Here is a 253,206-nt window from a genome sequence, read left to right as displayed (position 1 = left end):
CGCCCTCTCCACCAACATCATGGACTGGTACTGCAGCTCTTCCACAGCAGCTCTTCCACAGCAGTGTGATGCTTTACTAAATCGTTGTTTCTCTCATCTCAGCCTGCAGAACGTGTTCTCTAAAAAGCTGCTGAGTGGAGACACGTACAGATTCAGGTAAAAGAAGGAACTTTCCTGTTTTATAAGTGTAAAACTTTACATTTATTTGCACTGAAAACTAATTTAGTTGTTTGCTTTCAGCCCTCCGGAACTGCAGTTCTACACCAGCGCTGCAGCCGTCATTATGCTCATACCTGCGTGGGTGTTTCTCTTGGTATGTCAACACGCAATTGCTGTTATTGTTGCAGCTGGGCAGATGTACTTTAAGCCTGTAGTTTCTTGAACGGGACAGTTTCTAGTGGATGTTGGAAACTACAGTAATTTGCAAGAGCTTACAATTTTGCAAAAGTTGCAAAGATTTTCCACAAAAGGAGCCTCAGTAGAAGTTCTGCTGAAGGTATTACAGCTTAAGCCTTCGCAAACAAAACTCCTATGAGCAAGGCTGGAAACTCTGATCATCGAAACCTTCTATTATCCAAACACGGCAAAAACTGAAGGTTTGTTGTTTTATCATGGGAATGAATAACATGAGAAATGAGTTACAGACATTGTTTTGTTACAGCAGGATATTTTTTGTTATACACATTTTCAGTCATAAGACAGTGCACTTAGTTTTTGAGCATACAGAAAGCCTGCGTGTCGAAGTTTTATTAGTTAAAAAGCATTTAATGCCCTTGTTTGTTTTTTTTAGATCCAGTAGCCTTTGTGTTATTTCACTATTTTGTAAAGTTACATCACTTTTAGGGCTTTTTTTGTAACTCTGAGCTGGTTCTCTAAGTTCAAATATTTAAAAAAATTATAATTATAACTAAAATATTTCTTGTTGTACAGTATGCTTTTTAATCATAGGAAGTGATTATTTACGACTCTTTATTAGACACGGTAGTAGTTTTAAGAAATCACAGTTTTTGCAGTCTTGCAATTTTTGCAAATAACTTCAATTTTACTGCAAAATTAATCACTTAAAAGTAAAACACGCAAATTACATTGCAATTTTGATAAAAAGTCTGAAACAAAATCAGATGTGCCTGAAGGAACTGAGTTACAATATTTTACATAAGACTGTGAGCAGTTTTGTATTGATGTTCGTGGATGTCGGACTCCATCTCGTTGCAGGACATCCCGGTGATTGGGAAAAGTGGACAGAGTTTCATCTTCAGTCAGGACATCATCCTGCTGCTGCTTTTTGACGGAGGCCTGTTCCACTTGCAGAGCGTCACTGCCTACGCACTCATGGGACGCATTTCCCCCGTTACTTTCAGGTAGGACAACGTCCGAAGCGGCTCTGTACTTTTGATTTGTTTTGGAACTGATGACCGTGTGTTCCTCAGCCTGGTCACTTCGCCACACGAGAGAATAACTCGGCTGGTTTTGGGTCGGATTCGTCCCTCCTGACAGCCGTGGGGGATTTTCAGATTTGAGGCTGATCTCCACCGAGTACCTGCCCAAATGATCCCGTCGTGCAAACACAATAGGAATGGTACCAACTGGATCAGAGTCTCCCCCGATATCGAATCATAACTATCAAACATGTTTGCTATTTAAAACTTGAAATCCGGTAGTGTGAAAGGAACAGTGAGGGAATATTCAGCAAAAACCTGCAAAAGCCGGTGAGAGTGAGCCGACGGGACGCGTCACCGAGCCCATGAGCCCAGTACTATTAATATGGAACGACATGTCCGGGGCAGCAGAAGGTCGGAGACTGGATTTAAATGTCTTCACTTCTAATGAACACAGGTTTCAGTCTCCTCCATCTGCACACAAATTTACAGCAATGTTAGCTTGTAGCAGTAGCTTGCTCCACCCCGTTATAATAATTATAATAATTATAGTAATTATAATAATTATACTGGCTTTCCAACTCACCTCCAGCTTGCTTTGCTTAATGTCTAAGCCCTGCTGACTGTAGTTTATGACTTCAGCCACAGTTTTTTTTCTCCTATTTAGTTTTTTGGTGCAAACATAAGACACGTACAACCAGCTGGTGACGAAGTCACACATGATCTTGCAAGTTTCTGTGGGATCTCGAGTCCCATGAAGTAAGCACCAAGCGTCTGGCCCTGCTTATTGATTGAATTGTCTGATGTGTGCATTCTTATGATCAGAATATTAAAACCCCGTCCTTATGTCAGTGGTCGCCCACATTTTTAAAATCAATGCGAAAGTCCTTGAAGATAATTGCACACACTTTATTGCGCACTTTATTAGATAAGCCGGGAGATTTTCCAGTTTGCATGATGTAATACAACCTTATCTTAAACAGGAACAGCTGTGATTTTACATACACAGGGAAGGTCTGTTCAAATATCTCAGGCTGATTTATTATACATACTATACTTCTGTACAGTACTCTACTATAGCGTTGTAAAAATCCTTGACTTGAAAGATTTACACGAGACACGACTATCACATCTGGACCTCAGACTAAACTGGACTGGTAAAGGAGTAGAAGTTCTAAATCAGTGTCGCACTTCTTTTAAGTGCTCTTCTTGATGGACATCCGAACAATGTTCAGGCCATGACACCGCTTCAATCAACATTTCTTGTGACTTTTACACATTGTAATACTCAAAGAGCAGAGCAGAGCCTGGGGCCACAAAAGGAGGAAACCGAGTCAACGGCACTGCCTATATGCAGTATGTTATGTTCCGTGTAAATGAGGTTCCGTTCGTGAAAGCCAGTAAATGAGTGGCTATCATGGGTCCGTGTAATCATCATGTGGAGCAGAAATTAAGTTGTAGTGGCTCTTTTCCAGGTCCGGTGGTCCCTGTTTTATGTCTTCTGCTGCTGCAGACACGCGTTCACTCCCTCCTACTCTCTCCTGGGACTCTACTTGAATCGGTCCGCCTGCACCTTTCATCTCACCGTTCTCCGTAAACTGACTCTGAAGCGCGAGAAGATCCCAGCAGGGCGTCTTGTTTGTGGGATGTTTGAACCACCGCGTCTGCTACAGCCATGCTCATGTTGTTCATTGTGATGCGGATGTTTTCAAACTGTGAGGGATGAAGTGTCAGACTTTCTGCTTTAATGTGTCTTGAGTCTGGCTGCGTGCTTTATGGAGAGCGTTGAGTGCAGGCCACATAATGACGTGTCCGGGGAAGCCGTTAACGAGCCGAGGCACCGCTGACTGTGTGTTATTGGATGAATTTGACGTTTGTGCCGGCGGTAACGACCCTCGTCCCTCCGCAGTGTTGCCAGTACCGTCAAGCACGCCCTGTCGGTTTGGCTGAGCATCATCGTGTTCAGTAACCAGATCACCATCCTCAGCGCCGCCGGCACCGGGCTCGTCTTCGTCGGGGTCTTCTTGTACAACAAGGCGCGGCAGATCCAGAGGGAAGCCTTGCAGGCCGTGGCTGCCGAGCAGAACCACAAAGCACTGCTGCAGGACCAGGACTTCCGAGCCTCTCCTGCTCACCGAGGCCCCGAGGCAGCGATGAAATGGAGTGACGGTATTTAAAAACAAGTCCAGACATTCTGGTCAAAGAGGTCCATTCAGTGTCACGGTCTTCTCTCGCAGTAAACCGTGCTGCCGGGGTTGGTCGGTGTCTGTCCGACCGAGCCGTCAGTCGCCTGTGGAAACACCTAAAAACAGTATTTCTGATCACTTCTTTAAACATCCGTGATCCTTCGTCGTCTTACATCAGTCAGTAAGAGTAGCTCAGGGTGTCGTTCAGCTTTTTCACGGATGTGACCTACGTTTTCATTCCAGAGTGCACTGGATTATCTGTTGTGTGGTTCAGCAGCGACTACATGTACGGTGTCTGTCAATCATTCAATCGTTGAAGCTGTAAGACCTAAAGTGTTGTGATGGTGTGATGCACACCGTGTCAGCCGATGTAAAATGTATCTTTTGATTGCATCTGAATATGAGATGTAAACGTGGCCCCGAGGCCTTTTTGAGGTTCGTCCAGCCAAAGCTCAGACTGGCCGTTCGACACATTTTAAAATTATGTGTGAAACTTTTGAAAGCCAAGTACTGTATTCTAGGAATGCTCGTCCTCTTATCATGTACCTCTGTAGCTTTTTTTTTTTTTCCTTGTTTTTTCTTTATAAACTGACAGCACACACACCCAATGCATGCTGGGATGGCAGCCCTGCCAACATGAACAGGAAAAGGGGGAGTAGAATGGACGGATGGACAAGCTGCTGTTGTACTTTCATAATCTGGAAGAAAAATTGTTTATTACAACTCTGGTTGTAGTTGTGCAGCTCGGCCCACTGGTTCTGTCCGTTCATGTCCAGCAGTCAGACCGTCGGAGGGATTTCAGGCGAGTAAAATAAGGTGAAACGGTGAAATTTAATAACCGACTTCCTGGTTCCACTTTGACCTGGTGTACCTAAGCAATAACAGATTATTTCAAATGCATTTCGTTGGCTTTACCTTCCAAATAAAATGGTATTACCAAGCGGCAAACCGGCAGTGACGTCGCCCGTTGGTTCGTGAACGGGCGTTATGAAGCCTCAAGTTTGGAATTTGGCCGCCGCCATCTTGCTCGTCCCGAGCGGTTTTGGAGCCGGTAGTGACCATATTTGGGCGGATCGGAAACCCGGCAATAATAGGTCCCGCCCTCTGACTGCACCACCGGCATGTCAATCAAAAAGACACGCCCCCAAAAACACTTTATTATTTATTATTTTCAGATGGACCGCCGAAAAACTAATAGCAAGGAAGGACTTTAACTCTTGGGAGAAATTGTATTTCTTTTTAATTGGAGCCACACGATGATATTGCAGCTTCCGCATCGGCCTAATTTTTCAGACCCGAAAGCTACGTCCACTTTTATATACAGTCTGTGTTTTCCAGACTATAATTGAAACCGGAAGCTGCGAGCAACAGGTGGGTGGAGCCAGGCTAAACAAAATAACACTGTTGCTTGTCTGACTGCGTTCTTCTTGAATTTATGTTTATCCAATGGTATTCCACAAATTATGGCACTTCTATTATAAAAAAAAACTAAAAATAATGCCAATACCTCAAATAAAAATAGGCATAAGTTGTATTAAACCTTTAAAAACGTTCTCACCACTACTGTAAAATAACCACTTTCGTTTGTTGCCACTTTTAAATCCATTCATGATCACCAGCTCTTCGTGAATCAATGTTTCTCTTTCTGTTTTCATTGAGCCTCATTTCAGCTTCTGAGGTGAGAAGAAAACTTCTTCCACAGATGTCTGTCGTCTATGGAAACACATCAGTGCCACATTACCAGAAAACAAAACCTCATGCTGCCAATGATGGAACATTCACATGAACCTTATTATTGTGACACCGCTGCTTCAGTTGTCCTATCTGTCCTCCGGTTCAGCGATGAACAAAGTCCATCAGTTGTCTGATGGGACTCATCCGTGTTGATAATTGTCAGTCTGACAGTTTATTTTTTGGAAGTATTTTAACGATTCTTTTACTTTTACTGCAGTTTTTGTGCCTCGAGAAGCAGCCTTTCTTCTTTTCTTCCATGTGCTGTGCCTACAGTTGTGACACCGAGCCTGACCATAGGAGTTAACTGACTTTAACAAAAAATTTTACATTATAAACATGTTTATTCTTAATGGCTATTTCCTGTTATTGTTTGAGAATTTGTTCCTTAATGTGTCCTTTAAAGAAGCAGGTGTGTGGTCTGATTTAATCTTGATGCCATAAGAATATATCTTTTTTTTTTTTTTACTAATCTTCCATTTTAAGTCTCTGAAATGCTGCTTAAAGAGACGAGTTCAAACATGCAGACGTTTTCAGTCTGTTTAAAGGTTGTAAAGTGTCGAGATAATTATGAACTGTATGTTTGGGAATGTGCAAATTAATGATGTAAAAAACAACAACCGGGATGTAATGATGTTTGGTGGACAGAAAATAAAAAATATTTTCTCTTCAGCATGTTGGGTGAGTTTAATGTGACTGTCCTACTTACATTTTTCTTATATCTTATACACATTTTTTACTGAGCTTGAAGGGTCATATTTCACCCTGGAAATGCTATTTCAAAATAAAATGTGTTGCCTGTAAACAGAACACCGACATTTTATCACTTAAAGCGGATGTGATAAATGTGTTAGCAAACATGGATGGACGTGTCTGATCATGTGATCACAATATTTACTAATGTTTTGCTTCTGTTTCAGCTATCCACCAATATCGGAGGCAAATATCTGCCTGTGTAGCTACTAAACACACCAGTCTGTTCATCAGCTCATTTTCCACTGAGACAGGTGGTGTACAGTCGGTCTGACAGAATTCTCTCAAATCAGCTGCTGGCTGTGAACAACACTGATGAGAGCGCTGAAAACGTGCAGTTGCAGCTTGTAAAACCAAAGCACACTAAAAAAAAAAGTGCTAAAAAGCTCCGAAGTGAGCTGAAGACTTGGATGAAACAATTTTCTACCATCTACTCTTTTTTTTTTTTTTTAATTGAAAACAGACCAGTCAGCTGGTGCAAAGTATTTTTTTTAAGTATTTACCTTGCACTTAAAATGCGCCCTTCATTTCTACACAGGCAGTAGGCCCTCGTCCATGGATCACCTCCATGTTGCACCGTCATGTTTCCACAGTAGCCTACAAAGGACAAACCAAACACTAGCTGTAAAGGAAGTGTGTAATAACACCAGTTACTCTACAACAGCGTACTTGAGCTACCTATCAAATTCTACAGTACAGACAGTTAGTGCACCTCGTACCTACAACAACCTTTCCAGGGTCCTGGAACCGTTTCAGGATCTGAACCTGTGTTTAGATTAGAGGAACCAGGGTGTGAATGTACTTTCTGAGCCTTAGTTTTTGGTTCCAAAAAGTACTTTAAGTTCCTGGTGCAATAAGTGTTTAGTTTTGAGTTCTCCTGATGACTACACCCGAGTGTGCAGCAGAGGAAATATCTGCCCGCTGTTTGAATATTTTGCAGAAGACGGGTCCATTGGAGCAGCTGCTCCGAGGCACCATATGCTCCTCTCCGGCATAGAAGCAGAGCCGATGAACAGCCGGTGGCGGGAAATGAGGGCTGGAGATATGAGTCCACGTACTGTAGCTGTGGCCTGTCTTGGTTTGATACTAACAAATCACATCCCTGAGATGCCTACACATCCCAGTGTTCATGCTCATAAATTCTGGGGGTCCTAATTTGCTTTTTTCCCCCCAGTAATTTAACAAATGTTGCAAATGAACTGGAACAAATTCTCCACCTGTTCCAGCAAAACCATGTTTATGAGAAAACTTGTGAACAGCTACAATTAACAAAACAAAAACTAGCAAGGAGCAACAGTAGTTTGTGGAAAGTGAACATATTAACAAGATTTTTACGGGTCTTAAATTTCCACCGTTGTGTCCCTATTGAAGTGTCTATCTCAGACATACACAGACCAGCAATGCAAATGTGCACACAATAAGCATTTAATGTTCAGTAACACACAACTAAACAAATGCTACTTTTTGTGGAGTATGAGAACATCATCTTATTATTTTAGCTTTTTCATGCCATTTAGAGAGCTCTGCTGCCTGCTATATAATCCAAGCACCTGCATCCACATATGAGAACATTACATTTTGGGTTTGCTGCACTTTACACTTCATTCTGCTGCACTTGGACCTGTCGTCCTCCCCAGTGGACACTTTGTTGTGCCATCCAGTGGCAGCAAAAGCACATTACACTTATTAGGATAAAAACATGAGCGCTGCAATCAATGTTAAAAACATTCTACAAACGAGATAAAAATGGAAAGTGTTCAAAACCTCATCAAATTTTATGGTCGAAACTTTTTTTTATTTGTACTTAATAACATTAGTAGTTTGATATGGAATATAAATTGTATACATTTTTACAATAAGAAGCTGGAATATTGGAGCAAGACAAATGTATACAGTCATAAAATGCTGAACAAACCACAAAGCTTTCAGACGTGTTGCAAAGTTTGCAATTTTGTCATTTTCAGGCATTAAAATAATACATTTTATACTTTTATACTTATACTGTTACACACTCTTGACTTGATTGTTTCATATAGTAAAATAAATTGATTTTCCCCATGTAAGAACAACTTTTCTTTCAAAAAGTACTTCCTGTTCAAAGACTTAGTTTTTATACTCATGTGGTCCCACTAATCCCTAACAACTAGAGGAACTTAAAAATGCATAATATAAATAAAGTTTGGATCTTTGGAGGTTTGACCAGCATGGATAGCAGCAAGTTAAAGTGACACAACGACTAAACAAGTTCACCCTCAACATTTAAACTCTCTGATGTTGAACCTTTTAAATGCCAAAGGTCAGGTAAAATAACCGTCCACCTATTTGTATATTTATTTTTACTTGGCCTTCAGATCAACCACGTTTTTTTGTATTGTGTATTAGAAAGTCTGTTATTGTTAGAAATGAATGCCTTGAATTTTACATGTTTTGCTTTGAAATTGATGAGGTTGCTCTTTTACTCAGATACAAATCTGTCTTAAATGCAATGAATATATAACTTAAATACACATTCATTAAGTGGATTTGAGCTTAACAAAGATATCTTCAATCAAAGCCATTCAGACTTTAAAGGTCCCATTTGTGACACTTTTCCTGTGTTTTATTTGTAGTCTTTATGTCCATAAAAAGATATTTTTGTGGTTTTAAGCACCTAAAAACCATCGCAGTATAGTTTTACATCACCTCATTTAAGTTTATCTATGGAGCTCTACCAAGATTAGGCTGTTTTGTGTCTGCGTCTTTAAGGCACATTGACATCAATAATCCTTCTTCTGATTGGACGACTCTTTTTTGAGTGACGCACTTCCAAGCCAACCACAGCCTACCCTCAGTCTACAGAATGAAAGATGTGTTTACTTCACATAAAGGTTTGGACAGTGGTTTCCTGCTGAGAGCGAACAAAGGACATGAGCGTGAGTTTGTGACATCACAAACTTATAGAAGTCCTTACGGCTCAGTTGCTGAACACGGTCTGCACCCATTTCTCTGTGCACTGTTTTTACATTTTCACAGTATGTATGTAGCACCTAGATCTGCTTCAGCAGCAAGAAAGAAATGAGACCTTTAAAATATTTATAAAAAAACCCCACAAAATCAGTATTTCAGTTCTCATCACCTTCAAGCCGACACGGTTTCCACTGAAAACAAAGTAACCCTGGGAATAATGGACTTTTAGTGAAATTGTACATGTATAGTGTAATTATGATATTTTATCTTGAGTTGTGAATCCATTTACTGTCAAAAGTGACATCATGCTGCTGGCGGACACAAAATCTTCATCAGACTCTCGTAGCTGAGGAAGGTGACGGCGTTGACGGGGAAGGCTCTCAGACTGTTAAGTAGGAGGCCTTTGAAAAAGACCCTCGCTCCCTCCTCCCTTACGCTCACCCTCATGCAGTGGAGGACCCCGTTGTACTCCCGGCCGCCGGCCCCGGACATCTGGAGCCGAGCTTTCACAACGTCCATTGGCGTGGCAAAAGCCCAGGTCATCACACCAGCCACGCCGCCCGCCATCAATATGGCAAAGGTACCTGAGGAAAGGAAGTATTTGCAATTTATGGAACTCTGTGAAGTCAAACTGAACAAAATTCACCTTCCTCTGGTCAGCAGTCAACACAAGGTTTTATAAGAATAATGCTATTTCTGGTTGAGAAAGAAGAACAAGAAGAAGAACAAGAACAAGAACAAGAACAAGGAAGACATTATTGAACTGGCAAGAAAGTCAAAAACATACCAAGTTAATTTGAAGACAAATTCAAATTAGTCAAAACTATAAGAAACTATCGGGAGAAGTCAAAATGTATGAATATGACCTGTAATTTTACATCATATCTATTAATCTGTATCATTGTGATCCAGAGAGTATCATCATATTTGGACTTTGTGAGTCCGTTTCTGAAACTGACCTGGTTCTTTGCCGCGGTCAGTCAGAGCCTTACGAGTGACCTCATAGGGCAGGAAGTAGAGTCCATAGCAGGGTACGTCCCTCAGGGCGAGGGCCAGCCCTCCTCTGAACAGACCCCTGACGCCCTCCTCCTTCAGGATGACACCAACACAGTGTACGGGTCCCCGGTATCGGGCAGTGGTTGTTTGACCCTGGAGACGCACCTTCACCAGGTCAATGGGGGCACAAATCAACACCTGGGAGCAGATGGAGGTAAAGGGTCAGTCCACTCAAAATATGCTTAGATTTCACATAAAGCTGTAAAACAAACAAACACAACATATTTGATGAAAAGACATAAACCACAAATGAATTGGTCTTACTAAGCACTACTGCCTCTGTAGGCTGATAAAGTTTATTTCTCTGTGTCAGCTCCATTTATTAAAACCGAAAAGCCACATTGTTTTGATCTATTAATAATATAGATGCATAATAATATATCTATTATTATTTGATACATTTCTTTGCTACTTTGTATGTATATTCTTTCAACAAGAACTGGAACTGGCCGGCATTAAACATATAACATATACAGTAAATTACAACATCAAGAGCTGAAGTCCTTGTTTGACTACAATAAATATCTGCTTCATTACACATTCATAAATAGTCATTCGTACTGCCTCTCTGTCAAATCAATGTGCAACCACACCTTGGCCATGTCGCCAGGCAGGAAGAAGACGGTTCCTTAAGGACTTGTTTTAAATACTTCTTGTCCAATTGATCACACCAAGGCAACGCAAGTTTATTTGTACAGCACATTTCAACAAAGCAATTCAAAGTGCTTCACATAAAACTATTAAAAGCACCAAAACATAAGGCAAAAGAAAAGGATATTTAAAAACAAAAACCAGGAACACTGGTTCTGTAAATAAACTGAACAGTAACCAGCCCTGTTGATGGTTCTATCATCAGCATGGAGTCGACCAACATGTAGACTTGGTTTGAGGACGAATTAGCCAAAGTAGAGCGGATCACGACTGACCAATCACTGTGCATGACTTAAGTAAGTCATCATTCAGGAAACAAAACACCACCAGATTTGATCCTCTTTGCTCTGAAAGTTGCTCTCAGCAGGTTCGTGAATAGGAGACTGTCAGAAGCCCCCTGGTGGTCACAGAAGATACTGCAGGAATACTGACGAGGAGTCTTTAAAGATGCTGTAAAGCAAATTCCAAGATTTGCTTCTCAATACATTATATACATGTGAAATGAGTTGCTGAAAACATGTGCAAAGCTTTTAAACTTTGTGGCACTGAAATGTGGAGTTAGACTGTTAAACAGTTTCTCACCTGTCTTGAGCTCAGGGTTTTTGAGGCGGGGCTAAAACCCAACCTATCTACCTCACGACAACCTATCTACGTCAAGACAACCTATCACAGCCGGTTTATATAACCTTCTGCGTGGCTCCTCCTCTCACACGGTGAAACTATAAAAGCCTGGAGCTCATTTACATAAGAGGTCATCCCACTACTTCAGTTCTACTCCTGTCTAGTCAGATAGTTATTGTACATCAGCTGGCTGCTACAGGACGTCTCCCTCCACCCGCAAGTGCATCTTTCCTGGAAGCAAGAACCTCCAAAGCAGCGCTGCATCGCTATTTAAATGTCCTACTGATGAAGAAAGGAAAAAGAGGTGGATTGATTTCGTGAAGAGTCTCGTTAAAGACTTTAGGGTTAACACCAACAGCCGCCTGTACAGGGACCATTTCATGGCGGACAGTTTCAACTTGGACCGGAGACGGACCGAGTTCACAGACACACCGCTCCTCCTGCAGTGGAGCCGGTCCGAGTTTCACCCTCACAGCCGTTCATCTTCCGCTCACACCGGCACCGTCCACCGTCCGCCGCCGCCGGCCGTGTCCGCAGTCGGACCGAACCGCGCCGCCGGACGTCTCCGCCGCTACCATCGGTGGTCTCGTCCACCACCGCCAGCAGTCCACCACTCAGAGTAAGTTCTGTGCTTGTTATAGTTATACTAGATAACTTGTCCACAGTAACTCTGCTATATTTAATCCGCGGTGCAAACCTCTAACGTGATTTTATTCGGTGTACAACTTTATTTTAGTGAAATGGGAGCTAATGTGTTAGTTAGCTTCTATTGAGCTCGTAGCAGAGTTCAGAGGAAAATGCTCTGATAACCTCAGATTTTTTTATGAGTGTCCATCTAGCTCCGATAAAAACTATAATATATGCAACTTTGTATTTTACATGTCGGGGTGATGGTGAACATGGACCAGAGGACATCTAGTCCTCACGATTAATGAGGTTGTTTTTTTGTTTTTTTTGTACAATCACCTCAGTTATATGTACCGGTACCGGTCCGGATAAACAAGCCCGACTACATGTGGAGGAGGCTGTAGAGAGCAGGTGGAGGTGGAGGAGATGGTGGTGGAGGTGGAAGTGGAGGGACATCAGTGGAAGAGAAAGACTGTCGGCTCGACCTGAGCAGGTTCAAAGTTTGAATTGACATGTGATGTAATGAATTGATGTGATGTAATGAATTGATGTGATGTAATGAATTGATGTGATGCAATGAATTGATGTGATGTAATGAATAGATGTGATGTAATGAATAGATGTGATGTAATGAATAGATGTGATGTAATGAATAGATGTGATGTAATGAATAGATGTGATGTAATGAATTGATGTGATGTAATGAATTGACATGTGATGTAATGAATAGATGTGATGTAATGAATAGATGTGATGTAATGAATTGATGTGATGCAATGAATTGATGTGATGTAATGAATAGATGTGATGTAATGAATAGATGTGATGTAATGAATAGATGTGATGTAATGAATTGATGTGATATAATGAATTGATGTGATGTAATGAATTAACGTGATATAATGCAGCGTTTATGTTGCAGTTGTTACAGAACTAAATCAACTCCTCCGCTCTTATTATCTCTACTATTGTAATGCAGGTGCGTTAGAAGTAGTTGGAGACTCACTGTCTGCTGTCTCTGGTGTCCAGTTTGACTCCTGTGTTACAGCTCAGGGGGACAAGCTTCATTTATATGCATCTGTATGTTTCACTCATTGGACAAATAAATTTTGATTCTATTGTGTTTTCCCAAAGCAGGCTGCTCCGTCCAGCAGAGAGACAGAGGACCAGTGGGACATCATGCATAAAGTCACCGAGAGGTTGGATGTCAGACGGACCGCTTAGTGGGGAAAAGAACTGCAGCCACAGGACTGTCCTACACAACACTGAACACCTTCCAGTGAGTGGGCGGAGCTTCAGCTCCTTCAGGACACGCCCCTCAGTCTCAGAGCAGAGAAGACTGCTGATTTTCTCACGATTTCAAAGCCCAATTTAACAAACTTGTCTGTGTTTTTTTTCATTCAAATTTGGATGGGTAGTTAACAACCCATACTTCTGTGGTGTGATGAACTTAAAACTCATTTTCATTTCTACTTTACAGCATCTTTAAGACTGACGGCTGCGATTCTGTCAGTGACAAGGTATGTTAAAGAATATTGGAAGAATCCTGTTTTAGCCTTTATTTGGATAACAAATCTGGCTAAATTTCCACTTCACAACTAGGAGTATAAAAACTGACATGTTTGACTGATACACTCCCCCTCTGGTTCATGGGTCAAGTCACCCGATTCTCGCTGAGACTTTTGTTCTGTAGGGTGTAATGTACATGGCCTGTAGCACTTTCTTTTCCCTAAAAAAATGTATATTCACACAACACTTGAAGTCATCTTAGAGCTCCTCCTCTCTTCATCTGCCCTTCAGAAAGTCGGGGACAACACATGCCACATGAAACTGGAAAAGATGGAGACTTTTTAACACCCTCATTTCCATCGCACTCGTGTTCCTGTGGAGCCCTCAGATCCGCACACACTGTTGTCACGCCAGTAACGTCTGCAGGTTTTTGGATGATCTCAGCCGGTTAACTTCAGGTGATCTCACCTGCACCAGGCCCGAGAAGCAGCCGGCGGTAAAGACATGTCCAGCGGAGGCCGGCTTGCCTCGACTGCGGTCAGTGCGCTCAGACTGAGAGAGGTAATCCAGAGCGTTACTGTAGGAGCCGAACACAACGGAGTTGGTGATGCCGGTGGTGAGCACCGGAAAGGCCATGCCCTTGAAGAATCCACGGAGCTGAGGCAATAAAGAAGTAAAAATGAGACACACGTCTGTATTTATTTTCTGCATTGTGTTTTCTGGTGGAGGCTGGGACTACTTCCTGCTGTGATATAATGTGACACGTACCCCTTCATTAGAGTATGTTTTAGCCACACAGTGGAATATCCCTTTATACACAGACTGGGCTTGTAGGCGAACCTACAAATGAAACATCAACAGTCTTGGAAAAAAAAAAAAAAAACGACATCCATGCATGTTTCAGTGATGTTAACGGGTGTCGGCGTGACATCTAACCTTCACAGTGTCTATTGGATGTCCCACAGCGAGTCCCACTGCACCTACAATAACCAACAAGGCCTCGTTATTTCTCCACATGTTCTCCAGTAAATCTCAGTTTTTGCTCCACTAATATTTGTGTTTACCTGAAACGCTTCCAGCTATAAATTCCAAAAAAGGCATGACTTGATCAATTTCACAACCTGCAAGAAGACCAACGTGTTTGAGCAGTTGTAAAGATAATGAATGAGAAAACAGCTTGATGGCAACTATGAACCCGGGCACAGTAAAGATAGTTAATATATGGCTGACTGTATGTGTCTATAAATGATCTGTGTTTGAAGGAAGGTCAATGTCCTTGTAAACTGTCAAACTGAAGGCTCCTCACACAAGTGCTGCTTTAATAATTTGACCAAGCCTCGTGTAGAGAAATGAACATCACATGATGGATTATATTTCATTTAAACTGTTATTTTGACCTGTTTATCGTTAGAGTCCAATACTAACTTCAAACACGTATTTCGCGTGCAAAAAGCCGTCACGTTGCACGTGCAGATTATCATACGGGCCGTTTTTAAAATGCAAAAAAAAAGGTTTCTACAAAACCACCACGCCTACCTGACCTGCGCGTCACTTCATCTTTAAAACGTCCTCAAACAATCAGTGCAAATCACAAACACAACTCATGACTGATAGTTGCCTCTGTCGACAAAACGTCACGTCATCAGGCACCAGCTGGATCACTTCCTGTTTGACACGGCGGCTTTTTCATAATAAAAGCTGTCTGGGGCAAAATCACGTTCCCAAATAAACTAGTATGGAGGACCAAAACTGCCACGGAAATAAATAAGTAGATTTATGACTCCGTAGATAAACAAATAAATATCCCATAAAGTTTTACATATATATTTTCTTTTTTTTTTGGTCTTCAAATCAATTACTTTTTTCTTAAATGTCCTATATAATTTATTCATTTTGAAAATGTATTTATTCCCCTCCCCCTTTGTTTTCCCTACTTGTGTATTTTCCTTTTACGTTTTATAATTTATTTAGATCATTTAAGATCTGGTTTACTGGAAAGTCGAGGTTGTCCAAGCAGCTGTCTGATGATTGGATGTGTACTGTGCTTGCCACATCTATTACTTAACCACTCCTTGTCAGGGTTACTTCACACAAGCCGTTAATATTTTTTACTGTATTTATTCTTACTACCCCCAATTAATATTTTATAATTGGGCACCGTGACGTTTGCATTATATTAGTTTTATATGACATTTACTTCAGGCGAGTATTACTTTATTTTGAAGGTGAAATCCTGTAGTTCCTGTAATCGTATTTCATTTCGTTTGAGTTTGCTGGGAAACTTTAAGTTCCGCGAGTAAATTTAGGAGGAAAAACCTGTATAATTCCACAAATAGCTTTGTAAGCATTTGGCAAGATTTAAGCCAGAGGCTACTGAGGCTACTGAGCTGAGAGTACAACTTTCTGATGTGTTGCCCCGATCACACGGACTTATTTGGACAAAAATAAGTTTATTCTGTTGACTCTTTACTTTACATTTGAAATGAAACTGTGACTAAGAGGCTGTACTGCTGAACTTTTGGATTTTACATCCAAATTCCTTCAAAAATGTAAAGACTGGCTGTGCTGCAGAATATAAAGCACATCACCCCAGGGGAAACGGTCAATTGCTTCTCAAATGTAATAAATTAAAAAGGTGTTAACATGTAGTGAAGGGGAATGTATAGGCGAGAAAAATAATGGACTTTATAAGCTCTTAATCTTTCTATCAAAGCTAATTCAACATGAACCAGTGTCTGCACAGTATTTCTCATAATCACACAGAGGAACTGATTTCGTTTCAGTGTTTTTCATAATTGTCACCGTACAGAAGAAATCTGCAAAAAAAAAAAAAGAAGATAATTTTGCAAGAAATTCACATCATAATTTTTTGGTGAAACAGCATTTAGTTCAGACAGAAATGTCCATAGTTATCGATATATTTGGCATCAGTTGGTCAAAAGATCAAACAACTCCAAGCATCACAAAAATGTCAAGATGCGTCCAAGCAACGTCATCAGCGGTGGACGCCGAAGCGAGCCGCTTGTAAACAACGAGTGACGTCAGTGTAATGCGCGACGATGCAGCGTCGGTAACAGCGAGAACGAAATCCCCCGTTTCTGGTCGTGAAATTGTTTCTATCCAATTATTTTAAAATATACCGCTATTTTTTTTCTTGTACTCGTCTGTAAACTCATGTAAAACGTACCTTTTAACCAGGGAGGTCAGAAGAAAGATACCAAACGGTTAAAAAGAGCCTGGAGATAAGAAAGCACTGACAGACTGCGCCTTGGCCAACGTCAGCCAGCTGGAGAAGAAATCACACAATTAAATAAAAAAACATGACAACTTTAACGAGGCAAGACCTCAACTTTGGACAAGGTAAGGAAATACATGTTATCAATGGCATGAAACGAGCATTCGTGGGTCCCCTGTGGTGCCTCGTCCCCCGACAGACTAGTGTCAACACGTTAAAATGAACCTTACCAATCAATAAATAGATAATCTGACATCACATTCATGACGCAAAACATTTACTAAACCATCGGCATGTACTGGTGAGGTAGGAGGAGAATCAATCATTTAGTTCACTGTGTTACTTGATGCGACTCACACTAAACATAACACTAAATTGCCTCTGGTTTACATGGGGTTTGGTTGGACGCTGTCGTAGAAGAAGTCTTATTTTCATATCGGTTGATCCTCCTCAGTGGTCGCTGACATCCTCTGCGAGTTCCTGGAGGTCGCTATTCATCTCATCCTGTATGTCCGGGAAGTGTATCCCTCCGGCATATTTCAGAAGAGGAAGAAATACAACGTCCCTGTGCAGGTACAGATTCATATCTAATTACTCTATGGGTCACGGTTTTTGAGCGGTGCCCTCCAGCTCGTATCTCTAACGCTCCTCTTCTGTCTCCTGTGTGTTTATTTCCAGATGTCATGTCACCCAGAGCTGAATCAGTACATCCAAGATACACTGCATTGTGTAAAGCCACTCATTGAGAAGGTAAGATGTGTATTGAAGCTGATGGGTTAGTATTTGTGTATTTATGTTGGTGGTGTACTTGTATACACTGATGAAATCCTCCATTAACTTCCTAGAATGATGCAGAGAAGGTGGTGGTCGTCATCATGGACAAAGAGCATCATCCAGTGGAGAGATTTGTGTTTGAGATTTCCCAGCCTCCTCTGCTCTCTATCAGGTTTCCCTCCTCTTTTTATTCAGTAACACCTTTAAACAGCGTGGTTATTTTTTTAATACATTTCCAGAGTGATCGTGGTCACTGACTGTTGTTATGTCGTCACAGCTCAGACACACTCCTGTCACATGTGGAGCAGCTGCTGAGGGCGTTCATCCTGAAGATCAGCGTGTGTGATGCTGTTTTAAATAATAACCCACCAGGTAATGTCACTCATGATTACTTGAACACATTATGCACATTAGATACATCGTTTTCTATGTTCCCTGCATATCACTTTTAAACTCCTGAATCTTAAAGTAAAGATCTTGAAATGATTCGCTCTGATTCCCGACGTGATTCAGGGCAAACGCAGTATCAGCAGCTCGTTAAACTCGTACACAACGGCGGCGCCCAAACTTTTTACCTACTTTTGTCAATTGGGAATGTGTTAATTGATTGACTTGCTAGCGTCAGAGTACTCCTCTTCCAAAAGGATTTAGATTGATAGACCAGCAGCTATATTGACTTCTTATTCCAGCAAAAACACAGGAAAGGTAAATCTATGAGGCATTAATGAGCAGAATATCTCACAAGAAACTGAATTCAAATCATTTAGATATGAATTTGAATCACTAAACTTGAATAATTGCACTAAATCACTGAATCTGACATTAATTTATTCGTTTGCAACAGAATTCCAATAAACTTAAAACTAAATATAATAATTAGATAATATAAAATTATTTTAATTTGTTCTGAAACTGTATTTTAACTCGGTATACTTACACATTCGCTTCTCACAATTCAATTACAGTTTACTCACACACACATCTAGTCATTGAGGAAGATAAATGAAGTGCAGATTCACAGAACAACTTTTTATCTTTTGGAAATTGTATATAAACGGTTAGAGATGTACATTTTAGTTTAGTTAGCCGAGCGTTATCATATTGACCGAAACGTGGCTGTGCTCAAATTTATCTGATCAAACAGCTGCATTTATGCTATTACTTGTATACGTTCTTATAAAAGGTGTTATTCGGGGTGTAAAATTCTCCGGGCTCCCTATATAGAAGAAAATTCAGTCTCACAGAATAAGACCATGAGGAAGTGAATTACTTTCAGTTGTTTGAGCTGAAAGTCCAGGTACTGGAGAATAAGAAGAGAATAGGACTTGTAATAATGAGGATTTAAGAAGATTATATGACATGTAAGTGGTATTTGGGAGGAGATGTGAATCAGGGATTTATCTGTTCTCTTCTTCTTTATCACAGGTTGCTCTTTTACAGTACTGGTACACACCAGAGATGCTGCTACACGCAACATGGAGAAGGTTCAAGTCATCAAGGTGTGCTGTTAAAACACAGCAAACTAACAAATTAACAAATGATGCACAAAGAAAGCAGCCTGTTTCTCTCGGTTGTGTTGCAATCGGCTCCCACAGGATGTAAACTCAGAATAATAAGGTGCATGTGTTGGTCACATTTGTGCATTTGCCTCGTCAGGATTTTCCATGGATCGTCGCTGATGAGCAGGAAGTCCACATGCAAGAGCCCAGACTCATTCCACTGAAGACAATGACATCGGATATTGTAAAAGTGAGCAGAGAGATTTCCCTTCTTTAAGTCTGGACACGTTCAAAGACAAACAGACACTAAAATAAAGTTGAGGTTTCATTTTGATGATCAGTGGTGCCAGATTTTGTGAGTCTGTTTGTTGAATTGTCTTTAATGCCATGTTCGCATTTTTCTGTTTATGGTCACTGATGTTTGGTTGTTTTCCTTGAACAGATGCAGCTCTATGTGGAAGAGAGAGCCCAGAAAACGTAGGTCCTTCCTCACTTTACAGAAGTCACTGATATGGCTGTACGAGCTAACCTGTGGGGAATCATGAGCAGGATGTGAGGTGTGTTTGTCAGATGCAGTCATTGTGCTGCAGGTGGTGTTAAAGGGTCGTCATCTATCTAGTCCAGACAGTTGGTTGATTGTATTCCATTTAAATGCATGAATATAGTTCTGGTTTACTGACATGTGTTGTGTTTTATTGTTTTAAATGCAGAGTTTAAGCGTATCATGATTTAACACAATGATGGTAAAATTCATTTATTCGGAAGCAGAGCAGTTTTACAACGACATCCATCAGCACCTTCAGTCAACAAACACTTCACTGTGTTCCCCTGTTGAAATATTACCACTCTGTCTCTCTTTGTCAGGATATTGTTTTTCCCCATAAAGGGTATTGTTTACCTCCACAGGGAGGTCAGAGGTCAGTCCATCTCACTGTGATTATTGTAGTGTCTGAAGCGCTGGTATCGTCATGCTGAGGTCTCTACAGCAGCATCTATCAGGGATACTGTGTTAGAGCTGCAGTTTAAAAACATTTAGTTGAGTTCCTTTCTGTCCAATAAAATCATCTCTGTACATTTGCAACCACTGGGAATGCTCCCCTCCATTGTTTCATGATATGAATCCAAAGTTATGCTGTTGCATTAAATGTTTTCCACTCATAGCAATGTGATTTAACACGTGAAACACTATTAATTGTAATAAAAACCCTCTTTTAAAGCACCAGCTCTAAAAATCTCTTGTCTTGTATTACACTAAGACGGTCGTTGAATGACCCATGGTAAACAAATCCATACACCTCTCGAGAGGATGCTCACTAAAGATTATAACTTGAAATTCAAGTATTCCCACTACCACCTGAACAGCCAGTGGGCTCACAGCTTATGATATATTTCAATGCCTGACACCAGATTTAGTGTCTACATAAAACAATAACATGGTCAGAATGTTACATTAAAATAAGACTAGATGTTTAGATTTTCAAATAACTGAATTTTGTTTAATGTAATTTAAACAGCAATTCTCTTGAAAATTGAAGATCAAACTAATTTACAGTAAAACGACAATATAATGTTACATTGCAGATGCGACTGCAAAAGATATTACTTTTAGTGCAGTTTAGTCCCGGCCCGGCACACACAGCAGAAAACAGAAACATGTTGCTGGGCATCAAATTCCAAATGAGCAAATGTTTTTCATAAAACCAGAAGATTTCTCAGTTTCAACATTTGATATGTTGTCTTTGGTCTATTTTCAATTAAATGTGTTTGCATGTTTTGCAAATCATCACATTTAGTTTTGTTTACATTTTACACAGCGTCCCAACTTTTGTAGAAACGGTGTTGTAGTATGAAAGAATGGGTTCGTCTGTTAGCCAGACAGAAGATGCAACAAACTGCTGAAGCTACGGTGAGACGAGTTTACACAGTGTTCAGAACAAGCAGCATATTTAAACAAGAGCAGAAGGACTGGATAATGAAGTTTATATGGTGCGGAAAGGACAGATTGAAAGACCAACTGTTGCAAACATTACTCAGTGATCCATTACCTTCATATCAGCCAAGCCAACCAAGACAAACAGACTGCTGCAGTTTACAGAATCATCAGTGGATCTACAGCCATCTCTGAACATGTCAGTATCATGACAAAGTGAGTCTGTTTTACAAAAAGGATTTAATCTCCAGTTACCAATTTGTAAAACATTGTTTCAGAAAGTTTCTCAACGTGGGAAAGCAAATCAAAGATCTAATAAATATAGTGAAATCAGCATTGTTATAAACAGGAAAAGCAGCCATTCAGTAATATTATTAAGTATTTGAATACATAATATTTTACAAACCTCTACATAACTTAATTGCCATATATAAACTATGATGACATAGTGAGCTACAAATTCCATCAGCAACACTTTAACTGCAATATTAATATGAATACAGAATTTCAGTCCTTTCTGATAAAAAAAAAAAAAAAAAAAAAAATACACATCTGGAAGAGAAAAGAGATTTTCCTTTAGCTTAAAAAAAAAAAAATCTGAATTCTGAGCATTCTGTTTTGTGCGTATTTTGTATGAGAATATTTTCTAGCTTTATCTAAAAGCTCTTTTCCTCCTGACGGGACTCCACTATGGACATCGATGAACGTAGTATCCTGTCAAGTATCCCAGGATGTACATGGATACCAGCGCAGCGACACCTCCTGCTGCCTTCACCACTGTTCCAATGCTGCCGACACACACGGTGTTGTAGATCCTGTGGATGTGATAGACAGGGAGGCGGAGTCAGGTCGAACAGCCACTACTGTCAAGATTATTTCATTGTCACTTTTATTCCCACTATTTTTTTTAGGTTGTTCTGATTTTACAAAGATTATCAGCGCTATAGGAGTCATGTGATTTACGATGTGTGATTTCTATTTTGTGATGAGCTGTATGTTTTTTTTTGTGGAAATCATTGTGGAAAAGAACAGCACGGCGTCATGAAAACACCGCAAGTCTGTACTGGATGAGCTCCGTTAGTAAAATACCGGACTCATGCTGTCACGCATCCAGTAATGTCTCATTAGGGATCAAACTGCAAGAGGTGGCGTCTGAACGAAGTTGAAAACGGATGCATGAAATGGCAGCATAGCATTCCTATTGGAGATCGTTGGCACTGAAAAAGCCTTCAAGAATTTTAAAGCAACTATTCAAATTAAATGTATATTATCACTGTAATTGTCCACACAATGGTTTGTCTCATTGCCGTCTTCCTCGTGTCACCTCATCGCAGTAGACTGTGAAGCCTCCACGTTCATGTGGATGTTGTTCTCGTTCCAGCGATCATACTGCACCCTGCCGGCACTGTCGGCGTCCATGTGGGAAGTCGTTTCTTTCCTCAGAGGTTTATCTGCTGGAATCAGAGCTCACTCGCTGTTTTACTCTTCAACCTGGACACAGGAACTCCGACACAGTGAGAATGAAGAATTGGCAGCATATTAACAGCAAGTGTTCATAAAGTACTGTATGTTATCAGTCATAGAAACTCAATGCTGCTTTAAAAATATTAAATATTCGACTACTAGATAATGTTCAATTGTTGTTGAATGTTAAGTGTTTTTATACGACATTTAAAATGAGTTTTAGTATCCATCAAGTTTTTAATATGGGCTAATAAACCCAGGAATTAAATGTCAGTAGTTGACTGAAATAATCCGGTTTAAAAGGCAGTAATTGAACGATTACGACTTCAGTTCATATCCCAACATTCATATAAAAGTTGTGCTCACCTGTATGAGGCTGAAACAGTCACCACCCTGCTCAGAAAGCTCTGCTCTCCAACACTTTTAAATCCTCGACTGAGACAGAAAGCCATGCTTCCTGCTTGGAATGAGACCTTTGCCATACTTCACGTGCTTACTGAGATCAGCCTGTCATAAATCCATTGGCTGGAAGCCAACTGGTATCTTTCACCTCATTATATATGACCCTTTTTCAGTGATGAAGGCAAGTTCGAGCCCTCCTGTGCAGATATGGGACTGCATGGCAAAGATAAATGTTGATTTTCACGATTGGATTTAATACAAGATCACATTGTTGTTTCAAAGGTTGTTTTTTTTTCTGTGGCTGTACTGAGCAGGAGAAACATGCCTGGTTTGCTGAAGTAACAACATCCACACTGTTTTGAGATAAAGCAATTTAGCAAACGCCACTTTTATTACTATAAAAAGAGGTAATGTCTCACATACACTGTTTCCTGCATGCAAAGACAGTTAGGTTAGGTTAGGTTAGGTTAGGTTAGGTTAGGTTAGGTTAGGTTAGGTTAGGTTAGGTTAGGTTAGGTAGTTACTTTAGGTAGGTAGGTAAAAAAAATTCCCCTCGGGGATTAATAAAGTATATACCTACCTACCTACCTACCTACTTTATTAATCCCCGAGGGGACATTTTTTTGATCGTTGATAGACACATTGTACCTGAATTTACATTCTTACACTGGGATCCTAATCACTTGATCAGAAGACTAGAATCACCACTTTAATGTTGACTTTGATGTATTCACATGCTTGTATAGTTAAATAACATTGATTCTTATCGAACACCAGTTCAGTTTTTGACACCATGTTAAATATGGTCACAATGTCTTCTGTTTCTCAGTGATGGTGTTGAATAGCAGAAAGTGTTGTATGTTGTACAGACGTTAAGGCCTTTTGTGATTACAGTATATGTACACTTTACTTTACAACAGTGCTCTAGGAAAAATATGATTTTTAAAAACCATGCAATGGCACAGCATTATTTCAGAGTGTAAAGCCGAGCCCATAGTGCAATAACCTCCATTATCTTGTTATGACTCAGGCTGCTGAGGGCCCGTGCTCCACCGAGACTCAGACGACCTTTGGTACGGGACACAGAACAGGCTTCTGGACGAGCAAAGCTCAGCACTCAAGCGGCAGAAATAAACAGAACAGCCGAGCTGAGGAACACAAAATATGGCTCCTGAGTGTATGATGGCTTAAATTAGATGAACTACCATGGATTTCTGTAAAACCTCTGCCATTCAAGTCTAACTTTCTTCTCTTAAGTCAAAGGTAGTACTATGTTATCCTTTATCACATCGTTTCTTCCAACTTCCTACTTACCGGGGTGGCTGATTCTAGATACAAATCCTGTGGATGGTTTACTTCAAGGTGAGCTCCTCATCCATTCATTTTCTTTGATGCCAACAAAGCTGCAACCTGTTTCCACTCTGTATTGATGACTGGAGTGAGTTATTGGTAGAGATATTAATTCAGTGTTATGTGACCTGCAGGATTGGTGGGTGCATGTGGGATCTCTGTGCTCTGCTCCCTGTTACGAGTGCACTTGTTGTTAGAGGAAAGGTGAGGAAATTGCCTTTTGATACATGTGTGCATGAAGATTTATTAGATGTTTAGTTGCACCACCTGAGCAGTTTGCATAATTTCATGTTTTCACAACTCTCTTTAAATTGTAATTCAAATTTGCACAATATCAAAGAATATTCAATAAAGAACATTCAGATTCTTTATACTTGTGTTTCTTATTTGATCTTTTTTTCTGTAACTCACAGCTGGAAGGATAGAAATGAGACATCAGATGAGAGAACAACCAGTCGTCCATTGAGGTCTAAAACTGGACTTGCTGGGCTGCTCCACTTTCTCTTTGTCGCTACGTTATTGGCAATAGTGGGCTCCCGTGTGGCCTCACTGGTGGTGCTAGAGTTTTGTCTTCGAGCGGTCTCTGGATGGCTTACAGCTGGACTGGTAAGAAACCAATTATGTGATAAAAATGTGCCTGACTCTCAACTGTATAACCTAAAATTCCTGCGGCATCCTTTGCTGATTTAATTCAGAGTTTTTATCATGTCATGATGGCTCATGACATCTAAAACCTAACAGATCATCATCTGCTTTGATTCATCCATCAGTTCCGTTCATATGCTCCTTTATTCCCCAGGGGTCCAGGAAATTTCTGCAGCAGCTGTTAGTTCAAAGCCAATTCTCGCTGGGCTGTGCCCTAAGCTGCAGTTTGCAATTTCTCCACGAGGGGGCATCCCAGCGCTGGCTATGTCTGCTCCTGACAGCAGCACTCAGCTGGTTTCTGTCGAGGCAGGCCACAGGCTTGCTGCACCATGTCACGGCTCTGTACAAACTCCACAGCTCAAAGGGCTACTGCGGCATTTGCATCAGCCTCCTCACATCAGGCCGCTCTCTGCTGCCCATGCTGTGCAGGGCTATGATCATTACCTTCACTGTAGCCGTGGTGGCTGCAGTATCAATCATCAACCAACACTTCCTCTCTGCAACAGACGCCCTCAGGTTTTGGACACCACTGACTATCTGCTACACACTGTTGGTTGTGTACATGCAGGGTGAGAAACATGTAAAAACATGACAGCTATGCCAGATTTTATGTTGCAAGGCACATCAATAAATCTGGGCAAGTCCTCCAATAACTCCGTAGCCTTGAGGGTGTAATAGTAGAACTGAAGAAATGAGCAATACATTATTTATCACTTTGTTGCTTTTCTCTGATCTCGATGCATCTCTACAGCATCAGTGATAAATTTAAACATTCTGGTGTTTTATAAACCGTATAGATCTGTCCTACATTGTTTAAACTGAAGTCAAATTATTTCCCTCTAATGCTGCTTCTTGGTTCTGCAGAGGACCAGCACCGTATGCCCGGCAGCCAGGCTGTCCTTAACACAGTGGTGGTGCGTCTCGGGGGTTTGATGGTCCTGATGCTGACTGTTGGACGCTGGGCTGACGTGCTCCACATCCTAATGTGTTTCCTGGGTGAGGCCAGCTGCCTAATCCCCACTATGGATCTGCTGGATGCAGCATCCTCATAGGTCAGTGAGTCTCCCCGGCATCAAGCAGCACGCAGGGCCGAAAGCACTTTCTGTCCATCGAGACCCCGAAACTGGGGCAGCATATCAATGTGTTCATTAGACTGGGTCCCAAGATGAGACTGAACTTCTAAAACTTGTATCCCGGGTGGAGGAGGTTTAAGACCCCCAAGACAGATTGAGGTCAAAGTAATCTCTGACTCACAATACTGAGCCTACTTTTTCTTTCTCTGAGCAAGCCTGATTAGATAGCAATTGAGGATTTTAAATGAAGTATTATCATTAAGATGATGCAGCGCAAATAACAGTTGAAAAGTATGTATTTATGTTAACTTATTTAAGGATTTCGTCTGCCTCCTCTCCAACATATACAATTATTAACATCATCATCAATAATAATACGAACATTCATAATATTCTGACTGTCACTCTCTTCCTGCGTCTGGTTATACAGCTTTTATCATCTGACGTGTCATGGATCTGATTTGTCATGTGTGCCGTGTAGGATGAAGAGGATTATACGAGCTACGTAAAGAGAGAGCGTCGACAAAGATCCAGATGACACGAGAAGGAGCATCTGACATAGGGATTTTAACACTTGTGGCATTTCTTTTTAATGGCACTATTTAGTGGAAGTCAACATTAAGGCAGCATCAACATTATTGCTTTTATACCTACAATGTGATATCTTTTTTTCATTAAACTGCTCTAAAGAGTTTACATGTTTTGTAAATCCAGCATTTTGAAATCCTGTTTCCAGTTCTTTTGAATAAAAGGCTTATCAAAAACATTATTCTGTGTGAAGTAAGAGTGACCGTGGTTTATTATGATTATTATCACATAGGTCAGGAATGAATGCTATTCTCTTTTCAAGCAGACTTTATTACTATTTGACAGCAACTCAAGATACGGTTCTGGGCGTCTCGGTCTGTGGGACCTCTTTGAACACTGCACATTAAAGAGCTTTTGTCCAGTCAACTCAGGAGAAGACGTCCCTGTTCAAGACTCTTTGTGGGGCCTCATTACTCAGGAGTACAGATGCATTAAGGTTGAAACGTGTGAAACTGAGGTTTTCACATAATGCTTGCTATTTGCTCAAATCAAGCCAAGCTGAGTGGAAGCAGCTGATTCCAATTATGGCACTAATTAATGTGACATTAAAGGAGAGAACTGAAACAACAGCTTTTTATTTCCATTTATTTTCATCAATGTAAAAATATATATATATTTTTTTTACATTTAAATGTCATAAACCCATAAAGGTATTCAACAAAAAAATAAATAAATAAATAAATGCAACCATAAAGCTACACAGTACATTAATAGATTATATTTATTATGAAATTGAAAGAAGACTGCGCGAGACTCGCCGCGCGCGGCTCACATTTTCGTTACAAAATGTGAGAACGCGCTCGTGAAGCTGATTTGAATGTCATGGCAACACGAAGACGAGACACAACCGACGTGGCTGCAAACGTGCAATAACTCCATACCTTACGTCTCAGAGGGTACGCTTATTCGTTTTTGTTATACCGTTTGTTAATTAGTTTCCACATTCAGCTCAGGGCCCGTTCAGCACCGCTCCGTCTGGCTCTTCTCCTGAGGTTGAAAAAGAAAAGGTAAAATGGCTGACGACAGCGTTAAGTGCTGCGAAGTCACACAAAATGGCGTTAGACAAAGAAAAGACCAGGCGACTCGGTTTTTACTGTGACTGGAGCTCCCGTTGACTTTTAGTGGACAAAGGCGTGTAGTTTAAGTCAGAAACCCGCAGTAATGGCAGCAAACTCATTTTATAACACTTTTTTTTTTGGGAGAGAAGTAATGGTGTCTTTATTCCGTGAGTCCAGTCTTTGCCAAGACGTTACCCGACAATTACCAGCTGATACCCACATCGACATAAATCCACATTTTGACGCCGGTATTATTTGTGCCCATTAGATGTCTTTATTGATGTCAGACAAACATATTCCGTGAGGATTTTTGTTCTATTAGTCCCGTCTCTCCGTGTCAAAAAAAAATTAAAGGGGGGGACATTAGGCGGACGCTCCGGTGTCCAAAATAATCCAAAGTCTGGAAATCACTGACGACGAAATTTAGCTTTGGTGTCGAGTCGATCCACCAAGACAGTAAATTGTACTCCCGCAGGTTTATTAGATTTTTAATGGAATAAAGCTCCAAACCAGGACGAACTCAGGAGACACGGGGAGGACGTTCTCCATGAGCACCCCGAATAGGTTGCAAATGGATGTGAGTGTCCCCCTCCGGAGACTTCCAGAGTCTTCTGTCCTCCTCATCTGATTGGTAGACTCGACGCATGCGCAGAGTCGTTTTGCGTGTTCCTTTCCCCCCCCTGTTAACCGCATTTCAACGCAGGCGCACTGCGGCCTCTAATGTGCACGCTTAATATAGTAACAAAAGCAGAGTGATGCCTGCTGTAGTTACCGAGCTCGTCCTCACCAAACAACTCAATAATCGTAGCATTCAGCTTCAAGTGTGGTTGTGGACAAAATGTACTGTGGAGAAAATAAACTGAAAATATCAGTTTAAACGTTATTTTATTTGCATAGTGACGAGTGGGTTAATATATTTAAGGTATTCATTCCTTTAACAACTATCGTAAAAATGCTGTCAATAGGGGCAGCCTGTGGAAATAAAGAGCATTTATTTATTTCGTTCTCATCACCACTGTTCTCTTGGACTTTTGGACATGAGCCTGGTTGTTTCGTGTTACATATTAACTTAAAGCAGCGCTCAGACCAGGACAAAGGTCTTGACTTAATAGCCCATTCTCCACTTTGTGGCCCACGAGCAGCAGCAGCAGTTGTAAACTAGTCAAAACTGTATTTGTCCACAAGTGTAATGAAAGTGACAACACATTAGTACAAAGTCCAATTCAAATAAGCCTCCTGACGACAAGATATTTTTAATTACACTTTTTTTCTTTTATGATAAACTGTTGTGCATTTGTTAAAAGTCAAAGATATTTTGGTGGAAAACCTGTAGTTTACATGTCAATTCCACAGGTGCCAAACTTTCTTACTTTTGAAGACATCCCTTTAATTAGAATATCTGACACATTCAATAGATTTCAGTAGAAGTCATGAAAAGTGGACCCCTAGTTAAAATGTTTAATGACGTTTTCGGAGCAGCAGTCCTGTGTTTAATGGATGGATCGGTTTCTGTGATGCGTAAGTTAAAAATCATTTGATTCCCATTTCCTCAAAACTATGCCTAATATCAGGTTGTGAGCGTAGTCCATCACTTTACGAGCCTCATGGGTCAACTAAAGAATACAACATCCTGTGTGCTCGTAAGAGCTCGTTTTCTTCAAGTATTACTGGAGTTGTGAAATGCTACTCTTACAAACAGTCTCTTGTTTGGTGTTTTAATGATGTGATGAAGAGCACCGGCTAACTCCAAAATCTCCCACAGGTGTTGGGGTTGAAATCTGATGACTGTGAAGGACATAGCATATAGGATCCACATCATTTACATCATGATTAAGTCATTTGGTGAGTTACCATGCACTGCATGGAAGCATCTGCATTTGTTACTTCCTCTTATCACCTATATATATACCTGTATATATACACTGTTGAGTAAAATTAGAGGGGAAGAAAAGCTGTCACGAACATGAGTTTAGATTGTAATCTATTCCCTTATTAGGATTTACAAAATTGTGAAACGGTTCTATTAACTTCAGGGAGTACTCTGTTGAAAATAAGTAAGGGGATACTGGGTAATGGGGTGTAGAAAGATTTTAACTAATGTCAGAGAAATACACTACTTGGAGCCGGCGACACCAACAGACTTAACAAACTGTTTAAGAAGACCGGCTCCATCATTGGCTGCAAACTGGACAGTCTGGAAAAGGTGGTGGAGAGGAGGACATTGAAGACCACCCTCTCCACCACCTGCTGCAGGGACAGCGGAGCACTTTCTCCAATAGACTCCTGCAGCTCCGCTGTCACAAGGACAGATACAGGAGATCATTCCTGCCCACCGCTATCAGACTGTACAATAACTCACCTCTCGCCAAATCCATCACACAACAATAACACCCTTGCACTGTTGTTTTGTTTGCTATTTTGTTTTAATTCATTGCACTGTTGTTTAGTTTAGTTTATTTAATATTATTATATTTTATTTTATTGTATAGAATTTGCATTTAAAAAAAAAAATTCAATATTTGTGCCCCGTACATGCTGCTGGAACGTAAAAATGTCCCTCTGAGGGATTAATATAGCATCTATATATAATATCTATCTATCTATCTATCTATCTATCTATCTATCTATCTATCTATCTATCTATCTATCTATCTATCTATCTATCTATCTATCTATTTATGTACTTATCGGGTCGCGGTGGCAGAAGGCCAAGCAAGTTGAATGAATTTACGCATCTAATATTTTTTTTTACTGGTGTAAAAGACTAAATTGCAGACGAAGTTTTGCTGACAAATGAAGCAATTAGTGGATTAAATAGGTCCTGAGTAATTTGTCCATATACCCATTTTTCAAACCATGTATTGTGTTCAGGTTGGAACCCACCACAGTCTTTAGCCTTTACTCAACATGATTGTCAACAAACTATCAAACCTAGAGGGAGTAATCCTGAATGCGTTTCAAATGTAGGCCTGGGGCTCACGATTATTTTTGGGTGATATTGTTCTGTGCATTGATGAAAATAAAATGTAGTCTTTTATAATGATAATAAACCATTCTAAAAATACCAGCTTGGGCTCATTCACTTTGACTGTATGCAAAGTGCCTCACCTTGCCGTGCTTTAACTGGCAGTGATGGGATCCTCCTGTGAGTCAAAGCCTCTCAGATGTCAAAGCACCGCCATTCAGCCAGGGGTTTTCTCGCGCATGCGCAGGGCCGTAAGACTATCTCATCGGGGAGGAAAAAAAGAAGTTCACACACAAAGCCACGCCTGCGCGGTGTGCCTCTCATTACAAGCGAAGTTGCTGCATCTTTTTAGGAAGCTACATGCTTTCTTTCGACACCCAAAGGTCGCATGGTGTCAGGGACGCGCCTAGTCACGGGAACAGAGCGGTGCGCGTTCATGTGAAGCAGGATCGCGCTTTAACAGTGAAGAGTATCAAACAGCGTGCGAGGAGCCAACCTAATGGTTTACATTGGGTCACAACGAGCAGTCAATGGTTTGCGCCAAGTACCCTTTTTTTCTTGTCCGGCGTTTATTTTGCGAAGCTTTTGTATTTTGCACGGGGAGAAACTGACATAGAAAACTCATCTGTATGATCGGGGAGCAGGAGCTCACAGTATGGTCCGGGAAACCAGACATTTATGGGTGGGAAATTTACCCGAAAATGTACGAGAGGAGAAAATCATTGAGCACTTCAAGCGGTGAGTAGAACCACTAATGAGCGACGTGTGTGTGTGTGTGTGTGTGTGTGTGTGTTTTGTAATGTAGCGACGAGTGCACGGCCAGCCAGCATCTCTGTGTTGTGTCACATTTTAGTGAAGTCGGGATGAAGCAGGAGGTTCCCCTGTAGCAAAGTCCCATTTGTGCATCTGTGCTGTCAGCTCTCCATAAGCAACAACATCGTGCTGCATCTGAGCTGCGATAGAAAGGAAAGCGGCTCCCAGCCACGCAGCTCGCGGACATATGGTTTTGCCATTTTGACACTAAACTTGTCGGCGAGATGAGAACTTTGTGCTTTCATGTTGTGCGCTTGTAGCCTTAGATTCCCACCGGGTAACCAACTGACTTTTACCTTTCCACCGGGTGACCGTGGAGAAAAGCACATTTTTTGGTTGTTTTGTTGTTTTGTTCTCCTGTAGTGTAGACGCTGACAGTGAACAGTCCGTGTAAACAAACTTCAGACTACCTGGCGAAGCTGCTGATGGTGTACCCGAGCCGTGCGTTTTACAGTCTGCATCTCCGGCAGGCGTATGAAAGTGTGTTTCTGGTGTCTGAGGGAGGTTCTGGTGTTTCACTTGACTCTGGGAGTTTGCCAGGTCACTGCTTCCAGTCAGACCCGCTGCACAAAGTACTTGTGTCCCCATCTGTCAGGGTGCACGGTGGCTGATTGAAAAAGCAGATTTAAAAAAAAAAAATAATAATAATATTTTTTGTTGTTGTTGCGTGTTAAATCTACCAAAAGTCAGTGAAACCTCAAAGGTGACGCGACATCACGCCGCCGTCCACGCTGCAACAATGTTGCAAACTGGCCGTGATTGAACGCGGTGCTGCACGTTAACAGATGTCCAACACGGGAACATTGTGGTGGGCTACTCGGGTTTACTTTGTGCGCGTATGAGCACACACAAAAATGGTTGTCGTTGCCTCATTAAAACCGCGTTGCTTCCCGCAGACTTGCGAGTCTGCAGCATGATCTAGTGTAAAGAAAACAAGACAACGTATCCACATTTGAATGGATCCTGCGATATTCTCATTGAGCTGCGGTTGTACGTTTTGTTCTGGGAGGTTGGAGCAGACCAAATCCACGCACCGTTCATGAGTCTTTGTTGTCTTCCTCGGACTGAAAAAAAAAAAAAAATGTAAATATGATTTTGTGTGTGTGTGTGTGTGTGTGCGCGCGCGTGTGTGTGTGTGTGTAGTTATCACGGTTGTCTGCGCGCTCTCGCCTCCGTCTTCTTGGCTGTCAAGGAAATAGCAGCCCGCTCCTCTGTTCATATGTGCTGGAAACCAGACTGCTGAAAAACATCCTCCTCTACATATACGAGCAACGTTGCGTTTTCTACTGTGTAGGCGTCGCCATATCGGGCGAAAGCCGCTCAATTACCAACACGAATTCTATTTAATAAAATTACAACCGAAAGGCACGTTTGTCCCACATTATGCAGTATGAAATATACAAAGTGGTGATATTCATTTGGTGCTTTGCACTCCTGGTCTTTTAAAAAAATTATTATTATTATTATTTACGGTAGCCTGATGAACTGCAAATACGGTTCGTGTCTGATTCATGCAGCTTTTTGCAGAACGCACAATAATAAGCTATATATTGTACATGCCGTTTTATTTACATAATCCCGTGCTCTGATGTGCGTAACGTTATGTTTGGGGGGATGGTGACTGGCAGCCTGATATTGCAATGGCAGAGGGAACACGGTGCTCCCTCAGCACCAGCGTTAACCCAGAGGTAGTCAGAGAGTATGCAGGTGCATGACAGCCCCAATGTGTGATAGAAGTCATTGAAGATGGGGGACGGCAGAATGAGTAAGCAGTGTGAACAGCTTTTCTAAAATGGCGTCGGGGGCTGCTCAATGTTGGGAACTGGCATGCCAATAAATTTATGGGCACCCTACTGTCTCTGTCGGACAGCAAAAACACACTCCCGTTTCTTTCTTTCTTTTTTTTTTTTCTTCTTTTTTTTTTTTTTTTTTTTTTAGAGGGGTGTGGGGGCGGGGTGATGGGGACTCAGTGCATAAAGATGACGGCAGGCTTTGTAATCCTGGGCTTGTAAATTTTGTGTAATAGGCTTCCCATCAGTCAATTGAAGCATCACTTAACGAGGTATTTTGTCACTTACAGGCTTATTAAGGGTAACAATGGGATACCTTTCCTCATATACATCTATTATAACCCCATGATACTTTAAGCAGTTATTTTTCAAAATAGGGGAGAATAAGAGAATTTCATTATGTCAAATTACACCAAGTGTTTTGCTAATAGTGAAACAGAAGGGGCAATATCTATACGTGTTTTTATTTCTGTTTTAATCCACACCGTCAGGAAATGTTACATCTCTCTGTGCTGCGCAGATCTCAGTTGTCCCAGTAGCTGTATTCTTGTGAGATCACCACCTTCCTCCTAGAAAACATGCAAGCGTTTGAAAATATATGCATTTATTAACATGTGATGTGCAGAGGTTTCAAATCCAGTTGCTGGGTTACTGTTGCCTTGTAAGTAAGTACGACAGAGCGGAAAGTACAAGTAGCCAAACCATCTTACCACACACACACACACACACACACACACAAACACAAATTGACACAGTTGATATTTGCACTATGCAGTTTTATAAAATATGTTGACATGAGGGAAGTATTTAATTAAAATAAGAATTATCATTATCATAAAGACTTCAAACTGAACGCCCTGTTTTAAAATTGGGATGCAGCACATTTGCAGCTGCAAACCTGGTGATCACCATGCTTCTCTTTTGTTTTTACCTCAGATATGGACGAGTGGAGAGTGTCAAGGTCCTGCCCAAGCGGGGTTCAGAAGGTGGAGTCGCAGCCTTTGTGGATTTTGTGGACATTAAAAGTGCTCAGAAGGCTCATAATGCTATCAACAAGATGGGGGACAGAGACCTGCGCACTGATTACAATGAACCAGGCACAATTCCTAGTGCAGCGAGGGGGCTGGACGATAGTCTGTCCTTAGGCTCTCGTGGCCGGGATGTATCAGGGTTCACAAGGGCGGCAGGGGGGGCTGTGTATGGGCCCCCCACGTCGCTTCACAGCAGAGATGGACGCTATGAACGCAGACTAGACGGGTAAGTGGACAAAGTTTCTCTGAAGGCAGGGGGAACCGTGGTTTCTGGTAAACACCTTACCTCCAAGCATCTTTCCACCATCTATTCATTTACTTGTTTGGGGGTTAAAGAGGAGAAAAAGAGTTCATGCTCAAGAATGAAATCTTGTAGGAATTCCTTTTAAGGTCCTCAGCGTGTGGCCAGCGCTTCTGGATTCATACACACAGGTAGACATCGAGATATCCTGTAAATGTTAGCACAGCGTATCTTTTACTTAAATGAGTACGAGTAGTTTACATGGCTGTTGGGGATTGTCTTTGGTGAGGTGGATATATCATTTGCGGAAAATGCGGGGCAAAGATTGGATATCGTAAAATTTCTCAGGATTATTGGAGATTGCTGGAGAGCGAAAGAGAGAGAAAGGGAAAGAGAGAAAAAGAGAGAGTGGTCCAGCGGCCATCCCTGGGATTCCCCTAATCTGGAGTTACGAGCCCTGATCGGTGGATTTATGTCACCCACTTCTCCAGCACACATTATATGTATAAGACACCATTGTTTGGATTAGTCTAATTTGGTTTTCAGTTATCGTGAACACTTCATGGAGGTGTTCACTTCTCTCGTGGGCTGGAGTCATGTGGATAACCTACGCAGGATATTTATTCCCCACTGTTGGATTAAAACTTCCCAGACACCTAAAGGATATGCTATCATGCTAAAGGTATGGGTTGCTTTCTTTGTTCTTATTTTTTGTTATTTTATTTGGGATTATATCTAAAATCAGGGCATTACAAATTGAGTGCTGGGAGACCTCTACTGGTGATCCAATCCAGTAGAGTCAACAGAAACAAGTGAGCAAATGACTTTTTTTTTTTTCCTGCCTTATTTTTGTGGAGATTATTATTATTATTTTTTTACTTTGCTACGACTGAGACTTCCAGATTTGCTGAGGACCAGATCCAAGGACTACATTTGGATCATACAAATCAAAGAAGAGTGCTGGAAATTGGGACTGGAAAGTTGCACCATCCGTGCTTTTGGAGATAACCTACCTCATGTCTGTGGATTACCTCAACCTTTCCTTAATGTGGAACTATAACTAAACCGTGGATACAATTACTCACAGAATCAGAAAACTAAATTGCACCAATGAACTGTTTTTCCTCATTGACTGAGCCTCAGGCTTGGACAGCATGTTCTGCTTGTGAAGGACATCACGGATAGACATCAGACATGAACATCCATGAGGTGCAGAACTGTTACGTGCGGCCTCCAACCTTGGAATCACTATGGTACCACTATGAACAAGAATCTGGATTATCATCCCGTGACATCTTTATTCCTACTCCGTCTTGGTCAGATTTCCTTCCCTATGCATAAGGAATTTGACTACTTTATTGGTGTGCACAATGTTGCCAAAGTGGGATGTGCAGGACCCAAGAAACGAAGATGCAAGACTTAATTTTTTCGCTTCAATCAATCCTGTTGGGGAGTCACTGGTCAACTTCCTGAAGATGGGCACCTGGATATCGAGTATTTATTTTACTGGACTCAAGTGCAACAAGGACTTTTTTTTCCCCCCACATGTTTTAACGGATATACGAACTATAATATAGAGAGAATATATATGACATTTTCCAGCATACAAGACATCCTAACTTGGATCTGTACAAGGCCAAGTTTGTTTTCATTGTTTTGACTGAAACGGAAACTCCAGCTCATCTAGGCACATGAGGCCCCCTGCCCTGAAGACGAGGATTACATTTTCTAACGTGAACAATTTTGTTTCCATTTTTTTCCCTCCTCCACTCAACATTTTTGCCCATTTTTTTGCTCACAAAGTTCTATCTCCCTAAATTGTATTTGGAATTATAGGTCAAGTTACCACTCTCTCAAAAGGTTGGTATGTCCTGCCCTGTGTATTTTAGCTGTCCTCTCTAACCCCCTAGTTTGAACCCCTTGTCTCTCTCCATTTTCCCCACTAACCGAAGTAGCTGGCGCATAGACTATTATTACTGCCTGAATGTCTATATGCAGAAATTTGTACCTTACCTTATATTGTTTTCCTTTCTCTTCCTCTCACCTGACCCCTCCTTCAGCTCCTGTCCGCTGCTCTCCTTTTTTAATTTTTTTAATTTAATTTTTATATTAAATCCATATCGCAGCCGTTATTGATGATGAGTCATCTCTGTAAAAAAAAAAAAAAAAAAAAAAAAAAAGTCCCTTTTTATTATAAAAAAAAACCAACCTCCCTAATATACAAAAGGATTGAGCTGTGGAATCTTTTCAAACACTCTAAATTCAAAGATTTGTTATTGACTGATATTTTCAGTCCATTTAGTGAAACGCAATGGTTGGATTCTCTAAGATGGGCTAAAAGGCAAATGTGCAATAATAATTAAAATAAGAGTAAATACAATGATTTGAGAAAAAAAAATATAAAGAATACATTCCAGTTTGGAAAATATTGATAAATTAATACTTTTTTCCCAATGTTTCTTTAAAAAAACAGTAATATAGAGTGAAATATTAAATTGATATCTTAAATGGCTCTGCTATTTCAAGCTTTGTCAAGGTTGCAGTTTTGGATTTTTATTTATAAAGATGTTTTATTGCTTAAATGGTTAGTTTGTAAATAATTTAGAAAATTAATTAAGACCCATTATCAATTAATGACGTTTTTTGCAAACTTTGCTGGATCGTTTACTTCACTCTGCTGTATATATTTTAAAATAAAATAACTTTGAATTTTTGCTGAACATAACAGAATTTAAAAAGCCATCTTTTAGCTCTGGAAAAAATAGGGTGGCAAAAATATCTTATAGACTAAATTATTAGAAAAAAAAAGAATCAGTAGTTAGAGCATAAGCATCTTTTTTTCCCCACCTTGCAGTTTTCTGCTTTATTTTTATGTGACAAGAATAGATCATGAATACCGTAAAACCTGTCACAGGGTGCACACTCAAAATTTATTTTTCAAGCATAATCTCCTGAGAAATATAACATTTGATATAATTTTTGTGGCATTTCAGTCTTACTAAATGTTTCTTTGTTATTAGATATGATCGTTTTTACTGTATTAGTTTGATGGATTACCTTGATTTGAAATCCATTTACTGGCTTACCAAAAACAAAATTTGAAACTTTTTTTTAAAAGAGATTATTATATCCCAGCATACTTATCATTATATAAAATGCCATACAATTACAGATGATTTTGACAAATTTGCCAAACCCATAGGCCATGTGTTCAACAACTCCATTTCCATTGCAAAAGGTTTCTTAACAATTAACTACTTATAATAGTTTTAAATGAATATGCATGTGTTGGCTATGTGACTGAATCTGCATTTTTATCATGCTGCTGGAATGCATCCGTATAATTATGCTGTTCACGTAATCCCAAAACAGTCGATGTGCTTACCACGCACCGGAGAAGTTGAATAATCAAACACGGGTGGAAATTCTGCCAAAAGAAAAGTCTAGCTGAATTATTTTTAAGCTCTATGAATAATGTAAAACCTGATTTGTGTAAAGTGAAATTGAAGGGTATCTGTTGAGCAGTGAGCCTGCGCCACCAAATTAGCATTTTCGAGAGCATCTAGGGGTCAAGGTAATCCATCAATTTCACAGCAGACATCGTTATGCCATAGATGTTATTCATGAATCCAGCACACGGATGATTACATCAAATAAGCTAAAACAGAAGTTGCCCATGACCCTTTCTACTTTTATGTATAGTGCAGTGAAATACAGACATAGCACTATTGTCTCCTAAGCCAATTTATCCTGGATATCCAGAGCAGTATTTACATTACATACAGTCTTTTGTTCAGACCCATGGCAAGAGCTTTTGGGAGAAAGACTTGATGCTTGACTTCCGTTATTGACCTAAAATACTGTTAGTTTCTTGAGGTCATATTTATGTCAGATGTTTTATACTGATGAATACTTCCAGTCCGGCCACATCACAGAGAGCAGAGAAAGGGGTCGTTAGGAGCGGTTTATTATTTTAGTACAGAGGTTGAGACTTGGGGGAGGGGGGGGGGGGGGGTTTACAGTCTATTAAAGTCCCCCCAAGTATAGCAGGAAAATGTGAGTGTGAATACGCCTAACACACTTTTTTGTCTGGTGTAAAGGCCAGGTTGGACATTTTAAGAAACTCATCTTATGGATCATTTAACAAATCGCCTTTCAGGATATCACGGGGCACCAGTGATGCAGAGGAAGACGTCATAAATCTTCAGAGAAATGGCAGTAGCCGTCTGTAGCACCGAGTGTAATCTATTTTATTTGTTTTTTAAGGCTCACTGAGATGCAGCCAGCTCATTTCTGTACAGTTTAGGCTAAAAAATGTTATACAGATACAAATAATTCCTTAGATGTTTGATTTGATTCACCCTCACACTAGATTTGGATAACAAACTTAAAATATTTCCTGCAAGAATCAGTTTCCGTATCAACTGGTTGACAAATCTCAACCAACAGCAAATTTCCATTGGACTCTGCACAAGAAAGATGGAAAATTATGAAACTAAAACCATACAAGGAAATAATCAAAAACATTTGCTCATTTGTGATTTAAAAAAAAAAAAAAAAAAACTAACCAAAAGGCTGATGCCAACTTCTCTTCTGAAGTTTCTCCTTTTTGCAAACATCTTTGATTTGTCAGTCTATGTTTGCACAAACTGTTCAGCAGCAAGCAAGTCAGCAGGCTAGAAAAAATGGGATAGTCTGAACACGGATATTAAAACATCGAGCGGTCTCTGATGGTTCAAATCATTTAAAGATGCCAAAGATTTTGATGCCTAAATCAATTATGAGCGAGGAAAATTAGTAAATTATATCCAGGCGGTAGACAGGGAGCTTTTTTTCTGAATGTCAGACCTCTTTCGTCATATTTGGTATCATGACTATCACCGTGAAAGGAGGTGGAACATATGATTCTGTTGAAACTTATGGTCTGAACATGAGATTTGGTTCCTTAAGTGCAGTTTTTTAACACTTTATTGTTAGAGTATTAGACTATACAATATTAAAAAGTATACTGGGTTGTACACATTAGCAGTAAATATTAAGGGAAGGGAGTAGAAGGTACAGATGGTTCTGATAAGGCTCCAGCAGCAGCAATATCACTCGTCCAACATACAGTACACACATACAACAAACATCATTTCTGCTTCCAACACTGTATTAGCTTTAGGTATTGCATCAAGGTAGCTTTGCTCTTTATGACTATAGATGGGCATATTTATATTAGTAAGTTTTTCTATATATTTTTAGACACAAGTTATATAAGAACAGCATAATTTACATAACAGTGTTTTTAAGAGATCTGCAGTAGGTTTTTCTATTTTTATTGTGTATATTGTCATTTCTATATTGACACACACATTGGATCTGTACATTATACGTAAAATCTTAAATGTAATGTAGTGTCACACAGCTATAAAGATACTGTATGTTTTTGCAGTACATTGTAATAATATCTTCATTTTGCATTAGCAGTTGAGGTCTGTGTTTCAGTAAAATCCAACTCTTTCTTAAATCTCACTATTTTTTCATCCTCTTCTTTGAAGTGGAAAAAGAATTGAAGTACCAATATAACGAGGCTTTGTAACTGTTGTTATATTAAACCATATTCTGCCCTGAGTTGGAACATCATGGCTAATTTGCTGATTATAATATGATCTGAATTCAAACAGTGGTAATTGCTGTCCTGTCCCGCTCATTATGGTGAGTTTGGTAATATGACTGCTGTAATGACACAGCAGTTGTATTGCCAAATTAAATCCTGATTGCTCTATTCAGAAAAAGGATCTTAGGCCTGAACAGAATGTTCTTATTAGCACCGTTTCTAATGTGCATCTTCATGAAAGATGCTTTGAGGAGTTTTTTTTTTTTTTTTTTTTTTTTATATCAGGAGAACAACTGGTGTCAAATTGTGTAACATTATAAACAACAGTCTTGTCATAAGTCACCTCCAGAAACCTTCAACAAAGCCTCAGATGAATGATAAAACGCCTCAGTAAGTGGCTTTTGTTATAGTTGCTTGTTACAAGACCAGAATGACTTCAGTCTGTAAAGACAAAATCAAGTCTGTTATATCTTCCAGATAAGATTTGAATTAAACTGTCGATTTCTGTTCTATTATACCACAGGCGCATGCCTTTTGTTTAAAATCATGGTGTGCTATGTTGATGGTGTTTTCATTATGGTGTGTTTCATCTTACTGTAGGATCTAAGCATCTCAAGGAAAACTGTTCAATGAAAATAAATCTGCATTCAAAGAAAATCAGGTTTAAAAATAGTAAGTTTAACGCTTTGTGTAAACAATCCAACACACAGAAATGGAGGAAATTTAATTGTCTAAAAGCATTTTTGGTGCAGTTTTATGTTGTTCATGCGGTGGCAGAAGGATCTCCAAGTCATAAACAATTTGGCAGAGAAAACACAAGACCTGATGCTCAGTTGGCTTAACAACTCAATCATTTAAATCCCAATCTAGCTCATTCTGTAGGCCTGAAAAAAAAATTCTCCTTTAGATGCCAAAAACTTTCTGAAACCTTTTCAAAACACTCGCCCCGTCTCTCCATGTGTCTAATTATGACAAACCCACCAGAGACACCTGATAATTTTGTTTGTCCACTGACTGATGCTAGCAGCTATCTTAAATCTCTGAAGTGTAACTGTAATATAACTTGCTCTCTCTTCATGTTTGTTAGGACTGCTGAAAGTCGGGATCGGGCGTATGATCACGGTGCCTACGGACATCACGAGCGTCCTGGTAGCAGTTTTGACCGCCAGCGACACTATGAAACAGACTATTATCGGGATGCAAGAGAGAGGACTCTGAGCACACCTGTGAGTGGGTCTGGTACCTCCGGTGGAAGCGGTACAACGGTGTCGTCGGGAGTCGTTGGAACTATAGTAAGCGCCGTTGCTGGAAACACAGGAACAAGTGGATCAGCAGGGGCCACAACGGGAGGAAGCGGAGGATCTACATCCAGCGGGGTTGGCTTCTACCGCTCCCACAGCAGGAGCCCTTGTCGCTTTGAGACACCAGAGCCTCGCTATGAGTCTCGTGCCAGGGAACCCTTTACTTTGGCCAGTGTGGTTCATAGGGACCTTTACCGGGAGGACAGGGGTCGGCGTGGGGAGCGGTCGTACCGCCACAGTCGTAGCCGGTCCCCACACTCAACACATTCGCGAAATCCCTCTCCTCAGAGACTGGTGAGTCAGGCTACTCGTCCTCCACGCTCCCACAGTGGGTCAGGCTCTCGCAGCCGCTCCTCCAGTTCAGACTCAGTCAGCAGTACCAGCAGCAGTACGAGTGGCAGGTGAGTGAAGCTTACTCTCGCTGTCCAGATTTCTACCCTTGTGCATGGCTGTTGTTTACCTTCGTGCATCCCAGCCTCCGGCCGTCTGGATCCCAAATTGACTTCCACACGGTGAAATGAACTGAGATTTCCCAAAATGGTGTTGTCATTGTGTTTTATACTGTCTTGAAAACGGTGTATATTTATATCCGCAATACTGGCTCCGTTGAATTATGCAACACTTTTTAAGTCAACACCAGTTTTGCCAATGAGTTCAAACTTGTGCAAGATGCGTGCATTTAATTTCCGTCTTTGGTTAGCGGGGACTCCTATCAAGAACAGTTTGTTGCTCAACATCCGGCAGTGCAGAAGCTGTGGTTTTTAACGTTAACCATTTCAAGATATATCTGCTAATACTTTGGTTTTATGTCTGTTTCTTCAGCAGTATCATTCATTTATTGAAGTCTGATCAAAACAGTTAATGGAAAAGACATTTAATAATGAGGAGGGGGTGAGGTATATGGAAAACCAACAAATATGCAGATGTTTGACCAAGACAACTTGTTCATATTTGTGGCGTGTTGATTCTTTTAAAGTGTAATTAAAGAGCCAACAAACGTGGCTGAATTTAGACATTAGGTTTGCTTGCTTGGTTTGCAATATAGTGACGTATCTCGATTCTATGACGGGGAAGATTACTGGATGTATGACATATGTTTTCAAAATCATGAATCTGCTTTGATGAGGTTGTTACCTGGGTGGTTGATAGCTGGTTGGAGTCACAGCCTGGAAAATAACCTTTTGATGCGTGTAACTGCTTGAATGATTACGTTTTGTTTTAAGATTTGATCTGAATTGATTCATTGCTGCTGTACATACTTTGGATTGTGTCAAGGTGAACTTCACTACTACTAGAGTACATAGCTCAACTCTTCTTACCGTGCTTAGTTTATGTTACGTTACGGTCTGGTTTGAGGGTTGTTTGTGGTTTCCTGACATGCATCCACTGATCAGTCGTGTGACTTATGCACCACCGTAGATGCCAAACCTACCATGAGCAACGTCTTTTTCAAAACGCTTTTAATAAGAGCCGGTAGGATCGCACACACCCTGACCTTAACCTGCGCTAGAGTCATATACATGTAACAGCCAATATCATATTTGCACTATATGTAATTCAGATGTTTTCCTGGCATACTATGAGTTTGTTTTGAACTCTGGTTTACAACCAAATGGCTGTCACCCCAAACAGAGGCTGTCAGTTTTGTCATGCCAGTGAATCTGCTCTGTTTTGTATTATATATGCTAATTTAGTCATGTTTGTGCACAGCTGTATGTTGCTTCATTGCCGTTCATGTTTTTAATTATAAAAGATAACACAATATTTGGATAATCAAATGGAAGAGAGCTCTGCCGTTTTAAGCATGTCTGTCCATGAGAATTTGCTCCACGACCTGAATTTACTTCACTACCCTCTCCAGTAGTTTATTTTTTGTTTAACTGCATCCCCTTTGGACACAGCAGAGTCCGCAGCTCTGAACGACATGTAGCGACACATGTGGTTTGATGAGGAAGTGCTATGGGGGGAATTTCAGGAGACGGCTGCTATATTTTTCTCACTGCCTGCTACCTCTGTATGGGTAATGGCTCCCCCCCCTCCGTGAGATCCAGTTGGAACTGGAAATTTCTGGCCAGTGCTGGCTGCCTGCCCACTCCCACAGGCCAGGCTCCATGAGCAGCACTTCCGGGAGCGTCTGAGCACAGGAGGAGAAAGTGAGAAGGAAACAAACAGCAGAGGGCTTAGAAAGCTGAGACAGACATGGGAATCAGTTGAGAAAAAAAGGTGCAGGAGGCAGCCATGAATTTGCCACTCGTGCGCAAATCCATCTTTTCGTACCAATAACCAGATGCACCGTATGAAATGTTGAGGAAACCGGTCTGTTTCTCCTTCTCTATTGAGAGACATTGCATTTTTATTACAGTTAAAAGACCCATTCCCATCACATTGCAGGAGCTTTTATGCAAATGAATCATTCTGTATATATTCAATCTGAAATGCATGTGAAATATTGCCCTTTTAAAACCATATGTAATTTAACTGTCCTTCCTTTCTGTAGTTTAGACAGAGTCAAATGTTTCTAAAACATTATGATACAATATATACATAATTTCATGAGGGCAGAGCACAACTCTCCTTTTAATTTTTTTTAAAATATTGTATTTGATCATTTTATTAAGGTAAAAATATTGATAGCTAGATTCTTTACCACCTTTTTACCATACATATTTCATGTTAGAGATAAAGCTGCTTGCTCTGACATCTAAGTCCATGTTCCTCTTTTGCTACAGTGATTCTAGCAGTAGCTCAAGCGATGACTCTCCAGCACGTTCAGTGCAGTCTGCTGCTGTTCCTGCACCCTCAGCACTTCCTTTATCCTCCCTTGACAAGGATGAACCACGTAAAAGCTTTGGCATCAAGGTCCAAAATCTTCCTGTGCGCTCTACAGGTCAGTTGTATGGTGCTTAACTCGTATGTACGAACAAGGAGCTTTGATATACAGAAATAGTGGTGTACTGCATATCTTAATATCCATGAAGTATGGGAAAATTTCAACAAAAAAAAAAACAAACAAACAAAAAAATTCATTACCAATAGTCTGTTTTTTAAAACCCTGTTCATTTTTTTTTTTATTTTTTTTTTTTTAACTTGATTATACATTTGATCTTTTTACTACAGATACAAGCCTGAAGGATGGCTTGTTCCACGAATTTAAAAAACATGGAAAGGTTACATCTGTACAAATCCACGGAGCCTCTGAGGAGCGCTACGGGCTTGTCTTTTTCCGCCAACAAGAGGACCAAGAGAAAGCATTAGGAGCATCAAAGGGGAAGCTCTTTTTTGGCATGCAAATTGACGTCACAGCCTGGAATGGCCCCGGTAAGTTATGATCATTAAATTTTTTTCCAGGGAAAATATTAATATTGGCAAATCCACAAGCTCATACTCGGCACTTTTCAGAGACGGAAAGTGAGAATGAGTTTCGACCCTTGGATGAGAGGATTGATGAGTTTCATCCAAAAGCCACGAGGACATTATTCATTGGAAACCTGGAGAAGACCACCACTTACCATGACCTGCTTAATATCTTTCAACGCTTTGGAGAAATAGTGGTAAGTTAATGATGTGAAGTGGTTGAGAATCAGGCAGTATGCAGTGGGTACAATGCAGCACACTTTGAGATGACCACGCTTACTGACAGGATATTCTTTTTGTCATTGTCCCACAAAGGATATTGACATTAAGAAGGTGAATGGAGCCCCACAGTATGCCTTTCTACAATATTGCGACATTGCCAGTGTCTGCAAGGCCATAAAGAAGATGGACGGCGAGTATCTTGGTAACAACAGACTAAAGGTGAGGCTTTGTTTATTTCATTGAAAAACTCACGTTTACACCACTACCCATTTCTTTTCTTTGCCATACTCAATGTTAGTTTTAAGATTTATTTGTACAAACTGTTGAAAAGATAAAATAATTGCTATCTGACATTTAATTTTTGATTTTTCAGCTGGGCTTTGGAAAGAGTATGCCAACAACGTGTGTTTGGCTGGATGGATTAGCGTCAAACACAACTGAGCAGTTTCTTACTCGTCATTTCTGCCGCTATGGACATGTTGTCAAGGTAGGCCTGTTTATTTCCCTCTTTATAGTTGCCCATTGTTTGCAGTCAGGAAACTTGGGACTCTACTTTACTTTGCTCTGGTGTCTGCAGGTTGTTTTTGACAGAATGAAAGGAATGGCCCTAATTCTGTATAACAACATTGAATATGCACAAGCCGCTGTCAAGGACACAAAAGGATGGAAGATAGGGGGCAGTAAAATCAAGGTAAGTGAAGTATTGCTCTAAACCAGGGCTGTCAAACGTATCCCGCCAACTCGCCGGATGACTTTGCTAAGTGTGAAAATTACAGAAAGACATAAAATGCATTTCTATGAGAATATGGAGGTTTATGAGTACAAACGTTTTGTAATTTTTCTTTAATCGATCCAGTAATTGCTTCAAAAATAGCGTAAATGCGACGTCTGCTCCGGAAGCAGAAGCGCTCGTTGCCACAGGCAGCAGCGCTCGCTGCTAGGGAATCTGCAGAGGAGAGTCCAGGCAGATAAACAGTGGGCTGATGTCTGAGTTTTTGCTCTTTATGTTTCTAGTTTATTGTAGAAAGACCTTAAAATAAGGTTTATCATCCAAAAACCTTCACCAATGATTTAATCATAGAGAAATATTGTCGTTATGTATGCGTTATTATGCTATGATCTGGCCCACTTGAGATCAAAGTGGGCAGTATGTGGCCCCTTAACTAAAATGAGTTTGACACCCCTGCTCTAAACTATGTGATTTAATATAATCTGTGTTCTTAATCTTTGATAGACTGCAACACCAATTTTTTTTTTTTTTTTTTTTTCTTCTTTAGGTGGATTTTGCAAATCAAGAAAGTCAGATGGCTTTCTATCGGTCAATGCAGGCATCTGGGCAGGATATTCGAGACTTTTATGACATTCTGTCTGAAAGAAGGTTTGTTGTGTTTGCTTAAAGAATAATGTTTTTACTGTAGTACTGTCTAATATTTAAACTAAAATATTTGTTGTTTATTTCTTGGCAGGGATGATCGAAGAACCCAATACGAGTTTCCAACAGACAGACAATATTATGAAAACGTTCGAACACCAGGAACATTTACTGAAGATCCACGTCGTAAATACCCTGCTAGAAGTCGGGAATTCTACACTGAATGGGACCCATATCAGGGAGATTACTATGATCCACAATACTTTGAAGACCCTCGGGAATATCGAGAATACAGAGCTGACCCTTATGAACAGGACATTCGCAAATACAGCTATTTGCAAAGGGAACGTGAAAGAGAGAGGGAGCGCTTTGAAACAGATCGAGGACGTGATCATGGGAGGAGGACCATTGAGCGTAGCCAAAGCCCATCTCACATTGCCACTCGTCGTCCTGCTAGCCCTACTGCATCTCCTTCACTCTCTGAGAGGATACCAAGTGATTCGGACCGACGTATTTGTTGTCGATCCTCTGAAAGAAGTGGTAGCTGCAGTTCAATCTCTCCACCCAGGTTTGAAAAACTTGAAAAGACACGATCTGAAAGGTATAACAAACCTGAAAAACTTGAGAAGGATCGAGTTTTTGAAATTGACAGAGGGAATTTGGTTGAAAAGGAAAAGAGAACTGGACGAAAAGATCGAGGGGACAAGGATAAAAGTGAGAAACAGAGGCTCAAGAAGCTGAAAGTCACTTCACCTGTTATCCAGACATGTGATACGGAACCTGAACTTGAAAGAGATGTTAGCCCTGAGTCTGTTCTTCGAAATAAGACCAGCAAATTTCCAAAGGAAAGCTCGAGCAAAGTAAGGTTAGACCTTCTCCCATGTGTGGTGCAGTTAACACGTGTTAAAGAAAAGGAGGGAAAATTGTTTGGTCATGCTGTTCAAGAAAAACAAATACTGAGAGGTGGGAGTGACAGTCCTAGATTGGCATCACCTACAACTGACCAGAGGAGTCCTCCATTCCGCACAGAATCATCAAAAGGTGACATCTCTAAGCATGTGAAGGTGCCCAGAGACAAAAATATGCACAGTTTAGTGGAGGCTACTGACAAGGATGCTAAAATCAAATCCAAAAAACATGGGAAATCTGAAATGGGATTTGACAGTGGCATTTCTGTTGATATTGACCGTTTAGCTGCAAGGAAAAGGCGTTTTGAAGACTCTGGGAAAACTGATCGACAAAAGAGAGCTAGTGAAGAGGATCTTGGTAGACCTGGACTCTATAAATTGTGGAACAATGCAAAGGAGACGGATTTGGATAAGAACCTTTTGACAAGAGGGATGCAAAAAAAGGAGCACCACAGGGATAAATGTGTCCGGATGGTTTCAGTTAACAGTCCAAAAGATGGACGAGACTGTGAAAGCAACTCTCTAGGCCTTCCTCTGGAGAGGCAGTCACAGCTAGGAGAGCTGCCTGAAGATTCTACCGATCAATTAGACTCTCCCTACCCTAAAATGGACTTGGAGGGCTCAAAAAGTGAAACCGGCTCCGGTTTCACAAAGATGTCCGATGATGGCAGCTTTGATTTGGATGAATTAAAAGAACAACAGAAACAGGTTTTGTCTGAAAATGAACAAGGGAGAGGGAGGTGCCAAGACTCTGATGATGTAGATGAACACTTTGTGCACATTGAGCATTGCACTAAACAAATTGAACAGAGTCGATGGCTTCGATCCAAACTTGGTGATCCCGATAAGGTAGTCAAGTTTGAGAACCCACCAAGTAATGAGACGCATGATTTTGAAAAGGAGTTTACGATGCATGATGTTGGAAAATCAATTCAGGATATTGCCAATGATGAATTTACCTCCTGTAAACGAAAGAAATTAGAGAATTTTGACTTTGAAATACTCAAAGTAAAAAGAGAGCGCAACTTTGCAAGTTCCCAAAAGTTGAATGAAGACGTATACAGTATACCATCGTCAATAACAGCTGGTCAGTTTTCTGAAAATGAGGAGGATGAAACTGCCCAGATTTCGGTGTCGGTAACAAACAAAGTTAGAAAATCCTCTCCAACAATGGACGAAAGATTTTCAAACACAGAGTCATTGAAAAACAGTTTAGGCCTGACAGCCAGACCCTTTCAGCCCTCTGACGCTGAGCTCCCAAAGCTTAAGACATCCTTGCTCGGATGTGATGAGGAGTTAATGCAAGATTGGGAAAGAAGGATAAAGTCTGATTCACTCAGAATGGAAATGACATTCCCAAGTGATATTTCAAAACGTGAAAGCCTTCGCAATCGCCTTGCTCAGGATTTGGAACCTGGAGAGGTTCAGTCAGATTCAGATGATGATGGAGAAGACAAACATATCTCTCCCAAGTCCAGTAGTTCCTTGTCTTATATCCTTAGGGACCGTGGCGAGAGGATGACAGACCTGAAACTTTCAGGCTCCTTGGAAAAGAATAAGTTTTACTCATTTGCTCTGGATAAAACTATAACTCCTGATACAAAAGCACTCCTTGAAAGAGCCAAGACGTTGTATTCCTCAAGGGAAGATAATTGGTCCTTTCTTCCCTCGCGCTTCCCAACCTCCCACAGCTGCTCGGATAAGGATAAGGTAGAGCTAGCACCTCGACCTATTCCTTCTTGGTATATGAAAAAGAAAAAGATTCGTACTGACTCTGATGAAAAGCTGCACGATAAAAAGGAGGAACTTAAGCCACAGGACCAGGAGCGTCAGGAATTGTTTGCCTCTCGCTTCTTGCACAGCTCAATCTTTGAACAGGATTCCCGGCGTTTGCAGCATCTTGAACGAAAAGATCAAGATCTAGAAACTGGAAGTGGTAGGCCTTTTACCAAACCAGGTGCTACTGAGACACAGCCTGAATCTGGAGGAGGTGACATCCCACAAGAGCCCATAGTGCTTTTCCATAGTCGATTTCTGGAGCTTCAACAACAAAAAGACAAGGACCATCCCCCACCCGACACTGAGAATGATTCAATACTGGTGGAGATTAAAAGAGATGAAGTTCAGAATTGTGATAACATGATGTCTGACAAGGAGTCTGAGCCAGTACTGAGGGCTGATGACAAATCAGCCAGCCCCCCATTAACCTTGATGGTTTCACCATTTGCTCCTTCCCCTAAAGAAATGTCTCTACCAGAAAAGAAAGATATTTCGACTCCATCCTCGGATCAACCTGTGTCATTTATTAAAGAAGAAAAAGTGGAGCCAGTTCTGGAGCTTTTCCCATCTCATTCTCTTCCTATGGAAGACTACAAACCAGTTGCTCCTATAACTATAACCTCTCCACCTGCCCTTTCGGAACCTGAAAATGAAATTGAAACAAAAGCAGAGTTAGTTGAACTCAAAATAAAGGGTGGGGATACTTTGGCAGTGGAACATAATCCTGAAGATAAGCCTCCCACTCCTGGTTGTTCCCTAAGGGGTTTTGAACGAGATAATGCAGAATTTGCTGGCGCTGATTGTTCCAAGATAGAAGAAAAATCTGAAATAATTAAAACAGAATCTGAACTCGAACATCAAGAAACAAAACACTTTGAGGAATCTCGGAAAACTGTGACAGATAGTGAGGCATGCATGCCAGAACTAGAGGCTGAAGTAAAACCATTACCAAACCGCAGACAGCCCAAAAGTAAAAGGGCAAAACCTATGTCAGTATTATGTACCACACAGCCTTCACAAACTGTTGCCACTGAAAAACCTGCAACACGAAAGAGTGAACGGATTGACAGAGAGAAACTCAAAAGGGCTTCATCCCCTCGAGCAGAAGCACCAAAAATGGCGTTGGAGTCTAAAACCACATCCAAGTCACCAGTACATGCATCAGATTCTGAACAAAATCTTGAATCAAGTTTGATCCACGGGAGAACACGTCGCAGGAACGTAAGGTCAGTCTATGCCACACTACACGAAGACGACCAAGCCGGCAAAGAGATAGTTGAGTCATCACGCTGCATGCGCAAACGTGGTGCTGATAAAGAACCAGCACAGCAAGATGTTCAAATTTCTACCAATGCTAGGCGAGGACGTCCACCCAAGAGAGGCATCAAACGGGGTGAAGATGTATCACCAGTGAAAGGGGATCAGAAGAAAATCATTGAAGAAGATGCAGAGGTCTCAAGTACTGTGGAAGTTGTGAAAGCCTCTGAGGGATGGCGTTCACCCCGCACTCAGAAACTGCAACAAACACCAATTACGTCATCTACTCCAGTTACCAAGAAAGGAAGTAGGATAGACAAGCTGTCTGGGAGCATGACTGTGCTAGTTGAACAAGCTGATATGGAAAGTAATGATGAGCCAGAGCTTAAGCCTAAAGTTGATTCTGAACAGTTTGGCAAATTATCAGAGAGAGTGGAAACTGCAAGCTTACCGGTGCACAGAAAAGAAAAGGATGCAGAAGATTCTGGTGGAAAGAAATCTACTGATGGTGATATTGAAAAGATGGAGACCAACGCCTCTGAGAGAAGGCAACAGCCTGAAAAGAGTGTCAAAATAAAAATACCACGGTTGAAACGAAATATCAAGCAGACCACTGAAGACAAATCACACAGTTTAAAAAATCTTGAAATCCGTGTAAGTGTTGATGACGTAAAAGGTTTACTGCGACCAGAGGAAGATGAGCCGAAGACCTTTGAAGCTGCTACTATTTCCAAAACTATGAAAGTAGTGCAAGAAAATGGGGGAACAAATCTGACTGGCTTTCCAAAAGAATCCAAAGACCTTATTGCACAGGAAATAGAAGACACGCTGTCAGAACCGGAACTTCCTGCTGATCCAGCTGCTGCACTATTAGCACGGCAGATGGAGCTGGAGCAGGCAGTTGAAAATATTGCCAAACTAACTGTTGACCAAGCTCCTCGAGCGTATAAGGAACCACCATCAGAGCAACCTGCTATTTTGCCTCCTGTTGTGGTAGAACCAGAAGGTGAAGTTGAGGAGGAGAAGCGAGCTAATCCTGCCAGCGAAACGGAACTTGCAGCTGCTATTGATTCCATTACAGCTGAAGAAACATGTGGTGATGCAGATGGGTTCACATCTGCTCCTACTTATACTGCTCTTATTCCTACCCCTGACTCCGTAACATCCACTTCCTCCAATGAGATCATGGAACCAGAAACACACATGGTGATCAACAATATTCTTGCAGGAGATTTAGATGATAGTTCTCTAACACCAAGCCCAAAGGGGCCAATGGCAGCTGAGTCTAAGGCAGCTGAAGATCCCATTTTACTTGAAACACCCAAGAAAACAGGCAAAGTTAGAGCCAAAACCCCAAAGAAGTCAAGAAATCGTAAAGGTGCTGCCAACAAGAAAGGGGATACTTCTGAAGAGGTTTCACAGTCAGAGCCCTCCCCAGTCAAATTACCCGAGTCAATTCCAGAAGACCCAGAAACCCTTAACTCAAAAGCAGTTACTGTTACGGCAACCGCAGCAGCCTCTGTGGTCACTGCTGTTGCAACTTGTCGGCGAGATGTTACAAGTGCTATCACTGTAGACACGCCGAAAGAGGCGGAACAGCCCGAGGTTGAACAGCCTGTACCCAAGGAGTCTGCCTTTCATTCAGGCACAAGCAACATCTCCAGTTGTAAAAAGCATACCCAGGCAACTGAGCCATGTACTCCTACTTTTTCCCCTGCTCTTGCTCGCCCACAACCTGTATCCCAGTTCAATGTACCCCTACTGCGGCCTGCCAAAATTCCCCTTTCACCTAACTGGCCTCAGAGATCTGAAGAAAGCAGAATCTATGTTGCTCCTTCTTGCCACGTGACAGTGGTAACTCCCTCTGTACCAGCATCAACTGCACTTGGAACCCCTTCAACAAATCCCCCCATGCCCCCCGACACCAAGGCCTCCGATATTGACCCTAGTTCCAGTACCTTAAGAAAAATCTTAATGGAACCCAAATATGTGTCTGCATCAAACAGCAATTCTATACCTACCACTATGGTCACATCTGTTCTGTCAGATCCTTCGCGGATGTCAGAGAATGAAAATCCCTCTGATACAATAGGTTCGAGACCGTTACGTCCTGCAGACAGGCCACCGTTACCGCCCCAGCCTGTACACCACAAACCATCGCCGCTGACAGAGTCCCAACAGAACTGTGGAGAGAAGCCCCAGCATACAGTTATTTCTCCTGCTACCTCAGTAATAAGTCGAATTCCAATGCCTTACGATACAGAAGAAACTCCACGAATTTCCCTAAGCAACCGAAGCATTGGCCTTTCCATTCCCAAGCAAAAATTTAGATCAAACTCAAATGAGAATAATCGCTGCCATGGCTTGGATATAGTAGAGGAAGGGACTAGAGGGCGCTCTGTTGTTGAGACCACTCCCTACAATACAGGTTCCACTCCTGGCCTAAGGGTCAATACATCCGAGGGTGTTGTTGTTCTGAGTTATTCGGGTCAAAAAACCGAAGGACCTCATAGGATGAGGGCCAAAATTAGTCAGATTCCTCAAGCCAGTGCTGGTGACATAGAGTTTCAGCAATCTGTGTCCAAATCTCAGATAAAGCAAGACCCACTTATCACATCGTCCCAGTCACCGTCCCCCAAAGTGGCCCCAAGTCCCGCAGCTTATGGACACACAGGGGTCCTTTTGACCGGTCAGTCCTATAATTCTCAACCTGTCATTTCCAGTACCAAGCAGGAGAGTCTTGGATGTGATAAATCTGAATCTCCATATCACACAGCACACCAGGGTGGCGTGGTAAAGATGTTTCAACAGCCAGTTAGTTCTCCTCAAGTGCTGATGTACAACCAAGCTGTGATACAACAGCAGCATGCAAAGAGAGGACTAGGGACAGAACCTCTACCAAAAAAGATGGACATTGGCAAAGCTGTTCAGCATACTAACCTCAGCCCCGTCATGAGTCCACACCATCCGGCACTATCTGGAACCCGCATGAGCCCGAGTCCTGGCATCACAAATGATCGGTCAGCTCTACACCTCAAGCAAGAACCTCAGTCCCCACGAACAGCTGTTCACTCCCCTTCACACTTTGTCAAAGCCTGTCCTCCGAGTGGTTCTTCTATTGGAACTTCTGTTGTTCTGGGTCATGGCCTGCCGCCAATGTCTAGTTATCATTCTAGTAAGCACCATTCGCACTCAGAGCAGTCCTCTGTTATAATTCAACCTCACAGTGTCACTCAGTCAATGGCTCACGAAGCTAGGATGAACACCCCACCAATGTCTGGGATAAACTACGGAAGGCGAGGGGACTCCCTATCTTCTACTCACCCCGGGCCTCCACAGCGCTCAAACACACCACAGCCTAACGTCATTCGAGACATGGTACTGCACTCCCATTCGAGTCCGCAAGGATCAGTGTCAGGTGGCGGTGGCAATAGTGTGAGTGAAGAAGAGCCCAGACACTTTAACCAAGCCCTTAGTAGACCTTCGGTTCCCCAGCTCCAGTCAGATGTAAGGATAATTCACAGCGATCACAGAGGGCTCCACCCAAGCATTCGCATGGACCAGTACAGAGACATGCACCAGCGCATCCTCATGCACCAGCAAATGGGAGAGAAAGCTGCCGTCGAAGCGAGGCAGTCGCGCAACTCGGAGACCGGAATGACATCCTCAAGCAACATCTCTGGGCCTTCGAAGAGTCCAATATTGGCGAAGAGCATTGATCTTTCAGCAAAAGAACCTCTTAAACCACTCGAAGCAAAACTGATACATCCAACCGCCAATGAAAGTAGAATCCGGGCAGTCCATGCATCGAGTCCTGTCATGGTGTCTCCTCACCCTCATGGGGTTCAACTGATGCATCCAGGAGGTGCAGGCTCCTTCCCAGTTTACCGGGACATGAGGGGATTCCCATCTCAGTTTCAGGGGCACAACTTGACTAATCAAGGCATTACATCTTCACAGGTAACTTGATAGGCTTTAATTATGTACATTTGTTCAAATTTGGTGTTTTCTTGCATGTTTTTTTTTTTTTTTTTTTTTTTTTTAATGTTCGTATGTATTTTCTTAATTAGGTTCCCCGAGAGCCCGAGCTGGGTAACAGGGGTAAAATGTCTCAGTCACATGGGGGAGGAAGTGACTCCAGGCCTGAGACCTCCCATCTTCGGCACGCTACCTCTTCAGACCTCTCACACATTTCCCGAATATCAAGGGATACCGTCTCACCCTCGTACCAGTCTCCCTTGATGTCCCCTATGGCTCTTACTCACAAACCAGATCTACAGAAAGACCCTCAAGCGTTTCTATCTACGCCACCGCCAGCAGTTCCCCCGTCAAGTTCACTACAGCCACGGCCCGATGCGAAGCTGGAACATACAGGACATCGTTCCATTGACATGGTGCAGCTGTTGACGGTATGTTGATGGACCGGCAGTGTCACCATACATGGGTTACATTATCCAGGCAACACCAAAGAGGAAAATACGCTCACTGTTTTTTTTCTTTGTGCAGAAATATCCTATTGTATGGCAAGGCTTGCTGGCTCTGAAAAACGATCAGGCTGCTGTCCAGCTGCACTTTGTGTCTGGCAACAACATTCTGGCCCAGCGCTCGCTGCCGCCCCCAGAGGGGGGTTCTCTTCTCCGTATTGTCCAGAGGATGAGGCTCGAGGGTTCCCAGTTGGACAGCGTGGCACGCAGGATGACTGTGAGTGGTTTTATTTTACGGCCGGTTCTAAAATTCAGGTGACAATATTGGAGAGTTGACTAAAAATAAATGGATAGACACTGCAGATGACATTGGAGTTGTCTTTGTTCTAGGGTTGTGTTTACATTTCTGTTTATGATAAAAAAATATATATATATTCACGGCAGGTGGAAAATGACTACTGTTTGCTACTGGCTCTACCCTGTGGCCGGGACCAAGAAGACGTCCTTGGTCAAACCCAAGCCTTGAAAAGTGGCTTCATCACCTACCTGCAAGCCAAACAGGCAGCTGGCATCATCAATGTGCCCAACCCTGGCTCTAATCAGGTTTGTGGTCATTTCAACTTTTTCTATTTTGCTTTTCTTTGAGTTTACCTGTGTGTCGTAATGAAAAAGCGTGTCATGATGTTGTTCCCTCTCTCATCATATTATTTGTATCTTTGAAAATACAGCCAGCTTATGTGGTGCAGATTTTCCCACCGTGTGAATTCTCGGAGAGCCACCTTTCGCGCCTGGCCCCGGACCTTCTCAACAGCATCTCCAGCATTTCCCCTCACCTCATGATTGTTATTGCCTCGGTTTGATTAACTCCATGTGTTTTTTTTCCTTTTTTTTTTTTTTCCCCGGACAAAGCCAACACCAGCCCTTTTGAACTCATCCAGTTTTGTAAACTGGAATTGCCTCATATTTTTCTGAGTTTGACTTTTTTAAGAAATCTAATTTGGCATGAACTCACCTTTTTTTTTTTTCCTTCACTTCACCAAGTCCTTAAGTCACCCAGTGATGTTGATTCCAAAAACTATACCTTTACGAAGAGGATATGAAGGGTCGAACGGGGATTTTTGATGATCATTTCTGATTGCTCATTTCATTTTTGCCATCTTCGGAGGTGTTGTGCATAGCCTTTTCTAATTCATAGCATTCATAAAGCTATGGACGGAGACCTTCTTATGGGATATTTTTTACCTTCATAAAAGTGATTGTGATTTTTTTTTTTTTTTTTTTTTTAAGACGATGTGAGAAGTCATTGCACTATGTTAAAGAAAAATTGTGAACTCTGTACAGATTTGAGTATAAAATGCTACATGTTATGGAATTATTCTCGTGATCAGTCATGCTTGTGCAAGATAAAAGAAAATCATTGCCTGGAAAATGATCAAGAATCATTTCAGCCTGATCAATCATACCGCTTTTTGCTCCTTCGCCATCAGCAAATTTCTACTTCATTTACGGACTCAACTCTCCATCCCGAAGTGTTCCCTGCCCCAGGAACTCGAGAGGGGACGTTCAGAGTTGTGCAGTTTACACTCAATGCCTCAACAGGGGACTATATAAAGAATATTTAATTTGTCTATTTTTGTTTGCATCTTCTTTAAGCCTAAGGGTATTGTGGACAATTGTGAAACTGTACATATTATAAATATTTAAAGACTGAAGCAATGTGGAGAGACCAAGTGAATTATTTTACAAGACAGATCATCAAATCTCATTTCTTTCTTTCTTTCTTTCTTTCTTTCTTTCTTTCTTTCTTTCTTTCTTTCTTTCTTTCTTTCTTTCTTTCTTTCTTTCTTTCTTTCTTTCTTTCTTTCTTTCTTTCTTTCTTTCTTTCTTTCACTCTTTCTTTCACTCTTTCACTTTCTTTCTTTCACTCTTTCTTTGGGCAGGGGAATGGTGGGAAGGATCCGTTCAGGATCCATGACTGAATATTCGCAAAAAAAAAAACAAAAAAACCAACAAAAAAAAGATTCTGTGCCAAAATGTCTTTTGCAAATGCTGAATATGCGCAATGTATCTAAATATACATTTGACCAGAACTTATTTTCATATGTGACTTTGTATTTTGCCATTCAGAGGGCACACTTGATTCCTTTTTTTTGGATAATGTTCATCAACCCATTTCTGTCACTACAGTGCTTTTACATTAAGAAACTGTATCTTCATTTTGAAGGAACCATTGTACTGTAGGGGTTGTGTTTCTGTTAATACGCCTGTTGTTCATCCTCCCCTATGTGGTCCTGTACCGCCCCCTGCTGTCTGTCTGAAAGTCCTTCTTACTTACTAAGTACTGCATCCTGAGGTCTTTTAAGCTGCGACTACATGACAGATGTGCTACGGTGTGCTTAATTTTCAAATCTTAAAGGGTAAAGTAGGATCATAAAGGCAAAGAATGTGACTTAAACTTGACATCATGCCGCTAATGGATGTGTTGATCATCTGTCTCCATCCCTCCCCTCAACTGTGTTCTTGAGCCAAGCTGTAAATACTGATGTCCTTAACCTGTGCTCTTGTGTATTTTTCCCCTTTATAATTGTCTTTCTTCAGGGTCTTTATTTTTGTTTTGTGCAACAAAACAAAGCAGTCTGAAAGAGACAGGAAATGAAACCGATGCTGAAAGTAAAACCATGCTTGTCAGTTTTGTGGTGTAAATATTTCTATGACTGCAAGCTGAATACTCTCATGGTTATGTTGAAGGCACTTATAATTTTTGATAAACAAATAAGAAAAAAAAAAAAAAAAAAAATCTTAAAACAGTGATTAATATGAAAACTGTCTTTTGATCAATCTTCATTTTGAGTGTATTTTGCTGTTCCTCCATGAGGACATTTTAAACTGTAAAATAAATGGTTGTTTAACTTACTTCTGAAGATCATTAAATGGTCCGTAACTCTGCGTTGGTGTTTTTGTGATTTGTGAGTTTCGAAGGTGCTCTGATGCAGACTGGTGGAGAAAGATTCTGTTCAGTATCTGAAAAATGTGGTTTCACGCCTCAGCAACATGTTGCAACAGTGTCCGGGAATTGCAGCAAGTTAAAACGGTGGAAATACTTCAGCTGACATGTCATCGCTCATCACAGGCGGTGCTGCAGTCTTCTCGTCCATCAGGAGGGGTCAGTATCTACGAGGTTCAAGCCCCCAGCCGGGTGTTGGAGCATGAATCAGAAAGAAAGACAGATGACGGATGATAATGGATCGTTCTTGGAAACTCTGCCCCCGTCTTTCTCTTGACATAACTGGATTTCTGGGAGTGCAGTTAGCATTTTTCCTGAATATTTGACTTGGAATGTGTCAAAGAAATACTATATGTGGTCTGTAGGAGACAGCGAACCTAAAAAAAAAATACCTCTAAGCAAGTCAGTGCTTGGAGCCTGCAAGACTGTTTGATTCTGGTCTGCTGCAGAAGGATTTGTGGTGGAACTTGTATGCCTAAACATGTCCAAGGAAGACTCCAAACATAGGCTTGTTGTCTCACTGTCTCTGCATTGTAATGCACATTGAGGATGCATACTCACGTTTTGCATTATCACAATATACAAATGTTGATGAAAACTGACATCCATACGCATTGTGCTACAATAAGCATAACAGGTATGTAAGAAAGATTATTCAGGATTTTCTAGCCATACACTTCAGCATTGTGTCATATAATGGGTCCATTGAAAACCTTTGTTCGATTAAACTGAGGAGACCTGGTCTTTTCTCTGTTTGCTCTTTGTGTGAAGTTATTTGACAAAGCTTTTGACTGCACTATTATTGAAATCACTGTACTTTGAGAGCCAAAATATAAAAATATAAGATAAACATGAATGTCACTGACAGTATCTAAATCTGTCTTTGTGGCTCAGTTTTGCAGAGCAGTATTCAAATGGATATGGAGCAAGACAAATGAGCACTACGGCTGTCAAAGCTGCAGTTATAGACTCATCCCTGAGGCACACAACTCTATGGTTTGAAGAATTTTAAGACTGTGGCTCGAACATTAGGGTTTCCGGCTGCACCCGTCCAATTCAAGAGCACCCTGGTTGACAGATTCATCCTGCGGCAGGCCCGCGGGGGGGGGGGGGGTTTCAGAGGCGATAGGAATTGTATGTGGGAACATTTGGTGGTCAGGGCTGCAGCATCTTTCTTGAAGATAAAGTGCAAATAATTTCAATTGAGCAGGTACTCTTTCAACTCTGTCCCACAAATCTGGTGCTGTGGATCAATTCTTCCCCTAAAAAAAAAAAAAAAAAAGACACTGAGAAAAGCAGAGAGGGTCATGCCTGGAACTTCATTCCTTCCCTCTCCTGTCATTATGCCTACAGTAGAGAGAAAGGAGTGTGACCAGAAGAGGTGAGGCTTCAGTGATTTATGGTTTCCTGACAGGCCAAGACTTGGAATGTTAATTGACACTCTGGTCAAAGCGTGAGAAGAAGCAGATCTGACTGGCAGCGAAACGCCAACACGAGGGAGACTTCCGTTCACGTTCTCCCCTCCCGCCTACTTCTTCTTCTTCTTCTTCTGATTCGTAATTCTTCTAAGATTACAGCCTCTGCCTTTGAGGGATGAGGTGAAGTCAAGGAGGAGTCGTGTGCCCTTGTCCTTAAAAGTAGACCTCGTTCATATTTCTGAGCAGCTTCACCTCTTGAATTCTTTGCCACAAGATGACATTTTAAAAAGCTCAGTTTTAGCCAGAAAATGAAAATCAGTTCAGACACTGATAAGGTTTTTTTTTGTTTTGTTTATGTGCTTTTGGCATTGAACTCTTTACATTCCATGCTGGTGTTTAGAAAATGTGTCCTGACACGAGGGCGCAGAATAAATCAGCTAAAAGATAAAGAAAATCCCCTTCTTTCATCACTTTTTCTCACTTTTTTTAAAGTGTTTGAATGAAGTGAATTTTCCTATTGTACTTAATTCATAGTAATGCTGGTGAAAACCGCAGAAAGAGACAATACAAAGATATTCAAAGGGATTTAAAGTGAACTTCTGCTCAAAACATGGTTGTTGGGCAGCTTTTCTTGCCAGGAGCCTATAAAGGCCTTAAGCTTCATACTTAAAAACCTTTCGTCTGACCTCTGACCCTGAAGCCTGACTTTTGGTTGAGTCCAAAGACTTTGAATTATTTGGCTCACATCTGCCTGCAGCTGCGTGGTAAAACTAGGAAACAGCGCCGTTATAATTTGTTTGCAAGTCACAGACATTTGGAAGCTTTTGTATTTGTGCGGACTCCTTTGTGGTCATTTAATTCCTAAAATGATGTCGGGGTTTGGGCTGTTAATTGCAGTTGTTAGCAGATTGGAAGATAAATCAGACTTTCTACTTTGTAGTTGAAATTTTGTGTTTTTGGTGAATCTTTGCTTCACACGACACAGAAACCATCTTCAAAAATATCTTTTTCCCCTTTAAAACAGCAGATGCCATCTTTGTCAACAACGGTGTGGACAGATTTCCATGAATGATGAGATCTACATGTTATTATTGCTGTAGGGTATACTATGGCAAGCTGTTTTAACATTTAGCAGCTGGACTGGATATGTATTGCAGATAGGTAGGTAGGTAGGTATATACTTTGTTAATCCCTGAGGGGAAATTTTTTCGCCACAGCAGCATACATACAGGAGCAATAATAGAAACAATAGAATAAAATAAGATATCTGAAACTTAACTGTCAATTCAGATATCCACGACGTCATTTTTCTGAGGACAAATGACACACTTTTGCCGTCCATGTGGTTTCTAATTTCCGCAATGTAATTTCATGTAGTCAAAACTGTACTTGAAGATATTTATAATCACATTTTGACTACCTGTAATTCCAGTTCAAGATACCTTTATTTCCCCTCAACTCAATATATCTACATTGTCTCTTTGTTTACAACAGTATGGCTAGATTTCCATGAATGATCAAATCTAAATGTGATTATCATTGAAACATCGCATACGGCAAGCCATTTGAACATTTATTGGCTAAGTTCGACTGTCTGGATTTAACATTGAACATCGTTTAACATTAGTACGCTTGTGTAGTCCCATTTTTTTCATCTAAAGTTATGGGGATTCGACCCATTTTGGGAAGATACAGAAGTTGTTCTACTTGTCTTTGTCTCATCTCACTGCTGCAGTTGTCTTTTAATAGGTGTAAATCAGAAATCACTCAACATCAGCACCAAGCCAGTACCAACACTTTTTAAATCACATCGCACTCTTTTATCATCACTTTGCTGGCTACTGATTTGTTCTTGGATTGATTTTGGCCTCAGACCTGCTCTGCACCAATCAACCTGTGCTGCCTGAAGTCCTCAGACGAGAACCTGCTGTCAGTTCCTGGGTGTAGATTTAGGTCAATAAGAAATTGAGCCTCTGCTGTCAGGCCACCTGAAATCTGAATGATCTTCCCGAGGAGCTCAGACACGCTAAATCCCTGCTTTCTTTTAAATCATCTCTTGAAGCTATTTTTTTTTTAAATAACTTAGCCTCAGAGCAATTTGAATGGTTCGTTCATGTGTGACAACTTCTTGTAATTACTTTCCATTTATTTATCTTGTTTATTATTAGTTTTACTACTATATGTGTCCATGCAATGGGGCAGGAGGGATGGCTTGGTGGAGTAAGTTACAGATCCTAACCCAGCAGGATGAGGTTTGAGTCGAGGAGACTATGAAGTGGTTTTTGTAGTTTTTTCTATAAACCGTAACCATGTGGTGTTTCCTTATAACCCTAACCCAGGTTTTTTAGTCCTAACCATGTGGGTATCTTTTGTTTTCCTAAACACGTGACACTGATACGTTTCAAGAGGCAAAGATGTGTCACTGATACGTTCCCTCTAGTGGGTGGGCGGGTGTATTACACGATTTGCCCTGATACAGAAGAATGAGCTGGCGTGAATCTATTCAACCTTTTTCTCCAACAAGTGTCGCAACTGTTGTGAATACATAATGCTTCATGTATAAATCATTTTGATGAGAAATATTCCTTGTCAATTATTTGGTATTTTTGATTCATTTATTTCTCACCTTAAATCACTGTTCAGACATTTAAAGCTTTGAGAGATTTGATGTGAACAGAAGCTGTAAGAAAATACTGTAACGTGTTATATAGGATGCTGTTTGCTGGGTTCTCTCTATAAATTACCATTTAATTATGAATTCTTGAACACTCCTTAACGAAGTTTAAATTTGAATCTGTCTTGTAACCCCGTAAATACGGTGTCAGACAAACAACATGACTCGTTGCTGATTTACAACACCAGCCATGTAAAGTGAGAATCCTACTGCAGGCTGAATATGAAAGGTCAGTATCAGGCAAACAGCACTGAAAGAAACGTAATCATGTGATCGCTCCACTTTACAATAGACGACAGTCAGAAATAGATCAAGTGACTGATGGGGTCACAGTACACAGTAGGTGTGGATAGGCGGCTCCACTGCCTCACCCTGGTGCCTTAAACCTCATAAACACAACATCTTCCTCTGACATCATGGCTCGCTGTCCTACATGTAATCTGATATCTGCGATGCAATGCCTAAATTGGAATTAATATTTTTCATATTTCTTCTGTATAAGTAGGAGCCTCATGTAACTGCTCAGGCATCTGGAAATGAAACAGGGTTTTCTGCACATCTGCCAGCAGTGAGCATCTGAATTATTTCTAAATTTGAGGACAGCAGAGGACCGGAGCTCACATATGGAGCACAAAGCAAACACATATCACACCTGACTTTGAGCTTTTCAGAAATCGATTCATGCAGTTCAGCTGCAGAATTAGTTTTTAATTTTTTTTTTTTTTTTAATCTTACAACTAATCATTAGTCTCAAGGAGGCAATATCGAGCTGTTGACACACTTGATTCTTCAGCAGGTGAACGTTACTTAATTTATATAGTTTATAGAACTTCAGAAAATACTTTTCTTCAACTCCTGGAGATTATTTTTTTTTACTCACTATTGTGTAAAATACATCTTCATGTTTAACTGTGAGCCTTCACACTTGAATTTGAAGTTCTTACGCAACTCAAATGAAATTAAAGGACAATTTTGGGTTATTTCAACGTGGGTTTTTTGTTTTGTAGTTTTGACCATCTTTGTTATTGGTTGGGATAATTGTACTTTACAGATTAATGTCGTCAACAATGTTTCTAAAATGGGTTGAGAAACATGATCACATTATAAATGAGCCATCACTTCTATCTGATTGTCTGAACCACTGTGATAAAGTTTGTCAGTGTCCAGCTATGGATATAAGTGTACTGGTGATGACAGCTTGATTTGGCCTCTTATAGAAAGTCAACTGACTTTTTAAAACTGTAGATTCTGTGTCTGAAACTGAAACCATCGCTGCTGAAATGTTTGTGTGGTCACATAACTATGGGAAGAGTGATGGGTCAAAACTTGGTCTGTAAACTGGTGGATGATTCAAATATATTTGGTTTTATGATTTGTGTTCAATTTCTCCCGGCCTTCTGGCTAACCAGAAGGAACCCAGCAAGTTCTTTTGAACAAACAATATTTTGTTTCCTCATCAAAGCACACTGTGGATATTCTTGAGGCCTGCTGTGCATTTTCTGCTGGTGCATTGCCAAGTGGCAACTCACTCTGACGTCACCCACTGGTTTGTGGACTGCCATTTTGACAGTTTGGTTCTCTGGAGCCAGAAGTGATCATACTTGTTCAAGCTGGGGAGGAACAAGGGTTGAATCTGACTGAGATCTCGAGGACACTATGCTCTGCCCACCTATACCGGTAACCTGACAGCACCTCAAGCCTGTCAATCAAATCTAATTAATGATGGAAAAATGTTCAGGGCCACCATAGCACTGATCAGAAGGAGTGAATTTAGCAAACGATACCATAATGACTTGTGGGAAAAATTCTTGACTTTGTATTTCATGAGAAAAGTTGATGTTTTTTTATTGGGAGGTTGTTGGAGCCAGAGTTTTTTCTTCGAGCCAGCCCCAAGTGGCCCTCAGTGGTATTGTGTTTAAAGGCACTTTCTTCATTTACTTTTCAGACCCGGAGACTACATCCATTTTTATATTCAGTCTGTTTGCATTTCTATGCATTTTTGTGCATTAACACCACTTTCTCTTGGTCAGTGGAATAACATGAAACTTGGGCAGAAATGTGCCTCATCCACATGTGTGTTCCCTTAAGTGTGCAGGATATTAAAAAAATGGGGAGGTAGCTTAAGTGTGACATTATTGCTCGAGTGTACTACAAGTGGTCCAAAAAAATCTTTAACTTGGCGTGCAGAGTGTTCATTATTGAACAAAGAAGGCTGGGCCTGCACACTGCTGACTTCTTACAATGTTGTATTAACAAATAGTACACATATACAGTATAAATATCTCTACAATGACAATCTTGTACAGGCAATGGAGTCAGACATTTTTTTTTTCTGAACCCAAGGCAGAAAAATGTGTATCCTCAAACAGTCACTCAGCCACATAAAGTAAAACAAGATATGCTTATAAATTATATTTCTTTTTATTAGTGCCAATAAGACTTTTGGCAAAAAAAATTGTAAGATCTTGAAAGTTGCAATGATCCTTGATGGGACTTTTACCCGAATACATCAGAGCAAACTTTTATGTTCACATGCAAATTAAAATAAAACAAACAAGTACACATATAAAGAAGGCATAAAACATATTAAATCAACATGTGTTAGCGCTGCATTAAAATTAGCGGCAGTTAAACATAGTGCTATGGTCCACATATTACAGGGGAACTGTGTGTGTGTGTCTCGCTCCATTCCTTCCTCCCCTCACTGGCAGCGTTTGAGTCGTGATCTGTCTCCGGGAAGATTTGAAGTTGATTTGCGGTTGTTTCACTTTTCAGAGAAAATAAAAGACATGCTTGTGTGTTGTCTTTTTTTTTTTTTTTTTTTTTTTTTTTTTTACCCTCCTTCTATTCTGAATTTAACCACTCTCCGCCTCCAGAAGCCAATCTGTCAGCCAGCGGGAATGAGTGTGAGAGACTTGACATCGAGCCTTCGGGTGCTCGGGTGGCAAAACTGGCCTCAGGTCACATGAGGTGGTTTGAACACAGTGTCTGACTCACTCTGAAATAGGTTTCCAGTGGCGGAGTGGGGGAGCACAATGGGCTATTATACCAGTCAGGATGTGTTGATTGTTTTCCTGCTCAGTGTTGAGCAGGCTTGCAGTGAAAATGATGCGGTTGGAATTTTTTAAAGACTGGAAAATAAAAGTGTAATTAAAGAGATAAAGCACTGAGGAAGGCATTCAGCAGTCTGGATTCCTCAGCAGCGCTTCTATTTTTTTTGTTTCCATTGTGTGTCTATTTGGGTTTGTTGGACAGCTAATTGTTCTCTTGCTGCATTGCTGGTTCGGGAATCTCCTCTTCTGAGCATCCAGGGCACTAACAAGCTATAAGCTGTTTACAAGAATATCACGACTGCCCTCAAACCTCAACCATATTATGATTTATGGAAAGCTGTGGTCTCACCAGAGATTTAGGCAACTACCAAAGTCTAGTTTCACACAGATTTATGTGCTTGTGACACTGGAGCCTATTAAGTTATATAAACTGGAACAGAGGGTTGGTGTGACAATAGTAATATTTGGACATTTTGCATATTTGGATGGAGTTGAGACACCTTAACCCTTTAACAGACACACTAAGAAATACAATTAAAAAAAAAAACTATTATTTGCTGGTAACTGTATTTCTGGCACCACATTTAGCAACTTTTTAGATGTTTCTTTTTCGTCAGATGACCCATTTAAGCAGCTGGTAACTCATGGCATCAAAGTACTTTTTTCATTTGTGCAACTAGAGTTAAAGTTTTTTCATATAAAAACATTGCAGAGAGTAGTAGCGTTAAAGATATTCATCAATGTAATAAAAAACCTTTTCTTATTATAACAAATACAATAAATGCATTGTAAAAAAATGCAATAGTGAACATAATGTGGTATAGCTACCAATAAAAGGTATTCAATCTTTGTTTGAAGCAGGCTAATAGTCAGGAAATGTCATTATTTATAATTCCCTTTGTTTGATAAGTATGTTTGGTCATGTTTAATACGAAGACTCCTTGTTTTCTGATGTCCTCCACTGCTGAACACATTGAAGAACACCAAATTATCCAATAGACAGAGATCAAGGTTAGCGACGATGGCTGAGGCAGAAATAATGAATGCTACTAGCTCATATCTTATTCCGCAAACAGTAAATGGCTTTATCCAACAAGAAAATCGGTGGTTACATTATGATCTTGCGCATTGTTTATGCTGAGCCAGTGGAGTCAGGTTCAGTTTACCTTAATTGGGTGAGTTGACTGTGGTCACACACTTTTTCACAGAGATGCACTTTATTGTCATGTTTCTCCCACTCAAAAAAAAAAAAAACGTTTTTTTTTTTTTCTTACATCAATTTTCAATGTCACTTGAAGTTGCTCTAATGAGCAACTTCATGCCAGTCAACTTCCAGTTGATTCACGACCTTCAGACGATATCGTTTTATAATTTTGGCACCTAATGGAAATAACTGGCGTTGCACACTCTATTTAGTGAGAGAAATAAGGACAATCAACCAAAGATGAGTTTCGCCAAGTTTTTATTACAGCAATTTGACTGTGAAAAAATGTCATGTGTATAATTGGTTTGTTACAGTTTATGATTCATTCCACTTCATCCCAAAATGTTCAGGCAAATGAGGCCATGTTAGATGGGAAATGTAAACTTAAATCTTTGGTGGACATAAAAACTATCTCTACAAGATTTGAAAAGTTTGAATGTCAACTCTTGGAAATCCTGAAAAGTGACATCAGTAAACTGCACACAGCACACTTACATATATACGGGCCTAGCCCCTCTGTGATGTGTTACACTAAAGAAACCAAGGGGACATAAAGGTTAAACATCTTATTTCTAAGTATGTACACATGGCTTTCTCTGGACAGAGGAGGGCTGATTGTACCTGACACCAGAATTACATCTGGGCCAATTAAACAGCCGCCACCACGGCCAAAAACTGAAGTCAGTGTGGAGCTGCCTGAAGGTGCGGTACCACTAATGGTTAGCAGATGTCTCACTATTCAAACGTAAAAGCCCCAGTTTCCTTCCAGAAATAAAATGTGAGTAAGTTTTTCACATAAAGTTACACTTAAACAGGGTTTACTTAGCTGACTGGCGTCTCGGTTGTCAGCTGACGCGTATGCTGTTTCCTCAACTTGCACATAACGTGTACAATTAAAAGTAGTTCCAAAGAAATCTCTGAAATCACGAGCTGTGGAGAATACAAAACCATTTTTAGGAAAGACATCATCTGTCATGCACAATTAACTCCATTGTACTGTAGGGGAGGAAGAAATCTCTGAGATGTGTATCTACAACACCTCAGCAGATAACTGTGTGTGTGAAACACGAGAAGGGTGTGTGACTAAATGTGTTTGTGATTTTACTTAATTCAATCTTTACAATGTCCCCTGAAGAATCCCATGGAGGACATCGGTATGCTGTATTCATGTTTTAGCCGTGTGTATACGTGTCAGCAGTGGTTGGTCAGTCCACCACTTTGGTCCTGAAATCTCTGTGTCTCAAATAAATAGGACAGACTGTCAGAAAATTTCCAACATGGTCAAAAGACGATGAATCCCAATGACTATGTCGGCCCTTTTCTTGGAGTACACCCACAGGGCAACGATTCACGTAGCCAGTGAATTACTTGTACATCTTGCCATGAAATTATGCCGTAATAACTCAGGTGAATGCAGTTACAAATGTTTTTGTGGTCTCGGCGCAACAGTGATTTTTCCTTGCACCTGAAACAGCAGAGAGCGCACATCAAAGATTGTGTTTTGGGGGACAGATAGAAGTCGTAAGGAACCAAATTTGGTGAGAAAAGGTGGTGAGCTACATTTGTGTTGCAGGTGAGTCATTTGAGCATTTTTAATTTGCTGCGTGTTGGAATGACGTTTTTTCCAAGTGCCATCACGTCACAGTTCAGGCCGTTTGCACTGAATATTTTCCCTCAAACACCTCAGAAACGTCACTGAAGAACTCGGTGTTGACAGTCGGACCCTGGGAGACAATTGTCAAAGAAAACCCACCAGGTAGGGCTCCTGACCTGATGTGCTTTTTTTTTGGTCTTGGGTAGTGATGTCCACTCTTGAAATGCGAATGTCACCTTGCTTCATGGCCTTAGATTTTTCTGAAGCATTTCAAGTGTCTCTTTTGCTGTTTTTCTGAGTTTGACACCAAAGTTGACATGCCACTGCTCATATCCATGTAGAAATAGCCAATGCGCCCGAACCAGTGGTCACAAAAATGTGTACAACTCAGGTGCTAAATTGGATCAAGTGATTAAATTTTCTCACAAAGGTTAGGGCTTCCTGCTACTCCGAGCATGTCATGGTGCTGCGATCTGCTCGCATGCAACATGAGCAGTCCCAGAGCTTTCAGATCCACCCTGGTAGACCTTTTATCTGCAGTCTGCAGGCCAAATATGGAGTCCGTACAGTCAGATATTTTTACATGCACTCAGAGAAATCAGGTTATGCAGGTAATCAGAAATGTGTTTGTTACAGGCCCAATTGGTGACTTGGGCTGGCAAGGAATTAGCTTGTAGGTCTGAACAGATCCGTCTCCAGAGCATGTGTGGGCTGGTCATACAAAGAACAAAAGTATCAACCTCAAGAATTCAGTCATTGCATAGCTTATTTTCTCTTTTGCTCCTGTCTCACGCCCACATACTGACTTGGAGACCTCCTGAGCCCCACAGGTGCAGAGGAAGACTCGCTGTGTTTTTTTTATGTTTGTTGACAGAGATCAACAAGCAAGAACAGGCTCTCTGTGCTGCAGTCCTGACAGACAGCCACTAAAATAAGCAGTTATTCCACAAACAGCTGTCATACGCATCTTTCTGTTGAATCACCTTCACCATTACAACCAGCACCAGCAGCTCCCTCGGCGCTAACGCCCATTGACTTTCCAATAATGGAAAGAAGCAAGAAGGAACACGAAGGCCTTTGCTGTACGTGTTTCACACACTCGCACAAACACACACGCCGTGCATTCCCACACTTGAACCTATAGATGTGACAGCTGCAGGCAGCTTGTCCAAACACTGTAATGCAACAGCCACCTCTGACAGCAGTGCAAGTGAAAGTGAGCGGTGTGTGCGTTTATAGCAATTTGCCATCAGGAAGGTCATTTTAGGAGCGTCTACGGTGGCAAAAGGTTAAAAGACTGGAAGTTACATACTTTTCTAATAGAGACAACTGTTGCATGGAACCACCTGAGCTCCAATGTAAACAAGGAAGTGAAGTGATACCATCTCCTATGCTGGCATTTTAGATCTGCCCACACACGTGCATGCCTGACCTCATTTGCAGCCCTTTTCTGTACACATTTTTTCATTCTCACCGGCACACCTCGTTGAGGCATCCTGAGAAGATTCATGTTTGGGTACTTTCTAAAATTTACGTCCAAACATTTTATCCTTGTTTTCCTTCAATTTTCATAAAATAAACAAAGCTGATGCAAAATCACAAGTATTTAATATTTACCACTGAAACAGTGCACGAGTGTCCACTATGACTCCGTGTGGCGTAGACATGGACTCTGTGCGGACATCCGTGTACCTCAAATTTGGTGTGACTTGTCCGTGCAGCTACAATACCATAGAGGCTGTGCAAAGAAATCCATTTTCTACAAGTCATCACTACAACAATATTAAAACAATAAAACGCGCAACAATTTTTGTTTTGAACTAGCCCAGACTTTGGAAACACGTCTTTCAGTTGGGGCCTGTCGACTGTGCATGCGGAGAACACATCCTCCAAGCAGACTGCAGAAACATTTATAAACAGAACTATTAAGTGTCTGCCTTGTCTGCAGCTGTCCATCTATGTGTCCACCAGGGAGCACATTCAGGCCCTTCACAGCCACACCAGCTACTGCTGCTGCTGCTGCTGCTGCTGCTGCTGCTGCTGCTGCTGGCATTCAAACACACAGATGTGAAATCTAATCATAGCAAATTGAATACTAATCAGCACAGGTCGAGGAACTATTTAGAGTGTTAAGAAATATTTCCTAAGTATTTGGGCCACTCACTGTTAATGGGTTTAAAGTAGAGTCACTGCAATGTAAAAATGAAATATCCACTTCTGGTATATTGTGTTCCCCTTCAGTGATAATTACAATGATTTTTTTATATAGAGTACCATATAAATCTGTATTGATGTGTCATTGCAATAACTTTTGTTTAGGATTCAAACAGCCTCTCCAGCCTGAACAGAATAAAGCTCAAATACAGTTTTAAATCAGCAGCACATAAAAAGGTGGCATTGTCATGAGTGCAAACTTTGCTCTATTTTGAAGACTAGTTAACTATATTTTTCTTACTCTATATTTATACTGTTATATTGCTTATCTCCCATAACATCACATAGTGCTGACAGTCAGTGATTTACAACTGTTACAAGGGCAAAAAAATTTGGTTTCATTTCCAAATGCATGCATAAACTTTTATTTTAGGGTTTATTGAAAAAATTCCACTGAAAATTAGTTTTCAATCCTGCTTTGGGATCATGATGCAACAGATGCCGTCGTGTCTCTCAAAATTTAAATGAATTAGTTTACCATATTATCCCTATAATCTGTCTAATAATATTTCTGAATTAAAACAGAATTACTTCCCAACACTAGTTTTAATGTTAAAAGAATGCCAAAAATGTTAAATCCATTGCATTTGTCAGAGCGTTTTCACTGAACACAGCTGCAGTAGACAGTTGCTGTCAGCATCATGGCTCATTAGCTTGGGGGAACCAAAACAGTGAAGTGGTGTGCTGAAAACTTTCTGCAGAGTTGTGTGGTTATTCTCTGTCAGTGCATCATTATGAGCAACTCATTTCACATTAGTCATTTGATCTAACAGCTTTATATCCATAACAATGCATTATTTATTTTTTTTAAATGAAAGTTCATAAAATATAGTGTAGTAGATGTACAGGTGTGTGTATTAAATTAAAATGCTCAAGAACTACTAAACTGTAAAACATGCAATACTTGACTAATAATCTTATGGTCAATCCTACATATTTTTTTTTTATGTTAAAGTTTAATCTATTTCATCTTCAATTTCAGTATGAGTATTATCATCTTCAGTTTCAGGAAGGATATTAAGCTTCTCAAGTACACATGTAGTCTGCTGGGTGTGAGGAGACACACACACACACACACACACACACACACACACACACACACACACACACACACACACACACACACACACACACACACACACACACACACACACACACACACACACACACACACACACACACACACACACACACACACACACACACACACACACACGCTCTCACAGCTGTCCCAACACTTTCATTGGCATAACAGCCCTCCATTACTTGGAGTCAGAGTTAGACATGCCTGACGTGCCTACCTCAGCAGACCAGAAACCACTGTGGGGAGGTGGGATCCGACCACCAGGACAGGTGCCGCTGAGGTGACGTCACTGCCTATTGTGGGTGCTGCTTAAAAAGCTCTCACATTCCCGGGACCAAGTAGTGATGACAAATACAACTAATGGAGATGTATTAATAAAGAGAGTATGACCAACGTCCCGGCACTGCTGTAGTCTCTTTGAGATTTAGAGCTTTTAGCAGCAGTGGAGATGAACTATAACGGACTCATGAGCAAGATGAGACTTTATGGGATCACGAAGAAAGGAAATGAAATAAACAGAAATCTGCATTGATTTCATTTTCTAAATTATACATGACTGCCCAACTGTTAAAATAACCAAATAGCAGCCTGAGACTTCTGTAAAGTTCCTTGTGGGTAGGTTTCATAAGTCGATATTTTGTGTGAGCTCAGGAGAGGTAATTGCCACGTTGTAACATAAATAAGTAGTTTAATATGTCAGGATCTTGGCAGAGTTGACACGCCAGTGTTTGCTTTCGGAGTGAGTTGTGTAGCTCGGGCATATGACCAACTGGGATCAACAATGAAGCATGAAAGCTGTGTTCAGTGATGTCAATCACCTGCTGCTAATTGCTACTGACAGGGTGGGAGGAAGGGAACGGAAACTACGAGTGTTTATCTTACTGTTGATCTTTAAACTTACCTACCACAGCTTTCACACTTATTTTTAGGCAAGTTCCTCAAGACGCCTGCAAAGCTGGAGTGAGAAGAGAAGTTTTATATTTTGAGAGATTCAATGCACAAACTATCAACGCGTTATTTGCTGGGCGTTCATTGAAAGTCTATGTAAGTCTTTTCTGCAAGCTATTGAGTTATATTATTTTGTAGATGATGTGGCAAAGGGAGAGTGAGATGCAGCACATGGTTGGCTGGCTGACTGATTTATGTGGTAATACTGGTGTTGCACTGAGCTGCAGTCATGAATAGTGAGCCAAAGACAAAGCTTTCAGTGTCCCATTCAAGTTAGAGTCTAGTTCTGAAACAAAAGAATGGCATTTTGTTCACAAATTAAGTTTAAGTTAAGTTAAGTTAAAGTTTATTTATGGTAGGGACCATGTACGGAATACATTAATCTCAAAAAGAGAGGAGATGCTCTGTGCCAGATTTAGCTACTCGCTGATATCCATCTGCGGTCCCTATAGTTTCCTTTGTAGGGTGTCTGCATGGAAAAGGATCGGGGGCACTGGAATGAAACCAGAACCAGAACATGCTGCAGGGATTTGGATGCTTCAGTAGGGAGCTGAGATGTAACTGGGGAGAAGGATGCCATTGTTAGAAACAAATAGATTAAAAGTATGGATGGGCGACGAAGCAGCAGCATGTTTATGGAACATTAAAATGGGTCCTAAAATAGATCCCAGTGGAACACCATGAAAGTAAGTGAAATGTCAGGGGAGATAAATGAATCTCTGTGGTGCATTTAAAGAAGGATTCTGGTAAAGCTCTCCTCAACCATGCCAGAAATATACAAAGAGCTTCATTGATAGAGCACTCCTTTAGTATTGTATTTATTTTTATACCTACATAATATGGGTTAATAATAATAAACCCTCACCCTCTGTTGTCTGCTGTCTTTCTTTAGTGTACCATAAATAAACCACAAGCACAAATAATATACATGGTGGGATTGACTTTTTGTTTCTATATACTTCGGGTTTAGTGCAAGATAAAAGTTAGGTGTTAATATGGCTATTCAGCTGTGTTTAATTCAATATTATGTGTAATTCTCCCATTTAATTGATGTTGTTTTTTGCTATAATTTTGGCCTCTTATTTTGACCTCCTGTATATGGAAGAAGACCTAAACGGAAAGATTAAGAGTTGCAAGGATGAACATTTAAACCTAAAAGCTCACTTTCATGCACTTCTAATCCAAACAGGCCTCTCCATTTCCTCTCTCTCCATCCCATCTGATATCAGTGAGCCCAGTAGAGTCATCTTGAACTGAATCAACAGGTGGCTCTCAATGAAGGCTCTCAGCAGCCCGGGGGCCCCAGCGAGAGAGGACATCCCTCCTCTTTAGACCCTCCAGGAATCCATGTCGACTTTATTCTAAGCTCTGTCTCCTTCTGCTCTCTCCTCTGCGCTTCCTTAAACGTCCACAATGGCTTTTAGGTCGGCAGTCACTCGATATGGAAGGAGGAGAGGAAGGAGGCGCCTCGAGCAGCAGGTCATTCTACTTGGCTGAGCAAATGGGAACATCTGCCACTCCAGTTTGACCCATGCCTCCAATAAAAAAACAGAGGAGGCGTCGTTTGAGAATATGAGCAGGTTCCAGCTCAGGGCATCGGTATGCTGCAATAATGTTGTGATAAGGAGCTGAATGAACACGGTGTAAGTAATGTGCCGTTTCCCCCCCCCCGGCCGGATCAGTACTTTCCAAGGACAGTTCACTCTAATGGGGAGGAGAGGGAGGAGGCGAGGAAGAGGAGGATGATGAGGCTTTGGGGAATAGTTGTTACCTTAGTCATAATTCGATTCAACCGTTAGGTAATCTTCTAAATCAGCGAGATGTTACTGTGATTCAGAAGGTTTTTATTATGAATTAAATGAACAAAGGGAGGGATAATGTGAATTATGCTTTGATAAAGCCACTTATTAAATCTCAGTCTGACTATTTCCTTCGGACATAAAGGACACTGGAAACATCTATGCAGTTGTTTTTGGCAGAGAGGTTCAGTGTTCAGCAATTAAAGACAGAATTAAATCAGATTTATTAAGCAAAGTCTTCTAAAAGTTACTTGAAGGAGTATTTGGTAAAAGAAAATCTGGAATACTGCGAAACATTTTTCTGTTTGCTTCTGTCTGATATTAAATGTTACATTAAATAATTTGCAATGAATCAAGTCCAACTGACAGTGAACCACACACACTTTTCAAGCAGGTAATATTTGGATATTTAACCATTTATTGTTTTTTCCACTTGCAGATTTGTATTAGCATGAACCTGAAGCCAGAGAAACTCTGGGCTCGTGACATCAAAAGCAAAACCAAACCAATTCTGTTTGTTACTTTTTATTAGTTGATTTATTGACAGATTAGCATTACAACACCTTACAAACACATTACAACTACAGGCTATATTTAAACTTGGAAAAATGGTTATGATTAAGACTCCAAAATGTATAAACATCAGTCAGGAACTACATTTAAAATCTCGCTGATGATGAGACTTTTGGGGCTTTGTTGGAGCTGCAGCACATTTTGTCTAAGACTACAGAAATTCTAATTTTTGAAGTGAGAAAGGCCCCCGCATGTCATTATTTGTCATTTAATTCGAAGGATGTATTGATCTGATGCTGAGTTCATGCTACGTCTACTCAGAAACATTCTTTCATGCACTGTACCAAGATGGTTCCCCATGTTGCTGCCTTGTAGTCACACCATATAGATATACATTGAGCTTAAATAAGCTTTTTTTAATTTGATTTGTTTCATTGTGTTGCAAATTTGTATGGGTTCAAGTAAACCAGATAAAAACAAAACATGTGTTTAGATGCAATGACTTTGCAATCACTCCGGCTTTTTTAGTGGGCGATTCTGTTGGAGTTTTTAGATATTGATTATGGTCTGTAGGACGTGACATTAACAACATAACAAAAAGATACATTGTGGGTCTGTAGGACTCAGTGTTTTTCTGAGCTCATATCAGTGAAGGATATGTTGGCCCCTACTGATTTGGTTTTGACTTAATTTTTCAACAGTCTTTTGTACGTCCACCAACTTTATCGAGATGTACTACTAACTCAGCGGAGTGCCCCTTTTAACTGATTTTGATGAATGTTGGTAATTTAGAAGTAGAGAAAATAAAAAGAAAAGAAAATATACACATTAATTATCTGACAAAACATATACAACTTTGAGAAGAGTAACGAAACGTGTGATTAATCTCAGCATCAGCTGCGTGTGTCTGTTTCCGCTCAGCTTTGGCCTCTCTGGCTGTTTGAATTACAAATGACCACACTGCAGCCAACTTCTCAGGGATGGTTTACATTACAACTCCACGCAGAGGTCACACATGCCCGCAAGCCTCCCAGCTTCTCACCTCAATACACACACTTGGGCCACATTACCACCAACATTTGTTCATTACCACATACACACACTTGTATGTATAATACACTGTATACAATTTACAGATGTTTCTCTTGTACGTTGATTTGAGAAAATCCAGCTGCCATGTGTTCAACGACTGGCGATAGCTATTAGCGGTGCGGCTTCAGGCCGTTAGAGTTTGATCAAGGTAGCATGATTCATAGTGATATTATCTTTGATTAAACTGTGAACTGTCTTTACTGAATGTAGCTTTATGTGTACAAACAGTTTGATGTACCTTGAACCTGCTTCTTAATCCGCCCTCACACATCTCCCTTATCAGGCAGCAGTAAATCTGATGAGGCACATGGAAATACTTTTTCATGACAGGGCCTGAATGAAGTGAGATCAAAAGGATCAGGTGCTGGAGGAGGTGGGGTGGAGGAGGGCGGAGGAGGGCGGAGGGGGAGCACCAGGCTATACAGCTAATCAGACTAACAGATGACCCATGTCCTGTTCTCACATATGCCGGCCTGGGTCACACTTGTTGCTCTGTGTGTGTGTGTGTGTGTGTGTGTGTGTGTGTGTGTGTGTGTGTGTGTGTGTGTGTGTGTGTGTGTGTGTGTGTGTGTGTGTGTGTGTGTGTGTGTGCACGCGCAAGAGAGAGAGAGAGAGAAACAAAGGCCTTGCTGTTTGCCTCCCCACCCCTGCTGCTGTAGTTGCTTTACACCTGTGCTTGGCAGCCCTCCTAGCACCCACCCAGACCCAAAACATGTTACCTCAATCTAACCCCCCCTCCCCACACACACACTCACACACACACACACACACACACCACACACACCCCAGCCCGCAACCACACACCCCAATCCACTTTAGTTCTCGGTTTACATCCTGCGTTAGCTTTTAGTGCTGCACTACAAAGAACAATGCATATTCAACAGCCTCTCCGGGTTGGATAATGCACACGAGGCCCCTCAGGCGCGTCTTATCGTTTAACATCAACACAGAAATGGGAGGATATCGTAGGTTTCTTCTGTCCCTGCTCCACTTCCTCCTTCCGAACTCATGCCATCATGAACCTGAACCCATGACTGAGTAGGCCTCCCCTCGCTCTCCTGCTCACAACTTAAAGACGAGGTGTGAGAGGCAGTGTGGAGGAGAGAGCAGGCGGGCGGGAGAGCGGTTGGATTTTTTTAGTGGTTCAAAAGCTCCCAGAGAGCCACAGAGTTTCTTCTGTGGTTTGAGGGGGGGGGGGCCTTTGTGAAACTGGAGCCCCCCAGAAGGCACGGTGGGGTGGGGGGGGGGGGGGGGGGCAGAGGAGGAGGGAGGAGGAAGGGTGAGTGGTGGATGAAGGGCGGGTGCACAAGGCCCGCACCAGCAGAAGCCCACCTCTTTTCTCGCAGTGTCAGCGTCACAGGTGTGTGAACAACAATGCTACTGTGTGTGTGTGTGTGTGTTTGAGAGAGAGAGAGAGAGAGAGACGTGTCCAATCAATGACACACTGTATTGTAACAATCTATTGTGAGGACAAGACTGGGGCTGAAAGGTAAACACAATGTGGGAATAAACTCTGAGGTACCAGGAACAACCCTGCAGCTACAGCTCTGTGTTCACTGACATGCAGGATGATGAAGAGGAGGGTGGGAATGGAAGCAAGATGTAAAGCACAGCACCTCCTCATCGTGAGTATAGCCGTTGCCCAACGTTTTGCCATAGTAACACTGGGCAACAAACAATGAGAGCCAGTCAGATAAAGCTTGACAGTGAATTCCTCTCTGCAGACGTTGCTAGGTAAAGGACTTTTCCTAATTCCCCCATATTCATACTGGACTCCCCCGCTCCCACTCCCACTCCCACACACCCTTCTGAGACTGAGAAACTAGATTAAACCTTTTTTTGTTCATAACTTGACCACCGTCTATCTCCAGGACTGGCAGGGGGCTACATTTTTGGGATATTTCCCATAAATTATGACGGGCTATCAGTAGGCCAGCTGTACTCTTCAATTCTGGTATTCAGAGTTGCTATTATGCTGATATGAATACATCTCTCTCCGCCTGTCACAACGATTCCTCCTCTGTATGTGGGGATGCTCAGAACAAAGGCGCGTCATGTAAAGCGGATCCCGCTTCTTTTCCCTCCTCAGACCCATTCAACGTTGAAAATAAATCTAAATCAATATCTGCATGGAAATGATTGTGGTGCCCTGCAGGCAGCCAGGTAGGCAAACTGTAACCAGTGATATGGCGCCTTAAAGTGCTCCCTGTAAACGCCACTTATTTTACATGCTATTGAGTTGATACTGGAAATTTGCTATTAAGACAAAATAGTGCAGATTAGAGCTCAAATCATTATTATTGAATTAATATAGCCAGTAATCTGTTCATCATTATTATTATTATTATGCAAAAAAAAAAAAATGGTAAACTGCCCATCCCACTTTCTCAATTTATCAATGACCTGATGTTTTCATAGTCTTTGGTTTCATCTTAGTGTCAGAAACTTCAGAAACTTTGACTAATGAATAATCATATTGTTTGCACAGATAAGTTGGTGATGAAAACAGAGGGAATAATTTACTGTCAGTCAACTAGTCCACTAATTATTTCAATGGAGGTGCAAATGATATATACACATAGTTTCACATCTTTCAATATTAATTTGATCAGTTACCATTTTTCTACCATAAGTCCCCTTGATGTATTATTTTATATATTCTCAGGGCTTTTGACATGTACCATAGGCATCAGGAAGCCAAAGAGAAGGTGTCCTACTATACTTTACGAAATCAACATAATCATTTCTTGTTTGTTTCAATTGAGTAAAGAGCAAAGGACAAGAAAATAACCACAATATTTGCAGGCAATTTCGAAAAAGGTGAAAATAAAACCCACAGTTGTGATGATCACTATGAAGAGAAGCCCGCAGGTCAATCATTTACCACATGGTCTTGATAATATAAACGTCATCCTGCAGTTGTTTCATTTCCTACCTCAGACATTTTTGGACAGTTTTACGTTAAAAAGTTTTTCCAATAATAATAATACACGACATGTTGAGTTTGTGCCTTCTCAATTTTTTTTGTAAAACTACAAAATGTCCAACAGTTCCTAAAGGTTTCAAAAGTTTCTCAGGCGGTACGATCCCCCCTCCACCCTCACCCCCTGAAAACACAAAACACACCGTGCACACCCACTCAGCTACACGCGCACACGCACACGCACGCACACGCACGCACACACACACACACACACACACACACACACACACGCACACAACATTCCAGCGGGCGGAGTCCGTGACGCGCAGGGCCGTTTGTGAATGAGCTGCTGAGCGCAGCGCTCACCTCTCAGAGAGTCGCAGCCAAGCCCAGGAGCGGAGAGACAGGAAGGAAAAGTTTTCCAAATGGATTTCTTTGGTGGAATCAGACAGTTATTATTTTCATATGTACTCATTAACGGCATATTCATCACATTACAAACTAAAGAAGGTGAGTGTCTTTAAAAAAAAAAAAATAAAAAAAATAAAATGTGTTCACATAAAATGTGTGTTTTGCTGAAGGGAGGAACGCGTGCCATGCGGGAAGCTCCTTGAAGGAACTTTGGAATCCAGGAAACATCCGTCTAACTTCTGTTACAGTCATTTAGTATATAAAACTCGTATTTCCTGAAAACGCTTTGATGCATAAATTGTTTCTTTTGGAGTTTTAGATTTGATCATTACCTAACAGTTGAGTTGAGAGTGTTTCTGCATTTGCGCTCCTTCAAACTTTGTAACGCTAGCAGGTGAATCCTGGAAATAGTTTGTTCATACGATTTTTGGATCTTTTTTCTTTGTGTATTTTCCCTTTTAATTGTATGTGCTTTGTTATTTTATACCCATGATTTCAACATCCTGAAACTAAAGTATGTCAAACTTGTAAAACTACTTTTGCAGCAGCAATTTTGAACCTTTCGTTAAACTTAAAAACGTTGCTACTTTCATTCATTTAGATTAAACAGATCATTTTAACTCTCATTTCTAAATGTATTTTTGTTTGTGTTCCTATCAGTTTTTCTTTTAAGAAATGGAAGTCGGATGATTTCTTCCATTTCTTCCAAGTCTATTGAGTTTAAAGGTGTATTCTTTCTTACTGGCTTAATTCTCATGTCTCCACAGAGGTGCTTTTGGACATGAGGGCAACAGGAGGTGAACTGGGCTGGCTGACATGGCCCTTAGATCAGGGGGACAAGCCCGGGGTGAGTAACACTCTGGCTTCTCCTCCAGCTCCCATGTTTTCAATTGGAATTTGCCTTTGGAGAAATCAGGATGGAGAAAATGTGCATGAAGGGCCCAGCTGAGCTGAGAGCCTCCAGTGTAAAATATTTGACCATTTGACTTGTGTGGTTAGCTGTTGAGTGGGCCTTAAATATATATATGTGTCTGTCTGTGTGTGTGTGTGTGTGTGTGTGTGTGTAGGGTTTCTATAAAATGTGACAGCCTCATGGTTGCTTGGGTATGGATATGAGAAGGAGTTGCGGGAGTTGCCTCCAGAGCATGTCTGGGCTACACCAAAGCTCAGGCAGACAGAATAGTTGCTCGCTCTGAACTGGGAATACTTGTGGCTTTTTGTGGTTTCATGGCCTCAGCTCCAGAATTGTATGTTAGAGGGCAATTAACTTTTAAAGTTTGCAGCATGTGGTACCTCTTTTTTTTGGAGAGGAGGGTTTTTAGATGGGGCCTATCATGTCAGTGCTACCTTTCCCTTAAACCGGGGGAAAATGTCTGCATTTAGTGATGCGTCCAGAGAACACATTATTACACCCAAATGCTGTGGTTATCTCTCTGCCAGTGCACCAGAGACATGTGTGTCTTCCTCCATGTTGTGGTTTCAAAGTAATTGGCCAGTCAGGCTCATGCAAATTCACTGTAAATAGCCACATTTCATGTGCTGATGACTCAAAGACATGTGCAGGCGTGCTGCTCACAGTCTATCACCCAACTTTGTCAAAACAGTTTCACTCCCTAAATAATCCCTTCGATGGTTTTGTTTCACTGTTTTACTTTTTTCCGCTAATAAGCTTCAGGTGCTACCGTATCTTTTTTTTTTTTTTAAAGGTTTGTTGGAAATGTTTTTATTGTGCACTTTTTCTTATATAACTCCCATCACTTATGATAAAGAATATTTGAAGTTGTAAAGGACCCTTATAAAAAATAAATAAATTCTCCAGCTATTTAATGGAGGCGTTGGTTCTGTTGTTGTACATCAAGTTTAGACGTGGAACCACACACTCGGCCAACAAAGCACATTCCTGTAATTAATAGCACAGTGGCTACATGCAGAAAGAAAACCACAGCCTTTGCCCCCGTGGGGGCCAGTTGTTCCTCATGAGCCAAGGTTATGTTAAAACATGCTGTCACTTTTCTTTTTTCTCAAAAATATTTGTGGCAGCTTTTTAGTGTGCAAGCAGCAATGCTATTTGGGAAAGATGCCAGCAGTAGCAGCAGCATTCGAAAAGACTGAATTGGAAATAATTTGGTATCTTTGCAATGTCAGAAATGCTTGCTAAGTCAAAGTCCTTGAGGTTTTCTATATTGTTATGCTGCTAAGGCTCATAAAGTCCACGTACCAGAAATGTGTTATTGCTGTGAAGGATAGTTAAAATATTCAGGTTGAGTAATTAGCGATGTGTAGAGCGTGGATTCCCCAACCCACAGACTGTTTTCGTTTCCAGGTTCAGATTACAGTTGCTGAACCCTCATGTGAAGTGCTCTGGTGCCCCTTTTACTTAGCCGTCCGTATAGTTTTGGCTCAGCCCAGCATGCTCAGGGGCTCCCAAGGGGTAAGTGTTGGTACCTCTAACCTTTTTGGATTGTGTGTTTCCATTTTTTTTTAGTGGGAGGTTGTCCAGAGGACTCTGAACGGCTCTCAGTTCTACACCTACTCCGTCTGCAATGTTGGGGAACGTGAGCAGGACAACTGGCTGCGAACCACCTTCATCCAGCGCCGTCCGTCGGCCTCGCGGGTTTTTGTGGACCTTCACTTTATTGTGCGCGACTGCAACTCATTCGATGGAGCCTCGTTAACCTGCAAGGAAACCTTCAACCTCTTCACGTCTGAGGCAGACGCAGATGTGGGCACGACCTTTCGCAAGGGCCAGTTCAAGAAGGTGGCCACCATCGCCCCTGACGAGATCACCAGCAAAAATGAAATGCGCATCAACAAAGAGACGCGAGTGGTGGAGAACCTGTCTAGAAAAGGGTTCTACTTGGCCTTTCAAGACATCGGAGCCTGTGTTGCTCTTCTCTCTGTCAGGGTCTACTACAAAACCTGCCCGGCCACGGTGAAGAGCCTCGCCCTGTTCCCCGAGACCGTGGCCGGAGGTGAGAACCAGGCGCTGAGGGAAGTAAGCGGGGTGTGCGTGGATAACGCCGTCAGTGAGGAGTTGCCTCGCATCCACTGCACTCTGGAGGGGGATTGGGCAGTACAAGTTGGACAGTGCCAGTGCAAACCCGGCTATGAAGAGGCTGAGGACTCGTGTCAAGGTAAGAGTACACTCCTGAATATTTGGTACTTGCGAAGGTCTTTCTTTCCTCCGGCACTCGAACTGGTCTGGGTGTAAACCAGGATACGATTCCCATAAGAGTGTGTTTTTAAAGTGAATATTTGCTTTTTATTCTAATTACCATCGGCTGTAAAACAGGTCTGTATGTGGATATTTATCATCGGTGTTATAATTGTCATTGTTCAGAGGAATTCTCCCCGTGGCTAACATCAATGCGGTGCAATGGAAGGAATGCTTTAGACCTACTTGTGCATGTCCTGGCATCCTCCCTGACCTCAAACTGATACCTATAAAATCAGGACACGTGATGTTGCATTTCAGGTGGTTTCAAGTCGTACAGTTATATGGGAAGGTTTGTTTGAGCAGTTTGATTGATAAGATAAGTTAGGCACTGAGAATAGATTTAAATTTAAAAGTGCTCAGAGCTCTCATTCAAGTTGTAGCTGCTGCTTTTAAAAGCTAAGTAATTATGTTCATTTGTGATTTTTTTTTTTTTAATGTTTTATATAATGTTTTATTTTGGTCTTTAAACTTTAAAATGCTGTTCAGTGAATGTCTTGCTCAAACACTCTCATAACTTACAGCACGTTGCATCAGGTGACTTCCTGCTCTCATTATCATCAGTTCTCTTATCTCTGATATGAGTGGCTATGTGGTCTGACCATAACTTAGTCCTCATGGCTTTGTAGTTATGGCGTAGTTGTGTTTTAAGTCGTCTAAAGAAAGGCTTGTATTATTGTGGTAAGGCCCGTCACAGTGACTGGAAGTGATCAAAAGCAGCGGGAGGCTACTGTACTGTGATGAATTTGCATCTTTAAGGCTGATGAGAGGAAAAGGGAGGAGGCTGCTGGGAGCCTCGCTGACTTGTGAGCAGGCATGTTGGCTGCATGTTGCCCTGTCTGTCTCCGCATCCATCTATCCCCCTCCCCCCTTCCCCCCTGTTTAAAACTTCAGCTTTTGGGGTCTGTGACTCCAGCAGTGTATGTGAACATGCAACACAGGCTGATATGGGAGGGCCTGTCGAGATCTGCTCAATGACGGAACGAATAAGAAACTTTCATCAGCCCCGAGTGCTGTTCCACCTTCACACTTTTGTTTGTACCAACACACTTATACAGGTATGAATACCCTTCATCACGCTCAACAACACCCACCTTGTACTGCAGTTGTAAATGCACATGTATTATAATAGATTGGCTTTCCCAGTTAGTTTCCCTCCCCTCGGTTACAGACCAATAAAAGTGCTGAAGTTTTCTGTCAGTACGCCAAGTAAGATGATTAGGGAGGAGGCAGAGGAGGAGGAGGAAGAGGAGGAAGAAGGAATGAATGAGAAAGAAGTCATACAAAAGCGAGAGGTTGTGTTTAGAGGAGGGGTGTGATTTTATAACAGAGCTAGGTGAGGAGAGGAATGTAAAGGTAGGAGAACAATGAAGTACTGTGCTTCCCTGCGAGGCTGCTGGAGCCCACCTCCACGTCCTCCTCTCCCCCTTGGTTGGTACATTCCTGATCAGTTTGCTGAGGTGGAGCCTCCCTGCATTACTCCAGACCTGTGGAATTCCCAGGAGGGGAAGAGCAGCTCCGGGTCAAGCCCTCACATAAAAACAACCAAACAAAGAAAAAAACCCAGAAACTACCGGGATGAAGTCAAATGAGAGGTCGGAGATGTATGAGGGCAGTTGGAGATGAAGGTGGAAATGAATCACAGGGTTGTAGCGCGGGGGCCAAGATGAATGGTTTGCAGGGCTTTAAGTGGAATATCCTACAGACACACAGTTAATCATTCTCCCCACTTCTTTCCTGTATGGAGACAAACCACAAAACTTCAATTGTGGCGTTTTGTTTCTTACTTAGGTTGAAAGTTTCCATGTTCGGCGATGTGTTCACTCAATTTTACGACTCCCCGACCCCGCGGGACCTGTGAAACTAGAAATCTGTGACTTCATCTGGTTTTTGTCTCCGTCTCGTCATCAGCGCTCCCCGCCACGATATTTTTGGCTCAGACATCACTCGTCCGTCAAAGTGTATTTCTAGGATCTTTTTTTTTTTCCTGTTGAGGTTTCTGTATGTGGCGTGTGGCGCTCTTCTCTCGCTGGCCGTCGGTGCTTGCACAGAATCAGACAAACAAACCCTGAAAGATAAAACACATCACCTCCTGCGGTGTCGAGACCAACCAACGTTTAGAGCCACAAATGTTAAATAAGTGGTTGTAAATGATATCGGTGAGGAGTCGAGAGGCACAAAATGAGCATTACAGATTCCTGTAAAGGAGAATTATGTCCAGCATTAATCATACAATGGATGAGAAATGGTCCTGCTCTCAGGATTTACACATAATCACACTCCTCACAAGATTGATGAAGTCCCAATGAAGACTTTGTAAAGTACTTTTATTTGGACTATTTTTCGTTGTTATCTCTTCTTGTCTTTCCATATAAGCGCTACATCTATAAATATTTTGGGATTTTGCATGAAAACCCTTAATGGAATAGTAAATTCAGTGGGATATTTCCACATTTATCAGTCCTTTAGCTCCCGCTTTTGTACGAATAAACCCTCTTTTTTTATTCTGGAATTTTTTTTAAATCTTTTTTCAATTAACTAGCTGGCTTTTAACCCCACCAGTTTCCACTAGTGACTCACTGTTGACACTGAAACACTTTTCCTCCGCTGCCCATCACGCCCTTCCTTACCCATAATCCTCCCTGGCACAACGCAACGGCATATCATGTGTCACCCCTCGAAGGATCGCGGGCCGCCTTGGCCTGTCCTCGGGTTTGTGTTTAAGTGGCCCGGTCCACACCTCGTCAGCCGCTCCAAAGCCTCAACAAATAGGACTTAATCCCACATTATGGTTTACACAAGGCTGAGTATAAAGAAAGGAGACGCAGTGTGGAATATTTGAACCGCCATGGGCAGATTTAGTGTCCTGATGGAACAACTGTCCACTGAGTTCCAGTAAAGTTATTACTCCGCTCGCCAAAGAGGTTCCAGTAAACTATTTTCTCTCTTCCCCTCCTTCCTTCCGTGTCTCCAAACTCATCCTCAGCTGATGTAACAAACAGTTGGTGACTAAGATGTAGTGTGACGGTATGCTGTGGTGAGTGATTTGTATGGGTAGTAATTGACTTGGGTGTGTTTGGGCTTTTTAAGTGAAGTAACTACTGGTTCTGCTTGCTCTTTTTGCCTTTGTGCAGTCTCTCTTTCGCCGTCCTCTACCTCTCTCCCCACATCCAGCCTGTCTCCGAAAAGTCTATTTTAGCTTAAATTTTCCACCTCTCATCTTGTATTTATTTGATATATCCTTATCTCAACACATATCCCATGATCATCTCTCAGCGCTCCGTGCAATTTACTCGAGAGGAACAGTCTTGCGCAAGCTGTCCCAAGTACAACAAACTGATAGACAAACAAAACGTTTTTTTCCTTTGTGTGTTGTGTTCATGTTGTCCGTGAAATCACAGGGCGACTGTTATTTTTGGCCGGTGTGCAGTTCATGAATATGACACCAGCGGAGTTCAAACATCCCGTTTCACACGGCCCTGATGGGACTATTTAGACTTTGTACGGTCCTCGTCTTGCTGCCTGATAAATACACGTCTTCACGACTGACTCGTAAAGATAAATAGAGGCCAAACCCTGAACAATGCTGCCAATCACAGAGTTTTTAGTGAAGAGGGAGAGAAAAACAAATGTTTCAGCTCACATAGTAGTTAGGGAATAAACATTTAGTGGAGGTGAAATTTAAACTGCAGCTCTCAGTTTTTGTTGATGAATTCTTATAATGGAAGTTAGGGTTTGCATTGCTGCTTGAAAATTCATCCTAAACAAACCCCGGAAATCTAATGTTTCATGGCCAATAAAATAGGATAGTCTTTAAATCTGCTTGTTCCTGGAGCCAAACTGCTTCATCATAATCGTCCTGTACCTTTTAAGACCAAAGTCTTGTGCAATTCCAGTTTATCTGATGGTCAGCCTACAAAGAGACGTGAACACAGCAACACTCCTCAAGATGTCAAGGATTTCATTTAGTTGGCTTAAGGTAGATTTCTCATAATGGAATCATCTCACTCCTGTAGGATAATCCCCACATTGAAATTTTCTGCTTCACCAAATTCCTTTGACTCTTGATCCCTGTAGCTGATCTCAGAAAAAAAAAAAAAAAAAAAAAAGTCACAGCCCAATCACTCGTGTAGATGCACAGGCTGGATATAAACTTTTTTCTTCCTTGGTTCTTCAAAAGGCACCGTGATTACTTTAAATTTGTGGGTTTCTCAGATCTCGTGCCAAAGTAGCATCTTCCCAGCGGGCTGAACTTGAGTGAGTTGGTTAGACAATGGGGAGACTCTGAAGACACTTTCAAGTGGTGTCATGCACCGTCTTGTTGGGTCTCATTTGTTGTGAACGGTGTGCTGACAATTGCGATGAACAAGATGACAGAAAATGTACCAAAGAGGAGATCAGATGAGCTCTATGACTCTGTAAATGCAGATTGCAACAAATCATACTATTGTGGTTTAAAAGGTGTGAACAGTGTGATGGTTGAGCCTTGACAGAATACATAGAACCAACTCAGTATTAACTATTATATCAGATATGTTACCTTTTAAATGCACAATACTCTGTAATGACATTTTCTGTTCCAAATCACATACTTAAGTACTAACAATATTTTCATTGAATAAGTGCATTCACACTGACAAGTATGTAAACATGCAGTGAACTATTATTACCCGGATGGCGCACTCAAAATGGCTTAAGAAATTAGTGTGAAAAGCTGGACACTTTTCCACACTCAACGCTCGCCATCTTGGCTAAGTGGTGGAAAAGAAGGGACCATTGACTTAAAGTATTTTCAAACTGCTGCAGCTGTTGCAGAGCGCAGAACAAAACTGTTCATTTTTCACAAAGTACCACCACACTGCTGTTGGATGGCAGCCACCACTAGTTTTATTGAGAGCATTAAACAAAAGGGCAAGAAAACATGTTAATTTCTGGGTAAAATAATTAAAGCTGCAGATATTTTGGCAGGTGCTTCGCTTATTTCCAGTTAGTGCATAACAGCAGTGAGCGATTTTAGACAACACTACCCTGTCGAAATTCAATTATTACAAAAGTAAGTGTACTATGTCAGAGTATTGTCTGTGAGGGAAGTACGCCATCTGGAACAAAGTAATTCTGTATTTGCTGGACAGTTTAACATTAACCAAGAATAGCGTAAGAATAGTGATGGCTGACAGTGTACAGCCTGATATTGTAGCTCTTGGCACAAAATTAAGTTTAAAGTTGCATTGATTGATTGACTGACTGATTAATTTCTGATGATTTAACCACATATCAAATTACATATAACCTATGAAGTTGTTATGGCAAACTAGTTAATGGTAATATTAATTAATTTACACATCCAGTGCACACATGCGTTCATTCATATGCGGTTTTATTTCTGGTCACCTGATGAGCACAAGTACCACATTCATTCTTCTTTCAGCTCTGATTTAGCCTCCACTGAAAATATCTGGTTTTCTAGGTGTCCAAATTCGGGCATCTATGTTCTGATGGTGTTGTTTCGGGTGGAGTTTTTGTCCTGGAAAACCAAAAACAATGAGGCTAAAAAAAGTTCTGTAGAGATGAGAACTGTTAAAATTTCATTTTTTTCATCACTTTATTTGATCTGTTCTTAATATATAAATATTTATTAGTGCAGCTTTAATTAGGTTTTTTCTTTCTCTTTGACCAAAATATGATAATTTTTTTTTTTAAATCAACCAATTACATGTTATTAGTTTCCATATGTCTGCCATTAGTGATATTACTGAGTGTTTTAGTGTGTGTTGGTGGTGTTGGGACATATTTCCTCTGTGTGACATTCCTGAAGCCCGCAGGCTGTGTGGATACATGTGTGTTGTGGTTGGGGAGTCCAGAGCAATGTGAAGCGCATTGTATTGTAGTGCTGGTGTGTGAGGTCAGCACTTTCCTTCCCCCATGTCAGTCAGTCAGTCAGCCCCCCTCCCCCTCCCCACTGCTAACAGGATGGGCCCGCAGCGGAAACCGGAGGTCACCTAATCCCTCGGTGACTCCCCGACACATTGGCTCAGGGCTTTCCATTGTCGGCCGACGCTGAGTGGCCTTGCTCAGCCGCTTTCCATTTTGTTTATTGGTGCATTTGGTCCCATTTTGGCCACTTCCCCTTTTCAGGAAGCAGACAGCCGTCTGCATCCAGCGCATGACCTGTTGTAGTAAACCAGTGTTGTGTTTGCCACCTCACTGTCTGCTTCTACATGCAACACGGCAAAAATGACCATGACTGGTTGAACTGAGGCCTCATGATGTGTCTCATCATGTCAGCCAGGATTGTTTTCGTCCAAGTATCTGCTTCACTTCAGAACTTGTTGAGCGTGTTTTGTGCCTCTTTGACACACTTCTCCCTCCCTGATCCCTCCCTCCTGTCAGTGAATGTGAGTGGACAGAGGGAGTGAGAGGAGAAAGGGGGATCAGGGAATTTATTGTGTTTGTTAACAACCCCAGATGAAAGCCTGAGTGCAATTGTAAAACAGATGTAATGCCCTTACAGCTGCTCCATTGGTCAGCTAATCCTTTTGACTAATGCCCCCCCACCTCCAAGCCCACGCACATGCACACACTTTCCATCAGCTCCTACACCTTTACTGCCCTCTGCTCTCCCTTCCCTCCTCCCCCACCTCGGTGACCCCTGGCTCACGTTACCGGCTCACCTCCCCCATCAGAGAGCCCCATTGTTCCACCTCAACCCCGAAATGCTAATGACATGTTGTCACCCTGCATACAAACAAAATGACATGACATATTGCAATTACAGGTTGTTTTTTTCAACGCGGGGCTGAAGAGAGGGGGGGATGGGGAGTGCAATAAATGAGGCTACAGACAAAGCTTGCATCCAGATATCGTTTGAGGATCTGATAAAGATCTCGACATTGTATTTATTTCTTGGTTGGTTTTATTTTTCCAAGCTGTTTTTTTGTTTTGTTTTTTGTTCGCTGGCCGTACTTCTGAATTTAACCTTTCTCCCTCTTCCTCCTCCTCACTGCGAGCATGTGTTTGTTTTACTTGGCCACTGACTCCCTGTAAGCCATGCACAGTTTAACTCACAACTACCCCGAGGCAGACATGACCTTTCTGCCTTTTAAGAGCCCAGTGCCAGACTTCATTGTCGGAGAGGGGGGTGGGGGGGCGGGCCCTCTACCATATATACCTCCTCAGGTCCTGGAGGGCGATTTGTGCTGTCAAGCCACCATGTTACCCATTCATCCATCTATCCGACCGTGCATTCATCACTGTCACCATCTCATCCATCTTAACTTCTGCCGACAAACCGGGGGCGGAGGGGCCCTCGGCGGCTCCCACTCCAGAGCCACTCGGGCTCCCAGAATGTACCAGGGCCCTGCACTCAGTCTCAATAAACAAACACGGAGCCACTCAAGGCGCACGGGCCTCTCGAATGACAAATAGTTCCTTGCTTTGTAGGGAGGGAAGAAATGGCCAGTCTACGTTTCGAGTCAGAAGAGGCTGAGACATTTGTTTATGAGAGCATACATCTCAGGAAACCCCCCAGTCGCTCCGGGCCCATGGTCATGTTGGGTCAACACATTTTGGCTTCCTTTTTGGTTATTATTCTGTCTCAGGACTCTGGTCGCCTGGACGCTTGTTCTTCTCCTGGTCACGCTCCTCTCTGCCTCCATGCTTTGATTGGCTGCTTTAGGAAGGAAGGCTGCGTCAGCCTCATACTTCCTGCTTCCTGTTGTGTCCAGTAACAATCCAACCCCCCCCCCCCCACCCCCCCTCTGTTCCCTCTTCCACCTTCTCCATGGAACCAGGAAGTTTCCTTTCACCGGACTTTTCTCTGTTGTCCAGGAATCCTCTCGTTAAATACCTCAGCAGAGAGTCATCCAGTTTCATTTACTATCATTGTGGCTCATATGTTTGAGAAACTCCTTCACCTTTATAGAGGAGAGCTGGGCTGAAACTGAAGCTGCAGCGAAGGCGCTTCGCTCCAGGCCTCCTGTTGGGTGGTGTGCACTGGAATGCATCTTGATTATAGAGGCGACTCTCAGTGTAAGGCCATCATCTCCGCAGGCCTGACCATGATGCATCACAGCCGGCACTGTAACGCCAAAAAGAGGCGAGTCCTCCTCTATTCAGTTGCCATGTGGCATTTTGGCTATTCCCATCTGCAATGCCTCTGTGTGTGTGTGTGTTTTCTCTTTCAGCACTTGAATGGCATGGCATTCTCCCTGTCTGCTGGTCAGTGCTGAATAGCAATGTTAATGGGTTAGCTGGGAGCCTTTTTAGTAACGACTGGGAGGAGAGAAAGGAGGGGAGGAAGGAATTTGGGGATTACGAGGAGGAGAGGTAGGGTTATGAATCGGGGTTTGAGGCAGCAGCTGTTCCCCCTACTCAAAGCAGGAGTTCACCCTGGCCTGTCCTCCTTTCTTTCTTCCCTCCTTTCTTCAGTCCTCAGCAGGATACAGTATTCCTCTCTTTCTGGTTTGCACCTTCTGTTCCTTCGTACCACCTCCTGCCTCATTTGCATTAATGAGTAGCAGTGGCTGTTGGTGAAACAGCTGGCCGGGACAGAAAGGAGATGCTGTCTTGAAGGGGAGGATTGAGTAACACGCGAGCCCATTGGAGAAACATTCTTCTGGTGCTGAATGTTTTTCTTTACACCGGAGTTGTCGTGCTCTTCAGTTAAAACGCACCTCTTCACTGCAGCTCTGCTCCGAACTCTGTGAACTGCGGTGACAGAAAAAGCCCTGTGGAGTTGAAGTGAGACTTACGGTCGAACGAGTAAATCCCCCTGATATGACTTAAATGCAGCCCAAACCATGTGCTTTTCTGTATTGTGTGTGTGTGTGTGTGTGTGTGTGGTCACTTGTGTGGCTTCCAATTGAACTTCATTCATGTGGACCGCAGTGGAAGGCAACCATAAAGAAAGACAGTATCTCTTGAGTGAATCTGATCTTGTCTTTGTCCTTGGCTCTGCTTTTCAACTGGCCTCTGTTGGAAACTGGCGTCCAAACTGTGTGTTGTTCCTTTGACTTAATGTTTCATTGCGTCTCCCCAACCAGTGCTTTAATCTCTTGTTCTGCATGCCTCATTTCTATTGGCCATCACGTCCTCTTTCTACACCGACTGATCTCTGATTTGTCACAGTCTTCTTGTCTCACTCATGTCTCTTCTCCCCTGTCCTCTTTTGGCCTGCAGGTTGGCTCTCATTTGCATTGTCAACATCTTATGACATCTGTCATAGTTGGGTTTTTTTTTTTAAGGAAGGAAGGAAATGTGTGTGTATGTATAAATATATGTGGATGTGTGGATGTATGTGCGTATCTGAATTGATTTAGCAGAGGGACATGAACAGGTGACAGGCAGTGGACATAATCCCCCTTCTGATGTCAGATTTACCCATGGATCCACAAGTGTGCTTTGCATACATATATGTGTATTTTGTGCATACATGTGGGTGGGTGTGCATGTGTGCAGTGCATACAGGAACGTGTGTGTGTGTGTGTGTGTGTGTGTGTGTGTGTGTGTGTGTGTGTGTGTGTGTGTGTGTGTGTGTGTGTGTGTGTGTGTGTGTGTGTGTGTGTGTGTGTGTGTGCGCGCGCGCGCGTGACGGTGTGAGGACACAAGCAGCAGCAGCCGTTGGAATGCTCCTGCAGAGTTAAAGGGGTGCCGTCTCATATTCACTCTCTTTTATGGCTCGCACTCTCAAAAATTTCACACCGTATTAAGTTCATATTTCACCACCGCTACGCACAGCTGGACCCTCTACCTGCATTTCTTCAGTCCGAGTTAGACGTGTGAAATTAGGTGTCATCTTATCGAGGCGATACAGTTTCAAAGGTCTATGAAGGAAAAAATATAATAGAGTGTTGAGTGCAAACGGATGCTGCTTCTTGGTGCTTTGCTGATTTTAGTTGCCTCTATTTCTCACAGCTTTGAAAACTGACTTAGAGTCGTGGAATGTGGGATAACTGGTTGTGTTTGTTGAGAGGGAGCCGGTAAGAAAGCAGCAGCAGCAGAGGGGGGTTGGTGGTTGAAAAGTAAAGAGTAGGAGTGCCGGCGAAGCAGAGAGTGCGTTTATGTTTCGGGGCTGGGCTCATGTGTCCACTCTTACTGGAGTGGACAGAGTTTTAATGAGCAGAGTCAACACTGTGCTGGGTCTTCACTTTGTTTTCCCTCCCATATGTCTGTCACTCGCCCACATGTGACCTTTAGCCTTGACACAATAACACGTCCATTCAGCCTGGCTGTGTTCCCCGCACGATGGAAAAGTTCACAGCATTGACTGATCTTTCAAAGACGCTTCAGTGATCTGGAGGAACTGGCTTTGCGCTCTGTCACGTCGGATGTGGCCTGAAGTTACTATTGTCCTTGTTTGACTGCTCATGCGAATGTCTTTTTGTGTTGGCAGAGTGTCAGTTGGGCTTCTTCAAAGCTGCAGTATCCGGTGGCAAGTGTGAGCCGTGTCCTGCCAACACCCAGAGGCTCGACTCCGGAGCTTTGTTTTGTCCCTGCATGGATGGCTTCTACCGGGCCCCGAATGACCCCCCGACCGGACCCTGCTCAGGTGAGAACTATGCAGTAAGAACATTTTAAAATGTTAGCTGACAATGAGCCACACATGAGAATCCTAGTTTGTACTCAACACAGAGACATTTTGAAAGTGACTGGTTGAATAGTAAAGATGTGCGGTTTTTTTTCCCTGCATACTTTAGGGTGTGGCTTTAAGTGCCATGTTTTCTGACTTCATAATTGAGGTGCGAGTTTGAATCTGTGAGATGCATTTTTCATAATCAGAAACATTTAGAACTTCCTTTACAGAGCAGCACTCTTTTTCTTTTCTTTTTTCTATCATGTCAGCAAAAGATTCTGTGGTTCTCCTCTTCCTTGTTTCTGTCTCACATTCTCCTGTTACATGTTCGTCAGGCCTCCCCTCCGCCCCGCGAGATCTTGTGGCCACCACCACCCAGCTCTCTGCCGGAAAACTCCTCCTCTCCTGGAGCCCACCCGAAGACACCGGCGGTCGAACCGACATCACCTACAGCGTTGAATGCCAGCGCTGCGAGGGCACCGTGTGCCAACCCTGTGGAGAGAAAGTCCGCTACGAGCCGGCCAACGCGGGGCTGACCGACACCAAAGTGTCAGTGAGCGAGCTGGACGCTCACCTCAACTACACCTTCACCGTGGAGGCTCAGAGCGGTGTGTCGCTGTTTGCCAGTCAGGCGATGCCCCGGGCTGCGAGGCCACCAACCACCAGCGCTCTGACTACGTCTCTGCACTACACAGGTGAGCACGGCTGAGATGAGGCGGTGGTGTGATGCTATCTGTGCTGCAGTAATGACAGATGCTATCTCCAGTCGTGCAGGACGGAGATGAACTGCCAGATGTCATCACAAGAGCGGATCCACGCTTTTTCATATTTTTTGCAGGTTTTCGCATCACAAAAAAAAAATCCTCAAGTATGTTCTCCTCTGTGTCCTCAGATCCCCCCAAAATCACCACCATGCGACTGGTTGACAGGTCCCCCACCAGCTTGTCCCTTTACTGGGACGTATCTCCTCGACCACGGGTCCAACTCCGGCCCATCCGCTATGAACTGACCTACCGCAAGAAGGTGTGCTACTCTTGTTCATCCTCCTGCAATGTATTGAAATGAAAAGGTTCTTCTCATGTGTTCTCTTAGATTTAAACCAAACAAGTCTCTATTACTAGCAGTGACACTGGTTCTTTTGATTGAATTTCATGAGCTCCCTTCTTCTGCCTCCCAGGATGATAACCTGGACATGACCACCTACATCGTGCTCATACTCGAGAAGAACTCTATCCAGATCCCCGATCTGGACCCAGGTACGGCCTACCTGTTCAGGGTGCAGGCCCTCAGCAGTGACGGCAGCCACGGGGGCTCCAGCATGGAGGAGCAGTTTGAGACCTTGTCCGGTACGGAGGAGAACCACTGCAGAGAAAGTTTCACTAGGTTTAATTCATGAATGGGATTTCTCACCCTTGCTTTTTCTTTTCCAGGACCCCTCACTCATAACCACACTGCAGTCATCTTCAGCGCGGCAGTCGGAGGCGCAGTCATGCTGTTCATAGTGATCGTGGTCCTGTTCCTGCGCAGACGGTCAGTGAGCTCTGCCGCCTCTCTTCTGTTAATCAGCCTCCTTCACCAGCTTCCTCTCTCATTCTTCTGCCTTTCCTTTGTGGGGCCTCCAAATGGCCTTTACATTCACTCTCTCCTCACCTCTCTTTTTCTCTCTTCCTTCAGCCAACTTTCTCTTTATCTGGATCTGTGTCCCAGCACTCACTAGGGAGGAATTTGCGTTGAATGTGCCTTGTCATTGCTCAATGGTTGTATTCTAGTGAGTATTGGGGCCTTTGAAAGGAAATTAGTCCAGAGTGGGACATTGTTGGCGATAAGAGGCGCTTGGTTCTTTCTGTATTGGGCCGCAGGTACTTTGTAAAGGTGGCCCGGGTCTGTACTGTAGCAGATTGTAGCCCGGCTGTCCCACCACCCTCCCGCCTGCTCGTCTGTCTTTCAGCCTTTAAATCTGCTTGGCAAACACAGTCTATCGCCAGCCTGTATCAAAGGGCCGCTTCTCTCTGAATGGATGCATTTGCAGCAGCGTTAGGATCCTTTTGAAAGCCTCAGAACATCTAGAGAAATGCTTACAATGGTTGCTATGTGCTATTGATATTAAAGCAGGCAAATGGTAGACACACAAGTCCATTTGTTGGTTGAAAGATGGGTTTTATCTTTTAATTCAGGAAGAGAAACTCTCACACCAGACAAGGACCAGAGGACACCTACTTCTCCAGCCCAGGTAGGAAAAATCTCTCTGATCTCTCTGTCTCGCTTTATTCAATTTATTTATTTCTCAACGTACAACAATTTTCTCTCTTTGGCTCACAGAGCAACTGAAGCCTCTGAAGACATACGTGGATCCACACACATACGAGGACCCCAATGTAGCCGTCCTGAAGTTTGCCACTGAAATCCACCCCAGCCACATAACCAAACAGAAGGTCATTGGAGCTGGTGAGTGACAACCCCGCTGAGACAATCTACTGTGGGGCCTTAGCTCGGAGACGTTGAAAGATTTTTACAATCCCCCAGATTTGCTGTTTATATTGTGTGTTTTCCACAGTTTAGCAGCTGACTGACAGCGGTTACTTTAGTGAGATTAACATCTATCTGGCTCAGTACTCACACACAACAAGTTGAGACATTTTGTTGTGGGGCAACTCTTGGCAGCGGGATCCACGTGTTTTGGCTCAGGTTGATGTAAGCGATCACACAAAAGAAAGTATTGCTGAATTAGCGTTTTGGACAGATGTCAGAACACCTTCCTTAGCACTGCCCAGATTTTTCATTGATGGTACATTTATTGGTGTGCAACCACGTTAACCCTTTGAACCAACATCATTTTCCAACCCCCCATTTCCCACGACCATGCGACCCCCTTTTCTCTTCATGTGACAGCTGATTCCCAGGCTCCCACACCACAGGCCATCCACCAATTAAACAGAGGAGCCTTGCTCTCTCTCAACACCCAGCCAGAACACACCTCTGTGAGAGAGCCTCAGGCAAAACAGCCCCGGAGACTTCCTTATTTTTACTGCGTTGCAAAGCCAACCTCTGCAGCTAGAAACTTAAGAAGACGTATCAAATGCACATTCGTTTCGTATGTGTTTTCCGAATCAGCGGCCCCAATGATGTTGTTTTCCTGCAGGGGAGTTCGGTGAGGTGTACCGGGGTATTCTGAAGGTGCCTGGGAGGAAGGAGGTGGCGGTGGCTATCAAAACATTGAAGCCCGGCTACATAGAAAAACAGAGGCAGGATTTTCTGAGCGAGGCCTCCATCATGGGCCAGTTCTCCCACCAGAACATCATTCGTCTGGAGGGGGTGGTCACCAAATGTAAGGATTTCTGTGAGTTTACCGCCTTTTTCTTTTTTTTCCTCAAAAATACTTATCCCTTAACTGATATGTTCGTACCTATTTTGGGCCAGTTCGGACTCATCATTTGCTCTCTTTTTGTGTCTTTGTGCAGTTAAACATGCAATGATCGTCACTGAATACATGGAGAACGGAGCACTGGACAGGTACCTCAGGGTAAGTTTACCACATACCATGTGTGCTGATGGAAATGTCTCCGTCACTACTTTGACACTTAAACGTTCAGTGTTTTGATCATTCAAATATTGTATTTGTACTAATAAAATGTATTTACATTGATCGTAAAGCCTGACCGATACTACATTTTTGGAGGTGATGCCGATGTTAGGAAGTAAAAAAAAAAAAAAAAAGATATCGATATATCAACTGAAATGTGGCTATCAAACACTTTGGACAAAATTATGCAATGGAGACAGGATATTTTACAGTTAAATGATAAGCCTTATTGTCCAATATGACATCACTGCACTGAAACAGTGAACTTCACTGGGAATGTAATAATTATAAATAACAAAAAAATAATATAAACACAAATAGAACAATTTCTAAATGACCCTAAGCATCTTTTTCTGCATTATATTCTGTACATGTATGCCAATGCCAATATATATGATCGGCCAATATCAGCCCCTAAACCAGCCAACCAATAAATTGGTGGATCTCTAATTGATAGGGCTTGGTGATATCCTTTAAAACATTTAGTAAAATCCTAAAAAGTCAATTTTTGTTTGATTATTCTGTGGTATATTTTATCACAGTTTACTAAATACTTGGTCACAAAACTAAAAAAAAGATCTCCACTTCTTTTCTCACATCAGGACCACGATGGTGAGTTCTCCTCCTTCCAGCTGGTTGGCATGCTGCGTGGCATCGCTGCAGGCATGAAGTACCTCTCTGACATGAGCTACGTCCACCGCGACCTGGCTGCCCGAAACATCCTGGTCAACAACACCCTGGAGTGTAAAGTGTCGGATTTCGGCCTGTCCCGAGTGCTGGAGGACGACCCCGAGGGGACGTACACCACAAGTGTGAGTAGATACGGGCCTTATTGAGAGCTTCAGGCAACAAGACTCACCTCAGTCACACCAAGAGCGACGAGCAGCCGGGTGTTTCGAGGCTTCACTGTGGATCTTTACTGCTATTCATCTCTCTGTCTCGATCTGTTTTTACAGGGAGGTAAGATTCCCATTCGCTGGACAGCTCCAGAGGCGATAGCATACAGGAAGTTTACTTCGGCGAGTGATGTGTGGAGTTTTGGCATCGTCATGTGGGAGGTCATGGCTTTTGGAGAAAGGCCTTACTGGGACATGAGTAACCACGAGGTAAGATTCTCACGTTAAAAGATATATTTAGAAATCACCACAGGTTTGATTAATAAAGATCTAATGAGTCCTCTGATAAACCACTTGCAGGTGATGAAGGCCATCAACGAGGCTTTCAGGCTGCCGGCCCCGATGGACTGTCCTTCAGCCGTTTACCAGCTCATGCTGCAGTGCTGGCTCCAGGACCGCTCCAAGAGGCCACGCTTCGGAGACATCGTCAGCCTGCTGGACAAGCTGCTGCGGAGCCCAGACTCCCTGAAGACCATCGCAGACTTTGACCCACGGTAAGATTTATTTACGTACCAGGCGAAGGGCTGTTAATATGCGTATTTTTCTAGCTTAGAGCTAACAGTGGCTGCCACGATCGGCAGCCTGTTCTTGGAAGCAAAACTGTAACCCAAATCTTTGAAATACAACTAATATAAATTCTATTTTTAGTCTCACTTCTGTTAGCTCCCCCTGGGCTCTTGCAGTTTCCCTTGTGGTTGATGTTATCTACGTCCTGTATGAAGCCTGAAACTGTGATAACAAGCAATCAAAGTCATTTCTAAGAAGAGGAACTTCTTAAAGAACCAGAGCTGTAGTCTTAGATTCAAGTCAGGCTTAAGTCGCACAATGAACGTGACTGCTGTGAGACTTGCATATGAGGATCTAGAAACTTGATTTAAAATTTTACAGATTAAACATTCAAGTCTTTTCATGCAAAAATTATGCAGGAAAGCAAACAGCATACGACAAGGTCACCAAGAACAACTCCAACATGAAAATGAGTGAGATTGCTTTTGGAAATTCAGGACCTGCTCTCCATAGGTTGAAGCTTGTCTTTAGACTGAAGGCTTTTACTATTTTTGTCTCTTTAAGACAGTTGAGAGTAGAGAGAGAGAGAGACGAGAAACAAGGGGAAACTAGTCTCATTTGACTTGACATTCAACTTGGACTTGGCCAACTGACCAAAGACTTAAATTGGTCCGGCTTCAAAACACTTAAACAGCTCCTGGAGCAGCTTGCCATTAAGTTTAATTTTAGGAATCGCAGGATGTTTAGGGACTAGACTGGAGAAAAAAAGGGGGAATAGCTTTAAGATGTTCTACTGAAAACATTATAGGACACACTGACACCATGCCTGCCGGGCTAATGTAAGAAATGTTTGTGCACTTCTGTCAGAGAGGAGCACTAAAGCTATTTTAGTATATGATTATTTGCGTGAATGCATAGTTTCCCTTTTGTTAGTGAGCATTAAAGCCAGAAACAGTGAGAAAGGACAAAAGGCTGTGGTGCTCGTATCTAAATCGTCTCTCGCTCCGACTCCCCCGACTGGTTTTTATCACCAATTGGTTTCCTGCACAGTAATTACAGTCCTCCGTCATCCGCCTATGTTGTGGGAAAGCCTGCTGATTGTTATCATTTGGATCTACTTTCCTCTGCTAGCATATCCATCCGCCTGCCCAGCACCAGTGGCTCTGACGGCTCTCCCTTCAGGTCGGTGTCCGAATGGCTGGAGTCCATCAAGATGAGCCAATACAGCGAGAACTTCACCTGCGCCGGGGTCGTCACCATGGACCAGGTCCTGCAGATGAAGAACGAGTAAGTGGGACATCTTTCAGTGACACCACATTAAAACTGTATCTATTTTTATTTGCTTGCATGTTGTTGGGAAAGAAGAGGAAAATGTTGTTGTCAAATTATGTGGTGAATTAAAACAACATATATTGCAGTAGGATGTTTTTTGTCTGAGATGAAGTCTGTGATGGATTCCCTCTGGTGTTTGTTTACTTATAAATGTGACTTTTTAACAGCCAGCTGAATAGTTTGCGCACAATATAATCTCTGACCTCAGTTACAACTTGAGAAATGTTTGAGATGGAAAATATAATGAAGGGAAGGAGAAGGAGTGGGCTCATTTGTGGTGGGCTGGCGGTGGTGGCTTGTGGTTGCTGCAGTTCTTATTCTTCTTTCCGCCATCCCTCCCTGCACCCACACACTCGAGCTGCCCCGAGCAGCACTTTTGCTTGAGCCCCGAAAACTGCCAGTTTTGTCCTGTTTTGGGGCAAAAATGCCTTTTGTGGCTTCTTCGACATTAAAGGAGGGGAAAAAAAGGAGGAGAGAATAGCTTGTAGAGCAGAAGATAAAGGAGCGTGATTTGAAGCCCCATTTGTACTTCTTCAAAGATTGAAGAGGTGTGCTCGGATCACCCCTGAATCTATCACAAGGTAGATTAAGGCAATTAGATCTTCCCAGATGTGGAGGAGGGGCAATTTAATGAAATGAACTCAACCTATTGGGAAAAAAAAGGTTAGTGAAGCACATAATGTAAGGTTGCTCTGGGGCAATAACGGGGGCCACAGCATTTTCTAACCACATGACCAGCTTGAAAGAAGCCCCGCCCCCTTCTACCATGTCTGTCGGTATGTCTTGATCTTGGGAAGATGGGCAGACTGTAAAGCCGAAACGAACCCGTTTGAAGTGTTTGTCATACAGTATGGTGTGATTTCATGGCCCCATGTTTCCATCGCGGGGCATCTGGTAGCACTCTTGGAAAGCCAGCAATTATTTACGAGCCACCCTCTGCTCGCCAGACAAGTGATTCATGGTCAACAGGGACAATCCTCGTTAAGTAATTAAGGCTGTGATTAAGGCTTTGACTTGGGGCTGGTGTGTTGCAGGGCTTTTGCAGGTTTGCATCATGAGCCTCCAGCAGTACCCTTTAATGTTGAAGATAATTTGAAACCTTGGCAGATTACGGACTTGGATGTCACCCCACCTACAGCAGAACTGATCCAACTTGAATAGATTCAGCTCCAGGCTGGTATTTCATCACGTTGGAATGAGTTGATGATTATTTCAAGGCTTGAGCGGCAGGAAGGATGTGTGTGAACAGTGTTGGAACGGGGCCAGAGTGTAAATCCATGCGCAGCTTTTCTTATATGCCGTCATCTATCTCTTCTGCAGGGACATTAAAAACATCGGGGTGAGGCTGCCAGGCCATTTGAAAAGAATCGCCTACAGCATCTTGGGGTTAAAGGACCAGACCAGCACCCTGAGTGTGTTTGCAGTGTGATCCTCACAATGAAGGGAGTTAAGATCGGGCGCTGCAGCAGGCGGCCCTTTGAACTTTAAGCTGAGCTGGAGCAACACTGCAGGGACGGCTTTGGATCAACAGAACCGAGAGAACCGTGCCATCCTGTCGGGCCGACTGTACATTTTCGATTTCTTCACCTTATCCACAGGGAATGGAGCAAATACACAACAGTAGACGTAACGAGTAGACTCTGTATATTCAAATATCTATTTTTATTATCCATGTCTTCTGTACAGATACATTTTATTGCTCATGCATTTAGTTTTTATTTTTACATTATCCATTCCGACTTCATAACAATCAATCAACTTGTGGGAGTGGCTTCAGCTTTACAAAACAGCACCCTGAGCTTGTTGCATTGCACAAACAAGGGAAGCACAGTTAAGTGTGATAAAATGGGAGCAGTGGAGTCCAGTTTGTGGTCGGCACTGATTTAACCGAATCTCCCTTTAATTGGCACTTTGCTCCATTTCCTGTTCGACCAATGAGGACGGAGCGCGGAGAGGCTTGAGCTGGCCCAGCGTTAAAGAGACGGTGCTGCTGACGGACCTGGTGCTGTTACCGCCGTCCTGATGGCTCTGTGCAGAAAATTAAGCTAAGTGATGTTTCTAAGAGAGGACATATATGAGGTACTCTTTGTGTACAGATTCACTTTTTATTTTTCTCTTATATTGTGTGTGTTTGGGCAGTTACCAAAAACATTGGGAAAAATAACTTTATAATGTAGCACTTGGATCAAGAACAAGGTGATCTTGGTTTGTCGCTGAATTGCAAGAGAAAAAAAAGGGCAATTACACTCAAAATCCTGACTTAAATGAAATTGTGTCAACGTGACAAATAGTGTAAATGAAATGAGAATGCAGTTCACGTGTTAGTAGAGTGCCGGCAATGAAGAGGGAAAATGCACATAAAAAGAAAAAGACACACACAAAAAAAAAATGTTGTGGTTGAGATGATTTCATGCTTGATAACAGTTGGGTTTGCAATTTCAGTGTCTCATTTAGTTTTGTAAAAGCTTTCCAAATATTCATTCGTATTCCTGTCATTTGTCTGAGTAACATGTTGATGGGATGAAGCTTAACGCTCTGATGGCGCCTGACTCATTCCAGACATTTAAAGACATTTTAAAGTGCCTCTTTGTGGAAGATTAGGGAGAGCTGGCTTCTGTCTGTATAAATGAAGCTTCTCTCCAGTGTAGTGACTAGTGTATAGAGGACAGTGTCCCCCAGTGCTCTTAATTGATGACTGCAAATCATTGTGTTACTGATGTACACCTTCCTTTACTTGAATTTTGACTGTATTTTCAAATGTATGATTCTGTTGTAGCAGAGACCCATCTTTGGAAAAGGGATTTTTTTGTTTTGTTATTACTCTGGTTTATTGGTTGCAGTTAAAAAATTTTATGATTTCACCATGTACCATATTGCCAAACTGATTATTTTTCTAAGTTCCCATCTCTTTCCAAAGTCTCCTACTTTTGCTGCCTTTCTAACCATTTTGTTCCTTCGTCAAAGAGCAAACTCCTTCCTGTGCAAATTCCTTCCTTTTTGCCTGTTGTTTTATACTGTATTTAATAGTCTATTTATTTTTAACTTTTATTTATTTATCTTGATAAACACTGAGCTGGGTTTATAATTGGAGGTTGCTCTCTCATTCTCAATAATAAAGAAATGCTCTAATGTCCTGCTTTTTATTCCTGAATTCTTCGTACCTGAAATTGCCTTCAATGCATTTGTGCAGCAATAAAGTCTTAAATTAAGTTTGACAAAGCCTGTTGTATGATTGACACAAAACAGAGCAGAGGAATCTGTTATTAAAATGATGGCAGGATGTTTATACTTCCACCTGGATATCCTTATAAAGCTGTCTGGTGGTTCAAATTCATGGCCAGACGTCCAGTCAGTGTCTTGATACTGTTTTGTTAGATTTATATTCTCTAATCAAATCAACCAACCATTAAACCATGAGATAAAAGTAAACTCAGATTTACCCCTGATGTTTGTATTTCTTAAAAACAAATCAAACTCTGGTTCACCACTTAATTACTCTGGCTTTGCGAAATGACTCGCTGTGCTACACGACACGTTGTTCTCCCACGAACTTTACTGTTGCTTTTAAAGTCACAAACTCAGTCTCCCTAATGGAGTGGAACAGCTATCTTAGATTACAAGAAATTAAAAAACATCTTTCATTATAGTCTCACACAGTATTCAAGTTTTTCACCTGCTTATAAACATCGATGCATAAATGCCATTTAAGCACTTCAGGAACTCACTGAGACTGTGAGACAAAGACTTGATGTGTTTTACAGGCAAAGATAATTCCAGTTTATTACATCCTGGCCTTTAGTTTCATACGTTTGACCATAAAATTGACAGTTTGACATCATGGAAGAAGAAGCACAGCTGTGACTTTCCTGTATTTTACTACACCTGTGCATGTCAAAATGTCTCCTGTGAAAAACTTCTATTCAGCAATAATGTTAAAAACTCACTAAGTTAGTTGCTGAGATCTGGGAAAGCTGGGAAATCATTTAAAAAGTGTTTGATGGCACAAAAGACACAAACAGTAAGACCATCAGACAGGTGATAGATAAAAAATGTGCAGTTTAGTCAAACTAATTTTGAAAAAAAATGAAGACAAATTGAATCTTTTAAAACTTAAAATGTCATTTGTAACTATCAAATACAGTTTACTCACCAACTTTCTGGTCAAGCTTGATGTTCCTGTTTCCCATAAAAAGTGCTCTTGTACAATAAGTAACAACATCTCTCCTTGTCTGACTCCTCCTGTCTCCCATCTCATTAGACTTTGTTGTAACATCTCCGGACTCTCAGACCTCGGCAAGCACTCTTGTGAGTGCAGTATTTTCATAACCAACAGATATGATGGACAAATCTACGTAAATAAGACCAAATTTAGATTTTGGTCATTTATTTGTCAGCTCTGGATATAAACAAGAAGGCAGGCAGGTTGAGACATGAAATATGAACCAGGAGTTTCAGTGTGAGCAACACATCTACTCACTGGAGGACAGAATGTTACGAATCTGTGTCATCTGTGAGACAATTAATGGAGCTTTCGTTGCAACCAATACAAGGCAGACAATCGGTAAACAAGGCATTCACTTTCAGACTAATCCACCAGGAATGTGTGTTTGTGTTTCTGTGATCGACCCAACGCAGCGCCTTCAGCCAGGTTGAGCCAGATTCAAGTTTTTAGCTGGACGACTTTGCGCTGGCACTCCTGTGCTGTTGGACTGGTCCCATTCAAATAAATGAGGCGGTTATATTGTGTTTCACAGGACTGAGGTCAGGCCTCAGCGTGTGTGTCGTGTCAGTCCACACTCTGACGGTAAATGATGATAATTATCCCTAAACTCAACCACAACAACCTTGTAAATAAAATCAATGAGCGGCAATTCGCATGCACGTTATTTTCCCAAAACCACTTAAACACATGAAGGTCAGAGGTCTCAAATCATATTTGGCACTGTCTAATGTCTGGTTTTCGTGAAATGCAGCATGGCAGCAGGCAGGCTGGGGAGTGTGGAAATATTAGTATCAGATGTTGCGTCAGTTAGTTTTCATATCTGGAGACTCACACCTGCTGAGGAAGAAATGCCAATAAAATTTAACTTTACATGCCGAAGAATCCAGCAAGCCCAGACATGCCCCGCACTCCTCACTTCACATTAACTGATCCACTCTGCCTTATCTCCTCACTGTCCCTGCACGGCTCACAGCATTAAGAAAATTATCAGCCTTGGCAGACTAATGCGAGTGACAAAGCTTTAAATGCACGAGTCAGATAAGAGCACAGAGCAGAAGGAGGAATGTCAATATTTAGTTATTGAATTAATCTGCGGGTCAACAGAGATGTAGCAAGAGAGAAAAGAAGAAGCTTGACATAGACAGAGCATGGGAACTTGGATCTACCACCAAGTCCCTCATGAGTCTTTGTCCTTGACTTCCAGCTGGCTGTGTGTTCCTGCCTCTGTTGCACCAATAGGACGTCCTGAAATAGTCTTGGCTTTATGTGGCGACTGTAAACTGAGAGAGTCTTCTACTATTTTCCATCTCCATCCCTCCTCAGTGTTTCACAGCGTGGTGGATTTTTTTTTTTTTTCCTCTCTGTCTTGCATTCGCAATGGAAAATAAGGAGCGGAGCCACACCGTTTAGCTGCTGATTGTACTGTTTGGGTTTATTCAAATCCACGTCTGAGTGCATCCACGTTGAGTTTGGTTTACGTCCCTGTCTTCGCCTGTAATGTGATTATCCTCGCTCTGCGGGGGTTGAATGTGTGGAAGCTTGTGTCTTGTCATTAGGACTGTAAATGACAGGGATGCATAGAGAGACAGAGAAAGAGAAGGGGGGAGTGAGGCCTGGTGGTGTGGGTGTGGGTGGAGGGGGTTAGCTGGAGATTTGAGCCGTACCAGAGCTTTACTGCAGGCCACAATAGCATGTGTGGTGATTGTGTTGAAGGCTTGGCGTCCAGGGCCCGAGCCTCCCTCTGTGGACTGTTGTGTGTGGGGGCCGCGGCTCTCCCTTTCAGAGCTGTACCCCTCCTTCTTGTGGCCTGTTAGATGTCTTTGTTCTCAGGGTGAAGGTCACTTTAAAACGAAATACTAAGGAAAACATTACCATGGCACTGTACATGTATGACCTCGCCTTATACCGCTGCCCTTCCAATTCTTTTTTTCCCCGTTGTTTTGTTTTATGTTCTTCTGGCAACCCTCAGTGTCATGTGCGGATTTAAAAACCGGCAACGCTCAGGAATTTACATCCTTGCTAATTTTAGCGATGGGTTCCTGACCAGAAAACACATCCTTCAATTTCTGTCTATATTGGTCTTCCTGCTTCTTTCTGCTGCCGTTTCTCTCACCAGCACTGCAGCCCTTTAGTAGATTATTCTGCTGTAGCTAAATCTCCTCCGAGCCCCTCAATTTTCCTATTTTCACTGCACTCTCGACTAAAAGATTTTGTCCCGATCCAAGATTGCACAGTGAACGCTGCCAAAGCTCCTCTCCAGGTTTCATCCGCGTAAAAACAAACTAAGCTGCTGGAACTAAATGCTTTACTGAACCTATCTAACAAGATAGAAAACAGCAAATAATTATCACCGGCATCAAGCATTTCCCAAACCGTGCTGCTAAGATCTGTTTGATGTCAGCACAGGCGACACGAAGGGGAGCGCAGAGCAGAAACACATGCTGCTGTTGACATAAGCCCACTCTCTCCGCAGACTCCTTGTATATTTTAAAATGCCGGCCTGTAATTTGCTCCATATTTCTGCTAATCACACCGCTGATGTCTCTCAACACACAAATTCTCACAGATCCGTCTTTTCAAGAACCTGTATGAACATCTTAGTGCTGCTGTTTCAAAGGTGCTTTTTTTTTTCTTCTGGCTGCTGTAGTTTGTAGGAAGGTTTTGAAATTATTTCAGTTAATGCACCTACGTTAAAGCCGAAGAGTAAACAGGATCTGTAGGGCAGCGCAAGAACTAAGACTGCTTTAGAAAGCTTTCTGGAGGTGGGAAGGTCATTCTGTACAAAAAGACAAGCTTGAGTTTACAACAAGATTTTCTACGTAACATTTAAATATATACTTCCAGTCAAACCAGATGTCGTCGATCTCTCATTAATAAAGTTGCTTAGATATGCAAGTAATTATGTCTATATCGTTAGATTTTTTTTTTTTAAACCACACATGTTTATATTGCAGTCTCTCTTATGGTTAATAAACAAGTCGCCATGTATTAAAGGAACATAAATTATTTCTCAACAGCAACAGTATATCAAAAACTTGTCAGAAGTGAATTGAGGATCACAGATCTGTCTGACCTGTTGCAGCCGTATGCTCCTTTCGCTCATGTAGGTCTTTGACCAGCAGGTTTCAGTTGTTCCTAAATTTAAACTAAATACTTGGACTGACCGGGACTTCCCTGTCGCAGCTCATAAAGTTTGTAACAACCTCCCCCTCCATATCAAATCGTCTGCGGCTTTACCAGTGTTTAATAAACTATTCATGTGCACTGGCTTTTCTCCATCAACCACCATTTAATTCAACGTTTAATGCTCCTCCATCCTTGTGTGTTTCATGTTGGCTTAATCTTAATTTTCTTAATTTTTTGTTTTATTTTGTTTTGTTTTTGTGGCTTATTTGTTGTTATGATCAAGTCTATGTGACTGTTTTAATTCAGTTTGATAATGTGCAGCACTTTGTGTATGTATATATATATATAAGTATATAAGTATATATATTGACAGATCAAACACAGACACATAAAATATGAGAAGCAGAGTTTAAATTTTATAATCTCTTATGATTTAGTTAATTGTTTACAGTTTCCACAGGTTCATGAAGGGATGTTTTCTAGGCTGGATCCCCACTGCATTATATTATAGTAATTTACTGGAGCCAGAAACATACACATTTGATTAAAGGAGAGGACGCATGGCAGACCAGTCGAGTAGGTTGAGTGGTAACGTCTCCGAGACACCTGTCATTTAAAGAAACCTGAGAGTCGACTGCTGGCCAAGTATGTTGACACGCACAAGGAATTTGACTCAGGTTGTCAGTGACTCTTATACACAGAACTGAAAACAAATGTACAGGAAGGTCAAAGTACAGATAACCAGAAGAGACATAAACATATAGTTATTATGTTCAGGGACGTAGGTATGAAAATAGTCTTCAACAACATCTGGAAAACGGACGCTCAGTATATACAGGCCACATTGTTGCTGTATACTCTATAAACAGTGGTCTGACTGCTGCTGTTATAAACTAATGCAGAGTACATACCTTCCTCAATGAAACAACAATGCTCAAAATTACCACAAAGACATACAAAGAGTGAAAAAGTGCAGAAACAATTAATCAATGTGAATATTTTGATAATCACTTAATTGTTGAATACATTTTTTGAAGCATAAATGCACCAACTATTCCTGAGTCTCTCAACTGTGAGACTTTTTTGTGTCCTATGTGGGAATTAAAGAAATCTGAACTGTTGGTTGAACAAAATGTGACATTTGAAATCATTTAAAAAAAAAATTCACAGACCCACACAAAAAGAATATGAATCAGAATGGCTATGATTATAATAAATATATTATTCAGTGCAGCCCTGGAGTTTGACACTTACTACTGTGACCCAAATTTATAGGAATTTTTTTTCTTCTGTGTTTCAACTGAAAAGTTGAGATTATTTTTGAATGGAAATTGTTCAAACAGTCAGCTAGCTCCAACAGGACATTAGAGGTTCTGCAGCCTGAGTCACGTCACGAGGTGGCTCTACAGAAGTTTTCTTGAACATCATTAAAGTTGTAAAGTTTACTTTTAGCTTTTAACTAAAAAAAACAACAACGTGGGTGGTACGTCCTGTATATACATCCATATGTGCCTCAGATTTCCTCTCATTAAAGGTTCTTTTATATCTAAAGAAGGACCGAGGCCCAGAAGTTAGTGTATGATTTTAATCCCCCCGAAAAAAATCCTATAAATAAAAAAAGAATGTAAAGCGCTGTGTCATTGTTTCTCTCGCCCAGCAGGACACATCTGCCTCTGCAGCTTTACGGCTCTTTTCTTCTGCACAGCTATTCTCTGTCTCAGTGCCCCCTTCTCTTAATTTCCGCCTGTCTGCATATGTTTTGGGGGCCATTAATCGTCCCCTGCACAACAAGCACCCCAGCAGATAATTACAGTCATTAAACCAATTAGGGAGCACATGGAGGGGGAGGTTTCAGTCGGGCCCTGAGGCCTCCCACTCCTGTTCTTCTCTACCAGGACAGCCGAGGTGGTCCTCTGAAATGCTGGCAAAGCCTTAAATAAAGAAGGGAGTGAATTACTTCAGCCCAGCTCGGGATTAATGCAATTTCCTGTTGATGTAGCCTTGAGAAACCTTGCCAATTTTGCTGCAGGCCAAGTCACCAGAGCCATTAGCCAGCAAACGTCCTCCACATTTACACATCTTTTTTTTTTTTTTTTTTTTTTTTTTTTGCAGGGCGTAGCAACGATTTAGGTTGGTGTCATCAAAATATGTTTTCCTCAAAGCTATGAGGAGTGCTATTTTGGTGCTTTTGCGGCAAAACACAGAAAGAGATCAGAAGTGGCAGGAAAGGGAGGGAAGAGTGGTCAATCTGCAGACAGTGGTTTTCAGCATGCTCAGTTGATCATGTGATTCCAGAGCTAATATTATGGTTTCATTGTGCCCCAACACAGTGAGAGTTCTGGCACAACGAGGCCGTAACACACAATACATGCAACTGGGATCATTTCGTTTTTGAGAAAAATGGAAGTGAGACTTCCACATATGCAGGCAAGCCACAGAAAGTCCCCCACACTTCCTCAGAGGATCATGTGGGACGGCAAACTGTCCTCCGTTGTCCCTGTTAAGGAATTTCCCAGCATTCTTCATGTTGTGCTTGGCTCACGTTTTTTTTTCTAACTTCTGCAAAGAGAGCAAAAGTGAAAGCCAGCAAGGAACAAGAACCTTTCAGAACGAGATTTCTCTGCTGCCTTATAAATGGCATGTAAAAGTGAAATGTAGATCTTGTTATGACTCCAGAACACACAAAGAAACACATATCAAGTCCTGCAGTTTGAAGATACGATCATGACGAGCACATATGGTCCAAATGGGGCTCAGACAGCACTTTCGGTCATATTTTAATAGAGTTTTATTCACTGGAACCGCAGATGTCAGAAAATGTGGATGATAAGTAAATACGAACTGAGACATTATGAAAAATTTGGAACTTTTTTCCCCACCTCAACTGTAGAGCCAGGAGGTTATTCGTTTATAAAAGCATGAGAAAGCAGCTACCTTGACAACAGTCTAAAAATGCACCAAATACCTCTGAAGCTCACTGACATGTTGTTTCCTGTTCATTTATTTCACTAACACTTTAGATGGACACACTGCACAGATGAAGTAGGAAGGTAAATTAGTTGTTCATTGCTTTGCTGTCACTCATGCTAAACTAAGCTAACAGCCTCCCCCTCCTCCTGTTTAAAGCAGCTAACATCAATTTATAGTTCAATTAGGTAATCTCATGAGGAGTGAATAACAATTTATTGAAGTAATGACAGTTTGAGAAATACTTTTTTGTCTGAATGATGTTGAAGACAGGACGGGACACCTGGATGCTGGAGATGGTGGAGTAATTTCACATTTTTATTTAGGTAGCGCCAAATCACAAAATAAGACATCTTAATGGACTCAACACAGGAACTCAACAATTCCCATATGAGGGACAGCTGGAAGGAAACATTTTTAACAGGAAGCAACCTCCAGACAGAACCAATATCAGAGGTGGGTGGTCATCTGCCTCGACCAGTTGCGGTGAGGGGAAAGCAGTGATGACTGATGGAAACTGCAGTTGAACTTCCAGACGGATGAGGGTGGAGGAGGGTGTGTTCGCCACGAGGTCTGAAAGGCAGAATGACAGAATATTTAAAGAACGGGGACAAGAAACTGATTGGCTCAAAAAAATTATAAATGAGTTGTTTGACACAGTGGGAGAGAGGAAGTGACAAACAAAATAGAGCAGCAGGAAAAGTGAGGAAATTAAATTTGCGCATAAGCTGCATAATATAATAGAGTAAATATAGTGACATGTGAAAACAACGTGAAAGGGTTTGCAAATAGGGAAGAACTTGCAGAAAATTCATTATCACCTGAATCTACAGCTCCTTAGCAGGTGGGTTTTTTTCAGCATAACCTGCTCAGTTGGAGACAATTTAGCAGCTAAAGAGACAGACATTTCCCTTCTGACTTGGTAGAGAACAAAAACAGAGCTAAAAGACACGACTCCAAATAAATGATTATCTTGCTCTGTAACTGCTGGATGTGTAAATACGGAACGTTGCCTAAAAGGTGATGTATAACGTATACATCTTTTGTTTCTGCTGCCTCGAATTGGCCAAAACAATAAATAAATAAATAAATAAAAGAAAAGCAGCCTAACAAAAACGGGGAAAGTACAGGTGACACATATTTTATTAACTATGAATCAGTTCCATCAAATTCTCCACCATCAATGACACAAAGCCAGCATGCACAACACCAAAGCCTTGAAAGCAGCTCACTGAAATGAAATGGAGCTGTTTTAATGGTATTTTATTCAGTTATTTTCTGCTATTAAATGTCAAAAAAAGGTGTACAAGCAACTGAACTTCAATCTGACTAAAATACAGGAAGATTTCTCTTTGATAATCTGATGTTTAAGTGTTTAATGTTTAAGTTGTTGTTGTTTTTTAGCTTGAATTTGAGAATTCATTCATACATGTAAGTAGTGAGATTTTTACATGATTACATTTTAAGATCAGAATCAACTTAATTTTCTGTGTGGTAATGATGGTTAAATTCTGCTGTTGGCAAACATTAAACTCACTGCACGATTTTAACTTTTATTTGTTTTATACTGAGGACGCCAAATGCAACAAAAGCTGGCCTCAGTTTCCCATTTTATTCTATTCGGGCCATTCACCAAACAAGCCTTCATCACAGCCTCATCAGGGCTGATTTTGTTCCTGATTAAGTGTTCGATGCTACAACTTCAATGCAGCCAAACTATGTTGAGGTTTCATAGAAAACTTTACACTCTTGCTCTCTGAATTTTGGCCCAACTCCTGCTGACTGAGAGTGGACGACTGCACTGTGCAGCTCCAAGTGTGAAATGGGGATCTGTGTGAATGTGAAGCAGGCTGGGTCTATAAAAAGCATGGTGGTCTCTCAGCTTAACCTTGTTAAGAGTTTAAAAATATACCTCCAAGAAAGTTTTTTTCCATAATTTTTTTCAAAGAGGGAAATTCCCACATTGACAGACTGCAACATAACAGATTAAATTTCCACAGAAGATGAATTATTAGTTGTTTGCAACGAGACAATCAAGGTAATCACGTTTGTATTTAATCATAACGTGACAATAGAAAGTAAAAACACTGTTTCATTTCTACCTTACATATTGATTGCCATATTTCAGAATAATCCAGTACTGAAAGGCAGCCAACTCTCTCGTTGCCTCGAGGGGCCACAGAAATGATTGTTGCTGAATGACTGTGGCTTCCCACTGAGGAGCATCACACATATATGTGGATGTTAAACATTCCTCCCACTTCTCAACTACTGGGTGAAAACCCACATTCTCATCGAATTAAATTCAGTATTCATGCTGCTTGATGGAAGATCGAAACAGACCAGAGATTCAGTCACAGTGAAGGACCGAGAGGAGGCCGGTTTTACAGGCAGTATCTAAGAACTGCACACGGTGACAAAACGGTTTACATGACTGCCAGCACTGAGACATGTTGAGGCAGCGTAAAGTAGAGATGTGAACATCTAACAGCTGCGGAAATCGACTTTTCTGCAGCGTGCAAGGTGAGAGGCAGGAAGTGACCCAGGGGGGATTAGTGAACACTTTCTCCTGCTGGGCTGAATTATTGATGGAACACTTTCCAAAGCACTTTCACCGTAATCTCAGAGCCCCGATGCTTCGACCATGTGCCTTATTTGGTTTAACAACACATCCACAAGGAGCAAATATAAAGTTCTCCTCAACATGTGGAAGGCTTTCATGGCTTTCTAAGATCTCCTACATAAATTACATGATAATAGATCTCCTGCACTTTTGCCTTTTTACCACAAGAGGTCAGACTGCTCCCAATCCTGCCCTCTCCCCTGTCTTAAAGATATTTCAGTATGACTCAGGGAACCAAGAGACTCTTGGGAAAAAGAATGATTATTAAAAACAAGAAATCTTGAGGGGCTACTGGGATCCCAAACATCTTTGAACGTCTTTCAGGAGTCACTGAGATTGTTTCACTGGTGCTTAAAGAGGGTCACCTGTGGCTTTTCCAAGGTTAGGCAGTCCCAGGTTTGATTCGTGGGTTCTTCCTTTTGGTCTCTTTTTAAAGGGAAGCCGATTGTATCGATGAGGGTCCCCTTTTTCTCGAAGGTGTTTTAGGGTTCCTAGGAGGTTGCAGAAACACATGAGAGATTTTTAGTATTCCTGAATGAAGGTTTTATGACTGTTCACTGTTTTTAAGAATTAATTTAAAGGGTTTTAGATATTTGTGGATAAAGTTTTAAGGTTCATTGAGTTTTTCTGGAACACAAATTATTTATGATTTCAAAGATTTATATACCCGTAGGTGACTCCCGAAACTCACGGACATTTGGGACCACCAGAAAACCAAAAAAGCATACTATTGGTCTTTTCTGTGGTTCCAGGCTAATACAACTTTAGGTTTGTCTTTGTCAACAAAAATCTCCTCGAGCAGGTTTCCGTGTGATGAGTGTAGATCAGTTCTTAGTTAGTACTTACTTAGTACTGTGACAAGCATTCCGAATCATCCTGATTACATTTTCTCTTTTTCACATCCTTTTTTTCACCCTAACCTTTCTTTTGCAAAAGTGTATTTTTCAGGTCTCGCCAGACCTGTTGTTTGTTCTTTAAAACAAAAATTGTGTAATTACATTTTCGCCAGGACAAAGAATTTGTAGTGTTTTCTGTAATAATTTAACACAATTTTATTTATTTAGCGCCAAATCACAACACAGGTTATTTCATGGCACTTAGCACATTTAAAGTCCTTACAGCAGAACTTTACAATATTATACAAAGAAACCCAACAATTCAACAATTCCCACATAAGCTAGGAGGGAAAAAAACTCCTCTTTAAGGGAGAAAAACCTCCAACAGAGGGAAGAAAAACTTCATCTTAACAGGAAGAAACCTCTGAGGTTACCAGGCTCAGAGGTGGGCGGAGCCATCCGCCTCAACCGGTTGGAGTGAGAGGAGAGCAGAGAGAGAAAAGGACAGCATAGAGGTACAAAACATGAACTGTTGGTGGGGCTGAAAATCACAGAGCAGACATGCAGCTCCATGATGGGACATCTGCAAAGGAAAGAACAGAAACTACGCGAGCGAAGGAACTGAATGGAGAGTCAACAGACAATAAGAAGAAACTATGGGAGAGAAAAAGCATGAAGTTGATGAGATGTGATGGTGAGATATGAGTTATAGAGAGTGAAAGAGTGAGAGGTAAGAAGCTCAGTGTATAACGAGGTCCCCCAGCAGACTTGGCCTGTAACAGCATAACTAAGGGTTGGTTCATGTTCACCTGAGCAGCTCTAACTATGAGCTTTATTAAAAAGGAAAGTTTTGGGTTTAACCTTAAAGCTAGAGAAGGTTTCTGCTCCTCAAACACAAACTGGGAGCTGGTTCCACAGGAGAGGAGCCTGAAAACTGAAGGATCTGCTCCTATTCTACTTTTGGAAACTCTGGGAACCACAAGCAGGCTGAGAGAGAAGATCGCTGTCAGGATGATGTGGTTCTATAAGATCTGTCAGGATGATGTGGATCTATAAGATCTGTCAGGATGATGTGGTTCTTTAAGATCTGTCAGGATGATGTGGTTCTATAAGATCTGTCAGGATGATGTGGATCTATAAGATCTGTCAGGATGATGTGGTTCTACAAGATCTGTCAGGATGATGTGGTTCTACAAGATCTGTCAGGATGATGTGGTTCTTTAAGATCTGTCAGGATGATGTTGTTCTATAAGATCTGTCAGGATGATGTGGTTCTATAAGATCTGTCAGGATGATGTGGTTCTTTAAGATCTGTCAGGATGATGTGGTTCTATAAGATCTGTCAGGATGATGTGGTTCTACAAGATCTGTCAGGATGATGTGGTTCTATAAGATCTGTCAGGATGATGTGGATCTACAAGATCTGTCAGGATGATGTGGATCTATAAGATCTGTCAGGATGATGTGGTTCTACAAGATCTGTCAGGACGATGTGGTTCTATAAGATCTGTCAGGATGATGTGGTTCTATAAGATCTCTGAGATCAAATGGAGCCTGGTCATGAAGAGCTTTGTAACTGAGCAAGATAATTTTAAATTCTCTTCTTGATTTAACAGGAAGCCAATGAAGAGAAAATAAAACAGGAGAAATATGATCTCTCTTGTTAAATCCCATCAGTACTCTTGCTGCAGCATTTTGGATCAACTGCAGGGTTCTTAACGAGTAATTTGGACGTCCTAACAACAAGGAATTACAATAATCCAGCCTCGATGTAACAAATGCATGAATTAGCTTTTCTGCATCACGCTGAGAAAGGATTTTCCTGATTTTATTAATATTACATAGATGAAAGAAGGCAGTTCTGGAGACTTGCTTTATCTGGTGGCTAAAGGACAAATCCTCTTCAAAGATGACTCCAAGGTTCCTCACAGTGGTGCTGGAGGCCAAGAGAATGTCATCTAGAGTAATTAAGTGATTACAGAAAGAGTTTCTGAGGTGTTTAGGACCAAGTACAATAACTTCCATTTTGTCTGAATTTAGAAGCAGGACATTTTTGGTCATCCAGGCCTTTATGTCTTTTAGACAGGCTTCAAGTTTTACTCACTGATTTGTTTCGTCTGGTTTTATAGAAAGATATAGCCGAGTGTCATCTGCATAACAATGTAAGTTGATGCAGTGCTTCCTGCTGATATCTCCCAAAGGAAGCATGTACAAAGTAAAAAGTATTTGGCCTAACACTGAGCCTTGTGGAACGCCATAACTAGCTCTTGTTTGTCTGGAAGAGTCATTGTTTACATGAACAAACTGAAATCTATCTGATAAGTAGCATTTGAACCAGTCGAATGCAGTTCCTTTGATCCTCGTAACATCTTCTAATCTCTGTAATAAAATCGTGTGATTAATTGCATCAAAAGCAGCACTGAGGTCCAAAAGAACAAGTGCAGAGACAAGTCCATTATCTGAGGCTATTAGAAGATCGTTAGTAACTTTCACCAGTGCTGTTTCTGTGCTATGATGAACTCTAAAGCCTGACTGAACATCTTCAAACAGACCATTCCTTTGTAAATGATCAAAAAGTTGATTTGCAACAACTTTTTCAAGCATTTTACAGATAAAAGTTAGGTTGAAAATGGGTCTGTAGTTTCCTAAAACGATCAAGAGTCAGCTTTTTAAGTAAAGGTTTAATTACAGCCACTTTAAAACTCTGTGGTACATAGCCGGTTACAATAGATAGGTTGATCTGCTCTAACATGGAAGTTCTAATTAAAGGGAATACTTCCTGGAGGAGTTTAGTTGGGATGTTATCCAGGAGACAGGTAGATGATCCAGATGAGGAAATAATTGCAGTTAGCTTTGGGAGCTCAACAAGAGAGAAATGTTCAAAGTATAAATCTGGTACCATGGTTGCTTCCAGGGCTGTTGTGCTTAGCAACACATCAGTGACAGTGGCTGGAATAGTTAAGAAATACTTAAATGAAGGGTTTTCATTAATATTATGAAAATTCTGTGTGAATTTTTAGCTCAGAGTAAATAAAGAGGAAGGCTGGTTCTTTGAAAGGAAAATAAAGACATCACAGCTCTTTTAACTGAGCTGAGCTCTCTTTGAATGTTAAGGTCAGCCTCTGGTGTTTTGATAACTTTATCAGCACCATCCTCCCATGTCCATCAAATAATGATTCTTTGCCTGCCTTCTCTGGCCAATTAGTGGCAAAAAAAAACCTTCAAAAGCATGGAGTGATGTCATTGCCATGGCAACAGGATTTTCACCACAATGGAGGCAACGGCACTTTTGGCTCGGGTGACGTTAGCAAAGCCCCCGTTACACCAGCAGTAGGAGTCAACGAGGAAGCAACGCTGTGTCGTTTCACTTCAGTGTGTGTGTTTGTGTGTGTGTGTGTGTGTGTGTGTGTGTGTGTGTGTGTTTGTGTGTGTGAGTGTGTGGATGGATGGGAGGGAGGGTGGAAAATAAGATTTTCTTTTTTATCTGATCCATGCAGTAAAAGTTTTTATAGTTTTTAAACTGAAAAACAGATTTTTCCAAACATTGAGACAAATGAGTCTTTTTCTCATCATAAACTTGTATTGAGATAATAATAACAACAAACTAAGCCCTATATAGATTGAAGTTTAATCTGATATTTTTTTTAGTTCCACGTTTCACCTTAACTTCATTTCTTAATGATATTCCAGACTTTGGTAATTGCAGTCTGGAAGCTCTTTGGTATCTATTATTATTCTTCCTCTGCTTTGTAGGCTTCAATTAGCTTCATATTTAGATCATCAATCATCAATCCGTGGTTGTCGAGTGTTACCACAATGTTTGAAGAGTCAGATAATTTTTCAGCTCTGGCCTTTCATCAGATGACTTCTAATGACAGTCCTTGAACTACTTCACAAGTCCTAACGAGTCCATTAAAGGCCAAACAAGTTGAGGAACTCTGATATTTTGTTCAAAATCTCATTTTTAAAGCCTGTTTTTCCAGTGATGTCCAATGTTTTCAATGCAAGATCTAGATATATAAAGTTGGAGAGTGGCAAATGGCCTAAAAACAAGGACTATATTCTAATATGTATTGAATATAAACTGTGCAGTGATAGTGAATAGTAGTACACTGTTTATTGTGAGCAGTGAATGCACATCATTGTGTATAAAGCAAGGTGTTGTATTGTTTGCCTTGACTGAAACAGATCTCAGCTGAAAGTTGCAATAATGCCAGGACAGATTAATATTTGATGTCATAATTATTTTGAAGAATTTCTGAATTCTTTTATGTCAGGTATTAAAATCAGTTTAATTTTGGATTCCATATTAAAAGCATGTGTTGTATTGGAAACTGTATTAGATACAAATTTAAATCATACTAAGCCCCGCTGTAGAATCATATATCTACTCAGCTCTAACTCGAATATGTTTTAAATACACGCCAACACATATGAGCATCCAACATCAACAAGCTCTGTCAGTAAGTCCTCCGAGATCCACAGAGAGAGTGTGATGTGTACAGTGGGATGATGAGGAAGAATAGAGTGGGAGGAGAATAGAAGAAATGGAGGGGAGGGGATTCAAAATCATCAGCAAACCAGCATACATGCTTTCTCCCCATTTCCTCTCTCTCTTTGCCCCCCCCCCCTTCCTCACACACACACACTTTTTCTATGTCGCTCTCTCACCTCTCCTCTCCTGTACAGAGAATTCAGCCAATGCATCAGATTACAGCTCATCTGGTTCGCTCTCACTTTCCCCCTCTTCGCATCAGTTTCTCACTTCTCTCTGCTCCTCTGCTGGCTGATACTTCTCCCACTGCTGCTGCGTCTTCTTCTTCTTCTTCCCTTTCTTCTTCACCCCCCCTTTTTTCTCTTCCTCTCTTTCACTCGCTCCTCATCCTCCTCATCCTCAATCCGCCATGGTGAACAGATAACCGGCCGGCCGTCCTTAGACCATGGGTTCCTGCCTCTGCAAAGGTCACAAAGGTCAGTGCCACGAGTCCACCTGTTTGTGCTTCCACATCTGTGTGCATGTTTGAGGGTTGTTGACAGCAGCCAAAAATCAGTCGGGGAGCAGAAGCATTTCAGAAAATTACATCATGTGTTTGAGAGACAGCTGTATGTGAGAGCTCAGAAAATCATAGCAAATGCTTGATAATATCATCCTGCAGTTGTATACAGGCACGGCTCAGATATATCCCTGAGGTATCAGCAGCAGAGATGGAGGGTAAAACCACCTGAATCACCTTTGTTTTAGATGTCAATCCATCATAGGAATAATTAGTGTGAAACTGTTGTACAAAGCTAATTCTTACAAAAAAACTTTCTTATTTTCATCTGCTCTCTCGAAGCTGTTGTGAATCTGTGGTGATTTCTTTAGTAATTGGACTCGGAGGCAGGAGGTTGATGATGAAGATTGTACGGATCAGTGGAGGACAACAGAGGCTTTAGGATGTGACGGCTTCATCTGATTCTCATCTCCAACTTGTCATGACTTGAAGATGTGACTTGGCTCATAATAATCTCTCTCATATGTGCTGTCTGTCACTGCAGTGGTGGGAAATAAGTTAGTGTGTGTTGCATCTGAAAAGCTGTCTGGATAAAACAACACTGCCTCAGCTGGATGACGGGACTTCTTTCAGGAAGAACACAAGTCATTTCTGCTGTCAAAACAAAAGATAAGAACTTGATTTGATTCCTCCAAACAACAACCTACTTGTTGTTTTGTCAGTAGATGACATTTACTGCCGTAGTCCGTATTTTCAGCCTGAGTGTGCAGTGCAGCCTGAAAATATTCTGTGAGACAAAGTCTGCTTTTGTTCAGGAAAGGCCCCTTTTAAGAAGGTGGGAGGTATTGAGAGCAGCACTTTCAAGCTGGGAAGAAAGAGAGAAGGCAACTGTGAGGCGCCAGACAAACAGATAAGAGATCAGTGGGAGAGAGTGTGTGTGTGTGTGTGTGTGTGTGTGTGTGTGTGTGTGTGTGTGTGTGTGTGTGTGTGTGTGTGTGTGTGTGTGTGTGTGTGTGTGTGTGTGTGTGTGTGTGCATGAGAGAGTGAGTCAGGGTGGGATTCAACCCCACAAGGACAACAGACTGGTCCAGGACTCGTGATAGGGTTTCTTGACCTGCTAATAGCTTCTGATGAGGCCGGAGATCAAACACAGCCCTGGGGCACCGGTGTGCGCTGGCGACCGGGACTTAAGTAAATCGAAGGGCATCACTCGCCTCCTGTTGCTGTAGCGTTTCCATAGCGACAGCCAATTGTCTTGACGACACCTCCTTTAGGAAACCCCGAGCATATTTCTATTCCCGTGTGTGCTTGTGTGTGTCCACTGACCTTTCTAATGATGTTAATTCTCTATTGTTCTGACCTGCTCTTCATTTCCTCTTGTCATTCATAAGAGCCTCATCGTCATCAATTATAAAGCAAATCGGCAGATTGTGGCCCGCTCCAAAGCTAAATATGCAGAGCAGCTTCAGTTAAATGACTCTAATAGGATTCGATGCTCTCTCTCTCTCATCCATTATCTGTGAGCCTCGCTTGACCACTGGCCGTTACACCCAACTGGTTTGGAAGACCATGATCCCATAAACGCATAAACATACTGACATATATATGTATACACTGTAAATCAGCAGTGTTTGTGTGTGATTACCCACAGAGCTCCACCTCCCCGTAACAACTCTGCAGCAGACTGAGGAGGGTCAGCCGTCCTCTGTCAAGGCAAGTAGAAACCATCAATGTTACCTTCTGGCCTGATTTTGACCTTTTCAGCATCGACCTTCCTTTTGTAGTCTGAAAACAACATGTGTTGACTTTTAGGTTAAAGGTTAGCGAGAAAACAGCATTTACTGGAAGTATCTTCAGCCAAATGGTGGCAATGGTGTTTCATTTTGTTTAATATACTTTTTATATTACATATACAGGACATACTGGATGAATATTTGTTCTCAAATTTGGGTGGACTTTAACTTCAACTTCAACTTTAATGTCAATCCACCGTATGACATACAGACATACAGAGATCGAAATATTGTTTCTCACAGTCCCACGGTGTGCAAAATAAAAAGATAAAACAAGAAAAGTATAAATATGTAACAATAAAAAAACAATAAAACAGACAACAGCCACAGTGACACTTAACTGCAGTATATATAAATACAATGTAGTGCAAATACGGGTCCAAAGTGCAAAAGTTCAGACTTTATGGGGCGAGGGGGAGAGAGGGGAGAGAGTTCAGCATCCTGACAGCCTCACGGATGAAGCTGCTCCTCAGTCTGGAGGAGCTGCACGAAGGCTGCGGTACCTCCTTCCCAGAAGGCAGGAGGCCGAAGAGGCTGTGTGAGGGATGGGTTGAGTCTCCCACCATGCTGACTGCTTTGAGGGTAAGGCCGGGTGTCGGAGATGTCCAGGATGGGGAGGAGTGCGGAACCAATGATCCTACCAGCTGCCTTCACTGTGCGCTGCAGGGTGTTTCGGTTGGAGGCTGTGCAGCTCCCGAACCACACAGTGCTGGTCAGGATGCTCTCCACGGTGTCTCGGTAGAAGGAGCACAAGATGGGTGCTGGGGCTCCTGCTCTCTTTAATTTGCGGAGGAAGTAGAGGCGCCGCTGGGCTGCTTAAATGTTTACTGGCACACAGTTCTGCTGATTAAATAAGAGTAAAATAAGAATTTATTTTAATAAAGGCTTTTACTGGCTTTCCCTTCAAGATTATCTGGAATTATTATAACAGAAAAAACTACGATCAGATTTTGTTTTTAGTTTAGTTGATTATCTGCCTATCATATGTTTGTCAACTAAGAGCAGCTCCTTTTTATGTTTAGCTTTACTTTCACACATGTTCGGTCTGCTCCTACAAAACTATCTGTCACTTTGTCCATGTGGAAATCTTTAACCACGAAGATTAACAAACTGGCAGCATCTGTGGATAGTTAATCTCGACATCTGCTATTGACATGAATGACATCCGACTTTACTAATTCTCAAATATCACAGCACATTTTGTTCTGCTGCTTTGGGGATTTGTTTTACTTTCTTTTTTTTTTTTTTAACTTCATCTTTACTTCTACTCTGTTTTGCCACAGTGTAATGTCATCAAGCTCAAGTACAACCTTCACTTTTTCAGTGTCTCCATCAGTACTGGGACTGAAACTGTCACATACTGTCATTTGTAAATATTTTAAAGTAAGTAGAGAAAAGATTTAAAGTTACATTTACAGCCAGACATTTTATATTTTGTATTTGTATATACCTTTTAAAGCATTACATATTAGACAAATTATCACTTTGCCAAACAATGTCCTTAAACGATTATTTAATTATACTGATTATGTAACAACTGTAAAACTTTATTAAAGAATAAAGGGTTTGATACATTTGAGTGCATTTTTATCATCTGTAAAACTTAAACTGGACTAATCTCCAACTGTTTGAACTGGAACCATCCAACTAACATATAAGCATGTTTCATGCTTTTAATCCCATTTTGTTTGCACTGTCAAGGCATTATTCTAAGATCAAAAAACCAAGAGAGATCTATTTGAAAAGTCTATTCTCTTTTCATACTGATTGCAGCTACTTGAGGGTGTAAACAGCAGACAGGTTTAAAATATCCCCTTTTGTTTGCAGCTCATTCAGACTGGGTGTGAATGCTGCAGGATTTCTGGCTGATATTGTTATTATCACCTCTTTCCTTGAAGAAGAAAAAAAAGTGGGAAAAGTGTGGGTTGAGTCATTAGGCATAGGAAATGATTGCTAGAGGAGGATGTATGTGAATCTCCTGGTGCGTGTATGTGTTTGTGTCTACATTGTGTGCTGTTCTTTTGTGCAGAAACCTCATCACTCTGATTCTGGTGATTTTTAAGGTTCAGATAAAGAGTTAGCAGCCACTCTTTCAGAGGAAATCCATTTAAACCTAAAAGAAACATCATAAATGTGCTGGCGACAAACTAAAATGTGGCTGTTTTCTTTGTTCACACTGGAAATATAAACTCACATGAATGACAAAGATCCTTCCTCCTGTGCGTCACACTGCAGGATGGCCAGAATCCCTCCAACGGCAGCGTGGCAGATAAATCCAGCCGCTATGACATCGGCGAGCTGGCCACATCCTCTTTGATAGGTGAGACACACATTCACATGGAAACAAGCATGTTTACTTCATGTTGTGTTTAGTTCACGGTGTGTTTCATTATGAATCCAACATTTGAGACTGGGGGGAAAAAAACAACCTCGGAAACTGTGTTTGTGTCCCATGGGGATGAGTAATGTGAGGACATTCATTGACATAATGCATTCCCTCGCCCCAGACCCCAACCATAATCTAAATCTAATTTTAATCATAACTCTAAAACCAAGTCTTAACCAAGCGGCAACCAACTGTGATGTCACCCATTGGTTTGTGAATGACTGTTATGAAGCCTCGAGTTCAGATTTTGACCGTCGCCATCTTTAGAATAACCAGCGATACCGGATTGGAAACCTGCCGATACTACGTCCCACCCACCGATAGCCATAACCTGACTGCACCACAGGCCTGTCAAACAAACAGACACATCCCCAAAAACAGTGCTTTTTGAAGGTTATTTTCTAATTAATGATGGGGTTTTGGAGCCAACCTCTAGTGGCACTCTGTGGTATTACAGCCTCATTGCATTTTTCAGACCCAGAAGTTACGTCCACTCATATACAGTCAATGGTCTTAACCCTCAAACAGCCCTTTGAAGAACTGTGACAAAATTAGGACTGGCCAAAATGTCTTCACGTTGTCACAATGTCCCCACTCCGATGGTTGAAAACTAGAACAGGTCCTCACAAAGATGGTTGTACAGGTCGGCGGTTGTACGGCCATCTTTGTGGAGGCATTCAATTCGATAATGCAATTACGCTAATCTTAACCATTACACCTAAATGCCTGACCCCAATCCTAACCAAGATCTCATTCTAATCTTAACACTAAAACTAAGTTTTAACCCTCAAACTGCCCTTAAAAAGGTGTGAAAAGTGAAGACAAGCCAATAAGTCATCACTATGTCAACACATCCTCACTACGATGGTCTAAAACAAGCCTGTTCCTCACATAGACAGTTGCGCGCACACACACACACACACACACACACACACACACACACACACACACACACACACACACACACACACACACACACACACACACACACACACACACACACACACACACACACACACACACACACACACACACACACACACACACACACACACACACACACACACACACACACGTCCTTCTTCCATTTGATTTTCTTCTCCATCTTTAACTTCCTGCTCTCCTCGTGTCGGTGCCTCCTCCTCATTTTCATCCCCTTTTCTGTCTCCTGTCTCTCTCTGCCTCATGTCGACTGCTTCCCCCTCTCTGCTGGAGGTTCATTATCTCAGTTAATGTGTTATGCCTTGCTGAACTTTTCCAAGTGAAAGCTCCTTTATTACGCTGACAGTATAATTATGAAAGCCATGAAAACCTCATGAATATGTTAAACAAATACAGACATTCAGGCAGATGGCAGAGAGGCAGACACCTCCTCCGGGAGTGACAGATTTGATCTAATAAAAAAAAATAAAAAAAAGCTTTATAACATTTACTCTGTCCTAATCAGATGTCAATCATCAACTAAATTGGCGATGCAAATTAAGTAGACTTGGAGCTGACATCCTAACTGCTCAAATCAGATCATACTGTGCAAGCTCAAATATTATTTTACAAGTGTAATTATATTTGGAATAATATAATACAGACATGGCTGTTTTTATTCCTCTTGTGTGATGTTCTTTGATAGATGCATTAGGCAGATATTATTCAGTAATGTTATCAGTAAAAGGACAAAGCCCCGTTAGCAGACCTAAAAAAAATTAAAACATTTATTTGGCTGCATAATTGCAGAAGTGTTGGACTGAAAAGTATGTTGTTTTTTTTTTAAACACATTAAGTTTTTTTTTATTCATACAGAAAAATGGAACTAAAAATGCAGCAGAGTATATCTGAGGGTATTATTGAAAATGATGGTCATTAAAATCCATTTTATTTATTACTATTGGAGAAAGAAGGTTCTGAGTTTATTTTATCGATACCTGTTTATATAACAAATTATCTTGCATACAAAGTTAACAGATGCAGGAATTTTTTGTGGAACCAACAAATATTTTCTAATTTCGAGTTAAAACAGTTTAAATGTTTGAGTTCTTCTGACCTGAAGTCTTTTGACTTGATGAGTTCGCTCAGCTCATTGAAGTAGTTTCTAATGAAGCCTCAATTAACAGGCTTCTTTTAAACATGCATTTTTTTTCCCAAACCAAAATCTCCTCAGTTTTTTAGTTTAAAGAAAACTTTCATTAAGAAACGTGCTGCATATTTCTTTATTGCTGTTTCTTCTTGGGGTATTGATCAGAAATTACCAGAAAATATCAGACATTTTTTTGTGTCATTATCTAAATTCACTCCTTTTGATGAGTGTTCGGGTGGTTCTTCTGAAAATGAGTCCATAATTATTGAGATATTAGGCCTCAAACAGAAGTATGTTTTGGGGCATGTCTGGTTTGATTTACATGCCTGGGATGCAGTCAGGCTGTCAGGCAATCATAGTGTCCTCGGGTTCACGGTGTTCAGATCTATGAGTCATATATGCATGTTAATATGCTGTGAAGGCTCACAGGGCTGAGAGCAGAGCTTATTCAATTGTGGTTTCATGGTGATAATTAACTCTGGGAAAACAAACTATACCATTTGCAATCATTAGACTTCAAAATCCCACATTGTTTTAATCCAAGTTGCTTTTTCTTTTGGTATCACTGTCACCACCATAAATTTGATTTGCTGTGGTTCTGTTTATTAGTTTGGTCTACCACTGCTTGAAATAAACAGTAACTGGCAAATTACAGAAATGACCAGTTTTATCTCCTTGTTATGACTAGATGTTTTTTTGAGAATTATTCCCATGTCGGCTGGTATGCATCTGCAGGTTTCATTACCTTCCCTGTCTGTTCATCTGCTTGTGTTTGCTCATGTGCTCTGTAATCTCCAACATACAGCAGGGAGTCCTGCTTCACATACTGAAATATAGGTCTATTTTTATAAAGGGACTTACTCCTGACTGAGTCTGGTTATGAAAGTTGTAACCCCCTGTTTATCATAGCAACATGATAAACAAGTTTGAGATACCATTTCTTAAAAGAAAGCTCAGATGACGTGTTGACAGACTTGTTGCCTTAGAAATGTCATGGCTGAACTTGTCATATCTGGTTTCTCTTTGAGTTAATAACAGTAGTTATTTTAAAGATTCAGTGGGTCGGATTTAGGGGAATTTTTTTGGCAGATATGGGATATATAATAATGTTTTCATTACGGTACAACCTGAAACTAAGAGTTGTTTTTTTTAAAATTTTGGTATGACTGGTTATTTGCTTCCACACCCACTTATAAAAAACACTTGCTTGGGGTTCATTAATATATGTTTATTTGTGACATTACACAGTGGGGCACTGTAAAAAGTTTGTTTGAATGGTTAATTTTCATGAGTAAGTTGGGGGAGGATTAATTTTACGCTGTTCTTGATTGATATAATCAGTATGGAACAAATTACTATGAATAATGTGAAAGCGGGTTTGCTTATCGTGGTGAGCCAATGGAGAATTAATATCCAAATCAGTAGTTAACAAAGGCTGTACAGTTGACTTTAGTGTCTTTTCTAAAATCAACTAACTATCTATCTATCTATCTATCTATCTATCTATCTATCTATCTATCTATCTATCTATCTATCTATCTATCTATCTATCTAACTATCTATCTATCTATCTATCTATCTATCTATCTATCTATCTATCTATCTATCTATCTATCTATCTATCTATCTATCTATCTATCTATCTATCTATCTATCTATCTATCTATCTATCTATCTATCTATCTATCTATCTATCTATCTATCTATCTATCTATCTATCTATCTATCTATCTATCTATCTATCTATCTATCTATCTATCTATCTATCTATCTATCTATCTATCTATCTATCTATCTATCTATCTATCTATCTATCTATCTATCTATCTATCTATCCTTCAGTGCACAATAATAACTAAAGCGGACTCAGACAAGTATATCAACATTTTTGTCAACTTTTGTCTTATCGGGACTGTGTCAACTGCAAAGTAAGGGAACAATGTTCAAAAATACTTTTGTGAAAAGAAAAATAATGACAATAAAAGTGAGGGAGAAAATAAGATTTAGAAAAAGCCCTTGAAGTTCATGCAGGTTTAAGTTTTATACAAATCTAATCATGCAAACTCATGAAAATGTTTTAGTTTTGTTCATACATAGGCTATGCATATGTGACATTTTGGATTCAAGTATTTTATGCTGAAATATAATGCTGGGCCTGCATAGAAACATGCATAGCAGCCAGGAGCTCAGTGTGTATCAACCTCCTGAGGATCTGGCAGCACCTGAAATGCTGTTTCTTAACTGCATTGTATAAATTAACAGACATGGTGACCAACTGTGTTCTTGAAACACATTAAACACATTATAGTTCTGCAAGGAGCTTTGTCAGCCAGTGATTTGGTCTTTTCCACAATGCAGTGCGGACAATATGCACAAAATACCCCATTTGAAAAACAAGTGGGATTTTCCTGCTGTGTGCACATAACCAAACATAGCTTCCTCTCACCACCAACAGTCAGCCAGAACAGAGTCGTCACAGTGTGAACACAGGGTGAGACAGTCGTGGTGTCACAACAACACAGAAAAAGAGTCACCGGGTGCTGAGTTTAAAAGAAATGACATCATTGTCATGTTTTTCTCAGTTGGAATGAACGCACCACACTTTTATTTCTCACTACCGATTCCTCTGTTTGAACTATTCCTCCTTCTATTTCTATTTCATGTTTTTCTAATCCCTACGCTTGCTACCCTTCCTTTGTCTGACATTTTTCTACTTTTTTTCCCCATAATTTCTTACCTTAACCTTTTATCCTCTGTCTCTGTTTTGACCTTTTCAACATTTCCTTTTTTGGTCATTTTACATCTATTTAATTTTCCTGTCCTGCAACATGACCTACTGTCAATTTCACTTCTTTTTAAAGACCTCTCAACGTTCCTGTCTCCTGTGATTAAATGAAATGAGGGCTTCTTTGTGGTTTTGGCTAGTGAGTCCACCGGTAATGAATAACACATTAATGCAGAGATACAAGAACAGTGTGACTCATAGATACTGCTTAAGTCCATTTAGGGCAACATTTGGAGACCTGATGTGACTTGTACATAATTTCCTTGTGACTATTTTCGTACCAGACACTTAAAAACAGCAACAATATTTAACTAGAGGCTGAACAACTAAATAAGACCACTTTTTCTGTTGTGCATTAATGTGTCACTTAAAAATCTATATCTTAATGTATGTGCAGTGTCAAAAAAGAAGTTAATCATAATAATATATATAATTGTCTTGATATCATGTGGTTGTCTGGCGAATAGAGCTCCACACAGTGCTGTAAAAGAGCTGCAAATTAAAAACAAGAATATGCAATTCTGTAAAAAGAAATCCTCTTCTATGAAGGCAGCAGTAGAAATGCTTCTTTTCATGGTTATGCAACAATTTAATCTCAAATACAACCATCTCATGATAGTTTATCTTTCCCTTATGTCCTTTTAGATTTCAACCACCATATCCTCCTATCTCCTCTACTATACTCCAACTTTATCTGCACTAAACTTTCAGAAATTACCCTCTTTTTACCTCTTTTACCACACATACTGTAAATCTAATTTATTTCAGCCTTTATCAAATCCATTTTTATCATTTTTTTCTCGTTCTACTCTTTTTTTTTTTTAGGTCTGGTGGCCACTATAAAGGAGCACATCACCAAGCCGACGGCCATGGCCCAAGGGCGGGTCGCCCACCTGATTGAGTGGAAGGGTTGGGGTGGGTGCGGTGAAGCTGGGAGAGGTGGGGCCTGGGGTAAAGGAGGTGGTAGGTGGGGGGGCATTGGGGCTGAGCTGCACGAGGATGAACAGTTCTACTCCCAAATGACGGATGAGATCAAGGAAGCTCGCTTTGCTGCAGGTGAGACAGTTTCAGAAAAACAAGCTGTGGTCAGTAGAGATGAAGCACTGCTCTGATCCCTCTGACACGTTTTTTTGTGTGATTGGCTTGTTCAGAGGGAGCGCCTACAAAAATCAATAATCCCCAGCACTTTCCATGACTGACTCAAATCTAGCGCACTTATTTGATTCCCTGTTGGTAACCCTGGTGGAAAACAACAGGGGAATCGATTCCTGAGAAGAGCAACATAAAATGTGTTTGCCTTTTGTCTTTCAGGTGTAGCAGAGCAGTTTGCCCTGGCCGAGGCAGCCATGGATGTATGGTCCATGAACGATAACTCTGAGCAGCCATCCACCAGTTTACAAGGTTGGTGAGCATTGGAACTTTTAGTCTTTATTTTCATTAAAATCTTCTTTACTGCAAACTTTGCCAATCCAATGTATCTGAATATAAAAGAAACAAAAGACATTTCTTCTGTAACAGTCTGTCTGGGTTCGGCTGATTGTTATCTGAAAATCATTTTTTACTTCGAAAACTTTTCCTTTATGTTGATAAAAAAAAATGTAGAGAAAAGAGACATAACAAATAAAAGAGTCAATTCAGTGGTTAATGCTAGCAAAGCATAAGAGCATATTAATGCTAGTAAGCCAACATGCTATTATTATGCTCAATAAAACAGATGTAGTGACATGTGTCTGAAAATCAAGGTAACTGAACCCTAGAATCCAAATTTAATGCCAGTTTGGTACATGCACATCTTTATTCATACTCCATGTACTGTAAATGACACTTGCAATTGCTAACACAGCCAGTCAACAAAAAAAGCTTGCAAGTCCTTCCTTTCATTCCTTCCTTTTCCATGGTTCACCCTTCATCAAACATAAAGTGAACGCAGCACAGTAAGTACAGCTGAAGCCTAGTGCAGCTTCGACAGATGTAAATTTAACATGGAGTTGAACCAGACCAGCTCAGTTTGAAACTCTGAAATGGGCTGCGTACAGAAGAGATATTCCAACGTATCATTTCCTCAGGTCCTCATATTCTTTGCCCCACTTGTGATAAAGCATAGGAAATTTCTCTTTCCATTTCATTTTGATCCAAAAATTATGTTTTCTGGTTTGCAGCAATATATTGAAATTACAGGACCACAAAGGCTATTATTTTTTATTTCTTTATTTCCATCCAGTACACACATTACTTGAAATACAGTGATAGCCTACTGCCATTTACTGCCATCATGACTAGCCACACTTCTTATCTGCCCAAAAAGGTAAACAGAAGATTAAATAGAAATAGTTTAAATAGATTTAAAATGTCCGGTTTTTTTTTGTCCTTGTTTTGTCCTTTATACAAAACAAAACTTGACCAGTATTAAGTCCTTGATTATCTCTTTTTAAAATTTTATTTACTTTGTTATATGTATTTTGTATGCCTCTGTGCCAAGTTTGAAGAGCATTTACTGATGTTGTTTGTGAGATATATTTGTGTATCATGTCTGTCCATCCCATACTCGTGAACGTGATGTCTCACAAATGGCAGGGGGAAATTTGGCATAAACATTTACTTCGTCCCAAGGATGAACTAATTCAATTTTGGAAGTCAAAGGTTAAAAGTCAATGTCACTGTGACCTCATTTTTTATCATTTAAGTAAAGGCAGTATCTCCTGAAGGCCTTAACAGATGTATTGTCAAATTTTCAACAAATCTTTACTTGGACTCATGAACTGATTCGATTTCGGTGGCCAAAGTTCAAAGGTCACAAATTAAAAAAAAACCTGAAACTGACTAAATAATCTCTCTTAAAGGAAACTTAACAAACTGAGAAAAGATTTTTATCGAAATCAACTGCAACTGTTCTTGTTGCTCACTTTAGTAGCTCTCTGCAGTGTAAATCCTCACGAGGCTACATAGTACTATTACTCTCTTTCACAAATGTAGTGTGATCCCTTCATGGTCACATACTGAGATATTATGAGTTTTATTTTAACTACTAGTGGACAGTTATTATATGTAATTTTGATAAAGCCTGATTGCTAATTGACATCTGTGTGGACTAAACAACTACTGTGCATAAAATCTTGTATTCTTCAGCCATGTAATGCAAATGAAGCTCCAGTTTTGAAGGGGAATTCAGTGTTTGCCATCGAATAAAGCTTCTTCCACTACGCCCTCATGAATTTATATGTATTTTCAAAATAAATATCTTTCACATGTGATTTGCAGTCCTATGTAATCCAAAACAGCTGCTACATGCTGTGCAGCAGCTCATTGAGAGCACTGGCATCTTTTTTTGATTCAACACAAACACTGTGTGTGTATCTCCAGTTTAATAAACCAGTGTTTAGACATTTTAAAATCACTACAACTTGAGACAAGCTGCCACTATTTGTATTTCAAATCATGTTTTCATTGTTTTGAGTGAAACTATCCTCCCTCCTCAGCAGCCCACAGCCACTTCCTGTCTCAGTTCCTGCTCGATGGTGGAAGTGTCGGAGTCCCTCAGCACATGTACAGCATTCACGCCCAGACGTATGGCAGCAGTACTGCAGCCAACGCAGTCCCTCCACCTCTGGCCAACTCAGTCTCTCCGACGCCCAACCCTCAGCAGGACAGACACCATCCGTTTGTGGGCAGAAACATTGTGACTGCAGAAGCTACCGTCCGACACGTCGACAGCAGCTCGCTCTCCGAGGATGATGTTTTCTACAACTAAGCTTGGAAAGAAAAAAAAAATAAGCCTCCAATCTTGATGGCAATCTTTGAAATAAGCCTAAAATAGAGGACTCGAGTCTTAACCACCAGCAATCTGTGAGATAGCTTAAGGGGCAACTCTGGAAAAATGTACGAGCCTGGTCTTCAACTACAAAGACTCCAGATAGTCTTTTCTCTTTGGTTGAGGCATATACTTTTGTGAATGTACATAGTTCAACTGTTACATTTCATTTTGTATTCAATGTACATTAAATACTTTCATATTATATGTAGAACTGAACTGTGCAGAGTTAAATGACACTAGTGTAGCTATTTTGTGATAAAACATGGGTTTTATTATATGTGCTGTATACGGCTGTCTTGTGTTTTGGATCCCTTTTCCTAACATGCGAAGAAGAATTTGGTTCAGGGACAAAAACATGAAGTCAAACCTTGAGAAAAGATATCAACGAAACATTTGAATTGTGTCTCCTTTAAGATTTCTCATCTGAATCTAGAGAGAAGAAGAAAGAAGAAAGTGCACATCCAATTATCTGGCTGCATCTCAACTGTGATTAGCTCTAATTCACACTTTTGTGTCTGAGAGACACAGGTGCAGGGGAGCGAGGAGAGAAAAGACCAGCGTAGGAAAACAGAGAGGGAGAAGGACACATGCTCAGCATGCATGTGGTTGCTGTGCATTTAGACATGTATGTCAGCAAGCCTGTGCGTTTGAGAGTGAGAGATGGTCGGAGAATAGAGGTGTTAATGCTACCTGTCATGGTGTTCACACAAATTGAAGCTGTGTGTTGTGTTTGTTTCCCCTTTAGTGAATTCAGCGCTGCTCTGAATAGTGTTCAGAATGTGAATGAAACACAACAAAAGACTGCAATGAAGGCTTGTATAATCACATCCATCATCTAAAGCCTTCAAGAGAACAACAATGAACCAACATGAAGTCAATTTATAACAACAGGGCCTGTAGTTTCTTTCCTATAAGAAGAAAATCTGACACAAAAGTGAAAGATAATAGTATAAAAGTGGATAGTTATTCTGTGTTAAAATGAACAATATTCCGAAGCGTCTGAAAGCAGCAGGCAGCAAATAAACAGGAACTGAAACTGCTTCTCAGAAGCCAGATTCGATTTAATTTACAGCTCCACAGCCCTCGGTCTAACAATAACGAGATGGAAAGAAGCAACAGCTGGGTTTCCGAACAGACTCGGTCTGAGACATTTTCCTCCCAGCTACTTCATTTTGAGCACACATTTGCTGTGAGTACAGGTGTTTACATCCACACTAATCAGATTAGCCATCACTCAAATTACCTGACTTCACATGGGTGAGCAGCAAAATTGTGCTTGAATTGAGATGATCATTTTGTATTTGTTGCATGAACATCTGAAAGGCTCCACTTACAGTACCCTTCATCAGAATTTAAAGGACTTGTGTGTATAATTCAGGGGGATCTATTGGCAGAAATGGAAAATATAATTCATAACTATGTTTTTATCATTAGTGTGTAATCATCTTAAGCTAGGAATTGGTGTGTTTTCCTTCCTTTAGAGTGAGACCATTGGGCTCTATTTTTGTACCCACTGCAGGGCAGACGTAGCGAGTTGCAATTTTCGTGGATCATAGTGAACCAATCAACAATCATAGTGAGATGGGCAGAACGGCACAACGGGGGTGAGTCAGTAAAGATGTGCTGGATTGTGCCTCACGCCTCCACCAGGTCTCATTGCAGCTGTTTTCCTCAACATCATTCCAGCACCTGCTTTCACTATATTGAACTGCATTTCATTAATGGCAGTATTTGGGATCTATAAGACACAGGTTTCACAGGTCTCATTAAACCGCTTCCTACACTGGGCACTAGTTCTCATAATACAAAGGGAAGAGGCATTTATAATACTGACTCTTCCCAAGCCAATTTACCATCATCAGTCCGCTAATTGCTGATTGGTGTGCCCTTCACAGTGGCTGTGCAAACAGGGTTTCCAGACTATAGTGACAGCAAAGAAAACTGAAGTTGTGAGCGATAACACCAGACCTACTTTGATGCACCAGCCACCTGTAATTACTTCTTGTGGCCACAGGGGGTCCTGAATGAAAGAGTAATTTATTGCCTCAAAAATATCCTTGAAGGATATATCCAGTTTATTGGAAGCTTATTATTTTTTGCCTTTATTTTAAGATCTCAATAATTACTAACATAGTTATTACAATGTTACAAACATGTATGCCACAGTATGTTTTCTATTGCTATCACTGGGGGCCATCAAAGTCAGATATTTTCACATTCAACTCATAGCAGCTTTATATTGGGGCTCTGTGGGAGATGATTGGTGTAACATACATAAATACATTCTTCTGAGAATTCATAGAGTAAAATATTGGAGTTGAGTGAGGCACTAGCGACATGCACCACTACAATTCAATTCAATTCAATTCAATTTTATTTATTTAACGCCAAATCACAACACAGGTTATTTCATGGCACTTAACACATTTAAAGTCCTTACAGCAGAACTTTACAATATTATACAAAGAAACCCAACAATTCAACAATTCCCACGTAAGCTAGGAGGGAAAAAAAACTCCTCTTTAAGGGAGAAAAACCTCCAACAGAGGGAAGAAAAACTTCATCTTAACAAGAAGAAACCTCCGACAGGACCAGGCTCAGAGGTAGGCGGAGCCATCTGCCTCGACCGGTTGGAGTGAGAGGAGAGCAGAGAGAGAAAAGGACAGCATAGAGGTACAAAACATGAACTGTTGGTGGGGCTGAAAATCACAGAGCAGAGACATGCAGCTCCGTGACGGGACATCTGCAAAGGAAAGAACAGAAACTACGCGAGCGAGGGACCTAAATGGAGAGTCAACAGACAATAAGAAGAAACTATGGGAGAGAAAAAGCATGAAGTTGATGAGATGTGATGGTGAGATATGAGTTATAGAGAGTGAAAGAGTGAGAGGTAAGAAGCTCAGTGTATAACGAGGTCCCCCAGCAGACTCGGCCTGTAACAGCATAACTAAGGGTTGGTTCATGTTCACCTGAGCAGCTCTAACTATGAGCTTTATTAAAAAGGAATGTTTTGAGTCTAATCTTAAAGCTAGAGAAGGTTTCTGCCCCTCAAACACAAACTGGGAGCTGGTTCCACAGGAGAGGAGCCTGAAAACTGAAGGATCTGACTGAGATGCGGATACAACTGAGGAGAGGTGTCATGGATGGTTTCCTTATCCAAAGGAAGTTTTAACATGATTTTCATAGTATATTTAAATGGAAACCAGTGATTGTTATGAACCTAATGGCAGGCTTGAGAGGAGAGATTTTAGTGAGCCCATAATTGTTTGTACATTCATGGGTATACCGCAAACAGGAGTTTCTAATTTCCAATTTATCATACATTTAAAAGATTTTCCGAAACAGAAATTTACACTGACTTTAAAAATGAAGCTCAAATTGTAGACCAACTGATTCCAACATTACACCTCTTGTTTACATTTCCAAACTAAGATATGAAAACTATTTCATATTGAGAAGATATAGAGAAGAGAAGAGAAGAGAAGAGAAGAGAAGAGAAGAGAAGAGAAGAGAAGAGAAGAGAAGAGAAGAGAAGAGAAGAGAAGAGAAGAGAAGAGAAGAGAAGAGAAGAGAAGAGAAACAAACCAGCAGGAATTTACTGGATTAATTTGTGTGTGGTGTATAAGACTGGGTGATTTCTGCTCAGAGGATGAGATCCTTCTAATTAGAAAAAAAGCCAGACAATAATCTCTGATAAATGTTTATCCATTGTCTTCTCCATGAATTGACAGTTTGGTTTGTTTGCAAATATTGTTACACTTGGACAATGAAGAATAGATATATTTATTGTTACAGGCTAATCAGACAAATGTGGATACTTATTTCCTTATGAGATTTCCTGATGCAGCTTAGATTTTTTGGGCCAAGTCTTCTAATATTTTCTTCATCTGGAGGAAATAGAGAAAGAGGGAGATGGGGGAAGGAAAGGAAAGAAAGAGACTGCCTTGAATCCAAAACTAGCCATTTTGCTTCCTACACCCTGCATAATTTTAAGAAATCCATACTGGGACGTGGTCTTGTTTGCAAAGAATAAAGTGAATTTGGATGTAACAAACTACCACAGAGGAATATATTACAACAGTGCAAAGAAAGTACTGGGACAACTTTAAAGATGTGAGTTTGGGTATAAGTATGAATACATACATAACATGCAAACACTCGTTACCTCTGTCCATGTGATGAACCCAACGAGCCTTCCTCTGTCTGCGACAAACAAAGTCTGGGCTCTAAGTAGACTGAGTATACTGTGAGCCTGTTGGACACCAAAGAAAAGAACGAAAAGTTTACCACTTTGGGAAATTATTCATTTTCTAAATTTTATTTGATAAGAAGATAACTACTAATCTCATGTCATGAAATGTGCAATATTCTTTCAGGTGAGCTGTTTCCCCCTGTTTTCAGTCTTAATGCTAAGCTAAGCTAACCGCCTCCCAGTTTCAGCCTTTCTGTCTTAACACAGACTTAAGCCTGGTATTAATCTTTTCATGCCTGTCTCATGACAAAATACCAGCATTTCCCATAGTGTTGAACAACTCCTTTAAATTCATCTCTGCTGATTACACTTCCCACAGTCTGCCTACCTCCTGAACAGTGCTGTGAGGTGATAACAGGGTCGAGGTTGGATGAACGCAGCAGATGTTATCCAGACGTTTCTCCAGACTCTGAACAGAACAGCACAAGTTATTCATTTTGTATGCAGTATCTGTCACAGGCATGTCATGCTACAGCAGTCAGTATTAGTTATTGTTTCTGTTCCCCTGAAAAACTGATTTCATACTTTCTATAGTCTATCTTTGGCCATTGCTGCAATGTCATAAATCTGTTTAAATCCATTTTGGAAAAGCGGCTCTTTTTCCATCGAATATTTTTCTGTGACTGAATAATGTTTTCAAATGGATGCGAGCGGAGCTTTTACATCATCAGTCCTGTCTGTACATCCTGCTCCCGTTCTCTTTTTTTGCAGCTGTTTTGCATTCAGTCAATGTCAAACACATTGTGAAGACATGACCTGCTTTTTAAACAGCTGCTTTTCAAACTGCCTCCCTCTCAACTCTGCAGCTACCTGTCTATCTCCAACCAGCATTTTTACCTCGGTCCTACAGTGACGCAGGAAGATCAGCAGCTCTGCTCGGAGAACAAACCCCAGAAAAATCTGCGACTCTTCAACAGAACAGAGGAGAGGAAATCAATTTTCTTTGCCACAGTTTGTGCTGCAGTTTAAAGTGTGCAGCTCTCTGGTGGCTGCGAGTCCTCTGTTCCAAACATAAAAATGCATGCATGTGATTGCTGCTGAAAGGGCTAGCTGGCCAATTGACTGTTTTCTCACAATTGTCAGCTCCTCAGTGAGGCTACAGCCTTTAAGGCCTTCATAATTTTGTGTGGTGCAGTGTTCTTTTTCTTTTTAGATTTAGACAAAGTATTGATGTTACAGAAGGTTGGGCTGAATTATTTCTGAATAGATTTGTTCACCGTGTGAGTCCACCACAGGTATTTGTGTTTCAGTGCAGGTGTTGACGGCCTGCTGAACCTCCTCTGGCCCAGCACCAGCAGGTGTCTGAAGTCGCACTAATTTCACTCCCAAAACCTTACCGACTGGTGTGGAGGGAAGCCTGCAACAGAGATGAATCATGTCACGCCTGGAACAAAAGCAATTGGAGTGAAATTAAATTATAAACTATGAAATTATACCTTGCGGTGAAAAAAATTATTTAACACCTAATTAAATTTTGAAAGAAGGATGGAGCTAGAGATAGAGATGGAGATACAAATTCAAACAGTCTCAGGTTGTAGGGATTCACAAAATTAGCACCTTGATTTGCTCATGGTGACAAAAGCTGTTTGTTCCAAGAGAAAAACACGAGAAAACAAAATCCTCGGGTTGTGTGTTGTATGATGCTGAGTGGAGGCTCAGACACTTAAGAACTGCTGTCAAAGGGAAACCAGAAATTAAACTTTTTGTTGTCCCCAAAACATGTTCAAGTAGTTCAAGGTGTCTTTCAGACAATAGGATGATCCATCAGGTGCCTCAATTTTTATACCTCTATGAGGGCTGTCCACAAGACTTGATTTCAATCTGAAAGTATAATTCACTGCTGAAGTCTTGTGTGGGTGAGAAACAGATAAAAACATCAACTGGGCCAAGGCAGTATGGAGAAATTAATCTCTTTGAAGCATGTGTTCATTTAATTGGCTTTTACATCTGGATTACAATTCTCAGACATTTTTTTTTTTTTTTACACTTTACCGAGATTCATCTGAAAGACTTCGTAGTACCCTCTTTTCCCAACTTGTGGTTCCTAGAGTGTCCAAAAGCAGAAGGGGAGCCTTCATCTTTCCCTTTCCTGTAGAACCAGCTCCCAGGTAAAGTTTACAGTTAGAGCACGCAGGTAACCCTGAATAATCCCTTAGTTTTACTGTTATTGGCTGCTGGGGGACCTCCTATGATGCACTGAGTATGTCTCCTCTTCTTTCACTTCCACTCTCTATGCATGTATATGCCACCTTTGCATGTCATTAACTTTGTGTCCTCTCGTTCTTTTTCCTCTCTGTTCCTTCCTGCAGATATCTCCGGCTCCAGCTGTATGTTTCTGATTGGCTGTTACGGGCCCAGTGAACCTGCCCATTGTTTATTGTTTGTTTCTACAGCTGCTCTTTTCTCTCCCCTCACCTTGAGGCAGATGGACGCCCACCTCTCAGTCTGTCGGACGTTGTTTCCTGTTAAAAGGGAGTTTTTCTTCTCAACTGTCGTGTAGGAATTGTTAAAGTGTCTCAAACATACTATATAAGTGGCCCTGAGTTGACTAATGCTGTTAGTTGGTGCTATATTAATAAAATAGATTTGAAAGTGAATTAAACTTGTCTTCATTAAAATACCACTGCATCAATGAATCAACTCTTTATTTGTATCTTTAGTCAGAGATTTCAGTGAACGCGAGGAAATTAACAGATCACAGTTCAACGTCAAAGTCAATGTCAAAGTTGCTCTTTTTGCAGGTTAACTGTATGGAAGAAGAATCTTTCTCACAGAGTTTCATCCTCTAAGCTTGTTGTCCACATCAGTTGTTTTCTTTTCCTGCAATTTTCTCCCTCAGAGAACAGCCATTATTTGATATTCATAAAACCTTTCCGTGCACCTGTAGTGTTGCTGTGAATGAGCTAAACAGATTTGAACTTTCTCTTTATCTTGCTTACGTATCAAAAATGTCAATTATTGTAGTCAGTTAGTAGTTAGTGGGTCAAACCATGTAAAGGAATTCGAACATTATGAGTCATGAGTAAAATTGTTTTGGTGGAAATTCTTGGCACTGTTTTAAAAGTCAGGGGATCACCTAAGTGATGTGTGCCGTTATATACTTAACAAATTTAATGGCATCCATTGATCAACTGCTTAAATATTTCACTCTGGACCAGTGTTGGACCAGTGTTGGATCAGCTGTGATCAGCGTATACAAAATATCATGAACTCTAATTTAAGTTTTTATTTCACTCTTATCCCTTTTCTCTTTCAATGTTTATTTTCTGACTAAAAGCAGCCAGACCTGGCTTTACATTTTAAGGATGATATTTTTAGTTTTTAGAGACCTGTTTAATTTTTTACAAACACTCAATGCTCATGGGCATTTATCACAAATACTGCTCAGGTGTTTTGGGCACACACACTGATTAAGTTGCACTGGAAGATCACAGTCAGTGGAGGTTTCCCACAAACTTGTTGTGTTCCTTCAGTCACTCTGGTTCATTATTTTTACTTACCGACGACATGCCTTCGTCAGAGAGGGCAGGTGGGGGAGCCTCTTGCTGTTAGAAAGGGCATCATAGAAAGATGGCCGGTGCCCAGAGCGTGCTACGGCATTGGCCAGCAGTGTGGATAGGAGGATGGGGACAGCATGGCTGAACTGTCCGGTTAACTCTATAGCCAGGAGAACTGGGGACAGTGTGTGTGTCACAGCACCGGACAAAGCTGCTGCACCTACAGAGCAAAACCCAACACAATATCTCAGCAAAGCATACAATAAACACATCAGTCCACCAGATTAAATCATGTCAGTGTCATGGTTTGCCTCAACTAGGAGAGAAAAGTCATGTGATTTAAGTTTAGGCAACAAAAACCTGGCTAGGTTTAGGAAAAGATCATGATTTGAGTTAAATCATAGACTATATCTAAAAGTGGATGTAGCTTCTGGGTCTGAAAAATGAGGCAGATGCGAAAGTGCCTTAAACTGCAATACCACCAAGTGCCGCTAGAGGTTGGCTCTTGAAAGCCTCCAGCTTCATAGACTCCGATTGAACTTCTGTCTGTTTTTTTTTTGTTAGCTAAAGTCACTCCTTCTTAATAGTTTTCTGATGGTCCATTTGAAAATAATGAGAAAATATGCCTCAAAAAGCCATGTTTTTGGGGGCGTGTTTGTTTGATTGACAGGCCTGTGCTGCAGTCAGGTTACAGCTATCAGTGGGCACGATGTAGTATCGCAGATTTTCCAGTCAGATTGAGTCGGACTGACATTGAAACAGTATTCCTTAAATTAACTGACCTACTTAATGTCAGTATTTTGAGCAATATCAGTTTATCAATGTATTATCAAATTCTATCAAACAAATTATACATATAAATCTTACAAGTTGTTGTACTCTTTTAGATATGATAAAAAGTTTGATCTACAGCCTACCTGCATATTTAAGCAAATTTAGCATAAAATTACATTTATACAGTTTCATAAGGTTTTTACTGATTTGAAACAGATTCACAGATTCCTGGAATAAAGTCACCTAAAAATGATCACATTTACAGATTCATTAATATTTGTGTCAAATAGCTTTAAGCAGATTTGGTATTGGAAGAAGTGTATAAAAACGTACACTAGTTAATGCAAGATTAAGGTTTAGATACATAACAGAGGGACAATAACACTGCAGATACACAGGCAAAACTGCATGTATTCACTCTATCATGATATCTACCAGCGAGTGCATAGCCTCCAGGATTTATCGAAGCCCACTGCTGGCCTGAGGTCACTCCAGCAGAATACACATAAACTGTTCCTTCCCCCACCAAACGGCCAAGAGCTGCCCCTACAAAATACACATCAAAACAACAAATGAGAAGGTTTCTGTAACTTTATATTTCTGTTTGCTATAACAAAAAAACCTCTGTTTTCTTTAAAGAGAAAATGCAGTGAGACAGTCTTGGCATTCTTAAATGTACACTTAAGCCTATTCAGTATTATATAAAAGAAGCTTGTTCATGTTGCTTCCCTTCACTCACCGCAGATAAACACGGGCATGACGTATCCAGCTGGCAGAGGCAGAGTGCAGGCGAGGACCAACATCCACATCTCAGAGTCAACAACAGAGACAGACTGTCAAATCTCAACAGCTCTGCTGGCACCTGTAGCAGCAGATGAGTCAGTGCCAGTCTGTGTGCAGGGAACTGTTTGCACTGCTCTCGGTATTGCACAAATAAACATTGAATCATGTCCATTTACATTTCACATTAATGTGGTAATGGAAGAAAAACTCCCAGTAAACTGAATAGGGAATGAAAAATCTGTTTCTCACAGAGGTTGATGCATTAGTGGTTCTTTATATGGTGGGTGTCACAAACTTGTCTCATACAAAACAATGGTTGGTTTTTTTTGCCATAGTTGAATTTTTTTGTGTTTCCAGGAAGCACAAATGAGAATAAGAATTGTGGATGGCTGATGAGGCTTTTGATCAATAATTCAGCCAAAATTTTGCTGGCTGCTGACATTTGTAGCTGTTAAAAGTCACCAAATCCTTCCTTCCATCACCAGCATTGCCATGAGTGAGCATCAAGTATCACAAAACATTTCAGCCTCAAAGGTTAGTTTAACCTTAGCTGGCCTATTGTGAAAATGTTAATTACTGTGTCAGTTATGGGTCATTGGGAATAAGAGGAGCAGGTGGACAGAAAAATGGACCTTTGCATTGTTTGTACCTTCATGAACAGAAAGAAAGCCAAAGAGAGGCAGACAGGAGTCCCTGATGAGCTCCACTCCAACAGAGGCTCCAGCTGCACAGATGCATTGTGGGATTGAGAGCTCCACTGCCTGCTATCCAGTAGGGATGTGAGGAGCTCCTTCATGGTGAACTGTTTAACAGATTTGTGATATTTCGATTACTGCCTGAACACAAGAAAAGATCGAATGAAACAGCATGAAAGTGTGAGGCTGATGTTATTCTGTGATTCAGCTCTTATTGGGAAAGCAGCTCATGAAAAGACCAAAACTAACAGTTCATATCTAAAAAAAACGTCTTACTTGCAATTAGCCCCAAATTCATTCGTTCCTACTGCAGACATGTCTCTTTAAGAACATCTCACAAATATAAGTTTTATGTTCAAACAAGAATGTCTATAAGCGTGCTAGAGGGACTGTGAGACTCAGTTGTAGTAGTGCTTTGACAATGCAAACACAGTGATGCAACATGTGCAACATTTTAGCTTTGCTTTAGCTCAGTTTTTTTTAATTTGAAAACAGACCCAAGTAAATCAGAGCGTTGAAGGATTAAGCGTGAGCATGTATTCATTTTGTGGTGCCAGACTTTGTGCCAAAAATTGAAACCAATAAGATTAGAAGGACACAGATATGCATGCTCTTGTAAGGTGACACTTAAATCAACTTATTTATTGGATTGACATGAAAAGCATTATCCTTGTATGGCAGAAATGAGTCCCCACAACTTTTGCTCTGTACCATCTCTGACTACTGATTAGTTAGAGCAAGCTAACAAAGGTAACATAAAATTAACACAGTATTGGCGGTTAAAACGAAATGTTTGATTAAGTAATATATTATGTAGTTAAGTATAATGTTAAACATTAATAGATATTTATGAGATATAATTATCTAATTATTATAAGCAAAGTGATTAATCAGTCTGGTAGTGAATGTTGGAGTGAATAGTGCAGTTATTGGACTATTTTCAGATGTAATAATAAAACATTTTGATGCCATAGTGAGTATGACTGAATCAAAATCAGCTTTACCATCATTAAGGAACATTTCAATCAGTAGAATGTTCTTAATAGTTTTTTTTTAGACAATTATGGAGCTCTGTGGTACAGAGGACAAGGTTTAGGCTTTGGTCTTTTCATGAAGAAAAGTAAAGATGAGCTTCAGACACAACCTATAATCTCTGCACCAAAACTGAAAGCACACGATTAAAATCTGCTTTCTTGCTCTAATGGCTTGTCATTTAACAAACTGACCAACATTACACAGCAACTGAATGTAACTTAAGTTTTGATGTTGCTGTTAAAGACTCATCACATCAACAATGCTCATGGAAACACCAACAAAACTATGTTCAGCTTAAAAACACAAAATGCACTCTATCCAGTATGACGCCCAGTCATTGATCACATATTTACAGCCACAAAAAGTTACTGAGTCGGCCTTTATATGTTGCTGGTTCCCACCTTAGAAGCCATGTATTGACCAGCAGAATGGGGGAACGTCAGCGACGCCAGGAAGAAAACCACCATGCCTGAGTACAGACCCTTCCTGTGGAGAGGTGGGAACACATACAGGCATTTAGATCATTCAAACAGAAATTTACAAAGATATTTATCAGTTGGCTGCTCTGTGTGTCCTCAGAATAAACCTCAACACTAGACCTGGATTTATAGATCAAATGTCTCTGGTTTGGTGTCTTTCATTTCTTCTGTATGCTTTCAAAGGTTTACACTTTAATGTGCTTCTATTTGAAAATAGAGAGATGTCAAATAGAGAAATAGATTTTCCAATAAACGATTATATCGTATCTCATCAGGTATTCTGGGAACATTTGACTGTAGCTTGAAAAAGCCCTGCAGGTGACTCATCACAGTCAGGCGTTCACGTTGTAAAGAGCTCTCACTCTGTCGTCAGCAGCTTGATGAAGACTGAGTTTGTTCTGGTACAATGGAGGATCCACCGGTGGCTGAAGAGGTAGCAGCAGCTCACGGCTCCACACAGCAGCCTGTTTACATACAGTAACACAATCCATAGCCAGAGACCACAGGATAATTTTAATCCAGGCAGCAATAGATTATCGGAAGTCATTAGACTTGGGGAAGCGACAGGAGGGAGGAGGGGGAGGAGGAGGAGGAGAAGGAGGAGGAGGAGGAGAAAGAGGCCGGAAATGATTGGTATGAGAACAAAAAATACTCTGACTGATATTTAGAATATAAGAAAGATTTTTTTATTTTTCTAAACAGTAGAATTTATTTCCATTGTGACTGACATTAACATCAAATGTCACCTTTGATTTGAAGGGCAGAGATAAATAGAAAACTTGTTTAATGCTGTGAAAATAAACTTACCCCAGTAAAGCAAACAGAAGAATCTCTAGCGGGTAGAACGGTAAAGCGGTGGGGAAATTAGTTTTGAACAATGCCTGAAGAGTCTCTGTGGACACAAAACAAAATCTAATAATCCCTCACATTATTGCATCTGGACTTTATTGAAATTTACAGTGTGCCAGCGTTAATGTTTCTGCTAATTCAACCAAAGCTAATGTTCCCAGTTCTTGTCCTGGCAGGTGATTACACAGCTAACTAGATTATTGACAAGTGAAATCATCAAAGCATTACATTGACTAATATATAAAAGAACAGTTAACTTTGAATGTGTCGTTCTAGAACCAAACTCAATTTAAAAATGTGCTTTTTAATATGATCGTGCTAACTGGCAAACAAAAATACAGAATAAAATATGACATAAGACTTTTTACATGTTGTTAAGGTTGTCTGTTGATTTCGGCGCACACACACACACACACACACACACACACACACACACACACACACACACACACACACACACACACACACACACAATATATGGCCAAAAGTATGTGGACACCCAAATATTTTGCTCTAGGTGATTGTTGAGCATTTCAAACAAACACCAGGGGCATTTATATGCTGCTACAACTGCTCCAACGCATTTGGGAGACTTTCAACAAGATTTAGTAATGTGACGATTTACTAGAAAATCAAATCATTTCTTAACAGACTTAGCTGGCATTTTCTCTGAAGGAACTGTCATGTTGAAACATTTCCCCAAAGTTAGAAGCACACACATGTCCTGTTCTGTAGCGTTCAGGTTTCTCATACAGTTGCTGGAACTAAGTGTTCTAGCATTAATCGTGGGAGAGTTTGTCCATATATTTTTGGACAGATGATGTAAACGGCACATAAATCAACACTCTTTTTTCAGGTCAAACCATCAATGACCGTAAAGTAAACCTTCTCCGTGTTGACCACAAGGGGGCGAGTGCTGATCATGGCCTCCATTACCTCCATCTCCACTCCACACGGAGAAGAGGCGGAAGGTCAATGCCCCGCAGGCAGCTGAGAAGAAGCACGGGCAATAATGGCTCAGGTCGAAGTGGGAACACATCACCTCCACACTGAACAACACACCTTCAGTAGGAGAGTGGTGGAGAGACAGAGGAATCATTTTGGAAAGAACAACAGTAGGGTAAATAACACTAGATTAGTTTTGTTTCTTGCATGTGCACCAACATAAATTAGCATATATTTCAGGTGTTAATAGATAGACTGATGTTTTATTTAAATTGTGACATATTAAGTGTAACTTCTGAGTACAAACGGCGTTTGAATCTGCAGCACCAAACCCCCCAGCAAGGATGAAGAAAAAAAATAAGCTGAGACTGAAATATTAGTTCGAGAGGTGATCAAAGGAGGGCGAGGTGAGAGAGAACATGTTGTGAAGAAGGATAAAAGGAAAGAGCATCTTTGTGAGGCTTGCAAGGGGGAAATCAAAGGTGGAAATGCCTTAAGCAGAAAAGTGTGAGAAGGACAGACAGTGTGTGAGCAGATAAATAAAACTCATGGATTCGTAATGCTGAACCTTTAGTGTCTCTCTCACCACTAACGGGCGCTCCGAAGCAGCTGGCTATCCCGACTGCAGCAGCTACGACCAGCATTGTTCCATCTGCTTTCTCCTACAGGAGACACGTATACTGTCATGTGCTGTCTCATTTCAGATCTTTCTGCTGTACCGAAAGTGACAGCATGCATTATGATTCATTTTATTCCACACAGAAAATGTACCAGACTATAATTTTCACAAGCCTCTTTCCCCAGTTGTTTGACTTCTATTCTAACTAAAAATCTGTGTGTTGTTTTATGAGAAAATGAATGAATCTTAAATAAACTGTTGTAGTTCTTCCTTTTTTTGCCATTTGTTGGCCACTTGAGGGCAGAACACAACATCTGATATCATACATTATCATTTTATGAAGTTGGTATGGTGCAAAGGGTATCAAACTGTTGCTTATTTACACATCCAGCAAACATGGAGCAACATTAACATTTTGATGGAAGAAATCTCAACAATAAGAGTTTTAATCTGCACATTGTTTCCTCTCCTACAACTTTATACAACTGATAAGAAGGCTATCCACCATCATGTCACCCACTGATTTGTGAACTACTGTTTTGAAGTATCCAGTTTTTGATTCTTGGCCATCTTGTCAGGGGGTTGTTGTTGTTATTGTTGTTGTTGTTGTTTGGTGGGGGGGGTTGGTGCCAGAAGTGACCATATTTGGACGAGCTGGGGAGTAACCAGTCGTGGATCTGATTGTGAGCCTGAGGACACTAGTATTTCCACCTATAGCGTAAATCTGACTGGAGCCTTGTCAATTAAACGAGGCACACCCCCCAACATTCATCTTTGTATTTCAGATAGAACAAAAAGCTGTCGCCATGACAGCAGATATGGATGTTGCAGCAAAAAAGCTACAATGTCTAGAATACGGATGCCTCGCTCACATTTTCAAACACATGCCTTTGAAGAAATTCCCTCACGGCGTTCTCAAGGTATCGCATTCATGAATAGGATGGACACAAACAACCCAAAAACATTTTAAAGGCTGTCGTCTGTGTGAAACCACAAAAAAATATTGATTAGCACAGCTTCATCAAGGAGAAAGTAAAAAAAAAAAGAATGTCTTCTACTTTTAAGTTACTTCACTGTGGTTTACCTTCTCGTTGGCTTGTAACAGAGAGCACAGATTGTTCAAATAGGCTCCCAGCATGGTGGAAAGATGCACAAATGGACCCTGATGTTAAGAGACAAACATAGAAAGCTCATGACCAAGCTGAAAACACTTTCGCTACATAGTTTCTGTATGGCTGTGTATTTTGTGTGACAAACAGGTATGCTGAGTCATCTCTCACCACTTTGCCCAGGAAAACCGTGCTACCGGCTGCCAGTGTACAGATAAGACCCAAGAACTTGGTAAACATATTGGTGAGAGACAAGTAATGAGGCATTTGAATGCCAGCCAGCATAGTTCTCACCTCTGGTATCCCTGAGCCTGAGAAGAAATAAACAAACCAGGCAAGATTTTTGAAACAACCAGGGCCAGAGGCAATCAGAGAGTTAGAAAACGCCTAGTGAATATGCAGGACTGATTTCTGGATAATCAAAAAGGAAGATAAAGGGAAAGCAAGGACTTCTGGGGGATTCCAAGGACAATCAGTACAAAACAGTTGAGTTGAATATAACGCATATTTCAGTTTGTGGTACGCATCCTGTTTTCAGGATTGAGAACGCTTCATTGGAAAACCTGATTACATAAATCAAACTTATTTCTGCTTTTAGGCTTCACCTGAAATGTCTCTTTCTGTTCTGTCTTTGGCAATAAGAGAGCAGTTTCATCAGTCAGCTACAAAGCAATGGTGAACAGATAAACAGGCGGTGTGAATGGACAGCAGCAGACAGGATGTTCAGGAATGAAAGGAGGGAAGAAATGTTTTCTCCTGCATCATGAGCACACAGCAACACCTGAGCAACAGCACACAGATCACTGTTTGCTGGAAATACATTATACTTTCAAATATTTCTGTGACACTGACAATATCATACTTGACTTTCACATGAGTCTGATAGTGCAGCCAAATAACGTGCTTTAAAGCAATTTTTCAAGTCTGTTCGTCTGTCTTTGTCTTTTGGACACAATATCTCAAAAACTCCTTCAGGGAATTTCTGAAAATTTTGCACAAACTTTCATTTGGACCCAAGGATAAAATTATTAGTTTTTGGTGGCAAAAGGTCAAAGGTCACCAACCTCACAGAACACGTTTTTGCCCTTAACTCAATAATTCACACGCTAACAATGTCTAATAGGATAAAAGGAGAAAAAGATTAATTTATATATCCAAAAGATCAAAGGTCAACTTCACTGTGTCAACTAAATGTTTTGCAAAAACACTTCTCTGGTCATTATTCAACGGCACATCTGAGGAACAGAAGAGGAGATTGTGACCATATTTGACATTTATGTCAGACACTGAATTGGTGAAACTAATCTAAACTTGGGTGATTGTTTAGATCTTCTGTGCTGTTGGGTTGAAGATGTGTTTGAATCTATATTTAAAGCATTGTCTCCTGCCAATCAGCTTCACCAGCCACACATCTGAACATATGGGAGGATTCCTTCAAAGGCTTCATGGACGGAAATGGATGTAAACTGAAATTTGACTGGTTGGTGAAGGCGTACAGGCGGAAAAACTAGTTTCATGCTGTAGTCATTCCTGCTCTTCACACTGGCCATTATAATATCCCTTTTATTGAACTTCTAATGTAAGTGGTAGGGACAAAATCCAGACATCTTGTTTTTAGCAGAAATGCTGTCTTTACTTTATTTGAAGGTAATATGAGGCTTCAATTGTCTTCAATGGTACAAAAACTAAGTGGCTTCCAAAGTTCCAACCTTTTCAATATGAATTGTCTTTTTGTCACCATCTTTCTGCCGCAGCTGATTAGAGAAGTTCTGCCTGTAGAAACACAAAAGCTGAATTTATATGTTTCAATATACTGATATGGGCTACAAACTGTTTTAGGACAGACTGGAAACACTGGGAACCCTTTCAGAGTAGCAGGACCTTTGAAAAGGGACTTTTGAACTAAACAGTCAATATTTTGAGTGCAACTGTTGCTGGACAGACCTGTGGAGAAGGGACAGATGTTGTGGGAGAACGATGAAGCAAAAGCACAGAGGCATGCTGGGTAAAGAGTCCAGCAGAGGAACTGCAGCAAAATGTTGCCCTCCAGCTTCATATAAAGCCACTGGTGAGCTACAAGTGAGAAGAGAGAGAGAAACATTTGTCTTCATTTGTGTCATTTTGTTCCTCAGATTGCATGCTGTAAGTGTGTGTGTGTGTGTGTGTGTGTGTGTGTGTGTGTGTGTGTGTGTGTGTGTGTGTGTGTGTGTGTGTGTGTGTGTGTGTGTGTGTGTGTGTGTGTGTGTGTGTGTGTGTGTGTGTGTGTGTGTGTGTGTGTCTACCTGTCAGCAGCTTTTTTACACTGAAGTCCATGAGGAAACTGAGGATGGCAGTGAAAATGCCCAGAGCAGCGTAACCATACCACTCCATCCCACACACTGCTCCCAGACAAAACCTCAGTTTAAGCAGCCACTCTAAATACATGAAAGAATATCAGAGTAAAAACTTCTCAGAAACATGTTATAGGGCAGTACATTTTTGTGTTAAAGTAAAATGCAGTTAAGGTAGAAAAGAGTTTTTTCTTGCTTACAGGTAAGAACGGATGCTTAATTATGGAAGTGTAACAGTAAGATGATAAGGCTGAGGGATAACGCAAGTCGACGGTTTATTTGCAGAGCTCAATGTTAAATATTCTACAAGTTCTCAATGGGATTTACAGGCACACGGCAGCTGCTAATACAGGCCGGGCTCTCTGAAAAGACCTTTTCATTGCAGAAGCTTTGTGAAACGTAGTATCACATGTAGCCATTCTTCTCAAGTTGATAAAACACCAAGGCGTGTAATACACAAGAGGAAACCTTGGTGGTGTCAAATTTTGCCTCACCTAGGTGTGAACCGAAAGGTTTAGCTAGTTACCATGTGGCTAGGTTTAGGAACAGATCCTTGGTATGGGTTAAATGTGTTAAATTCATATGAAACTGGACTCAGCAGAGACAAAACAGTGTACCAGAGAGTTTCCTGGTGACCACGAAAACAGAGAGAATCTCACAATAACATGAGCGCCACACTTCCCCCACTGTTGTCCTTCCCACAACTGCTTTATGCTTAGTGCATGAAATTGACATAAGTGGTTCTGATGTTTTGTTTTTTATGATGAATTTCTGGAGTCTGGGTTTGTAACAATAGAGTGAACACAGAAAAGCAAACTAGTACATTACAATGTTGTGCAGGGTTGTTCCTGCAGTGGAAAAGGCTTTAAGGAACTATTTCAAATGTGATCAGATAGCAATGTGATACACATGAGAAAAAACATTGATCACATGGAAAGCAATTGACAGCAATCTATAATTGAAATTACAGCAGTATGGGAAACTATAACATGAAGCTGAAATTCCAGTGTATGTGGAGAACCTGCAGAGTTTGCAGTTTCAGATTAGACTTGAGTTTAATGATGAAAGCAGTCAGTGCATGTCTTCCAGTAACTCTTAATGCAGAACATTTAAATAGCATGATATATTGTCTTATCATTAAGGTCTTCTTGCATATTGATCTGGTTGTTTTTGAACTAAACAACAATCTACTTCTCAGATTAAGGTCAAACAAAACTCAAATTATCGTGTGATATCACGTTTAATGACGATTGGCTCCCAACTACCTGCCTTCTGATGGATTGATTGGGTCTGTATTGATCAGAGTTAAATGATCTTTCACTTCGCTCTGACCTTTGGTGATTGCACGAGGCCGTCTGCATGGTTTCCATGGATCGGAAAGGAGGGGACTCTTATTATGGGATGCTTTCGATTGATTTTCTTGCTCCTGGTTGTTGCTCTCGCCATCTGTATCACTCCCTGGAGACTCATCTGAGCTCTTCATCTTGTCTAAAAATATTTGTGTTAGAGTGATTAATAGTCTCAAATAAACAGCCCTTATGAAAACAAAATAAATACATGTATAAAACAGGTAGACTTACCTTCTAGTCGCTCTTGAAGTGTTATACCTGACTGTTTATGTGGTTTGATGTTGTTACCTGGTTGGTGACTGACCTCTGTTACGGTATTAGCATAAAGGTAGTGTAGCAGTCATGGTTGAAAGGGTAGCTAATGTTAACTATTTGCAGGACTGTTGCTAGATGCCTTCACTTGTCTGGATTACAGAGACGCAGTGTGAAAGAAAAACATTTTCATGCTTCTTAGTTTTTTTAATAGATTTTTGGGGATATCAGCAGCAGCACCGTCAAAACATAATTAATCTCATAATACCTGTTCCACTGTAGTATAATCCCTTAAATGTAAACATAAGATTCACAACTGGTACGAGTGATGCTCATAATGATATATATGGTTAAACTACACTTTCCGAGGTCAAGAAGGAGATAATTACATTCAGTCAGTATTTACCTTCACTGTAATAGTTTTCTACTTGAAGACCTAATAGGAAAACAAGAATGAAAAACAGATATGAAAAGCATAGAAAATATATTTAATAGGACATAAATGAGAGACCAAATCAGCGTGTGAAAAGCAGAACCTTTGAGCTGTATAATTGTTGTATTAACAAATAATGGTCTTCGGCATGCAGACTGAAATCTTCCTCCAGCTGCAAAGTGTTTATTAGTGTTCATAAGCTAGTTGGTACAAATAACACTGCACATCCTCTTTAAAGTATTTTAGTGGCAAAATTGCTTTAGTTTGAAATGGTCTGGGTGGAAAATCATAACCTTTTTACAAGCTTAACTGTCCACAGTAAGTGTGGTTGAAGTGATCATGTAGGTCTTCACCTATTCTCTACAGCTCTTCTCATCTAGACTGACATTTGTTCACCCTGCAGAGAGCCGCTCACTCATTTCCTCAGACGAGGACCGTACCATTCCTCCCACCATGAAAGCATTTTTCAAAACAATATTTCTGCTTTATAATGTATATGACTTCTCCCATTTGGAATCTTAAGTGGAGATTGAGTGGCCCAAACATTTCCGAGAATGTAGGAGCTATTTAAACTGCTCAACAAGAATGTGTCCTCACTCTTTTTTTTAACTCCGTGGTCACTTCAATATGTTATGTTTTCTATGATAATGTACAAAGTGCATTACCATTTACCACACGGTCCCACCTGTGACTGAATTCTTCTAACTTCTAACTGAATGAACTTTGTCGTCTACCCAACTCTATGGAAAATCAATATAAAATTTATGGTAATGCAGAGATATTAAACATAATATCATACTTGGCACCATGTCATTCCCATGAAAATAATCTTATCAGTGGACATTTTCTAAACAATACTGTATGACAACAAAAAGGTGTGAGTAACCACTGGACATGAATTTAAACCTGAGATTGACATTATTTTTCTTTGGGCGCAGCACAAGTTGCGAACACAACATTGACATCATCTTTTGAGTTGATATGGTAACCTTGCAAGCAAATAGTGGTTCATTTAGACACTCAGCACTATCGTTATTGCTGTGATTTTTTTTTAAACCATATTTTTAAATTAAATTTAAAAAATTGCTTCAAAAGAATAGAAAGTTCTTTGAATTTTACTTTCAGCAATTGTTCAGTTTTGGGGAATTTTTACTTTGAATTCAAAGTAATTTCACATTCAAGGCAAATAAGAAGTACAATAAGCAAACTTTTATTTCAGATTATATCTATTTATAGATTACATCCATTATTTCATGGTTTATACTTTGTAGAAAATTAATTTACTGTATTTTTATGGCATTTACACTTAATAGTAAAACAGAAAAATCACCGATAAATACAGTACATTTCTGTGGATTTGTTTTTCCAGTACAAGTCATGTAATCATTCTCTTTATGGTTTCCACTCCTGGTTGAAATATATGACTAGTGCTTAACACTATATATTTAGAAGAACCCTGCATATTGATCACCAAATGTCCTCAGATTTTCCTAAATGATACCGTCACTAGTATTTCCGAAGTGCTTCACTGAACTCCAGCCATCCTTCCTGAACCCATACCTATCCAATACTGTTCTTGTACTCTGCCTGAGTTTCCAGCACTGGTGTTTTGGACCTTTTTCCATCTGTTGGTAAAATCTTCTACCAGCTCTGTCTGCTTGTGTGTCTGTATTTGAATCGCCCTACCTTTTCCTAACACATAAAAAAAGTTATCTGTCACACAGCTTTAACAATGAGTTGAAACTTGTAAGGAAACTCTGTAAAGCTGTAATGAGCTGCAGATGTGAGTAAAAACTTTCTGTCGGCTCTTTACTAGATTGTAAAAATAATGATTATAGCTGCTCAACATATTGTGGTTTTATGATTTGAAACTTCATTATTTGGGTTAATTTTTTTGAGCTAGCAGCCTTCTTCCTTAAGTTGCTTCCACTCGGCCCCCAACTGCTGATCAGTGGAATAACATGATACAACAGGAACCCAGTCAAACTTCACGGGGTCCCTTCAAGTCGAGTCACATGGCACAGTTGCTCTAAACAAAGCAAAACTAATTACACAGTTGTTAAATAATTAAACAAGCTTTAGAAATTTTAAATGTTAAGCTTTATCTGTACGATTAGTATCAGCGCTGTGCTCGGTGTGATATAAACATATCATTGTTGTGACCTTCCTTATGTCTTTGGCTTTAAAGACTCTCATATGAAAAGCCCATAAGAAACAGAGAAAGAAACAATCATCATGAATCCTCACATGTCTGACACTATGAAATCAAGGCTTAACTCCAGCAGCCCGCTCAAAGTCAAGGTAATCATTGTTCAGATCCTGGTACACACACACACACACACACACACACACACACACACACACACACACACACACACACACACACACACACACACACACACACACACACACACACACACACACACACACTTGAAATTAGCCCTTAGTTACTGTTCTTTGTTCTTTTGTTATACCCCCATTTATGCTTTCAATTAGCACTCGTGTTATTAAAGAGATTTGAAATCTGCATGCTCTGAGCGTCAGTCACACTGCCTTGCGCGCACACACACACACATGCATATACATATTAAAACTGCTTTTCCCAGTAAAACATTTGTTTCCATGGGAACAGCACAGGAGGCGACAGGAGATTTTACTTTAGACATGTGAGCGATCATTGTTGATGACCTTAAAGGTTTCCCCTCTGGCAAATAAAAACAAATTTGCAAATCAAATTATGTAGCACACTTTTCAAATCAATGTGTATTTGTATTACAAGTAAAGACACAATTTTATTTAAAAAGTCAAATGTCACAATAAATAAATAAAGTCTGCAAGTAAAAAAAGAAGTGGAAACTACATTTGTAAAAGCTGAGATTTTAAAGTATTTTTTTTCACAGTAATATTTCAATTAATCTAAAGGGGACAATTTGAGAGCTACATCAACCAAAATAGGTTGTAACACAATGTATTGATAAAACATGTAGCTTTGAATTTTATAGTTTGTACATTTAGGCTATACTGTAATGTTGGCAGTGCTGAGAGTGACTGGAAAAGTTGTAATTTGTAGGACAATCACTGTTAGGAGTCTAAATTTGACTTGACATTGCAAGTATGGAATTGAATGCCTGCCATGTACTAAATTATATCTTTAGGGTTTTAGGTTTATCACCTGACTATGCGAGTCCTCTTAGAGCTACAGAGACTTTCAGATAAACTAATTGTGTGCTTTAAGCCCACCAAACTGTAGCCAGGCAGTTAAACGAGAGTTAATTGCCTATAAAGCTATCAACCAAATTATCTTACTTAAATTATAGTTTGTGGACGCTCATTTAAAGCTTAAAGAAAGGTGAATATTGAACACTTATATTCATCAAATGGGCACAAAGGTGACTCCAAATTAATATTAATGTTGCTGTGTCAATACATTGGATGCCAACTGCTGCTTTGTTTGTTTTGTTTTAGCACTTAAAAAAAAGGAAGTGACTTTAACTTTTTATTTTGTCTTTTTCTTTCTTACACAGTGGTTCACTGACAAGACTGAATGCAAACATGAGATAAAAATATCTTCTGAGTTTCAATCAGATTCTAAATTAAACTGAATGACGTTAGTCATCAGTTTGTTTATTTGCTTTATTCTTCTCTTTTTTTTACTTCAATTAAATTATTTTTTTACCTTTACTTTTTTATTGTTACAATGTTTATGTTAATATTTCAAAGCTGAATAACAGTGCAGCTTCATACAGAGGACGATGTGTGAAGGTCAGTGAATTGTGGTCCCAGTCTTAATGTCTCGTTATTAATTAATACCTGTGCTGCTACATTTGCATGAAAAGCTGGCCGTCTATGTATGAAAATAAGTTAGCAGCCGTGAGATAACCTTTCAGTTCAGCCAACCTATCACAGTGGGATTTTTCCCTCTGCCTGCAACATTATGAAACAACCAGCAGCTAAAACAGACACAACCCAAGTACCAGAGGTGTGTGTGTGTGTGTGTGTGTATATGTGTGTGTCTTTGTGTGTGTCCGTGCGTGGGCCAAAAGGAATGCACCCACAAATACACACATATACTGTAGAGGGCACTCAATGTCAGTGGTGGGACAACATGGATCACTGACAACTGGATCAGATTTGTTCTCTTGTTGTCATTTTGTTGTTTTTGTTTGTCATTCCTGTAATTGCTGGCCTCCTCCCAGAGACAATGATAATTTTTTTTTATGTATTTTTTTTGTTGCTTTTGTTATTTATTTACAGGGATGATTCTCATGCTTCTCTCTTTAAAATTTTTTTTATTTGTCTGCAGTGCTAAACTTAATGGCAGAATAAACATCATTTATTTTGCTCTAACCTCAGAAGCCATGCAGTGTTTATGTGTTTATCTCCGTTCACCCTGACCTACATATCTGAATGCCTTGAAGTGGCAATCATATTGGATGCCTGTGTAAGACCATGCATTTGATTGAAGTTGTGAAGGTGTTATGATGTGTTCAGCCTCTCAGATCTTACTGAGCTTCACTGAACCTTATATTCTACTATGGCAACTTTCTGACCACAAGCCTGCTTCTCTATTATTTTGTTATGATACCGCATGACAACCTGTCCATAAATCCACATAATAAGGTCCTTCCAATTGCCCTTTTTTCTTTACAAAATGGAGCAGAGGGGGTTATAAAAACAGCAAAATATGTATATATTTTCAAGCATTTGTTGAAACTAAATAATCATAATTTAAATTGAATTTAACTTTATTAATTATTAATAATTCCAGAATTTTATAAGTGAAAAGTAACCATTCAGTATAATTTGAGCAACACATTATAAATAAGCTGCTGTTCTTCCTCTGTTGCCTCCATGCTGTGTTTTCTATCTTTCTTTATTCATCTCTACTCCTATCACCACTCCTTCTGACACCCTCTGATCTTTGTCAACCTCTTTTCATCTCCCAGCGAAGCTCTGTCACTCTCTTCTCATAGTTTCTCTGCGATTGCAGCCTGCTCGCCAGCTTTGTAATTTTAATATTGTAAGAGGTTGGTTGATTTTGAGGATCTCGTCTGATCAGATTGTCACAGTTCATGCTTACAAGTTGCAACCAAAATTATGTTATTTTTTTGTTCTTTTGAATAGTTTTTACATTCCCAAAGATGTCAAACTACCTAGTATTTCACACAAATAATGGACAGATTAGAGAAAAGGAAAAACCTGTAAATATAATAATGGTACAGCAGAAAAAATATGAGAACAAAACAGTGAAAAACATTGCTGACATTTCATATATCACACTATTATCTGACAACCAGCAGCTGAGGTGAAAAACACTGGTTGATATCTATTTTGAATAAAAGTTCACTGTGAACCAACAGTATTACTGCTGTTACCGGGGAGAGGAGGAGACTGTATGTTTTCCCTGACGGGGAGCTGGTGAGTTGCTGGGCTGTATTTAGACCTTCAGCAGGGGGCTCTGAGCTCTACACTGATAAGACTGCAAGCAAATAACACAGTGTTGTGTCATTTGTAATGCTGGGTAACCTTTCCAACTTCAAAATAAAAGATGACCATGGTGTGCACCAGACTGACTCCAATTTCAATCTCAGCATGATTGAAGCGGCCGATGTTGGGAAGATTACTTTTGATATGTAATAGGCTACAGATTAATACTACTCTGTTAATTATGCAATAAGTAATTACTTCATCAAAGTAATGTAACTTATTACATTTGATTACTTTTCTAAAGTCTTAGACATAAATAAATAACATGTTGGAGCAGGAGGTACTTTATTTCATTTGAGTGACTGCAGTTACATTAATTTACCTACACAGATGTTAGCTCAAGTTTGACATAGAGCATTTTGTTGTTGACAGCATTTTCCTCATTGGTAAACAAACTTTACACTGTACAGTAATGTTAAAGCCCTTTTAGGATTACAGAATGAGAATATTCTCAAATTTCCAACAGTAAAAGGTGTTCTTGCTCGACAATGTGGCCGACCACTTTGTTTCTTAGAGCAATGCACAAAGATTTGATTGTCAAACGAGAGGCACAAACAAACAAGAAAACCAATCAAAATCAAGGCTTAAAATTAAAGTGCATATACTGCCAAATGAAGCTTGTCTGGACATACAGAGAAGTCATACCTGCACGGTGAGAGGACACAAAGGAGCAGAATGAATGTTATATCCTGCATATAAGCTTTTCACCAAAAGGAAAATATTGAGACGCAACCCCTTTATTCAGTAACTGTTACTGATTACAGTTACATTTATTCTATAATTACATTACGTAACTAATGTCTCCAGAACACTGGACATGGCAGATTATGGATGTTAATGACTGAAGTTCCCAGATGACTGATAAACCAGTGACGTGTTGTTTGTGTCTTACATGTAATCTGTGAATTATAGGCAACCCACACAAGTCACCTACACAGAGTCCATAAATGGGTTTTAATGGATTAGATGACAGCAGCACTAATCAGTCAGAGAAGAGCAGTGAGTGTTGTCTAATCATGATGGGTTGTGCTCCCCATGCAGATATTAATAGTCACAAAGCAATGTCACTACTAAGTCCACTGCCCCCACTGATAGCTTTGTTTTCAAGCACATTCTTTCCGTCTTTGTTTTGTTCTCAACTTATCCTCTTAGATAAGAGACGAGGCTCCTGTTTCACTTTTCAGTTCACTTTTTTCTCTTCATCCAGCGCAGCAGCAAGAAAACTGTTTTTCAGCAGATTTTCGGTCTTCATGTTGTGTGTTTAACAAATCAGGAATTAAATTAATGAATAGACGACTTGTCGCAATTTTAGTAGAAAATGGTGGTCCGAGAAAACAGAAACCTTCTCTAATGAGATGAAACCATGCTGAGCAAACAGTGGTCTGTATGCCATTTAATCTCAGAAACATGTGGGGATTCAATTTCAGGTCAAAGACATGGCACTGAATATGAAGAAGTAGAAGAAACAGACAGATGGAGCACTGGAGCACAGGGGGAATTAAAGTGAGTCTGGGGAAGCTATTTCAGGGACAGTGTGTCTGGAATGACAACTGTTGTCACCTCTGTTGCTCTTGCTCTGCCTCTCTCTGTCAAATCCCCCCTCTCTCTCTCTCCCTCTTAACCTCGGGGCCTTCAATGCCCAGAACTTTTCCAACCACAGATCCTTCTCTCCATCTTTCTGTGGGTCTCATGATAAATATAGAACACTGTTAAGTTTTCCCAATGAGCTGTGATACACGTGCCACCTCCCAACCATGCATGGGACGGCACAGTATATAAAGGCCATGAGTGAGTGGCTGCAAGAGAGCACTATAGTGAGAAATCTCACCTGACAGATATAAGAGGAAAAGGTAAAGAGACAGAATATAGGAAGACAGAAGAGTTGTGTTTTATTTCTAAGATTTAAGCCTCTGGAGGACTCCCAGAGCAGCCACAAGAAGATTCAACTCTCTCCGCCTCCCTCTTCTCTCCCTTCACTCTCCCCCTCTGCCTTACCCAGCATTTACAGGAGTTACAGGAGTTATCCATGAGTGCGACCAACTCCTCTGCCTATCGATCGGAGCGTAGTTTCCACCAGACTTCATCCTCTACTTCGTCCTCTGGTAACCCATACATGGAGAAGAGCCGGGGACTGTTCGCGGAGGACTTTGGCTCCTTCATGAGGCCTGGGAGCGACACCTTGGGTTTTTCCAGTAAGTTGGAAGCAAATTCAGGTCTCTGGAACTCCTTTTGTAAACAAAAAAGGGTGTAAAAACAACAGCAAAAGCAAGTTGAAGAGACAGTTTTGACTGTAAAGTAGATTTATGTCTCTGCCTGGAAGTGATTTGTGTACAATGTGGTGTTTGGCTCCATAAAATGTGAGAAGTGACACTTAGGAGGCAGAAGACAACAGGCAGGACTTCGTCTGAAAGGCAAAAGGACTCTGGTGTGATTGATGTGAGGGGAAAAAAATATTTTTCTCCGTAAGACTGTAGTCTAAATGGTGCTGTTGATGAAGAGAAAACAGATATACCCAAGAGAGCGCTCTCTATGTTGGGCCTGTATTTCGAGAGACATTGAATTCTGTTCCAGGTTTTTGGAACATTCATGTGTTAAAAATACACAATAGGGTCATGAGACTTTTCACTTTCAGTGCCTGGTTCATCTCCTGGCTCAGTAATGTGTGCAGTTAGTGTGAACAGCTCTGTATCAGCTCATTGCTGGTGCACACAGACGTGTGAATGTGTGACATCTGATCTTTGAATGGACTCATAAGTCTGTGTGCTCAGTGTGTCAGGGGCAGCGCTGTGTTGTTTTGGAACCATGGTCAGTATTCAATAGGTGCAGCACAAAGGCTTCAGGGTCTGTGCTGCTAAAGGGAAAGCAACACACACACACACACACACACACACACACACACACACACACACACACACACACACACACACACACACACACACACACACACACACACACACACACACACACACACACACACACACACACACACACACACACACACAGACATGCATCAAGCCAGGGAATGCTGGACCAACTGCCAGCAGTGTGACTTCACACACAGAGCATCTGAGATGACGCCTGTATAAGGAATGACCAGATGGTTGCCTGGTGACCAGTGTCTACACACAGATACACGCACAGTTGGGATGATGTCACATAATCAAACTAACCTGTGCATGTGAAGTCAGAGCTAATATCACTCACACACACTAATTTCCAGTCAGTTGGCGTGTGTGTGGGGTCATGTGTACATAGTCCGTCACTGATGTCAGAGTCAGTTGGGTTTAATAGTCGTTACTGGCCAGAAAATGCATCACAGAATAATTTTCTCTAGTGTAGACCTGTTTCCTGCTGTACTGTTTTTAAATACAGGAGGCCAATTTAAAAAAAATAATGAATTAAAGGTTCTCACCAGAAATACCCGCTAACAGGAGCCTGCCGTTCCTCTCAGCTCTTTTCTAGCCTCTTTTAGCCAATTTGTTTTGGTTTTACTGCCCTCCAAACTCTGCCCTCAGCATCCTTGTGTCCAGTTGTAGCAGCCAGCTGTTTTCTCAGGCGTTGGTGGAGACTAAACCAGAGCTAAAAGGAAAGTGACTGTTCATCAGGTAGACAGAACGCCTAACTAATGCTAAGTTTCTCCATGTGTATTCGACTGTTAGGCAACAACAAGGTTATATGGTGATAGTATAACATGTCAAATGTTACTACGTAGTTACTCTGCCACCAGTAGCTAGAATGTATGCAGCTTTAAAATGCACAAAGTATTATGCTGAAATAAAAGAAGTATGAAGTTTTCATAAATGTTAGTTAAAAATAGAAAGGGAAATTGTTGGTAGTTTGCTTTGCAATATGCCAAGAATGGAAATCATACCATCTTTAAGCACAACTGAGACTTTACAGTAACTCTCTCATGCTGTATGCCGTTGGCTGTGGTGTCGATTGTCTATTATAACTACAAAAAGCCCAGGTGCTACTACAACCCTGTTAAAAATTGGGACGCTGCGTAAAATGTAAATAAAAACAAAATGCAATGATTTACAAATCATGTAAACCCAGATTTATTTGTAAATAGACTAAAGACAACATATCAGATGTTGAAACTGAGAATTATTTTAGTTTTATAAAAAAAATTATTCATATTTTAAATTCACATTATTATTTAAATCATTATTTAAACGTTGGGACCGGGGCAACAAAAGAGAGTTGTGACAGAAAAGTTGTGTGAGGCTTAAAAACACACCTGATTGAACATCTCAGAACTAATTATTACTTACAAAGAGCATCCCAGAGAGGCACAGTCTCTCAGCAGTGAAGTTGGGAAGGGGTTCGCCACTCTATAAAAGATTGCATAGGAAAATAGTGCAACAATCTAAGAATAATGTTTCTCAACACAGTTTGTTGCTACATCTAAAACTGCAGATTAAAACTCGACCATGCAAACAAGAAACCATATATGAACATGATCCAGAAATACTGCTGGTTTCTCTGGACCTGAGCTCATTTAAGATGGACTGAGGCAAAGTGGAAAACTGTGGTCGTACCAATTAAAATTTGAAATTATTTTTGGAAATCTTTGATGACCCATCCTGAGTCCAGGCTAAAGAGGAGAGGGACCATCCAGCTTGTTATTAGCGCACAGTTCAAAAGCCAGAATCTGTTATGGTATGAGGGCACATTAGTGCACATTACATGGCACCATTATTGCTGAATGATATTTACAGGTTTTGGAGCAACATATTCTGCCATCCAGATGACGTCTTTTTTAGGGAAGGCCTTGCTTATTTCAGCAAAACAATGTAAATCCGCACGTATTACAGCAGCATGGCTCAGTACGATTCTGGGTGCTAAACTGGCCTGCTTGCAGTCCAGATGTCACCCATTGAAAACATTTGTCACATCATCAAATGAAAAATACGACAAAAGAGACCCTAATCTGTTGAGAAGCTAAAATTTTAAATAGGAGAAGGATGGGACAACATTTCACTTTCAAAACTCCAGCAACTGGTCTTCTCAGTTCCCAAATGATTGCAGAGTGTTGTTAAAAGAAGAGAGATGCTTGTAACCAATCCATAATGAGGCACTACCTTCAGGTACTGTAATCCACAATTTTCTAGGCCAGAAGCATCTAAGTTTAAGTTCATTAGCAAGTAGAGTAGATGAAAATTCTGTGGAAATTAAATGTAGATATACAGTTGTATTACCCTGTTTCCTCCTGTAGTCTAATATCCTTTCTCATCTTGTGGTGTTTTCAGGTGGAGCTGGAAATATCAAGACTCTTGATGATTCGTACCAGTTCACAGTTGATGTGCGAGACTTCTCCCCTGAAGATGTCATCGTCACCACATCCAACAACCAGATAGAAGTTCATGCGGAAAAGGTGGGCAGCTTTCCTTTTAATTTCAGTTGGTGATATACTGTGGAGGTTTCAAAACATTATTAAACAGGGATCTGTGGTCTTTTGATGTGAGCAGAAAAACCGTGAACCATGTCATCTATTTTCAGTCACAATACACCATCGTCTCTAATATTCTCTCTTGCAGTTGGCCCCGGATGGTACCGTGATGAACACTTTCACCCACAAGTGTCAACTACCTGAAGATGTGGACCCCACCTCCGTGACATCATCACTGGGTGCCGAGGGGACCCTGACAGTCCGGGCCAGACGGCAACCAGCTAAACACGAGCTCGTACAGACCTTCCGCACAGAGATCAAAATCTAGAGAGGGACCAACTTCCTCACCACAAACCCCTCACTCTTGTGTTTTTTAGAGCCCGTTCTCATACCAAAAATGACAACATTGGTCGATTGTTAACAGTTATTCAAACTAACTGCATTTATGCAGGCAATACTGCGACCTCAAGTGGTTATAATAATTATGACCGGTGTGATGAAAGAGGTCATGTGACGCAGTATAAACGGTGACAAAGTCTCTGTAGGTTGACGGTGGCTTGATAGATCAAACATAGGATTTTCACTTATCACAGAAAACTACTGTTCGTGTCCCGTGTGAAAACAAATATCAAAGTTGACTTATTTTAATGAATTGAATGTTTTTAACTTGCATCAGATACATAATGTAACTTGCGTAACTAACCCAATTATTTTAACCTAGACAAGGATCTTTTCCTAAACCTAACCAGGTAGTGTTGGTGCCTAAACTAACCAAACTGTGACCAAAACGTACGAAGATCCGGTACGCCGATCGCTGGTATGTTCCAATGGTGAAATGACCTATTTGACTGTTTAGGTGTGAGGAGGTGTTGGTCCTACAGAGGGTGCTTAAACCACTCATATGTTGTTTTGAGAGTCTGTTGAAATCAACCTTGAGTCATTTCAGTGTGAGGATGTGATGGTTTTTCATGCTACTTCCTCTATTTCCTGTCCTCACTGTCATTATCCTACTTCAGGCACTCAGAGCGTCCCAACTGTGCTCCACAAAACAGCAACAACCCCTCACAGAAGAGAGAGATCATACCAGCACATAACATAATGAGACACAGGGACAGCAAATAGAGCTGCATTTGCACAAGCACAAACACACACACACAGATGCTGATCAGTTCATGACTTCACCCCCGTCTTCGAACACAATTCTAAAACACTCTCCTCTCAAAATGATGGTTTCTCATTTATAATAACTTATTGTATATTATTACTTGTGTGAATAAATTGATCCTGCTTTGACAATAAACATTCTGCTTTGTGAGACCATTTTGATCGACACATGATGACTGGACAAACTGTAATTATTAAAGGTAGAGGTACACCAGCTAATTTGAGAGCAGTCATAAAAAAAATTTATTGGAAAAAAGGGAGAGATGAATTTCAATCTCTTCAAAAAAATTGTATTCATTTTTAAACAGAACACATTTAATAATGTGAATCCAGTCTTTACTATTATTTTAGCCAATTTAGACCTTAATTTTTGATTAGTAAAATATAAATTTTCTGAGGGTGGTTAGAGGTGCATTGGAGTATGAATGACTAGCCTATCACTGCTGTTTTCCTCACGATGTAATATCCAGAGAAAGGTGGATAAACCATGAGTACCATAAGGTAAACTCCTCTCAAGTTCAATGCAGAATGGAGCAGCATTTATTGACTGTACAATGGTGCTTCTATTCAGTCTTTTGTGTGAGAGGACATTTATGAAGCATCCTGTCTTTCATGGGGAAATCATTTCAAGGGAGTTGTCCAAGCAAAAATAATTAAAAGGTCTTTCTTATGTGTCTATAATCACTGTATTCGAGCCATTCAGTGGCTTTTTTCATTAAAACATACTGCAAAATCATGTATAATGTAGTGTAAGAGATGTATGTTTTTAAGGTTCCCTCAAAAAGAGGTTTGCAAGTGATTCTGTATACTTTTAGAGCTCATACTTCACATTTGTTCAACCCTATTCCGCGCTGTATAGTACACTATGATTCATATTGAAAGACAAACAATGGGATTTGAAAGTTTGTGAACCCTTCAGAAATGTCTAATAGGTTGTATTTCACATAAATATGACCTAAAACATCAGCAGAGTTACACAAGTCCTTCAGTAAATAAATCAAAATATACAAATGACACCAAAATATTAATACTTGGTCATTTATTTATCGAGGAAACCAATCCCATATTACATATCTGTGAGTGGTAAAAAGATGTAAACCTCACAAAGGTCACAAAGAAAGCCAGGGTAACTTCTGATTAACTAAAAGTCTTAAAAGGAGAAAGTCACCGCTCTCCAAAAAGACATATTGGAAAAAGGAAAACACTTTATTCCAACGTAAGAACTTCTGTGGAACATGGTGGTGGTAGTATAGTGGTTTGGGCCTGATTTGCTGCATTGGGCCCAGGACAGCTTGCCATCATTGATGGAACAATGAATTCTGAATTAGCAAGCAGTTTAAGTGTGGAAACCCACCAACATCCCTGAGTTGAAGCTGTTCTGGAGGAATGGTTTGATGTGCAGGGCCGTCCAACAGAAGCTTTTAGTTACAGCTACCACGAGGAGGTCCCAGCACATACTGAAACCAAAGGTTGACACTTTTTCCACTCACAGATGGCTATACTGGATCACTCCCCTCAATCAATAAACAACTAAGTATAATATTTTTGCACAAAATTGGTTTGATTGGGTTTTCTTTATCTAATTTTAAGAGTTGTGTGAAAATCTGATTATATTTGAGGTTATATTTATGCAGAAATGTAAAAAGGGATTCCAAGGGTTCATAAACTTTAAAGCACCACTATTTGTCTTTCAAAATGAGTCGGAAAGATGACACGACATATTTTAGGTGGATTTAACAATCAGTTATATGCTATAAATCAGTTTAATAACAAGGCCCGTGTAAAATATATGTTTTTAGTGGTGGTTGTGGTGAGTTTCAGCTACATGGGGGGGGGGGGGGGGGGGGTTATTACCAAAACCACGGAACTCGGGCTTATTGCGCCACCGCGTGGTCACCATCAGCCCAGCACGTGTTCGCACTGCGCGTGCTCCTCGGATACATCCGGCCGGTCCCTATCAATCGATCAGAGAGAGGAAGATGACGGCGGACGGAGTGAGCGGGGTAGGATCGATCACCGAACAACTCGATTGGGTTGGTTTCGCCTAACTGAGCTAAACACGCCGTAGCACCGCTCGGCCCAGCAGCCTGAAGCCGGAGCGAAGAAGCGAGAACAAGGAGGTAATTCAGGACTTAGTTGTCCGTTAAAATGGCGTTTCTATCAGGCGGAAAGAGCGAGCTGGTGGTGAAAACGACGGGAGAAGGCAGGCCCGACGAGACGGGCCGCCATCTTGTCCCTTCACTATTACATGCATGTAGGCACGCTAAATTAATCCCTGATAACAAAGCTACAAGGATGGAGGAATTGTAATCGATGTATTGCACCGTCAAACCGAGCTGTCAAAACTTGTAGAGGAAACTAAAGTTAGTCACCAAACATGCGCATCGCCACCAGGACAAAATGTTGAAGCTTCATTATGGTGTTAGTTAATGTCGGCGCTGCAGCTGTAGTTGTAGTTGGCGAACATTTCATAATACTATTTATTATTGCAACGAATTGCCCACTTTGGTGAGCTGTAATTTTGAATGGTTGTTAAAAAGCAGTTGTGAGTAGGAAGCATGTCTGTGTTACGGCTGTTCACTGGTGGTGTCCTGAAGGAATTACTGCACTCATGAACCCAGAAAACACCACCTTCACCAACAATACAACAAAAAACACACACATGTGTAGTAGCACAAATAACAAGATAACTGTGAAAATATATCCTAATAATTGATGTCATTAAAAAGTGCATTGTTACAACCAATTTAGACGACCTTTGTTACATATAATAATTCTTTATTAAACTAAACTTTGTTCATTACAAATGAATAGAAGTTCAGTGCAAAATGAAACTGCCTTGTTTTCTTCAGACTTTTAAACAGTTGTTTCACAGAGTAAGTGCACATGTTAGTTTTCAATCTAATCACATTGGGATTGTTACATGTAATTATGATCATTTTGTGCTACCAAATATAGCTGTTCATGACATATAAATAATATATATATAAACACACCCATTTATGAATGCTGGAGTTATGTATAACAATTTTGAAAGCCAATACGGCTTTTCTTTTTACTGAAAGTTTCACACAGCCCTCTAATATCCTCTCGCACTGGTATGATTGACTCTGTCAGTGGTCTGAACTATAAAGTTAAAAAGTGTCACGCAGGAGGAAAACACTGCCTGAATGGTAGTGTTTCATATAAACGGCAATGAATGACAATGCTAATGGGATGTTTTCTCCACAGAGCTCGTACCTGCCAGCCTCCTGCACCGTCCTCAAGCCTTCAGCACGATGGAGTTCCCGTGGCACAGTGGGAAGGTTCTGGAGCAGCTTAACCGGCAGCGCAGGCAGGGCTTGCTGTGTGACTGCACATTTGTTGTGGATGGGGTGGACTTCAAGGCCCACAAAGCTGTACTGGCTGCCTGCAGCGTCTACTTCCGCACCCTTTTCCTGGACCAGAAGGATGTAGTGCATCTGGACATTAGCAATGCATCTGGTGGGCTCCATATGTACCTTTAGTTCATTCATTTTCATCTTCCAGTACTTCTGACGTTGCATATCATCACAATGCTTTCCTTCAGTAGCAGTAAATGCACTCCACTGTCTCTGCTGTCTAACCAGCCTTGTTCTCGTTGCAGGTTTGGGGCAGGTCCTGGAATTTATGTACACCGCCAAGCTGACTTTAAGTCAACAGAATGTAGAAGATGTGCTGTCTGTTGCACACTTTCTACAGATGCAAGAAATCATAAATGCATGTTCAGCGTACCAGTCGATGTCAAATCCAACTCCGTCCCTCATAACACTGGATTTTGCCGTTGGTGAGATCAGTCTTCATATCGCTTTGTGTTCTTTATGACAGTGTAGAGCTACAGTCAACACTCGGAAGAAATAGTTTTTGTAATTTATGCATCAGTCCTATTTCCATTTCAGTCATATCTGACTGTCCCTTTTAAATCAATGTACATTATTAATCTCTGCACAGATCAAATCTCACCGCTTGCACAGTAATTCATTTAATAATGGTAATAATCATTTCTTTTCTTGGTTAAATTTAACAATTTAGCAAGTTTAACATCATGGTGCTCCATGTTTGTATGGATGATGACAAAGATGCACTCTGAGCATGGTTGGTCGCAGTCATTATCTCATACATGAAAACAGAAGGAGTTTTACATTTTTAAACTTAAGTTCAGGCATTCATGATAGTTTTTATTCATTTTATTCTGGTAAAGTTATTAATGAATTACATCTTTTGTGTAGAATTGATGAGTGCTAATCTGTCTTTTGATTTAATCTGATTGATTTGTAACATTTCAGTTAGGTTCTGAGAGTGTAATCAAAGCCTGAAATATGAATCCAGTCATTGGCTACTACAATCTATTTAAATTAAACCGCCTCTCCATTTTTTATTTAACAAACCAGATCCAAAAACAGGTGAAGATGGAAAGAAAGATGAACTTGAGAATGACCTGGCAGAAGTGGCATCACAAGCAGAGGAGCAACCGCCCAGCACTCCCGCTGAAGAGAACGACCCCACACAAAGTCAGGACGGTTTAAAGGAAGTGATTTCTGCTGAAACTGATTCTCAGCCCAACCCCACCAGAACTCACCAGGGCCGTGGACGACCCTCCAAAACCAACCCCCTTTCTGCTCAAAAGAAGATATCTGTAAAGAATGAGGAAAAAAGTGCTGCGCAAGATGCACCTGTATTTCACGATGACCCCTCTGATGCCGACTACACACCCAGTAAATACATATTCAACTTAACTATCCATTCAGTGAATGTCCTCTAATGTGTATAAAGCTTTAAAGTTTTAAAGACCAACAACATTTTTTGTGTGTGGAACAAGTCTTGAACCTTTTTATTCAAAAATAAAAGATGATTTGAATTTATTTACAGAATCCCAGTTGAAAGCTGCCGGCAGCTCCTCCTACATGAGCTCTCGAGGGAGAAGAATCAGAAAACCTCCTCGACGAAACTTCCCACCAGGTGAGCAGCAGTCTGCGCTGAGTTATTCAAACAACACCCCCTTTTTTTTAGGCTCCCCACTGGTTGGGGAATTTGTTTTGAGTCTCAAGCTATCCATCCATTTTCTTCTGCTTATCAGTGGTATCAGACAGAACCTTTTCCTTAACAAGGAATTAAAAAAGTCTTTCTGATTAGAGCTCAAAAGATTCTTGTTTTATTTATTTTTAAAATCGTTTTCATCCTGTTCTAGATAAAGTGGTAACGATTTTTAAAAAACTCTTTCTAAAATCTGCCTTGAAATTTTGCTATATTGCTATTTCCAGTCAAGGCTCCAGACAAATTGTCATCTTCAAGTTTTTTCTGTGGTTGTCCTCACAGACAATGACTCAGAGGATGAAGGCCCATCATCAAGGACAATAACTGAGAAGCAGGTGGCAGAGCCGGTACATGTAGCCGAAGAACAGGACGAGGACTCTGTGGAGACCGGAGATGGGGAGGCCGATGATGAAGAAGACGATGTTGAAGAGGAAGATGATGAGTTTAGCCTGCAGGCGGGAGGATGCGGCGATAGAGACGGGAGACAAGCTCAGTCCATGAGCAGCCGATCTGAATCAAAGCCTTACAGCTCTGTGACACACAAATGTGAGGTGAGAAATGTCAGTGTGGCGGCGAGCGGGAGGAGTATCATAACAGAATGCATTTGCAATCCGCAACTTCTTTACTTCAAGATGCAGTGTGGACCTTTTGTCTCCCCTTTCTGCCATTAAGAGTAAAAAATACTGTTCAACATGGGATCAATTATTTTGAGCATCACGACGAACACAAAAGGACTCATCTTACTATCAGATATTGATTCATTCAGTTGAAAAACATTTCCAAAGTCTAGAATGTTTTTTATCCTTATTTTAATTAGTATAGGAGCCCCTATGCATTCATTCAATGAGCACGGGAATGTGTAACCAAACACCAGATTTAAACCCTGTATACTGTGAAATACAGAGATTTACCTGGCAGTGAGAGGTTTAATCAGTATGAGTAGCTTGAACTTCTTTGGAAAAGACTTGAATGTAACAGACAATCATTTATTTATAAAAGTCCCACACTATCGCTTGACGTGTTTATATTTTGTCAGAGCCTTTTTGTCTTGTGCTTAAAAGTTCATGTCAACAGTTTGCTGCAAGCTGAGAAACAGCACTGCATCACTGTCACAGTAGAACCAGATAATGTTGGTGAGGCTGCAAGCTTTCATTCAAATCTTGGTAACGCAGGGAGTTTTATTTAAATATTGATTACATTTGCATGCAAATATTTGTATTAAAAGGTTTCGTCAGCTCACCCTTCATGGTACGTTTTCCTCTTTACAGGACTGTGGGAAGAAATTCACCCACACAGGTAACTTCAAGAGACACATGCGCATTCACACAGGAGAGAAGCCATTCAGCTGCCGGGACTGCAACAAGGCCTTCTCTGACCCTGCAGCTTGTAAAGCACATGAGAAAACACACAGGTGAATACAGTTGACCTCTACTCATTTCTACTGAACTCTGTCAGATTTGTGTGATAAATTCAGCTCTCGTTGCCTCCCAGCCCTCTGAAGCCATACTGCTGCTCCACTTGTGGAAAGAGCTACCGCCAGATCAGCCTGCTCAACCTGCACCGCAAACGCCACACGGGCGAAGCCCGGTACAGCTGCGAAGTGTGTGGCAAGCTCTTCACCACTTCGGGCAACCTGAAGCGCCACCAGCTGGTGCACAGCGGCGAGAAGCCGTACCACTGCGACTACTGTGACAAGGCTTTCTCCGACCCCACCGCCAAGATGAGGCATCTGGAGACGCATGACACAGAGAAGGGCAACAAGTGTCCGCACTGCGACAAACGCTTCAACCAGGTGAAGACATGCTCAGAAAAGAGCAGCAGCTACGTAAATAATTCTATTCTGTTTTATTATATTCAAACACAAACATACGATTCCAGACAAATATTATAGAATCTCAATTGAGAATCTGAAGTGGCTAGCCATATATAAATATTGATGAACTGCGAGTGAAATGTCACTGAACATTTTTGTTTTGTGTTCCTTAGCTGGGGAATTTGAAGGCTCACTTGAAAATCCATATTGCAGACGGGCCGCTGAAGTGTAGAGAATGTGGCAAACAGTTTACCACTTCAGGTAAGAGGACAGTTTTTGGCTGGACCGCAATAGCAGGGCGAAAGTCTGTCACTGAGTGATGATTGAGCGATAAAGTTACACCATTGGTCAGCCGTGACTTCCTGTATCTGTTTCAAATTAAAAGCCCTCTAGCCTTTCATGCACAGTCTGGCCATATTCTACAGACTGGTGAGGAATTATAGGTCAAACCTGAATCCTTGACCTTTGTAATAAGGGGATCCTGGGGCTTTGTTGTGCATTTGGGCACTTTGCTGGCATGTGATCACTGGAAATTAATACAAAGTTATTCTGTGGTGAAACATTTCCGCCCTGATGGGAGGGGTTTTGGATAGAAAAGGAAAACAGGAACGTTTGCATGTGGATGATGATGTTTGTGGCCCATCTTGGAACCTTTAACGCAGGGATCTGTGTTTGTTGAGGTTCAATTTATTATTGTTCACATAAAAGAAGCCTATTCAGCTAGTTGGATGGAGCTCAGCTATGTAAATGTTTCTAAAAATGAGAAGCTATCGGACACTTTCATTTTGTCAAAGTAGCTGTCGGAAGAAGAAAGGTTGGAGACCCCTGCTTTAACATGTAGGGTACAATTGTCTGGTTTGTTGCAATCATTTTGTTCTGAAACAATTAATAGATACGCAGAAAACTGACTAATGATTGAATTATTTATTATAGTTCAGCTATTAAACTCTGAAAAAAGTCAAACGTTCTTGGTATTCAAATATGAAGATTTAACGTTTTTTTCTTTTGTAAGTTGTATAACTTTGGGTTTTGGACTTTATTCATTCAGCAGATTACACAGAGCTGCAGTTAATGTTCATCCAAATCCCTGATATATTTGAGTCATGACTCATGAGATTTTGTGGTGGGAAGTAATCTACAAGGGGATTCTTTGTTCTACTGTAACTGTAGCCTGCAGTCATTTGGCAGCAACATTTAATCCTTTTATGGCAAATAATGTGCTGTATAATCACTTTGTAACTCAGACTTTTTATTCCAATATAATAGTTACCATTACAAAAATGGCTTCAGGTAAATTGTGTTGTCCAACAGTAAGACTTCAGTTTTTGATCATTTTATGTCGCACAAGCTGCTTTTAGTTTATTAGCTGTTAGCTAAATAAAGTTGACGCAGTTGTTTCTTTGCTTTGAGACATTTGGTAACCCTTTGTGTGATCGTGCCCGTTTTTTAGGAAATCTGAAGAGACACCTGCGGGTTCACAGCGGGGAGAAACCATATGTCTGTGTGCACTGCCAGAGAGCTTTCAGTGACCCTGGAGCTCTGCAGCGACACGAACGCATCCACACAGGTACTCCCATGACATTCAGACAGACCACAGAAGGACTGAACATATTCTCTCCTGGTAGCCTGAATCCTCACATGGACATTAGACACTTCCCACCGTTTAGTGAGACAGTAATTATTGTGTTACAGGAGAGAAGCCGTGCGTGTGTCTTATCTGTGGCAAGGCCTTCACCCAGGCCAGCTCCCTCATCGCTCACGTCCGCCAGCACACGGGAGAGAAACCCTACGTCTGCGATCGCTGCGGCAAAAGGTCAGCTTGGCAAGCAGATGCATCAATGCTGCGATAATAGGCTCATGTTTCAAACTCACCTGTTCATGGGAGACATAACCTTTGAAAATATGTGAAGAGAGGACAGAAAGGATGAACTATTGGTTCAAGTTTATGCTTTACTTAAGGAATAATGGAAATCACAGACTATGTGTGTGACCAACTGGAAAAATATTTCACATTTGTGAAGGACGTTGAAGCTCGCTGACAACGACCTTCACTTAGCACTGATCTTAACAAGGATTACTAATATGTTACAACAGATGTCATCCCCTAGAGACCAGTTGTTTAGAACTGTTTTTTTGTTTTTGTCAACTTCACTGAACTGACCCTTTAAAATGTGTCAGGGAGCCAGATGAGGAACTTGTCTAATATTTCTCTCTGGACAGGTTTGTGCAGTCCAGTCAGCTGGCCAATCACATTCGCCACCACGACAACGTCCGGCCACACAAATGTCAGATGTGCAACAAGGCGTTCGTCAATGTGGGAGACCTGTCGAAGCACATCATCATTCACACAGGTAAGGACAATGTTTGTGTCTGATAATTATGAGGCTTCAAGGTCGTGGAGAAAACAATGACACTGACTTTCATCTGTTACGATCACATCTCCATCCCCCAATAAGCCTTCAGCTGGTTGCTTCTCTCTGTCTTGTTGTCTCAGGGGAGAAACCTTTCCTGTGTGACAAATGCGGTCGAGGGTTCAACCGTGTGGACAACCTGCGCTCCCACGTCAAGACTGTCCACCACGGCAAAGCTGGCATGAAGAGGCTGGTGTTAGCCGGGGGGAGCGCTGAGGACGAGGCTGATGGGTGCGCGGGGGGATCCACCTCTGACAGCGAGATCAACATTGTTACCGTCACCACAGAGGACATCGTCACCCTGGCAACAGAGGCCCTGGCAGCCACTGCTGTAGCTCAGCTTACAGGTCAGACAGCGTCTTTAAGGCCAGGTGTGGTGTATTTTGGGGACATATCAAATTGCTATTCGAGGACTTTTATCAATTCCACAAACAACATCCTGCACCTTTGTAGACGATGAAAGGATGAAGATAAACGTGATCAAACTGAGAATGTTTAATTGGTTGTCATGTGTCTGTTAACAGTCGTTCCGGTTGCCACTTCGGTGTCTGCAGATGAGACCGAGGCTTTGAAAGCTGAAATCAACAAGGCAGTGGAGAAAGTGCAAGAAGCAGGTAAGACTGGTACTTTGTTTGAACTCAGTCATCCGCATTTGAATAGTATCATGTCATTAGAAAACGATACAAACAACTGAGTAAGAAATCACAGTTTAGAAGATGACAGGATTTCAGACCCGGGTGTGGAAAAAACAAAAAATATGATTCCATACTGATCCATCACCAGGAATTGAGTTAATGTGACGCATACAGAATGTCCTGGAATGTATATAGCGGATATTATGGTTTTCAGCATCAATTATGAACACGTTTAATAGAAGCAGCTTAAGGACAAAAATATTTTTTATATATTTTGACAATACAGGATTTTCTGTCATTTCGTTATTTAAGGTGAGAAATTATCAGCAGCGATGTTCAGACACAAAATAATAGTTTACTATTGAGTGGCTGTAAACTTGACCATTTATCTGTCAATGACTGGCACTTTTTAATTGATTTTCCACCCTGCTGGTATTAGCATTACAATAACAGACTGACGGAACGTGTGCATGTACGAATGGAACCATCATAAATACTAAAACAGACCTGTGAAGTTTTGTAGAATTGGTTTGTATTATTAATAATCTTCTAACTTAAATAACATTTATATGAGTTCATGTATGCATTACAAGATGATAAGTCTCATAAAAAAAGAAGTAATATCATGTTGAGAATATGATCATTTATTTTTTTGTTCCTTTCAAAGATAATGTATTTCATGATCTGAGCAGATGTAGTTTTCCCGCCTGTCATGGAGTTGCAGATGTCTGTTTTTGTTTTGTGTTTTTTTAACTTTAAAGGGGACCTATTATTCTTTTCTGTCACTGATATAATGTTATAGTGTTGGATGTTCATATTAAACTTGGCCAAAATTTCAAATAATAGAAACTGTACATGTAAAAAAGAAGCTCAAGCTTTAGACTGAACTGACCTCTCAGTTTACAATGTGCTGACATCAGCTCGTCACAGATCGACCGCACCAAGCACATCAGGACATGAAAAACAGACCAACGAGGCTTGTTGTCATGGAAGAGTTATTATTGTATTGTGTACTGTAGTGTTTAACATATTAAAAGCCACATCCGGAAAGACAAAGATATTTTCAAGCCTTCCAAGTAGATTGGTTTACAGTTAGGGAAACAGAATGAGAAATATGAATGTGAAAGACTTACTTTGTCTGCTGTTCTTCTGTTTCCAGACCCCAACACCCAGATCTTGTACGCTTGTGATTCATGTGGTGATAAATTCTTGGACTCCACTTCCTTGGCTCAGCACGTACGCATCCACACAGCTCAGGCCCTGGTCATGTTCCAGGCAGACTCTGACTTCTATCAGTACACCGCAGCCACGACCGCTGAGGGGGATTCTGCTACAACATGGCAACCCACGCCGGAACAGGTCATCCAAGAAGGAGAGCTCATCTTCCGTGCCCAGGACGGAGAGGGAGAAGCAGAAGGAGGGATAGTGGGACGGACACAAGACGAAGAAGGGTCAGGAGAGGTGATTCATGAGGAGGAGCAGGTGGAGGATGGACAGATGGAAACTCACACTGAGCTCCGAACAGATGGAAAAGATGCAGAGAAGGAGAAAGAAGAGGAAATGGACTGTGAGAGTCACGCGTAGTGGGGTAGTTTGTGAAGAATTTGGAAATATCGCTTGTAACACAAATGTAATTTATACAGACTGAAATTCAAGAAATAATGAGTGATGACACCTCGGAGCTTCACTGTAACACAATATTACAGATACATCTAAACTGGATTCATAAAATACACTTTTCTCAGACAGTTTTATCTGCAGATTTATGATCATAAATCATGTTTTTGCTCTCTTTTTTTCCATTATACAAGGTGAGATGCTGTAATTTTGTTAAATGTTGATAATTCTTGCAGATATAGTTATACAGCTTTGTATAGTTTGTTTATTTTTAGAATGAAATGTAGGACTTTGCATTGTCCTTCCCATAAAACACTGATCTAGACCACAGTTCTGTCTTATCTAATGTAACTTAAAGAGGGACTTGTCTCTCATATTTTTCCATTTCTCTGATGAAAGATACACTTTCCTTAAAATATTTTATTGTACTTAGTTAAAGTATTTTCATGCAAAGCAAGTTATACAAAGATTATCCATATGAACATTTGGGGTAATAAAGATTTAAGTTAAGGGCAAATAACACCTTTTGAAGTTTCATTTCTTCATGTTTTTAACAAACGTAAATCTTCTTTGTATAGTAAATGTATATTTGTTATGTGTCCTTAAAATAAGTATTAATACCTCTTATTGAACATAAAAATGGATACGTTTGGTGATGACATACTGATGAACAACTTTCAGATTCAAGACAACTCTTTTTTTCTTGGTTTAGGACAGTTTCCTGTCATCAGTGATTTTGTGTCATTATTTCTTCTATTTATATTAACACCTGCATAATGCTGTGTTATATATCTGTACCCCTGCATAGCCTCACTGGAAGTTATCTTTAGCTCAATAAAGAATCATCGCAGTCTGACTCGCTTTGTGTTGTCTGTTTATTTTTTATTAGAACTGTTTTTATTTGCCATGTGCATGTGTACAAGGACTTTCAGTTGGTTCAGGTGTCAAACATATGTCCAATTTCAATAGTTGAACAAATCCAAATTTAGAAAGGAGAACTGAAAAAATAGAGCAACAATTCTATGCATAGATCTCAGAAAATATACACATATAATATAGAAACTGGGGGATTCATGTGGAACAATAAACAACACGGAACACAACAAAAAAATACCCTTTAGATGCAAAATGACAAAGTGGTGTGTACACAAGCAGTCAGACAAGGTAGTGTAGCAGAAGTGTAATACAGTATGGTATGGGATAATAGAGAACCATGACAATATATCCTAAAAACAATATACTGTGCATCACTTTAAGTTTGGGAAGGTGCACTACAGATATGTAAATTAATCAAATGTATAAACTCCATTTGGAAAAAAAAGTGCACTACACAGGAATATAGGATAATACATTTAATTACACATTTATTGTATTCAAATGATTATTTTCAGTCAAAATACAGGCAGACAGACAGCATCAGTTTAGATAAACATACACAAAACATGGGGAATGACATTTTAAGTTAATTTATGAAGTCGTAGACTAGTTTTGGTTATGACTGCCAGGCACATATTTTCATTGCAGTCGCTTGTCTGCCGTCTTGGTCAGTCGTATCACAAAGCTTTCATCCCATTGGTCAAGGCGACGCGTTCCACTCTGTGATTGGTTGGATCTCGGGGTCAAAGTTAAGCACCACTGCTGGTAACGCTGACGTCGACTTCTGCAGTAAAATGGCGACGACGTTGACAGCGGTCGTGCAGACGGACCGTTCCGGTTCTTTATCATCGTCATCCAAGAAGCGAACCGGAACGATGGCTTTGAGGAGGTTCAGACTTTTAGACAACAATGTAATTTTACTCCTTTCGTTAGTCTCTGTGTTGCACTGTGCTCTGGCTGACGGGAAGACGCTGGTGCTGCTGGACAACCTCAACATCAGGGACACCCATTCAATCTTCTTCCGCAGTCTGGCAGGTCGGTACAAGAACCGTGCTTTTATCAAACTCACTCGCTTTCCTAAATACTATTTGTGGATCCCTCTTGCATCAGGTCGTAATGTCGATGCACTGCGACTCCGTGCAGCACAACAAGACCGCCAGCATGATCTTATCTCTATTATGTTGTCGGTGTCTCCCCAGATTTAATCCAGGGCCCTGACTGTTCAATATGTCTCAGCTATTTAATCCCAGTATACGATGTTTAGATTTTCGATTTCCATTTAGACCTCACCCAAATATTCAAGTACACGCAACTGACCGAAATACTTTAAAAGCAATTAAATGAGGGTGTGCATGGTTATGAGCACGTTAACATGCGTCCACTACAATGATCAGACAGCTTTGGTTACTTTTCAGATGTAGATTAGAAACGATGCACAATATCACAACTTTTTAAAATACAAGCCATTGTTAACGATGAAACCAGTTTGTCCTCTGACGTTTTACAAAAAGCAGGTTACATTTCAGATAATCTGTTAATACTGTATACAGCAAGTAAATGTGTGGAATACTATTATCAAATGACCCATAAATCAAAACTAATAGGCTGTTATGAAAAGATAACTTTTTTTTTTTTTTACTTGTCTCTTGTGATAATACTCACTGACAAGGAGGTATGATTATTTATGACGTCAGTCCTCGCAAGCCTTTAATATTGTTGTTGTCCAGTGTTCCCGAATCGTTTGGAACATTGTTCCATAGGTTTACACACGATAGTGTCGATGTTTTGCTGATAACGCCTCTCTTCTTTCTCAGATCGCGGCTTCGACATCACCTTCAAGACGGCTGATGATCCCTCCCTGTCTCTGATCAAATATGGCCAGTTCCTGTACGACCATTTAATCATCTTTTCGCCATCAGTGGAGGGTAAATTTCACAATCTTAATTCAAAAACAGGTGAAAATTGGTATGCCTTGTGTTTGCTGTGTTGAAAAATATCTGTAAAATGTATTTTGTTTTTGGTCATCTTGCAGACTTTGGTGGAAACATAAACGTGGAAACTATCACCTCCTTCATTGATGGTGGAGGCAACGTCCTGGTTGCTGCCAATTCAGACATTGGTCAGTAGATTTCGAACAGTATTTGCTCCAATGTTATATCACTTCAAATTGTGGAATATTAGGCAAGTTTATTTGTATAACCCATTTCAACAACAAGGCAATTCAAAGTGCTTCACACAAAACCATTAAATACATCAAAACATAACGCAAAAGAAATTAGGAACAGTGATTAAAACATTAATAAACACTAATTAAAACGAGGTAAAAGTAGGATAAACGTTACAGTGCAGTTGAAGACATCCTCAAATCTGCTTCAGTGAAAGGCAGCGGCAAACAGAATTGTTTTTTTTTATATTACTGTTTGTTTTATCTTGTTACCCAGGTGACCCTCTGAGGGAGCTGGGCAGTGAGTGCGGCATTGAGTTTGATGAGGAGAAGACTGCTGTCATTGACCATCACAACTACGATGCGTCTGATCCTGGAGAGGTAAACGCTTTGATCCTCAGACATCGGGCACATTTCCTTTGTTTCACAAGTTCAGTCTTCAGAAGTGACTCTCCACGTTGGTATTAAATAGTGATCTTTCTTGTGTGCAGCACACCATGATTGTCGCTGACCCTGAGAACCTGCTGAAAGCTCCCACCATCGTCGGCAAACCCACCAACAAACCCATTTTATTCAAGGGTGTCGGGTAAGCAAAACAGAACCGGATTTAAATGTCACCAACCAAGATTTTCTTTGTACCACATGAAAAGCCCTAAATTATTTTTATGCACCGAGTATGAGCTTAATGTAAGAGAATGCTGGTGTGAATAAATAAGTCCAATATTCAGTTGGTTTGATGAATATCATAATCATAGTTTTGTCTTGATTTTAGACTGTGCTAAGATCAATTGCATTAGAATGAATTTGAACTCGTGTGCCACGGACCTCCCTCTTCTAGCATGGTTGCAGACCCAGAAAACCCTCTTGTCCTGGACATCCTCACCGGCTCTTCCACCTCTTACTCCTTTTTCCCTGACCGACCTATCTCTCAGGTAACATCACTCACACACTGTATCATCATAATAAAGTTTAAAAGTCTACTCGTATTGATCCTTCAATGTCCTCAGCTTGATTATTAAGCTTTTCATTTACTTTCTAAATCTGAGATCTATTTCTGCCCAAGACCATTTAGTGACCAGTGTTTTTTTTTTTTTTTTACCTCTCCAGTACCCTCATGCTGTTGGCAAGAACACCCTCCTGATCGCCGGCCTCCAGGCCAGAAACAACGCCAGAGTGGTTTTCAGCGGCTCCCTGGAGTTCTTCAGCGACGCCTTCTTCAACTCTGCTGTGCAGAAGGCCACACCGGGTTCACAGAGGTGCTCATCACTATTCTTTTACAAAATCCCAAAACATCCTGGTTTGTTTTTTGTACCATGTGAACGTTACTGCTCAGCTGTGCTCAATGCAGATGTCTACAAGTGTGGAGGTGCTTACAAAATGTTGCATTGCAGTTTGGTGTATTTTAGAACTATTTATCTGCTAAAGCTAATCAGAACGAGCGAAGTCTCATAATATAACCTGTAATTTGTAAGACCACCTCCGATATTTCTATGTGGGCAGCTGATGGCTTATATTTTTGTGTGTGATTTGTTTAGGCACGAGCAGACGGGGAACATGGAGCTGGCCGAGGCTCTGTCTCGCTGGGTGTTCAAGGAGGCCGGAGTCCTCAGAGTGGGAGCTGTTACCCATCATCCTGTGGGAGAGCGCACTCCCCCTGCAGCGTATACGATCACAGACCTTGTGGTGAGTTTTGAAGATCCCATATTTGACACTTTTTTCTAATGTTTTATTTGCTATTTGTGTTATAAGTACCAAAAAACATCTCAATATAATTTTACATCTCCTCTCTTAAGCATTTCTCTGGAGCTCCACCAAGAACAGCTGATTTGAGTCTGTATCTTTAAGGCTCATTGATATCAGTGATCCTCTCTTCTGATTGGCTAACTTATTTCTGAGTGGCGCATGTTTATGCAAACCACAGCTTTTCTTGGTCTTTGTAGCTAGCGAGCTCTGCAGTGGAATGACTGCTCTGTGTTGTCGTCCTCATAAAACTTTGGACAATGAGCTGTGCTTAAGGCAGACAGATGACATGAGCATGAGTTTGTGACATCAGAAATTCAGGGAAGTCCAAGTGACTCATCCAACAGCACAGTTTCTGAATACAAACTATGTGCATTTCTCCAGTGTTTTGATACTTTGTCTTTATTTAGAACCCAGATCTGCTTTATGTTCAGGAAAGCAGTGGTGATATCAGTTTATGCAATAAGGGACTTTTAAAAAGTTTGTGAAGTTTTATTGCCCTGAAGACTTTAGCCCAACTCTGTGTTTCTCAATCAGTGTAAACTTTTCTCACGCAGGAATACAGCATTGTCATCGAAATGCTGTTCGAGGGCCGCTGGGTCCCCTTCGATGGTGACGACATTCAGCTCGAGTTTGTGAGGATCGATCCCTTCGTCAGGACTTATCTCAAGAAAAATGGTGTGTTGTTGTGCTGATAGAACTTTCAATTCTTGTCTACAGCCTCTTGCATCCTTATGATCTGGGGAGTTGAGTTGCCTGTAACCTCATTGTTATAAATAGCATCCACCATAAATGCTGCATTGTCTTCCAACTAGGAGGTAAATACAGCGTCCAGTTCAAGCTGCCTGATGTGTATGGAGTCTTCCAGTTCAAAGTGGACTACAACAGACTGGGATACACACATCTCTATTCTTCCACTCAGGCAAGTTTCTCAGGCTCACTGCACCTGGACTCAGCCAAATCACAACACTGGTATGGTCTTTCTAGAGAAGGAATCGTGACGATTTTTTTTTTTACTCTTAAATAAATGAATAAAATAGTAGATGGAAAAATATTTTTCCAATTGAGTATGTTGGTTATTTTTCCTCAACCTCAGGGTTGTCTTTTATGCACACACAAAAAAATCTTAGTTATCTACAACTTGACCTGTTCTATGATTTACAGTTCATTTAACATCCGTCATTGCTGACTTCAACAATTGTGTCTCTCCACCACAGGTATCCGTGCGTCCCCTGCAGCACACTCAGTACGAGCGCTTTATCCCCTCAGCCTTCCCATACTATGCCAGTGTCTTCTCCATGATGACAGGACTCTTTGTCTTCAGCATCGTCTTCCTGCACATGAAAGAGAAGGAGAAGTCAGACTAATGCAGAGAAAGAGAGAAAAGGAGAAAACAAGAATACAGAATGGAACTTGTGGTGTCGAGAGTTGAAATTGAATGTCTTGATGGATTAAGTCTTCACACAGGGACTTTGCCTGTTTCTGTTCTGTTATTTGGGAACTCAACTAATGGGGGTCTGCAGGCCAAAAGGTGGTTCTGACTGCAATACAATGGTTTTTTTTTTTGTTTTTTTTTCTACTTTGAAATCTCCCAAGGGCCTGTATATGTTCTAAAGTCAGTCAGCATTTGTATAATGTTGCTTTACGTTTGATAAAACTATCTCTCAAGTAGGGCATTTTCCTTTTGAAAAGGAATCTAAATTAAAGTTTGACCCACATTTTCTCAATCATCAAAGGTTATTATAAGAACTACATGCACTGAATTTGCCAACTGTTCCTTTGTTTTTGATAAGACTTTGATGCGTTTCCAAAAAGGTTGGAGTCATCTTAACAATAAAATATTGACATTCCACTCGATAGACATTCCTGTGACTTTACATAATCATGCCTCATTTACAATAATGCATTGAAATATGTGTCCTGGATCTAATGCTATAGCCTGTGACCAATTTAGCTGTTTGCCTGCAGTGACACACTGTCCTGGAAACTAGTTGTATGGCAAACTAAATTTACTTATTTAATGCTGCTTGGGGGGGGAAAGCTAAATGAGTAAAACAAAACAAAAAAGAGAGAATGTAATTGATTAAAATCTTTCAAGACTTTTGAGAAAGTTGTCAGTTTGAGACTTGACCTCCTTTTAGTGTCAATGAAAGTGTTAAGTTCTATAAACGGCACTTCAGCTCCCATCGTATGATTCGCCAAAGTCTGGATGAGGAGACAACGTAAACCAATTCAAAAAGAAGATTTTTTTATTTAAATTTTTTTTACGACTAAGCGCAAACATGCAGTCCGGCAGGCAGGCCGAATTCAGGAGCTAATTCTGATTATTCAAATTCAGCCACAGCATTATGATGTCTTGTGTTTTCGCACAACGCCGAGCACGCAAACTTAAAATTGCCAAACTTTTGAACGCGGTTCAGCCCGCCCTCTCGCTTGCAGCTGCTGGTGACGTAACCCGCTGACGTCAGGGGTTCAGTCAGCCAGCTGACTCCAGCGGCACGAAAAGTATCCTGAACATCCGCTGCATCGTTTAATTAACGCCAGAAGGAAACTTAAAGTAGTTCAAAAGAGGCGAGCAGAGAAATTAAACGTGGTATATGGTGAACAAAATTCCCGCTCAAAGTTATGTGTGGTAGGATTATAAAACGCCTGAGTTCAGCGTTAAAAAAAACAACAAAAAAGTCAAGTGACTAAAGCTAACGCGAAGCTATTAGCAGACGTCACCGGGCTAACCGGGACAGAGGTTGAAGTGTCCACGCCGCGTGCTGGGCTTTACCGTGATGGTTCGTGGACGACCGGAAACGCAGCGTGGACAACTTGAGACAAAACTAGCGTCCATTTGAAACACGGGAGGACAAGATCATGTCAGCCAGCTAATGCGGGAGGCGTTAGCTTTAGCAAAACAGGAGCTTCGCCTTTGTGGGTCAGCTGACCGACAGACCGGCGATGGATCAACTCAAAGTGAAGGATCGCATCTTGGAAAACATCTCGCTGTCTGTCAAAAAGGTAAACGCACGTTTCATTAAAGTCACGCGATGCAGCGACGCGACTGTTTACGCGCTCCGGGTGGTCGCAGCTAACGTCGGGTCGTCTTGTGTCTGCTGAAGGGGACATGTCTCGAGTCGGGAGGACACAGGAGGGCCTTGTCCTTTAGGGAGCTGAGGGAGACAACGTAGGAACTATTACATGTCACGTCTCAACTCACCGGGACGTGTTAAAGCTCTGGCGTTCAGTTGTTGGGTTGTAGTTTTTATTTGTCTGTCGGTGCTGAACAACAAGCCGCTGTGTTTGTTCACTGCGGCGTGTGACGTCAACACCTGCGACCATACCTCTCACACACATTAAGGGCTCCCCGGTAGATTTATGAATGCTCCTGATTCCCATTTGAATCGTGACTTATTTCAGAATTTGTTGTTGTGAAACTCCTCCTGTCACAACCTGACAGACAGCATTGCTCCTCTCTCTTCCTGCATGTTTGTGAAACCATGTACATTTGAGTTTTTTTTTTATTTTGCATGGCTGTTGTCATCTGTCTCTAAAATATGTCCCAGTCTACTGGTCCATAATCAGGAAATTGTATTAGAAAGCTCCATCTTAGTCTGTTAATGCAGCGAGCTCATGACTGTCTTTCCTTTTTATTTCCACTTTTGTCTTCGTTTCTTGACCGATGATGTCATTCATCTCATTTATAGTACTGACGGTAGAGGACCGTGAAGGTGCTTACGGTTGTGTCTCAAGCGTCCAAGAAAGTATACAGTGATTACTTCCGCCAAACATTACTTAGTCATGTGACGATAGTCACAGGATACAAATGATCTTTCTCTGCGCCACAATCCTTAAAGCTTCCCCAAACTTGAGCTGTTCATGCCTCCAAGTTTCAGCATATATATATATGTATATATGTGTATATATGTGGATTGAGTTCAAGTTTTCATGCTCTCCACAATGATTTTACATTCATTAAGCTTTGGTGGTGCCCAAAATCCTAATGTGTAAGGAAAACCTTGACATAGGATTTAAAATAAATCAATCACTACAAGGATACAAGTGGCGGCTTTGATCACGAATGACAGTACATTCAAATAACATGAACAACGGAGGAATTGTACTCTTTTAGGTGCAGAGTGACCTTTTTTAAGGGAACCAAAAACGCTTGCGGTTCCAACCCACAGACATCAGCAGGTACACAGTATCTGTCCTGGTGATGCTTGTGCCCAGGCCTGTGCTGCAGCCAGCTTCCCTTACTGCTTGTATCATGGGGGTTCTGGCCTTGAGTTTGGTTTTAATCCATGAAACACATGCTTTGTTGGATTAAGGGCAGGTCACTGACTTCCTCGAAGGTCAAGAACGTTCCACAGCTTTGCCCCAAATTCCTTTGGTTACTGTGACTGTATGTTGTAATGTGGGATTATTGTTCTGCTGCACTATCCTAGACCATGTTCACCCACCTTTGACGTTAACATCCACCCTTAATGCTAAATGTCCACTTTTTAACCTCATAATCGCTCATCTAGTTCAAATCCGATGTGCTATTGTACAGAGTTTAAGTAATGAACTGACTGCAATTCATCAGTTTTCAAGTCATTTCAGTTAATAACTCCATTGCTTAGCTTATTTGCAGGGCTTTTTACAGCACGTTCTCTTACTGTCTTAGAGAGTGTTTGAACAGCAAAACAAATAGCCTAGAAACCATGTCGCTTTCTACAGCTGCAGAGTTACTTTGCAGCCTGTGAGGATGAAACTCCAGCTATCCGAAATCACGACCGGGTCCTGCAACGTCTCTGTGAACACCTGGACCATGCTCTGCTGTATGGGTAAGACATTTACTGAAAACATGGGAACGAGGAAAGGGGAAAAGTGCAAATTGCAATCTGATTATTTTAGATATGTTGTAGAAAAAAAAAAACCTTTGTATAAACCCTGTTATTTTTGTACTTTTGCGTGTGTGTCGGGTTCGTGTCCCTCCAGGCTAACTGTCACAACCATAGGCTGTATATAGAAATGGACATAGTCTCAGGAAGTAATTACAATTTGAAAGTAATCACGCTTTGCAGCAGGAGTTCTCAACTTTCTCTTTCTTTTTGACATGTGGATCAATGGGACTTTAAATAGGATCTGCTACTTTGTTAGTTTTGTGTCTTTGCAACGTTACACCCGTCATGATGAAAGTGTCAGAACCAATGAGAGCATGAATAACAGTTGAATGAACCTCCCTCTTGGGGAGAGGCAGCGCTCATAAACAGTGAAGACAGAATAAGAGTGTAAAACAAGTTTATTCACACATGATGTAAATCAACACTTAAATTTGCATCTATTCAAAAGTTATAATGTGAAAGATCAAACTGAACCCGAGAGGGTTCGTTTGTTTTTATTATCTGTTTTAGCCGGTCTCATTATTTTGTGGTTTACACAATGGAGAAATGCTTCATAAAAGTATGTTGCCGTGAGAACTGGAACACACCGGCTGCGTGGCGTGTGCTGATTTTTCATTTTCATTTCGGCGTCCATGTTAATGAATGAGAGCATCCACACTGCCGCACGTTTCCTTGCTAAAATATACAGGGAAATGACCTGTGATCGCATTTGTACTGTATAATCAGAGCAGAAACTCAGTGCAGGCTCCAATTATATCATGCCGGTACTCCACCAGGTGAAGGGCAGTGTGTCTCACCTCAGAGCGAGGGTAAATATAAACCACCTGCTTGCTTTTTGGGTACAACTCATCACTTTTCGGCCCTCAAAACTTCTATATTCATGGCCATTATCAAATGGAATTATTAGTTCTTTTCAGATCACACCTTATCGCGGAAGATCATACTTTACAGGATATTACTGTTAATCTTCTGTTAAATAGAGTTCTTGTGGCATCCCGCATACCGTAACATCCAACTTGTGCCTCCTGTGATATAATCGTTGTGTTTCTACATCGCAGGCTGCAGGACATCTCCTCCGGCTACTGGGTCCTGGTCCTTCACTTCACCAGGAGGGAGGCTGTCCGTCAGATTGACGAGCTGCAACACATAGCAACCAACCTCGGTCGAAGTGAGACATCTCGCTCACACAGTTCAACACACTCACATGTAGAGTACTTGGAGAATAAAGCATCATTCAACATTCAAAGGGTAATATGCAGGAAAGAACTCTTCTCTGCTCTTCGTAGGCCGCGCTTGGTTATACCTGGCATTGAGTGAGAGCTCTTTAGAGAGCTACCTGCGCCTCTTCCAGGAGAACCAAGGATTGTTGCACAAGTATTACTTCAAGTAAGTCGTCCAGTCATTTGATTCTGATTGTCTGAAGGAAAGGAAATGTTTGTGCGAGAAGCAGTGAATTCACAAAAAAAGTTTGTTGTTTTCATTCTTGGAATGAATTGATATCGTGCCACATTTTGCTTTAGCAGTTTTTAAATACTGTTTACATATTTTGTTGTAACTGTCGCTCACATCAAGTCAACCATTTTCCTCTTCTGACAGGAACGCCCTGGTCTGCAGTCATGATCACCTCACGCTCTTCCTCACACTGGTGTCTGGCCTGGAGTTCATTCGCTTCAATCTGGAGCTGGTTAGCATATACTTGTTTACAATATCAATAGAAACCCGGCTCCTAAATGTTAGCAGCATGTCTGTAACGTTTTTGTTGGGTCCTGCTGGTTCAGGATGTGCCCTATCTGGATGTGGCTCCCTACATGCCAGATTACTACAAACCCCAGAACCTGCTGGACTTTGAGGAGAGGCTGCCCAGCTCAGACAGCCTCTCCCTGCACTCCTTCACCTCCCTCACCTCCACCAACCTGGAGTGGGATGACAGTGCCATAGCTCCGTCCAGTGAAGGTAAGGTACACCGTTTTTTTTCTTCGAGCTGTCTAATCCTTAACTCTTTCTATATTTCTTCCCTTGCTTCCCTTTATAAGAAGTCATTTTAGGAAAGAGATGCAGACTAACAGGTTTGACAATCATTTGGCCATTATTGTTTTTTTTTTTAAATTTCTGAATCATTATTAGCCAGTGAGTGTTATTCCCCTTAAAAGTAGCCTCATCAAATATCAACTGTTATTTTTATGTCCTGCTAGGTCTTGAAATGGCTCTTATCTGGACTCTTATTATTATATTCTACTTTGCTGCTGATTGAATGTGAAGGGAATGGCAGACTTTATTTTTGTGTTGATGATGTGGTCAGGACCTGCTGGAGTTCAAATACACACTCGTATGCTTTGGCACAAATTTATACAGTGATGTCAAACTAATGGCATGTTGAAGTAGAGCTTGAATTGATCCTTGCAGACTCTTGTGACCAGCGGTGTCGTGCTATTTGTTGGAGTGTCGTAGGGCACCAGTGACATGCACTATAAAGTTGTGGTTTGTTTCTAAAGTTGCGTAATCACGGTGGAGACAAATTTACATCCAGTTATCAATAATGTAGTCTGGAAATTTAAACTGCTTTCATTTAATAAAATCAGTAATATAATCATGTTATTTTCAATGAGTGCTCTATAATACTCATGTAAAGTTTTGTGGTCTGGTTTTATTCACAACATTTTGTTGAAAAGGTTTCACAATAAAAGCCTTGTTAAGAAATAAATCATTTCTGTTTACTGAAACACTTGGAAGCTTTTACTTTGAAATGGATACAGGAAGTTTTGAGTTTGTATTGACACAGTAACTTTAACAGAGGAAAGGCTTTAAGCACATAAAAGATGTTCCTGAATTTTAACTGGATCAAAAGAACTGTGAACATGTTATTTCCTCATGTGGAGAAAACAAAGTGGTGGAGTGTCATTCCAATGCGCTCCGGCAGCAGTACCTCCACCGATGTTTACGACTCGCATCCTAAAGTGCGTGCAGAGACCAACGGTTACAGAATGTTGACATTTGGGTGATTGCAGTCAGTGCTTTGCCCATCACTCCCCACAAGGTACTGAGCCAGTTCCCCTGTTTTAGTTCCCACTTCTCTATTTTTTTCCTCATTGATTCTGTTATTTCGTACTCCATATATCATGTTGTTTTACTGTTTCTGTGCCATTGACTCACTCTCCTCTCTCCTCTCTCCTGTCTCCACCCCACCTCTCTATAATGTTTAATGTTATCCCTCCTTTTTTTAGATTATGATTTTGGTGACATCTTCCCCGTGTTGCAGTCATTGCCAAGTGCAGACTGGGAAGGTGGGACATTAGTCAACCCTCCCTACCTGACCTTCCATCCCTCCCTCCCTCCCTCCCTCCTTCCCTCCTTCCTTCCTTCCCTGCTATCTGGCATGGCCAGTTTGTATTTATTGCATGCTGGGTACTCAAGCCAGTAACAACAGCTAGCTGTTGCAAAATACTGTATCTGAAGACATAAGCAAGCTCGATCAAAGATAAAAGGTGCTCAAACTTTAAGAATAGTTTTAGTTACATACTTACATTGCCAGTAATATAAATTAGCTTGAGTTAAATTGGAAGTAGGAAGCTAATAGCTTAATTTATTTTCATACAAAGTTGAACATTAGAAGAAAAGCTTCCCTCTCTCAGTTATACCCATGAAACATGAGGGTTTCGATTTAACTACACATTTGCAATATAATGTGACAGTGTACATACATTTTAGTAAAGCTGTTTATAATGATAAGTATAGGCATTAAATTAGCAAACAAGTCAATTTAAATAATACAAGGTGTCATCATACACATTAAGTTGACCGGTAAGTTTGGTTTATCTGGGGAGTTCACTGTTGGGTGGGTGGTGTGTTACCTGTCATGATCTGCATGCGTTACTCATCCGGGGAATGATCCCAACGCTCACTCTGCCTTATTATTTACCACAGCCAGAAAAATGCCTGAAGTTGCCGGTACTCACCTCGTCAAGTCTGTCTGCAGTACACCGTGTATCTGTCCGTCTGGCGTGTTGTGTTTTTGTAATGTCTTCTTTCTGTTTGATGTGTTGCACTGGCCTAGGTCCACCTAAACTGTAGTGTGAGATAACAGTCGAGAATATTTCTTGCTTTTTTTCATTACAGCGTTTGCAGTAAACTGCTGTAATAAACACAGGTCTATTCTCTCGTAGTCCACAATTCATTTCATGGTCTAAATTTAAACTGGAATTTATGTTATAGGTCAAAGAATTGTTGTACTGAAATTCGCTGTAATTCTCTCAGCTTGCATCACTGCTGAGTTATTGTAGGTTTCTGTCATGCACAGACGTTGTACTGCTAAATAGTCCAAGTCCATTTTCCTTGCTTTTGGAATTAGCTTGAAGCTTTTTAGATGAACAAGCACTACTATGGCAGAGCCATCCCTGCTGCAGTTTGTTTTTGACTTCAATTGAGTTTGTCCAGTTTTTGTAGCTTTGATGAAGACTTAATAGTCAAAAGAAGAAGTTAGTGGAAACAACATCGCTCAGTTCTCTTATAAAGAATCCCAGTAAATGCAAAAATACAGATTCTTGTAAGTTATATAACCCATCTCTAAAAGCTACAGTAGTAGTGCTTGACCTCGGCCTGTGCCTCTGCAGCTGCTGCCTGTGTACCTACTTGATGTCTTACTCATTGCGTTTTGTGCCTCTTTGACCCCGCCAAAGAACACTGCAGTCCTTAACATTTGTTTTGCTATGTTGACGAAGGAATACACAAAATCTTTCCGACATTGTTTTGTTGGTCAACACTGTAAAGCTGATGAAAATAGATGTATGAATAAAAACAACTCTTCCCTTAATTATGTCCGAGGTCCATGTTTGCCACTCAACTACCAGCAAGACAGTGCAAAAGATTCTGTGTATTTCTTTTATTTCTTAAGCTTTATAGAAGTAAATGTGGGTAAGTGGTGGTTTTGCATTAACTCAGTGTCTTTGTGTGGCCTTCACTTGGTTAGAGGGTGACCTGACCGACCAGGCCAGCTGCCCGCGATCCTGTGGCTCTGATCCCCAGACGGTCATCAGCGACACGGTGGTCCTTTCCAGCACTGTCAAGGGGAAGGTAGCAACACATCTTTCTCCACACAGTCCCACATTCAGACACAACCCCTTCAACGAGGACTCGGACACCAACACCTCAGCCGACGTCACACCCGTTCATGTGGCCAGCCGCTACAATACCTTCACCGCCACCGGAGATGACACAGAGATCAACAGCAATGAGCTTGAGGTCATCAGGTACAGTCGCCGCTCCTTCAGTTTCTGGCACGAAGGATGTTGTATCCAATTGTTTATTGAACCACAGCTAACTCCTCTGTCCTTCCAGGATGGCCAAACGAAGAAAACCAGCCAAGAAGCGACGTGGAAAGGGCTCCACAGATTCCAGCAGCAGCATCCATAACTCCATCTCCTCTGAGCACATGGAAACAGACTCTAGCATCCTCACCTTGGAAGACGTCGATTCATTGAACGGCACCAGTGTCCATCCGGACAGTGAAGGGGAGCTGAGGAGAAGCAGGGTCGGATCAGAGATCGTGGAGGAAGGAGGTGAGGATGGGGTCGAAGGCCTCCTACGACTTCCACAGATGACGGACACCTCCATGGACAGCGTGGGCCAACCCCTCCGTGACGTCATGGACCGGCTCAACGGGGCCTGGGAGCACCCAGGAGAGGAGCGAGGGAAGAACGGTGAAAGCTGCGATCAGAACCCCGAGCCTTATGCACAACAGCCCTTTCGAGATGACCCAGGGGGCAACAAGGGGGTCCCCGGAGAGACGTCTGGCTCCCGTCTGGCCCAAAGCAACAACTTCCTTCAGGCCTCTCCTCTATCTGCAGAGGTATGCTGCTTTACCACCAACAGTCCAGACTCTGCTCCCACAGGTGGTGGCCACGATGACTCTCCAGAGCATCGCCAGTCGCAGACTCTTTCAGGTCGCCCTGAAGATAATGGAGAGGCAAAAGCGCCAGCAGGACAAGAACTCGACATGAAGACGGAGGAGGACGTACAAAGAGAGGAAATATACAAAATTACATCTACAGTTGAGGAAGAGGAGGAACAACAACAAGAGGGGAAGCGTAGTCCCACTGAAAGTTCTCATCCTGCAGAGTTTAAGTAAGCAGTTCAAACAAAATGAGTTGTTTGTTGTTGAAATCTTGTTTAAAACCTGTCTAATGTTGTTCGCTGTTTATATTTCAGGGTTGACAACAATCATCTGCTGCTTCTTATGATTCATGTATTCAGAGAGAACGAGGAACAGCTCTTCAAGGTAAAGACAAAGGACGTCATTATTTTTCATTCTCTGAAACAAGTTACATTCTTGTGCGAAAATGAATGTGTGAATAAATATTTTTTGAATGATGTTATTTATTGAAATAAGTCAGTACAGTGAAGTCGTGGTGTTTAACAGGCTTGTATTTTTTTTTTTTTTTGGGGGGGGGTGTAGTTATCTATACTTGTACTTATCTTAAAAAAGTACCTTTCCTCTCCACATCAGCCAGGAGAGATGGTGGTGTTGGTTCTTTTTAACTCAGACTGGTTTTGACTTTAGAGAAGTGGTTTGGAGACAGTTGCTCAGTGGAAATGTTGCAAGGCACAGTTAGTCCATTTTAATAGATTTTTTTCAGACTGTAGAAATGTATGTTAGTGTAAGTTGTTTTTTATAATTTGTAAAAAAAAAAAAAAATCGATTCACATTTTGTCGCACTTCACACCAAACTGTGCAAAGAAAATATTGATATAAATATTTAACCCTGGTGTCTATTTCATAGCATTGTGGAATAACAACCAGGAAGTTGCTGCTAGTATGCTAGTTGCTTTTGTATGTTGACAAAAAAAAAAAAACTGTCTATATAGCTTGCTAACTGCGACATTTGTAGCAACACTATGCTACAGTCTGCTGTCCAGCTGCCATAAACTCAGGACTAGTGACTAGTACAATGTGAGACGGATAAATATGGAGGTTTCCAGCACTGAACCCAGTTTCTCTTTGTGTTTTCAGATGGTGAGGATGAGTACGGGTCATATGGAGGGCGACCTGCAGCCTCTTTATCTGCTGCTGACTGACTGTTACATCTACCTGCTTCGAAAGGGTAAAGTGGCTAAAGATGGATTTGTTTGATCATAGAAGGTGGAACAGTTTAAGTCTTGGGGTTGGGTGTCACAATTCATTTTTAAAAACAAGCTTTGATCTCCTACTTTCTTATATTTAGGGAATAAATGTTTGACTGTGTGAACTGTACTGTCTGAAAGATATCTGCAAATCTGAGTTTGTTTCATTATAATTGTGCTTCATCAGTCACAACAGATCGACACAATTCTCTGAAAGAGCAGAGTATATATTATATTATCATGTGCTCACCGTGTGTCTTTGTTCTACTTTTACTCACTAGGTGCAGCAGAGAAGCCCTACACAGTGAGAGATGCTGTTTCCTATAATGAGCTGGACTATCTTTCAGTAAGTTCCCGGCACTACAATAGCTTGCTATTGTCTATTGTTTCTGCGTTTGGGGGCTATTGTTTTAAATACATTCGTGTTTTACTCTTATCTAAGTATTCTTTTAATGTCAGCGGATACTTTAAAAACACATTAGAATTAATGGCGCTGTATGCTTTTGCATCAATGTGCTCCATTGCTTCAACTGTCATATCTTGGTTCAATCTACTAATGCGATGTGATGAGCATATGATGATGGAGCACAATGTTACTTTTATTTCTAATGTAATAGTTCTAATGTTGTTTTTCCTTCAGGTGGGCCTTGACCAGCAGACAGTCACGGTGGTCTGCACTAACAGACGAAGGAAATTCCTGTTGGACACAGCAGATGTTTCACTAACTCTGTGAGTTTTCCGCAAATCTTTGTCTCGACTCCCTCAACTCCATCCATGATTCATTTCCATCAGCCAGTAATATGTCTGTGCCCCACTGTCTTTGTATCCCTGTCTAAAGAAGCAGCATGCAAACAAAGTCTCCACTGCTGTTTGCATCTATTGTCATATGTCAGTAATCCAATGATCTGCTATGGAGTGAGAACTTAGTCCTTTGTTGAGTCATCTCGTCCCTAATAGATGGTTAAATTGGTATTCCTATCCAATTATGTGTGGGAATACTGACTTAATAGAACCTTAATAGAACCTCTCCCTTGACCTCTAGCCGTTTTTCTCCTTCACTCATAGCTGGCTGCTGTCTGTTCTCAAATCAGCCATGGTGAAAGGATGTCGTGAGCCTCCCTATCCGTGTGTTCTGACTGACGCCACCATGGAAAAACTGGCTCTCACAAAGTTTGTCGCCCAGGAGTCTCACTGTGAGGTAAAGTAATGTTCAATGTCGCACATACTGTAGTAGCTTCTCATTACACAGCGAAAATATACTAATTAACCATTTGTTACATCCACGAAACTAGATGATCTTTACCAAGACCCAGGAGTTTTTTTTTAACCTCTTCAGGTTATCTCAGCCTTCCATTATTCTATTAAAAGAATAGCAACTTTTTTGTTTTTAGATTAACAGCACAATTATTTGACATCCCAACTCACTGATCTCACACTGTAACATTGAACACTTGACAGCATTTTGTTTTGCTCACACATAAGTACCTACCTCTAGTTTTTCAATATTGTACATAGTTGGATGTTGTGATAAGTACTACTGTTAAATAGACCTGATTTGAAAGCTCTAAAAACGATTGATATGGTCCTTTTAAGATATCTATTTTCTTCTTTACCAAGAATGTGTATTGATAGCGACACTTTAAATTTCATTATTTACACTAATTAATGTAACAGCTTTACTTTAAAATAACGTATCAGCCCTGATACTGGAGTGTTTCTGTAATATTAGAGAAGTTTGAGAGTCTCTGCTTTAACACGTTACTTGGCTGACTTTTGAAGCAGCAGTGGTTAACTGTTTGTCTGTTTCTCTCCAGGTACCTGAAGTGTCCATTCAACTCTATTCATTGGTTCACTGGGAGGATCCTATGGACATGACGTTGTCCCCCCAAAGTGGCCCACCGAATTCTAGATTCCTTTCCAGCACAAAAGAAGGGCTTCTGCAGTACCGGGCTGGAATCACATACCTGGGTAAAGAGCAATGGAAAAGCTGCTACCTCATCCTCAGGTATGGGCAGGGCATACACATCAGTCCTCCCTTCAGCTGATATCAGTGAGTTCATTTTAACATCTGACATTCATCTTCCAACATTAGGTATTAACGAAGGTCTCCTTCATTCTCGAACACACTGATAAGCATTTATATCGCTTCCCCTTATAATATTTATCACATTTAACACTGACATATTATCATCTTGAAAAACATGCCACACATATTGGAGTTGATATTTCCTTGGGCTTTCCCCTCCTCTCACCATCTGCTGCTGCCAGACATGCAGAAAGCTTGAGTTCTTTCTTTTTGTGTCGAGCAGCGCAGATTTCCTTCCAGTCTGTCCACAGGTGTACGGTGTATAATGTAAAACAGGGTTGGAGGCTGACTGGTTTTTGACAATAGCTTTGCCTCATCTGAAGGAATTTTCATTCATTGTTATTAAGTCTTCCTGTCTGTCTCATTAGTCCAGTCTCTCTGTCTTATCTGGTTCCCCTAGCTCGTGGTCACTCTGTCCTCTTGACATAGGCATAGGCCAGGTCTGTTACGGCTATAGATGGAGGCAGTCTCATGTTCCAAAGTTAACCAAGTTTCAAGGATGAGGCAGAGCCTCTCCTTATCTGAAAATGTAGAAGACCCCCTACAGTTGTCTCTGTCTCTCCTTGACAAAGTTCTGTCAGTAAACATCGCTAAGATTTCCATCAAACCCAATACAATAATAACAGTAACATCTTTAAATTACTGTCTTTATGGTTTATTTCTCAACAAGTCCTGCTGGGAGCCAGTTAGAGTCCCAATCACACCAAAATGGTTTGAAGCAATTGTGTTACTGACATTAGCATTGTCAGGGACATTTTATTGTTTAGGCCCGACATGCTCATGAGGGTTGATTCTCCTCAACAGTGAGTAAGCCAGGCCGTCTCCAGTGTGAGTAGAATCAACACTCATCTTGGACAGCTAGTTCATGTCTCACGGGACCTTTACCCCACTTCAGAGGAGTCTCAGAGTATGGCAAGCCTTAGCAATAGAATTTCCCTGCCAAGCATCACGGGTGATATATATGTAAGACAATGTGTGTATGTAATCAGTCTTCTGATTTCGATGAACATTATTGTTTGTTCTCTTTTCACACAGTAAGGGGATCCTGTACCTGTATGCCGAAAAAACAGATGTAGCACCTCTGATGTCAGTCACAATGGGGTAAGCTTCAGCTGAATGAAAGATGCTGACTGATACTGGACATGATTAACCTATTAAAGCTTTTACTGTATGAAGCAAGCAGTGAAACACTTGTAGAGAGAAATTCATGTTCACCGATATATTTTCCGTGCTTCTTTGTGCCCCCTCATTTCTCAACAGAGGAGAGCACTGCGGAGGCTGCCGTCGCTCCAACAGCACAGAGCGTCCACTCGCCTTCCAAGTCATCCTGACAGAGCGCCCCCCACTGGTGCTCTGCGCCAACAATGAGCAGGACATGGCTGACTGGATGCAGCTGCTCTGCCAGTCTGTCTCCAAAGGGGTAAGGAGTACATCGTGCACATACTAAATATTTGTTAATTGACTTTTCTTAAAGCTTTCGACAAGAAGTGACAATGCTTGAAATCTCTTTGACCGGCTGAACAGGCTGTTTTCCTCCCTGAAAAAGCTCAAGGAATTTATTAAAACAGTTGCTGATGTTTATTAAGATTGAAATATGGTTCGATGTAAGCCCTGAAAAAGCTCAAGGAATTTATTAAAACAGTTGCTGATGTTTATTAAGATTGAAATATGGTTCGATGTAAGCCCTGTTCGTATAGACAAGGATTAATTAAACCACAAACTCTTTATCTCCAGGTCATCCCTCAGGGTGTGGCCCCCACGCCGTGTATCCCGTGTTGCCTGGTGGTGACGGACAAGAAGCTGCTAACTTGCCATCAGGACTGTCAGACGAGCTTCTTCCGTTCGCTGGGCTGCGCTGATATCTGTGATGTCACCAGTGTCAGCCTGGAGACTGACAAGGAGTACTGTGTTATTGTGAGTGATCGTCTGTTGACCTCCTCCTGCAGTCAGACCTGCTGGATATATGGCTTTATATTTGACTTTTTATAGCGGGAATGTTTTGGTGCAGTTTGTTCGTCAGCAGGATTAAAAAATATATATACTCGTGCGATCAGTCTGACCCGTGTGTTATACTATGTTATACTATGGTATTGAACCTGTGGCGGTGGATATACTTTGATCCCTTAATAAAAACCTGCACCTATAACTTTACAGATTAGATATAATATAAGATAGAACTCATTCTGAAAGCAATTTTTGTGCCAAGAATGCTCAGTGTACTAACAAAGAAATGATTTTTCTCAACAAGGTTATCAGAATATATCTGTTGATTAAATGTGTGTTGCAGTTGTTTACGAACCTTTGCATCTCATTTTTCAGTTACTGATGCATAACGTTTAGGTTGATCAGTTTTAATTATTGATCTGATAATAGACCTGCTAGATCTTTTAATTAGAGTGGACGTATTAGTTGAGCAATAGTACTGGAGCGGAACTGCAAAAACACACTAATTGTAGAGTAATGTTACAGAATTAAAGTTCATTAGTGACCGCTGATATGACCGCTGGCAATGTTAACCAATGTCTAAAGACTGTCAGCACGAGAGACAGCTACCAGAAATACACTTATTAAGAAGTGGACAATAGTAAACGGCAAGTTTAAAGCCAAATATCCAAGCAGATATTAAGGCAGCGCTTTTTACCAGGATGGCTCATTGCCTTGGAGGCCCTTCTTCAGACGGCTGAAGGAAAGGGACAAAAATCTTCACTGTGCAGTTAACAGAGGTTCTGAAAAAGTGGGTTTCAAGGAACACTGTATTCTAACTGTAAACTACAAAATGGCTGCATGCTGTAAATCACTGTAAGAATACATATAAATATTAAAAGATACAAATTCTTTACAATCAAATGTATACTAAGTCAGATTACTTCAAATGAATTATTTTGTAATGACATCCTCATAGAGGAGACTGCTCCAGCTCCTCCATGTTATCCTGATGTAAATGCACTTTTAACATTAACATAATATTCATACATCATACTGTAGTTTGTGTGTATACCAAGCAAACTGTAAACTTCCTTAGGTATCAGTGGTATTCAATTTATGGGGTCAACTGTCTCTTGTGCTCTAACTCGATAACACAGGAATTATTCTTTTGTTTTGGACCTTTAAATGTTAACTTTCACTCTAAACCTTTTCCCACTTTCATCCTCTGTTTTGTCGGTAGGAGTTTTCGTCCGACCGGGCCCAGTTCCTCCCTCCGTGGGTCTTGTACTTCAGCGGGTGTGAAGAGAGAGATCGACTGCTTCAGGTGTTAGACAACACATGGAAAGCCATTTACCAGGTCAGAGGATATGTACACTGAAATTAGAATACGTTTATGGAGAAATACAGTAAATATCACAACCACCGCAATATTAACTGTCCCAGAATGTAAGCATATCAAATCTTTGATGTCCACCTGGTTGAACCCTCGTGCATGTCCTCACTGTGCGCAGGTTAACCTCCCCCACAGAGACGTGTCTGATCTGCTGGTGCAGAAGCGCTGTGGTGAGGCCCTCGAACTGATGAAGAGCGCCTGGCAGAGAGCCGACAGTCTGGCTCGAGGCAGAGCCCAGCGTGAACCCTGGTGCTGACGGACACACACTTGCATGTATCCATTTATCTGCGTGTAACCCGAGACAGAATCTCATATAGATCCAGGGTAGAGCGTCAGACTGTGGAAGCAACAGTCTGCGCTACAGCAAACCATCCGGAGTTCTAAGATGAAAGACGGAGATAAAGTAATCAGATGTGCTGTGGCTTGAGCTGAACCTCATGACATGTTTCTATCAGAGAAACTTCCGGCTGAAGTAGCAAAGCATGTGGCACATTATATTGCAACGATACAACAGTGAGACATTGTAACTGCAAGGAAATGAATGAACGACAATATCTGATCCTAAAACTACATCATCAGTCCTTCATTCAAAATTATTCAAAAAATAGCAGCAAAGTAGAACAAACACACACAAATAGGTTTTTTTTGTCACTTCATTCGAACACTTGGACTTCTGAGATACAGATGGAAATGATCAACTACATTATATCGAACATTGGGGAAGCTGAGTAGGGGGTTGAGATCAGGATCAGTTACCGGGAGCTACCTTGCACAGTGAGAATTATAAGTTTCTTTAAAAGATCAATCTGGATTGTTTGTAGGTAAATAAATATATACATATAAAATAAAAAGAAAGAAGGAGAGAAAGAAAGGCGTATATGAAGGGAGAAATTGTTGCTTAGAAAAGTTCGCACTCTTTACGTTGTGCATAAACACAAAAGATAAAGTCACTCCTGACTTAAAATGTGTTATGATTGTGCAAAAGTACAGCTGTGTATAGAATCATTGTGTAATCACTGACATTAGTATGCGTGTCTGATATTCAGTTTTGTTTTGTCTGAGGGGACGTACCTCTACACCGACTTATTCTCACATTCACATTGTACATTATCTCTAAAGACTGAAGTATATTGTATTATTTAACACATGCACTGTTACATAACGTGCTCATGCCTGTTGCGTCTGTCTGAGGTCTCGCTTTTTCAATTTAAATGTCATCACCGAGATAAAAACTTCTTTCAGGAAATGCAACAGACTTGCCTTTTTCTCCACTTTGCGTAGATGAGTGGAGGGTTTCCATGCTGACTTGCACATTGTTTTTGCTCTAAGCCATTTTTTTTTTTTTGTAATGTACCAGTTGTGGCTTTAGACCTGTACTGTTTTGTTTCCTTTTTAGACAAAGTGGGAACAGTTGATAGTAAATTATCCAGTTGAGCGGCGTCGTCGCCTCGGTAACCACTTTTACATTAGAATTAAGATGTGTGTGAAGAATCCTTCACTGACTGAGAGCTACGAGTTGTTTTGGCTTCTCATTATGATTTTGCACGGGTGTCGGTGGCGTTGCACTGTACAGTAGGAGCTGGCCACTGCTCTAGATTAGAACATCCCTTTCTGCCCTATCATCATTTAGTGATGTAGGACAGAGTTTTAGGGTTTATTAATTCCTTAAATAGTCATTCAGCCGAGAGCCTGTCAGCTAATAGCCTCTCATATCATCCACTGATAGAGCTTTACCTGGAAAGGAATGAGAATTACAACTCCCTAAACTAAGCCATTTTACTGTCCCTCCAAGTTCTAGTCAGATGATGATAATGCATTTGCTACAATCTGTCCTTGATACTAGCCCTGATTTATATACCACTACCTGTGTCAGTGTGTAACTGCTCTCATTGCAAGTCTGAGGTATGTGTGAGGTTTCGTTTGCACAGAAAATGTTGCCTTTTTGAACTGAACTGGATAATTTTGCCAATTCATTAGAGCTAAATGAAGCACTACGTTTCCTCTCAGTAGATGCCTTACACTGTAAATTTGGCTGACTGCATTGGAACTTTTAAACAATCATATAAGCTTTTGTCAGTTCTGGTTTCTTTTGAGAGACAAGTCCAAATAAGTCCTGTGTGTCGATTCTTGTGGAGTCCCTATCAGACGTTGCATATTTAAGCAAAGGATAATATTTTGGTGTTTTTTTTTTGGGCCAAAACTGGAATGTTGAATGAAAATGTTACCCAGTCCATTTACAACTGTCACTTACAGTGTGTCCGTCTGTACAAACATCAGTCTTTGACAGCCACTGTGTTTCTCTCATGTCAGCATTAACCAGCGCTTTAAGCCCTTCTAAGTGCCACTTGGCCTCCCTCATCTTTGGCTTTTTTTTACAAAGATTTCTAATCTCAGGGGAAAAAGGTACTTCACATCCAGAACCCTAACGCTCACCTTATGATTTAATTTTATATCAGTTGTTTGGTCTGATACAGTTTTCTTAAAATGCCCTTTTTTCATTTTTGGTCCCTGTCGTGTTCAGAGAAGCATTATGAAGTTATTTTGCACACACAGAGGAGACTGCAGAGATATCAGCTGTCAGAAAAGATTTTATGAAAGAAAAAAAAAAAAAAGGTTAGTAATTCATTCAGTTCCAAAATAAGATTGGTTGGTTGTGAGGTGGAAATCCTCCACTAGTGAATTACTTCTGGACATATTGACCTGAGGGAGCGACGCTGCAATAGTTGGACTTACTTGAAATGTTTGTTGGATCATCAGTTACAAATGTGCTGTGCTTCGAGTCGTGACCTATGAACTGTATATAAAGAGAAAGTCAAGGTTAGTCTTTTTGAGCAGTGTTTTGAATGTGGGACATTGCTGGCCAATGATGGATGACATCTCTTAGGTGATGCATTATGGGAGACAAAAAGCGCCATTCGATTTTGTGGATAGAATGTGTACTGCATGTAATATTTGTATTATGTTTAGCAGTTTTATTCAACTGTAAATAAAGCACTAATCAAGAATAACAGTATTTGAATTCCCACATAAACACATCCTGAAGGTTTTATACTGTTCATAATGGCAATGAATGTACAAATAAACCTTTGTGACATGGACAGCAAATCAAACTGACTCCTGTGGTGACAATTCATGTGCCTTGTTTGTGTTTGTAATAACCGTATTTCTGTTGTAGGTCAGACAAATGAGTTGCTGTGTGTTGGAAACATACAGCAAGAGCAGTCATGTTAGAGCAGGTACAGAAGAGGAGTCACAGGTGAGAGAGCAGCTCAGGTAAACTGCAGTTCAACACAAAAATATAGCCTCGATGCGTGTGGTACATTGTATTAAAATACTTAGTGTCCAGCCTTTCAAATGATAGTTTGTCAGTGGGAGTTGATTTGTTGTTGATTGGTGTCCATGACCTGGTAATGCTCTGCTTGAATTCCTGACTTGAAAGGCCTCTTTCAACCCTGCACCAAAGCTTTCAAACCCAAACACTTATAATCCACCATCGCTATTATGGAATATAATTAAGCTATGATGACTGGGACACGTTGACGTATTTACAGATGAGCATTGTTACTCAAGGGTGCTGTGCTTTTTTTGTGTGTGTTGGAAGGAAGGTTTGTCGATGTTGCAATTCTCCCTACACATCAGTAGATGTCATGTAAACAGTTTGTAACCCGTTTAAAGGTATGCAAGATGTCTACTGCAGTCTGGAAATCTTCTAGGCAGCAAGAAACGCACAAACCTTTTTAACATCACCAAAAATGTGGTGACCCCTGTCTTCATCTTTTGTATCTTAGTTTCTTCTTTCACTCCGACAGTGGCCTGTCAGAACTGGCTGAGTTTGGAAGAACTTCAGTGGCTTGTGCAGCGCCAACTCCATCCACACCTTTGGAATTCAATTCAATTCAATTTTATTTATTTAGCGCCAAATCACAACACAGGTAATTTCATGACACTTAACACATTAAAGTCCTTACAGCAGAACTTTACAATATTATACATAGAAACTCAACAATTGCCACACGAAAAACTGAGGAATGAACCATGAAGGCACTATCAGTGGAAAATCCCCACAGCTACGTTCCAAAATCTCCTGGAAAGCAATTATGTATGTTTATTTTTCAGAAACGCCCTGTTTTGCCTTTTAATATCTCACCTTCCCGTTTGCAGCTATCCAGCTCAGCCTCCATCTTCTGCAGCTGTTCACCAATGAGAAGCTCCACCACAGCATTTAGAGGTAAATGCCTTGCTTAAAGGATTGTCAAGAGATTTTGAAATTTTGCTTTAAACCTAATGATTCACATTTAGAATTTGAAATATGTAAAATAGTACTTAATGCAATGCAAAAGCAAATGTGTCTCCCCAGCTCTCCCTTCTGAAGTTGATCGTGTCGTTTTGAGTTGGTAACATTTATGAAGTGCTTCATAGGTTGAAAGTTGGAGAACAGAAACCACTGCCTTTAACAGCTTTTTAAAAGATTTGTGGTACCAGCTGTACTGAGTTCACTGTGAAAAGAAGACAGACAACAGAGGACGTGTTCACAGCACGTGCTATTTTTTGTTGTTGCTAGGGGAACAAGTTATCACCAGTTATTTTTTTTGTAACATTATAACGTCACTTTGGGTGTACTTGTGCTGTTACCATGGTTTCATCAAGCTAAAAACTCCTCTTAGTCCATATTGTTTTTTTCTGCACACAACAATACAGGAATGGAGACAACACTGCAGAAAGCATAAGCGGACTCACAAATACACTGAAGTTTATGGACACCACAGGAACGGAGGGGTAGATACGAGTGCTGGAAGGCAAAAGGCCCTTACTGATTTAAGAAAAACAAAAACAACTGCAGAATCATCCTTTTAAAATGAAGTTGAAGATGTTATCAGCATGTGACCAGAAGCCAGGACAAATGCTCACTAAGATTTTTTTGGCCAAAGCCTACAAAAAAATGTTCTTATAAACAGCTTGCTGATGATTCAGCTCTTTTTACAGCTTTGCTCATTAACAAAGGAAAAACACTGGAAGCCATTTGTTCTCCTTTGGAAGAGTTGAACCAAAACACACCCGCCCACTAAATTTAACATTGTTCAAGCTGAGTTATGTTGAACATGAAGAAGCAATAGATAGTAGAGGATTTGATATACGAATTAAAGAGCTACTCTGGCAGTTTAGTTTTAGGACTCTTGAAGAACAGATGTTTTTAAATAGCATGATCTAAATCACCACAGCAGAGGCCAAAATATCTGGATTAGTTGTTCCTAGCTTATGTAAAGCTCCAAAATCATTGTCCTACATTTCCCATAATGCAACTCTCATTAGACAATCCCTGCTCACATCATTCAAACTCTGTATTTCCAGTAGACAGGCAGACACTGCAATAAAAAGTCTACTCTTAAATAACCCTGATGACATTATTATATGTGAAATAGGTTGAGCGTCCCTTTAATTTGGCAGCATAAGTGATTATTAATGTGTTTTTGTCTTTGCTAATCCCGTCAGTCTCTTCTCTGCAATGACTGCAGCATTGATGTCATCTGAAAAGGAGGAGGGTGTCAAAACTGGAAGATCTTTGGGGATTCACCAGGAACAGTTGAAGGCGTGCACAAGTTTAGTCTTAAGAAATACAACTAAGTGGGGTGGAGCTTCTCTGCTGGTGCTGTAAATAATTCATATTAATTGTGTGTAGGTTTCAAAATCAATTAAATAACGTGAACAAAATAGCTTGTGTTGCTGAGGAAATACATATTACCATCTAAGTGGAGATTCCCCCATCGTGTGTTATGTCCGACATAATTATACAGGTATAACTGGTGAGAGCTCAGACTTTATTCTCCCATGCTCTGCCCCCGACTGCCTGTTACATAATTTATGAAGAGGAAATGTGGGTTGTACATGTTCCCTTGCTGAGATGCAGCAAAGCACTGCACACGCTGCTGCCCGCATACTACATCCATTACGGTATTTCACTGCTATTGCAGTGGAGCAGAGGAGCTTGACGGATGCAGAGATAAAGAGGAGGACAAGGGATGCACAGACTGCTGCAAATCCAGACTTCTGCTGCAGCAGCCTAATTTTCACCACAGCAAAGGCACAGTATCAACCTTTTTCTCTCTTTTTTTTTTTTTGTCTCTTCCTTTAAAGCATGTTTGTAGTTGTCATCTGTAAATTACTTCAATGATGAGGACAGATTTCTTCTGCGCTCCAGTTTCATGTGAATGCTCGGTATACTGTATGTGTCCAACCACAGGACCTTCTCTCATCCTCCTCATCATGTTGAGGAAGGGCTCCGAGCTGCTGAGGGGAGACAGAGAGGTGCTCCTGGACCTGGACACTGGGCGTGAAGCACAAACCACAGACAGCTATGGGAGTCTGAACGGGGGCTTTATCCCGCCGCGATACGTAATCAGTTTGACATTTTTCCTACAATGCTGCTGTATGATCTCTCTTCATATCCCATAAATTTAGAAATGAAGTGCACATTCACACATCAGCGTTTCATTACTCTGCCTCGTCCCTTCACACCTCAGTGACTTCTCAGAGATGTGGCAGTGGATCTGGAAAGGGTTTTATCCCTCATGCAATATCTCCAGAAGATGATACGCTATGAGGTGCAGGGCATCAATCATATCTTGTTGTGAGACTTGACTATCATCCTGTCAGAAGCTCAGTGTTCATTTTCTGTCTCATCTTTCTGCACTCATTACTGTAAAGTGGAGGCTTTTTATGACGCTGTGTGTTGACACACTAGTTTATGGTTAAACCTCATCAAAAGGCAATTAACCGTCCATATACAGAACAAAGAGTTAACATGCTGAACAATTAGCCGATTACAGTCTTTTTCCTGCAGCTCTCACTTCTTTTATATTTACAGATTATGGTGATAGTTAAATTGTGCGCATGCTTTCAGCTTTCAGCCATCGCAGCCACTGATGAAGATGTGGCAGGTGATGATCCCATTTATATTCACTGTAACACAAGAAGTAACCAGCCAGTCCCACAGCTGGGGAATTACTTCAGGGATGGAAGAACTAAAATTGGTAGGCAGCTCGTGTTGCATCATTTGTCAGAATCTCGCTGGTGGCTGACACGGTCGGTCCTTCATTTAACCTTTTGGCCCTTTATTCTGGGTTTAGACTTTGTGCTGGTGTGGGAGGTTCGCTCGCGCAGGAAGCGGCGAGGGAAGGTGAAGAGCGAGGCGACCGGCGGGGACGGGGGAGCCGTCCCCACGGAGGAGAACAGCAGGTCTGAACGAAGAAAAGCACAACTGGCACAGTGGAGGGAGAAGTTTGTCCAGAATCTGGAGGGTGCTGGACTGCTCATGGAAAAGGTGCTGCAGGCCGGATTCAAGAGTGATCATCATGATTGATAAGTTCTAAATGTGCTCTTTTTTTTTTTTTTTTATCTTCTCCCACTTCTCTGTCTCCTCTTTTCCCTTTAGGAGGAAACGGCAAATGAAAAGAAAGCAATACACTTTCTTAAAATCAGCACTCCCTGGGACGTGCTGGTGTGTTATGCTGAGGAACTTTGCCTCAGAGCTCCACTGCAGGTTAGCAGTGATGTTTATATTTAATAGTCTCTAATTTTAAATTACAATCCTTAAGATTTTCATAAAACTTAATCCTGATTTTTTTTTGATAATAATTGTAGCTGGAGAAGTTTAGGGATGGCAGTGTCACCTGGTCCACCACCTTGATCCACACTGAAATTTCTCAGCAGATACAAAATAGATTAGCATAAAATTTGGTTCAGATTTTCATAGTCCCTACATAATGTATACTAATAATGACTTGTGTGATCTGCTGCTTTTACTGTATCGTCACCATGAGTTTGACATTTTGATTTTGAGTGAGATGTTTCATGTTATAGGTGATTCCTTAACTTTTCATCTTCTGCCATCACCGCAGCAAAGTTAAAATTTTCATGATACTTTTGTTTAAAAGCAAATACCAGCAAAACGAATATCATTCCCGTGAGCCTCAGCTTCTCATCGTCTTCAGAGATAATTAAGAAATGTTGACATGCTAACACACAAAACTAAGATGGTGAACATTTTAAATAGTATACCTGCTAAACATCAGCATGTTAGGATTCTCACCGTGATCAGTTTCACATACTGATGTTCGCATTTAGCTCAGCTGTTCCCAGTTACAGCCTTGCAGAGACACCTGCATGGCTGTATGTTATTGTTAGCGGAGTTTGCAGCGGGGTTCAAATGCGTACCCACACTCAAGGCACATGCTGGTTTAAGTTGCTGACATTGTCTTTTTTATTAAAACAATGGGATGCAATGAACCTGTAGCACCGTTAATCACTAAAGTACCACCAGGAACCATGGGAGAGGCGAGGTTAAATGAGTTCCAGGATTATAACTTTTGAAAGAAAGATAAATATGATATTCTTCATGCTGAATAACTGTGTTTTGCTCCCAGGCGCAGCCAAATCTGGACTTAAACACATCCGCTCATGTGCTGAAGAGACTATGCATACCTAACGTAATGACGGAGTCAGTACCAAACAGGCCGCTGGACTATTACACATGTGCCTTTCGCAAGTCAAAGATGAGCAGGTGAGTTCTGGTTAAGTTTGGTGAGTAGAAGATACAGGTCACTTTGACTTCAACTGTACATTTTGGTGTATTTGGCTTTCTTTAGATTTCTTGGCTGTGTAGACCATGAAACATACTTCACTAATACACAGAGACACCGTGTTGTAAGTAACACAATTCCAGGAATATAACAGTCGACTGAATGTATTCAGTGTTTAGTTTCTCTGAGGAATGAGAGTCTGTGTTTTATTTCAGGTGCATGAGATTCTTTCCAGGACGGTGTACGGTAAAAGGAAGAGGGCTGAGGTTGGTGTGGACAGACTGGTAAATGAAGGGGCCTACACAGCAGTTTTCCCGCTGCATGAGGTGAGATGTTATTATCTGTTCTGCAGTCTGAATAGCTATCTTCTCCCTCTCTAATTAGTAGCATGTTTGTTTTCCCCGTAGGGCCCTTTTCAGCTTCCGAGGTATGAGATCCGTCCTGACGAGCTGAACCAGAGGCAGGTTCTTTATCACTACTGGGCCCGCTGGTGGAAATGGTACAAGTATCAACCCCTGGACCATATCAGGGAGTACTTTGGAGAGAAGATTGCTCTCTACTTTGCCTGGCTGGGTAAATATATATTCTTATTTGGTTCATTTTGACACTTCACAGAACAGAAGTTTTCTCCGCCTTCTTCTGGCATCTCAGATTTGTAGCACAAAGTAACTCAGTTTCTCAGATATTTGGTTGTTAAACGAAATTATTGAACATATAGAAATAGAAACTGCTCTTTGTTGGTTCAAATCATATCGTTAAGATAGATTTCTATTTGTTCATGTCAAAGATGAGTCTTCAACACATAAAAGTGAGTTATGGAGTTCCACAAGGTTTGCTGCTCTAATGGAGCCTTCTGTCCCTGCAGGTTTCTACACAGCCTGGCTGCTGCCCGCTGCAGTGGTTGGAACCCTGATCTTTGTGTCTGGAGTCATGTCCATGGGCACCAACACACCAGCGTGAGTCTGCACTCTATACATAAAACACACGCTCAGTGGCATAACACAATTGACAAGGAGCGACGTATTATTACACAAAGCAACACACATAACATAGTTAACCGTATGCGATTGCACAAGTTAGGTAGAAAATCTTGCTCAAATCTTGAAGGGCACATCCACCAATTTGAAACATAAATAGTTTACAGGGCGCCGTGTGGCCGAGGGGTTAAGGCAAGAGATCTTTGCTGCATGTCATTCATGATGCATGTCATCTTTCATTTCCTGTCATCTTTCTCTCATCAGCTTTCTAAAACAGGCATAAAATATACATTAGATAAAAAATATTTTATGGCTTAAAATATTGAATTTCTGGTGTCAACAAAACAAATAAGAAGCCGTCACATGATAGACCAACTCCTGTAAGTTGGTGATGTGCTCAAAACTGAACATCAACAGTGGATCCCTGCAGGTCATTACATTGTACTCTGATGTCCAGACATGAACTCATAAATAAGTGCTGTTATTTCTTGAGAAAATGTTTGAGCTATCTCTTTGTCCTTGCAGTCATTTTTTTAATAAGTTGCATGTTTTTGTATAATTTTTGATATTAATCATTGAGCTGAATTTATCATCCACATGCTTCAGAAAAAAAACAGAAACAGAGCTACTTTTAGGAAATCGACCGCTGGGTGTGGCGACTTCCTTGAGCGTTGTAATTACAGTCAGGTTGCCAGATTTGGTACCTTCATGCCTGTTCAGAGTCATGTAACCAAACCCTATGTTGGCAGACCTTATCTGGCGTCCGGCACCGAAGCCAAAGTTCAGCTCTGTACTTAACGAGAATACATGAGATTAGTATCGATCTGCTCATCTTACTCTCAGAAAGAAAGCAAATAAGCCCATTATAACAGCAGTGCTTCCTGGAAATTAAAGTTCACTTACATTTTCTCACAAATTACGTTAAACAAGCGCACTTTCAGATGAAAATATATCAAAGGACAGTCTGTTCTGCATAAAAACATGCTTCATAATTATACAAATCACATGAGTCATGTCTGTGCTATATTTATTTTACATTATTTATCAAGACAATAGATTGTTCCAATATTTCACTGTGGATTCACTTCTCTTCTCAGAATAAGAGTACCATAATGTGTGGGTACCCTAATATTGCCTTTAAAATCCTTTACCAATCTATTTCTATGGCATCTTAATGGTTTCACTCACAGAAATATCATCCCACTATAATGTAACAAGGGAAGTTGTAGAGAACGGTAGACAAGCCAATATCTCAGGAAAGGAAACAGCTAACTGTCTCAGATTCAAATTCATTAATTCACACTGCAGATTAAAGCCATTGATTAGCAGAGAATGGATGGAGAGTAGTCTGTGGCAACAAGAAACTGCAGCCATCTCATGTGATAATGGACAATTAGTGCAGAATAATCTCCCCATTTCTAAAAATAAGGCAGATAGATGTCTCTCAGGCTTTTTTTGTAAATAAGATCTCATTGCAGTAACTCAGTGAATAATCATTTAAAAAAAAAAAAAAAAAAAAAAGGAAAATGCAGTAGATCTATTCTCTGACTAATTTCAACACATTTCATGCATTTTCTTTTTCCACTAAGCCATTACAATAAAATGGGACTGTGGGGCCTAATAACTATTTTCCAATCACCTGATTTAAACCTGAAAAACAGTCCTGCCTTTATATATTTTTTCCCTATTTTAACTTATCTGTGTCTATGTGTCTGTCAACAGCAAGGAAATCTGTAACAGCGGTGCCAAATATCTCATGTGTCCTCTCTGTAAAACATGTAAGGCCTGGAACATATCTGATATTTGCACCATGGCCAAGGTAAAGCCTTTTTTTATTATTGATAAACAACTCAGTTTATAATAACCGTGCAGACAGACTTAGAGCTGATGTTTGCTCTGTGTCTTTGCTTTGCAGCTGGGCTACTTATTTGACCACCCAGGTACAGTGTTCTTCAGTGTGTTCATGTCCTTCTGGGCCGTAACCTTTCTGGAGTACTGGAAGAGAAAGATGGCCACTCTGGCTCATCACTGGGACTGCATGAACTTCCATGAAGAAGAGGTCTTGAGATTATTTCTTTCTTGCTTGTTTGCTTTCAGTATGAGGATGACCATATACGCCATATTCGTTATGGATCTCGGGTTTGTCATGATTACTGAGTGAGCAAACCCAACACAGTCCAACACTTGTTTTTCCTAGTTTTTAAGGCTGCATGACAGTAATGTGATGTCATTTTCTGAATTTACCAGACTGATCTACCTGTTATATTAGTTGCCTTTACCCACTTAGTCATTATATCCACATTACTGATAATTAATAATCAAAAATGTCAACATGTAAATATTTTGTGAATGCACCAACAGTCATCCCGACGATATTTTACCGTATCAATGTTGAGGTATAAAAATATCGTGATATTTGATTTTATCTACATCAAGAATTCCTAACAGTGCTGATTTAAAAAAAAAAAAAAAAAAAATTACAATTTCACAATTTTTACACAGAGATTTCTGTACTGTTGCTTTCTATACAACGTAAATAGGAGTAAACATCAAAACAAAGAAGGAAGTAAAACATCTCATCTCACTAACCAGCAGTTTGCCCATTGGTTCACAGATGTGAAGTCTCTGGACCTTAAGTCCAAAGCTGGATTTCTCTCAGAAAGCCAGTAAAGAATGTGTCCATTAATGCTGATAACTGTGTTCTTTCAGGAACGTCCTCGGCCCGAGTTTGCAGCCATGGCTCCAACTATTGAGCAAAATCCAGTGACAGGGGTCAAAGAGCCCTACTTTCCAGAAAAGATGCGTCTGTCTCGCATGTTCACCGGCTCCATGGTAATCATCATAATGGTAAGTCACTTTAAAATTGTTGCACTGTTTTTGAATTTCAGTTGTATAATTTAGCATTACTGTCAATACAGTATTGGTGGCAACAGAACATGTTTTCCTTGTATCCATTTTAAACCGACAGACTTATTATAGGAAGACATCAATGTACTATTCTGGGAACATCAGCCATTATGTACTTAATATCAATCAGTCAGTCACTGACCTCTAATCTGCTGAATACAATGCTTTGCAACTTGTTATTGTAAGTAATCACTGCACATATCATGATATGAACTAAATGCAACCTCAGGATCAGCTCCAATATGCTGTTCTTCTTCCCCTTTTCTTATTCTCATAGTGGATCTCATTATAACTGATTTCAGTGAAAAGGCTCAGTGTCTGTTGAGCTTTTATTTTTGTGATCCTGAAGAGAAAGAGAGGTGGGGTTCACACCTGTATGCTATTCCTCTGAACCCTGCAGTGGTAACTGAACCCTTCCCTAATAATAAATCCAGGTCATTTGCCCACAGGTCTAGATATGATCTGATAATCTCAGCCATGCCCTCTGTGCAGTATCCAAGATTAACTTCTTCATAGACAGGGACCTGAGGATCAGTTTACCCCCATGAGTCCTTCTGACAATAGTCACAGTGGTGGGAAATTGAAAAGGCTGCCCTGGCACCTTTACACACAGTACGGGAAAGGGAAAGAACACAACAAATCCAGAAGACAAAGAGACATGATGGAATTGAGAATGATAATAGCTGATCAGATCAGATCAGATCAGATCAGATCAGCCAATGATCAGAGCTCTTATACAAATCTCTGATCAACTATTACTTGGCAATGCCAAGATTGATGTAAAACTGAAACAGCATCACTAAAGGTATGCAAATGTCTCGTTGAGTTTATGCTATGAAAATGTCAGTCAGGAGATGAGGAGGCTGGACCGGTAAGACAGCTACAGTAGTGGTGTGGTGTTGATGTGAAGATGATGACTGTGTTCTATTTGCCCTTCGCTGTGTGCAGCATAACATTGTCTGTATCCTCTAATGATGTAGACCTTCTAAACTTCATGAATAACTACTTCCTTGAGGTGTTATTTCTTTACTTTTCTTCAAAATGAAATCCACCAAATCCAGGATTTTTTCAACCCACTGTTCTGACATTTGTCCTCTCAGCTGTGTGTGGTGATGATCTTCCTGGTGACGGTGGTCATGTGTCGTGGTATCATCAGCGTGATGATGTTCCATGCTGGGAGCCCTGTGCTGCGTACAGAGGTATAACAGAGCTGCGCAGCAGATACAGCAAAGATGTGGATTTAATTTGTTCTATTTTCAATAAATAACAATAAAAATCTATATTTTTCTTCCTCCCCAGGCAGGGACCATAGCCAACATCCTCAGCAGTATCGTAAATCTGGGCCTCATCCTGTTGATGGGCCGCGTCTACACTGCATTAGCTGAGCAGCTGACGAAATGGGGTAAGAATCAATGCTGCTCTCTAACACCTCAGTGCTCTGTATTGATATCAGCTGCTCACTTGATCTCCACTAACTAAAAGCTGAGACTTCTCAAGGAGTCAGATGAAGGTCTTCAATTTGATCCCGATCTAAGTCGTCTCTCTGCATAGTCTTTATTACGTAGTAGCCACATTTGGCAGCATCATGGTCGTCAACTCCACTGTAAATACTATGATATAATAATTATAAACAGGCTACAGGTTAATGTAGAAAACTATAATAATATTTCCAAATTAAGATTCAGTCTGAAGTCATAAACAGCAGCAGCTCTATTTACTTCTACAAACTGTTGAATTTAGTTTTTTTTAGCCAGCTTCTACAAACTAGCAGGTCAATATATTTGTTTTTTATACCCTCAGCAGTCATGGAGAAGTAAATGTAAAAAATAGTTAGTTGAAATCTTAACTAATCTTTTATCATGGCAATGTTAACATTCTCGTGTTTTGTAGTTAACATTTAACATGTTCACTGTAATCATGTTATTTACTAAGTTGATTGCTGAGATCACTGAGCGTGGCGACATTGCTATGAAAAATGTATTTGATCCAAACCTACTAAGAAGAGAAAACAAAAGCAGTTAGCAAAATTACAACCAGTTGCTTGATGTCTTTAACACGGTGTCTTTGTTTTCTGTTTTTCAGAGATGCACAGAACACAAACTCAGTTTGACAATGCTTTCATCTTCAAGGTGTTCATCTTCCAGTTTGTCAACTTCTACTCGTCTCCCTGCTACGTGGCTTTCTTTAAAGGAAGGTGAGACGTGAGTCACGACAAACAAACAGAAACCATCATGAAATGATGAACACAGGGTCACAAAGAACACATTTAACTGCCATTCATGTGTAGGTTTGTGGGTTACCCTTCTAACTATGGAACCTTGTTTGGGATGAGAAATGAAGATGTGAGTCTCTTCTTCTACATTTAAATAAATTATAGAATACTGCAGACCCCACCTATTTTATATCTATCCACGGATATAGAAAGGTTGCTTCACTGATTCATATTTGTGTCTTCATGTTACAGTGTGGTCCTGGTGGTTGCCTCATTGAACTGGCTGAGCAGCTCTTCATCATAATGGTGGGAAAGCAACTCATCAACAACATTCAGGAGTTCATTATACCGTACGTTGTTACATGTTTGACTGATATACCAGCATGACCTTTTGCCATATTCAACTGATATTGGTGTTTTTTTTTTACTGAAGATTTTAATACAAATGTGTTTTTTGGGATTTTTTTTTTTCTGCTTTTTGTAAGAGCTTATTTAACTTGGCAACATCAAATGTATCAGACTTTTAAAAATCTGCATGACTTGGCCTCAAATACGTCATAAGCCACTTCAAAATGCTCCTCCAAGCAGACAGGTGTACCATTTTTGGAAGTAGAATTGTCACTTGAAAATTAAATTGTAAAGACAATGGCAATCAGCCATCAGCAGCCTTCAAAAAAAATATAAGAACTGTCAAACAAAACCAAATAGAATAATTAGTTTGCATAAAATGTATGTGATATTATATGTGGCATAGATAGATGCATACAAATTATAGTTGTTATTTTCTCAGTAGCCTGGCGTACTATGTTGTGTTTTCTAGTGCTGCATCAGGTTGTTCTGCATCTTGATTACAACTGTTCAGCGCAGGAAACCTACACCCTGTGTCTCTGCTGCATTGGCACAGTGTGTGTGTGTGTGTGTGTGTGTGTGTGTGTGTGTGTGTGTGTGTGTGTGTGTGTGTGTGTGTGTGTGTGTGTGTGTGTGTGTGTGTGTGTGTGTGTGTGTGTGTGTGTGTGTGATGCGATGATGCGGAGGTGCACTGATTTTCTTCTACTATTGTGTTGTTTAATACAGATAACACCCAGATTGCATTGTACAGCAGGTAGCCACTGATGGAGAGTGACATTTTATATTGGAACACCGCTTGTTTTAGATGAACATGTGTTTAGCAGGGAGAAAACAAAGTAATATATTTTATAAATCCCCCAAGTATTGAGGCCTAAGGAGCAGATGCTGTTCGGCTGATTAGATAAAAGTTGTGTTACAGCAGAGCAAAAACGAGGTATGATGCCAGTTACAAAGACACAACAAGAACATCTGCAACTAGTTTGGAAGGTTTGAGCCTGAGAGACGTGTTACTCTGACAACTCCTCTAAATATATCCAGCCTTGAAGAAATACAAATTTAGCTAATTCTATCTATTTAATACAATATTAAAATTCTGTTTGTATTCAGGGTGTACAAACTGACAACAGTAGAGACAAAGAAACAATAAAAAGTATGTAAACAAAATGATAAATTCAAAAAAATATATGCTGTAAATTAAATTAGAATCAGGTGAAACGTGAGAATTTTTACCAGCTCCAGAGTAGTCGTTTTGTACAAGAGACTAACCTCGGACCTAAACACTATTTCCATGTCTGTTTTGGGGTTTATTTCACGTTGGTAAATATCCGTCACTGTTTCTCTTCTCTGACAGTAAAGTGAAGGCCTGGCACCAGAAGAGAACTTTAGCCAAGGTGCTGGGGGATAAGACACCCCATGAGCCTCGGCGGTGGGAGGAGGACTACCAGCTGGTGGAGTGTGAGGGCCTCTTTGAAGAATACCTGGAGATGGGTGAGCATCCACTGGACACTATCAACTATTAGATGTCAATAATACATACAGCTATGTTTTATGGCTCAAATTAAAAATGACTCTTTGTGCTGCAGTGCTCCAGTTTGGCTTCACTACCATCTTCGTGGCAGCGTTCCCCCTCGCTCCGCTCTTCGCCCTCCTCAACAACTGGGTGGAGATCCGTCTGGATGCCCACAAGTTTGTGTGCGAGTACCGTCGGCCGGTGGCTGAGCGCGCTCAAAACATCGGAGTCTGGTTCAACATACTGGAGGCCTTGTCTCACCTGTCTGTCATCGCCAACGTGAGTCTGTCAATGATGTTATTATCAGACTGGATACTGATACTACAAAGAAGAATATCCATATTAATCAAGATTGTTATTTGTCCTTTCTCAGGCCTTTCTAATTGCCTTCACATCAGATTTTTTACCTCGCCTGCTTTACCAGTACAGGTTTGATAATGAGCTTAATGGATACGTCAACTTCACCTTGGCTTACGCCCCATTTAACTACTCCGAGTACCCCATGTGCAGGTATGCTGTGCACTGATTGATTTGAAATTTCATATTCAGCTTTTTTTTTTAATTTGGTTTCACTTTCAGCAAAATCTTTAAAGTTTCAGAGTTTCAAGGTTTCATTTTGTTGCCTTCAGATCATAGACTTGACCAACAGAGGGTAGTCTTACTGTTGTTAAAACTCCTGCTGCTGCTGCATATCACACACCAACTATTACAAAATATGTTCTGCACTAACTGTATTTTATTTATTTTCAGATATAAAGCATTCAGAGACAGCAATGGAAACCACACACTGTTCTACTGGGAACTCCTTGCTGTCAGACTTGGTTTTATCATTGCATTTGAGGTATGAAGCGAGTTGCTTTGCTTCTATTTATATACATTTGCTTTTTTCAGGGATTATAATGCCCACATTTTGTTTATTTTTTATCTTTCACCCACATCGATGTCTCTTCTTGTACCTCCTGCATATTCTAACTACTGGTCTTTTAACCCGTTTTCTATTGTATTGTTTAGTTGAATTTTTCTCCAGTTGCTTCCATTTTTTTTCTTTCTTCTTTCGTTTCTCACTCTTTCATCTGATAACAGGGAGGACCCTGTTGGTTGTATACACTGTTGTTTTCCAGCATTTAGTTGACTAAGATGGGAGCACAGAGGAGAAATTATTCAGTATTAGTACACATTTTGTGAAAAACTAGAAATGTGACAGTCTTCTTAAATGTGTTTTCTTGCTGTCTGCATGTTCCCGTCCTTCAGCATGTGGTGTTCTTCGTCCTGCGAGCCATTGACTGGATCGTACCTGATGTCCCCGAGTCCCTGGAGCTGAAGATCAAGAGGGAGCGCTACCTGGCTAAGCAAGCTCTGGCAGAAAACCAGGAGGCCCTGCTGGCGAGTCGAGGCCGAGGGGCCACCCCTCCCACTCCAGGCACCTCCAGCCTAGGTCAGTAAGAAAAAGGGACACACACACACACACACACACATAATGCCATGCAACACACAATCATTCATAAAATCTGACACTCTAGGAATTGAATGTTCAAGGCGAGAGCCAATTATAATTTCTAGGGTTTCTAGATCAGGGAAATATGTCAGAGAATTGTTGGGCTATTAAACTCACAGAGACCCTGTTTGATAACAATGAGTCTATCTGAGAACATTATATCAGCCAACACCTCAGTATAGTAGTGAGCAGAATTGTGTTTGTGCTCCTGAGGCCCTGTTCAAATTTGTCAGCAAGATGCATCCTGGGTGAAGTGGAAAGCTTATGTGAAATCACCCAGGACACATTGAGAATGCATTGAGATGTGATCTGCTCAGACCACAGTCAAAGGGGGTTTGGGATGTGTATGACCATATTATTTCAGCAGTGTGAATGCACTCGGGTTATGTAGTGTTAAACCTGCCACTGACACTGTTGATTCCTATAAATAAATTCCACAATTTAAAAGCTTTTAAAAGCTCACCCACCCTCACAGAGAATTTCAAAAACACTTGAGACCCAATTAGCTGTCACAAACCCACCACACTGTGCACAACATGATCATTTAAGGTAATCTGTGTGGGATCAGGGCCAAATATATCTGTGTCAGATGATTATAATTACATCAATACACCCTACGAGTTGATATCCATTGTTATAATTTATTATTCCCTCTGTCAACACTTCTGTGAATGTTTCACTTGGTGGAATAAAATGAAAAATCAATACATTCAAAAACAGTAAACAGAATAATAGTTTTAATGCAACTGGCATCACACTTCACACTCTGCCCACGAAGGTTATAGACTGAACCTTCACACTCTCACGGAGATTAAAGCCCCTGAGTGTGTATATTCATCCTCACCTATGTGTGTGTGTGTGTGTGTGTGTGTGTGTGTGTGTGTGTGTGTGTGTGTGTGTGTGTGTGTGTGTGTGTGTGTGTGTGTGTGTGTGTGTGTGTGTGTGTGTGTGTGTGTGTCCCTGTGTTCTGACCCATGCTCTTGTCATGTGTCTCGTAGTGAATATTGCTGAATAAGGACAGGTGAGTACAGCACAAGTAAGTAAGTGGCATTCTCAGGAAGGATGTCATGATTTCAGTAATTAAAGCATAATTAATCAGATTAAAGACATGATTAATTCATTCAAAATCTAAAGTACATACAGAACTAGAGTACGGTAACACCTATTTGCATATCCTCCGACAACTTCCAAATTAAATTTAGATTAGCAAAATTTAAGGAAACAGAAATCACCAGTTTTTATACATTTTCAGCAAAATATCTAATCTCAGCGGGTTTGAAGCAGCACAGTTACAGGGATTGTAAGAGCTGTATTTGGCTCTCAACTTTCGAGTGACGCCCCCTCTCTGTCTGTTTTGGAGTTGTTGTATTTGTTGATGAGGGTACATGTAAAGTGACTCAATGCAAGCTGAGGAGATATTGTTGCTGTTGTTACAATATTACTTGGAAATTACTGGTAAAAACATTTCAGCTTTGTGTTTCTGTGTTAACCAGCTTATCTGTCTTTTCAGCTGTAAAATGAAAAAAAAAGCTCAAAAATACCGGCTACTAAACACCTTTTTGTCGACAAGAGCAGAAGAAAAAAACAATTTGTCAATCTAAGGGGAGTTATGTTGAAACATATTCTTTTACTTTTCTCTAATAAACAACACTTTATCAAATACTTCACTAATGTCTCTGTAGCTACATTGTCAAAGGTACAACCACCTGAAAACCTCAGTAACAAAGATCCTGGGGTGCGGCGTCTGGCTGTTGACTAATAAATATTTATGCCATGCAGCTCTCCGAAAACCACAGTGATATTACACTTCCCTTTATGTAAGAGGTTAAAGGAATAGTTCAACATTTTAGGAACTATCCCTATGTAAAGTTAGATGAGAAGTTTGATAAAAGTGCATCCTAGGAGATCCTAATTATAACAAATAGGTTGAATGCAGTGGGCCATACATTCAGCACAGGATTAATGAAGCTGGAAAAAATGGAACATAACTTAGACAACGGGATAGGTTAATGGAGGATGTAGGTGGGAACATTCAATACATTTTTAATGAGCAAACGTTTTGATGTTGACTGACTGTAACACCTTTTCCCTTTATAAAGATAACTTTTTATGATGTTTGCTCATTTTTGTAATGTTGGTTTTGGTGTGTTGGTCTTGAATGTAAAATTGTGATAAGACTGATGGGCAATGCAAGGCAGAAGCTGAAAGACATGTTGATTTTAATGTCTGAAAAGCAGGAAAAAAAATAAGTGAGGGGGTGGTAAAGGGTAAACAAAAATATATATACTCTATATAAAAGGATAAGTACACCATATAATATTGGCTAGCAGTCAGTTAATCAGTTTATACTACAGACTATACAGTGGTATCGCAGCAGCAGCCAGCTGTAATTCATTTTCACATTGCAGGAAAGTTTGTCTATGTCAGCTTTTGTTTCCTCCTCCATACCTCTAACAGTAGTCCATCTGACAGAACTAACTCTCTCCTATCTCTCTGCTCCTTCCCCATTCCTTCCATGTCCAAACCAAACTGCACTGCCTCCCCTGAAGCAAGCGACGCATCCTTTGGAAACATGAATTAGGAATCAACGGTGGAAAAGGAGAGGTGGGAGGAAATAGTGGAGGAATAAAAGACGCTGCTTTGCATCCGGGATCACACGAATGAAGTTTTTCCCCAACTGGAATACTGTCTTTGCACTGGGATTGTTTTTCATTTTTGTTCATGCATACGCTGCGGCACAGACATTATGATAAGCAGGTGTGTAATGGAGGCTCCCCTCAGTTTACCCACCTTGTTCATTTAGACAATACATTTCCATCCTCCACTGCCCGGTTATTTCAGCATTAATGGAGTCTGATGTTTCTCTGTTGGAGCAATAGCATGTATTAATAATACATAAATATATACAGCATAAAAAGTAACAGTGAAGCCACATCTATGTCACAAAAATTGCATTTTCAATTGGATATCTAAAGTTGCAGCATGCATCGCTAATGCTATCAAACCTGAGACCTGCAGCAGTGTGCGTCACACCCACGAATCAAGAACCTGAAATATTAAAGTGATGTTGTATGCTTTTAATGACATTCATGACCCTTTGCAGTGTGGGTCAAACAAAAATTTTCTTAGAGTCGTAAAGTGGGAAGAAATAGTTTGGAAGATTAAAATCTGATTTCACTTCAGATAGAAATTTAATATTTCTGTCTAATATTTGTCAGCTTTAAATCCAAAACATTTTTTTTCAGACTTGACAGAGCTCCTCCAGAGCTACAGAAGACATGAAACCGCTAATTAGGCTCATTAACTCTACTTATTGCAACAGGATTGACCTTGATGTGTAAAATCAGTGGAGTGCCTCTTTAATGGGATTTTACATTGTGCTTGTTTTGCCCTATTTCTTCATGTTGACCTCTGACTTTAGATCAATGTTCACTTTCCTTTTACCACTTGCTGATACTGTAAGATTAATTTGTCTTTGCTTTTCCTGTTAATTTTTAAAAGGCTGTGATTGTGAGCTGACAGTATTGTTACTGTGGATTATAATGTTTTCAGTCAGTAATGCTAAGCATGCCAGTCTTTTCTACTTGAATGCTCTGCACAGTATTCATATGGAATATTTCAGCGAGTATTTGCTGTACAGTACTGTAAACGGGAGTGAAATAGTACCTCAGTGTAGGACATATTTTATGTGCGAGTTGTTTTGCATTTTAGACCTTTTAGATCAAAATAAATCTAGTTTGATGAAGGCCTCCTCAGCGTGGGATCCTGAACTGCTTATGTCTCTGCAGGGAGATACTGTATTCCCTGTGCTGTAGGGATGAACTTTTTCATAAAGCATTCCACCCATCAACCTTCTCCACTTTCTTCTCTCCATCCAGCCCCCCTCAGAAACCTCACTAACCTTCTCCAAACAGCAACGACAGATGAAGAAGACGTTGATTTATAAGGAGTCAGAAACAGACAGGTGTTCGTTAATGATTTCTGTCTTCCTCTCCCTCCTCCCCTCACAAACTCTACCAATGGCTGTGGCCTTGGGCAACTCCTGACTTTTATTTTATCTCATCTCCTCCTCCTCCAGTTCACCCTTTCTTCACCCTTTTTTTGCTACGCGCTCCTCACTCTCGTCGCTCTTATTTCATCCCTTATTCTCTTTAATACATGCTCTCTTCCTCCCTCCCCTCCCTCCCTCCTTCCCTCCCTCCCTCCCTCCCTCTTGGCCACATTCATCTTGGGATTGTTATGATTGCTGTGCGTTCCTCTGCCATGGCCTGCAGGAAGAGTGAGTTAGTACATGTCAGTGAGCACAGGTATGCACTGTGGACACCGGCTGTCTCATTCACCGACTGCTGGAGCGAGGAAGGAGACATTTGCGTGCACGAGCCGCAGACGACAGCTACAAATCAGCCTCAAAGGTAACGATGTAGCAAACGAGACACGGCAACATGGCACTTGATGAGGGTTCACCTGACAGAAAATACCCAGAAACTGATTTAAAATGTCATTTCTGGGGGTTTGTCACCATGTTATTAATATTAAAATATTGATCATCCCATCTGTAGGGTTACCAATGACAAGTCATTCAAATCTATGTAATATTTATTTGACTATTATTTAAAATCATATTTTTGTCGTACATCCAACCAACAATTTCTGAATTGTGTTGCCAGTTTCACAGTGATACAAGAGGGAAATCACAGACAACTTCGAGGCCTTTATTGACCTATTTTCTCCAACAGAAATGAGGACAATTAGACGTCCACCACTGCTGCATAAACTTCTGTCCTGAGGTAACCTACCCACCACCGTCCCTTTCATGTTTGATTAGTGAACATAGTTGATACAGCAGCAAGCGGGAGCACTGAAAGAGATGAGAGATTTCAAGCATGCCGTAGCAGCTTCTTTCTGTCACCATCTCACAGCCTGACATTTGGTGAAAGCTGCATGCAGGCGCTCACACACACACACACACACACACACACACACACACACACACACACAACACACACAGCCAGAGGCCTTTCTAGCGACGGAGCTGCACGCACAGTGTTGCCGATACATTTACAACGATTTTACAAGCAAATGTTCACTTTTGCACACGAGGATTTGTGCTCGTTTTAAATCTGTGTTTCAATGAACATCTCACACACTCAAACAGCACATGAACACACACACATTTCACTTTTACTGATAAAAGCAGACTCCACTATCATCACGCATGTTTACATGTACACACTTCCAAAAGAGGAGCAACATTTTCCTTTCCAGGTCTGTCTCCCTCTTCTCTCTTCGTCCCTTTCTGTCTCAAAGCAGGTGTTGAAATGAGACACTAAATAACTATTAGAGAGAGGGGGAGGAGAATGAGAGAAAATAAGAGAGCATTTCCCCAACAGTAGCAGAGAGGGAGAGAGAAGGAGAGAGAGCCAGGGAGGGAGGGAGGAGGGAGGGAGAGAGGGAGGGAAAAGAAGCGAGAGGGAAGGGAGAGCAGAGGAGCTTAGAGAGGGGATCTGCATTGTAAGTAGCTCTGAGAGCAGCAAGTGGTGACTGTGTTTTCAACCTGTTTTTGTTTTGTCTTTTTTCTGAGGAGGAGAAGAAGGAGAAGAATCGAGGAGACGAGAACAGTTTTGGAAAAGTCAGAGCTGTGTTTAAAAAAAAAAAAAAAAAAAAAAAGCTGAGAGAGGAAACGGGAGGAGAGAAGCCGGGAGGAACACAAGGCAGCAATGGATAGCAGAGTGGCTCAGTCTGACCCTGGGATGGCCTGGATTCACACACTGCTGCTGGCCACCATCCAGCACACAGACTAGGCTGCTAACGCCAGTGAGGTAAAGTACTAAACAAACACGCAAACAATAACTCAAATAACAAACCTGCACACACATTCCACCGTTTTCTTTTTTCCAATAACCTGTTTATTGGGTGAATTCTGCTGATGGGAGTGAAAGCTGAGCTGTGCTGTTTTGCCTGAGAGTGCAAGCTGTGCTTTGTGTTGTTGCACTTTGGGGAAAGTAGTGCTGTGCTGCTTGTCAACCGCATTTAACTGACAGCATATACCATGAAAACAAAGGTAGATAGTGTGTCTGTACAGGTGCAGAAAACAGGGTTATGAGACTCGTTGTCGGTTTGCTTGGACGGTCTGTTATTTCTACTAAAATCCGCAGTTTAAATAAAGTCATAAATCTGTGCATTTGTATTGTTAAATGTTAAATTTGACAGTTTTATCAATGTTGTCTCTTTCCTGTGAGGCAGCAAAGAGCCAAATATCCAGCTCAAGTAGATGCATCTATGCTGCCAGTGAGATTATGAGCTCTCTCTCTATTCATTTATTCTCTTGGAAGAAGTTGCTTCTTGTATCAATAATGTTTCCAGCAGCTCCCTAGGCAGTGCAAAGTGAGCTGAGCCTTAAATGTGATGGTTACAGTGCAGCAATGAGTCGCTGCAGAGCGGGGCAGGTAAGTGCATGTCTGGAATATGTTGGATGAGGGGTTGTTAAAAACTGTACATGGCTGAAACTTGGCACCCTGCTCACACACTCCGCTCAGCTCGCCTCCATGGGATATTTGAGCATAAAGACTCAAAACGCCTTGCGTGGCTGTGGCTTCAGTGTGTGTGTGTGTGTGTGTGTGTGTGTGTGTGTGTGTGTGTGTGTGTGTGTGTGTGTGTGTGTGTGTGTTTTTCTAAACATGCGAATGCTTGTATTAGTTAAGGCCTCTGTGTGTGTGTGAGCCTCCAGCTGGCCAAACTGTTGACACTGCTCCGTTTGGGATGTAAACATCAGCTCTGTGATGACACTCAACAGGCAGGTTATGATTTATAATACTATGGAAGCTGCTTCCTTCTTACCCGTGTGGCGATTGTGACCCACATCCAAAGCAGATTACCTCCCTGCAGGCTTATTCTCCTTCCATCAGACAGACGGTGAGCTGAGGTGATGGCTGCCTGTCTGCCTGCTGTCCTGATGACTCCGTGTATTGTCATGTGAGTCAACTGCTGCTGCTGCTGTGTGAGTGAATGGATAGTCTGGAGGTGCATATTTTGGCTGGAGCTCAATTAGATTGCTGTGGGTGTTGTCTGGATGATCTGATTTACTACGGTATGTCTGCCTTGAACACACCATCTGCACTCTGCACTCACTCATTCTGCTACATGGGGTAGATGTGTAGCAGCGCAGAGTATAAATCAGGACCTTGAACTGTTTTACTACACTTTATTGCAGGCTGGAGATCTCCAGCGTGATGGCAGTCATCTGATAATTACAACAATAATTAAGTCTTCACATCAGGGGAAAAACAAATTGATTGACAAACTTTCTTTAGGTGTGATTGAGTTTCTTGCCTGTAAGCAGACTTGTGTAGATTTGATTTCACTCTGCATGCCTGCTCACATCACACTCAATATAACTCAGCTCGGGAGCCCTCCCTCCTCCCACTTCCTCCTTCCCCCACTACTGTATGTCTGGAGAGCACCTGCCCCATCACCTGCAACTCAGACTATGGCTATCTCAGCATGTGTGTGCGTGCATGTGAAAAAGCGATCCGGGGTGCCACACCTCACCTTCATCCCACCTCTTACTTCCCTCACCTGCTCCGTCTAACCTGACATGCAAATGCTCCCTCTCTGCCTTATGAGGTTTACATTCAGGTGCACACGCAGACACACGCATGTTCAGCCGCTACCATTAACATGACTGCCTCTGCTGGGTTTTTCTGCACTGACCTCCTTGAAACCGACTGAAAGCACCCGCCACTCAGACATAAGTGACACTGATATCTCCGAGAGAATCAGTCACTTTCTTACCCTTCTGGCTCGTGGCCTAAATAGCAGCAGCCGTAATAGCCCATAATAGCAGCCCTTGCTCCTGCACGTGTACAGCTGAGTTTCTTTGTTTGTCTCCTGCCTTGGCTTAGTGGTCAATTTCAGAGGAATGAGCGTGCCGAGTCATCCAGGGAATGTGGAAAAGTGTCTCCGTGTGTCAGAGGGTCTCATCAGGGGGTAGGGCGCCTCAATATGTGGACATGAGCTTGTCTTCAAACCTGGCCTGTAAAACAGACCACCTACGGAGTTAAAAGTGTGTGTAGTCAGTTAATAATAATACAGTAATGCGATGGCTTTGATTTTTAAGTTGAAAAGTTTATTTTCTGAGACTACCAGGCAGCTCGAACCACCTGAAAGGATAAACTTTTCTCTTATTAGGTAGCGCAGTGCAAGCTCATTTATTTATTAGTTAATCTGCGTGTCAGAGAATATTTGGCTCCTGCATGAGGGTTAAAACAGACAGAATTTAGAAATCTGAGCCTGGGGCCATGTGTGCCGAGCACTGCCTTGACTCTGCTGCTGCACACCTGTCTACCACTGTAGCCCTCAGGTCATTTCCTATCCAGACTTGGCCAACACGATGCAGTTTGCGTTCCACATTTGTACTCATGCAGGATAATAAGTTTCTGTCTTTGGAGGCTTCTTCGCTGAAATTTTAGTTTTGTGGCCCTCTTTGCTCTTCTGAAGAAACAAACCAGGTGTTGTTCTCATGTTCAGCAGCAGCAGCAGCTCTTCCCCGAATTAAAGGCCATTCACCTCTCCCTCCAATTATCTCTCTAATCCTGCTGGTATTCACAGTTTGGCTTTGAATAGTTTATAGTTTTGGCTCCTGGCTAAAGAGGAATCATTTCTGGATGGTCATCTTGTTAGGTGTGCTCCACTTTTACCCCGATCATGTTTCAAAACAACGTATGGCTTGTCCATACCTGTCCAGATAATAAGAGCAAGAGGCGGGGTGAGGAGGAGGAAGTGTGTGTGTGTGTGTGTGTGTGTGTGTGTGTGTGTGTGTGTGTGTGTGTGTGTGTGCGTGGGTGTGTGGGTGGGGGCGGGGGGTGCTCCGCTGAGCAGAGAGGAAGAAAACAGCAAAGAAAAGAATGCGAGTGAACACAAGAGCAGGTGAATGCAGGAGATGTATCAGCAGTTCAATGTAAAGTAGGTCAGCCTCAGTGCCAAATGATCTGATCGGAATCAAAGCGCTCCGATAGACAGTTTGAGTCCAACAAACCCCGCCTCCTCCTACTCAGCATATTTACACCAGAACAATAAAACAAAATAAAATGAAAGCACAGCAGATACATGAATGGCACACCTTCCTTTTTCTGTTCCTCACTTACTGGAAAGCTTCTTGTGCTGAAGAAAATTATTTGAAAACAGATTAAAGGATAAAGTCCGACATTTTTGGATTGATAAATGTCTTAACATTTAAAGGATATGGTTGGTCATATTTAGTGTTACTGTCGGCAAAACCCATAAAAAACAACCAAATCCAACAATGGGTCAATCTGTCTCGCGATACTGTCCTATGTCTCTGTGCCTCTCAGCACCAAACCTATATTGGTTCCAATCAAAAAAAGCAGTGAGATGGTCTCTGTAGTTTTTAGCAAACAGTAATCATAAAAGAGTAAACAGTGCATTTGTTGGGGACTATTTTCAGCTGCGTATTTGTTGGTGGATGCACCGGCTCAAACAGGGCCCGTGTTTGTGGTAATGAAGACACATGTCAGCCAGTGTCCCAGTGAGGATCACTGATGTGTTTTAATCCTTTTTTGGAAAACAATTCAGCTCTTTGGTGCAGCAGAATATGTTTTGTTCGGAGTTGAATACATCAAAAAAACTTGTTAGGATCAGTTCATTCAGCTTTTTGATGGGACTGATCGACCAAAAGAAAGATGAACATTGTTTCGGTCAGGCAAAATTTCCAAAATATTTAGTTGTTTCAGCTTTTTAAATTTGAGGATTGACTGCTTTATATCTGCTTCATATCACTATAAATTAAAGGGAGTGTTCTGGGTTTTTTAGGTGGAGATGTATGAGGTACTTATAGAAAGTCAGAGTAGAATAATCATTTTGTTTGCCAGCGTTACATTTGGTACGTATGTAAGGGAACACACAGGACTTTCACCTCTGCATTTAACCCATCCATAGGCAGTGAACACACACACACACACACACACACACACACACACACACACACACACACACACACACACACACACACACACACACACACACACACACACACACACACACACACACACACACACACACAGAGACAGAGTAGTGGAAACTGCAGTGCCAAGAGCAGTTGGGGGTTAAGTGCCTTGCTTAAAGGAACTTTGGTCATGGATGTTTTTCCTCGGCTGGTACAAGGATTAAAACTGGCTACCCCTCAGCATGCCTCTCAACCTGCAGGCCACGGCTACCATTAAGTAGATTGGGAAAGCAGGCAGCTGAACCAGCATGGCAGCGGAGCAGTGGAGTCAGCAGCAAAATGTATTTTAGCTACCTAAAAAAAAAAGGAAACAATAATACCAGTTTAAAAGTATGCTATATTTCAAATATTTGCTCTGCTTCACCTTGTTGTCAGCTCTTTTCGATGGCACTACATTTTCTCAACCGTAGCACTTCCATATTCCTGCGCAGTGGTGCGCTGTGCTGCCAAGTGTGTTGTCTGACAGCGAGGTAAAGCAGTGATATTGTTCTAAACAAAGCAAACACTTAAACTGATATGGATGTTTTTAGGTGGGCCTGTTTTTGGGAAGATACATTTTGCTGCTGACCTTGCTTAGCTGCCATGCTACAGCTGCTTTCTTCTCCAAACTGGGGACCACTATCTACTAAACAACAACTATGGATACGTACCTCATAAAACCCCACTTCAAAAAATGTGAACTAGCCCAGTAAATATATTTGAGTTTTGATCTGTTGGTCGGACAAAAGGGGAATTTGAAGACATCACCGTCAGCTCAGGGAGACATTTGATGTGTATTTTCTAAAATATATACAAGTTGTGTTACCATACAGTTTATACTATATTTAACTAAGACGAATTCTTAAATCTATCAGTTTTAACTGTCCATATCTTCATGTAACCTGCCTGAACATCCTAAATCAGCAGTTTTTTTCTGAGAACCTGATGGCGTACTGATAACCATTGTCTGTCAGAAGGTGCTGATTATGAGATTTAGTGGATTTACTCCGTGTTGGATCTGCGGCTCTCAAATCTATTTGGCAGCTTTTGCGAGTTATGACAAAGCACAGGAGTTAGATCAGGTTATTTCCATACGTCTTGTCAATAGCCTCATTGTGTCTTCACTGTCCTGGCTTTGTGCACAAGCTTCATCTGCCTGCAGTTGTTATGGTGGGGTGATGGTGGTGGTTTTGGTGGGAGGGGGCGGCGAAAGGTGAAAGGTCCAGAAGTCTTGGCGTTTACGCGTGAGATGGTCGCCATTTTTTCAGGCTTTTAAGGCCAGAGGTTGCTGTTTGTCCGTTTGGGTTACTGGGGATCCCTCCGGGTGAGACACGGTTAGAGCAGGCCTCTCCACGTCTTGTCGCTTTCAATCAAAGGCTGATAGCTTCTCACACACAGACTCACACTCAGGTTTGTGCGCACATAGCTTTGTGCGGTGCTAAGCCAGGTTGTCAGCATGTGTCTTCATCGTGTCCCGGAAGGTCGTGGGGAAGTCGCCTGAGGCTTTAGAGAAGGATTAGGAGGACCCACACCATGAGTAAACATTCGGGGCGCCCTCCTCCGTAGCCTCCGGGGTGCTCACCTGTCTCAGTGGGTGGAGGTTGGAGGAGGAACGACCACCAAGGAACTCCCTGACCTGAACTCACTCAGCCATTCTCACACGACGGAGGCGTCTTTTCCCAGAAACAAAACCAAAAAAAGCACATCAGCACGTGACCTGGACATCTGGTGTGATTTCTCTGATTGGAATTCAAGTCTCGCTCAGCAGTTTGTTTTGATTGAGAGATTAAGATGCAACCCATTAAAATACCAAGAAGGCAGCGCCTGGTTTCCCAGGCAGGTTTTTACAGTGCACATTTGAAATGGTGCACAGAATATTCAGCTGATCGAAGTAGGTCAAACATCACCAAGAAGGACCGGAGAGTATATTTCAAGAAATAATGGAGAAACTTTAATATCAAAGAATGCAAGTAAACATGATACATTTTTCTATTTCCAAATATTCCAAACCAACATTATTTAACGGCAAAACATGCACAATATCTGAATTTTATCAACAAGTTCCCAATTGCCTGTAATTGTTTTTATGTCAACACATCATAATTTGCATTAAAACAAGACATAGTTTAGATTTGATGTTTATATTTTATAGTTCATCAGCAACTATAACTGCACATCACTGTTAATCATTCAGTTATTATCCCAACAGGATATTAATTTATATATAGTGTAGTGTTAAAAATGAGCACAAACACTTTATGATGCTTTATGACTTCAGGTCGACCAGTGCTGATGTTCCAGAAACTAGTTTGACTAAACACAGAGTCCAGTCGGGTGGTTTTCCCAGGAGTGACGTTGAGTGATGTCATGTCTTGTCTCGGCTCTTTAGTCTCCTGCTCCGCAATTAGTGGTATGATGTGACCGAGTTAAACTGCGATCTCACACACACACACGAGCTGCTCACACCACACTGTGAGGACACTCCAGTCTGTCTGACCAAACACACCAGACTCACGCTCACGAGGGAAAGTAAGTGTGTGTGTGTGTGTGTGTGTGTGTGTGTGTGTGTGTGTGTGTGTGTGTGTGTGTGTGTGTGTGTGTGTGTGTGTGTGTGTGTGTGTGTGTGTGTGTGTGTGTGTGTGTGTGTGTGTGTGTGTGTCTCTGTGTGTCTGTCTGTCTGTCTGTGTGTCTGTGATTTTGATCGACTTTCATCTGTGAGCAGCACAAACTGCATCATCATAGCAAAACCAAGTGCACAGTGTCCTGAAACTGTATCAAATATTTTGTATTAGATCCTGATGATCAGACTGAATTTGTTTTGTACATCCAGCCTGACATTATTTTCAGCTGATTTCTGTTTGGGGCTGGGTTTTCTTTAGCTGACAGCATTGTCAGGTGACACAAAGGTTGCGCTAAAGATATGAAATGTAATATATGAGTTGTTTACTCAAAGAGGTTTTTTTAGGCTCACTAATCCTTACCATAATTTCTGTCACTATTTTTCATGGATGTTGCTATTTCTCTTTCTCTGACGCGAGACGACTCAACCTCGCCCTTTTAATCCCATCATCTGTGACTGGCTGTTGTTTTTCCAACCAGCAGCATCAGCAAACACAAAGCCACGACTATTTTTTCAAATGTCCGGACCCAGATTATTTATACTGTATACGACCTTGATAGTATTTAAATTAATACTGGTGAACAAAGACTTTCTCCAATGCAACAAAAAAAAACCCAAAAAACCATTGTGTATTTTTGTGTAATTTTTCTGTCCTCCACAGTTTTTTTTTTGTTCCAGTATACTCACATGAACTTGGAAAAGTAGCATCAATGAAAGTGGAACCCCTCTATTTTGGCAGACTATTACTGGCCCCTATGGCCAAATAAAGGCAAAAATCAGATCAGTTTGTTCATATTTTAGTAGTAACAACCACCTAATTTCTAATTCCTAAGTAATATATGTTCTGTCAAAGCATGCCTGACAGAAAAAGTCTAAAATCAACATTTAAATTCATAACGGGTATAAAATGTGCACCTATTTTAATTTGTGGAAGTTGGGATTTTGTTGCCCAGTGCAAGATTGATTTAGTGTTTTTGTTCACTTTGTTGGCTTTATGGACTTTAAAGCTGATAATCAGAGTGCAAAGTAAGATGCATGCTTCGACAGGGGTGGTACTTAGTGTCCTAATTAATCATAGGTGTGTTTTAGGCGTAACATAAAGCGATCCAATCAGTGTCATCTGCTCCCGTTAAGAGCAATCCCATTGTGGATTGCTATTATAATGGTGGATTTGCCAAGTAGTTAGAAAGAAAGCTTCTATGCAGAGGAAACAGATCTACTTATGTGCAGATTAAACAGAGTGATGCACACAATAATAATCTGTCAAGTAAGCAGAGTGTCTGTGTGTTGTTCACCTTCCTATGGTTCATATTATATCATTATTATTATACTGTTTCTGCACCCTTAAAATAACAGTAAAATAGTGCACCATTGACTTAAGACCTGTTTTTTGTTGGTCCATTATGCAATCGCTTTCTGTTGCCTCAAGATATCAATGCACCAAGAATTCACCTGACCGTGCCACATTTTAAGACCAACACCCCTTGAGCAGTCAGATGGCCGCAAGTACATTTGCTATTTGAACAACGTGGGTGCTGGACAGAAAAATGACAACTGAACTGAACAAAGACACTTGTGTTCACTTGATGCCGCTTTGCGTCAGATGTAAGAAAGAGACCCTGGAAACTTTGTCTCATATCAAACAAGAAGAGGGCAAGTGACCTTTAACAGCTGGAAATATCTGTATAAGCAAAGACCACAGGCTGAGTTTTACCCTGGAAAACATCCATTGACAATCGCTGACAAAGTCCCAAACTGATTCCAGGACTAGAGGGACTATTTGAGGCTGCGGGTGAACACACATTTGGTTGCCCAGTAAGTATTTACAACCACAAATGTGGGAATGACTTAAAATAAATGACAGTTTCTGTGTTTGTGGTTGAATTAGTTCATTGTTAGTGTGAGTCTTTGCACACAAAACACAACCTGATGACCTGAGCAGGTTAGAAATGTATTCGAGACTCCCCTACTGGAGCATTTAGGGATTTTTTTTTTTTTTAGGTTGATTCTGTAGTTTAGGTGAGATTTAAGAAGTCAGAGCAGCTGACATGTTTAAGAATTAAATTATTGACAAAGATCAATAACAGTCAGACTTGTGGTGAATTTTTCTTGGAGGGGTTCATGTTGATGTTTGAATGACATGTTGATGAACTTGGAAGGAATGTCTAAGCCACTCACCTACATATCAGCCCTGTCAGCTACACACTGATGGATCTACAAATCATTCTCCCACCATTAAACGTGAAGTGCCTCGTGTACTGCTGTTACCATCAGATAGCGTTAGGAAAGTAAACGGTACACAAATGTGTCTTCACCTTCATAAACCATAAACAGCTCCAGCAATGAATCCATTTGTTTTAACACCCTCATCTCCCCCCTGGCAAACATCAAACAAACTTTAATTACGCGATTACACAACGCTCGGCTCCCTCGAAGAGCTGAATCAGCACTGGATTCATGCTCATATTTATGCGATACACTCCATTAAAGGATTATTCTGAGATCTTCAGAATGAAAAATATGACAATTGAAAACGCTCCTCGTGTGGCTGCTGGCATTAGAGGCACGTCAGAGTGCCATTCATTACCTTCTGTATGCAGACACGCCGTCTTAGAGCAGCCTGGTGAAATTACAGGGGGAAACACTGGCAGCAAAGTCCTTAACAGTCACAAATAACACCCTGCTATGACAAGGGAAATTACACGTCTTAGGAATTGAAATTTTAATAGCGTGATATAATTGTATCAGTGTGAGGAATGTACCGTACGTGGAATCGGATGCTTTCATGTCGTGATGAATGTGGTGGGGAGGCTCACTGTCAGTTTTTGGTATCTGAGGTTTTTGATCAAATGAGCAGATAACACATTTTCTACAAAGAGTGTGTTGATTTATGACGACTTGGCTGTTGGTGGAGGATTATGTGAACACTCATTCATTAGGACGGTGAGAGATATAGTTTTTTTTTTTTTTGTCTAGACATAAATACTTCATATTTGATCTCACATGAGAGCCTGTAGATAGAGGTGAGTTTAGATAATACTGAACATACATCAGGATTACATGCAAACACCAATAAGCTTGTGTCATCGTGCAGCAGTGGTCTGGATGTGTTTATATGGCTCAGTGGCTGCACTATATGAGTGGATCAGTATAAGCAGTTCCCACACCCTCTCAGGTGTCCTGTGCTCAGGGCAGCCTGGCCCGGGCACATACATAAAGGCTGCCTTTGTCTGCAGCCGGGAACAGGTAACCATTTGTGCCTGCACTACCCTGTGTGTGTGTGTGTGTGTGTGTGTGTGTGTGTGTGTGTGTGTGTGTGTGTGTGTGTGTGTGTGTGTGTGTGTGTGTGTGTGTGTGTGTGTGTGTGTGTGTGTGTGTGTGTGTGCGTGCATGCATGCATGCAAATGTGTGTGTGTATATGTGTTTAAGATAGAAACAGGGAAAGATAGGATTGACTGGCCTGCCCACCTTTGCCGCAAGACCAGGTGTCTTTTCAACGGCCTCATATTCACAGAGAGCAGCACATGTGGCTCAATACAAAGGAAGTAAACTATGATTTCCAGTCTGATTCTGTAACAAACAGCTTCAAAAACAAAGTCATACATTCAGGAGAAGCATTAATGTGTGCTTTTATCCTCTTAAAGGACACTAATTTAATACTATGAACTGTAAAGTAAAATACGTGTGTGTGTGTGTGTGTGTGTGTGTGTGTGTGTGTGTGTGTGTGAGAGAGAGAGAGAGAGAGAGAGAGAGAGAGAGAGAGAGAGAGAGTGAGTGAGTGTTGGTGTGAGAGTTCATGTAAAACAATACGAGGTATAAAAAGTTAACAATTAACATTCAACCTTCTCTGTGCCTCAGATTGCACACTAGGAATTCAGTGTTTTAAGAGTATGTTGTGGTTTACAGTAGCAAAATGACAAACTGAAGTTTGCTTAAAAATATCAACGTGCAGACAAAAAACACACCATTTCCAAGTGTATTTTTGGTAGATAATGTTATCCCACAATGCTGACAGGCCTTATTGTGATGTAACTTTGTAACACAAGCAATCACCAAGTAATTCGATTAAAAAGGAACAGCTGATTTAACCTTTTTCACAGAATGAGTGTGTTTGCTTGTTTCTTCACTTTCTTTCTGAACAAATAATAATAATAATAAAAAAAACATTTACACAGGGAAACAGTAACTAAAAAAAAACAAGCGACATTCACACAGGAAAACAGCTCTGAGAGTGGTTTGTTGTGGCCATGCCTGCACAGCTAATGAAGTTATGGCTGCTTGTTGTTTACTTTTATCTTGTTTTTTGCCAAAATATAACAACATTGATTATAGAGGTGCTGTTATCTACAGCTATTTGATTATTAAAGTACCATGAGATGAGATTAAATACAAAAGAATTGAAAAAAAAACTATTTTCCGCAGTGTGTATGAGTCTGTGTGAGTTGGATGTCGGTGTCGGCCCCATTCCTTCTACCAGGTGTTTAAAGCCACAAGTTGAGGATTACCTGCTCAGGAAGCAGCAGGGTGAGATGAGACAGAGCTCCGCTGGTCTGTGTTTAAAGAGCCTGTCAGGACGACCAACTTTATGACCCACTTCTGGGCTGAGACACAGAAGATTCAATCAGAGGAGACGCCTGCTGGTGAATGTAGATGAAGAAAGAGAACAGGCAGGTGATCGATGAGCACAGATCTCAGGTGAAAGGTGAGAGTGCTGAGGATGTGCTCTCTTCCTGCGTCTGTCCTTCTCTTGTGGTGTGTGTGTGTGTGTGTGTGTGTGTGTGTGTGTGTGTGTGTGTGTGTGTGTGTGTGTGTGTGTGTGTGTGTGTGTGTGTGTGTAGATGCTAAGTACAGGGGCTGAAAGCTGCATGTAGAGAGGTCTTTAATTAGAGCAGGAAGACACAGCTCAGGAGACACACTAGACCAGACTTAACTGTGTGTGTGTGTGTGTGTGTGTGTGTGTGTGTGTGTGTGTGTGTGTGTGTGTGTGTGTGTGTGTGTGTGTGTGTGTGTGTGTGTGTGTGTGTGTGTGTGTGTGTGTCGTGTGTGTGTGTGTGGGGGGGGCTGCATAAATCCCGCACCTGTGCAGAAGCCGTTTTAGAAAGTCATGTTGATGCTCCCTCCACCACTTTAACAAGCAGTTTATTAAACATACGTGACACTGACTGCCGTTCATTACAACTGAACGCTGTAACACTCCATCGAGTCGCTGGAATCCTCTGGTGACACTCAGCCAGGCTGCAAACCCCGACTTAAACCCAGCTGACTGTTTGATTGGAGGAGGAGTGGATGTTTACTCTTTTGTTTGTTTTAGATATTTGCATAGAAATCACCGGTTCTGAAATCCATTTTTGTCCACATGGCAATTAAGTTCTTGTCAATGATAAACAGAAAACCAATATTTTAACATATTTATGTTATTAGTTAAAAATAATTGACCTATTGTGAAGGACCTGTAATTTTTATATATCACCATATATTTTTCACAGATTATTATTGCAGTAAAGCGTAGGGCTTTGTTTTGTGGACAAAATCAATTATCGCCTTATTTTTGACCAATACCTTGATATCAAGTTTGAAACGATTACAGTTTTTGTTAATAATCATCAGTAATATGGATATCATGACTAAGTGGGTGAAGACGAATAATTTAACAACTACAACAGTCTGGTAAGTTCAGTAAAATGACATCACTGTAATGTTATGCAGCCTTCAAAACCAGGAAGAGACAACAATTATGCCATATCACCATATTACAATATCCAAAATTGAAGATGATGTCAAGTCTCACAACACAATATGATAAAATATCGATAATCGTCCAAGTTTGATCCACTTGGGTGATTGCATTGATTGCATACTGCACTGATAACTTCGGTCCATTCATTTCACTCCCACAGGTAGTTTAAGTGAGTGAATCTTAAATAGATGATTTTAAATCATTTTCTCCAGCTGCTTACATGTGTGTATATCCCTGAACTATGAAGCCTGCAGTCTGTCTGTGTTTTTCTGAATTTAAAAATGAAAAATATGATTAAATATTGTGGTTAAGGTAAAGATTTTTGTGGAAGCCATCTTCCCCTCACCAATAACTTCCATGCAGTCCATTATGATTTAAAAATATTAATAAGACAATAAATGGAAACATTTAACAAAGCCTGTGTAACTTAACTTCCAGCATTTCCTTTTGAATGAAGCCTTAATAAAGCATTCTGTTTCCTCTCTGCTTCTGCAGCTCCCATGTGCCCACTCAGCCATGCTCCCTGGATATGGATTCTCACCTTTCCCTGATTTCCAGCCCCACCTTCACGCCCTTCGCTACCGAGGAGAGAGTCCCAGCATGTGGATCCCGGGCTCAGGAGAGTCCCAGGCTCTGAGCGAGGCCCAGGAGGACAGGCCTCTCCTCCATCCCTGCCACCACAAGCACGTCGCCGTGTGCCAGCAGGAGACTTTGGCTTTTATTGAGCTGCAACCTCCAGCGACGCCTAAACTGAACGGTTTTGGCTCTCAGAGGCCGACAGACGCACACTGCACAACACACACTCAGCCACTGAATGGCTACAAACACACACTAAATGAACTGAATGACATGCAGAACAGCTGCCACAGGACAGACAGTGAACACGAAATAAATCTGAATTTGAACTCTCAAACACATGCGGAGAGTGACGGAGAGCTTGAATGCCAAAATGTCATCCGGACCTCTGTTCAGGAGCAGAGTGAGAAGCCCCGAACCATCACAACAGTGTGCCGTCCTCTCCACGCAGCTCTCAGCCTCCCTCTGTCGTTACCGCTGTGCTCCCTATACACAAACAGAGACTCCTGGGAGCCTCAGTTAACTCGTTCCCCATCCTCACCTGAGTGCCCCGGGTTCCAGAGCCCAGACTCCTGCCAGCCTCAGAGGAGAACATCCCAGGGTTCGCTGAAAGAGAAGTCCATCCGTGAGTCTGCAGCTTTTTTTTCACTGCTCACAAAGTTGACAAAGCTTCTTCATCTAATCAAGTTATTTTCTTGTCCTACAGGGCGAAAAATGCAGGTTTACTCCCCTGACAGCCTGAGTGATGAATCCCTCAGCAGCCCGATCCTGGACCCAGACTACATCTTTCCTGGACCCTTTGCCTCTTTCCTTGAGGAGGACCTGAGCGGATTATCTTCCCTGGAGGCCGTTTCAACTCCTTCATCCACAGATGTAGCTGCAGATCTGCCAAACCTCAGTCAGGATGATATTTTCAATCTACCAGCAGAACCTCTGCAGATAGTAGAGGACCTGATACCTACAGTGGGGGAGGAAAGCGGGAGTGTAGAGACGTCCAGCACCACAGGAGGGAGCTTTTTGTCCCGGGGCCGACAAGGGGACCAAGAACGGCGGCGCTTCTCGGCCTCGGAGCTGATATCGAGGCTGCAGCTGTCTCAGAGGAAGAACTCCTTCACCCTGAAGCTGGGGAAGTCGCTGTCCGCTCGGGTCGCCTCCAGGGACAGACAGAGCTCCAGCGGCCTCAGCTCCAACCCCGACTGTGAGTAGACCACAGAGGCAGCACCTCATTGTAAGGTAGACCAAAACAGCCCGGTGGGTAATAACAGGTGAAGGTGACTTACTAGAGGAAGGAAACATCATTCTTCCAAAAGATATTTCCTTGTTTGTTGTGTTAATAATGATATCAAACTGGACAGGTGTTCAGTCAGGTGAGATCTGTCTCCTGTGAAGGCCTTAGGATATGATTCACTTTATTTTCATACTCATCAAACCACTCAGTGACCCCTCATATCTTGTACCGAAGCATCTGTATTTCACTTCAGTTTAATTCAATTTTATCTATATAGCACCAAATCACAACACAACAGGTTATTTCAGAGCACTTAACACAGTGAAGTCTTTACAACAGAACTTTAAATTTTACAGAGGAACCCAATAATCCCCACCGAAGTGACTGGGAGGAAAAAAAACTCCCTTTTAACAGGAAGAAAAATCTCCGGCAGAACCGGGCTCAGAGGTGGACGGCCATCTGCCTCGACGGGTACGGATGAGGTAGAGAGCAGAGAGAGAAAAGGACAGCATAGAGATCCAAGACATGAACTGTATAGAGAGGCAACAAACAATAAGAAAAAACTATTGGTGAGAGAAAGCATGACGTTGATTCGATGTTTTGGTACCATATGCATAGAGAGTGAAAGAGAGAAAGGAAAGGAGCTCAGTGCATCAGATGAGGTTCCCCAGCAGCCTGTAACAGCATAACTACAGGATAGTTCAAGGTCATCTGAGCCAGTCCTGCTGTCTTTATTTATTAATTCAAGCACTTTATTCCTTTAATTTGTCACTAATCTGTGGGTTGGATAAGAGAACGAGCGATGACCTTGTTGTGGTCACTGCTGTCAATATGTGAGATCATAATGCTTTAATATGGTGCTGAAATAATTATTCTATTAGTAGAATGACAGAAAATGTATGAAAAACATTTTCGTGAATCGACTAATTGAGAAATAAGATAAACATTTGCTGTTGTGAAAAAATGCTCGAGCAATAAAAAGTAAGTAATAGTTATCTGCAGCTCTTCACACAATAATTTATATGTTTGGTAGATTGATGCACAAACAGTTTAACTGTCATCGAAGAGCCTCACAGCTGAGGCTGACTCGAGCACATCAAACACTGTGACATCACTCATTGGTTTATGAACTGCCCTTTTGAAGCCTCCACTCTGGCATGAAGGCCGTTGCCATCTTGGGTTTCTTTGAAACCAGAAGTGACCATATTTAGACGAGCTAGGTAGGACGAAGAGTGAGAACCTGAGGACCCTATGCCCTGCCCACCTATATCAGCAAGCTCAAACCAGGCACGCCCCTGAACATACCTCTATTTGACACCTAATATCTGATTAATCATGGAGTTACTTTCAAACGGACTAACTGATCAGAAGGAGTGAATTTAGCAAAGGACACTTTGACTATTGGAAAAAATGTATAGATATCATGAGAGATGTGAACTGTTTTTGAATGGTAGTCTATTGGAGCCAGAGGTTTTTGGAGCCAGCCCCTAGTGGCCCTCAGAGGTATTGCACTTTAAGGCACTTCCACATTACTTTTACATTTCAGAGACACTCTACGACCCCAAAACATCCAGATAAGTTCAAACTGAGAGTATCTCCTCATGAATCTTAAACACATGAGATTACTTGACCTGACATATGCACCGTCTGCTTTTTATTCTCTTTAGATAAGTCCAACTCCAGGCACCGCAGCTCAGGAGGCTCTAGTGACAGCGCCCCCCAGAGTCCGGTAGGACCGGCGCCTCCACTGCCCAGCAGCGACAATGGGATGCATTTGCATCGGTGGAGCACAAAACTCGGGTAAGCTGTAACTGGTCGTACAGAAAATATCTCTACACAGAACCTGTAAATATTGATCGACATTTTACTGATGTAATTTCAAACTTTTTTCACAGAATGCGAAAGAAATCCGTGGAGGAGGACTTGGGAACACTTCCACCTGTTCCCAGTTCGAATCGACTGTCAAGGTTTTTGCCAAGTTGTAAGTTTTTCCATTTATACCATTCATTTATTATACCTTCTATATCAAGTCTTCCTTGTATTTTCCTGGAGCAGCCTTTATAACTGTTAACATTTTGATTGTGCAGCGATTCTGTACCAGGAGTACAGCGACGTGGCCATCAACAGAGAGATCCAGAGGCAGCAGGGGAAAGAGCCGGGCCCAGAGGAGGAGGGGCTCCGGGATGAAGGGTCAGATGGGACCCCGTCTCCATCCAATCTGTCTCCATCCAGCTCCTTTCGTTCCTCTCGAGGCTCTGCTTTTGCGCTGTGGCAGGACATACCTGACGTTCGGACCAGCGGTCAGCTCGACTACTTCAGCAACGAGGAAAGAAAACTACAGGAGGTGAACAAGATATGAACTGACTCTTCATTTCAAGATTTATCAAATAATAATAGAAAATTGTCCAACCTGGTATCACGCCAACGGTTGTAATACACCTGTACACCAATACAAAGTCCTGGGTTTGACCTAACCACCCACCCAGATCCTGACCACCTACCTGCTTAGGCCTCAGCACTTTTGTACTTCATCACATGTTCTCCTTCTTCATCCCTGGTCATAAATGCGTGTACTTTTGATATTGATACCATTGATTAGGGGCTCGACTGCGTAGTTAAATAAGAGCATGTGTGGAAAGCTTCATTAAAAGGTAGTGACAGTCTATTTAGCCTAGTTCAAAATAGATATTGCAGGGGGAATGAAAGAGTTTTTGTAAGTTCTCTATTTGGCCAGAGGTGCTTTGAAGGGGCTGCCTGATGAGAGTAGCTTAAAGGAGTGCTGAAGGGGTGTGAAGGGCACTTAGTGATGGAGTCTTTCTTTTTACTGCATGACTTTGAAGGCCAAAGTTAGAGATCAAATGATGCAGGAGATTTTGGTCGCACAGAGATTTATTTTCGCTTTTTTGCTGTGAAGAAGTTGTACCAGAATGCAGTGTTGAATGTGAAGATTGATTTGATGAGTGAACAGTACACTGCTGTTAAAATGTGCTGCCTGATCTTAAAACCGTTCAGCCTCCCCAGAAGACACATGCGCTGGTGGGCCTTTGTGTCTGCATGTTGGTGGATTCTCTGGTTTACTGCTACAGCTCTTCATGAAGTTGAAATCCTGCATCTTTTTCAACAAACAGGCAAAGTTTGAGCTGGTGACGTCAGAGGCCTCGTACATCCGTAGCTTGACGATCGCGGTGGACCACTTCATGCTGTCTCAGGAGCTCGCAGAGTGTCTCGGCGCTCAGGACAAGCAGTGGCTCTTCTCCAAGCTGCCTGAAGTCAAAGATGTCAGTGAGAGGTGAAATAACATGCAGACGATGAACCTCTGTTGCCTTCAAGTGTGTGTTTCCACATCTCAGCTGTCATGTCTCCCTCTCTGAGTGGATTCTCTCTCCACGTGTGGTCCGTAGGTTTCTTCAGGATCTGGAGCATCGGTTGGAGGAAGACATTCTCCGTTTTGATGTGTGCGACATTGTCCTGGATCACTGCCCGGCTCTGCGAAGGGTTTATTTACCTTATGTAACCAACCAGGCGTACCAGGAGCAGACATACCAGCGTCTGCTGTGAGTAATAGTTTTTACTGTATGTAGAATATTTCAGCTGTGGGAGGTCCGTGTGTGCATGTATGTAAAGTAACTGACATTCATGACTGTGGTGATAAGGCCCAATTGTTTTGTGCTGGATGTCCATAATTTCCTCCGAGGGTGTTCAGGTGTTATTTGACACCTGCATGACTGAACTTGCTGAACATTTTTTTTTTTTCTCGGGGCTATAGGCATGCTGGAATTTTCATGTACTTTCACTAAAAGTCATAAAAATGTTTCTCTAAATGTCCTGTCAGGCACGAAAACCCTCGTTTCCCAAGCATCCTGGCTCGCTTGGAGGAGGACCCCGTCTGCCAAAGACTTCCTCTGACCTCTTTTCTAATCCTCCCGTTTCAGAGGATCACACGACTTAAAATGCTGGTGGAGGTACAAACACTCGCTGCACAGTTCATGTTCACACTTGAAACCTCATCACACAGAACTGTAAATGAAGTAGTTTTGGGACTGGCTAAGCAATTTGCCTTTTTTTCCCCCCTCGAACACCACGTGACAAAAGTATTGTTTACTCTTTGCTGCGTCTTCAAAACTGTCTTTGCTTTTCAGAATATCTTAAAGAGGACGACACCAGGCTCTCGAGATGAGGACACCGCAACGAAAGCTTTCAATGAGCTAAAAAAGGTGGTTATCTTTCCTAATAAGCACTTGGATGAGGACCAGTATTATCACCGGTTAGGCACAGCAGTAATGACCGTTGGTTTGTATCATCTTAGATCATCAAAGAATGTAACTCCAGTGTGCAGTCAATGAAGAGGATGGAGGAGCTCATCCACCTCAACAAGAAAATTAACTTTGAGGGCAAAGTGAGTGAAATGTTCTTATTGTCTTTCACTCTTTTGTGACAGGGTTCACTTTCCTTTTTGTCTTCATCATAACGGACTTCGTTCCTTTGCAGATCTTTCCTCTGATCTCTCAGTCCCGCTGGCTGGTGAAACACGGTGAACTCCTGGAGGTGGACACTCAGACGATGAGTATTTCTGGATCAAAGCTCAAGTTACCCACCAAGCCTGTGTACCTCCACCTGTTCAATGACTGTCTGCTGCTGTCCAGGAGGAAGGAGTGAGTGATAAACAAAGATGAACAAAGAGCTGACATATCATGACATATGACAAAGGATTTTTTTTTTAAACATGTTTTCCAAAGTCAAATTCAATCACAGTAATGATTTCTCTTCATGCTGTCTGCGAAGTGTTCCCTCCAAACTCCGCAACAAATTTGACAAAAGCTACAGCGACGTTTGCAAGCTAGTTCAGGCAGTTGACTCGAGCTGCTCCGCTCATGTGACTTGCCTCAGACTTCATAATCATCTAAACATACACATTCTCAATTTGGTGGTCAATTTAAGAAGCAAAAATGTGCCATGTCTCCTCTTTGCCTGCCCTGCGTCAGTACCGCTGCCTGTACCGACAGTCCCACAACCACCCCAGCATCTACCCGCATGCTCTAGGGGGGTTGAAGATACTCCTCAGTCACTCCCCAACTTCTCTGTGTAATCACTTCTGCCTGGAATGATGAGGCCGGATCTGGACAAATTTCAACCTGACAAAATACAACTTTTCAACAACAACTTTACAACATGAGTATTATACTGAAAGAATAGAGAAGTAAGATGAGAAGAATGAGCCTTAGCCAGCCACTGAGATTAATTGTGCAGAGAGCAACACAGACTGCACCAGGTTTCACCAAGATTCCCTCATTTGTCTGCAAACACAAACTTATTCCATCAGAATAAGTGACTTTAAACATTTACTATCTGGTAACGATTGTGAATTATTTCAATGTGTACAGTTTGCTAATGATCTCGACAGTAAAACGACATCTTTTTGTTTGCAGTACGTGGAAGTTCATGGTGTTCGTGCATGCCAAGATAGGAGAGCTGAAAGTGAAGGATCTCAGTCAGAAGCTGCAGAACATCTCCGGCTTCATCTTCCACCTGCAGCTGTGTGAAGGCCAACAGCTGAAACACCAGATCCTGTTAAAATCTCACACTGAGTGAGTAAATGTCACTTTGTCCAAAACATTCGTCAGCAGCCATTTTGATGCTTCAGGTTGTTTCTAACCGCCTTAATTGGCTTTGTTGTCGTCCAAGGAGTGGGAAGCAGAGATGGATCACAGCGATGTTTCCATCTGATCCACGAGAAGACATCGAGCAGGCCAGTGAAAATGACGGTCAGTAGAGATTTTCAGGTGCATCATAAATCAGTGTAGACCTTTGGAATCTTCAAAGTCATCCTTTTATTTTTGTCTTTTACTTTTAGATATATCCCAGGTTCAGTGCATCAAAAGCTATCAAGCCCAGGAGCACGACGAATTAACGCTGGAGAAGGCCGACATTCTTCATGCTAAGACCATCACAAGTGATGGTAAGAAATACTCCAACGTAACCTACATGTGTCCACACTGTGAAAGCTGTTGTGTATGATGTCTAAGGGATGCTGTGTGTCACCAGGCTGGGTGGAAGGCATCAGACTGTCGGACGGGGAGCGGGGCTGGTTCCCCAAAACCTACGTGGAGGAAATCACAAGTCGCAGCGCGCGCCTCCGAAACCTCCGAGAAAATATCCGCATCAAATGTGTCACGCAGAAACTGAAGGGAAACGACTGACTCGTGTGTCAAAGGTGCATTTCAGTTGTTACGTTTTTAAGCTTCTGGATGATTGTTTTAATTTTAGATGGATGTGGGGCCAACATATAGTGTGCAGGTGCTAAAAGAAGCCGAGCGTTCTTTGTATCACAGTTTCCTTTAGCATGTCAGCTTTGAATGTAGTTTTCAAATGAGAGTGCCAAGCTTTTAATGCTCTTTTTTTTCTTTTTCTTTTTTTTTAAGCTTAAAAGGCTTTTATTTGATAAGAATCTGTTGACAAAAGTTCCCATCAGGACATTCTGCCACACTGAAGTTTGTAGGAGTTTCTTTCTGCATGCTTTCTGCATTTCAATTCCACTTTAAAGTCATTTCCAAGCATCTTTAATGTGGTAAACATACATGCACATCTATCAGCACAGGTTAGTCAATGTAAATACATCCAACAGTACTAATGTACATTACAGAGAAGAGGGATGCAGCCAGCTCAAAGTAAACGTTTCATTCGTCTCAGTCAAACTGAGCTCTGAGGTTCAACACATTCATTCTTGTAAACATAGAAAGATGCTTCAGAGATGCATCAACAGATCCGGCTGGCTTTACTTCACGCAGGCGGATGACATGTTTCCCTGTTACTTTATGTGATATTCAACAAAAATGTGCAGCAGTGATGAGAAGAAATGATCGACTGATATGAATTTTTTTGTTTGTTTTAATTTGTCAAACTGTGCTTCATGTTTTTCTATCCACAAGTTCAGAGAAGTGAGTTTGGTGCAACATGCATGCCTCTTTATTTGAGGGGACACATAATGCCCGGGTTTAAATAAACAATTGGTCTGAACATACTTTAAATATGTATTTTTATTGTCAACAAACTCCATGAAAAGACCAACCTAACCTTTTGTTCAGAATCTATTATTAAAATCTAAAGTCAGGGAGTCACACTGTTGCACAGAGTGACATGTTCCTTCATTACCTGTGACATGGTTATTTTGAGTCCCACTCACACTGTCCTCCTGCTGTAAATATTGACTCCAGCTCCAAATGTGTTAATCTGCTGAAAATAGTCCCCAACAAATGCACTGTTTACTCCTGTTGAGTCACACTTGCTAAAAAACAACAACCTGCAGTGTAAATCTTTGGAGAAAATGTGTGAGCCTTTTTTTCTTTTTTTTTTTTTAAATGAAACTATGTGCTTGTCTGTTCTTTTTTTATTTTTATTTTTTTAAAGGTTGACGCCCCTCGGTAGGAACAAATGGTGCTCGAGGCTGAAATACACCGACAAGGAAGATTGGACAATTAAGAAATTGAATGGCATATTTTAGGCGTTGGTCTTTTGATTATGTTGACTGTAAAGAAAAAACAACACTTTGTAATGTTTAAAGGGGTGATATGTAAAATTTGTAGATGAAACTAGGAAAAGGAACAAAAATTAACACCGACATCTTTGTGTTAGAGAGACATCCAACATGCTAACAGCATGTCCTGTCTTGTAATATCACTTAGTACAACAAGAGGTGATAGTGAGACACTGCAGTGACCTTTCAAAGAAGAAAATATCGAAGTTCCCCTTGCAAAAAGTCAAAAACCTTTATTCAGATGTTATTTCATGGTGAAATTGTAAAAACAAGGAGAATGCCCAAACATGTTAAAACTGAATTGGGTTACAACCAATATGTAGCGGCACAAACAACCTTCTTCGGGATGAAACCCTCAGCATACAATCTTTCTTATATTGCCTTGGACCTCATCTTCTTCTTGAACTTTTAGTGTTCCCTACAGAAGAGCTGGCCTGGTGTGAACCCGACCCAATTTCACTGCGGGATTATATGGGTCTGGGAACCCTCCATAAGTAATTATGTGTCGTCCTTTCATCCCACTGGGCGTGGTCCTCAGGTTAATTTGAACCAATCAGCTCGCACCATAACCGACCACCACTCTGCCACCGCTGCAACTACCTACCGTGTCCACCAGAGGTTGTTTTTTTTCCGAGCACAGCGTATTTTAAAAGTTAATAAACGGCAGCAGCGTGACGAGGTGCTGATCGTTAATTTTGCGCTGATTGCTGAATGTTCATAGTTTTTCCCGGGTCACTGACAGTTCACAGAGAGTTGTACTCGACACTGTCATCAGCTGTCCAATCACAATGAAGGAGGAGCGGGACTAAGGCAGTTAACCAGACACTGTTCACTGATTGGTCCGCCCTTCAGAGTGGCTGTGAAAACGTTAATACGATCCGAGTTCCAGACTGTATTAACAGGGAAGAAAAACTGCAGCTGCGAGCGACAGTCGGTGCTGCCAGCCAAAGAGCACCATCATCACACTAGTTTGAACTTGTGAGCACTTCAGACCTCTTGTGGTAATATTCTAACATCTTTTCACAATAAATCAAAGGATAAACTCGATGACGGCTGAAACTCTTGGCAAAATAAAAGCAGAACAAGAGGTAAGGTAGACAGCTGTTGGCGGACAAAGGAATGAAGTTTGATGAATTTCTTCTAGACTGTTGAGTTAACTGTTAACGCTAATGCCCATGTCATGAGAGCAGATAACTGTATAACATCAGGGATGAAGGCAATGTACTGACCATACACCATATGGGGACAAATCCCATTGGATCGCCGCAGCAGTGTCTGCCCTCATATTCTCACCCTCACTCCTCCTGCCTAAAACTAGCCAACACTGTTGGTAACAGAATCTGATGGGTCACAGATAACTGTGACACACAACTGAGACCAAACTGCCTGGATGCTACACCGACTCACTATCGCCCCCCTAATGTGTTAAGTGGTATTACAAGATAAGACCAGGAAATGGACGAAGGTACCAAATTCCCGTTGGGAGGCGTTTACATGAACCACCTGAGTGGTAAATGTGCCACTTCAGCTTCACATACACAAACTTTCAAACTTTTGTTCCAGTTTAGCACCAGTTGAATAAAATCTAGACATTATGTTATCACATCAATAAATACAGAATGAAACAACACCGTCACACACTAAGCACTAACTTACATTCAGGTCTACATCCTCCACATTGTTCCCCTTGAGTGTCAATTGGCCGATAGCGCAGTATGACTGAGCTGAGACCTGTTGTTAATGGACCACTATAATCAACATTCAGATGTAAACTCCTCCAGTGGCACATGAAATGTTTATAACCTGCTGTTTTCTACATCCGCCGTGTTAGTTGTAATTTAAATGGTTGCTGGTGCAGCGTGTGTATTTATACTCCTCTAGCTGGTTGTTCTCTAAGGAGATTCTGATGTAAATGTATTTTACTGTAGATGGCTTCATGTATAAAGAGTAGAACATGGTTCCTTTACTTTTCTGACTGTAATTTATATGATTTGACAAATGCTTTCCATAACTTTGCAGCTGGTTTCATTTCTAATTTCACAAAAATACTGTAATACACTGGATTTCTGCACACTACTGTAAATGTTTAACCACTGAAATATATACAGATACATTTTGCCGTGTGGAATTAATGACTCTAGATTTTTTTTAAAAGCTTTTATTGTGAAAAACATGATGTTAACGCTACGTACAGGTATGTACAGGTTCTGCAGGTCTATTTTTCTTACAGAGCTATCGTGTCTACATCTAACGTGTTCAAGTTGAACTGGATCGTAGCCTTGTTTCTGTTTGTCCTCACATGAAGGAGAGCTATAAGAGTCATTTCAGTCCCGTCACAGTGATGAATTCACCCAAATATATCAGAATTAGGGTGAGAAAATGTTTTCACTGCCGCGTCTCTGTTGTGGCACACATCAGAGTAATATTTACATATTATCTACACTTTATTTTAGTTGTACAGTTACAGTAAAGTTTGAAGCTTTTCCCTCCTGATGAGTCAGCTGCGGCCGTTGATGTGACAGTGGTCGGCTGCGAGCATCGGTTCCCGGGACTCCTTCCTGCTCCTCTGCAGCTTTGGCAGGATGGGAGGTGGAGCGTGACTCACAGCAACGTGGCCGCTTCTGTCTGGCTGCGGATCACAGAGAAAGTCTTGTTTCTGCAAAGTTGCCTCAGAGTTTGGGCATCAACCATCACTCTCGCACATGAATATTTATTGCAAACTTTATATCTTCGACAAGTTGTTTTTATCTGAATCTAGAAAAAGACGGTTGACTTTAAAGGGCTTATGTATGCAAGGAGTTTAAAAATCTTTGCTTCAGGCGGAATTTTTATGCAACAACTTCAGAACAAACACTAAAAAATATATCAGGATATGGTTTTGATTTCAAACAAGTTTGTTCATATTGATTTTCATTTAAAACGGAAACAAGTGGCGGCTAAAAGAAACTGCATGTAAACCGATGCACAGTTGCTGGAAATTGAACCTGTCCTCTAGTAATTACTCTTGTATACAACTAACAACAGATAGATTCAGGGAGGAAATATATTGTACTATATAATTGTACTGAATGTCTACGGGCTCATTGCTCAGAGAAAAACTATTTGGGCAAAAACCACAGTCTCATTCTTTCATTAATTATATTGCATCACATCCTCCCGCTGGCCGATACAGTAGACATCACTAACATAATACATGACTATTTCTTTTTTTACACCTTTGCGCCGGTGTAGGTAAAAATGTTTGGGGTTGTCTGTCCTATTCTTGTGAATGTCTCATCACAGTCGTTTACTTAATCCCAAGGATGAAATAAATAGATTTTGAGGGGTCAAAGGTCACAGCCATAGTGACCTCACGTCGACCACCATTCTTTCAGAAAGGCCTCAAGGGAATTTCTTCAAATTTGGCACAAACGTTCACTTGGACTCAAGAATGAACTGATTAACTGCTGGGGGTCAAAGGTCACTGTGACCTCACAAATTCAATTTGTGGCTATAACTCAACAATCCATATACTAGTTATGATAGTTTCACACAAACATCTTTGAGGATATAATGATAAAGTGATGACATTTTTCATCCAAAAGATCAAAGGTCAGTTTCACTGTGACATTAAAAAATTTTTTGCAACAGCATCAATAGTTGCAATATTGTCAATCATCTTTACTGGCCAAGCATGTAAACGCATTAAATTCCTTCAAAGTCTTCACTACAAATATTATATGAGTCTGGACAGATGTGGATGTAAAGTACAACCTGACTAGTTGGTGGAGGCAGACAACCGCAAGGAAGTAAATCTAGTTTTATTTTGTGCTTCAGATATTTTTGTACTGATTTGAATTTAGAGCATTAATTTATCTTTTTTTTTTTTTTTTACTTAAAGGGGCTTTAAAGTAATAGAAAAGGTGTCAGGTAAGGAAGCCACAAATGATAACCAGTCGTGTTATTCCAGTCAGCTCCACTGAGCCTTTTAGCCTCTTTTAGCTCATCGTTTCACATCAGCACCTACATGATGTCTAATCCGTCATAAAGATAAGACAGTCGAACCTGTTGTAATTGAAAGATCCAGTTCTGATAATCCTCCAGGCAGGTGCACGACACCTGCAGGGGCTCCAACAGCTCTCCTAAAACCAGACAGCGATTAGATGAAATTAATCACTGCGCTTCGTTCTGCCCACCCAATATTAATGTGTTGATGTCACATGTCTGTCTGTGTGTGTGTGTGTGTGTGTGTGGGTGGGTGGGTGTACCTCTCAGCTCAAACTCCAGCCGTCCCGGCAGGGCAGACCTCTCCACTGCTATGATGCCGTGTCGGGCCAACCTGCCCTGTTAGAGACGACAGAAGATTTCTACTTTAATATGATCCCACATTTATCTTACAGTAAGTACTTTGTCTCAGAGCTGATTGAAATCCATTTAATGATGCAGGCAGCAGCGGGTTTAAGTTACAACATGTTCCAGCCAGGCTATCTGTCATGTGTCAGAAGAACAAACACTGTGTGATGATTACTGGGACACGGAGTAATGCCACTGTGGTAGAGGAGGTATTATTATGGATTTTTCCCATAGAGTCATTTTACAATACCTCATATCTTATATTCAGCCGCTTGTTGTCAACAGACAGCAGCAGCACGTCTTGTGGGAAGAGAACCATCAGTCTCTCCTGGAGTCCCTGCAAGAACAAAGCCAGCAACGTTTCTTACTGTGTGTTAGTATCCCACCGACAAAATACTGAAATCAATTTATGTTGGTAACAACAACATCACACTCTCCTGGTTAATTGATGAAGTGTGTTGCTAATGTGGAGACGTCACTAAAAAGACATCAGATGGTCACAAAGGTGAACAGTCACAGTTGTTCTGTGCAGCGAGAGAGTATTGCAAACATTTCTCTGCTGCGCTCACTTTCAGGTTTACCATCAAATAAAATGGTTTCAATAATCTGCATAAACAACCTGTTTCATTGCCACATTGGACTTTGGTGAAGCAATATATATCAGCACTAAACCAAAAGTAGGACTAAATCAAATCAAAATTGTAATACAGCTTAATTTCGCATATTAATTTGACAGGCTGATACAGTTTCTGTTAACTGAATGAGACCATAGATGGAGCGATGCTTGCGAGCTACTTCAGGCAGTAAACTCAAGCTGCTCTGCTCTTTATCATGGGACATGCCACATACTCCATAACCATCTAACATACACCCTCCCAATTTTGGTGGTCTATTTAAGCTGCAAAAATGTCCCATCTCTCCCCTTCGTCTGTCAACGACACTTCTACTTTCAGACTCCTCCATCCACCTGCAGGCAGGTTGAAGATATTTGCTCAACACTCTCCAATATCTCTAACTAATCATATTTATGGGGAGTGATGAGGCCGAAGCCCAGACACCAAACTTAACTATGATCTGCTGCTGCAATAAAGATCCCAAACGTGAGGTGTCTGACTGAACTGAGAACAGAAGCAGCCTCTACAAGGTGAAAGAGTAAAAGTTTGCAAACCCTTTTCTTAGAAACAGAAGGGTGATGCACACCAGGCAGCTGGTGTCTTAATTTTACATAAAAGTTATTTTAAGTGGCGGCTTATCTGAAACCATGTGATCACTCTGAAGGGACAAAAAAAAAAAAGACATCTCTTGCATTTAGTTTTGTGTTTGGCCATCTGTATGAGCAAATTTTGTTTTCATGCTGAAAAAACACATTAGTTTCTCATGTTTTCCACATGTTGCAACATATCTTAACATGAGAAAATATGTGGAAAATGTTTTCACATGGGAATCTACACTGGCTTCACACATTACATTATATGAACATTTTCCAAAACCACGTTTCCCATGGAGAAATACATGTTTCACATGTGCTGAGTTTTTGTACATGTGAAATTCATGTGGTTTTTCAGGAAGGGTTCCCTACTCTTTTTTTAAACATTGATTCATCATTTCTATCAAGATTTTAAATGACACCTGTTAACTGAAGACAATCATCATCTTAGCATCGTGTTGATGTAGTAAATTGATTTTGGACAAAAATACAGTAAATAAATATGTCAGAGTCTTTATCTTTCTTATCCTGGTCCTTCTTACTTAATTTGTGCCTTTTTTTTTTAAATTCTTTTTTTGTTTATCTGATCCCTCCATTTTTGCCTCATACTAAAAAAATACAAATGTTGTTATTTTAACAAAACAAGCTTGAACAGTTCAGTATCCTGTTCCATGGTCTCACCTTCATACAGCATACATACATTTATTAATCAGTCACATCAGGTCTTCTCTAGCTGAGCACCTGCCAACAATTGATTTGCTTTACTTCAACATGTCAAAACACCAAAACCCTCCGATCAGGCTTCAGACAGCTACCTGTCTCTGTATGTTGATGATGTGAACCATAGACATGTATCCCAGCTGACCCATGTGCTGTATGGGCGAACCCTCCCACTGCCATATCGGCGCTTGTAGGAGGTATTTCTTCATCTCTTCTCTTTTCCAGTGTTCATCACATGGTAACTATAACAGAGAGATAAGAACACTGTGTTAACTACAACCAGTTATCTACATGCAGCTGTGGCCATATGTGCAACAGTTAATCATTACCAGATAGGAGAGAGCGCAGTGGGAGGGGCTCATGGGTTGCGTCATGGACTTGTATCTCCTGTCTTCAATGTGTTGCATCCATCTCTGGAACTCAGCTGCACTGGCACAGATGAACACCTTGGAGTCCACCATTGGACCTGGATGAAAGAAGGAACATCATAAATCACGTTCGGTACTTTACACCGCGTTGCCACGTCTCAGCTGAGCTGGACAAGTTCCACTGACTCACCGCTGATCTCAAACATGTGCGGTGAATGTGACGCGTCGGGGTCCAGGGCGACGACCTGGAAAGAAAGTCCAGAAAGGGGAAGGATGCCCTGCAAGATGAGAGGAGACAAATTTAAGGAAATAAATCAGGTCTGTCAGCGTGCTTCAGTTTCCTCCATTGAGATTATAGTGCAGGACTTCCCCAACAAAACAAAAAAACAGCATAATTTTAGTCCCTGCTACATCTTTGTGTCATGTTTCGATGGACTTGCTTGTTAAATGTATTCCAACATTTGCAGAAAACAATGCCCATTATGTCCTGTTGAGTTTGTAAACTGTACAAGCCTGCATTGCAAACTTGGAAAGGGTGTTCGCGAGGTATGAGCAAGTGCCAGGCAGGGAGGATCTAAAGAGTTGCATTATGGGAGTTTGAGATCCAGCAGTTTCATTGTTCGACTGGTAGGAAATAAAAATCTGGATATTTCAGCCTCTTGAACCCATTCTGAGCCCTTACCGCGTACATTTCACGTGCAAAAAATGTATGTGTTCACATGTGACCACATACACGTGATGCATGTGAAACATGTGGTTTTGGAACATTTTCATGGTGTAATGATTGAATCCATGTAATAGCCCATGTTATCATATGTTGCAACATGTGGTAAATGTGGTTAATACATGTGATCACATTTTTCTGAAAAGGTGGAAGCAAAAAACACTAAATGACAGGACGACTCCTTTAAAGCAGGTCATTCTGAGCTTTGTGTCAACAGTTTGGCTTCAAACAGTTTCTTGATTATGAGAGCTGTTCATCATGTGTTTTGTACCAATTTCTTATATTTTTTTTCAAAATATTCAATAAGTAACTAAACACTTAATTTAGTGAAAGACCTTAAAGCAACATTCATTGACTTTTGGCCACTAGGGGGTGGAAGAAAACCTGTAAACACAACACTGACATGTAATCACCTTCTTTACATACAGTATGTTTATGTCTACCTGCCAAATGTGTACACCTTTTAGCTAATGATTTGAGGAACAACGCATTAAAAGATGTACAGCCTAGTTTTCACTTTTTTCAGCGTAGTTTGGTTTTAGGTCTCCACCATCTCCTGAGAAGAAATCCTCTTGTAGATGTGCTGTTGTATTCAAAGCGGCTCTCTAACTTTGTCTGTGTGCCACTTGCTGCTGAGCACATAGCACATCGTTGGTTCATTAATTGGGAGTCCACTACTTTATTTCCAGCAACCAGTCACTGAAACTTTGTCCTGCACTTTATCAACACCCGACAAATCCTCCCACTTCCATGCAAAAATAAAGTAGTATTTCAAGTGGTGCAGGTTTTCTCTGAACTTGTAAAGATCTTTTAAAAGTAAAAAGAATACCTCATAAATTAAGTCTTGTCGAGAGTGGTCCAGAGAGAGGATGAGCAGGTGAAAGGAGAACAACACCAGGAAGTGTTCACTGGTTTCCTGTGGAGACAAACATCATGAAGAACTGACCAAGTAGGAAAATGATTTCAGTGTTCAGTTGCTTTCAAACTGTTTAATCAGAGGATCCATCATCTTCTGTCTATTTTTTTAATGTTCACAACAATAAAACTGACCTGTTTTACTATTTTTCAATGAAATGGCAGACTGAAGTTTTGCTCTTTTTGCTGGATCACTATTACGATCCACAAACCATTAAACATAATTAACTGAGTGAGTTATTGTGCCGCTGTGGGAACTTTAACATGGCCTCCTTTGTGTGGTGCTGTGTTACCTGTGTGTAGCTGTTGTACAGAGACACCAGGGAGGAGTGGATGATCTCTCCATACATGTGGGCAGGTTGGCCCTCCCAACCTCTGACAGGCTGCTGGGAGTAAATCCTGTGGTGGAGCTCGTCTCTGCTCCGGCCCCACAGCACCACCTGCAGACACAAAAATGTATGAGCGCACATTTGTTGATCATCACATATCTGTTACACTTTATTTTTCTATGACAAAAAGACTTAAAACTGCCAAATTCACTCCTGGATGGATTATTCTATGTAAGGCTGTCAAGCAGGCATTTCCCCCCCCCTTTTCATCTCCTCATGTCACCGCCCCCATTAGTGTCTAAATATGGCCTCATGTTCCACAGAGTGACAACTCATGCGTTACACAGCAAAACAAAAAAAGTGTGTTTCACAGTTTGAGTCACTGCCTTTGACCACAAACTACAGAATTTGATATCTTCATTTGAAACCAGTGTCTGCATTTTGGCTGACTGATGATCAGTCCAGTCGTCACCTCTCATAGACTCCAGCCTCCCCTGTGACCCTGTGCAGGATAAAGCAGGTTTAGATAATGGATGAATAAATGGAAGACTGTTCTTCTGCAGCAGTTTACATTTGAAGCCTTTAAAATTTTATAATTTAGGTGCCAGGTTTCTGTGGCAGTGTTTCCTCCATCGTTTGTTTCCTGTAAAGTTTGAATCACAAAAAACAGAAGATGCAGAATGTCTCAGTTTTGTGTGGGAACTTCCCACAGTGTGTGTACAGAGTGTGTCTGTGCGTCGACATAAATACCAGAGTGGAAACTGTTGGTGTTCATGTGAGACACATCTCGTCTCACTCTGCCTGAACGTTAAGTGTTTGCCCAGACTGAACCACACGATGTGTTCTCACTGTGAAAAGTGCAATGAGCAAAGTGTACGAATGTGTCTCCGTCACTGTCCTACACAACAAACACACACACAGCACACACACACACACATATACTGACCTCTCGTTCCAGGAGTCGTATTGAAGGTTTGCGTGGCGGCGGCGACGGCTGCTCATCTCTGCTGCTCCTCACTGACAGCTGAAGTCTGGTTTCTCCCAGACTCCACACCCTGAAAACACACACACACACACACACACACACACACACACACACACACACACACACACACACACACACACACACACACACACACACACACACACACACACACACACACACACACACACACACACACACAGAGATTAGAACATTTTATCAGACAGCAGTGTGAGGTGAGGTAGCGGCAGTCAGTGCTGTGGACTCAGTGGTTTTCCTTGTGACCTCGTTGTGGCACAGACTCAGTTCCTGGTGTTTGCTGTGCAGTGTGTGAATGCTACAGCCTATGTCCTATTATGTCTGTCTGTCTAAACTATGAGTAGGAATCCCTATCAGTCTGAGCTAGTAAAGAAATGATTGAATGAAAAGCAATAGAAGATATCACGATATGAATGACATGTCTTCGCCCCCCTGGTACGCAGTAGCAGCAGACATAATCACATTACAACAGTCAGAGCAGACACAGACCCACCTGCTCACCCGCTGTATTCTGTAACCATTGCCTGCTAATGACATAATTTTTTGCCCCAGTTTAATGCTACAAATAAATGTTTGGCAGACAAGAAAAAAAAAGGTTGAAATTTGAGTATGTTGATTTCCCACAATGTAATGCATAATGGAAGTAGAAAAGACTGCATGTTAACTTTTGATCATTTTAATATGAGTATTTCATGTTATATCTATTAATAATCAGCCTCCTCGATGACGTGGTGGTACCTGTCAGGGTTTGTGGCTCAGGAACTGTTGGTGAGTCTACAGAGTCTACGGGCTGCGAAGGGAACTTTTGTGAATAGTGAATCGTCCTTTTGAGTTTGGGGATCAATATGTGAAACTGTTTACACACACATTTTAAAGTGGATCATAGCTGGAATCATTTAAACTCCAGCTGAAACACTGCAGCAGCTTTTTAAACAGGTGTCTGTCATGTAGCTTTAAGTGATCTGGTGCTGGTTTTATGCATTTGTTCTTTGTTTTATTTCCTTCTGGATGCATTTTACTATACAGTCTTGCTGACAGTGAGACAGATTCATGATGTAGTGCATCTCTAGAAATAGATTCTGCTTCTCTTGGAAAGTTTAATTGGAAGTCCCAGTCAAAGTCCTGCACTTGTGCACAAATTGCATATTTTCCTCAAAGTGCAAGGGGATTATTTTCTTGTATATTTACATGAATGGCAATCAATAGATCATAAATAACACTTAGCTATCGGTTTTGTCTCTACATTAACATCCCAGCACACACTACACAGACCTCACTGAGTATATGTATGTATGTGTGTGTGTATGTGTGACAGCGCATCGTCAGACTGCAGATCTCTGTCTGTGTTATGAAACACAAACAACCATGATTAGTGATTATTAAACAGCCACACATAAGGACCAGTAGCTCCTGTTGGGATTAGTTTCTGCTAATCCCCCAGCCTCAGCGCGAGCGGGGATTTGTCCCGCCCTTACTCTATTAAACCCCGTCATGCTCCAGCCATTGTCTTATAGTAATCTGCTAATCACATCAGTGCAGCATCACTGAGTTCCCAAGTTCATGGTGAGTAAATAGGAGCCAATTAGTTCTTGTGTGTTGTTGTTGTTGTTGTTGTTGTTCTGGCTGCTGATGGGTAAAAAGACAATCTGCTGTAATCAAGGTGTTATCATGCTTTTTATGCTTCAAGGATTTCAAGTTAAAACTTTTTCTTCACAACACAACCTGGAAGTGTTTCTGTCTGACAACATATTCTGTTCCTGTAAGTTAAACAAACTGTATCCTCGTAAATTGTATCAATGAATACATGGCAGCTCTAACAAAGACTGATGAACAAGAACATTTTCACCTACAAAACACATGAAATGCCACAGAAAGCCACAGAGGGTTGAAAGAGAAGCTGCTGAAAGCCTCTTTCTTTCTTTACACCGTTACCACTTCCTCCTCCAGAAAACCACATTCAAATGTTTAAACGGAACTGAAAGGTGCAATCTCTATAAACAGTGACATTTTGGATGAGATATTGATGCGTCCCATCCAGCTCTTATTTCCATTGTAGTATTTTATTCCAGCACCAAAGCAGAGTGATAAATGTGTAAATTCCCCTCCAGTATCTTTCTATTTCTAAACATCTTTCAGCTTTAGAACAGTAAACTTGTGTTTGTGTTATCTTACCCTAAATTGTCTGCGGAGAGCTCCAGGAGCTCGAGCTCATCAGGGCCCACCTCGTCCACTCCAGTATGCCTCTGGGTCACACTGCAGCATCCCATGACGTACGAGGAGTCTGACCCGCTCAGCCTCGTCTCAGCTTCTGGTCCGCACACCGAGCACCATCTGCCTGGGCAATCAGCCAGACAGTTTGCGTGTGCCACATTAAAACCGAAGAGGTAACATAAAAATGTGGGGGTGGTTGGATTGAAAAGAGGATATTGTGCACTGGAGAAGGGGCGGGTGTTCTGCTAAGCTCTAGTTCCCCCTTCCAGCCAGCATGCACTGTGTCGTTTCCACAAAGCCCCCAGACTGAAAGGTGGTAAAGGTTTTTGAAGAGCGATTGA

At 41.1% G+C, this 253,206-nt stretch overlaps 15 protein-coding genes across 23 annotated transcripts in view; 12 read left to right on the top strand and 3 right to left on the bottom strand.

The window, feature by feature from the left end:
- LOC138618346 (solute carrier family 35 member E2A-like) overlaps positions 1-5,968 on the top strand; it is a 9,193-nt gene extending 3,225 nt beyond the window's left edge. Inside the window, exons 5-9 of the mRNA XM_069694050.1 lie at positions 1-27; positions 103-156; positions 241-313; positions 1,216-1,361; positions 3,289-5,968. The exon at positions 1-27 is cut by the window's left edge and continues 94 nt beyond it. Coding sequence (XP_069550151.1) covers positions 1-27; positions 103-156; positions 241-313; positions 1,216-1,361; positions 3,289-3,556 — 568 coding nt within the window. The 3' untranslated portion in view covers positions 3,557-5,968. The remainder of the gene's footprint in view (positions 28-102; positions 157-240; positions 314-1,215; positions 1,362-3,288) is intronic.
- A 1,928-nt stretch (positions 5,969-7,896) lies between these two features.
- On the bottom strand, positions 7,897-15,075 carry LOC138618372 (solute carrier family 25 member 45). Of its 2 annotated transcripts, XM_069694097.1 has the most exons (7): positions 14,996-15,075; positions 14,524-14,580; positions 14,396-14,439; positions 14,228-14,299; positions 13,928-14,116; positions 9,955-10,189; positions 7,897-9,579 (listed from the first exon to the last, which is right to left on the bottom strand). In XM_069694097.1, the coding sequence occupies exons 2-7, from the start codon at positions 14,558-14,560 to the stop codon at positions 9,299-9,301; spliced, it is 858 nt and encodes a 285-aa protein (XP_069550198.1). In that variant the 5' UTR covers positions 14,561-14,580; positions 14,996-15,075; the 3' UTR covers positions 7,897-9,298. The 2 variants fall into 2 exon arrangements, with proteins under 2 accessions (XP_069550198.1, XP_069550199.1); XM_069694098.1 differs by lacking the exon at positions 14,996-15,075 and having other exon boundaries at positions 14,524-14,698.
- Positions 15,076-16,523: 1,448 nt separating this feature from the next.
- Positions 16,524-20,186, top strand: mad2l2 (mitotic arrest deficient 2 like 2). The gene is made up of 8 exons (XM_069694049.1): positions 16,524-16,819; positions 17,149-17,267; positions 17,373-17,444; positions 17,540-17,640; positions 17,746-17,840; positions 18,894-18,967; positions 19,125-19,217; positions 19,410-20,186. Exons 1-8 carry the CDS (start codon positions 16,780-16,782, stop codon positions 19,446-19,448), a joined length of 633 nt encoding a protein of 210 aa, XP_069550150.1. The 5' UTR covers positions 16,524-16,779; the 3' UTR covers positions 19,449-20,186.
- A 3,443-nt stretch (positions 20,187-23,629) lies between these two features.
- Positions 23,630-26,964, top strand: tmem82 (transmembrane protein 82). Its single transcript, XM_069694047.1, has 6 exons — positions 23,630-24,125; positions 24,248-24,317; positions 24,527-24,719; positions 24,913-25,327; positions 25,623-25,810; positions 26,313-26,964. The coding sequence occupies exons 1-5, from the start codon at positions 24,035-24,037 to the stop codon at positions 25,808-25,810; spliced, it is 957 nt and encodes a 318-aa protein (XP_069550148.1). The 5' UTR covers positions 23,630-24,034; the 3' UTR covers positions 26,313-26,964.
- A 3,827-nt stretch (positions 26,965-30,791) lies between these two features.
- On the top strand, positions 30,792-57,479 carry spen (spen family transcriptional repressor). The gene is made up of 15 exons (XM_069694046.1): positions 30,792-31,180; positions 33,982-34,302; positions 41,004-41,618; positions 43,947-44,104; positions 44,335-44,535; positions 44,617-44,768; positions 44,887-45,012; positions 45,167-45,280; positions 45,371-45,484; positions 46,071-46,171; positions 46,260-54,069; positions 54,180-54,518; positions 54,616-54,810; positions 54,978-55,136; positions 55,262-57,479. Exons 1-15 carry the CDS (start codon positions 31,098-31,100, stop codon positions 55,391-55,393), a joined length of 10,620 nt encoding a protein of 3,539 aa, XP_069550147.1. The 5' UTR covers positions 30,792-31,097; the 3' UTR covers positions 55,394-57,479.
- Positions 57,480-78,441: 20,962 nt separating this feature from the next.
- On the top strand, positions 78,442-101,696 carry epha2b (eph receptor A2 b). 2 transcript variants are annotated; one of them, XM_069694045.1, is made up of 17 exons: positions 78,442-78,563; positions 79,232-79,311; positions 80,950-81,598; positions 92,069-92,224; positions 92,584-92,943; positions 93,141-93,271; positions 93,426-93,594; positions 93,679-93,778; positions 94,423-94,478; positions 94,568-94,693; positions 95,388-95,573; positions 95,707-95,768; positions 96,431-96,640; positions 96,785-96,934; positions 97,025-97,218; positions 98,363-98,518; positions 99,884-101,696. In XM_069694045.1, exons 1-17 carry the CDS (start codon positions 78,479-78,481, stop codon positions 99,990-99,992), a joined length of 2,979 nt encoding a protein of 992 aa, XP_069550146.1. In that variant the 5' UTR covers positions 78,442-78,478; the 3' UTR covers positions 99,993-101,696. The 2 variants fall into 2 exon arrangements, with proteins under 2 accessions (XP_069550146.1, XP_069550145.1); XM_069694044.1 differs by having other exon boundaries at positions 95,388-95,585.
- A 15,342-nt stretch (positions 101,697-117,038) lies between these two features.
- Positions 117,039-130,463, top strand: fam131c (family with sequence similarity 131 member C). 2 transcript variants are annotated; one of them, XM_069694100.1, is made up of 6 exons: positions 117,039-117,308; positions 118,983-119,044; positions 121,360-121,444; positions 127,192-127,422; positions 127,678-127,767; positions 129,846-130,463. In XM_069694100.1, the coding sequence occupies exons 1-6, from the start codon at positions 117,278-117,280 to the stop codon at positions 130,112-130,114; spliced, it is 768 nt and encodes a 255-aa protein (XP_069550201.1). In that variant the 5' UTR covers positions 117,039-117,277; the 3' UTR covers positions 130,115-130,463. The 2 variants fall into 2 exon arrangements, with proteins under 2 accessions (XP_069550201.1, XP_069550200.1); XM_069694099.1 differs by having other exon boundaries at positions 129,843-130,463.
- Positions 130,464-133,737: 3,274 nt separating this feature from the next.
- clcnk (chloride channel K) lies at positions 133,738-149,014 on the bottom strand. The gene is given in 20 exon segments (XM_069693795.1): positions 133,738-134,064; positions 134,343-134,429; positions 134,758-134,838; positions 135,267-135,337; positions 135,647-135,786; positions 137,930-138,146; positions 139,136-139,246; positions 139,440-139,509; positions 140,133-140,285; positions 141,615-141,699; positions 142,055-142,156; positions 142,500-142,584; positions 143,478-143,603; positions 144,073-144,148; positions 145,190-145,267; positions 145,386-145,525; positions 147,159-147,287; positions 147,497-147,628; positions 148,877-148,987; positions 148,990-149,014. Coding segments are annotated over 20 exon segments (2,058 nt in total). The 3' UTR covers positions 133,738-134,025.
- A 7,722-nt stretch (positions 149,015-156,736) lies between these two features.
- hspb7 (heat shock protein family, member 7 (cardiovascular)) lies at positions 156,737-161,757 on the top strand. 2 transcript variants are annotated; one of them, XM_069694043.1, is made up of 4 exons: positions 156,737-156,915; positions 157,065-157,257; positions 160,318-160,442; positions 160,606-161,757. In XM_069694043.1, the coding sequence occupies exons 2-4, from the start codon at positions 157,092-157,094 to the stop codon at positions 160,783-160,785; spliced, it is 471 nt and encodes a 156-aa protein (XP_069550144.1). In that variant the 5' UTR covers positions 156,737-156,915; positions 157,065-157,091; the 3' UTR covers positions 160,786-161,757. The 2 variants fall into 2 exon arrangements, with proteins under 2 accessions (XP_069550144.1, XP_069550143.1); XM_069694042.1 differs by having other exon boundaries at positions 156,738-157,257.
- A 1,825-nt stretch (positions 161,758-163,582) lies between these two features.
- zbtb17 (zinc finger and BTB domain containing 17) lies at positions 163,583-174,005 on the top strand. Of its 2 annotated transcripts, none has more exons than XM_069694041.1 (15): positions 163,583-163,741; positions 164,853-165,104; positions 165,247-165,426; positions 166,031-166,354; positions 166,509-166,598; positions 166,956-167,224; positions 167,942-168,084; positions 168,165-168,465; positions 168,660-168,747; positions 169,937-170,053; positions 170,179-170,299; positions 170,707-170,837; positions 170,981-171,244; positions 171,422-171,511; positions 172,692-174,005. In XM_069694041.1, the coding sequence occupies exons 2-15, from the start codon at positions 164,900-164,902 to the stop codon at positions 173,114-173,116; spliced, it is 2,748 nt and encodes a 915-aa protein (XP_069550142.1). In that variant the 5' UTR covers positions 163,583-163,741; positions 164,853-164,899; the 3' UTR covers positions 173,117-174,005. The 2 variants fall into 2 exon arrangements, with proteins under 2 accessions (XP_069550142.1, XP_069550141.1); XM_069694040.1 differs by having other exon boundaries at positions 168,165-168,498.
- Positions 174,006-174,802: 797 nt separating this feature from the next.
- On the top strand, positions 174,803-179,781 carry ddost (dolichyl-diphosphooligosaccharide--protein glycosyltransferase subunit (non-catalytic)). Its single transcript, XM_069694039.1, has 11 exons — positions 174,803-175,060; positions 175,840-175,950; positions 176,058-176,144; positions 176,467-176,570; positions 176,681-176,775; positions 177,028-177,121; positions 177,297-177,445; positions 177,725-177,872; positions 178,487-178,607; positions 178,745-178,846; positions 179,142-179,781. The coding sequence occupies exons 1-11, from the start codon at positions 174,820-174,822 to the stop codon at positions 179,294-179,296; spliced, it is 1,407 nt and encodes a 468-aa protein (XP_069550140.1). The 5' UTR covers positions 174,803-174,819; the 3' UTR covers positions 179,297-179,781.
- Positions 179,782-180,429: 648 nt separating this feature from the next.
- plekhm2 (pleckstrin homology domain containing, family M (with RUN domain) member 2) lies at positions 180,430-198,431 on the top strand. 2 transcript variants are annotated; one of them, XM_069694037.1, is made up of 20 exons: positions 180,430-180,935; positions 182,637-182,743; positions 183,862-183,971; positions 184,090-184,189; positions 184,400-184,487; positions 184,582-184,756; positions 186,025-186,084; positions 187,767-188,046; positions 188,135-188,920; positions 189,005-189,074; positions 189,807-189,897; positions 190,198-190,262; positions 190,557-190,645; positions 190,982-191,114; positions 191,731-191,921; positions 193,038-193,103; positions 193,263-193,422; positions 193,737-193,916; positions 195,169-195,285; positions 195,440-198,431. In XM_069694037.1, exons 1-20 carry the CDS (start codon positions 180,876-180,878, stop codon positions 195,575-195,577), a joined length of 3,066 nt encoding a protein of 1,021 aa, XP_069550138.1. In that variant the 5' UTR covers positions 180,430-180,875; the 3' UTR covers positions 195,578-198,431. The 2 variants fall into 2 exon arrangements, with proteins under 2 accessions (XP_069550138.1, XP_069550139.1); XM_069694038.1 differs by lacking the exon at positions 186,025-186,084.
- A 2,795-nt stretch (positions 198,432-201,226) lies between these two features.
- On the top strand, positions 201,227-217,095 carry ano11 (anoctamin 11). 3 transcript variants are annotated; one of them, XM_069694075.1, is made up of 25 exons: positions 201,227-201,400; positions 201,560-201,711; positions 202,220-202,349; positions 202,446-202,639; positions 202,751-202,858; positions 203,742-203,878; positions 203,964-204,021; positions 204,113-204,223; positions 204,305-204,470; positions 204,763-204,853; positions 206,597-206,693; positions 206,790-206,933; positions 207,584-207,721; positions 208,882-208,980; positions 209,081-209,183; positions 209,864-209,975; positions 210,069-210,123; positions 210,246-210,343; positions 211,693-211,829; positions 211,925-212,130; positions 212,225-212,361; positions 212,602-212,692; positions 213,103-213,286; positions 214,345-214,367; positions 215,896-217,095. In XM_069694075.1, the coding sequence occupies exons 2-24, from the start codon at positions 201,583-201,585 to the stop codon at positions 214,359-214,361; spliced, it is 2,742 nt and encodes a 913-aa protein (XP_069550176.1). In that variant the 5' UTR covers positions 201,227-201,400; positions 201,560-201,582; the 3' UTR covers positions 214,362-214,367; positions 215,896-217,095. The 3 variants fall into 3 exon arrangements, with proteins under 3 accessions (XP_069550176.1, XP_069550175.1, XP_069550177.1); XM_069694074.1 differs by lacking the exon at positions 214,345-214,367; XM_069694076.1 differs by lacking the exons at positions 201,227-201,400; positions 214,345-214,367 and having other exon boundaries at positions 201,624-201,920.
- A 1,732-nt stretch (positions 217,096-218,827) lies between these two features.
- arhgef19 (Rho guanine nucleotide exchange factor (GEF) 19) lies at positions 218,828-243,151 on the top strand. The gene is made up of 17 exons (XM_069694072.1): positions 218,828-219,165; positions 232,199-232,904; positions 232,986-233,477; positions 235,175-235,307; positions 235,403-235,488; positions 235,595-235,851; positions 236,636-236,796; positions 236,909-237,061; positions 237,340-237,469; positions 237,647-237,721; positions 237,814-237,903; positions 237,996-238,159; positions 238,934-239,092; positions 239,190-239,269; positions 239,359-239,463; positions 239,550-239,718; positions 240,912-243,151. Exons 2-16 carry the CDS (start codon positions 232,220-232,222, stop codon positions 239,702-239,704), a joined length of 2,925 nt encoding a protein of 974 aa, XP_069550173.1. The 5' UTR covers positions 218,828-219,165; positions 232,199-232,219; the 3' UTR covers positions 239,705-239,718; positions 240,912-243,151.
- Positions 243,152-243,444: 293 nt separating this feature from the next.
- Positions 243,445-253,003, bottom strand: LOC138618210 (probable pleckstrin homology domain-containing family N member 1). The gene is made up of 11 exons (XM_069693794.1): positions 252,827-253,003; positions 250,580-250,688; positions 249,598-249,744; positions 249,219-249,305; positions 247,856-247,943; positions 247,627-247,763; positions 247,393-247,539; positions 245,621-245,707; positions 245,286-245,361; positions 245,083-245,159; positions 243,445-243,667 (listed from the first exon to the last, which is right to left on the bottom strand). The coding sequence occupies exons 1-11, from the start codon at positions 252,919-252,921 to the stop codon at positions 243,536-243,538; spliced, it is 1,182 nt and encodes a 393-aa protein (XP_069549895.1). The 5' UTR covers positions 252,922-253,003; the 3' UTR covers positions 243,445-243,535.
- Positions 253,004-253,206: the final 203 nt, after the last annotated feature.

The sequence above is a fragment of the Brachyistius frenatus genome, unplaced genomic scaffold, assembly GCF_029030835.1.
Source record: "Brachyistius frenatus isolate BFR_SWC_R1_liver_20210118 unplaced genomic scaffold, ASM2903083v1 Contig_16, whole genome shotgun sequence".
Taxonomy (NCBI): Eukaryota; Metazoa; Chordata; class Actinopteri; family Embiotocidae; genus Brachyistius; species Brachyistius frenatus.
Note: the sequence above shows the minus strand (reverse complement) of the source record. Positions and strands in the feature narration are given on the sequence as shown.

Bases quoted from the DNA above. Each gene is read 5' to 3' on its own strand.
- tmem82 (XM_069694047.1), top strand. From the start codon at position 24,035: ATGTTATCCTTTATCACATCGTTTCTTCCAACTTCCTACTTACCGGGG. The intron at 24,126-24,247 runs GTGAGCTCCTCA...TGTGACCTGCAG, and splicing joins TGTGGATGGTTTACTTCAAG to GATTGGTGGGTGCATGTGGG. The intron at 25,328-25,622 runs GTGAGAAACATG...TTGGTTCTGCAG, and splicing joins GTTGGTTGTGTACATGCAGG to AGGACCAGCACCGTATGCCC.
- spen (XM_069694046.1), top strand. From the start codon at position 31,098: ATGGTCCGGGAAACCAGACATTTATGGGTGGGAAATTTACCCGAAAAT. The intron at 31,181-33,981 runs GTGAGTAGAACC...TTTTTACCTCAG, and splicing joins ATCATTGAGCACTTCAAGCG to ATATGGACGAGTGGAGAGTG. The intron at 46,172-46,259 runs GTTTGTTGTGTT...ATTTCTTGGCAG, and splicing joins GACATTCTGTCTGAAAGAAG to GGATGATCGAAGAACCCAAT.
- mad2l2 (XM_069694049.1), top strand. From the start codon at position 16,780: ATGACAACTTTAACGAGGCAAGACCTCAACTTTGGACAAG. The intron at 16,820-17,148 runs GTAAGGAAATAC...GATCCTCCTCAG, and splicing joins AGACCTCAACTTTGGACAAG to TGGTCGCTGACATCCTCTGC. The intron at 17,445-17,539 runs GTAAGATGTGTA...TTAACTTCCTAG, and splicing joins TAAAGCCACTCATTGAGAAG to AATGATGCAGAGAAGGTGGT.
- plekhm2 (XM_069694037.1), top strand. From the start codon at position 180,876: ATGGATCAACTCAAAGTGAAGGATCGCATCTTGGAAAACATCTCGCTG. The intron at 180,936-182,636 runs GTAAACGCACGT...CGCTTTCTACAG, and splicing joins TCTCGCTGTCTGTCAAAAAG to CTGCAGAGTTACTTTGCAGC. The intron at 193,423-193,736 runs GTAAGGAGTACA...CTTTATCTCCAG, and splicing joins GCCAGTCTGTCTCCAAAGGG to GTCATCCCTCAGGGTGTGGC.
- zbtb17 (XM_069694040.1), top strand. From the start codon at position 164,900: ATGGAGTTCCCGTGGCACAGTGGGAAGGTTCTGGAGCAGCTTAACCGG. The intron at 168,085-168,164 runs GTGAATACAGTT...GTTGCCTCCCAG, and splicing joins GCACATGAGAAAACACACAG to CCCTCTGAAGCCATACTGCT. The intron at 170,300-170,706 runs GTCAGCTTGGCA...CTCTCTGGACAG, and splicing joins TGCGATCGCTGCGGCAAAAG to GTTTGTGCAGTCCAGTCAGC.
- arhgef19 (XM_069694072.1), top strand. From the start codon at position 232,220: ATGCTCCCTGGATATGGATTCTCACCTTTCCCTGATTTCCAGCCCCAC. The intron at 236,797-236,908 runs GTGAAATAACAT...TGTGGTCCGTAG, and splicing joins GTCAAAGATGTCAGTGAGAG to GTTTCTTCAGGATCTGGAGC. The intron at 237,722-237,813 runs GTGGTTATCTTT...GTATCATCTTAG, and splicing joins CTTTCAATGAGCTAAAAAAG to ATCATCAAAGAATGTAACTC.
- fam131c (XM_069694099.1), top strand. From the start codon at position 117,278: ATGGGTTCCTGCCTCTGCAAAGGTCACAAAG. The intron at 117,309-118,982 runs GTCAGTGCCACG...GATTACCCACAG, and splicing joins CCTCTGCAAAGGTCACAAAG to AGCTCCACCTCCCCGTAACA. The intron at 127,423-127,677 runs GTGAGACAGTTT...TTTGTCTTTCAG, and splicing joins GGAAGCTCGCTTTGCTGCAG to GTGTAGCAGAGCAGTTTGCC.
- hspb7 (XM_069694043.1), top strand. From the start codon at position 157,092: ATGAGTGCGACCAACTCCTCTGCCTATCGATCGGAGCGTAGTTTCCAC. The intron at 157,258-160,317 runs GTAAGTTGGAAG...TGGTGTTTTCAG, and splicing joins CGACACCTTGGGTTTTTCCA to GTGGAGCTGGAAATATCAAG. The intron at 160,443-160,605 runs GTGGGCAGCTTT...TCTCTCTTGCAG, and splicing joins TAGAAGTTCATGCGGAAAAG to TTGGCCCCGGATGGTACCGT.
- epha2b (XM_069694044.1), top strand. From the start codon at position 78,479: ATGGATTTCTTTGGTGGAATCAGACAGTTATTATTTTCATATGTACTC. The intron at 78,564-79,231 runs GTGAGTGTCTTT...ATGTCTCCACAG, and splicing joins CACATTACAAACTAAAGAAG to AGGTGCTTTTGGACATGAGG. The intron at 94,694-95,387 runs GTGAGTGACAAC...GTTTTCCTGCAG, and splicing joins ACAGAAGGTCATTGGAGCTG to GGGAGTTCGGTGAGGTGTAC.
- LOC138618210 (XM_069693794.1), bottom strand. From the start codon at position 252,921: ATGGGATGCTGCAGTGTGACCCAGAGGCATACTGGAGTGGACGAGGTG. The intron at 250,689-252,826 runs GTAAGATAACAC...GTGTGTTTTCAG, and splicing joins CTCTCCGCAGACAATTTAGG to GGTGTGGAGTCTGGGAGAAA. The intron at 245,708-247,392 runs GTAGCTGTCTGA...TTGTTCTTGCAG, and splicing joins TCATCAACATACAGAGACAG to GGACTCCAGGAGAGACTGAT.
- ddost (XM_069694039.1), top strand. From the start codon at position 174,820: ATGGCGACGACGTTGACAGCGGTCGTGCAGACGGACCGTTCCGGTTCT. The intron at 176,776-177,027 runs GTAAGCAAAACA...TCCCTCTTCTAG, and splicing joins ATTTTATTCAAGGGTGTCGG to CATGGTTGCAGACCCAGAAA. The intron at 177,446-177,724 runs GTGCTCATCACT...TGATTTGTTTAG, and splicing joins GCCACACCGGGTTCACAGAG to GCACGAGCAGACGGGGAACA.
- LOC138618372 (XM_069694097.1), bottom strand. From the start codon at position 14,560: ATGCCTTTTTTGGAATTTATAGCTGGAAGCGTTTCAG. The intron at 14,440-14,523 runs GTAAACACAAAT...TGGTTATTGTAG, and splicing joins TATAGCTGGAAGCGTTTCAG to GTGCAGTGGGACTCGCTGTG. The intron at 14,300-14,395 runs GTTAGATGTCAC...TTTCATTTGTAG, and splicing joins ATCCAATAGACACTGTGAAG to GTTCGCCTACAAGCCCAGTC.
- ano11 (XM_069694074.1), top strand. From the start codon at position 201,583: ATGTTGAGGAAGGGCTCCGAGCTGCTGAGGGGAGACAGAGAGGTGCTC. The intron at 206,694-206,789 runs GTAAAGCCTTTT...TTTGCTTTGCAG, and splicing joins ATATTTGCACCATGGCCAAG to CTGGGCTACTTATTTGACCA. The intron at 210,344-211,692 runs GTACGTTGTTAC...CTTCTCTGACAG, and splicing joins ATTCAGGAGTTCATTATACC to TAAAGTGAAGGCCTGGCACC.